We start from the raw sequence: 288,358 nt of genomic DNA, 5'->3' as shown, positions 1-288,358 counted from the left end.
TGCAGTAGGGTCTTGAGTGCCTCCACAGATAGAGACTGAAGAGACTTTCTGAGCAACCTGTTGGGCACTCTCAGAAACAAAATGTTTTTTTATGTTCAGATGGAATTTCTTATATTTCAGTTTCTGTCCACTGTCTCTTCTGCATTTACTGAATACAACTGAGAGGAGTATGTCTCCATCTTCTTTATCAGTTATAAATACTAATAAGTTTTCTTCTGTCTTCTCTTCTCCACCTTGAGTAGTCCCAGCACATTCAGCATCTCTTTGTACCAACAGGTGGTTCAGCCCCTATTCAACTTTGTGGCCTTTCACAGCAATATTCATATCTCTGTTGTGTTTGAGAGTTCAAAGCTAGGTCTGGCAGTTGAAATGTGTCTCCCCAGGAAAGGATCCCCCTCCTGAACCAGTTAGCAATAATATTGCCAAAGTAACCCATTAGGCTGTTGACCTGCTTAGCCATAAGAGCATAAAGATGTTCACCTGCTTGGCCAAAATTGCTGGACATAATTTATTTTTTGTGGAAAGGAATTGGTTAAAACTAAGAAGAGGTAACTCATATTGGAGTGACCACCTCTTAAAATTTGTCTTAAACCAAGCAACTAGGAAAAAAATGCCTCTTGGAATACCTTTAAGACTTATATGCAACGCTAGTTGCATCATAAAGTTTATGACGAAACTTTAGTTTCACCATAAACTAAAGTACAAGGTAGATGCTAATGCAACAAATGAAAATTTCATCTTTTGTGAAATTCAACTAATTTAAATCTTATACCAAAAGTAGTTCAAAATTCTGGTCAAATTCACCTTTTATTAGAGTGAGATTTGCAATTCAGAGTTCCTATTTGTGAATGTCAACAAAATATCAAAGTTTATGAGTTAATATCTGAAGGAAGAAATATGCTATATAATCATAAAATTATTTAAATTGACATGTTAGTGCAATGTTGAATAAAGACTAATACAATAAAGATATTTTAATAAAATTAACATATTAAACAGTGAAGGTGCAAAGGGCTCAGTCGAAAGTGATGAACAGTCACAACACTTTCTGAAATCAGGAGAATTTTAAGTTACTCTGTGCATTCCAATTCATGCCTCATAAATATTAACATAGGTTAGATACCTAGGAGAGGCAGAACTGAATATATGCTTCCCAGTTTTCATCTTTATCCAAGAGTTGTTTTCAGAGGAGTTAAAGGAGCTGTTATGGCAAAGCAGGTTGACATCCTGCTGGGTTACTTTGGCAATACTATTGCTAATAGGTCCTTCCAGGTGATTCTTCTAACTTTATCCTACCTTTTTGTCTCCCATTCCCAGTCCCCAAACTCTATTCAATACTCTTCTATATCTCTGACAGATAGTAGGTAGAATAGAAGAAGTCACAAGCATATCTTTTTTTCCCTTAAGTCCACAAGTGTTATTTTAAATCACTGGGGCCCATGAAATACTTGCTGGATATCAATAAAACTTTTATTTTTAAGATATATGGGTATGTCTTGCAGTCAAAAAAAACCCAAATAAATGTGATACAAACAAAAAAGGATGAAAGGATTACATATCAGCTCATTTGCACTTACAAAAGAGAATAGATAAAAACAGGAATGTGTCTGGGAAGTTATGAACCCTCTATAACATCTGCTATGTTAGTTATTGGCAAATTAATAACAGAAAAATAGTGCTCAGCTGTTCTCTATGAGAGTCAGACTGGCAGACAAAATGTATCAAGAATGTTTATAGGTTAAGATGCATAAATATTTGTCAGACTATGACAGAACTAAAAAGTCTGGAAATTCACCCATTTCAGCATACACGAGTGGTCTTCCAGTGATCACACTGGACTGTGGGAAAAAATAGAAATCCTTAGGAGGGGCAGCATAACTACACAGAGATCAACTAATTAACTTCTGACTTAAAACATATACAAAGTATATATGTATATTGACATAAATAATTGATTTACTTTTGTTCTGGATTGTGGCAAAAGTCAGAGTTTGGGTCAAAAACTATTTTGCAACAGTGTTGCTATGTGTGAAACAACTGTGTTAACACTTGGGAAAAACCTCAAATTGACATCATTTTATCACAAAAACCCCACAGAAACATTGAAAAAAAAGGAATTTTGGAGATGATATTGGGTAAAGAGAGTAAGAAGAAATGTGAATGTCATTCTTGACTTTTTGAGTGTCATTCAAGAATGACAAGCAGAAGTTGTAAATTATGGATTAAAGTAGTGGCAGAACCAAGAGTCCATGCTTTGCCTTTACTTTGCAAAAACCTAAATATCCCCTCAAAATGACAAGCAGATAAGCCTGGTCTTCTGAAATCTTGCCCTTAAATGGCTTCCTTTTACAGGAGGTTTCTAATGTGAAGGGAAAAGAAAATAGAATATATTCAATTCAATAAAGCGCTCTTTGCATCCAGTAACAGAGTGGTAAAAAGTAACTTTGAGAAGACTGCCAAACCAGTACAGGCAGAAGAGTAGCTTTGAAGTTGCTTTTGCAAGAAAAGAGAGAAAAAGTCTTTTGAACAACTTAGGATGAACTGCTTGTGTCAAACCAGCAGCTGAGTTCTGTGGCAGTCTGTGTAATTCACCGAGAGTGTAAGAAAAAAAAGTCAGATGTGAACACCATTATATTGTCTTTCTAAAATTCTTTCTAGGTTGCGTATGTTCTTTTTTAACCTACTTTTACTGTGGTGTCCTACAGAGCTATCCCGTTTTTCAACAGAGCATTCTACCTCGGGGTGTATTGATTAAAGGGAGCTCATTTGACAGGAAACATCTTATGCAAGATTAAAGGCAAGATTTACTTTGTTTTTTGCAGCCTCATGAAAAACTGACATCTATGGGACAGAAGGACACATGGTCCCAACTGCAAGCCTGTCATCACAGTCCATCTAATGCTGTAGATCACCTGAAGGTTTCACAAATCTGTTCTAAGGCTCAGAACTATTTTCTGACTGGAATTTTAAGCCTTTCTAGAATACTATGTAATTTTGTTTATATGGTAATTGCAAGGCAAAACGGGCGTTACCTTAGGCATAAGGAGATGATACGCTAAACTAAATTTTCTGTAGGTGCTCCTGGTGCAGAGATATTACATTTTCTTGTTAGTAGCTTTTCATTACTGTGGACCTTGTATTAAATGATATGAAATTGTGTTTTATAATTTTTGTTCAAAACAACAACATTTGTTAAAACAATGTGCAAGATTATTAAAATTAACAGGGAAAAAACTGTAAAATATTTTGTGAAGACTTATTTGGCTTTCATTAGAAAAACAAGAAAAATTTAGCTGATGATAAAAGTAACATGTGAATTATCTCTTTATACGTTTCTCTTTCAATGCAAATAGAAAGTGATTAAACATTACTAATTTTATTCAAGCAACGTAATACAGAGATTGGAAGAATTTTTTCCTCTCTGCAGTGATAAGGGGCATCACTTTCAGCTTTCTTATGTTAACTAAAATATTTTCTGCTACATACAGGATATTGCTGCAAGCAGGTTCCATGTTACAGAGATTTCACGGTTTGTCAGACTGGGGGAACCACAGCACAAGCTGGCTCAGGACGTTAAGTTCAGGGCCAGAAGTCTAAACAGGCAAAGGTGTGATAATCCAGTCATTCATGGTAAGGAGCTAAGAATCTAATTACTCTGAAAAACAGTTCTGATGGAAATCTCAGTTTCACTTTCAAAACAGATATTGATATCTCTGAGGTTTTGAGACCCCCAAAACTCAAGATTTCCTTTTCTCTATTGCCATCTCAGAAAAGAAGACTGGTTACAGTGGAAGTTTTAGAAACCCCAAGTTAATTATGTGCCAGCTAAAAAGCCTAGTCAGATGACTAAGTGTCCATGAAGTTTCAGAAGCCATGGTTTTCTGGTATTATACAGTATCTGGAATTGTCCTGACAGTCAATAAACTACAGAGCTATATATGTATTTAATATGTAAAAAAATTTCTTTATGATCCCCTGTTTTTTTTTTTACTGTCCTGAGACCATCATCTGAGTTTGTGGATTTTTACCTGGACATTAGTAAAGCTCTCAACACCATCTCTCATGGCATGCTTCTGGAGAACCTGGCTGCTGATAGCTTGGTCAGGTGTGCTCATTGTTGGGTAAAAAACTGGATGGACAGCTGGGCTGAGAGAGTGGTGGTGAATGGAGATACATCCAGCTGGTGGCTGGTCACAAGTGGTGCTTCCAAGGGCTTGGTACTGAGACCAGCCCTGATTAATGGCTTTGTCAATGGTCTAGGAGAGGAGATGGAATGCACACTTAGTTATTTTGCAGATGACATGAAGCTGGGTAAGAGTGTTCCGCTTTGGGAAAGGAAGGCACTACAGAGGGATATGGACAGCCTGGATCTGTAGGATGAGGCCAGTTGTATGATTTAGTGATGGAGTTGGCAGTGTCAGGCCAATGGTTGGAGTCAATGATCTTACAGGTGTTTTCCAGCGTGTTTCTGTGATTCTGTGATTTGCCATCTATTGTTTGCCTCGTTCATCAAGCAGAGGGAGACCCTAATTTGTCTAAGGAATGCTTAGTAACATTTAGGTTCAAAATTATGTAGATTTTCACCATTTCAACACTAGCTTAAAACAGTCAGATATGCTAACAGCCCTACCTTCCAGAGATACTGCATGATGACAGAATGACATTAAGCATAATAAAGAAAACATCAACTCAGCATAAAGGGCATAATTCTGAAAATATTGGAGTGATATCTGGGTGTTGAAAGAAACATTCATAGCTGCCCCAGCAAGGCCAATGTGATGGCCTAATCAGAGTAGTGTGGATGACATCACCATCTGCAAGCAGACAAGAGAGTTCAGCACAAATTTTCCAAAACATAGAATTTTCAAAGCCCTTTTGGGTTTTTTTTTCCCACTGAAATGATATCTGAATCAGTATTACTGGATAAAAAGCAATCTGAATACACATCCTCATTGTGTTTTGATTTTTGCAAAAAAACCCCTTTAATCAGTTTCTTTTGACCTGACAAATCCAACTAATGAGATCAAGTTCAGGCCATGAAAGTTTTCCAAGAGTGAGGAAGTCCCATAGCCAAGGATGTGATAGGTGCTAAGGACGCATTTATTATTGTTCCAGGAAATAACCATAGAAACTTGATGAAAGGCCAGAATCTGAGATTTCAGGAGAATTTCAATTTTGACATCTTATTTAACAGGTGTGAGTAAGCTGTGTCACGGATTTTTTGCCATCTTTGAAAATTGTTACTGGCCTAAAAGCAGAAGAAGATCCACTGCATCATTCTGCATCCACTGCATCCACTGCATCAGGTGTTTCTATTAGTTTGCATTTCACAAGCAATGGTTTAATGCAGCAAATTAACCTAATGTGCATCCTTTGGGGAAAAAAAAAATCTTCTTTTATTGCTTTTTACAGTTAATTGAGCATGATCTGTTATATCAGATATATGAGGAGAAATTCAGAGTGCCCTTGCACTGCTGCAGTAATTTAGTGGAATGGGAATTCATTTCATGTCCTTCCCTGTCAAGATATTTGTGCATCAGATCTGAAAACCTAAACACTGTATGACTGGGTAAAAATTCCAAAAGTTGTGGAGGAATAGAATCAGACCATCAGCAAAACTGACAATGGGCTTAACATAAGGAAGAGGCTCTACAGTACAAAGACAGTTAACTATAATTCTATGAGAAAAGATTTTATTGAGCTGGAATATGATCCTGCAAGAGGGAATCCCAAAGTAGATATTTTCAGGACTAGTAGGCAGATTTTTATATAAGCCTACACATTCTTTGATCCATGTGCTAAGGCTAGTTAGAGGACAGTTATAAGCTCTTACCCAGATTTAGCTGACTTGCCAACAGCAGTTACACTGATTTTAGAGATGGTTCCTTATGTTCCATGTTCCTTCTATTCTACATCAGTAAAAATGGTGAGTGGCTGTTTTGAATTCTTTACTTTCCAATATCTCCTGAAAAAGTTACTTTGTTTCCTTTACCTTCAGGGAAACAAGCAATGGTAGGAGATACAAAGACAAAAACATTTCTTTTGTGTTATATCATGGTTCACCTCAAGGCTAGAAGAGCCAAGAGGGAACTAATAAAAAAAGAACGTAAGGATGAAGTCAGAGGAAGAGATGATAGCTATTTATGCTGCCTCTGATCTTTTAAATTTGGTTTTAGAACCTGGCCCTAAATTTATCCCCATAGAAATATGTGAAATTTATGTGCAGACTTTTTCAGGGTTGTACTTATTCTACAATTAGTTTTGTCTCTGGTGAGTTCACTAGTTTTAAATTGATGCAATCTCTTGTTGTGTGTATATATTCATGTCTTGTTACTGGCTTAGACCTTTTCCTTTGCTTTTGAGTTTTTTATTTCTTTATGTATTTTTTCAAATTCCTACTGTTCACATTAAAGAACTGGTTCCTGTTTTCAGTTGTCTGTCTGTTAACCTGTTGGCTGTACTTGTTCACTGCCCATTTCTCATCATGAGCCTTGCACAAGCTTCTATGGAACTGCTGTAAAACACAAAATAATACACAATTCAGAATAGATGCATCATTAGCACAAACTTGCTGGGAGACAAATACATGCAAGATATTAGCCCTTCTGTTATGGTTCACAGTGCTTTGGTAATGCTTTTATTTGACCAGTTCTTATGTTTGAATTTTTATTTTTTTTTTTTTTTTTACTTGCTGTCTTGTTAAGGTGTGACTAACCAGGATAAATTAATGTGCTGCAGTGTTGACAGTAGCCCACTGTTTTCCTTGTCTGCTTCCCGCTGCCTACTAGTTACAAAAACAACTTCTCACTACTTTACATCAGACTCTGTGAAACACAACATGCCAAGGCATAGTATTAAATTAAAAAAAGGCATATTTTTACTGAGGAACTTCTTACAAAACTACAGGTATACCTGTCATTTAGAGCACTGGATGTTAGACCTTGATTTCATTTTCAGGGAATGCTCCTTGCCATATTAATGAGAAAAGCAAACATTACTGAATCCAGTCCTGTTTAATACATTTATCAATGGCCTGGAAGAGAGGATCAGGTGCACTCTCTTGTCAATTTGCAGATGACACAGGGTTGGGCATGAATGTTGATCTGCTCTAGGGTAGGAAGACACTACGGAGGGATCTAGACAGGCTGGATCAATTTGCTGAGGCCAATTGTATGGCATTCAATGAGGCAAAGTGCTGTGTCCTGCAATTTGGTCACAAAAACCCTTTGCAAGACCTGGGGAAGAGTGGCTGGAAAGCTGCCCAGCAGAAAAGGGACTGGGGGGACTGGTGGAGAGCTGCTGAACATGAGCCAGCACATGCCCAGGTTGACAGGAAGGCAAATGGAATCCTGGCCTGCAACAGCAATGGTATTGCCAGCAGGACTTAGCAGAGCACATTTGAGGTCTTGAGGAGCACCTCAAGCTATGTGTTCAGTTCTGGGACCCTCAACAGAGGAATATTGTGATGCTGGCGTGTGTCCAGAGAAGGGTAACAAAGGTGATGAAGGATGTGGAGCACAAGCCTTAAGAGCAGCTGAGAGAGCTGGTGCTGTTCAGCCTGAAAAAAAAAAAAAAAAAGAGGTTTAGAGGAGAGATAGCCTCAAATTTTATCAGGAGAGATTTAGAATGATGGATATCAGGGAAAAATCATCTTCCAGCAAGAGTTATACCTTCTTTGCTCCAGCACTTCTCCCCTTGGATTTTGTGACCTGGGATCCCCGGACTGGTCTCACTAATAAAGACTGAGGGAAAGAAAGCATTCAGGATTTTCACCTTTTTCCATGAAAACCTATGCATGTTAGGTATCCAGTCTTGATATCAATGACAAAACATACAAATATATCAGAAGAAACAGATGCTTAGCCTTAAAGTACAGTATTTTCAGTAGATTAGAAATTCACCACCAGCAATGTGAAAAAATCTCAAGTCCAAAATTTATATCTAGAGAATATTTGTGCATAGATTATATTATGAAAAAGGAGAGATTTTGAGCTCAGAATATCCCTAACAGTGTCTCTTTTATTTGCTGAGGCAAATGACTAAAACACCCAGAGGGACTGAGCTAGGAGCAATATATATGCATGCTTACAGTCACAGTTCTGACTGAGGCATTGAAATAAACATTTCTTCACATATTTGAAAAAAATCTTCATAACAAAAGCTGCAGAGAATTCCAAGAGATCTTTGCTATTAGGAAACAAAGCATGATTTCACATGCTCTAAAAATCTCTGTAACATGTATGATTCAATATTTGGGTGTTTCCCAGTTAAATTAGAAAAAAAATTCTCCTAGTGGACTTCACAGACCTAAGCCTTTTTTTTTCCCCCATCTATATTTGTATGAGATACTTATTTGTTTCAGCACTACTTTGAATTTTTATTTTTTTGGTATAGATAATGTAGAAATAAATAATTGTTATTATAAGTTTCGCAGAGTGCATGCACACAAAAACATGCACACAAATAAACATATTTTCCAGCTGAACTGGAAATGCTACTATTATCTGAATTTCTTAAAAAAGGTCTTAACTATCTTTCCCTCAGTATTTTATGTTTTTGTGGCTTTATTTTGTAAGTTACACTGCTTCAAACAAGGAGTGTAGGTTATACGTGCAGATTTGACACACAGGATCTTGAAAATCTCTAAGATGGGGCTGACACCTTAGCTGACAATAAAAGTGGACTTGATGAACACAAGTGACAATTAAAAATACTTGTACTGGCTAATTTCAATGAGGACACAAGTAATAGAGATTCAGCTCGAAATAGAACACATGCAAGTAGACATGATTCTCCTCTGGCTCTGTCCTCATCATGAGTAAGGTATAAAGCTTACTAATCAGTTTATCTAAGAACTGTGATATTGTAGTACTGGTTCTGCATTATCTAGGGGCAAAAATGTCTTTCAACAACCATTTCCAAAATAGTTTTTTTTAACTGTCATTCATATGAGCACATTTTAAAATATATTGTAAACGACTAGGGAAAAACCCACAAAAGCTCACATGCACTTTTCAAGTGCTGTGGAATGAATTGGAAATGTTTAGCATTTAATCTGAAAGGTAAAAGGGTAAGTGAATGGAAAGAATTCCTGGATATCTCATAGCAACAAAAGAAAAACAGCAGACACCTAATTGCCATCTTCACCAATATAGTTAAAAGAGGTCTGCTATAAAAATTATATGTAATCAATATGAATGCAGCTAAAAACAGAACCACACATGGCACACTACCATTTAGTTCTGTCCCTACTACTGCTGGGTTCCACTTTTATATTTATAGTATGCATAATGAATGACTACATTTTAGAGCTGATGCAAAGGGGAAAAATCTCTTTCCTTTCTGACACATTCAAAATCAACTACTTGTTTTTCTTAAAGCCAAGTTAAAATATATTTGAGTTGTGGCTGAGAAGAAGAATTGAATTTGGTTTGAGTAGCAAAGAAACTATGTGAAGGAGAATATTTAATTAAATAAAATTATATATATATCTTATCATCAAAAAGTCAAAAAAAGAAAATAATAAACACAATTACACCAGCAGCAAATGCAAAATAATGAACAAATGAACATATATTTCTTTCAGATGTATGGGTTTTGGCTGTCAATCACTTTTAAAATCTGCCTTCTGTCTTACTTTAACAATAACTTTAAAAGTATTTCCTGTTTAAATATGAGATACATAATTTAATGTATAATATATGTGTTGAAAAATAATTTTCCAGGTGTTTGTGATTTTGGTTAGCTTATGCAAATCAACCTTAATTAATTTTGCTTGAACAATTGAGTCCTGAAGCATCTACTGGGGACTGAGTCCTTAAAAATCTATTGGGGATTTATTTTCTGTCTTGTACCATTGTGATGGGTGAATTCATCCTCTGCATCCAGATTTCTGCTCTGCTTTAGTGAAAAAAAATCTAATAAATTAACAATTCTATGCAGCTCAATAAGAATTTCAAATACAAACTCAGTGACTCTTTTTTAACTAATTATGTAAAATATAGTTTTAAAGAAAGTAGAAATAGATAGTAACACAAATCTTATTAATAAAAAAGCCAAAAGATTTCTCTAGTTTTATAGCAACTGCAAAGCAACAGTGTAATACTGTTAAAAGGATGTGTGACTAGCAGCTCAAAGGAAGGAAGCAGGTCTCTACTCTGCTCCTACAAGGCTCTACTTTGAGTGTTATATCCAGCCCATGAGTCCTCAATACAGGAAAGGCCTCTTGGGCCTCTTGGAGTGTGTCTAGAGGAGGACCCCAAGAATGATCAGAGGAACACCTCTCCGCTGAGGAGAGGCTGAGACAGCTGGGGTTGTTCAGCCTGGAAAACAGAAGGTTTTAGGGAGATCTCATTGCAGCCTTTCAATATTAAAATGGTGCCTGTCAGAAAAACAGGGACAGACTATTTTAGCAGGGCCTGTAGTGATAGGCCACGGGATAATGATTTTGAACTAAAAGAGCATAGAATCAGATTAGGTATAAGGAAATTTTTTTTTTTTAATTAAAGAAGCAAAACACTAGAACAGTTTTCTCAGAGAGGTGGTAGATGCCCCATCCCTGGAAACGTTCAGCATGGACAGGGCTTTTGAGCAACCTGATCTACTTGAAGATGTCCCTATTTGCTGCAGGGGCACTTTTAAAGGTCCCTTACAACCAGACCAGTTACTGATCCTATGATGCTATTGTTACTACTTACTGAAAATAACAGGTTTAGAATGGATGTGTGGCCTTTATCGAAACTAGTTGCCAAAATCTTTGCTAGCAGGAAAACCATGAAGAAGTGAAAATGTTGTAAATATGCAATAATCTTTCCCTGCATGGTGGAGGGTATGCCAAATGAGAGAAAAGGTTCTTTTGCTTTGCAGTCTGTGTCAATGATCAGGCCCAAGGTCTTTGAATGGGTCTTTGAATGCATGGGGTGCTCACAGAAGACCAAATCAACACCACACACACCAGATCTCTATGCATTGTGTTATTGTCTCTATACAGGCTGCAACTCTGAAAGCTGAGATCTGTCCTCTCAAGACCCTAAATGTGGCAGATATGCTCATGTCATCTTCTATCCATATAGAAACAAATCACGTAGAGACTGAACTGCTCATGTTGCCATGGATCCTGGGGTCACCTTGGAAAAGCATATGTTTTTCTATGTTGTTGGAAACTGCTAAATATTCTTCTGTTCAGACTCTATAGCGTCCTTTTCCATGCCTCATCTACTGCTCTGATATAGCTGCCATTATAACAGAACTAGTACTTTGTATTCACAACATTATTATTCAATAACCTTTCTTTTCTGTTGAGAGATTGCCTTCTGTCCTTGTGTTTGACCTTTAAAGTGAAGTTATTCTACCTAACAGACCTTTCTCTTATTTCAATAATTGTAAAACATCATCCTCTCTTGCAAAATGATCCATAGAATCACAGAAGGGTTTGGGTTGGAAGGGACACCTTAAGGTCATCTAGTTCCAACCCTTCTGTCATGTCTGGAAAACTTTCCACCAGGCCTGGTTGCTCAAAGCCCCATCCAATGTGGCCTGGAAGACTCTTAGAAATGGGGCATCTGCAAGTTTTCTGGGCAACCTGTTACAGGGTCTCACAATCTTCACAGTAAAGAGATTTCATAAAATCATTCTAACAGAACCACCTCCACTGATGCTGAAGGATGGTTTATTCAAATTCAAAGTTCCTAAGCTCTAATTTTTTCTGCTATTGATTTGCCCCATAACTTCACACTTTCTGTAATTTAATTGGCTCAGTTTACTTTAGATTGATATTATCTAATTCAGTGTGATTTTTCTGAAGACTTAGTAGAGTATTGTTCATGATATGAAAAAAATGTTACATGAATGCATATTATCCTGTTTAGATGCTTTGCATCAGCCTGCTGCTCGTTAATGTTGCCTATAAGCAAGAATGAATGACATAAACTGTATTTGACAAAAGCGTCTTCATGAATTGCTAGAAGTAGTGCTATGCATTTGCTAAAAATAACAACACTGCCATTGTATTCAGGCTGACAGGCTTTGCTACGAGGCAAAGAATGTTAACTTAGGCTTAGATTTGTTAAAATATTGTATTCTAGACATGGCTTCCTATGTTTGGCTGCTTTGTTGTGCCAGCAGGATGAGCATCTGACAATCTGCAGCAGGAAAAGCCTGTGACCTCAAATATATTGACCTGCTCATGCTAATATTTATGTGGTTACTGGAATCAAGCTGATTTATGCCAAGTTGGTTCAGAGGACTTACAGAGTATAACACAATGCAACTACACAGAACTGTCTACACTCATCAAAGTCTCTCATCAACTGGAGACTTTTTCTAGTCTCCAGTTTATAATTTTTTTCTTGCATTAAAAGTATATTTCATATTATGCAGTTTGATTAATATTAGAAAATATAAGCTTCTGAAGAGATTTTACCTAACCAGAATTCTTAATTTGCCTTGATATTTTAAGTAGCACTTTTTTCTTTAATTAAAAAAATAGCACTTAATTGGCTCATAAACAGCAAAACCAAAATCAAGTCTTTTTAAAAAATATTTTATATCCAAAGTGCTTACATTTTGCTTCTGCTTTCAAAGATACAGAGAGACAAAAAATGAAGAGAAAAGACAATGGTTTATTTTCCTCAGAAGCTCTATTTGAATATAAAATGTTCTTTGCTGCAAGTTTAATAAATATTTGTAAGAAATGTACATATGTTTTAGGTACTGCAATAAAACTATAGATTCTGAGCACTTCACCATGATCAGTCATTTCCCCACTAATTCCTACTGAGAATCTCCACCTGGGAAGCATAAACTTCTCAATTGTGTTTTGGCACATTTATTCTACAATTTTTAGTATTTTGAGACAGAATAATTTCCTCCCTGTATCATCTGAACTCTACTTATGCTCAAATAATCCTTTCTTTCTTCTACAACTTTAACATAGTTTTTGACATTTCCTTATCTATTTTGCAAGGATCCATTTTATAAATCTAAGAATTCTACTTCTGTCTAAAACAATCTCATTAGATTAAGCTACAGCTTCAGCATTTACCGATGAAAGATATTCACTTGTTTATATTTTATTTCTTCTTTCATAGTTCCAATCCTTCTTTGTAGGTTTTTGCAAAACAAATTTTTTCTTAGAGATATTTGTGTCTGTTTAGGTGTGTTTTTGCTGTGAGATCTCTTTCTGTTTAATTTTTTCTTTGGGATGTATGATGAAGATTTGATATAATTTTTCATCTTAGAAAAAATGAAATACATTCTCTAACATTAAACCAGATTCTTAACAGTCTTTCCCTCCATTTGGGGTCTCAGATTACTACTATAACACTATTTACTGAGATTTTAAACACCTTCCAAAGATCTCACACCATTCTAAAGACTCCTTTTAATTCTCTCTTACAGAAGACTTATGAAATACAGACCCCACTTTTTTTAAGGACTTAAATTTCCTTAATTATGTTTTAATTTCTTTTGCACTCTTAACAACTATGAATGTAATGTAATTGCATAAGTTGGAGCTTTTAACCTATGAGTCCCTTATTTAAATCTTTTATTTTTTTCTGACAGCTTCACTTCTCATTCTCTCTCTGCTGCTCTGATGCTTTTTAGTGCCAAATTTCGCTCTAATTTACAAATTATCATTATATTAAACCCTTAATATGATGATAAAATTAGAATTTTTTTCTCATTTCCTCAGTTAACAATACGAAATTAGCTTTAAATAGACTAGGATGATGCACAGGTTGTTTTTCTCGTTTGAACAGTCTATTACATACAGTTTATTTTAACATTTTTCTTCTCTACAACATTTTTAAACTTCATCAGAATAGATAACATGCATTTTTATATTACTATATAATTAAGGCTATACCATAATCCAAAAATATAACTAGCTAGTGCAGTAAAATATATAAAAAATTTAGACAGGAGATTTAAGAGAGTCAGTGAAATAGAAGAGCTTTAAGTCTTTTTTTCAAGTGTGATCAAAGATGATTGACCACTATTTATTGGTCTGAAGTTTTGGCTGTGATAGAGAACAGAAAAAAGTTGATCATTAGAAGAGTGCAAGAAAAATGAAACTGTGGAGAGAAAGGGCTAAATTGAATTCACTGATAAAAATTAGACAATGAGGAAAATCAGGACAAGAGTAAAATAATTTCGCATTAAAGTTTCTTTTAAATGATGAAAATGCTGCAGTGTAAACCTTAACAAGTGATAAAATTCCTTCCTCCAATCTGCACTGCAGTCCTTAATGGTACATTCTCCAGCTGCCCTGCATACAGGGCTCCTACTGATATTAATAAATGCTCTTTTCATAGAACTATTCAGAATATGAATAGAAATCAAGAAGATAAAAATTTTGCTGTATAGAAGGGTTTCCTGATGTTCAGAGAGAACCTCCTGTGTTTCAGTTTCTGCCTCTGGTCCTGTCACTGAGCGCTGCTGAAAAAATCCCGGATCCATCCTGTTCACACTGCCCCTGCTTCAGATATTTAAATGCATTGATCATTTCCCCCCAGCCTTCTCTTTTCCAGTAAACAGTAAGAGCTCAAAAATATAATTTTAAAATATCCAATTAAAGAGTGTTATTAAAGAATTTATAGGCAAATTATTTTTATTATGCATTTAATTTGAAACTAATGCTAGTGTCAATTAAAAAATGTATGATATGTTAGTAATTAAAAGAATTGCATTTATACATGTGTGGTGTATAAATATTTAGATCTGAATGAATTCATAGAATTAGTATTAAAATATAGCTTCATTTTAAAAGGAAAAACAAATGCAATACTGGATTAATTACTTTTAAGGTATTTCAATCTGCATGATCCCTAGCATTTCATATATGATACAAAGTACTCAATAATAACAATGAAATGGATTTCCAATATGCATATATAATTTCTTTCAAAGAGAAGATAATTTAAAAATAGTAAAATTGCATATTTGGTAGACAAAGAAGGGGAAAGGAAAGACCACATTTTTAAAATTCAGATCACCTTAATGTAAAAAGACTTTGAGTCTAAATAGGTGAGCAGGATGGCTTTTTTTGTTGTTTGGGTTTTTTTATCCAAACTAAGATAAAAACAATAGAAAAACAGATATTATAAAGAATCTGAAGGAATTTCTGTTCGGAGAAAGCAAATAGCTTATTCCAAAGCATAGTAATTAGTGAAAAGCCCTCACCTTCTCATCTGACTTCAGGCACAGGCAGTCTGCTTGTCTCTTTGATGTATTGATACAAGGATTTATATATAATCAATACAGAGTAGCAGGAAATTTTTAGGCTGTGGTTTATCTCATCTTAAGTAGGTACCTTAATTCAGAAGAATCACACATTGCAACTGCCTGTTTTCTTTCATTAACTATAAACAAAAGCTGAGAACAACTAGCTATGATGCAGACTTCTCCCTTAATTGGATAAACCCCACTTTCTCTTCAGTGGGTCTTGGATTTCTGGAAGCAAAAATATGGAGCTTTTATAATTGCTTAATGAAATGTATCAATATGCCAAATTAATCCAAAATAACGTGAGAGGGGAAGTGATGCCTATTAACCTGAACAGGAATGATTCCATTCACTCTAGGACTGATTCTGCTAATTTCCCACTAAGACAAAATGATTTGGGGATATTGAGCTGACCAGCTTTTATTTAAGTTGACTGAAGTCCTTAGTGCAATAAACTTTCTGCGCAAAACAATAATAAAAGCACTAATTTATTATCCTCAAGTGTCTGAATACAGTTACTTTCAAATAATTCAATAGTTAAGCAAACATCCACACTCTCCTTCCCACGCACCCCCTTCCACACACTCCCAGGCAATACACAGAGATCAGCGCAGCAGATCATTAACACCTTGGAAAAGACTGAAATGCTAAGCACATCTCTACCTGTGCAAAATATCTGGTACAGTCATGAAAATATCTGGTACAAAAATTCTGTTTAGTATCTACATCATATTTAAAACACAGCTTTTTATTTAACATTATTTGCAGAATATTTTCATTTGATTTGTTTATTTAAAATTACTTAATTCTCACATGCTGTATTTCTATGAATATTTTCTTCTACAAATAGAAAAAAAATATATTACATATTTTCAGAGTAAAGGATTAGTTTATACAAATGTAAACCATTATGATATGGAAGAATTTATTTGTCCCTCACTAAGGTGGAATAAGTATTTACATCACAGATCATTTACAATGAAACACTTCACATTTTTAAAATGGTTTCAATAAAATTTGATCCTTATTGCTTATTCATGGTAAACAGTAATTTTTCAGTGAATGGAAAGGGTGTGTGGTATATCTACATTAGTTAAAACAACAATTAGTACTAATGGCCAGGCTGAATGACAGTAAATAATATCCTGAACGATATTTTGCATTCTTCTTTATCACTTCATGATATTCTAACACGATGAAGTGTTGAAATACAGATATTTTCTCTTTGATAGTCTCCTGTTGAAATCCATCCCTTGTATTTCATGTTGTAATTCTTATCTATTTTAAAATTTGATATCTCTTCTGCATAGTTTTTAATAACCTTTCTGTTACAGTAGTGAAATTCGCAGATAAATGCAATTTCATACAACTTTGAAAATGTGCCTACCTTTTTTACACTAGCGGTAAAATCTGTTTCTTTTATATTCAAACTTTGTTTCTCTTCCATCAAGAGTCTCATTTGTGGCTGCTCAAAGCCCCATCCAACCTGACCATGAACCCTTTCAGGGATGGGACATCTATAACTTCTCTGGGCAACCTGTTCCAGTGTTTCACCAGTAAAAAATTTCTTCCTTTTATCTAATGTATGTCAAAAATAATAAATCTAGGCATATAAAATTTGAGGAAATATCTGAAACTATTTTGATTTTAAACACATTTTATATTAACAATAACTTGCAGACTACTAAAATATGTTGATGGGCATTTGAGCTTGACACTTTTTGAAAAAGTGCATGGAATTTAAAATTAAAACCAATAAAATTAAAACTTCTTGCAATTTCCTTTTTCCTATCATATTCAGAATTGCATAGGTCAAATATCTGTGCCATAAAAATCTCTCAGACACCATCAGAAAAAGTTTTCATGTCAGACTAAAATATGGTTTATGTAGAACACTAGTACTAGTGAAGGTTTTTTGGGGGATAGGGGGAGCTCGTTCTCATTGGATTTGTCTGGACAATACGTTTTATCCAAACATTAAAGTCATTCCAGGTGTGATATATTCATCATTCTTACTGCACCAGCCTCAAGATTCTGTGAAAAGTATCCTGTGGACCTTGAACATAGCTCATGTGAAACAGATGAGAGATGATGGAGAAGTTGAGGGAGAGAATAAAGAGCATATGGCCCAGTACAGACACCAGAAAGTATTTCTTCATGTGATCCACAGCCTGAGAAATTGTTAAGCACTATTTAAAGGCTGTGTTTGACAAACAGGGCTGAAGCAGATCTTCAAAAATATCTTGTAGATCAAAATCCATTTAAGCAAATTACTCTGGCCAGTAGCCTTGCTGCTGATAATTCAACATCCATGCCAGCTGATCAGGCCTAACAATGCTGCTGCAAAGGTACTGTGAAAAAGGTAGGCACATTTTCACAGATGCAGGAGAAAATCCCCTTGGATGATGATTCCTCAGGGAAGTGTAGCAAGTTACATACCCTTATCTACTGTGCAATATCTTAGAAAATAAATGTTTGAGCTACAAAAAAATTATTTCATATGTCTTGTCTGTCTGCTTCATTTCAACCAATGAATAGGCTATGTTCCATCAGCAAACTGTTTAAGGTCATATGTTTCTTGAAACCGTGATAATTCTTTACTTTTTTCTAAATCAGACACTGTCCATTCATAATATTCAGATGTCCATGGTAGGGGTGTAATTAAGTTTCATGTTCACTGAGTCAAAAAACATCTTTCTCGTTATCTTTTTATTAAATTACTGACATGTAACATCAGTCTGAGAGCAGAAGAAACCCTTAACTTACTCTTTGCCAAGTTAAGGGTGATACAAATCTATGTGATACAAATGCTACTTGATAAATCACACCCACACATTGCCATATGATACTACTAGTAATGCTTCACAACCTTTTCTTCATCGTTAGCTATTTTGGTGAAGTGAATGATTAGAACATAAGCAAGGGCATTTGTTCAAGATGTTCCAGAAAGAGCTGCAGTCTGTTCCCTTCTTCGCTGCCCATGTTAGCACTGTGCTGTAAAAAAGGAAAGATTACTAGGAAGAGTGTTACTTTTAGTCTAAACTTGTAAATGATATTTGGAATACCCTGTTAAATGAGAAGATGCTATTTTAAAATATGGCACCTTAAAGGAAAAAGTCAGCTCTTAAAGGGATTTGAGACGGCTGTTTCTGGGGAGGGAAAAAAAAAGTGGAGGCATCTAAGGTCTTTACCATATCATTTTGAAGATTGATTCAAAACACTCTTCCTTCATACAGGAAGAAGAGAGGACAATAAAGGCAACTCATTTCAAAATGGAGTTATATATCTTTCTGGTTGGGATTACTGGACTTAATTTCTTGTAAAGTCGAGGGACTGTAGTTAGCTCTCCAATACCTTCCTTCCCTGAAATTCATCTGCATTTTCTGCTTTATCCAGAGTTCCCATTCATTAGTGAAGGTATACTCCATCTATACATTGGAATATTCAACTAGAGCATGTGTCTCATACTTTCTAGTTAAAATTGGCTGGAACTGAATCGGTATTTACAGTTATTTATATACAATATTCTTATTTTGACAAGTTTTCTTTAGACAATGTTTAAGCAGCAATAGCAAATAGGAAGTACAGCTTACAGCAGGGAAAGACACTCTTCTGCTTTCTCAAGTTTCCTGCAGTTAAATACATGCCAAAAGGCTTTTCACAGTACTACTACTGTCTTGTAAGAATACTGATATAATCCTACCTTTGATAAGATTACTAATGGTAATCTTTGATAAGATTACTAATGGGCTACTTTTCCACAAGGCAGAAAATTTTTCTTTTAATAGTATGTTTTTAATAAGTTGGAAACATGATCTTGTGCACCAGACATGTGGAATGCATCCTACTTCTTAATAAGTTAATAGTAGGATACAAGTACGATAATTCAACCTAATTTAGAAAGTATTCACTCTGTGTAACTTAAAAATAAGAATTCTAGGCATCTTCATCCTATTGATGTTTTTTTTTTTTCTACCATGATGTTATTTTTTATATTAAACTCATTTTTACCAATAGAAATATTTTTCCATGACACCTATGGAAAATACCTATGTTTACTCAATAGTGCAGCATCAGTAGATTGCTTATGTCAACATGGTTCCCAAACATATCTGACAGCTAGACAGCAGAGTTTAGCAACAATGAATAACTTCTGAACCATTTCAGTAGATTTCCCAGGAAGGGCTTGCTTTCTGCCACTGTAAATTTTTCCAGAGATATTGTCTGGTTAACAGTTGCATAAAAACAGTATTTTTGCACAAACCTTGGGGCAAGTCCTGTCTCAGATTTACTAGTGAACGCAAAGAGGGTAAAAGTGCTGCTTCAAACCCCTCTGTGCATTTTCTGTACCAAGAGGGGGGTGACTCCAGAAATAAGTTTTTGATCTCTCTTCAGAACACAAGGCACATCATCGCCTCATTAATCTTTTTCCGGGACTCATGGCATCTAAAGACTAAGAAGTTCTTTTTCTTGCTAAAGTGTGTTCAGCAAAAAAACCTTGTCCCATCAGGAAATTTGAACACAACTTCAATCGAGTCAATTCCAATGATGGCAGGGCAATACTCTACCCCAGTAGTAACATGCCACCATTAGAAGACTGTGTAAAAATACTTGTGCACAAAGTAATCAGAGGGGAAAATATAATTGGGAAGAACTGCACATTGTTCTGGAAAAAACCTCCTGGAACAGTCTTACAGACATTATTTGCTGAAATAAGTTTTAATAGTTGGGTTTTTTCAAATTTTGTATAAGATAAAATATTGTTGCACCTTTATGTTTTCTTAAAATAATTGTACAAATGGCCTTTATTAATACATATGCTATAGCAAACTGTTAAAGTAATTAGGTATAAATAGAAATTCAAAAGAAGTTTATAACTTAAAGTAAGTCTAAGATGATATAAGAAAAAGAAAGCAGCAGTTTTCTTCAGTTGGTGAAAAAAAATTGAGGAAATTGTACAGCACAGGCATATTATTTCACTTCCTGAAAAATTGAGTAGGTTTGCTATGGCAAATGGTTTTCTTTAGGAAGGAGGAGATTCCCTTTGAAAAAAAATTCAAATGGACTTTACATTAATGTTATGGCACTTAATTTCACCAATCATGAACAGGAATTCTCATCATTTGATATGGAAATCATGATGGTAATGGAGGCAAGGCTATCTAGGCCATGCATCAGAACATAAAAAAGTATTAGAATGCAGGTAAGACTGAGCCCCTGTACTAGTGAGAAGAGAATGCAACAAAGACATTTTCCTTTAAAAGTCTTCAGGATTAACAGGGGATCAAATTTTTTCATGTGAAGTATTTATGAATTTAATTAACCTTTAAAATAACATTGTTTTCAAAAACCTGTTTACAGTATCTCTTATAATGATACACAGTTATTATAAATAGAAAAATAAAAGCATTATTTTCAAACTGTTGTGCACTTGAAAACAATCTAAATTAAAAATAGTGTTTTTTCATGCTGGAAATTATGTTAATTACTAAAATGCCTTGTAGCATACTTGGCACTGTAGTCTTTTGATTAGCATGGTTTTTATTCATCTAACAAGTTTAACATTGACTATTTTTCAACCTTAATTAATGGTGTCTTTGTACTTATGCAGTATCCATGAAGAATTCCTTGGGTTTTATTTTGTACTCAATCCTAAATGGCAGGTTCTGCATTCTGGCAACTGTCTAGCTTTCCCGTTTGATGCAGCTTCTGAGAGGTATTTTCAGAATTGAGGACTACCTGCAAGCATGATGCTTAATACCTCCACTTAACTCCTTGGTTAATGCAAAACAATTTTTCCTTTACAGCACAATAATAATAGGAAAATAATGATGGTAGATTCAATTCTTATAGTAATACAAAGAGGACTATTATCATCATTAGAAACCGAGCAAGTCATATTTATTGCACATGCAGTACAACCACTAATGCAAATTACCCTGTAAATTCAAAATGGATCTGTATCATAGGAGTGGATTTAATTTTCTATCGATATTTTGCTTAAACCAGAAAATTAATTATTTTGACAGCCAATTTATAATTGCGACCTAACTTTGAACTACTGCTTTCCAACAGTTGAAATATGTCTGTTTATAAAACGATATAGTACCGTACACAATACAAGATCAGGCCATACATATTAAAAAGAAAAAAAAGATCAAAGGAAAAATTCAATCGCATCTGCAAGCCCTCAAGAATGTACAGGTCAAATGTCTCAAGAAAACTTGTCTGCTGGCACAAATTTTTTATGTTTTCACCAGCAGAAGCAAATGCTATCTTCATAGGATGCAATCTTGCTTGCATCACTCTTCAGAGCAATCTTCTGTACCCCTTCTGCCCAATACACCTTCTGCTCTATGCCATGGACTTCACATTTGCATGTCTACAGTCTGCACACTGACTCAAAGTTAAGGTAAGAGATTTCCAAGATTTAGAAATATTGTGTTTAATTTATTTATTTCATATTTCATTCAGTCTAAGCATACTGTAACTTTCTGAAGTGAAATATGTCGAATATGTCATATTTTGCGTGTTAGTTGTCCTTCACAGTAAAACTTCTCACAAACCCCTGTGATGCCTTACTGAAAAAATATATATCTGAAAAGAATGGTCACGTGAAGTTAGAATAGCCAGAAAACTATGTAAACAATTTAAAAATAGAGCCTTGAATTTCTGGATATAATTGCACCATGTAAGGTCAAAATATAATATTTAAATTATTTTCATATAATATTGAGTGTGAGGAAGAGAGAATCCAAATAGGCTTTTTTTTTTTTTTTCTAACAGTTCCAGGAAAAAAATAATCTTAACTTGGAAGTATAGCATTAATATTTTTATACAGCGTGAGTTCTCATTGCCTAATAATATGATTTGTATAAATGAACTGGAAATAAACTAAGAAAAAGATTAAAGCTATAAAAGATGAGTTTTCTCTTACGGTTTAAGTTTTTTCCTACTTCAGATTAAAAATATTAGGTAGCTAAATGGTCAGTCATTATTTTTAAAAGCATCTGAACAAAAAAAATACATAAATTTCTGCAGGACTTCGATGTCAGGTATTTCTGAAAACCTTTATTTCACTGCTTCCCAACCCTGATTCAGTCCACTTAAACCCAGCTGAGTGAATCATATTTCAGACACTCAGTGAAACTCTCCATGTAATGCATATAGTTTACAAATAATCTGCAGAAAAATCTGGATAAATTTGAAGATCTTTTTCTGTAAATGGCATTTAAATTATTTGTACAAACACACAGATGGGATTTCTGCTAGCTTTTTCAGGCCACCTTCTCCAGAGACCTCTCCATTAAATCTCTATAGTTCTACTTTTCTGGTGATCCAAAGTCAGCTCTGGGATTGTCCAACAGCATGGAATTACTGTCTGTTATAAATGCACGCTGAGGGCTTCTGTGTGCATCACGTGAGCCCCATTAATGTCACCCTGTTGGTATAAACTGAGCCAGCTCAGCTGGTTGACAGCTGGACCTTAAGGGACAAGATTGTACACTGATTTTCTAATATAAATTAGGTACTAAGAAGGAGGCTGGAGAATTTAAGTATTTCTGCCTCCCACTTAAGCAACACTAAATCTTGATCTTTATCTGAAAAACCATGTGAATGAACCCATTTGGCATTTATATGTCAAAACTGTGAGTAATACACTAAGAACTTCCAAAAGAGTAACAATTCCAATCATTACTTTATAAAAATAATTCATTTCAAGAAGTCAGGAAGAAGGATTAATCATGCAAATATCCTATCCTGAGAATCATTCTATTTATTCACACAGGTTTCTTATTATATTCCCATCTAATGCATGGGATATGTGTGCTTGTGATGACACAAATACTTGCAAAGCTTACCAGATAAACCATGTGTTCCATTCAAACAGTAAAACATTTATTTATGGCTAATTTGTATATATATTTGCTAATTATATTTAGACTCAATGTTCTTAAAGGTCTTTTCCAACCAAAGTGATAATTTTCTAAGTTGCACATCCTGCTCTATTGAGATATGTCACCAGACTATGCTAAGACAAATTTTTGGAACTGCTAATTAAAATTCTACAACCACAGAGAAGCTGAGGAGGAAACACAGATCACTACAGCTACCTTGTGGCATGTCAGTACTTCCTTTTAATCACAATGTTTTTCACTTCTAAATCCATGACATCACAGGCATTAATTAAATATCTTTCAGGCACGAAGGAAGATCTTCTCATTATACTGATGGGTAAGCTGAAAGGCAAAGCAGTTAATTCAAAGTGAAAAAGCAATAAAGCCAATAGTAAAACTCACCAGTTTTGTTTACTACCCTAAATACTTACTACCCAAAAATACAAGAACAGCTGTAAAAGCCTTGTGGCTACTTAATTTTTTCATATACCTACATGGTAGGGTAAGGGATAGACGGTCCCAAACAATGGTAATCCATAGCAAAACATTCTTGACATCATGTTCAGGTTTTTCATAGCAAACTCTTTACCTGATAAAGTTATTCCATTGTAATGGTTTGGGGAGTATCATAGAGAGCTGGGTGTTGTTTGGTTTTAAACTATCTTGATGATTCAGGTATTCAGTAGCAATGAGAAAGTTTAAATAAGATAGTGCTATGCACTGATTTGCATATATGACAGACATATTTCTACAACACAGAAGGCTGACCTAACACTTTACTACATATGGGAGAAGTGGCATCCTGTTCTCCATAGATTTTTCTGCTTGTTTTTAACTGCTTTCCTACCAGATAAATGAGCTGAACTAGCTCAAAATGGAATCAGATAAGTGCCAGAACTTTCAAACAAAAAAAAAAAAAAAAAAAAAAAAAAAAAAGGCAAAATGGTGATTTTTAAGTGCATTTGAAAATATAAATTTCTTGTACTTTTCGTAGATACATGGCATTCTCTAGAATGATACTACTCCAATGTATTTTTTTTAAAATTCTAAATGTTATGCATTCTTTTTGGCCATTTTAGTAAATAGATTTTCTGATATGTTCTTTCAAGCTGAAATTGGTTCTAGTAGCTATAGGCACACTGGTAGGTAAAAGTAGACTATAAAAGATAACATTCAGAATGTATTTCCCTTGACTTCCCATTAAAGCAAGTGAAGAAAGCAGGCAGGAGATCTTCAGATAACATGCTATGTGAATTGAAAAGAATCTGTCCTTATTTGAAGCAACTGAGAAATTCACACAATGAAATACAGTTCAGACAGATGAAAGGGTCACATGTGATGTCAAATCTATACTTTTAGTGTATGAATGAAACAAGATTTCTTTAAGTACAATCATGTAAAATAAAGGTGAATTTGCAGAAGCAATTGAAATTGGTCTGTTTTATAAACACAATGCTTTCTAATTAAACTGAGGATTCAGTAAGAAAACCTTGAAATTGAAAGGATTTAGGAACATACAAATACCAAGACTGGCAGTTCATTAGCTTTAACAGTCTCTTTACAATAAGATTCATTTTTAACTTCTGCTTGTAGTGGGCCTTAAAGTTTTAAGCCATTAGGAATTCTACAATATAAAAAAGAAAAAAAAAGCTTTCTCAAAAAGCTTTGAGAAATCAGAGAAAATATGATTTATAGGGATTAAGTAGTCCTTTAAAAATTGTCTCTGGGAAAAGAGACAAAAAGCTCTAATGACTGTGGAGCATATTACAAAACTGTAATGAAGCATGTAAGGGCAAGAGCCTGTAATAAAAATACTATGCTAGGTTCATCTGTTGAAAGCATTCCAAAATGGTCAAAATTATGATTCACATGTTGTGTGAGAAAAAAAAAAAAGAAGAAAACATAAGGAAAAAAAAAAAAGTAACATATTTTCCCATGCCAAGATGGTATAATGGCTTTATTTCATTTTGTTACTAAGACTATTTAATATCCTATTAAGTGTTTTACAATAGAGAGTGAGTGTTCACACTAACCATACAATTTTGATGGCTCTCTTTTACTTTATACAGCAACAGATGTGGTTTAACACTTCTTCACAATTTAGTCCCCCAAACTGAATGAGTGTGGCAGATTTAACCCAAGGGCCCAGTCCACCTGAATCCTTAATTATCTTTAAAAATGCTTTGCTGTGTCTTGTTGTCTGGACATGTCTCCCTATCTCCACTTCGAGCTCCCTGATCTTTCATCTACAGGATGAGATCCAATTTAGCCTAGCAAGGATACAGTCTTTCAAAACCACATATTTTATATTCTATATTCTTACAAGTACATTTATACTGCAGGGAACAGTTTGGAAGATCTTAGTCTTTTTGTTTCTCAGATATGTTGCTGTGTAAAATGGCTCTTATTTTAATTTTTTCCCTGCTAAAATAAAGGGTCTGTGCTTAAATTATTGTGATGCTAACTCATTATCACATATTCTGTAGTCTTACAGAGTATGCAGCAAAGTTTTCTCTTCTTCTGAAGACATTTTACTATTTTTATGAGACATGCTGAAGGTCTGAATTTAGTTGCAAAGGTCACTGATTCACAGATTGCAAAATTGTTAAGTCTAGTAACAGCAGGAAAAGTGTGCTGTTGCTCTGTGTGTAAATGTCATGTCAGCTGCTTTGGGATAAAAAGCATGAACATAACCAAAGATATCTCCATGGGTATAAAAGAAACTAATAAGAAGACATTTGTTATAATTTCTGCACTAAGGAAAGAGAAGAAGCGTGAAGCACTAATTTTAGTGGCCAGGCAGTACCATCCTTGGGCCAGTTCTCTCCAACATCTTTTAACAACCTGGTTGTGGGACTTGAAGGAATAAGTTTGCCAAAGACACAAATTGTGAGGAGCTGTCAACCAGCTCCCTTGAGGGCAGAGAGACCCTGCAGAGAGATCTTGACAAATAAGAGATGGGCAACCACCAACCATATGAACTTGAACAAGGGCAAGTGCTGGATTCAGCACCTGGGACAGGGCAATCCTGGTGCGTGTATAGACTAGGGAGCAAGAGGCTGGAGAGAAGCACTGCAGAAAAGGACCCAGGGGCCTGGCCAGTGGCAAGCTGAATGTGTCAGCAGCGCCCCGGCAGCCAGGAGGGCCAAGCCTGTCCTGGGGTGCATCAGGCACAGCATCACCAGCTGGGCAAGGGAAGGAATTGTCCTGATCTACTCTGCTCCGCTCTGCTCTGCTCTGGGGCGGCCTCACCTTGAGTGCTGGGGGCAGGTTCTGGCGCCACAACAAAAAAAGACAATAAGGTATTAGAAAGTATTCATATGAGGTCTACAAGGACAGGACTCAAGGAAATGGAATGCAGATGAATTAGGGGAGGATTAGGTTGGATATCAGGAAAAAGTTTTTTATCCAGAAGATAGGTAGGCACTGGAAGACTCCCTCCAGGTGGTGGTCACAGCATCACGCCTGTCTGAGTTCAAGAAGCTTTTGGACACTGCTCTCAGGCCTATGCTGTGATTCTTGAGGATGGTCCCATGCAGGGCCAGAAGCTGGGCTTGGTGGTCCTGATGGGCCTCCTCCTATTCAGCTGATTCTATGACTCTATGGTTCTGTCCTGACCACTCAAGGTATATTGCTTGGTCTCCCCAGATTTTGATCTGTATTGTTGGTCAGAATTTGTCACTAGTGATATTCTGTAGCATATACTGGGTAATGATATTTATCACATAAGACAAAGTGCCTTTTCTCAAGAGAAATTTGAACACACATCCTATAATCCTAAAAAAAATCTTCTCCTCAAAACAACACTTTCATATGCCCAGTATTCTTTCCAGATCTTAAGGAGAAAGAAGGCAAAATGAGGGGACCTATTACAATGAAGCACTGTCAATTTTCTGGTTCTTTAGCAGTATATTTGTACTTCCACTGTTCTTTTCTACAAAATCATGGTTTTGTATAGCATGTAATTTTCTAGCAAGACATATTTTTGCAACTGAGCCCATCAGTCTCTGTGAAAATATATTTTACAAAGTACAAAACATAGGAATAGGCAGTGACAAGTGAGGAATAAAGAGTATGAGAAGCAGCTCTGTGATACTAAGGTGAGACAAGAAGGAGGAGGAGGTGCTCCAGCTGACAGAGCAGAGAATGCCCTGCAGTCCCTGGAGGACATCATAGTGAAGCAGGTTGTCTCCCAGCAGTCCCTGGAGACCTGTGAAGGAAAACATACCTACACTGCAGCCCGCGGAGGGCTCCATGCCACAGCAGGTGGATGTGCCTGGAAGGAAGCTGCAGATTGTGAAGGCAGGACGAGAAAACCACCCTTGACTTCTTCTTTAGTCAGAGAGTATGTGCAAATATCAAACAAATTACAGTTGCTAACTCTAATCTATTCTCTTTCCAGTTATTGTCATAGGTAAGTAAGAAGACAATATAAGAATTAGAAGCCTAAATACTTTAGCTTCAGGCTCCCATTCTCCCTGTTCCCCTTTAAAATTTAGTTTTATATTAAATAAAATTCAATATAAAGTTCTTAAGGCTCCCAATAGAAAATTGGGAGTGCAAATAACTCTTGTCACTGTAATTTTTTTATACAACTAAAAAAATAAAATGACTGTTTTCTACGGACTTACAGAAATCAATTGGTAGAGGTGGTGAGAATGAAGAGTATAATTAATCTTGAAAGAGAGTATCATTGAGGTACCTCAGCTGTGTACAAGTTTTTTACTAGGAACTCTAGACTTTTAAACAGGCTTAGGATACAATAGTTATCTGTGGGAATATTTTAGTATGTATAGTACATTCATCTTTAAATATCTCTATCTGTTTTATAGTTATGACTTACATTTTAAATTTTATTTGAAAATAAATATTCATGATTCAGAGCATTTACAATTCGGAAGCATTTCAGTTGTTGACAGTTTTTGCTGTCTCCCGAGGGCAGGAAAATAGTCTTTGTACCAATACTAAAACAAACGATTTAGAAAAAAATATTTTTCCTCAATCTTTTCTGTCTATTCTAACAGGCACAACAGCAAAACCACTGCTATGAGTCTGAGTTGCCCTACCACTCATGGATGGCAAACTTGTAGTGGCTAGTATTTTATTTGCACACCTTTCTGATGCTGGTTGTTAACTGTTGTGCAGAAGGATCTATAAACTATTTTCACAGGAGGACACTCCTGAATTGCTTCACTTGTCTCTGAACCAGAGAACTAAGCTGGCACTCAATTTCTGAGATCTTGCTGTGCTAGTCTCCAAACTCATTTCCGTAAAATGCATTCTACTTTAAAACCAAAGCACTTCATTACTTCACGATGTAATCGGTTGTTCTTAATGTTTGGGGCATTGTTCTATAGCCATAACAACATATTCTAGTAAGCAAGTATAACATCTGTCTTAAGTAGTATATATCACTTGGCTTTGGTTCATGGATCATAACATCTGCAAGGAATGTCATTTACAATAAATAAATGGGGTGGGGTAACTGACCACAGGTTTAGGATTCTTTCTGCTTTAAAGCTTAACTCTTATAATTTCAAGTGTGTCTTTATTAAAGCAATCAACTATTTATTACCTGCACTACAATGAAGAACAATAAACAGCAGTTGATATCACACAAAAAAATCTAGTAAGAATAATGGTCTGAGCCCTCAGTGTAGCACAGTGTGTCTGTAATCAAGCCAGAGTCCTCCAGGCATCTACTTAACCTGGAGAAGGACAGACTCTGGGGAAATGTTATAGCAGCCCTCCAGTATCTGATGACAGCCTAGAAGAAGGAGGGAGATGAGCTACACTCAGGCATATAGTGATAGGAAAAATGTTAATGGCTTTAAAACCTGAAAAGTGTATGCTTAGTTTGGATATTGGGAAGAAATTCCCTGCCAGGAGGGCTGTGAGACACTTGAACGCGTTGAAGGTGACCCATTCCTGGAAGTGTTCAAGGCCAGGTCAAATGGGTCTTTGAGCTTAAAACAGTCTAGTGGAAGGTGTCCCTGCCAATGAAACGGGGGTGGATTTAGGTGAATTTTAAGGTCCCTTCCAACCCAAACCATTCTATTATTCTATGATAATATTCATTCTGTGCAGTAGCAGTAAATAGTTTAAGATAGAAATAACAGACAGTATTGATTCTGAGAAACCACCATCCAATGAGTTTAACTGTCTTGGTCTCAAATATATGTTCAATTTAGCATTATTATTTCTAGTAACAGTCTTGGCACCGAAATATCATTCATACATGAGTTTTATAATTTTTAAGATTTCCTTCCATCCTTCCTTTCCTCCCTTCCTTCCTTCCTTCCTTCCTTCCTTCCTTCCTTCCTTCCTTCCTTCCTTCCTTCCTTCCTTCCTTCCTTCCTTCCTTCCTTCCTTCCTTCCTTCCTTCCTTCCTTCCTTCCTTCCTTCCTTCCTTCCTTCCTTCCTTCCTTCCTTCCTTCCTTCCTTCCTTCTTCTCAACTTTGATGTCAATTTGCAAAGTGTGAAGTATTTACACTAAATGACTCTTCCCTAAATATCATTTTGAAACGTAAAAATGGATAAATAATAAAATTGTGTGAAGACAGAGCATTTAAAAGTGATTTTAAAGTGAGAATTACAGGTCCATATTGAAAATTCAAATCTACAAAATTGAAATTATGGAATAGACAGTTTAAAGATAGTTTTACATTTCTGCAATACCGATTATGATCTCAATTTTTACACCTTCTGGAAAATACCGATTGAAATTACTTCTCTGGATAACAAAAATACTTTCAAAACAAGCAAACTGATTTATGCATATGAAAATATAATATTCTAAATATTCAATATCTAGTATGAAGGATTGCTCTTACACAGTAAGATTTATGGATATTTCTAGTCTCAAACAAACATAGAAGGATTTTTCAACTAACTGGAAAATCTTTAAAAGCAAATTTACCTTTGAAAAAAAAGGTAAATAAAAATCAGAAAATTATATGCATCCACACTTACTATATGTTGGTTACTAAATATTGGGTCTGTTTTGTCAGTAAACTTCCCATTCACACACACAGATACAACTCTTCTCCTGCAAACAGATGTGTGATTTTGGTTCTCAAAGAAGGGACTATCTTTTTTCTTTTCAATAGGTTTTGGTTTTCAAAGTCAAGGGGCATTCTTCCTAAATCTGAAGGTAATAAAATCAATTTAATATTTGGTAAAAACTGTCCTAACTACATCTTCATGTGAAGCATTTAGTCTAACTTAGGTTGCTTACATACAAATTTTTTCAAAGTATTATGGCAACTAGAGAATAATTACATCAATGACAGATCATATTTTGCAGGAAGATATTAATGCTATGCTTAGCATACACTTAAGGCATGCAGTTTTTATTAAATGTTTTTTTTCAAGAAATCTCTCTATGTTTAATTTTTTCAATTATTTAACTCCGGATTCATTAAAATATGAAAAAACACTCATTAAAGCCAATACCTTGCTTTCCAAATATCAGCTACCACAATTATTTTTGGGTTGTCTAGGTAATACCAATCAGTATAGGCAAAGTGCAGGTATAGCCTCAAAAATGGATTTTCCTTTATCACAGTCTATATTTTTAAAAATATCATTCTTATAAAAACATAGTTAAATTTAATATAATAATAATTGTTTCTAGAGATTTTGATTGCTAATAAGATATTTACTATGGAAATTTACCTAAGCTCCTTTGCTTTTCAAGAGACTTGTGGGAAGTGGAATGTAGGCAATAACAATGGTGAGAAGCCCGTTCCAAAATTACCAACTGAATACCTTACCATGACTTGGTTTGATGAACTGAGAAAATTCTTAAGTGATATTAGTAAAAACATGCTTTGATCAAACATATATCAGCTGAAGAAAGAACTTGATTGTTTGTTCATTTGTTAAATTTCTGGAGGTTGATATTGGAAACATAATCACTACAGTGAAGTAAATATCTATTGATTCCTCAGACCCATAAAAATGTCCAATAGAGGCTTTGTTTGTAAGAGGTATGTAATAAATACACACTTAATTAAATTACAGACACATAGTTTTGAATGGACAAATCACAAATTTACCCTCCTGAAAATCAGGACATCAATCATAATAGAAATTATATGAGTAATAAAAGAAATTGCAAGCTGGTTTTAATTAAAACGTAATAGTGCAAATATGTCATGTATACTTTTTCAAGATCATATTGCAGTGCTTCAGCCAAGTATAAATACTATCACAAAAGCTGAAAATAACACCCTTCCTTGCACTTAGTTTAACTACAGCAGTTCTCACAGGAAGCACTTAAACAACCAGCAGTGCATCAAAGTTCCTACAAGGCCATCTGGATTAGTACTTGCAAGTTTCTAAAACATATGAACCATAGTATAACTTAAAGTAATTTGGTGTGAAAAAAATATGTTGAGAATATATAGTGCCCTGCCCATAATTTCGAGCTTGTAAAAATAAGAAAATAGCCATTATTATAAATATGCAAATACAGCATATGCAACATCTATGCAAAGCATGCACTATAAATTCAGGTAGAAATTATGATTTGTTAAAAGGCTGATACCGAAATGAACAGACAGAGGCTGAGCTGCTGCACATTACAATTCTTTGTCCTCATCTGGCAGAAATCTACTGAGCAGGAAGCTCATTTTAAACTTAATTTAGGTAGTGACTATGAGCACATATATTTAAATAACCTTCTCCGGATCTTTCTGTTTCTTCTGTTTTCTTTTAGAATATGAAGAACTTATTCTACAGACTGCAGAGGCACTAAGTAGTGACTAAAGGAACTTGCCTATCAATTGCTTAAAGGTAGGTGGTTTTCCCATCATCGTTCTTCCCTTCTCCTTTGGAAAATCTAAAATGTTTTCATCAGAAACAGTAAAATGTATATCACAATATCTAATACATCCTATGAATTATGTAGAACAAATATTGTTCTCAATAATGCCCTTATTTTGCCCTTTAAAAACTTGACTTTCTGTGGGAAAATTTGGTTATTTAATCTTGGATATTTAGACTCAGTGAAAATTAAGTTCTCCACTTTTCAAAAGTAGATTGTTAGGAATTGATTGTGAGGATGGCTTCTTCAGTGATATGTTTTAAAAGTTATTGCCAAAATATAGTAGTGAAATTTGGAGGGGAGGAAAAGTCTATTAAAAAAATGAAATAAATTGAAAGAAACTGACCTGATTTGTACAATAAGGTACAGAGACATATATATATATATATAAATATGAACATTTTATTTCTGTAACCAAATCATCTTGCACAATTTAAGTTGTTTAAAACCATACAAATAAATACAAGTAATATTTTAAATTACAGCTCATACAACTACAGAAGGTGCTGCTACTTACTTAGAACAGAAAATCATACTACAAACAATATTCAGGCCAAAATATTTTCAGATGCAATATGGTTTCAAATAGACTTGGATACCTTCTACTCCTTAAACTGCCAAGAGCTACCTTTACATTGTGGAAGGTAAGTGAAGAAGTGGCAGCTGAATAAACTGTTTCATTTGGTGTTTTGTTTGTGAGTTTGAGTTTTAAGATTTCGTTTTCTTTGGTTTGTGGTTTGGGTTTTTTTTTCCCTTGGTTTTATTTTGTTTTTCTAACTTAAGATATATTTATTACTTATAATGTTAATTAACCCTATGAGGTTTTTATCAGTTTCAGGTTTTGATTTGGGAAGCATATAAAATTTACAACAGTTTTGATAGAAGTTAGTGTCTAGAAAGCAACACAAAACAAGGTTTCAGATGTGACCAAGTAATTGTACGCCTTTGTTTCTAAATACTTGGGACTAACGATTTATTTACAGCAGAATTCTTAGCATTGCTTTGTGAATGTGGCATTTTTTTTTCCTAAATATTTTGACTTTTCTGAAGACTACTGGAAACCATAATCCATAACAATCAGTATCACAGCATTACAAATTAATTCACCAGGAAAAAGAACTAGATGGTAGATGAGGAGATGCATTTATTTCAAGTCTAAATTCTAATAGTGGGGTAAGTGCCCTTCAAGCAAGATGGCAGAAATAAACATATGAGCATGTTGCTCTTAAAAGTCTGATGAGAAGCTCTGTTTGATAAATTATGAGTATGTTCTGGGATTCTGGAAATAATACAAAATTGTCTTTGATCAACGGTGGGAGAAATAGTGGAGAAGTATAATGGGAATACTCTTTTATTTAGTGGGTTTGTCTTCTATAGACAACACCATAAATGCTTTATAATATTGTACAAATGACAGAGCTGCCAATTGAACAATTTTTGGAAATGTTCCAAAAAAAAGGCTTATTCAAATAATAGCAAAAAAAAAAAAAAAAAAAAATCCAAAAAGTATTAAATTATAGATTGCAAAGGCTATTAAAAATGCAAAAATTGCTGACGGGAAGCTAATATGTGGCTAAACACGCATTCACAGGGTACATGTCTCTAAAGAAATACTCTAACTAGAAGCCATTAATTCTTTATGTCATAATCTTATCCCTTTTCATATTTTAAATGTGAATGAAAAACATAATTATGCACTCTATATCTATATTTCAGATTCATCTTACTATATAATGCAAATATTTGTCACTGGTTTTCTTTAAGTTCTGCTGACTGCATTGCACATTTATTTGTGAACTTTTTTCCTTCTTTCTGCTGTCAATACTGGCCAATTCATGTCATCTACAAAGAGTATTTCTCTCACCTAAGCAAATGTATTTAATCTTTAGAATACCTTTACATTAAATTGGTAGAAAAGTAATTGATACATTCCACCTTACATTGATTCTTTTGGTAAAGGTCACCTTGAGAAAACTTTTTTCTGCTAGGATTCAACTCAAGGATGGAATTGGAATAATTGAGAAGACTGCTGGGCACTGGAGCATGGACAGCCCTTCAGCCTCTGTGGATATATACTACAGAATAAAATTATCAACTCTCTAAGCTATATTGACTCTACTGAGCAGAATTCTGACTAGAATCTCTTTCACACACAGATAACTCTTTTAAAGATACATGGTAAGATGAATCTCACCTCCTGTTCTGTGCAGGTGTTTGTATTTCTATTGACTGTTTAGGATACCTAGATGAATTTCAGACATCTAAAGGTAGGTGAGCCAAAGCCCAACTCTCAAGGCCTAGAAACCCCTCCCTGTAAGATGCAAAATGCTGCAGTTCTGTAAAATTTGCCAAAGCAATGACTAGAGCATTACCTGTGTGCAAAATACCTGCACACAGATATTTTTCAAGATATTCACAAGATATTCTTCACATAGGAAGATTTGAAGACACATCTTTTATCTCTTCAGTGAATAAACCCACCAAAATATATTAGTTTTTTTGAATTTAGCACTCTTCCTGTTACAATTATTTCACTTCACATGGCTTAATTAAAAAACATCCAATTCTGGGAAAGCTTGGTAAAGCCAAATAGGAAAGAAAATCAGAAATTGGTTACTCAGAATGTGAGTAGGAAGACAGGGAAAAATTTAAAAGAGTAAGGAAATAAACAGAAGCAGTGACAATGAGAGACATCCTGCACGTTTCCTGCAGGGATTATGTATTATTTAATCAGTGACAAAATTATAAGAGCCTGCACATTTGATGTCTCACCACGGGAACACAATAGCCATTGTGCATGCTCATAATTGCCAAAGTAACATGGCAAAGAAAAGGAAGTACACAGAATAATAGAACTGAGTAATCAGACTTTTTCAATAATTGAAATTCAGGTGGTGAATTATTCAAATAACCATTTTTATATTGTAAAGCAGCAGATATAGACAGTCTGGTAAACTGCATATATGTATCACTTGTAGTCAGAAAATTATTCTCAGAAAACTACAGGTTCTACTTTTGATCAAAAGTTTTTGAATATCATATAAAAAAGTATAAAAATGCAAATCAGAACATTTGGGTAAAGTACCAGGATCCAGAGATCAAGAAATTTGTCAAGGTTGAAAAAGCACAGCTGAATCCTTACAGGCTGAGCATATGCTAACAATTTATTATGAATTGGAGTTTTGTCTATTACTGAAGGCAGCTGCATTCATACTATTGAACTATTAAACTCCCTTATGTTGCAGGACATCATGAATACCTCCACAGTGCTTTTTGGGGTCATCCATAGTCCTAAGAAATGCTTTAGGAGACTGTGAATGGCAAAGCTTTTCAGGGAGCATTCCAACAGACAATATGAAATAGTGTCCAGGAGCATTTCCAGGAGCTTTATTTAATAATGTAGATGCAACCAAAGGCTTCACTCTTGATGTTGTTTCCCACTCCATTTACTTTACTTGAAGCTTAGGCAGCCTGCACAACTGTGCATCCAATAAACCTCTCTAGCTGGTCATTCCATGATCTCTCAGTCTGATGCCCTTGAATATTAAGTGTGTGTCTCTTGTTCTCATTAATAGCTTTCCTTCTGGCATGTACAGAACTCTCTGTACACTCGGGTATACTAATTGGAAACCACTTCCTATCAGTTACACCAGTTCATAATCCCAGGCTTACTCGTGGGGTGTGAAGACTGAGGTATGGCTCAAGAAGGCTTCATTAGAAATGCCTGATAGTCCACTCTATGATTTTCATTTGAAGTTGCTTAGCAACCTTCCTCTGGCATCAGTCCCTGCGTACAGATTGGCAAAAGGCTTTACAAAGGAAAAACAGATAATCAGGGAAGAGGAGAGATATCTGAAAGAAAAATCAGCACATCAAGGGATCCATTTATTAAACTTATTTTTGTGAATTTTTTCATGCCTTTTCATTTGTTCACTGATTATTAATAGAAGAGCAAAGATGCCATTGAGGTCTGGGCATCTCTGCAGTTTAAGATGATGCCAGGAATGAATGAATTAACAAAAAAAAAAAAAAAAAAGTGAGGGAGCAAAGGATTTGTGACATGTCAGTTGTAGACTGAAGGATCTAAATGTAAAAATCCACCCACTCTTCCCTCAAACTTCCTGGTGAGCTATTTACTTACTACTGCATGCTTTTTAGGAAGGAAATTTTTGAGAGATAATAATGTGCTCATTTTTAATGCTGTCCAGTTTTGGTGGGTTTTTTTGGTTGTTTTTTGGTTGTTTTGTTGTTTTTTTTTTTTGGGGGGGGGTTTTTTCAAGTTCTGGAAAATGGAATTTCTCTACAACACAGTCTTGGGTACTTACCATAGGCTGGAAATTAAAGACACTTTTAACTTTTTATTAATTCGAATGATTGTATCAAATGCTGAATTAGTGGAAAATCCTGCACAAATTTCCTTCAAGCACATATATCTGGATAGAGATACTGTATTGTGCTATAGAATATTATCAAATTATCTCTTTATGCTGATGCATACTTACATCTGGAATCTAGCAACAGAACCAACAGAAATAACCTACCCAAGACAGTGTAAAATCAGCTGCTTCCAAACAAATACAAAATGTTGTACCTGTCTTTGACTGCCTTTTGATAATGGCCATGTGTAGTTCCCCTACACATTCAATTACAGCCTTAATGCCTTGAAGTACAGCTTTTTACAGGCATGGGAATGGATCCTTGAATGAACAGTTATAAAGCACAGAGAGCTCCCATCCAGCTTCAAAAACTTCTCTCTCATCTGGTGACTCCTAAGGTTCTTATCTCAAATGTCCTTTTGGTGTACACACTAATAGTGTAAGGAAATTTAATTTGAAATTTTCTCCTTTTTTATATTGTACATTATTGCAATTGGCAATTCAAGGCAGTGATCAGAACAAGACACAATACTCTTCAACTGAAAGACTCCAAAAATTTGGACTAATGGTGTGGAAAGGATTGTGAGCAGGAGGATAAATCTATAGAAATATTAAATCTCTCCTAAAACCTTTTTTTTTTCTTTTCTTATTCCTTAGGTATTCCACATGTTGGAGAAATTTAAGCTTAATTACTAACAGCTACTGAAAGAAAAGGCATAAATTGGGATTTATGTCAGTGACAGTTTGATTTCCTAGTCCTGTGTGTGGGCCTCAGACTTCTCTGTCTATTTAACTAAACCTGCAACTCGTGTTACTATATATTTTGACTGGTTTTGCTGGAAGAAAAAGTGAACTCATGTAAACTTGGGCTGATAATGAATGACTCATGGTGCTGACCACCTGAAGCAAACATTTCCTGCTTAGGCTAGATGAATAAGTGCTGGTTTCTTGTGGCTTGTAGGCAGCCATCCACAACGCTGTGCCACTGGGACCTTGGTCCATATCACTGATTATCCATGGAACTTGAGCAGTTTACCTGATCAGATGAATGCTGACACCACTAGAGCAAAGATCAGGCATTGCTGTCAAGTCAGTGAAGAGATTATGCCCTTGTAGAAATCTGTCAGTTCTGAATTCTTCCAATATGTGCTCTCAGTGAAGGCATTTATTGCATGCAGTACTTCTGACTCCTATAATCTTATCCTGCATACAATGTGATGACAGTGAAGAAAGAGGAAACTGTGCCTGTGTATCTTCCCAGGCCCACTCAGAACATCTTTTGTCTGTTTTTCTTTGACAATCCCAGCTATCCCTAGTTAGCCCCTCTCATCCAGTCAGTCTTCTATTATAGGTCCTCTTCCACCCTACAGGGCAAAGTGTCAAAACAGCTGCCAGCATCTGTGGACTCTTTGAGCAAGAAGTTAAGCATGTAAATAATCAACAACACTGTACTACATATAACAACTGCAATATTTATTGGCTGAACATATGTGGTATCTGCATGATCTAGTTAATTGGTTTTGGCTGTGACAGATGGGAACTGTGGTGTCCAGGTGTGCTGGGCTTTGCAAACTTTCTGCTTCTGTAAGACTAGAAGCTGTGACTCTTCTCTCAGAACTGTCTTAGAGAGACAAAAGCTTTTTATGTCCTTGAAAATTGAATCTTCTTCTTTCTAGATAGTTCATCTGGGGTTAGGAGCAAGACGTCTTGCTAGCAGAAAAGGAAAAATAAACCTCCCATTTAATAATTTGTGGCTATTGAAAGGCAAGGTAATGATGGATTTGAAGAAGTAGCAAGACTGAGCAGAAATATGGAGGGAATTAGTAGGAGGAGGAGGTTTTAGTGTGATGCCCTGCAGTACTTTTCCTTCATGTTGTTGTATTGTCAACTTGATAAAGCTGAGTCACCTGAACCACTCTAGCTGAAGGCTGTCTATCCATAACATCTTCCACTGTGTAAATAGGGAAGTAGGATGTCAGCCTTTAGGCAGCTATCTCATGATTAAATGCAGTTTTGAAAAAAAAACTAGCTTAAACTGAGATCTCTATTTTTAGACAACTGCATCACCTCCCAACAGAAACTAATGTAGAAGCAGAAGTGGTCATTGTGAGCCAAAGCATCACCTTGCAGTCTCTCCCAAATTTCCTACAATGAATATGAGAAGAGTACTTTGCAGGATCACAAAAATATGCTTGATGTACTATGGAACCTTCAAGGAAAAGAATCATGGGGAAAAAATAACAGGGATAAGAATCATTATGATTTTAACAATCGGCAACTGAGAGGAACTACAAAGTCTCTGAGTCCTACTTAGATATTGCATGTAAGAAATGTTATAAGGTGGTGTCAATTAATGCATTATAGATGCTGTACAGCCATCACATTCCTTATTATCACATTTTCATTTGCTGAATTTGGCTAGAGTCTGGAACACTGACATTTAAAATTAATCTTTTGGGAGAAGTGCTTCAAAGTCTAAAATTAAAATTGTGCGTACGTTTCAGGAGTTCAGTTGGGAAGCAAGATATTGTCTAGCATCTAAATATGTAATTAAACAAAGGCTCCTTAATTATACTATGCTCATTAACTCATACCTATAATAAATGCCCATCTTTAAATATTTATATGATTGAATTCGTGTTGCTGAATAATGTACTTCAAATGATTTCTGCTTAAAATAAAATCATTACTGTGCATATTGCCATTGTAAATCTGTAGAGGTGGTAATAACTCAATGGATTGCAGGGCTTAGGGGTCTTTTTTAAAGATGGGCAACTACAAATTCTATTAGTGTAATTTTATGTCAAGTTTTATGCTAATGAGGATGACTGAGGATGCCCTGCAATAAGGAACCAGGAGATTTATTTGAGAGGCCTGTTCTCAACAAAATGTTACTTCAGCTTTTGGTCAAAGCAAGATTTATCACTGCAGGCCTGCAACCCTCAAGGCGGGTAGGTGTTCCTCCTATTTTTCAGTATATCAAATCTTGTTTTTAGCTACAATGAGTAGATATATTCAGTTATATATATGACATATTCGGATGATAGCAATTAAACTGTTATCATTCTGCTCATCTCACAGCATCAGCAGAAGACTTCATTTGTTAGTTTCTTTCTTGTTTGTGAAAGGTATGAAATATAATTTGCAAGTTAGACTCAAATTTGTTTTTCAGCAATGATTACTGTATAACAGGGTATGAGTTCTGAGCTTTTGTGCACACCCAATGCACTTAAGTCATTAGTTCCTGGTGTGGTCCAGAAATTCCCTGTGAAGCTATCTGCACAGTTGAGATAATGGACTGACAGCAGAGAAGTTTATTATTGAAATCTTAGTCATCTTCCTAAAAAAAGCCATTGACTAATTTGAAGAGGACCTCTTGAGGTCAGAACTTCCAACTGTCCCTAAGATTTTCCCAGGTGAAATACGTCATCTGTACCAGTGTGTATGTGCAAAGAATTGACTAACACCTGGGGTGAAAAACCTGACCTTTTCAGAAACCCCAAATAGCTCCTGTGCAGAAGTGACCATCCTTTGAGTAATTAAGACCCCTGTAAACAGTTACTGTCGTGTGGCACAATACAGAAATGGTCACATGTGACAATCTCTTGTGCGTACGGAGGACAAGCAGGAGATGTTTCACGTGTGATTAAAGGACTGGGTTGTACACATCCTGGTCATGTGGCCATGTATGTCAGGGAGCAGCATAGAGCAGGGCTGCTCCCTGAGCTCAGCTGGAGCCCCGGGCGACCTGGCAGAGGCCGTGGGCAGTCATGGACAGAGCCAGTCCCACAGCACCTGATGCAGGCAGCAGAGCAGGGGTGGAGGCGCTGCTGGAGAATGCAGGTGAGGCTGCTGGGGCGACTAATGCCCAGAGACTGACCATCTTGTTTGAAATTCCCCATGTTACTCAATGCAAGGATCTAAATACTCAGTCTGTTCTATTTCTTTTTTCTTTTTTCATTATCTCCCTTTTCTTTTGTTTCTCTCTTTTCCTCCCTCTTTTTCCCCCTCTTTCTTCTTACTCCTTTTCTGTGCACTAGTTAAGCACTGCTGTAAAAGTGTTCACACTTTATTTCTCTGACAACAATTTTTTTAATATTTGTATTTGCTGATTATATTTTAGAGTGATCATTCAATTTTTCCTTATTTTTATCATTCTTTCTGAGAATGAGAGACTTATTCTTTTTAGCTTTCTATTTTATTTTTTACTAGACAATTTTTGTCACTCATATGATTTAAAAAATGAAATAATTTTTAATGTAAGTTCTCTGAAGTATTAAGTATGTAAATAAAGTGCCCCATGAATGTATGGCACATGAGATAAAGCTATTTCAACTTCTGAAACATAAATTGTTGGTAATATAATTAATGATATCCATAGTTCATATTAATAAATACACAGATGAGCTTGTTACAGACAATATTTTACAGTAGGACTTCAATAATGTATAAATTATCTAAGGTTACTGGTGTGTTGTATTACTAAGCCTCTTATATAGTTGTGCAAATAAAGCCCACACAGAATTAGAAAATTTAATAGTAATCACATAGCACAGGCAAATTTCCTCCCAAACTTTTCCAGCAAAGTTGCATGCAGGTATCAAATACCAAAATGTAGATTGCCATCCTAGTATATTGCTTTTTTTATCTCCTTTTATTTATTCCATGGAGTAAGAATAGAATTGATTTTCTGAAATAATAGCTTCAACTAACACAAACTCTATGTTTGTTATGATGTAACCTTATCCTTCATGAGAAATTTCATATTTTTATCTCTATGATTAGCACACTTGTTTCACCATTCAGATAAAAAAAACAAGCAAAATACAAAGGTAAACTTAATTTTGTTTGGTTTGGTTGTTTTGCTTTATCTTGGTTTTTTGTTTGTGCTTTAGATTTTTTGAGTGATTTATTTCCACTGTATCTTGGTCTTTTCTTTCTGTCATTGAAAAAAAACACATAAAACTTTTATCAGCAATAAATTGTTACTTTCAGTTGTCTTAAGGCATCTAAGTACAGTTTTATACTTAGAATCATGAAATTCTTTAGGTGGAAAAGCTCTTTAAGATCAAAGCCTGACCACTTACAGTACTGCCAAGTTCACCACTAAATCATGTCCCTAAGCACCACAGCCACACATCTTTTACACACCGCCAGGACTGGTGACTCAACCACTTCCCTGGGCATCCTGTTTCAATGCTTGACAATACTTTTGGTGCAGAAATATTTCCTCATATTCAATTTGAATTTCTCCTAATGGAACTTCAGGTAATTTCACCTTGTTATCTATTGTTATTTGGGAGAAAAGACAGACCTCCACCTCACCAGATTCTCCTTTTAGATAGCTGTAGATGGCAATAAGTTGTCCCCTGTATCTCCTTTTCTCCAGGTGAAACAATTGAAATTCCTTTAAATGCTCCTAATTTCACTCCAGCCACTTCACCAGCTCTGTTGTCCTTCTCTGGATCAGCTTTAGCACATCAGTGCCTTTCTTGTAGTGAGGGGTTCTCACAGACAGAGTGATAAACTTCACTCATAAGAGCAAAACAGCAATATACTTTATTGATATAAAACAGTGAGTTCAACAACTTTAACAACAAATGGGACAAAGGTTTAACAATATTTGATGTTAATGACAGGGTACACTTGATTACTACATAAGGTCAGATAAAACTATCAGCAAGACCCTCTAATTAAGTCAAGAGGCTTTGGAAGAAATCTTTTGCTTTTTAAATTCCTTCTCAGAGAGTGATCTAGATATGGCTGGCTTAAATCCTTATTTTGTTCAATGGCATATATCTAAAGGAATAGACGTGCAAGGCCATTCCTTTATGAAACTCAGCTAAGATTTCAATGTTTAGCACGCTACAAATCTCTTACCAAGAATCTGTGGTGGCAAGGAATCTCTCAGCCTCACACAGCAACCTTGAGAGCCATCTTGACTAAAGGGGAGATCCTGGTGTGCAGCCCATGGCTGTGCAGGAAAGCTCAATGGGTCCTGAGCTGCCCACTATTTACATATTGCAGCGCTGGATTTCTGTTACAGGGCTTGCAAGGGTTTTTCAGGGTGGAGAGAGAGACGAGAATGTTGACCTCATGTTCAGAAGGCTTATTTATTATTTTATGATATATATTACATTATAACTATACTAAAAAGAAACAGAGAGAAAAATTCTCAGAAGCTTGCTAAGCCAAGAATAGAAAAGGAATGAATAACAAAGTTCTGTGTTCAGGCAGAAAGCGAGAACAGCTCTGCCGTGAGTAGTCAGTAAATCCAAACATCCACAGGAGGCCAATCACGGATGCACCTGCTGCATTCCACCGCAGCAGATAACCATTGTTTACATTTGCTGCTGAGGCCACAGCTTCTCAGAGAGGGGAAAAATCCTAAAGAAAGGATTTTTATGAAAAGATGTCTGTGACAGATTTCCTCAGCCCGCCTAGCTCCCGGCACTGCCAGCAAGAGTGGGCTGCTCCCAGAAAGCCGTGGAATCCGGGGCGTGACTGTAGGGCACAGCTCCCCTACGGCACAGGTGGACTGTGTTGGGGATAGGACTGTGCTGGGGGTAGGGACAAGGAACAGGGAGAGGTCTTCTGTATGTTTTCCAGAGGCATTTATTCCCTAGAGGGTCAGGGAAAGAAAGATGCTGAACCAAAGGCATACACCAAATTATAAATGGTGGAGGTCCCAGGGGAGGATACAATCTTTAACCAATTGGGAGGAACTGGGGTGGAACACAAGACAGGGAATACATCTAAACCAATAGGGAATTACAGGGGAGGAGAACAACTTAAACAAACCAATAGGACTTTGAAGGATACAAAATTGATAGGGAAGTTTCTAGAGAAAGGGGCAGGCATGGGAAGGGATTGCCATTCAGTGGGAGCAGGAACAGGGAACAAAAGGACAGGTCCTTGGGGAGATGGACAACTAGGGCAAAACAAACAACATTGGGGGAAAGGAACAATCCATTGGTAGTAAAATATGCTATAACAATTCAAAATAGGGCAGGGTTATAAAACTGACTACTAGGACCAAATTACAATCAAAAACACGCACCACATCATCTATGAAGTAATTATTGACCTATAGTGATACCTGCATACCAGCAAGAGGTCTGGGTCACTGTGTCCAGACAGCCCTTGCCTACCATGTTGCTATTGGTCACCTTGTCCAAAGTGATCAGATTGGTCAGGTTGCCATTCATAAAGCCATGAGGCCTTAGTGTGATCAGCTGGTTGTCCTGCATGTGCCATGTGAAGGCACTCAAGATGATCTTTTTACACTGAAATAAGTGCTAATATAAAATAGGCCATTTTTTTTTCTCAGCAAGTCTGCTATCTGAAAGTTCAAATTTGGATGTTAACTTTATTCATAGTCATTTCATACCCATTTGTTCTTGCACCAACATTTATCCCCTACCTTTAATAACTCTTACTTTTATGCTCTACCTTTTAGTACTGACTTTTCCAGCTTCCTTTTATCAATTTTAAGTGCTAGTAGCCCTGTAACTGCTACTCCTTAGCATATTATAGTCTCCAGTCAAGTCATCTGTCTCTGGGCACAAGTATATATTAGGAAGAAGGTGGGCTTGAAAGCAACCCTGCATAAAGGGATCTGGGGGACTAATTAACAGCAGGCTCAATAGGAGTCAGCAGTGTGCCCTGGCAGCCAGGATGACAAAATGCATCCTGGGGTGCATCAGGCAAAGCATAGCCAGTCAGCCAAAAGAGGTGGATATCTATCATCCTGCATTCAGCACTGCTGCAGCCTCACTCTGGGGTGCTCTGTGCAGTTCTGGGCCACACAGTGCCAAGGTAGTCCAATGCATCCAGAAGAGCTGGAAAGAATTTCCTCCGAGGAGCGGCTGAGGACTTTTCCTGTATAGTTCAGAGAAAAGGAGGATGAGGGGTGACCTTATTGCTCTGTATGGTTTCATGAGGAGAGGGAGAGAGAGGTGCTGGGCTGTTCTCCTTAGTATCTGGGGATAGGAAGCATTTCTTTACCAAGAAGTGGTCAAACACTGGGACAGGCTTCCTAGAGAGGTGATTGATGCTCCAAGTGTCAGCATTTAAGCAGCGCTTAACAATGCCCTTAATAACTTTTGTTCAGTAGTAGCAGTCAGGGACTTGGACGGAATAACTGTTGAAGAGACCTTTCAACTGAAATAGGGTTTTCTATTCTATTCTATTCTATTCTATTCTATTCTATTCTATTCTATTCTATTCTATTCTATTCTATTCTATTCTATTCTATTCTATTCTATTCTATTCTATTCTATTCTATTCCCTTTTCTAAACTTTTGTATAATAATTCTGATATCTACTGGGAGTAGCAGGGCACTTTTTACACTTTCCCTTAATTTTTACCTTATCTGTATTAATTTGGCAGAGTACAGTCATGGTCAGGGAAGTAATATTCTACTGGGTAGCTTTCAGTTAATCTAGTAGAAACTGACTCTATAAGTTCCTGTACACATGACCTCATGAAATTTTACCCCATTTATATTACTGTATTTTGGATGTTCATCTCATTATTCCCTTATATAATATTCAGGTCTTGTTATGTATTAATGATGTCTCCAAAGAAATAACAGTAGACAGAGTTAGAAGAAGCATCGACTGATATTTTTTCTATTTTAATAATATGAAACAATAAAGAAATAATAAATGTTAAAGAAATGTTAAAGAAATAATAAATGTTAGCAAATATAAAACTGAAAGTCTAAAAATAATAGGAATAGTATCTTCCCTAAATGTAACCTTATTCTCTTTTCAATTCCCGCACTGTCTCTCCCAGTGTTGCGACTATTACACAGCACTTGTAAGAAGCATATGGCTTCCACTCATTTCTTTCACTACTCTGCCTGAGGATACAGAACTATGATCCTAAGTCACTTCCTCCACTAATTTTACAATTACAGGCTACAGAGCATGAGTTAAAAAGTCACATTTGAATTCATCTCTGTTCTCATTCATGCAGACTCGGAAGTTTACACAGGATAGATTCAGTGTAATCCTTCCTAATGGATTTGATAAATATGAGATCAAGCAGAGAGTCCCTTCAAGAATAACCCTGCTAGGATAAACAGACTACAGAGTGTTTAAAGAACACAGTATCCTGACTGCTGCCTTGACATCTATTCCACTAACCTTTTTATGGGGTAAAGCAGCAGTCCGTGATAGTGTCTGATATGGAATAGCTGAGAGCTGGCAAATAAAATCAGTTTTGCAGGCAGACTCTTTTAATACATAACTGATAAAGAAGAAACATCCTTCTGTGCTGTTATTCAGCCTGGGGCCTGAGTTAAAAATTATTTCAGAAAAGTCAAGATATTAAATGTTTAAAAATGGATGAGCGGGCATCCATTTGTTGCTATTCATCACTTTTCTAATTTTCAAAAGCATTTTATGAGTGTTGGTAGTCATGTCCTTAGCACTTGCTGGAATAAACTTAAAATGTCAAGAATGCTCTAGAACTAGAGTTCTCACTGGAGCAAAATGATGCTTATGAAGGTATTAAATTTATTTTTCTAAATCATATAGGCTGTTTCACCAAATACTCATAAGAACTTAAAATTAATATGAATTCTCTTTAACAAAATATTTTTGTGAAACATTCATAAATGCTTTCTGCTGTTTTTGAGTAAAGCTGGCAAATACATTTACATTATTTCAAATATTAATGCATAAAAAAAGAGGCAGTTCTGTTACACATGATTATTTTTTAAAAATAAAAATAACTAATGTAGTTATTAGGGTTTATGTATAATTGCAATTTAAAAATCAAAATAATAATCTATTTTCTACAAAAATATTTTAGGTAGGACGTGCTGGTTTTCCATCCTATTCTGTTACCACTGAAGTCAAATGAAAGTTCTGTAAAAGATTATATAGCCTAAAAGAGCCCATAAAATCAAGTACTTCAGATACAAAGGACGCTAGTAAATTAAAGAAGACATGTAACTTTTTTTCCCCTGGGTTACCCTGGCATGTCTTTAGCTATGGACTAGTGTCTAAAGAAATATTAATCAACTTCCCTGTAATGACTCATATTAAAATACTTCAGTTGGACAGGATATGTTAATTATTTTGCATTTTGTTATTCTAAGAGTAATTTTGAATGCCATTTTGAGATGTTTTTTGATAAATATCTGTATTGGAGTGAAAGAAATTTGCAATTTGTTGATATGATTTTTCAGGCTTTTTCTTTGCACTCTTCTTTCCAGTCAGATTTCTAAATGTGAAGGGACAGAATTACACACTGAGAATAAGGCTGCTCAAAAAATCCCTTTCAAATCATGACCAAATTATTGAATATACACCCCTGTGTGTTTTGTTTTGGTAATTGGGCTATGTTTTTTCTTCCTTTCATGAGTTATATGACACTAATGGAGATGCTGATACCTACATGCTATCTGGTAATAAAAAGCCATGTTGTCAACAGAGTTATGGAATCAAATCTGAACTTCCCTGTTTGAGATGACATTGGCAGATAAAAACCATTCTAATCTCAGACACTTGTGCACTTTTAAGAGTTACATAGCGCTGCTGTCTCAAGGGGTAGGCTGGGAGGAAGGTCAGGTGGGTCAGAGCAGCAGTCGCAGCTGGGTGGTGTGTGACCAGGGAGCTGGGCTGTGGGCTCCTGTGGCTGTCACCTCCGTGCCTTTCTCTGCAGGCCTATCAATCCTGTGCTGGGCCCTCTCCTCGAATCTCACCCCAGGAATCTCTCTTTCACCAGTGTCTGTGTTCCTGTGTGTCTCCACCAGCACCCTGCACAGCCTCCCCCCATGTCTCTGCAAGCAGCCAGTCCCACCTGTCTCCCTCCACTAGAGCCTATCCCCATGCTCTCCCCGCTGACTCTCTGCAGCACATTTCCTCATCTATCTCTCAAATACACCTCCCAAAGTGTCCCTCCCCAGGGTGTCTCGTGGCTCTCCCTCTTTCCTGAATGCACGTGAGCAGGAGCACACAGGGCTCCCCTGCCTGGCTGCAGTTTGGGGTGCAATGGGATATTTCCAACAGCACCTACTGAACCCTCAGGGTCTCCTCTCTTCAGAGAACCTGGCGGCTCCCGGCTGCCCAAACCTGCCACCTAGGTATGTCCAATACACGAACATTAATGTCAGATCTTCCTCTCTTTTTCCTTTCTTTCCCTCCTCACTTCTTTCAGAGCTCAGTCTCATACTTTGCTGCGAAGATTTAAGACTTTCTTAGGGGATGATGATTTTCATTGTTTCTACTATATGTGAAATACTGACTTTTTCGTTGTAGAAGGCAGGTTTACAGTTTTTATTCACCTGTAAGCTAGTTACTTATCTGAAAAGGATTGGGTGTGGAATTTGCAGGCAACCTCGACAAGGGAAGAGATGAGAATCTTGACTCCATGTTTCAGAAGGCTGATTTATTATTTTATGATATAAAATAAAATAAAATGATATATTAAAACTTTACTAAAATAATAGAAGAAGGATTTCATCAGAAGACTAGCAAGGAAAAGAAAAGAAAGGAATGATAAAATCTTATGACTGATCAGATAGTCTGAGACAGCTGGACTGTGATTGGCCATTAATTAAAAAAAAACACATGAGACCAATCAACGATGCACCTGTTGCATTCCACAGCAGCAGATAATTACTGTTTACATTTCATTTCTGAGGCATCTCGGCTTCTCAGGAGGAAAGATCCTAATGGAAGGATTTTTTGATAAAATATGTCCGTGACATTGGGTTGTGGGATTTTTTCTCTTTTTCTTCCAAGCACATAACTTTCCTTAAAGCAACAATTTTTCACCTCTTCAATCAGTCCAAAAAGGTGCTTTAGAGCAAAGTATTAGCAGCCAGAGCTAGAGTCAAGACAGAAGGCTTTATATTGTTAATGTTACTATTTTGCAAATCGTTAAGAGAAATGTTTTGGCTGTTTTTCAGGGATAAGGTTGAGCTGGACAAGTGTAGTGCTAAATGACATTTTTAACTTATCAAGCAGATTAGATGGTTTTTGTATATATGTATTTTGAAAGCAAGACATAAAAAAAAAGGAAAAGGGAAAAATTGTTATTGGGACTTAATTGGAGCAAGATACTTAATAGATTCTTGGTATAATATTTATGTTTTAGTATACATAATCACCTTTTTTGAATTTCTTGCTTATAATTTTGTCAACATCAAACAAAAAAAAAATAAAGCAAGCAGGATGTGAAATCCTCAAAAGCGCCCTTTCTTGCTCTTAATGGTTGGTTTTCTTCTGTCATGATACCTGTTTTTCTTTACTTTTTGATGTTTGGCTTAGAGAAGCTGTAAATGGCTGACAGGTTCTTTTTACATTTATTTAGATTCCAGCTGGGACTTGATGTATGAATTAGCTTGAGACCATGATAATGAACAAAACCAAGAAATATAAAATGCCTTCTTAGCATTGAAGGCCACCTTCTACAGACATTATGTATAAAGTCAATTAAACAGTCAACAAATATTCTGCACCTGCCAAAAAGTTCAAGAAACCCTTACTGTCAGATGCAGCTTCATATGCATTGTATAAAGATGTCTATCTATTAAAGAGAAATGGAAGTGTTCTGTGTGAAGCAGTTTTACAGTGATTTTCTCTCTGATTCCTGTCTTTCTGGCTTACCTGTTTCCTAGAGAGTCTTAAGACACATGAGCACATGGACTTTTCTTCATCTTTGTGCAAAACCCTTATTTATATCATGAGGATTTAAACTATGGATTGAAGATGTTAATTTTACATTTCCAGAAGCTCACCAGCCCTAAAGAAAAGAGATTTGACAAATCCTCCCTACAGAATGACTGTGACATTCTAGTTCTGGGGTTTTACTCTAAGTGAAAAAGTCAGGAAGACATCTAATTTTTAATTAGTTCTCCCCATTTGGGAGATCATCTGATTTTACTGGCAGAATTAGCAAGTGAAATCACTCAAGAGCTGCCATGTAAATGTCCCCTACCCCTGGGGACTCAGTATATTAAATGAGTACAGTGTTAACCTGGAAACATTATTATTGATTTTAAATGAGAGCAGCTCTTAAATTTGGCCAAAAACATTAAGTTGAAATAATTATGACTCCATTCTTGATCACAGACATTAGAAGCTAAACATATATATCCATTTTATGCAGAAAAGAGGAAAATTTCAGTCCCCCACCTGTATTTTGTTAATTATAATAGATAATTTAAAATAATTCCAGACCAATTTTAGTATTTGCTTACAAACATGAAGAATACATCGAAGGACATATCAGAGAATAAAAGAGATCTTAACTCTTTTCCTCTTTGTTATTTATTTTTTAACTTCTTTTGCTAACCTATACATAACATGAAATTTTACTGAAAGAATTTAGAAAAAGATATTCTGAGATTTTGTTAATTGGTTTATTTTTCAAACACCATTTAATTATTCAAATTAAACTGCATTTCTATAGCAAATTTTCAACACTCGATTTAATTACAAATTAAGACCATTTCTGGAGTATCAGTATGGAAGCTCATTTACTGCAAAATTTACAATGCTTATGTAAATTCTAAATGACTGCACCCTGGAGCCATACAGACAGCTGTCACATATTTAAAGCTCAGACCTCTAAAGTTCTTGAATAAGGACCCCATCCTTACTAGCCTGACTAGTCCTGCAGAACTGTCATTCTTATCACTCATCCTTTTACTACTTGAGAACAAACAATGCCTAGAGATGAGCAGAGATTTGAGTAGCTATGCTTCTCAGCCAGTGCTTCATAAATTTTTCTGCTAATGCAAAAGGCTTTCTTAAAAAGAATCAAGCATTTTCAGATAAATATTAAAACTGAAAACTAGTTAATGTAAAAATTCACCACTAATTATATTCTTTTTTAATGTTTTAATGTGTATATATCTACATGTATGCTTATGGATTCACACACAATCACAGGCCCATAGATCCCTTTAGGTTAGAAACCACCTTTAAGATCATTAAGTAGTAAATTGTAGCAAGGATATCTGATAGAATCACAAAAGAAACTACATTCAGGCATAATACAATACTACAGCTTTCCTAATTCGCTTCTATCTTTTACTCCAAATGTGACATAGGTCTCCTTAAAATAACAATACATTCTTACATTTTAAAACATAAATTACTGTAAAAGTTCTGGCAAAAAGAGGTCTTTACTTCACAAAACCACTCTAAGTCAGTGGGGAATACATCTTCTAAAATCAGATAAGTGGTATGCAAATCTAGCACAATGATGCAGAGGACTAATTTTAAATATAAGTACTCTGAAAGGATAAATAAAAGCCGAGGGGAAAAATTTACATATTATATTTATTATCATAAATGAAAATACAGGAAGTACAAAAGTTTCTTCACGAAACTTTGCAGTCTTTGGAATTATAGAAAACTAGATACTTGCACCAAGGAGAAGTTTATCCAGTTTTTGACAGCCTCAGAGATACATTCCTTCCTTAGTCACTAATTATTTTTAGAAATAATATATATAAGAGGAATGAGGTTGAAATAATGATAATGAAATACAAAGAAAAGAAAATAATTTTTATTTAATGTAAATTTCAAGATTACATTTTTCAAAAAACAGATTTACCTAGAAACTGCATCATTTCTTAGACAGCTTTATTGCATATAGTCCTACAAAATTTAGGGAAGTGTTCCAAGTTTTGTTGAAATAGATTTTGGTCTTCTACTACTAATACATTATTAACACCATTAATATTAATAAAGAGGGGAAAAAAAGAGGCAATTATATCAAGAAAATACATTCTTATTTTCAGTAATATCTGCATCTGCTCTCAATTATTAAAATCAAACTTTTCATTATATAGAACACCATACCTAAAAATGGAAATTTGTTTTTAAGAACTATCAAGGAGGATATGAAAACCCATTGAGAGTTGAAAGACTTTTGTTAAACAAAAGCAGAGTACTTGAAAATGCTTAGAAATCAACGTAACTATGTACAGCCTGCAAAAATATATTAGTAAAAGAGATAGGGATTCAGTTCTATAGTGCTCTTGATCATGCAGTCATTTCCAGCTGTACAATACTGATGTAAATCATTATAATTTTAATATTTCTAAGAAGGTAAGTATGTATGTATATGCAAAACAAAACTTACTGGAATCTGCAAATTTAAATTTCTGGAACTTCCTATTATTTCTTTCTATTGTTAGAAAACTGAATACACAAGCAGATACTTTATCAAATTTTCAGATAATTTTGACTTGCAAATAAGGCCCAAAACGACAATATTTGGATGATTCATAATAAATTTATACTTTCTGCATATTTCAGTGAAAACATAGTCCCTTTTACTGCTTTTGTCAGAGCTTAAAAAAAAGAAACCACTTTGGCAACTACTTTGCCAATAAGACTCCCTGAATAATAATAGTTCAGTGAATAATGCTGGAATATATAAAGAAGAGATAACAATTTATTTTATACATACATATATATATATATATATATATATTCTGAGAATATTAATTCCAGTTATGAGAAAGAGAAGAGTACCTGCCTGATTTATAGTCCAGTCAATATGATTTTTTACGGGATAAAGGAATCCTTAGAAATAATGACTTTAACGTAATTTTCACTTAATTTCAACCTTTCTGGGCTTTTTCTATTATAATTTCTCAGCAAGTTACATCTTCTGTCCCTTCAAAAAAATACACAAAAAAAATTACTACCCTGAGAAGAAAGAGACACTTAGAAAATGTCTGTGACAGAAATAAAGATCTGCAAGTAACTGGAACTCAACAGGTACAATCAAAGAGATATCTTGAGCAGAAGCTCTTTCGAGCACTTGAAATGTACAGCAGAGTTTGTCAGCCTGTGTTCTCCACCTGGCTGCCTCTGGTTCTTTTGAGTTACTGATTTTTGTCCAGCCACAACCACTTCTAGCAGAATCATGTTTTATGAACCATGGCTATGTCACAGGTCTCAAATTGTTATATGCAGGCATACTGTTCCCATTTACTACAGGCTATGGATAACTATCTAGTGAATCTAGATTTTAAAATATGTACAAACCTTATGATTCACAAGTGCTGTGAATATTTCATCTAAACTCACTATGTGCCTTCCTAGCTCTGAATTTCCACAGAAGTACCTTGGGGTGACCTCCTTGGGAACCTTTAAGGAAACCAGCACATGCATCCCACAGACATAAAAAAGTATGATTGCAGGGTTATTTCCAAGCCATTGGCAAGACTTGTGGCTTTTTGAATTTTACATAACTGCTGGGAGACAAACTGTTACCCTTTTTCTATTTTACATAATTTCTTGCAGCCAGAGGAGTAGCCCAGGCCGTCAAACAGCTTTGTTCACTCCACACTTTACATCAACAGGGTAAAAGGAAGATCCCAGACTTCCTAGAAAAGGCCTTAGAGATTACATTAAAAGATGTTGGGGTAAAGCCGGTGAATTCTCTGGGTTTCTTCTTTTGAAGAAGAAAACCACTTCTTTTGAAGTGGTGCTTTTATGCAATAAGAAAAATAATATTAAATGTATTAGAAGACATACCACCACTGTGGAAATAACTCCTATACCCTCTCAACATTGATATGACTGAAATTCTGAAATGGGAGGGATAAATGAATGCTAAATTTTTAATTTCTCTCAGCTTTTCAACTGCTGCACTATTATTGTGGATTACTTTGCTAGTACTGTACTGATAATATTTTTTGAGAGTGTTTATTACAGTTTATGAGGGACAAACATGTGGCAAACTTTGTTCAGTGTGGTTTGAGACTTCTGTATGGCCATTCAGAAGACATTGGATTCAGTACACAACTTCGAGGTTAAAGAGATTGGTTCTGCAAGTGGATCAAAATGAGACTCCCTGCTAACCTGTACATAAACAAAGCACAGTGATACTAGTGATTTACAGTCAAAAGGGATAGAAATATATTTTTTGACACTACATGCCAAATCCAGATTTTGGGTTTGGGCAAAGCCAAATTTATAAACGCCAAATTAAGACTGCAAAGTATCCCATTGTGTCATGCCTGTAATCAGATTTCAATGGAAGCATTTGTTTCAGGTTGCACAATCGGTTACTCATGCAGTTACTACTTCAGAAAGGTTTCCAGAAAACAACTATTTTCCATCCTGGATACATGGATCATGCATCAACTTGTAATAGTCAAATCTGTATGCCAGCAAGACTTCTAAGGCTGCACGCTGTAGCTAATTTCCACAGTAGATTTTGGGAAGCATAAATCAAAGTGTGTTCTATATCAGAAGATGTGAATGGATGAGAACATAACAAGGGACTTATCTCTGTCACTGCAATGCAGAGAAAATATATCTATGTAATTAAAATTATCTAACTATAATCTAATGTGGATGTTTGTTTATCAGGATTAATTATAACACACAAATGCTGTTTATGGTTACAAGAACACAATTAAGGGCAACATAGTATAAAATTCAAATAAGATATGGCATTTGCAGAACCAGCAGTGTCACCATAAAAAACACACCAGTTGTCATATTTTATTAATCTTATGATAAATTATTGCTGCATTGTAATTAAATGAGCAAGATAGTCAACCAACATCATTATCAGAGCTCCTGTTTTCTTTGAATCTCTTGTAACTTAGAAATCCAATTTATGAATATTACATTGTTTTATTGAATGTGGATTACTGTAAGGATAGTGGGCTTGAGTTATTCTCCAGTAATCTTGTTTCAATATAGCGATGATTTATGCTAGGTATTAATTTTGTCATGTTTCATATTGCGTCTATTTATGTGTAGTTCTTGGTAAGAATAACTAGCCCAATATTCCTTAGGTAATGAGCTATTAAGTTCAACAAGTGAACTTACAGTGCCCTTTGAAATATAACATTCACATTTAGCTCTCATTCATGTCAGAGGTTAATAATTTCACAATTTAATAACTTCCATATACCAAAGGTAATCAATATTATTTTTGTTCATATGTTGTAATGAACATAAATTTATCTTGATAACATGTATCAGTAGCATTAAAAATTAAAAAAAAATTTCTTTTCAGTATCCAAGAAGTTTTTAAGAATTAAAATACCACTGAAAAGGAAATGAAAAGCTTTCACATTGTGGAAAGATAGCCCTAATTATTTTCATTACAGAAGCTGGAGATACAGTCCAACAGCAGATGAAGTATCTTAAATTCATTTTGTGTTGCAGTGCTGACCACTCTTTGGATAAATAATCATTAAAATAATGTCTAATTCTATATTACTGATTCTTCTCAGCAGCAACAAAATTCAAGAACCTTAAATCTGTCAGGGTCATGTGCACACCTTGTAAGCACTCATCTTGCATTTAGGGGCACTAGATAAAAGACATTTTGCCCCAGAATGTTTTTGGTATTATTTTGTAGACATAGCTAAATAAACTATCAGCCTATTTTGATTTCAGAACTCAACAATAGGTCAAGTAGACACTCCAATTACTTCACTAAGAAAAAAATCGTTTGACCTAAAATGGGTTAACAGGTTCAAATAGAAAACTAACAGTTGTAAGAACAATTTCGAGTAAGTTCTTGGAGATCTGGATGTAAAAAAAGAGATTAATTATAGGTGAAATAGTGAGCATATTGCAATCAAGAAGAAATTAAGCATAATTTTAACCTTTGAGAACTGTTCTACATGTTTTTCTTGTTCTCAGGTAATATAAAAATATTGACCACAATTCTGTTATATAGACTTCTCCCTTCAAAAGTTACAATGTCCAATCTGCTTATTAAATGGTAAATATTTTCAAATTACTTGATTGTGTGTACCTAAATCTATTAAATTGACATAAGGGGTCAGTTCTCACAGCAGAATCTTTTCTGGAAAGGGCTCTGCAACGGATTTATCTGAAATCAAAAGGATTGTGGGAGAAGCTATGGCACATGCATAAATAAACAAGAACAAAACAGGTTGCATAAAGAATCCCATGAATTTTTAGCAAAACCACATGATTTTTTGTCTAAAAGCATATTGATATATGGATTGCAAAGTAAACCTGTCTAAAGAAATACATTTTCATGTGCAGGAAGAGAACTACATCTTTATAACACTTATACCAAACAAATTAAGATGCAACGAAGGACAGAATTAATTTATATGTGGATAGATGCGATCATTCAGTAGATTATGTATGCTTGCCTCTTTTTGTCAAGACAAAGAAATATTTTAAATTTCTCTTTTCAAATTGCATATTTATTCCACAACATCTATTGACTGGAGGAGAGGGCATATGACAAACAAACATACCCAAACAAAACTAAACCCACCAGAAAAAAGTATGTTTAAAACTCAATCTACAGCTACTATATCAAAATAAACTTCTCTTGAAAGGGAAACAAAACTGTTCTTGATGTGGTCTGTGTCTTCAGAAGAAGGACTGTTAATCATGCATGGAGAAAACAGCCTCCCTGGGGCATGGTATTGTCTGAAGAGAATGGCACTGAACAGATACCTCTCACTGCTGGCTGACTATTGGCTCATCATTCAGCACTCTACTCAGTCTCCAATATGTCACTTCATTTAGGAAGCTAATAGTCCATCAAAATTGACCGGGATTTCAGTCTACAATGAACATATCTTCAAAATAGAGTTAAAAATGAGGAACAATAACATGCTGCAGTGCCTAAATTCCTTTCCAAATTTAAACTCAAATTAATTTCTTACAACACTTTCACTGTTTGTTTCTTTCTATTAATGTAGAATGTTAATCATGCTGGAAAAAAGTTTGTTATAGCAACACTTTGAAAATAATATCTTTTTTACTGTTTCCAAATGAGCAATTCATAAACAAAATATATTGAGAGTAATTACATGAAACAATTTTGGAACTACAAGAGAAGAGATTTTGCTTTTAACATAATTGAACTAGTTTTTGTCATGAAATTGAATTGATATATTTTGGAGTACACAGCTATAATTGCTTCTGCAAAAGTAAGCAAAAAACCAGAAATCAAACCAAATAATCAAGCAAAAATGATTCCTTTTCTGCCCAAGCGGTCTGGTGAAAGCAAGCAGAGATACCTAACAAATATGACTTATCTAGATGGGAGCAAAAAAAAAATGATTTGAGCTCTTAGACAACTCAGAAGGCAGTCTTGAATTTTCTGGACTGTACAGTTCTGGATAAATTATATCTGAGGATCATAATGGGAGATGTTTGTATCACGGAGAAATATATTATTTTTATTACGTTTTGTTATTGATTCAAATTTCTATACAAGCAGCTATTTGGGCAGCTCAAACAAGAATTAAAAAAAAAAAACTCCATAATTCTGTGTTTTTTTATGATTTTGAATTATCTTATTAATTGCAGGCTAACACATTACAAACCATGATTCTCTGTTTTCAATGAAAATGAAATCCTGAAAAATACTTCCAAAGCCTTCTGCATAGATTTTTTAAAATGCAAATTAAACCATACAAATTACAATAAAAGAGGAGGAAGAAATATTCCGTAGATCTTTATCAGTGAACTTATGCCCAACTCTAACAGAAGACATATGTTTCATGAAAAGCTTTCCTCTGTCATGTCTTCTGACACCTTAGTTTCTTCCAGTTCCTTCCATCATGTTGCCAAAATACAATTGCCAAAAAGCGCATGAAGATCAAAAAGCCTTTAGAGCAACAGAAGGAACATAACAATTGCCAAATCAAGTGCAGGAGAAGGTTTATTTGCTTATTTTTTATTTTGTTTTGGTTTTAATTTCCCTTCTTAACCATTTTTTATTTCATCATTTATATGGCCATTTCTGTAGCATCACTTTTCAGTAACAGAGGACTTTTGCTTCTCAATCTCACTTGGCCAAAACTATTCCATACATGATGCTCTGCAGGGCACATTACCAAGTCAGACTTTTATCCACACAGGTAGCTCTCTATCAAGGAGGAATAATATGACATGGAAGTCTAATGAGGTTAGTCTGTGCTTCAGTAATTTCTGTTGGACACTAACTTCATTGAATTTGAGTTTTTTGACCAGTTATTCTTTCTAGCATCTATATAAATCCAAATAAACAGTTTATTAAATTACAAGTAAGGAAGTACTGACAAGAGAACATAGTGGCTGTGGTGCCATCCAACTTTCAAGCACATCTGAGACTCAGACATCATATTTCTATCTGTCCATATAATACACTTGGTTAAGAGCTAATACAGCATTAACGAATTTCTGTTGTTTAAACAGAACACAATGTACAGGCAAATCAGAGACTTCTACAAGGTTTGAATACACTATAACAAAAAATACCTAAAACACTATGTGAAAAAATTCCTAACAAATAGGCACTAGTAAATGAAATATGACAAATCTTTTTAAAAAAATCATCAGTAGAAGACATCTTTAAGTGCCTCACACAGCTGTAATTTGAAGGAGAGAAGGAGGACACAGGAACTGCGTTATATCTGTCATGTCACTTTGGATGGCAAGGCAACTGATGGTGCCAAATCATTGACTATAATGCAAAGCACAGATTTAACTTTCAAAACCACATGTGATATCTGAGCACAATAGATTTTTAGTGTGTGCAGTCTGGAACTCATTTGCAACTTGCATGACCTTAGGCTTCCTCTATCCTATGTTCTTACCAATTTCTGTCTTCTGGCCACAGAATTATCATTTAAAATCTGCCTTAAAACCTAAACTATACCTGAAAAAGGATCTGAAGACGGTGCAGGGGAACTAGAGATTATAAACTTTGCATTTTCTCTGTTTGTTAGCAGTAAAGTCAAAACCACTTTAATTGTTAGACACACTCAGAAAAGGGTCAAGTTCCAGCCAATATGTGTACAGAAGACCAGATTCACTGATGGTCTATTTCCACACTAGGAAAATATACAAATATCTTGTGGAGTTTAGTGTACTAAATTGTAATAACTAATAGGTATGTTTCAGCTACATTTTATTTCATAAATAAATAATAAATGCAATACTTATCTAAAATAGCGATAATAATTTTAAGTTTTCAAAGTAAAACTCCAGCAATTGGTGGTAATTTTCTTTATAGCTAAAATGAAGAGCACTGAAGGAGTAATCAATACCTCTGAAAGCAAAATTGACTTTGAGTGCATTTTTTAATTAACTTCTTAAATCACAGTTTGCTTTTAATAACATTTTAACATAATGAAATATCATATTGTTTGCAGTGTTCACAAATGTAGAATATTTTTTTAATTAGCTAAAATCTTTCTCATACTTGATGACAAATCTTCATACAGAAAACATAAATACAATGGACTGCCAAATTCTCAGCCACAGCTTTGTAACTTTTTTCCTTGTTCAAACTTTGTAAGGATCATTTACACTAAAAGTCTAGAAGAGATTTTTTTTCCCCTAATAAGAGATGTTAAAGCATGTTTTTACAGTATGGATAATTTCAGTGAGAAGATGATGTCAAAGTTGATAAAGAAACAAGCAACTAGTAAAACATGACATAAAGTGATGTAGTATAAATATGGTAATAGCATAGAAGTAAAATTTTATTGAAGGCTGAGAAAAGGAATCAAATCCAGATGGTTCTAATAGTTATCTGACATCTCTCAATGCCAAATATTTTTAGTAGTATTACTGGAAAAGTTAACTGACCACAGGAATGTTAGGAAGAGGGGCACAAAAGTGATGGGCATTTATCTCTATCTGTGCCATAAAAATTTGAACTTCTATCATTGTCATTTTAGTCCCCTTAGTTGCCTGTGTTAAGAGTACAGTAAAAAGTCTGTACCTAAGTGTCCATGAACATGAAGATTGGCTTTAAACAGCTGTGAACTTACATAAAGGGTGGAATCTTGTTAGGGCTGCAAGCCCATGACTATGCTGTTGGCTATAACCGTGCCCTGAGATAAAGTTAACTGAGCTGGACACAGTACGGCATGGGAAATGGCTGGATGTGACAGATAACAGTATGAGGAGCTGAAATAAATTACAGAGAGCACCATGAGGCATGGCATGGGTGCAGAGGTGGTTAATGCAGAATTATCCAAGAAATGGCCAAATTTCACAGCTAATTGGAGGGATAACTTGGGACCTTCAGGATGGCAGTTTCTCACTGGCAAGCAGTGACAAGGCAACCACGTTAGCAATGACCTACACTGAGGCTCAGGCAACATGAGGAATGGTCACAGAAGTAAACAATTGGGATAAGGATGCAGCAAAACAAGGATCAATAGGGAAGAAGTAATTGAGGTCAATTACGAGGAGATTGGGACATAGAAAAGGAGGTGACAAAGAGAGTCAAGATAAAGGAAAAGAAGTAATAAGGTATGTTAATGTTGAAATTCGTGCTGCCTGGATGTACCTTCTGGGCAGTCTTGCACTTGACCATTGCAGCCTAAATCAGGACTGTAGACAAAACCTGTTCCTCTGAGCATAACACAGGAGTCAGCCCTGCAGGAAAGACACCCTAGAGAAGCACACTTGGAAAACCCAACCAACAGTGTCTCCACGTGAGGTCTTGTTCCTGACAACGTCCACATCTGCCCATCACTCTACCAAGAACAAAAATTTGACACAAACATTTCCATACAGTTCATGCAATTCATATTTTGGATCTTTCAGCTGCAGATATAATTTGAAATAAGAATACTGTATCCACTGGAAATATGATATCAACATTTAATTATTTTGTGAGGTCAAAGCAATACTTTTCTTATTTTTTTTAATTGTTAGTATTCATAGTTTAGGATTCATCCAAGCACAATTACCAAGTTTTACTTTCAATAGTACCATAATGCTTCTTTTTTGACTTGCAAAAAATGGAGAATGGAAAAAAATAAAAGGTAGACAACAGAGACTGTGCACACACATGGGATGGATTAAACTGCTAGGAAGACTTTGCCTGAGAGCTGAAACACTTGGTTTCCTGTACCCGAGGAAGAACTTGAATTAGTATCTTGAATTTATTGCAATTAAATGGCACCTACTCACCTTAATAGTTGGCAATGCATGCACACATATACAACATTGCTGGACTGCAACTCTCTTAAACGGTGTCAGCAAGAAAGCTATAAAACTTAAGTACATGAAACACACTAGAGAGAAGAAACACAATTCTTTTCAGAAGTATTTGTAAATTCCTTATTCAGTTTTTTTTTTTTCATGGAGCCTTCATGATCAAAAGAATAACTTTAAATATTCACTGCCTACTCTTAACAAAATATGGAATAAATCGCAAAAAATGTAATTTACTGAGCTGAGAATCAAGTGCTACATGTGCTCATCAAGAGCATGAGAATCCATTGCTTCAAGAAGACTAAATATACATTACCTTTATTATCAAGTAAATTTCAACAGAACTTAATTGTGCCATCCTTCTGCTCATCCATCTCTATATCCTATACTTTCTTAGCAAAATGACTTTTTCATAATTTCTTATTAAACGAAAATATTTTCACTTCATTTATCTTAGATTTATACCTCCACATAAGGAGCAACACACGATGAACTCCAAGCAGGAAAAACAGAAACTTTCAAAAGGAAGCAGCAGAAGTCTACTGCAGTAATGATAATTTCTTTTCTTGATTAGAAACAATTAAATATGGATCTAAAGAAATGAAAGCTCCCATCTCACTTTGTATAGATTTATCCTTCATTTGTAACATTATGGATTCCAATAAGAATTTTGTTCTATAGCACTTTAGTGCATTCAATAAAAAAGCAACTTATCAAACCATGAAGTATTTAAAATACAGTAGAGGCCAGATTAAAAAAGGATTACTATGTGACCAAATGATAGGATGCTATTTAATTATTTTAAGAGATACAGAAGGAAGAGTTTATATGCAGGCAGATTTAAAAAAGAAAACTCTGTATAAGCTGGTATGGTTTCAGATTTAAATATATAGGCAAAGCCCTCACTTAGCTGTCCATTATTGGTTTCTTTTTCCAAATTAACATGAATCATATTCATTAAAATTGTCATAGGTTAGCAACTCTGACATTCAGAGACGTTTTAAAATGTATCTTTGAAGTAGTCCCTTCTGTTGTTAAGATGCCATGGAAGTTACAGCCTCAACAGCACTCTACAGTCAACTGATGGAGACATGGATGAGCATAGGAATGGTGGCAGAGGCTTTGGCAGAAGCAGGCAATGCTTCACAAATAAATTCTTCTCCTTGCAGAAGTGCCTTGTGAAACACTCCAGCTTACATTTCTGGAAATAAAAAAAAAAAAAAAATTATGGGAAAACCCAGAATCAATCAAAAAAGACATGGGCTTAAATGTAAATAATGACTTTTCATTTCTTTCAGCATATTCCATCCTATTTTGTGCTTTGCATTTGTATTCCTACTAAAGGAAACAACATAGACAGTTTTTGACAGTTAAAAAAAAATGTTGCACCATTAGGTCTACTGTAATTTGGTCAAAAACTTATGGTGGGCCTTTCAGCTCTGAAACTCTTTCATGAAGATGCCTAACTTATATCCATCTAGATCTACCTCAAATCCTGTGGACAACACTTTCAGGTAAATCCTTTTCTTAACTGTTATTTTATATTTCTATTGTCATTAGGTTTCCTGGTCATCAGGACTCTTAATATTTTCAACCATATGATGCCTTTATATATACTCTAGATGTAACTAAGATGGTATTTTAACCTTAAAACTTGCTGGATCTGCACACCTGATGTAGCTGCAGTTCTAAGGCTTATAAAATTTCTTTTTTGTGTCCTCAGTGCTTTGATTACCAATTTTATTGAGATGGAAAACACGAGGCAAATACAACATCCTATTACTTCCCATACAATTTAGGGCAATAAAAATGGATGCTATATTGAGATATTTTCCAAGAATTGTTTACTGCCAAATGTTAATGAATAGTAGTTTAGATTTAATCAGGACAGTATTTCACATAAATTTCCAATTAAAAGGAATGTGTTTTTCTGTTGCCAAGAGATAAGTGGTGTTCAACGAAGTTTAAAATAGATCTAAAATTCAATTTTGATTTTGATACACATTTTATTAAATACATATCAAGAGGCATAAAAGCTAGTTTATTTGAGAATGTCATACAATCTACTTAAAAAAGAGATTTAATTTATGATTAAATGTTAGGTGCTTTGTGACTCAGATATCAGTGACCAGCTATCATTAAAAATACAAAAATATATATTCACTAATTAAAAAAAAGCATATTTAACACTGAGAAATTTATTTAATTTTTGGAGGATGAGTAATGCCTTTAAAAAATTATAAAGTATACCAATATTAATAATCTGAAGACAAATTTCAGATAACTATTGAACCTGAAATCCACAGAGAACCATAGAATGGTTTTGGTTGGAATAGATGATCTTTTTCTAATCCCCTTGCCATGGGCGGGGAACATTTAGTTACACCAAGTTGCTCAGAGCTCCATCCACACTTGCAAAAATAGAGCATTCACAACATCTCTGGCCAATCTGCTCTAGTGCTTTGCCACCTTCTCAGCAATTTGTTTTTTTTTTTTAATATCTAATTAAACCTTCCCTATTTCAGTTTGAACCCATTCCCTCCTTGTCTTGTCACTGCATGCTTTTGCAAAATGTCTCCCTCCATTTTTCTTCTAGGCTCAGTTCTGGCGCTGGAAGACCCCAATTAGGTCACCTTGAATTCTTCTCTCTTCCAGGCTGAACAAACTAAGTTCTGTCAGCCCTTCCTTGTAAGAGAGATGCTCCACCCCTCTAATCATCTTGGCTCTCCTCTTGCATCCAGAGGCGGACCTCTGGATTCGCTCCGATGGGTCAAAGTTTTTCCTGTACTGGAGACTGCAGAGCTGGATGCAGCACTCCAGGTGGGGTCTCACCAGAGAGGAGTAGAAGACAGAATCACCTCTCTTGACTTGCCTTTGATGCAGACCAGGGTATCCATAGCTTCCTGGTCTAAGTGGATGTTGTTGATTCATTTCTTATCTCTCATCCACCACCATCACCAAGTCCTTCTCAGCAGGGCTGCTCTCCATCAGTTCACCCCAGCTCTCACTGATACTGGGGATTCACCTGACCCAGCTGCAGCACCTTGCACTTGATCTTATTGAACCTTACAACATTACCACAGGCCCATTTGTCAATGGTTCCTCTGGATGGCATTTCCTCCTTCAGGTGTGTCAACAGCACCCCTCAGCTTAGTGTCCTCTGCAAATTTTCTGGGGGTGAAACTGATCTCACTGCCTACATCACTGATGAATGTATTTAACAACACTAGTTCCAGTATGGACTCTTGAGGGACTCCACTCTTCTCTGATGTCCACAGGGACCCCAAGTCATTGACCACTTCTCTCTGGATGCAACTTTCCAACTGACTCCTCATTCACCTAACAGTCCACCTGTCAAATCCATTTCTCTCCAATTTAGACTGTTTGTCTGCAATGCTTAACTGCTAAATTACTTCTGGCTCCTTTTTGGAAATCTGTCACTAGTCATCTTCAAGAATAATTTTTCATTAAAATGGCGAGGTGTCAGCAGCCTTTCTCCATTTGGTCACTGGGCTACCCTGTCTTCAGTAAGTTAACAGCAGCCAAGATAGCCATGGCAAGGGAGGGAATACATACTGTCAGTTTATCAAAAGCAAAAGGGTAAGCACGAAAGAGCTGAGTCATTACTTAAGGGGCACCAAACACTGATGCTGGGAAGGATGAAGTGTCTACATTTCTGCTTCAGCTTTCATTAAGGAGATTAGGAATTAATGGACATCACACTAAGACAAAATAAGGAGAAAAGTTACTTAGGTTTAAATGATGAAATTTCATCAAGTTGGTGAACTTTTCTACAGGGGATTTAGAAAAGTAACTAAGGAAAGAGAATAAATGATCTTCCAAAGTATTAGAAAAGAGAAAACCAATATTCTTTTAAAAAAAGGAAAGGAAAATTTCCCTAGCAAACTGGGTCCCATTGAGGAAGAATATGTTAGTATAAAAATATGGAATATCAAAAGGTGTTTACTGTCGACCAGTACATTATGCCCTAACAAATTTCATTCAACCAGATACCTCACCTCATTAGTATGTTTGAAATACTAGGGTATTTCAGACAGTGCCTTGTACTATTTTCTTAAATGGCCTAGAAAATTACAGTAAAGAAAATCTGCCGCAAGGTAGGAATATAAATGGTAGGGAAAATGTACTTGGATGTTATTCATTGCACGCAGTAGTACACAAAAAAATGTTGTGCATGTTTGCATATGTATTTGTGTTTCCTTAACTACTGTTTATTACATTTATCATTTTATTACAGAAAATAGAGTACATTATTTAATTTTCAGACTTCAGACTGGTCTAGGCTTTGGAGACCATACTAAAATTCAAAGAGAGTTGAGAAACTGAAGTTGTTTATCTTCCAAAACAACTGCAAATGGAATGTTTGCTGACAATAATCCATTTTTAGCTTAAAAGAATAGGAAAGATAGCCATTGTCCTCAGTTAAAAACTACATCCTGACAGTCAAACTGCACATATGAATATTTGGGGCAAATAAGAAAATTGCCCAAAAGTTTACGATAATTATTCTATTACTTGGTATTTTCTTCAGTCCCCTTCTTTAGATTATCAGAAATAATAAGCTTTCTCATTGTAGGTTTTCTAGGTAGCAGTGCTTTGTAGTGCCCATATAAATTCTACTGGACAGGTAACATATGTTCTGATCATCGCAGTATCCTAATTAGTGACCTTCTTGGTTAATTATGCCTTCTTATTTGTTATATGCTGTAGCAATCAAACTGCCAAACTCAGATTAGAACAAAATAATGAAAAAATATTTCAGTCCTTATTTACACATGTGCAGCTACAAACAAAGTTTTGCCTTGGTTTTACATTTAAATTTAATTTATATGTAATCTTATGGAACTGCTAAAACCTACTGGAATAAAATGGAAAAAAAGATTGACTTTGCATTAAAAGCATTTTTTTAAAAATCAGAAAAATATCTCTTGGTTATAAATCACTCAACTTTGAGGGGAAATTTGAGAGGAGAAGGGGATAAAAGGAGAGTAAGAGAGAGATTAAGCAGAAAGATATCACCACCACATATTTTTTTGTGGCATCCTGCTAGTCCTTCTTCACCCTGGTCTTCTGTGGGGGAGTCCCAGAGTCATTCTCTGTACAAAAATACTTCTGTACAGTCCATGTCCCAGGTGTCCACAAGGCAGAAATGCCACTCCCACAACCTGGGTTGGCATGTGTATCCTTCCCCACAGTTTGTGACCATATACATTTTTTTTTTGTCTGGATGAGTCTTATCTCAAGTTCCCATAGTCTGCACACTCTGCTGTGCTGCTTGCAAGTCTTCACCTTTGTTAGACGTGGAATTAAGGCCTTCCTGTTTTGCCACTTGTGCTTATCTCAAGTTCCTGATGTGGTGGCTTATCTTACAGGAACTTTCTTCAAAACAGTGTCTTGAGAAATGCAACTGCATTCTTTAAGTTCTCACAACATTCTACCTCTAAAAAAATCTGTGAGCAAGGGATTAAAAATATGGCATAGTTTGTTAGGTAAAATCAGAGAAAACACAGTAGGAAAACAATTCTGCAAACAGAAATAATTATAATTTTGTGAAACTTTATATATAAACTAATGTAAAAAAAATTTAGAATGTCCTTAACCGTAGAATCAAATCTTTCTGCTTTTGTACTATGAACCTAGAGCCAGGAATTTTCAAGCAATTTTTGATATTAAATTGTTATGTTAACAGTTATTACTGTAAGTGTCATGACATTTGGATGGAAAACTATTAAGTTGTTCAAACAATTACAATACTCTAATCTGAATCAAATAGCATTTTTTTTCCAAGGGAAAAAGCCCCAACAGTATACACTTTGGGACACACAGTTCAAATGAAAGTGTGAATAGGCAGATTAAAAAACCATTCTCAAATATTTTTTAATTTGGTCAGGCACTGAATGTAAACAATCAAAAGACCATTTGTACACATAATCATAAACAAAGCCCCATCTTTCCTTTTCAAAAGGAAGGACAGAAGTGAAAAGAGTTTATTTTATTGCCTTATATTCAGTGCTGAAGAATTCTTTTAAAGAAATATTATATTTCTGAAAAAAAAGCGTAACTTCTTGCTCGCCTCTTTTTAATGCATTATCTGATTGTGACAGGAGATGTGAAAGAATGAAATGCATTGTAAATAAAGATTTCATTGTCATTAAAGTTACATTAAAATTAAAATGGCAGTCAGAGATCCTCAAGAGCATAAATACATGTACATTTTCTTGTTAGGATTCCCAGAAAGAGCATGAAGTCAGAAGTTATCCAGACATCCAATATTCCTTGAAAACAACAGAAAAAAAAATCTAAGGCAATATAAAACTTTAAACTACTCTTATTCATGTGGCAACAAGGCACTTGATACAAGCAACAAATATCTCTACTGCAACTAGAAAGTTTAATATCGTGGTGAAAAAGCCAGTAGCTTACTAATCTGGAAATATACAATTTTTCAGAGCCTGGGAATCTGTCTACTGAGATGAGAAAATACAGGAAGGATAAGGTACTAAAAGTTTGATGCAAAATAATAAGTCAAGTGAAAGAATATACCTCTGTTCGGGATCTTAGATACCATGAGAATGGGGAAAATAGAGAAATGCTTCTTCTGTTAGTGTGTGTATGTTATATTTTCCTATAAAATAACAAATAAAATCATAAGTCAGACTTAGTAAAAAAATGTCAAAAGCTTCTTTTAAAACAACCTGTTCATAAAAGATCCTTACAAAATATCTCATAAAAGGTTTTCAATGGTAAAATTACACCAAAATCATAATTTTTTTTAACTACAAAAGAACCTGTAAGCTGAAATATAACCATTGTAAGGTCATGTCCAGAACAGTAAACAAAATGTCCCTGTGTCTGTTCTCTGCTCTGTTCAGCCACTGGACCCAGGCCAAATGGCATGGCACCATTTACCTCCATATGGCTAAATGCTCCTTTCCTCCAAAATTCTAGCTCTATTCAAAGTGCCTACTGAGTATGTTCCTGAATTTTGCTAACTTCTGAATGAGATTGAAAGATGCTGGTTTGTACAACCAAAAACAATTTAAAACTGTGATGCCTTATCAGTATTGACCATCTTATGCCAGTTTCATTGGCTCTGTTTAATTTAATTAAGTCAAATATAATTTACTACTACATGTGTAGTTACAAAATTTTAGCAGTTCCCTTTTTATAGAGACTATGTTGCAAACCATTGGTGTCTCTATTACTGTGATTTGCCAACATATATTTGAAAATTTTCGATTCAGATTAAAAATAAACATTGAATAAAAGATCAGCAGGAAGCTGCAGATTTTTTGAACAGAACATGAAAGCAAACTGGTTCTAAGAACATTCTGAATCATAGAAAAATGACAGCAACTATTATTGAATCTAGCAAAGAAAAAACACCCTATTTTCTTTGCATTACCAGAGATGGATGTCATTCATAAAAACACCACTAGAAGTGTTAGTTTTAGATTAAAAAAAAACAACATAGTGATTTTTACAATATATTCTAGCACTTAAAATATATAGTAATATTGTCTCTGTGAATCAGCAAGAGGTATGGATGGCCTCCAAATGCTGAGGTCAAAGGACGGAGTGTGGCATAGGAGCAGAGAGGTGTGTGCTCTGCCAAACCTGTAGTAGGTGGAGTTCAGCTGTTTCTCTTGACCATAACTTAGGACAGAAGACATGACATTTTCTTCAAATAAGGGTGATTAATAGGCGTCTTGGGAACTGTGGGTAAAAAATATTTCACAAGAGAACTGACAACTGCTAGAACCAGAGGAACTGTGGGAAATGATTTAGGAATTTAAGAACTTTAATATTCTTCAACTTCCCTACTTTTTGAAAAAAATTACAGTCATAATTTCATTTTCTCTAGCCTTAGTTTACTTGTGAATCTACCCACAACAAATCCTGTAGCATTTGCACTTCTTAAATGTAATTCTCCGACCATTTAAAAACTGCTTTAGGGTGTGTTTATACAACTGCTTGTGATCCTGGTGAAGTGGATTAAGAAATTGCTGTCCCTCAAGCTTATATAAGATAAGCAACTGCTCTTCTAGGCTCCTGCAATGCCAAATAAAATGTATTTGTTCAAGTCACCACTAGGGGTAATTCATATATCATTTTTTAATCCGGCATTACTAGGGAGACACTCATAAACAACTGTGAAGAAATATTTTAAAACCCTGAAATAAGTGCCGTTGGTCATGTCACCACACTATCAGAAACCTAGCCCGTGCTGCGCTAGCTCACTTTTAATTTTGAGAAATCACACCATTTGACTGTTCAACTTATTGAAGGCAAAATAATTCTCAAAATTTCAATCTCAGTTGAAAACTCACTACAAAAAAACACCTAAGTACTGACAAATGAATCAGCTCTGGTTTGTTTTTTGTCTGGTTTTGTTATTCCTTTATTGCCATTAGAAAACAATGATAGTAAATAAGTGTAGGCATATCTACAGTATTTTAAATATGACTTTGCATACTATTATGGGAGGAAAATCAACTCAGCAACTTGACTCAGAGGAATAGCATGGTATTATGTGTATGCATTATAAACAACATAAGAGTTTAATTTCTCCCAACTAGCATCTATTCCCAGGGTTTCTCAGTTTACTTACCAAAATAGATTCAGAATATATCTACATATCATAAAAATTGTTCAAAGGCTTTATACACACCAAAAGTCTAAATAATAATTCTAAAGCATTACTTATTTGCTTGAATCACTTAGCACACTGACATTTTCTGCACTGAGTTTTGATCTCTGTTGCTATAGGACATGAAATAAAACAACATGGACACTGGAATCTCCAAGGTATAAAGAAGGATGTTTAATTTCTGACTCCAACATTTATAGATTTTCAAAAGTGACAGTGGATTGGAGGGGGACAGTGCCACCTCTCCAATGACACTGGACAAACCAGTAGTTCATCAAATTTCTCCTCTTTCAGAAAAGAAAGCAAAACTACAATTATTTAGAGGAAAGCACATGAGAAAGTTCATTACAAGAAAGTAAACATCAGAAGGCTTAGAAGATCTTAGAAGAACAGGGTAACAGATCTCTCAATGGATCTCCCATCCCATCAATTTCTTTCTCCACTTTCTTTAGCTTGAGTATTCTGTAGTTCTGTTTCACAGCATCTTTTTAACACTCTCTAGCTTCTGAATGTGTAATTAACCACCCACCAAATAAGCATCTTTATAGCCGAAGTGCATGTTCATTCATTCGTGTGAGAACTCCCACATTAAAGTGAGAATTGTTGTAAAACTATTCATTCTAGTATCATCCTTACCCAAAGCACAGTGCTCTCTTTTTTATTTTTGCTTGTTTTTTCTTGTTTTTGTTTTTTTGGTTTTTTGTTTGTTTGTTTGCTTTTTTGGTTTTGTGCTTATTCTCATTAAAATATAGCGTCTTCTGGATTAAATTATGTGACAGGATAAAATTCAGTAACAAAATTATGCCTTATCCTTATAGTTTGCTGAGAGGTATATCCCTGCTCCTATTAGTAACTGCCATTCCCCAGTACACATACAAGCTCATCACTCTCAGACTCACTTGCTGCATCTTTTGGCTTTCTGTAATGCAGAGACTCACATAAACTAATGTTTATAAACTAAGACTACTCTTAACCCTAAGGGGTTTCTTTGCACGATGGCTCCTCTGTTGCTTGTCTTATTAATCAATAACCAACTGAAACTCCACTTCAGTTCTAATCCACCAGTTCTCCCTGGGATACAACACGCAAATAGCTCGACATAAATCATGTGCCTAAAAATAAACAGTACTCCAAACCTTTGCAACGGAAAGAAGGAAAAGAGAGGGTTAATAAGACCTTACTCATTTGGATACCTGCTTCAAGCTATTTTTCTTTGGAAGTGCTTTTTACTACTTGAAAGATTTATTAAAAGGATATATATCCCTAGGCCATTTTTCCTATAAAACATGAGCATGAGACTTCCTTAGGGACATGACTATGTGAATTTATTTCATTTGAAGAGCATTAGAAAGGCAAAAACACAAAGAGAAAGTGTCAGGAATCTGACTCATAACAGGAACATAAAGATTAACCACTTTCATCTGTTTGCCTGACTAATAGATAAAGAAAAAAGAGCCTTGAATACTTTCAAGCAAAGTCTGTAAAGTTATTCAAGATTCGAGTGGCAATGAATAATCCAGGGAAACTACATCAAGGGTGGAAGTTGAGAAATGCTGTTTAATAAACAAAAATACAATGTGATACACAGTGTGCAACCAACAGACAGGAAAGTTTACCTGTGATCATTATTTTTTTGGCTATATTTAATGGAACACGTAAGATATGGATGGAAGGCTGCAAGACATAAAAATGTTTCCCTTTGACAACCTAAAAAACAAGTATAATTTCATAGTTCTGTTCATATGTCTATGTCAATCTTATATCAGTAGACTAAGACATATTTGACTAGTAAGCTAATTATTTTAATGTAATTCCTATGAGTAAGGTCCCGAGAACTCCAGTAGGAGAACTATTTTTTCTTCTTCTTGATGGAGAAGCAGGCCTAGACAAATTAGAAAGTGAAGTTAATATTTTTTATGTACCAGATGTTTCAACTGAAACTCAAATGTATTTTGTTTTTCTCTCATGTGATACTCAGAATATGTTCTTTGCCTCCCCGGCATATGTCAAAAGCATTCATTGGGAAATATGAAGATAAGATTCTGTGAAAACCTAACTAAACCAGCCTGTTTAATTCTTCTACTTCATGCTCAGAAATTTAATAATTAACTATAAATACTGACAATGACTGCATCTTCAATATAGCTTTTTTTGGGGGGGTAGCTCTTGTTTTCTGTAAATTGACAAAATAATTGTGATCATGATATGAACCAAGATAATCAAGACAGTTTACCAGATTTCATTTTATGATACTTAAGTGTTCATACATCTTCATGTAGGAAAAAAAGCTGGCATACATGCCAAATTAATGCATCTCTTACTGCAAAAAATTATTTATGTACCAAGATATGAAAGGTTCAAGTAATGTTAAGTATGTCAATGCCTGTACATGATATATTGAAGAGCCCATTTTTTATTTATTAAAAAAATTCAAGACTTAATTTCAGTTACTGACATAACTGAAATAAAAACATGAATAACAAATAATCTAAAGCATTTTCTACCTTTTTCCTTATAATTGCTTGATAGCTTGTACTACATGGACAGGTGATAAAAAACCTAAATCACTTTCTTGGGTTGCACTATAATATATATTCATTGAGTGACCTCTGAAGCATATTAAGAAAATATAGTTTTTTGGAATGTACTGTCTTTTATATTTATCTATTTAGGTGAAGTAAAGATAGAATATCTAACTTATCAGTGGTTCACATCAAATTATCAATTTAAATATTAATGCAGATTTAAAAATTAATAGGATTTATAACATGGCAAGAAATGATGCAATTCTCCTCAAATCAGAATATCCGAATAGGCCTAATCAGTTAAGAGGTATTAAACACAGAGGAGATAGCATTCTATCTATCTATATATTACTTGATTAAGTATTTTATAAAAACACCCCCATCTTTTAGAGCATATAACTAGACACCAAGTATAGTCAGTATACCCTATAGATGATTTCATATATTTCATCATAGGACATGCATTTCTAGACTCTCAAATTATTGAAGTTTCATCTGTCCTATTCTAGATGGTTTCTAGGCATTTCTTGCCACTGCTCTCCTAAGCAGCACATACTCAGATTAGTTCCTGGATAAAAATGAACTGTGTCTTCTGTTTGATTTAGAATAGTTTTTGTCTTTTTTTTTTTTTTTTTTTTGTCACTGAAAACTGAGAAAAAAGTTGAGGCACCAGGGAGTTTTCAGTCCAGCTGTTGTGGCATAGATCAATATTTAAAATACACAGTGGCAATTTTTCTTCCCTTGAAAGTAGGACTTTGTGCCCTGAATTCTGGTACTGTTAAATCCAAGACTTTATCAGTGTTGAACACAAACCCTAATATTGGTTTTTATCCAGAAGCCACTACTCCACTGACAAACTAAACAAAACAGTAATATACTTCAGTCATCAAGTAAATATAACAGTAATAAAATTTTTAATTTGTGTTTGATTTTTTTGCTTCCCTGGAGGAATTTTCAAGCTATAATACTTTATGAATTAGGAGTTAAAACATTCCAGCTTGAGGGAAATAACTCCTTCAACCTTATTTCTTGATTTCACAGAGTTAGAACAACAAACTTTTGAGAGCTCACGAGTGCATGGGTAAAGCTGGCCAATGGAAAGGTTCCTGGTTGAAAATACAATGTTTCATCATTTTCCTAGGGATAAATCTTCTTCTAGAAGATTACTTAGTAAGGTACAGGTGAATTGCAGGTGTTCTGTGTATCATCTTATTGCCACCACCTTCTCATGTGTGGAGTTTATGAGCCAGGTGACAATATGCAACTTTGCTGCCATATCCCTCTCCTACATTGCACCATAAAGCTTTTAATTCTGTAATTATGTCCCCGGTGCAGTGTACTCTGTGACACCCCTCCCAAGTGGGCAGATGTTCCTAAGCAGATCTCTTATGTTGTGAAAGGAATCTCCCTTGGGTTTAGCGCTGTCAGACTGCATTAAGAGCAGGTATGAAAGGTAAGAAGCAGATGCGTGGTGCTATTTCTCTTTGACACGCTGTACCTCCAGCCAATGTTTTCCACTGGTACAGCAACACTGAGCCAACAGGCTAATGAATGGAGCCTGCAGAATACATTGTTAACCTGCAACCTCACCCAGTCTCCATGCAGTCTATTAAGTCAGTACTCCTATCACTCACATTTTTGTGTTTACTACTGCTGATACATTTGCTGTTGTACTTTATTTTGCTCCCAGTAATATACAGCTGTCTCAGAACCAAAATACCAAGGTGGAGGGAGAGGAGGAGGAGGCTGTGAGGGGCAGTTGGTGACCTGCCGACTTACTTGCGCGACGAAGCTTGCAGCATCTCCTTTTCCCTCTGTCTCCTCTCACTGACGGCCCCAGAGCACATCTGCGTCACATGCAAGGGAGGGGGCGGCTTGGTGAGAGGCGCCGAGATAGACAGAAAATTGTATACTGAGGACCTTGACAGCCTCACGGGCGGGATTTTTTTTTTTTCCCCTCCTACGTACAGTGCATATAAAGAAGCCCCGATTTCTTCCTGTGCCAGCTCTCAGGCTTTGCCATCCCAGATAACGGCAGGCATGGGACTCCCCAGAGAAACGGGATGGGAAGGCGGGAGGTGGAGAGAGGCTTCCAGGTGACTTTTTCCTCTCCGCCTGCACTCGGTCACGGAGCTCTGAGAGACTGAGGAGGTGCCACCTGCCTCCCGCTGCGGCTGCTGCCGCCGCCGCTCCTCTCCGGGCTCTAGCTCGCTCCCCCGTTAATCAGATTAGCGCGTCCTAGCAGCCTCCCTCACCCGCTCTTCCCCCTCAAGTGTCCGTCTCCCCTGAGAGATGTCTCTCAATTCTGCCTCTCTCTCCTCCCCTTTCCACTGATCACCGTGCAGTCCTCGTCAGCTCTGGGCATCTCGTCCTCTGTCTTTCTCCCTTTCCTGCTGGGTGTCTCTACCTCCTCTTGGCTCTGTGCATCGCTCCATCCATCCTCCCTCTCTCTCCGCACGGTGTGTGCGCGCATCTCTCTCCGCCCGGCGGCTGCCACCCCTCGCCCTACAAGCCCAGCGCTGCCCGGAGGAGCCGCCGCTGCCGCCGCTGCCGCCGCCGGGCCCTGCCTGGCCGCCGTGAGTCCCGCCTCAGCCCGCGCCCGTCCCCCGCCCGCCGCGGCACCATGTCCGGCTCCGGCAGGAAAGACTTCGACGTGAAGCACATCCTGCGCCTCCGCTGGAAACTGTTCAGCCACCCCTCGCCGGCGGGCGGCCCGGCGGGGGGAGGCTGCCTGCCGCCCGACAGCAGCTTCGAGCACTGGGGACCGAGCCAGAGCCGCCTGCTGAAGAGCCAGGAGAGAGGCAACGGCGTCTTCTGGAAGAAATCCTCCTCCTCCGCCTCCTCCTCGGCGGCCACCACGGCCAGCCCGCCCAACGGGACGCTGCTGCCCGCCGGCGGCCGGCCGGCCGCGGGGCACGGCCCGGGACCGCCGCCGCCCCGCACCGTCTTCTACGTGGAGTCCCTGGAGGAGGAGGAGGAGGAGGCGGTGCCCGGCGGGATGGAGGTGGCCCGCGAGCCCGAGAAGCCCCTGGCGCCGGCGGAGCGGGAGGAGGCGCCGGGGGGCTGCGCCGATGGAGGCAGCCGGGCAACAGGTGACGGAGGCGGGCACAGGTAGGGCAGCTCCGGCGCCACCTGCGCGCCCGGGTCCGCGGGGCATCGCGGGGCTCATCGCGGGGCATCGCGGGGCTCATCGCGGGGCTCATCGCGGGGCTCATCGCGGGGCTCATCGCGGGGCTCATCGCGGGGCTCATCGCGGGGCTCATCGCGGGGCTGTGCGGCCCCGGGGCGGGGGCGCAGCCGGGCCGGTGTGCTGGCCTTGGTGCGGGAGGGCGCGGGTCTGGGAGCGAGACGAGTCCTACAGTTTGAACTGGCGAGGTTTGGAGGCGGAGGGAAGGGCGGCTGGGGGGCTGCCCAGGGTCCCGGGGGAGACCGGCCAGCCTCACGGTCAAGGTGCCGCGGACCAGGGATGCTGCCCTTGGCCTGCCCCTGGCCGTGCCCCTGCTCCTGGCCTGTGGCTGCCCCTGACCTGTCCCTGTCCCTGTCCCTGTCCCTGTCCCTGTCCCTGTCCTGTCTCTGTCCGCACCTCCGCCCCTGCACCTGGGCTGCCCCTGCCCGAGAACAAGCTCCTCTCAAAGCCGGCGCTCCGCGCTGGGGACCGTCGCTCCCCAACTTTCTCAGAAGTTTATTAAAACGCTAGCGGGGGGTGGTGTTGTGCTGGGTACTGGGATGACAGGTGAAAGCTCGCAAGTAAAAGCGTCCACTTTCTTGAAACTCGGCGGTGTTGCAGCCTACCTCAGAGAAAAATAAGACCTGAAAAAATTTTATGAGTCATCAACTGAGTGACACATGAGAGAATGTAAGAGCAAGAAAGACACATCCAGATTCTTGCGTTTCACAAAAATGCGTTAATGTTGAATTACTTTTCCTTCCCATTCCCTGCCCTCCTCATGCCCATTTGAAACAGAAATTAAAATCTTTTGAAGAAGGAAATGCAGCTGACAGAGAGCTTTCAGAAAAACTCTGATACAGATAGTCCTAAGCGTAAAATGAGTCATTACTTTAACTCTGCTTGCTCCTGCCTCCCCACAGTTAAGATTACTTCATTTTCATTTCCCTTAGTTTTTATTTTTTTTTTCCCTATGGAGAGAAATGTGCTGTTCAGTTTCTAAATATGAAAAGAAATAAAATAAATTATTTGGTTTTTTGTTCTTATTTTCATATTAAAAGTTAAATATATAGTATTAAATATTTTGTGACATGAAGGGATAGCACTGTGCTTATGTTTGGATTAGTACAGCTGTAGATAAACATATGGGTGTGTAACTTTGAGTATGTTACACCTTTTCAGAGAGCTCTAAAGCATGTATTCTCTCCTTGAATCTCTTATTGTTTTGTCTGTTAGCATAGTTGATTTCATAGGAGCTACGTAATTTAAACATGTGAAATAGCTACTAAGTGGGTTACAGTATATTTTTAAAGCAAAAGCAATACTGAAGTTTTTATGAACACTGGAAGTTGCTCTGAGCAACAAGAAGGTGTTTATCCTAGGATTCAATTCAAATTATCAGATACACTACAAAGACAGGTAAGACACCAACCCTAAAATTATATCTTCAAGGTTTTTTAAGAGGGAATGGGAGAGGTTAAAAACTATTACAAATGTAATTTCATTCTATGGACTTTTCATTTAGGTGTGTCACTGATCTGAGATTCTGTAGAGATCTGCATACTAACCGAAATTTACTGAGTGGCACCACTTGATTTGTGCATAAGATTTTACTTGATAGAATGTATGTACTCTGTGACACTATGTATCTGATTACTGCTCTCGATTTTCATAATCCATTTTATGTTCTTCGTTCATTGTTACTGAAACAACACATCTAGTCATCAGTAGCTCATAATCCTGTTGAAGAAATAAGCTCAAATTTGTTCAGATTTAAAATAACTGCTTCAGGAGATGTGATTTCATTATTGATGAAAATGCCACCTTTTAAAGTATGAAAATGTTTAAGATAGTTTTAGGGTCTAAGACTTGACTTTCTCTTTCTTATTAAAGAACCTTTCACTTCCCTCTAGGAACTTTGTATGTTATGTCAAGAGGTGGTCAAGTGCTGCAAAAATGACAGTTCTGTGCTTGAAAGTTCTTTGATCCAACAATCTTCTAATGCCCTGGAAAGTTATGTCTCACTCATTCTGTAGACATAAGTCTTTTTATAAATGTTTTTTCTGCTATTGACATATATGTAGAAGTGAAAATTGCTTTTTGATTTTATTTTTAGTGCCTACTTAGTATGATTTTATCTCCAAAATAGTGTTGGTTGGATTCTTGTTTGGGGTTTTTGTTTGTTAGTTTCTTTGTATTAATTTTTTTTCTCATTTAGTCTCCTCAGCTTGGTACATGAATTTTGTACTAGTATCCTTTTTCAGCTCAGCTGGATTTGTTTTTCAGTGGAGTTTTAGTTACTGTTTCTACATCTAAGCTAAACACAAAGCTGGACAATCTTGAATTCTTGGTTTTAATGTTCTGTTAGATATTGTGGGATTTATTTAATGAGAGAATATGGTTGTGTAATAATAAATACATTCTACTTTGCTAATTTGGGTTTTTCTGCATGTTTCTGAAGAACATCCTGTCATTAAAATAGTACAGTTTATCTATACATAAGTAAGGAATAAACGTGGATAGTCCTACTGGCATTGAGAAGACTGAAGGGTTAGATAGAGCATGTTATAATGTACTTATCTAATTGTTCTACTTTCTATATTGTATCTGTAAAAAGAAAAAAAATGTTTTACAGTTAACAATTAGTGTTAGAACATGGTCCAATTGCTTGAAATTGGTTAGAAACATGCATATCAAATTGGTTTAGAGCTGGCATGACAAAATTGTCAATAGATGCAGTGGGTATTTAAAGATTCTTTTTTTGATCTTCATTTCCTGAGACAAAACCGGTAGGAAAAAAAAAAATCTATAATATGAATTTTTAATTATAATTTACAAATCAGCCTCAAAATGCTTTGAAAAGACCAGTGCAAAGATTTGTGATGCATCCATCAAAGCCTCAAGGTTTATAATGGAGATTTTACATGCTCACGATGGCTCTTTTCAGGTGACTTGTTAATCAACCCTCAATGTGAATGGGATTCATTTAATAGGAAAAGAGTTAGTATTTTAGCCCCTCCTTCCTGAATGGGTGGTAGCATGTTTTCCTTACCTCACGCTATTCAAATCCTATGAAGATGTAATTCCTCATGAGCCCTTGGCACTGTTCACCACTACACTCAATATGTTCCTCACAAACTAGTAACAGGTTTATTTTTGCAACAGCCCTATTCTACAGAGGAGGGGCAAGCCAGAAAGAGAGATAAAAGTTAAAAAAAAATTGAATTGATTGGTTTCAGAACATATAGCACTTTTCTCCCACTAATTTCTCTGTTCTCAATTGCACCCATAAATGATGAGCCCATCTGCAAACCAGTCCCAGACTCCTCTGTTTGTGTGTGAGAGGAGTGGAGAACACAGAATTCAATTAACATTTGGTTTAAGAGACACTTCCAAGAAGAATATGCCAGATATGCCTAGCCCACGTAAAGCAAGCACTGATAATGCAGAAGTCTTTCATAAAACATACAAGAATTCAAAAATACAGCTTCTGAAAGAAGATGGCAAATCCTCCCACCATTCGATACTTTCTAATAGTGTACTGTAAAGAAAGAAGCAAAAGGACTGAATACTGTGCCTTCCTCACACAACAGAGTTTCATACTCAAATGTTGAGTCACTAGAAAAGTAATGAGGAAGGTATTTTACTGTGTTTCTGTCAAGTTTTGTCAATGGGAAGAAAAAATTCAGTATTAATGGGAATCCAAAAGGTTAATAAGTGAGAGAATAATTTTCTAATTCAAACATTAACTGAGAAATTTAGTTTGCATGTCTCTGTGGTCAAAACTATTTATTTAAATTAAATCACTGTGATCAGTGTAGAATCAGGAACATAAAAATGTGCATGGTTAAACTATATGATCAAAGCTTTTGTATAAGCATTTCTTTTGTGTTTTTCTGCTCTGAGCCAAGAAATCCTGCATTTTGATGCTTTTGCCCATTAGTCTCCACTTCCAAGTCTTCTTCCTTTTCTCCTAGCAACCTACAATCTTGTGGTTGGCATGCTGCTGTAGAAAGATACGAATTTGAAACCTATTAGGACGAGCAACATTCCCGATGCAGCTTTCTAATTTAATGAGAAAATATTTTGTCCATTGTAGAAAATGTAGATAAAACTGTCATAAAATATGCTACTTGACTATTTCATGTACTGCTGTAACTTTATCTAGTCTTAGGAAAAGATTCTGGTCCCTGGTTTCTAAGTAAATGGAGCTTCCTGTTTACAGCTTTCATCTTGGTACCTGAGCTTACAAGAAGAGGAGAATCAAGATACCTGCCTGTGCCTTAGTCTACCCTGTGAGCTCTCACAACTGATCATGTGGCCTTTCTGAGGTGTTATCCATGTTTGAACCATACCTTCCTTCTCCTGTGATAACCAGATCCTAAAATTAGATCCTAAAGAAATCAAATTAATATCTGCTTATGTTTTTTGTATTATCTCATATAAACTGCTTTGTTAAGAAGGTAATTTAATTATTGGGGTGGAATATAGATCACACAATTCTGCATTTCTAGGTTATGGAATCAGAAGAGGATAATCCATTTGTTTTTGTCATGAGCCAGTTTTTCAACTTTATTATGAAACTTCTAAATATGGTTATATAACTTGTAGGCTTTTATATTTATACTTTTAACTTTCACAACAAAAGAATCAGGGTTGCTACACAACACAGGCCACAGACCTTTCTCCTCCAAAGTTCTTATTCATTCTCAGAGGATCTATGCTCCGTGCATGGGATGCAGAAGAATCAGGTGATAAAAATAGTGCAAGATCACATAGCTGAAGACTGTATATATATATACGTGTATGGAATTAGATAAGTTACAAAGAGAATCTGGGTCTAGAATTTCCTAACTTTATAAACTGGCTTTGGTACTTGTAGAACAGCATTTCTAAAGCTTGGCTGTTTGTTTTGGTTTGGTTTTTAACAAGCAGAAGAGCACACAAGTCACTTCATGTGCTGGCACTTCTTTCGTCCATCACTTGAATACAGAACTGAAGCCTGAGGATTCACTGTGTATCCAATTGCCACTTGAACTGATAGAATAACTGACATCAGAAGAAAGTTCTTAATTTTTTGTTGGTAATTACAAGGGAGGTTGTGTACTTTCTCTGCCGGAATATTGAGGACTTCCACAGCGGAAGATATTGTAAGGCTTTAGAGTCTTCCACTGCATTTGGAATTTTTGTGAAAAGCAGACTCATATATCTTTCTTCCTGCTGCTCTGGAACTTACTGTCTTTTGTTACATTCGTTTTGCTTTTTTTGGGTTTTTTTTTTTTTTTTAATTGAATATGTATTGTCCTCTACCTTATTCTTGCTTCTTTTTTTCCTGCTTTCCATGGTCTCAAAGGATTCTCAATTGCCTTCTTCAAGTCCTAGGTTCCTTATGCAGAAATCATTACTTGGTTTTACCAACTTCTCTTACCATCTGCTTCATTGATTTACTAACCAGGTTACTTTCTGTCCAGTCTTGCCTGTACCTTGTCCTGGATGCTTCCAAAACTGAAGTCAGATTTCCTCTAGTTCATTAACAGCTTCTTGGACCTCTCATTCTTCTGTTTCTCCCTAAGTATTTTGCAATCTTTGAATTTCAGTATAATTTTCCCTTATCTCCTTAGCCATTTTTTAAGAAAATCCTAATAGAATTCCCATTTCTATGTTTTTGCCTCAGCTTCCCATTTTACCTTGTTCTCTGATTTGTTTTATCACTGGCTGCCAAGCTGATGGTGGTATTTGCTGTGTTTAATGGGTTAGCAAGACACTTTAGTTTGAGTAACTCGTTCAGTCCATGATGGGGCTTTATCTTATCTCATCTCATCTTTATCTTAGATGCACATTTTTGAAGAAGGTGAATTATCTTTCAGATGTCCCTATTTCTCTTCATTGAGTGTAACAATAGTCTAAAGTGGCTAATTCAGGTTCAAATGTTTGATTTAAATGTTTAATGTTCAATCAAATTTGGTAAAAAGAACACCATTTGAAGTCGGCATTGCAAATTCAAGCTGTTCTAAAAAGATAGAATAAATGGATAGAATTATTGAATTATTATATTCTCACAGTGTTAGTAAGAAGCATATCACTCATCTCAAAAAACGTATGGATGCTGCTAGAGAACATGAGCCCATTAAACATACCAGGAAGCAAAGGACTTGACCAGTTTTTTGGTTGTTGTTACCCAAGTACTTTCAACATTGACAAAACCAACCATTGTTTTTTCCTATGGACTAAGTTGCACTGTTTTGCAGGAATATTTTTAAAAAATGCAACATTAAAGAAAGATTTGGCAGTGAAAATATCAGTTGCACAGGGAGTGACTGAATCAGTGAAATACCTCTAAAACTATGGACCTCTTAAGGGTAACATCAAAGAACATTGCAAAAGGGAAATGCTTTTCAACCTTTTCATAGTCAAAGTAAAAGAAAGAACAGAGAATAGCCATCTTTAAAATCCAATTGATGATGAATCATTGTAGATAAGTCTGCAGAAATACTGTTGGGTTGAATGTAATTTTTTCCCTCGACAAAATAATTTCTGGAATAATAACAGTAGGGACCTATATAAGTCTATATATGCTCGAATAAGTATGTATCATCTGTATTTCTCTCTTAATATAAACATGATAAGATTTACATATATAAAAGTGCATATATGTGTATAATTTATATTGTTCTTAAGAAATAAATTAGAGTTGATTCCTATATAACATTTTTGTGAACACTGAAGTTCATTTAAATATTGTACATGGAAAAAAATAGAGCATATTGTTGGAATCTGTTAAATTCATAAGAATGCTGCTGATACATACAGATAAACATACTCTTAACACATAATCATTGCTTTCCAGCAGCTTCTTCTTATCCTTGTGACACATTTTTTTTGTACCCTGTTGGAAGCATTTTAAGAATTTGCTCTTTCTTTCTGTATCTCAAGCTTGTATTTTTTAGGTGAAAATTACTCCTTAAATGTTATGCTGTGATGTTTTGGCAGAATTTTCTAGCATACAAGTTTCCTGGTGTTGTTAGAACAATTTTTTAGAATACAGAACCGATGATCTAATGTAAACTATTGACACTAAGGAAAGAACTAGATGTTATTAAAAGTTTCAGAAAGGAAATTTATCTTGTAAAAAGTTGAGAACTGATGCAACCCAAATCCCCAAACTTCAACTTTACCAAAAATTTAATTTCATCAGTATCTAAATTTTCTGATTTTTATTTCAAAAAGTCATAACTTACCAATAATTTGAGATGAACATAGATCCAAAATACTAAACTATTATGACATTTTAGTAAGAGTGTAAGTTAAGGTTATAACTTTGTTTAGATGTTTTTCTATTAGTAATTTAAATCTTTTATTTCTAAATTTTTGAAAATGTTACTTTTAATAGTAATATTGGGTTGAAACATTATCATCATTTATACTTTTAAAATAGTCTTTTACGTGAAAACTTTTTTCTTCAAGATAAAAGAAAGTAAGTTTCTCCAAAATTCATGTTAAAATTTAGCTGGAAGTTTCAACACATGCTTCAAGTTTATGTCGCATTGTTCTTTCCATATCTTCTATTTCCAGCTGAAGTCTTGAATATTTGTACTGGCTGTGCTGAGGATTACTGTCAGTTTAGGTCAGTGTTACAGTTCTGTAGTCCTAATGATATATATTCAAAGCATCAGAGGGGATTGTCACGAGTAGCCTGGTTTTCCAAAGCACATTTGTAATCATATCTCCTATTCCTTTACTCTTCAATCCTTTACTCCATCTCTCCCTGCCACATTTTGGCTGTTACACAGACCTTTCCTATCAATTAGGACCCTCAGTCCATTCTTTCACTTGCTCAGGCACATCTTATCTCTTGATTTCCATTTTGACTACTTTATGTGGAATTTCATCTGTTCTTGACTCATGGAAAATATTGACTTTAATTAATGAGGTAAAATGGAAAATAATTTATGGATGTTTAATTCTCAGAAATGAGCCAACAGAAAAACATGGAGAGAATTAAGACTTGGTTAAATGTTGTGTGTGTTCCAAAGTTTGGACTTCAACTTATTATATTAAAATGGAATATTAGAAATAAAACATGTAAGATTATGTAAAATTGAAAATAAGAGCTTTTATATTTTAGTGTTTGCCGTTATCTCAAAATTTGAGAGATGGAAATGTCTTTTTCAAAATTTAAAAATTATCTTTTTAATCTTAACCAACAATCTTTATCACATAAGATTGATTTTATGGATTTAATAAGCAATGATTTTCTTATTCTTTAATAAGTAGCTGGGTTAAGTTCATGGAACACATCATCTGCAGTTCATTCCTTTTTTAACTGTATCAGTCAAGTTTTCTGTTTGACTATATTTCATCAACATTAAAATATTCAACCTTTTGTAACATTTGTATTTTCCTGTCATCTGTTTTCATCCTTCCTCCCACTCTTACCATATGGAAAAAACAGCACTGTTTTGACCTTGGTGTCTTTTTGCTGCTACATAGGTTTGCTTTGTGCAAACTCATGGAGGAAAACAAAACCAAATTAAACTTTAAAAATCACAAAAGATCCTTGAATCTGAATGGGTATAATTGCATGCAGCATCTTTGCTGAATAAAGTCCTAGGACTGAATACTATTTGGCCTCCTAATTATTTCTAGAGATTCTTCGATGGTTTAAGTGATCCATACCTAAAAATAGTGTTGAATTATGTAAGGAGAAAAAAGTGCAGGATACATACTTCATGCCAAATTCTGTTGTGCTCTTTGTTTTTCTTTGAAACTATGGTTTCTGAGATTATTTTATATTCTAGCTGGGAATAGGTTCTTTCAGAGTGTAGAAGTTATTTTACCTTCAGCAAGTATGGAGAAAACATTATAAAAACCACTGCAGATGTATTTGCAGGAATATATGGCACTTCAGGTACTCAACTTTTGAATGGACTTCTGATTGCCTACTGCCTCATTTCGTAGGCCAGTCAGGTGCATCACCTGTCCAAGCCTTCAGGCCAATCTGGTTCACTGATTTTATTCTCATATTCCTTGTTATTTCTCTACTTATAAATTGGAATATGTAATATTGGTGTACCTCCATCCACTACTAATTTCCACGTGCATTGCTATAATTTTGTTCATGCAGTCAAATGATAATAGTTTATGAATGTCCAAAAGATTAAATTCATAAAGTTATTTCTGTTGTAGAGTTTTGTAATGATAATCATCATGCTAAATGCAAACCTTCTGTGTGTAATGTCTGGTGGCTCTTATTTATGCTCTATTTATTTATTGAATTCTCTTCTGTCAGTTGTTTCATCATAATTTTTGCTATTAACTTAACCACAAAAATAATCACATTTTATATCAATTATCTGAAGTTCAGAACAAAAAAACCCCTTCAAAGCAGCAATAGTAAGAGTAACTCCAAAGTAAATGAGACATCAAAAATAGGGAAGGAAAAAGGAGAAAGAAGGGAAGAGAGAAAGTAAACAATATAAAATAAACAACTCCATATTATTAGTTAGTGGGAACAGTTTTTTAAACTATTTTTAGTCTTCTATTGATAAACATAAGGACTTCAAACTACAGTCACATCTAAGAAGTTGTTTTTTAATAGCAAAATTCAATTAATAATTGTTTGTTAATCAACAATGCCTTCACCAACATATTTGATGATAATTCATCCTCCTGAGTTAAGTTTTTGCGTATCTTGACTCTGGTATTTTAATTTAGAAGATTAATGACTTTTGTTTGAAAAGTAATAGTCTTTGAGAGGATAGAAATTTAGATGAAAGTGAATGCTTCTCTACACTGTTCATTGGAGATTTAAATGGAATTTATGAAAACTGCTATAAAAGGAATTGAAGAGGAAAGCCTTGACATGCAAAATTAGGAACAGTAGTTGTATCAGTAGGAATTCGATGTTTCTTTTGTACCCAGTACTTGTATTTAAGTCAATAAGGGCTAAATAATGAAGTAAAGCATATGCTTTTTAAAAATAAAAATGAAAATATTTTTAAATGATTCACCCATATGTTATAGGAGAGAATTAAAATACATGCAATAGTCTTGAAAAAAGTAAAAGACCTCTGAGAAAATGAATATGGAATAGTGCAACTTGCTATCCTGTCACAACCATAATCAGCGGAGATGTGAAGTAGGATCAAATGTCTAGATAGCATTCTGCAGAAGTGTTGCACTTAGTACAAAGCAAGTAAAATATGAATCGAGTATTCCATACAACTGCTAAAATTTAATCATAGGAGCACATGAACAGACACATAGCCTGTGAAAAAATGAATTTCTATTTTCTGATCTGTTTGGGTACAGCCTCAGCTCTACTGTATTGTCCAGAACAATCAAGGAATGCTTGGATTTTTTGAAGAAATTCCAGGTAAAAAAAGTTACTATCATTTTAGAAAACATGTTGTACCGAGAAAAGATTATTTGTATTTTTTAAATACAAAACAGTTTTACTGCTAGTGGTGTGGACTCTTTAATATCTTGGATTATAAGATTATAGAAAACTAGACAAACTTCTGTCAACTGTGACATGTTTAGACATGACAATCTTTTTGCCTTGAAGAAAGAAGAACATTCAATAATATCTCACAAACTGTCACTAAGTATCTTTCTATGAAAATGTTGCCTGCAGATACTGACACAGATTAAAAAAAATCTAAACTTTTGTATGAGGACTCAAAGTATTTTATCATTCACTTTTTACAACAGTCATTGAATATATCTTTTAGAATTTAAGTACATCCTCTCTTTAAGTTTTATGAGTTCATCTGATTTGCTCTTCTGCTGGAGTACTGTGGTGTGCCAAATCTCATGACTATGCATAACTAAAATCAGTCCCCCCTAGTATTTAACATAATGCACAGACTGATCTCTTAAAAAGCTTAATGTTTAAAGAAATTCCACTTATTGAAAGTGAATGCCAGTACTATTATTTGTGGGCGATTTTTTTTTGTGTATTTGTTTACTGTGTTTTTTTTTTTCTGCTTGTTTTCTAAGACAGAACACTGAAGCAAAAATAAATTAATTGCATGGGGAAATTTATGAACTGAAACTATCGATTTTGAGTCTGAATCCTTAAAGGCAAGATCCTAAATCTCCATCAAGTAAATGTTACAGTAAAATAAATTTATCCACAGTACTCATAAAAAAGAAGCCTAAGTACATAATGAAAACTTTTGTATTTAGTTCATCAAACTGTGACTCTTTAACTATGTGAAATTTAATGTGTTCCTTTCTGTGCACAAGCTTTGTCGTTATCCCCCCTAACTATCCCACTCTATGTCAGATTTTTCATTACATTATCTTAAAAATATTGTGGAAAATATAATGAAGTTTCTTGCTTCCAGATAGTGAATTAGATACTAAATAAAAACTTAAAACCATTTTGTATGGTTCTCTAAGTAATGGCTAGTGCCATTTCTCTCACCACCATGAAAGTTGAAAAGTTGATTTTTCTTCAGGTGATACTGTTTTCGTGACAGGCTTCAAACATTACTAAAACTGAGAGTTGAAATAAGACCTTTTTATGTGTAAGACTCTTAATCCTCTCATAATAAAAGAGTACACAATATTAAGAGTGTAATGCATAGAATGAAACATGGTTGTCTAATAAGGGAGATTTCTGTCTGAAGTGTCCCATTTCCTTTGTAGTGGTGACTGGAAATGTAGCAAAAAAGAGGCAGTGAGTAGCTAGGAAAGGAAGGAATGTGAGTTATCTTATGAATCCTAATATAAGAGGCTTACTTCAGAAGGAGAAATTCATTGGAAGGTTTCTTTCCAAATTTTGGCAATTAAGAAATGATACAGATGTTTCTTAAATCTTTGGTCTGCTGTTGAAATTAATTCCTTTAGGGATGACGCGAAAACATTTTGAAAAGAGAACAGTTAAAAAAAAAAGATACAAAAACCTAAAAAATATTGTGAGATCAATTAATCTCAAATGAAATTTGGAAAGTACCCTTTTTTTCTCCTCCCCCCCACAATCTAAGTGTTCTTTTACCACAGAGATTTGTCTAGGCATATGTTATTTTGCAAGGTGAAGTCAAATAACATCTCTCTTCAGAGGCTTGTTTTTGTTTTTCCCTCTTGGCTTTTTGTGTAGTCTAAACAGAGCCACCCATGATTATTGTACTGTAGGAAAAGCTCAGTATACTTCAGGATCTTTACTTAGCTTGACTTTTTATGTTAGCATATGAAAACAGAAGTCGAAAAAACCAACCCAATCCAACAGATGGTCTGTGCATTCTGCTACAAGCAGATGATAGATTCACTCTCTAGTGTATGCATTGTCTGCTAAAAGTTTTCAATAAAGTATGATTATGGCCTAAATTGCTCAGAAAAATGTCAACGTCTTTTTAAAAGTCATTTTAGATGGTGAGAAGTCTACATATTTCAACATATATACAGTTGTATGCTTCTGTGATATAATGAATATAGATATTTGATATTTAAATATAGTAAGACAAATCAGAAAAATGCTAATTTCTGGAAGTGTTCCTACCTCTCTTTGCAAGTGTCATGTTTTGACTATCTATTGCAAACTTTGCTGTCAGGGCCACAACACTGTAATGAAACTTTTCTCTCTGATGTTTGAGCATATTGAAATAACAAGTAGATGGATCTCACTTTCCTCACTGATTTTTATTGATTTTTTAAATATATATTTTTCATTATTTAGTCCAAAATTTCCTGGAGAATACACAGATAGTAATACTGGCTTTTTTATCTTTTGAAAAAACCCACTACATTGGAGGAGAGTGTGATGGACCACAGAGAAATGCAATTCCCTTTTGTGTGCAGGTGAAGTTTAATTTATCTAAGATTCCTTTCCATTACCATAAAAGGCAATCATTCTGTTGGAAAACAAAATCTAGCATCATATCAGAGTAAGCAGCAGATGTAATTACTCTCTTTCCACTTTTGTAACAGTTTTTCTCATCAGGAACAGAGCTTTGTCTAAAAATGTCTAAAAATGTGCACCAAATAAACACAAACTTTATGTCATGTACAGTAGACAATTTTAAGGATATCAAAACTCAATCTAAAGCTGACATAATTTAAAAATAAATTATCTATCAAAACCAGGTATTCCTAATGACTATTCATGTAAATGTATTGCATGCCTTGTCTTTGCTATGTGGTATTTCAGAAAATCTTGCAAGGTTGTGCAAATTTTTGCCATAACCTTTGTCTTCTAATCCCTAATTTCCTTTGTCTCATGCTTATTTATATAAGAATGTCTGATTGCACTAAATGATTATACTAGAATGGTCCATGTAGCAAATTTCTTTAGGTTTGTTTGAAAATTAATGGAAGCCAAAGTGTGTTAAAAGTAGGAATAAATAATCCTTGTGTGTAAAATTTGATCATTCTATTCTAATTCAATTCACTGTGAATGGCAGGGTCAGTCAAAAAAAATCTGATGTTTCTTTTCTGTACACAAAGCAGGGATTATCATGACTTTTCCATGAAAATATTTTTGTGATAAAAAATATTTTTGTGATAAAATACTGTTTTATAAAAACTGGTGGGAAGGTGTTGTTCCACTGACGCCATTTATTGATTAAAATAAATAATTAAGATTTTCAGAGTTACTGAAACTTCCTATATGGCATATGAAAAAAAAATCCCAGTCTCATTAAGAAAAAAATATCACAGATCATAATTAGATAGTTAAAAAGCCTAAAGAGTATGACAAGAACTGGTGCTAAATTATTCAAATTATATGTTGGATTGAGCTGATAAGGATTTTTGTTTTGTGGTTTTTGCATTCTGGTTCATGAAATCATCAATGTTCTGATTGTATTGCTAGAATTACGGAAAATTATTTATCTCTAAATCTCATCAAATGGTTCAAGAGAAGATTTCAAATTTAATGGATGAATAAGGAAAATATATTTTATTATTAATTCTCACAGATCACATATGGTCACAGATCATATTTTGGGGAGTTTGGCAACCACATGAAAGTTTTTAAATTGCAAACTCTTTTCTGAGCACATATGTTCTTCCCTGTGAACAGTTCTCTGGCTTAAGTAATCTTTTGGGTTTTAGAGTCTCCTATGTTTATATAGACTTGCTATATGATTGAGACTGGATAAAGGTTTCAATAACAGTAATAAGTTTTAGATGGATGAACTTCACGCTACTTCATGCCTTTTGAAGAAAATATGCTAAATAGTCTAATATGCTAAATTAGTCTTATATTAAAGTTTATAATTTACTCTCAGCATAATATTTCAGTCTTATTTTCCATTACTGCTGATAGCTACTCAGTAAGATGTAGTGTCAAAAGGAAATGAGCCATAGCGATCTTATAGATAGGAAATAATATATTTGCTAAAAGCATAATAGGGGCAAAAAAAAGGCAGTATTATTCTTCTGCTAAGCTTTTTGTCACATGCTATGCATTGTCCCTCCTTTATGACCTTTTCAAATGGCATTTAATTTTAATTCTCCACATTGTATTGGAAACTAATTTCTGAGATAAAAGCAACATTACTTAGGGTTTATAATTAGAGAAATTAGGAGCAATGGCATAGAAATCAGAGGAACTGGATTTTTAGTAAACCTCCTCCAACTACTGTAACTTTTCTTACTCTTACTTTTGTGTATTGGATTACTAGGTCAAAAAAAATTTAATGACTTTTCCGAATTTTCTTTGCTAAAACTCGAAGCTTTGGTGAATTTCTTTCAGCCTTGTTTTTCAGGTGATACATTAGTTTCTTCAATTTAATTTTACTCATCTAATAGAAAGACACCTAGTTCCATAGTCATCTAGTCAACATAATGTACTTGGTATTTGAATATAGCTTGTCTTAAAAAAGAAGATGTGCATATTCTGCACGAGATGAGTCCTCTGTGTGATGAGAGGGAAGCAGGATCACAGTTCTTGAGTGAGATCATTATTGAGGTACAGTATTTCAATGCATTTTAGCTGTTTAAATTTAGACTACACATTTTGATATATCTTCCTATATTCTATAGAAAGTGGAGAAAAAGACATACTTTAAGCCATGGCTCAGCTGACATACATCAGATATCTATGGTAGTATGGATTGGATTGTGCTTAAGAAGTGCTTAAATTTCTGTACTATCCTTTCTACATTTACATAAAGATTGTCCATGATTAGAATAATGAAGAATAAACTGGAGCAAGGCAGAATCTGAATTTTACTCTTCTAATGAGCTTAAGTTTCTGGGAAGGCAGCCCAAGCTTGATCATCTTAACCTGAAATGATAAAAAGAATGAATGAAAGGAGAATAAATATTTCTTTAAAGGTAGAAATAAAGAATAATTTTTAGCTGCTCTCTTTCATATATAGATGGAGTTACTTCAAATTACATCTAACACTCTATATAAGAAGACATTAGGATAAAAAGGTAGTACATTAGTAACTCATAAGGTTCTAAAGAGATACAAAACTAGAATTGCACAGTGCTGCTAAAGAAAATTATATAAACTACTTTATAAGGAAAATTTTGCAAATTAGAAAAACAAATGCAAAATGAAAATTTCTGAAGTGATATTACTCTTGCAATTGAAAGTGTTGCAATTTTCAGTCCAAAGCACATATTTCTCACCTGTAGAGAAGAAAACCTGCAACTTTTTAACATTACTGAACCACCTGCTGAACCATCTATTCGAATTATTTTCAAATATGCTTAAGAGCTGTATATAAGAATTTCATACAGAGATACTGTTCAGAGATGCTTGATGAAAATTTTTGAATTCAAACAGAATTTATTCAGATTGAGGCTCAACTTTACTGAGCTCCTGAGCTATTGACAGTGCTACTGGCATCGAATAAGATCTTTTTGATGTCCGGTGACTAGTAGTTCCTGATCAAATTTTGAGATTAGCCAAGACAAAATAATTGAAACTTTTGAAAGAAAATTTGTAACAATTTAATTTTATTTGATCCCAATGGTTATTTTGCTTTTTCTTTTTTTTCTGTTATGCATTGACCAAAAATAAATATCCCATGAGAAAGGAGTATCAGAAAAGCATATCCATAAAGCAGCAATGCAAAAAAATCTGTATTTTTTTACTTTCTGGTAGATACATTTGCTGTCTTTTAAACAGAAATTATCACAAGCTCAACTCTTGTCTTAATATTTCATAACCTTAAGCCTTATAAAACTTTAACTCTGATATAAAATTTTTATAGATAGCAGAAGATGCTGAATAAGAATATTTTGAAAGTGGTTCTTCCGCACAAAGAAAAAAGCAATGAAGTAATTGTGAATATTTCATGTTGTAAGAACTAGCTTCAATGTCAACCTTCATTTATTTGAGAAAAAAATTCCACCAAAAGGTTAGTTATAACCTTTGGAAAAGGTTACTTTATTAATACCAAGCAGGGAAGCATATGAAATGTTTGCAAGCCTTTGTGTTTTTAGTATGTCTGTTTCTGATGTCAATTAAAAATATCATCACTCAGGGAAAAGTGCATTTTGAAATAAACATTGGCAAAAGCTTTATCCTTCAGAAAGTATATTAAAGGAAAACAAATAAGGGGGAAATGATTGATAAGTATTTCAGATTGAAGTCTGCAGGCCCCATTTTATTGTAGGAGTTAAACAGTAGCATTTGGATTTTCAGTTCTGACTGACTATACCATTTTGCTTGGCTTCATTGGTTCCTCTAAAATTAGAAACAGAATGAATGACAGCAACAGAATTTAAGAAAGTCCACCTAAAGAATCATGCCTGAGATCAAGAGTATTTGATCACAGCTGGATGGGGTACTCCATTTATGGCAAGTTCTTCCAGTCACAAGTAGGTTGCTTAAAGCTATATGTGGTGGCATTATATTAATAAATTATTGGCTAACTAGAATGATTGATGGGTATCCAATGTTTTTGTGTTTCCTATCCTCAACTCAGAAATAGCTTCAAGGACTGAAATGAGGGACATTTTGTTTTGAGCTGTCATTTCTTTGCTTCCTTTCCGTGCCCCGGTTGCTCTGTAGTTTACAGCACTGTCAAATATGGGTCACCTTACCACTGACTACACAAGTTGTGACAAGCATTAATGTGAAGGAGAGTTTTATTCAGAATAAAGGAAACAGCTTTTCAAATTATCTTTTCTTCTTCTTTTCTCTCACCCTTTTTTCCTCCTGTTTTTTCTTCTCATTCCTCAGCATTGAGCTGTATTGCTGTCATAGCCCTATGAAAATACTACTTTGCAAACTGCAAACATAATAAAATTGCTGGTCATGACAAATGACTCAAGTCAGTCTTTCCTATTAAGTCCATGCAATGGCTGCAGTATGTACTGTGCTGTACTGAGGAATTGGAGTACAGCCTCTGCAGGAACTAGCCTACCAATTTTTAACCTGAAGTAAATCAGACAACAATGAATTGTCTTCTTCTTTAAGAGTATTCATAAAGTCTCTACTGTGCATTTTCTGTGGAGGCAAAAGTTTCCCAGATTTCTGAAACCTTGTGCAGATTCTGTGTACTAGCTTTTCTTTTATCAGGTTTTGTTCCCAATTACATTGCATGCAAATTTCCATGGGGACTTTGAGAAGGTTTGGTTCAATAAAATGATATAAAATTGACTCTTCGTTTTACATCTGAAAAGCGTGGACACTAGAGACATTACCAATACCTGACAGGTATAAGATGCTCACCAAGGTGCCTGTGCCCTATCATCTTAAATGTATGGCATCTGATTTAAACATGGTTCTAAGAAATATTTATTTTAAATAAAATGGCTGTGGTGGTACATTATGCATTCTAGATCACATATAGACACATACACAAGCAGATGAATTTTCCATTCCCGCAGAATAAATATAGTGAAAATCTCTCAAAATGAAACTGTACCTGTATTTCAAAATATTAAGAAAAGAATGGTCTTTATTATGAGAATGCTAAAAGAGGATTAAAGTTAAATTACTGTCATATCAACTTTTTGAGAAGTTAAAGACAAAAACTCACTGCCAGATCAAAGATTCCAACATCTGACTTAGTAAGTGGCTGCTAAGCATATGTTAACATAAGGAAAGAGGATCAAATGGTATTCTATATTTATTAAGAAAACAAAATTATTGACAATTAATCCAGAGTTATTGTCTAAGTGGTAATAGCCAAATTTTAGCCAATGTAGAGCTTATTGTTTCCCATCTGTAACAATTGTTCCCCAGTCTCCTTAATTCTGCAGTTTTCAACACTGAATTTAATCTACTTTTGGTAATGTTCAAATGTATTGCTCAGTCATTTAGAAGCATGAGATCTTTCTTATGCCTCTATGATCTGGTTAGATGTGATTATCTTTAATAATTCAAATAAATTATTTTATATACTCATTTTTCTTGGGTAAATAATTAACAACAAATCCAGCACACAGATTATTCAGGGATGTTTCTGTGTATACCTCTTCCTTATGAAAAATGACCCTTTCTTTAAATTACTCTCAATTCCAATCTTTTAGCTGATAATTAATTCATTAAAGATCTTCTTCTTCCTTTAAAACAGGATAGGTTCTTTCAAAGGTGCTGAGGGGATGACTTAACCTCAGTTTTATTGAAAAAAAGAATATATTGTCCATACCATGTTCATATAATTGCTGATCCCTTTACATACTAAATCTTGTAAGCTCAGGGTTTCTTCCTTGTAACCCAGTTTGAAACTGTAACTTATGTATTCATGTGTACATGAATCATGATACTTATTTTATTTTTATATTAATTTCCTTGTAATAGAGACAATGACTAGACGTTTTCTTGCAGTTCATGTCACACTAATAGGTTCTGCCCATTGTTCTGATAACATTTGTCTGATTTAAGAAATGGCTTAAACCACAGCAGATTGCTGTATATTTCACAGAAGATTTGTGGATGAACAGCGAATTATTCAGACAATTTATTGTTTTCTATTTCATAAACCCTTTTCTTTAGCAATTTCATTTTGTGACTACTTGTCAAATTTTGTTTCCAGTGAAAAGAAGACATCTGGTCAGAGAACCTACACGGGTCCCTCTGTGACTGAACTCTATTGTAAATAGCAAATTAGAAAAGATACATGAAAAAAACCAAAACAAAACTGAATGAAGCATAGGGCTTTTCATATTTTTAAACCCTTGAAAGTTGCATATTTTTATGCAGCTTCCTTCCAGGTATGACTCACTCTTTCAGTGTGTGATACTGCAATATTTCTGCTATCCATTTCTTGTTCTTTGCTAGAGCTATCATCTTCATTTCAAGAGAATCTCAAAAAAAAAAAAAAAAAGCAACAGGCATCTAAGAATAGGAAACTAAAACATTGTTCGATTTTAGAGCTGTCATTCTGTCAAGCTTTTTGAAAAACGCATCAAAAATATGAGTTCATTATAACAGAAAAATAGAATGGGAAGGAATAATTTATTTCCTCTTTTTTGCTATCATTTTCTATAATTTTTCAGTATGCAAGGCAAAGTTAGAGATAAATACTTAATTTTTAATAAAAAAGTTAATCCAAATATTAATTTTTTGTAGAAATGCATAACTATGAAATGAATTATATTTAATTTCTGTTATCAGATGTTTAGTAATGACTGTTTAAAGCTCAGCAAAGACCCTTCTGGCTTTGTGAGTACAAGGAGATAATGTGGCATCTCACACAGAGATCATTTGGTGTTCAGTGAAGCTCATTTGAGCCACTTAAGTTTCACCCTTTATTTGGGAAAAGGATTAGCTTCCTCATTACATTTCTCATGTATAACAAAGCATCTTTGGGAAGGAAGAGCAGAAGGAAGGAAAACAGGAGTCATTTAAATGTTTTTTAAATGTCCTCAGCATTTGGTTATTCTCTGCATGAAAGTTCTACTGAAGTATACAATGGCCTGAGATAAAAGTCAAAGTTCAGGAGAGAGTCCAAGGCCAGGACATAGATCAGAACATTTGCATGCCTCTTCCTGGCTAGGTTGGGTGTTTAAACTCTCTGGGTTCTGGGACTTTTGGTTGGTTGGTTTTTATTTATTTAACTTCTAAGTCACTTAGCAGAAAGTAATCTGCTTTAATGCTGGAATTCTGATCAATGCTACTATATAACCATTTTACGTATTGAGTATTCTGGAAGTATTCTGATAATGCAGAAAAATAGTATGAGAAACACTTTCTCCATTTTGAAGAAATCAGTTCAAGTAGTTTGTTTATTAAACTTTCCATGTCTATGTTTTTACACAAATATATAAAATTACAGAATTACAAGAACTTGAAATATGATCGTGAATTATGCTGCTAATGAACTCTGTACCCAAAATTTTCCTGTGAAAATTTTAGGCAAATAGAAGTCAAAAATAATTCTTCAATAAAATGCAGTCACCTACATTGTAATTTTATTTCCTTATATAGGAAAGTTTGAGCATGTCTCTGAATCATTTGTGAAAGACTGTCTTCATTCTTTAAAGGGTTTTAAAAAATATTTGTGCTGACTAAAGGATCATAAAGGTCTTAATAAATTTAATAAGTTAGATTAAAAGCATAATTAGGGAATTATGTAATCACACCTCATTTCCTGCTCACTTTTAAATGCACCTACTAGGAAAAATTCAAAGTAACTTACAGCAGACAGCTAACATGAAGCACAGGCAAATCTTGTTAACATAAATATTTTTTGGGTTGGTTATATACAGATATGTGTGCATATAGATACACACATACATATGTGTCTCTATGGTCAAAATATATCTTTTTGTTCAGTGGAAACTCTCTATGGGAAATAGGCTTGGATGTTGTTACAGGAACCATTCACTTCTGGACACTAAATATCATTCCTCCCCCGCCATAGAGGGCTGAAAGACTGAGGAAGGGGAGATTAAATAACCCCATCCTGTCCTGAAGAGAGTACCAGAAAAGTTCAAGCATATCCCCTGATGCATAACTAGAAGAAAACAAATCAGTTTAAGTGAAAAATAGTTTTTAAAACTATGCAGTACAATAGTAGTGTAAATTATTTCTATAATTGATAAAAGACTATGACATTCAGTGCAAAAATTCCCATGAGCCTCATAGACTTTGAATGAAGATCTCATCTCTAGAAAGCCTTACTTATTTCAAAATAGAGCATGTGTTGTTATTTTAAAATAAATTCAGTGTGTTAAAATTTTATTTTAAGAATAAGATATATATATAAAATATTAGAAAATGTGGGTTTTTTTGTTGTTGTGCAGTATTTTTTTTAGATTAAAGTCAAGATGGTACTTTCAATAGCATTGCAGGGCTGGCATAAGTTTATACAATAGTATCTTCCTGAGAGTCAAAACAATTGGCATGTTATTTCCAAATATTTTTATTTATTATTTAATGTAAATCACAATTATTAAAAAGGTCATAAATTCTTATTGATATAAATATTTTAAAGTATTTTCATATATTCTGTACAACTTATTGATATCATCTTGACTTTAATCTAAAAAACATTATGCTACCTCTACGATAGTTCAAGTTTTAAAATTGTTCTTAATTATGTTATTGATTCTATATTAACTGGAGAAATTTAAATAAGAATGTATTTGCTTTCCTTAATGAGATCTTTCATGAACAGTATCTTCATTACAGTTGCTCTTCAATAGATAGGAAAAAACTAACACTGAAGGATCTATGATTCCTTCTAAATAACATTATTACAAAACAGCGATAATGTTTTCATTCTTGAAAATTTTATTTGCGGCTTTTGACTACTGAACCAAACAGAATTGAAGAAGCTAGTCCTCTTCCTTCATAGAAGCTTAACACAACAGTAGAGTTAAAAAAGGGAACAAATAATTGAGAGTTTAACTTTTTAAATAGCTACTAAAGTTCAGAATGCCTTGTAAACAAAACCAGAATAAGGAGTCACCAGAAAGGTCTCATAAAGGTACCAGTTGGAGTCCTTATTCTATAAAGTATTTCCAGCTGTTTAAAGTTATCAGTGTTGTCAATAACTAAGGTAAAATATGTGTGTGTGTGGGTGTGTGTTCAAGGACCAAAAGCATTGTTAGTTTTCTCCATACTTCTAAATAGGGATGTGAGAGCAAAAGATGTTTGCCTCCTGTCTATCTCCCCGCTGTTCACAAAAGAGCCCATAATGGCCCTTAGCCTTGCCTAAGCCTGGCTTTAGGCATCTGGTTGAGGCATAAAAGTGAGGAATACAAGAACTTGCCATAGTGATACTAGAAAAAAGAAAACTATTTCTGGGTAATCTAGCACATTTTCAGTCCATTACAGCAGCTAACTCAGTGTGATAAATGGAGCCTCTCCTCATTATCACCTTCAGCTTTGTGACTCTTTCAAAGGGAGGCAAGAGAAAAATAAGGGAACTTATGGTCGTGCTGTAAAAGGTATGGAATCAGCCTCTATGGAGGTCTGGGGAGACTGAGAAATTGCTCCCAGCAGACACCTCCTAGTCTATTTGCTCAAAGCAATTGCTCTCAGGTCAGTATTAGGCCATGAACTGTGGAATCCAGCTTGAAGGAAGCATAGATGCATACTTTCATGAGTCCAATATTATTCTATAAAATTAGATTTGCTGTGGAATTAAATTTCTTTTAGTCTTCTCTTGACTTCTTTCCTATGTTCTACCTTCACATGAGCCTATGACATGAACATTAAAGGAAGATGCAAATAGAATTCAATATCAGGCTGATGAAGTGACATTTAAAAACAGCTTTGTTTTTATTACAGACAAAAATCCAAATAGGTATAGATTTTTACATTCTAAGACCGTAAATCTCCTGCCCTTTAATGAGACTGTTACTGTCACTGATTGTTGCAATTTCAAATACCATTTTGAAAAATGTTTTTAGAAACTCAGAAACAATCATGTATGTTTCTACTAATTGAACTAAACAAATTTGGTGTGTCAGCCACATTTAATTGAGAGTGCTCTGCATGCATACGGGTTCAATACTGCAAAGCTGTCATCCATTAAGATGCTTTTTCTTAGCATATTACCAGGATAAACTGAGTCAGTGTGCCTAACATAAACAGGAAAGAGAATATAAAAGCAAATTGATGTCCTCATGCACAAGCATAAGTAAAGCATTCCAAGGAACAACACTCTAAAAAGGCACTCTTTGGAGAAGTACTGAAATGTTGCAATGGTTAATTCTTGTTTAACAATGGACTGGCAAAAAAAAAAAGTATTTCTAAACTGAACAGCAGGCCTGCGAACACTTAAATGTTACTGAGTTAATAAATCCAAAGTAAATCTAAACTGACACATATTGGAAATCCTTGAATTAGGGCTGTCCATTAATGCCTTAAATTTTTTTATGCATAGATTGAAGCGAATGAACTCTCCCTTCCATTTTACCGTGTTGTTTGCCTTAAGGATTGTTGATCAATCTATCAATCAACTATTGCAGATACTCCCTCAGAATAAAATTTGTAGCTACGCTTGTTATCCTTAGGCATTAATCTAGAATTGCACACAGTTGTACTTAGGCAGCTAAATGTCAACATGCCAGTCAGGCATTGATCCACCTAAGTCTCTTCAAACATCTCTACTCAGACACTTCTGGAATAGCGTTGCTAAGATTTCATTGAAGAGAATAAAATGCTTAAATTTTTATCACTCTTCTTTTATTTCAAGTGATTTTTTTTAAAAGCAGGAGAATGCACTTTACGATTCTGACACAGAGAATATAGTTCAGAAATACTCATTTGTTTATCACTCCCATGAAGTGACGCATGGGAAATTATAATATTGTCATGTGCTTGTGATACAAGACAGCTGATGGTTTGTGTGCCACCGTCTACCAGCTATATACAAATAACTGCTGAGGATGACAGCTGTGGTACACCCACCTAGCAGCTTTGGTGGGACCCTTTCAGCTTCAACAGAATGTCTTAAAGAACATTCATGACGTGTGAGCAGTTAGGAGAATATTTGTCCATTGACTACCCTATCTGGCTTTTTGAGCCTTAAGCAGTGTCCGAAGTTAGTGAAGTCAGGAATTCGTTTTTGCAGGCTTTACGCAAATCCAAAGCTCAGAGCTTATATTTCATTATTTATAATTCCTGTTGCATAGCTGGATGTATGTACTTATCCACAGAAATGCTGTTGGATTTTTCTAATTTTATTAAATATATTATAAAGAATGAGCAGTAGCAATGTAATTATTAAACTCAAGAAATATTAATAAAATAACAGTTTGGTTTGCATTTAACAGTCAAAACAATGCCTGCTCCAGTTCCTTCTTTATGCAATTTTAAATCTTTTTACTGTCTTTTCAGGAACAATAAAATTTTACTTGCAACTTCTGACCACTGAGCCAAACAGAATTGGAAAAGCCAGTCATTTTACTTTACTTCAGTTCCTGTGATGTAGACATTTGAATGTGGTCAAGCAATTAAGCACACGTTGTTAAAAGAAAAGTGAAATAATGCATTCAGAGACCTCATAATATCCTTACTAAAGGAAATGTCAGTAAATGTCCAGATGAATACTGCTCTAAGCTCCACTAACAGCTGAGTTTTGTTCCCTCTGGGTAGATATCTAGTGCCATTTGACATGCCTTAAGATGTCTGAGATATGTTCAATGGGGTTGACAGGAACTACACTGGATCTAGAGGAGACTGTTCTTTATCTGATGGCATCGGAAGACCAGACAAGACATGTGAGAGCCCCTTAGATTGCTTCAAGATTCTGGAATGTGGCAGTTGTGCTGATATAACATAAAGAGTGCCACAGTCAAGGCATTAAGACTTTTGTCAGTAAGGAGTAATAATTTTAAATATACAGATTTGTTTTGTGTTTACTTGGTGAACAAGTATACTACAGAAAGGATAATTTCATAATCCCACATGTAATATTACACATTTTACTAATTTCTCAATTTTAAAACAGCATAATAGGGTGATAATTGACATGTTACAAAATACTCATTTGTTACTTAATATACACATACAGCAGCTTTTGTTTCTAATATTAAAAGTAAACAAAAGAGCCCAACGTCTCAAAGAGAAGATAGACTGTACTGTAATTTGGTTTTGACTACTGCAGTTTATTTTCTGGAAAAAAAATCCCACATGAGCCACATCATACTGTGATTTATGATGACATAGCACAACTAGAGTATTGAAAAAACAATGTTCCAATACAGGAATAAAAGTTGTTAATTGTGGTCATGAAAAGAAAATAAAACTTACTAAAAATATTTAAGATTCATATATCACATCTTTCCATTTAGTTTTTTCTCTCCTATATTATAAAATAGAGAACAGACACATTAATAATTTTTGCTGTGTTTCTTTACATAAGTTCTTCACTTAAATTGGTCCCTGCATTCCAAAGTTATTAATGATATATATTCACTACAGTTGCCATGAAATTTCAAATCTAGGGAACGATTTTTGTAGACTCTTTCACTTTCAAGAGACTCTCTACTGCAAAGGTTTATTTAATGGGATAATCATTGAGTATTTTGCTTGAAAGAAATGTCTCTTATTTCAGGAGTTTGAAAGCAGCAAAAAAGTGATGGATTTATAACAAATCAAGAGGGGATCATTGTATAGGCTTAAGACACATGGAGCACATAGAATTTCACTGAGGTACTTTTATTCTCAACAAATAAACACTGATCTTATAAGATTGTGATCAAGAGATAAAACCTATCTTCCTATCACCAGTATTTGAATAAATCATGTCTAACCAATCTCTTTGTTAGATTGACTTTCTCAATTAATTAAAACCCAGGAAAGATTTTGGCACTTAAGCTAACTGATAAATGAACTATTGATATATGATGTAGGTGTAATCTGCCTCTGGTAAGTGTTCAACTGCTTAAAAATCAATCACAGGATAGTTATTAAAGACTTCTTGTTATCTAAAAGGACATTTATTACAATTATTTTCAGAATCTAGTTTAATCCATTATTCTAATAGCTTGAATAATAAAATAAAAATTAATACAATATGCAGGTGAAAGACAAAAGAGATTAAAAAATATTTCAAATATAGAAGTCTGATCTTCCATTGATTTTAAACCATTTGGAAGGAAAAAAGAAAAAAAAAGGAGAAATCTAGATTTTGAAACACAAATCTCACACATTTAAGCAAATTACCCATGGGTACTGTTTTACTAATCACAAGTGTGTATATCCCACAACAAATTCAAGGTAATTTGCAGTAACATATTTCTCTTGCAACAGTGATAAGCTATCCCACATTTTTACTGTCTGTGGCTAAGAATTGAAATTTTTGTCAGCTGACCAAAAATTTACTGTCTTTTGGGAACATGTTTATCCTGAGATATAAGCACTGAAAACCATTATTACAGATACCTCTAAATCTCATTCACTAAGCAGTTTTGAGTTTTGAGAATTATCCAGATATCTTTTAGCAATTTTCTAGGTGTAATTCTTACTAGGCAAATGTAAATTAACAAAAAAAAAAATTTAAATCACTTTTATTTTAGCTTTTTGTTCACTATATCAGAATCATATATCTTCCCATTACAGTTTATATAATGAGCATTTCTCACGTTTCTTGCGTGGCCAAATGCATCCAAACGATGAGCACTGTTCAGAAGAACCCCTCTGACTCACTCTGAGGAATGCACCCTCATGTAATTTACAGAGTGCACCAGGAAGACCAGGAACAAGAGTGTCACCCCTGCCACCCATGTTCTGAATTTATCGCACTATTTACCGTGCAGTTGAACTAATCTGCCTTGTGTTCCTAAGTGATGTGTGTGCACAAATGCTGTCTGGATACCCGTGCTATCTGAGAGACACAAAGTGCTCAGCCTTCCCCAGGAAGCTGATGCCAGGTCTCCTAAGCAACCTGCTGTGACTTGTTTACTCTTCCTGTGCCTTCCATTAGCCTTCATGACCTGCTGTCCAAGGACACTGTGAGTGGTGCAGCTCTGAAGTGGCACCTCCTGGTGCACAGCTAATGTGCGTGTACATCTCCTGAGTAATCTCAGGTCAATTCAGAATTGTTCTGCTTACTGACAGTATCATTATACAAAGAAATGCACTGCAGCAGTACTGCATGTGAGAAAATAAGGAAACGAGATTGGCAGAACAAATTAGTCTCTTACTGTAGCTTCTTTTGAGACCACAATAGCAGTCTCCTGCTGGTGTGTCTTTTCTCATCTCTAAATCTCAAGTCACACTATGTGCTAATTCAGTAATTTGGTGCTGTGAACATTTCACAAGTTATCCACAGGTGTCAAACTCACAGCTGTCATTTTTTTATGAGCCATCATCCCTTCTGATAAGTCAGCATCTGTCCTACAGGCTCACCTTTCTCCCTGCCTGCCTGTCTGTGTCTAAGGATTGCATGCAGCCACTCAGTTGTCCTCTTCAGTAACTCAAGGTTTCTACATGCACTTGCCATTAACTGCAGGAAAAGGAGCAATAGCTCACCTTACTGAGCAGGACCCCAGACACTGGCAATAGCTGGAAAGGGAAAAATTGGTAGCAAAATATGTGGTATTATAATTGCCAAGCTAAGATACTTCCACATCAAAGCTCAAGAAGAGAAAATTAATTCTCCCTCAGAAATTGTAGTCGTAAGACTATCCTCTCTTCCAATTTAGGGCACAATTCTGCACACATGCATGTGTGTATGTGTACACACACGAGATATTTGTGCAGTGCAAGTGCAGTGCAAACCTTCTTGGCAAAAGTTGCTGTCTACATCTGGATGAGGTTTGCACTGTAATGAATTTTTCAAAAAGAAGGAAAAAGGAAACCTCAAATTAGATGTTTTTTTTTTTCTTTAGGAGTTCAGAGTATTCTGACAAAGTTATTTACTACACAGTGAAAAACTTCTGCTGCAATTGTGGCAGTAAATAAATTCCTCTGCTCATCTGCTCTCTTATTCCATACAGACAGTGATGATAAAACTTATTTTTCAAGAGTAAACAATTTTTGTACTTATATTTTCTTATTTATTTATATTTTTCAGCTTTATTAGAGTGTTCTTATTTGTGTGGGTTTTTTTTAATGCAGATTTCTGAAATCTTTACAAGAAGCAATCCTTTAAGAAGCATATAGATTTATCCTTTTTTAAGATACAGCTAGATAGCAAAGTAAACAATCAATCTGTGGATCATCTGTTTTCTCAGTTCAGCATATTTTTCCAGGATTCAGCATGATTCCTGCCATAACAGAACTTGATGAACCAGTACTTCAAAAGCTCTTATATTTGTTGTTATTTTGGCCACTGGTAAGTAGGCTATTGCGGCTAATGCTTAACTGTGGCCAAATCTATCAGAAGGAAATGACAGTCCATATAGTTTTATGTAGTCAGCAATGAATTTCACAGGAGCTTAATGGTTTGGTTTTTTTCTGAAAAAAAATCAATTGCAGCTAAGCAATCCTGTATTTTTGCTCTCGCTGTTGTTAGATCTATGTTGGATGATTGCCACTAGTTAAGAATGCACAAGCCAACCAGAAACTGAGTTTCATGTAGCATAAATGCAGTTTTGTTTTAAAAGAGATAATAATTTTATAGCTAGCTCATATTAACAAATGTAGATAGTAATAAGTAATTTATGCTGCTGCTTGTCCTCATCAAACTCATTACTGCAGAGTCTTTCATCCCTCTCCCTCAGAAATATGAAAAATTCTCCCAAAAGGCCATCTTCATATCTATTCCCTTTCCAATCCCCACAACTGAAATTTTCATATAGAAAAGTAATGAGAACAAGCTCTCAGGACATGCAGTAAACAAGGTCTGGAAACAAGCTCCAGCTTTCTGTTGCCATTTTACTAAAAGTAGTGATTTCTCATGGTCAAAGCATAATTTAGGTGCATGGAGTTCCCTGTAAAAAGGCAAAAGAACGGGGGGGAAGTAGAATGGGAAGAAAAAGATAAAATTTACAGAATATTTTTGTAGAACTGCCTTTTAATTCAAACAGAATACAACCAATGGATTACCTTAAAATTTTCACCTTCCTTAATTTCAAGACTGGGTCCTCAAATGGTTTTACTGCAAAAGTGTATCTCATATTTTTGGGAGAGGGGAGGTCAAGGACTGCTTCATAGGGAGGGGGAGCAGTGAGCAGAGGATGACCACAACATGGACAATGATGGGGTACAGCCCCAAAGGATCTGAGCACAACACACAGAGAGCAGGGCTTGTCACTCAGTCTGTGCTAACCCCAACACAGCAAACAAGGAACCACAGCCAGGGTGCTTCCAGGGATCAAGACTAAAAGGAGACAAGGTCAGAGGAAGACTTGGAGATGAAGCTACAGTATAGACAGCAGTGGAGTTTTACTTCTGAAATGAATCCACTTCCTCTCATTATTTTAAATATGAACTATATTCCTGCATGCCTGCAGAATCAGCAATAACTCAGAAAACTTCAATCAAGCCTATAGGACCATCAGTTTCTGTAGACGTTAGAAGGAAGAGTGCTGCCTTCCAGTTTTTATTCCCACATGGAAACAGTCTTAAGGTGCTTGTGGGTCCTTCAATTTAGATCTAGTTTTAGACATTAGAAATATGCAGTCAAGATATATATACAGGCATATAACATCCATGAAAAATTCTGAGCAGGACTAAGAAACAAAGAGAACAATATTTTCAATATTAGGAAGAAATTTACTTTGCTGACATCAGAACCTGGTAGGCAAGGTGTACTGAAAATACAGCAATCATATGCCTGATATGGTGCATTTGTAAATTTTCTTTCGTTGAAATGCTAAATGATCTGGTTTTAATTTGTGAGATGTTAATATTGAACTATTAAGAGTACATAATAGATAGCATACATAGTAACAATATGTTTATTAAAAGTTAAATTCTTCATCAAATCCTTGAATTATTATTTTAAAAAAGCCAAACAGAATGTTGGAGCATACATCGATGTCTAAGGAAAAGTTTGTTTCTTCTAATAGTTCAAAAGGCCAGCTAAATGTTTCTGACAAACTAGTCCCATTTTAATCCTATGAAAATATTAGAGAAGTTGATGCCATATGCACTGTGAATTAAGTAATTCAAAACAAAAGAGCTTAATGAAAGATAAGTTTTATCAACTCAAATTATCTTTCTTCAAAAGAAAAAATGGGTACAGTTTTGTAACACACTGATAATACATTTTGGCACCTGTAAGGTTTTATATTAGTCTTTCATAAGATTCTAATTTTAAAGAAAGTAGTTGGATATGGGAGTTTCTTTACCAGATAAATGAAGTGTGACTTTCATTGAGTTCATTAATTTTCTCTGCTCTAGACTTTATGCTGTCAACATGCATAAATATATAATTATTTTAAAGATAATATATAAATTTATTGATGCAATCTGCAGATGATTCTGAAATTATAGAGTCTTACATAATAATTACAAGTAGTATGGTCAGCATCCATGCTAGTAATGGAATAATGCAAAGGGAATCTTTTGAATACAAGCTATTTCAAGATATCAATGTATATCTGCTAAGAATATAAAAATATATTCATATGATAGGAAATAGCATCCTGGATGATAAAAAAAATGTAAAGAGAGGATCAACAAATTTTGAATGCAAAAAGAAAAAAATATTAATTAAGAAAATATATGGCAATGGTAATGACATTACAAGAGCTCCACATGCTATACTGGTATGCATTTTAGGGAGACAATGGGTCTGAAAACCAAACAAAACATAGCAAAAAACTTTAGAGAAAAAAAGGAAGAATGATCTGATAATTATGCATTAAAGAAAATTAATAAGCCAAGTAATATTTTCTTGACCAGAAGAGAGGATTTACAAAGAATTTGATCATGACCCAATTATTTGTGCACAGGAATGCATTTCTTGTGTACCCTAGTCTTTGTAAAGCAAAAGCATCACCATGTGATTTCTGACTTTCTGGATTTCGGAGCTGGTATTTGAGTTATCTTGTAAATCCTGAATCCTTTCTGAGCAAGCAAAATATGTAGGAATATTACTCACATGAAGTATGTGTGTGTTTCTACTGAACTCAATTGAGTTCTCATGAGTTTTTCCAGATGGCTATGGGGAATTCAGTACTAAACTGCTGCATCATTCCCTTCTGCATCATGTAATGTGTTCCCTTGTGTATGACTGCATTCATCTTCCTGTATTCTGGGGCTCTTACTGTCTGTTGCTCTCAGGCTTGTTGGTAAATATGCATTTAACGACAGCTTACTGTACCTTTGACTCAGTAAAATGTTTCTTCCAGGGACATTAGTAACAGTTTGGATTCTAGAAAGCATTCAAGGAGACATAATCAAGGAGGCGGGTCTCAGTCATCTTGGAAACTCCTGAAAAATGTTCACAATAAATAAAGAAGCTGTAGATTAATATATATTTGGAAATAATAGTGGGGTTTTTTCCATTTATTATTTTCTTTGCATATTGTGGCAACGTTTCAGTTGTTTTGGTTTGAGTTTCGGATGCCAAGGAATTCCATGTATATTGAAAGGAAGTGGTATCTCTAATCAAATAAATTGTATTAAGTGTGAAAAGAGCACATGCTCTTTTTTTCCCCTCCAACTCCCCCTGCTCCATATTTGCATTGTCACTGTTGAGCTACAGTCTTTTATAGAGGAAGCCAGGAATTTCTTATGTAGACTCCCTGAAAGGGGAGTATGGCCTCTGAGGTTTATTAATATTATCCAGTTCCACTTTGTCTCCAGAGAAACAGTGGAATGTGGAAAGGGACAGAAGAAAAAATAGAATATAATTTATACTTATCTCTGATTCTCATTATACCTTAACTGAGAGACCATTTTTCTAATGAAAAGCATGGGTATCAAGCCACTGTAAAGGATTTTACTTCAGTGATTCTAGAAAAATATTTAGCTAGGCTTTTTTGTTCTTACTTGGTTATCATTAACTTTGTGAAATACAAGATTTAAATGAAAAGAAAGGATGATTCTGTTGTTGAAACATTGTATTAATGTGCAGGAGATTTAAGATTAGATTTTGGCTTTACTTCACGCCTTCAATGTAATTTTGCAGACAAGTTACTTAATCTCAAAGCTTCCACATGAAGATATGATATAAAGATATAATAAGATATAAAGATATACATGAAATTATAAAGAATACATTATATAAAGATATTATATATAAAAGATACAACATAAAGATATAATAAGATATAAATATATAATATAAAGATATCCTCATTTTTCTTTATATTAGGCTTGAAGGGTAGTATTATTCTAATGACATGCGATATTAAACTCATTGAAATTTCTTTTTTTATTTGCCAAATATTGCAAAATATATAATTCTACAACTTTGTTTGTAAAGTCTTTACATTTTGGTAAGCTTTCCTATAACCTAAAAATTAAAAATAAGAGAGGCAAAAAAATTACTGCAAAAGAATAGTTGTTTAAGAATTAGAAGAAATCTGTCTGATATATTGCTCTTTTCATATCAGAGGATTTTCTTAAGATACAGCTATGAATGCTGATGTATAGACACATTTAGGCATTCTTGTTTCTTCTACAGCTGATCTGATAAAACTTGTTTTAAACACAGGAAGAACCTGAATCCATAGGATCATAGGATCACAGAATCATGGAATGATTTGGGATAGAAGGGAACTTAAGGATACTTTGGTTCCAACCCCCCTGCCATAAGCAGGAGCACCTTCCACCTTCTGGGTTGCTCAGAGCCCCTTCAACCTGGCCTGGGACACTTCTAGAGGTGAATAATGGAAATGGTAGCATTGTGATTTGTATGGACTACCAGTGAAAATGCTAATTATTCTGATAAAAGACTTAACACTGAGGAAATTAATTGTGCAGCCAAAGGCATCCTCTCACCATAAAGTTATGTTTAAGTTACGATTAGTAATCTTTTATATATTTGTTTCTTTTATTATTCTTTTCAGCATATATTCTTTTCATGATTCTTTCCAGCATATAAACAAATCAGCAAACTAAAACCTTCAAATATGGCAGAATAAAAGTGGCAAAAGTGAAAATGAAGTCTGTGGTTTAATATAACTGAAGGATACATAATTTTTAAGTGCTGTACATTGACCTGCTTTTTGTCTGTGTATTACATGCATTTGTCTAATTAATGTTTGCCCTAAACAAATGAAAGAAAGAGAAGAAAAAAACTGATGACACATAAACTGCTTCTTTACTCATATTGGGGAAACAAAAGAGAGCAATAAGAGATCAACCAAAAGATACTGGAAGGATATTGGCAGTGGGGCAGATTCTTGAGGAATAAAATAATGTACTTGGATTAAGATCAATGCTTGCAAGGGTAGACTATTTCTAACTCGTGTTCATCATTTAAATTGTCTTCTTTTGTTCAGGGATTGTCTTTTTTTTAAAAAAATGGTATTTTTGGTTTATGGTTTTGGTTTAAAAACTTATTTTTAATCTAAGAAGACACATTTAAATCAATGGGGAACACTGCTCAAACCTGACTTTCTCCAAAGAACAGCATTTCTTGATCTGAGCAAGAGTGCTTTATAAAGGCATAAAATCAGACATGTACAAAGATCACGAAGAGAGGAGATACAGTTATTTTAAGCTGTGTCATTCAACATTTATGCTAAAGCATAGTTTTCTATTTAGAGTATCCACTTAGGTATTAAAACAGAACTTTCAATTGGTTGCATGCTGCCAAGGAATTTTTAAATGGTTAATTCTAAGTGGTAAGCAGGTAATGTGAAATGCTTTTAAAGAAAGGAAAAAATAGTGAGATGATTTAGTTGAGCTGAAAAGTGAATACTAAAGACATATCTACAGAAGGGCAGATAGCTTTGAAGAAAAATAATTGGGAAAAAAGTTATTATGATTAGAAGGATTAAAGTATATTTAAATATGTGCAGTATATTAAACAGTAACTGTCTTTCCAACATTTGTAAAAGGAGTTGGATTAATTGTTTCTGTCAAAGTTGTGTTTGCTATTGACAAGATGGTACAGAACAGCTTGAATAGCTTTCAGAGATTAATTATGAATGCCAGTTTGAATCCTTTAGAATATATATCTTATGAATATATATAAAATGTATGTGGTAAGGAAAAATCTTTTAAAAACACATTAAAAGCTTGGGGAGAATAACTCAGTCAGTTGATGGTGAAGTCATTATTTCTACAAAGCTTAAAAGCAGTGTGGGGAGGCTGGGGCAAGCACACTGTTTGTGGTCCTTGGTCTTGAAATGAAGCATCCCAAAATGACATGTTATTGCAAAAATTTTTTTTCCTCAGCCAACATTTAACTTGGCATTGTATACATTAAAATCTCAAGATTAATTCAAAAGGCAGAGTTGTGAAAATGCAGTCTAGTGACAATTTCATGTTTAAGAAGTAGAATTTGTGGTGACTCTATTTCAAGTGACTATGGTTTGGAAACATATAGTGAGCAAAAGTAGTGTGAAGGGCACTGAAAAAGGCTTTGGGCTTTTTGTCCATGCATCGAATGGCAGAACTATGAATGCACAGCAGTATAATATCATTCCACAGAAGAAGAAATGTTGTCTCATTTTTGTTCCGAGAGATATAATACCACTTATGTATAATACTTTTTTCAAGCTTAAGAACATATCAAGTTCCTAAATTAAATTCCTTCTCCATGGTCTTCTCTTGAGTCATAAATAACATGTTTCAGTTTTTACATGATGTAACAATCAATGTCAGTCGTCTGTGTTTTCTAGAGAGGCTTCCAGTACAGAATAGTGTCTAATCACATGAACAACAGGCTTTCCTGGGCTGGCAGACACAGAACTCACAGTTCTGGGCGTTAGACCCATATCTCCTACTGTCTGAGGAGATTCCTGTTACCCTGAGCCATTACAGACTGTTACTCTGAATAAATGGACTGAATAATGTTAAAGGCCTTTTCCAAACTAAGTGATTCTATGATTAGTAAGTCCAGAATGGGTATGTGTCTCTTCATCTCTGTTTTATATTTATACTAGTTGAAGTCGTGAGGGAGTCTCTTTTATGCTCTATGACTGTCTTTTCCAATCCTACAGCATAAGAAAATTCAATCTTGTTTCTTTTCCTGGTATTCTGTGCTGGCTCAGTTAGGTGCTCCAACCTCTGATTATCTGAACTTGTTATGAAGCAAACAACTTTTTCTGTCTTCTACAATTCTACCTGTAGGTGCACTTATCAGTTTCATTTCTGGAAGTAATAAGCATACTGTTAGCATCTCATTATGGAGGGACAGAATGTAAGAGAATAGTGCAGAAGGCAATCTCACCCCTGAGGAGTTGCAGCTGTACTAATCACCAAAGATTAGGAACAGCCCTGCCCTTAACAGGCCACAGCTGTGTCCAATAAGAAGACGAGTGCTACAAAAGGGTGGGGTAGCTGGGTGAGGAGAGAGTTGGAGTTTGTTGGTTGTGCTGTGGAGAAGGAGTCAGTGCTGTGAGGAGAAGCCCATGAGAAATCGCTGAGAAGGTATGGGAGCTTTTGCATTAAGAAGCCAACCAACATCTCATTACACCTATGAGTGTAATGAACTATAATTTAGGTTTAAATCCTTTGGATTTTGTTCATCCTGCAACAGATTTTACCTGACATTATTTTATTATCAGCTTAGCCCTCTTTGGTCAATCAAGAATGAACTGATGCAAGGTTACAGTATCTGCTCTCTTGGTTTCAAAATCTGTGAGATCTCTGGTTTTACAGGTGAGGGCAGCCCTTCAGTTGCACACATTTGCAGAATTAATACAAGAGGTGAGTCACTGCTGAGATGGTATTTCCAGAAGTAAAGATAAAGGGTAAACTCATGTTTGTTTCAGCCATTGGCAGGGCTTGGCAACAAACAGCTGTTAAGTTCATTGAGGTCATTTAATGTAACATGTTTCAGCTGTGAATTAGTACCCTTTTAGGCAGCATAATAGAGCTTGGTGGGAAGGCTATATTGGCTCTGGTTTTGTGTCTCAGGTTTAAAGGTTTTAAAACTCTACAGTAAAATAATTTGGAGTTAGTAATTTATCAATGAGAGCTGGAATTGAATTAAGGTGTAAAGGTCATTTTAAAACATTATATAAATTTGCTCTTCTGTTTCATTTGGTTCCAAGAGTAGAATAGTTGATGGTTAAGTATGTAAGGGTATACGATGATTAATATGTGTATGTTATCAAAACACTGTTAGGACAATAAGAACCTTTTAATGATAGGCAGGTTTGGGGTTTGTTTTTAATTGGGAAGGAAAAGGATGAGATTCTAGTTGAGTTTTTTAATTGCCTTTTATTTCTTTAGCAACAGTAGCTTGTATTTCCAATTAAATTTTTATTATAAGAGCTACCAGCATTTAAATGCGTATCTATTTCATCTGAGAGTAGAAATGTTTGGTGTATAATTGTTTTTCCATGCCAAAACCTTTAAATAGATTAACTGTATAATCTTTTTAAAATCAAGTAAAATCTTTTTCCAAGGATACAAAATAAATTAATTTTAAAAGTAAAATTTACTTCATTATAGTATAAAACTTTATGTATCCCAGAAGTTGCAAATCTGTACTGCTAGATTTGCTGCTCTGACACATAGCAATTTTTCTTGTGTCTTGATACTTTAGTTATACAAAAATCTATTATTTGTCCCTCTATTTAAAATTATTCCACAAATCTAGATGTAAAGTACACATATGCCATTGAGTAAGCAATGACAGTGAAAAGTGCATATTGGACTGTAAAGAAAAACCTTACTAGAAAGATTAGTGTTACAAACTCTGAGAAGTTAGGAGTCCTTCCTTTCCTTTTGCTAATAACTAGCATTCCATTCTCTTTTCCCCTTTCTTTCTTGGATAAGCTCTCTGGGTGAAGAATGACAGACTGCTTGTAAAGATGTGTGAACATTCAAGTGTATGGCTATTTTTACCTAAATACATTAAGCCTTTTAATATTATTTGAATGCTTTGATTTTTTTGAATGTTATTTTCTGCACATTATTTATATTATTATTCTTTAAATTGGCTCCTTGGTTTAATGTACTTAAGCTAGTTGCTTGTGGGCTTTGAAGCTAGTTTGTCTGTAGCCCAGAATAATCTGCTGGTATGTTTGAACACACAGGCTTTCAAGAATACATGACATGATAATTGAGACAAATCCTTTTTATTTCTGTAAAAAATCCTCCAAGAACTTTCAAAATATGATCCATCCTGCTGTCAAAATACTAAACCCTGTTGCTTCTCACCTCCAAACCATGATAGAAAGCAAAGAAGAAATCTACTAAATGATCCTAAGGGTCTTTTCCAACCTAATTAGTTTTATGACTCTAAGTTTTAACTATTCCAAGGCACAGTTTCTGATATATTTTGTTTACTAATATTTATGAAGCTATTGAATTTTTTTTTGTTTGGTTGCCTACATTACGTTATTTACAGAAAATACAGCCTTTTCCTGAGCTACGAACATGATCTGGTTAATTCTGGCATTTATTGCATCATTTTTTTATTGGCCAGGATTTTTTCAAATACATCTTCATGTATTGATGACACAACTTCTCTAATACTAAAATCCAGTTAGTAGTGATAGCATTTTTTTAAAGAACAATGATGTTGAATGTGCACACTTTATCTAGATAATATTTGAGTTTAATAGAAATATTAGGTTAGGAAGAGTAAATTAGTATGAAGGGTCATATGAAGTCATAATGTGCTACATTAGTGTTAATCTCTTAATCTGTTTTCATTTTAAATGCAAGACCTCTAAAGCAGTCAGTTGTTTGCATAATTATGCCTTTCCCAAATGTATCACATATGAAAAGGCATTGTAAGAAATTTATTTTTTCATTTTTCAAAATTAGGTGAGCTAAAATCTGTGAGAGTAGGTTGACAAAATCCAATTGAGATAATGCTACCATGAGTTCATTAACTGAACTTGGCTGAACTGATGTACAGTGCATTACTGGTATCTTCTGAGAACTAATGTCTTAACCATACAGTCCTTGAGACCCATAATACCATCTTGAACTGTACCTGGAATTTAATAGACAGATGATGCAGCTTACAATGCAGTCAGGTCACAATGCATCCTTGGAAGTTTGGGGTTTTTTTCCTTTCAAAGCATTGTGAAGAATCACTAATTACAGCTATCCAGGCTAGAGGAGATCGAAAAGCCATGTTCTGATCCGACAGTTACGGTCATAATTATTGTGCAAAATGCATTTGAAATAGATGAACTTGACAGTGAACCACTTGAAACTTCACAGATTATTCCTGACCTTACTGAGTTCCTCCTACATGTGTAGCTCAGTAATACTGCTAACAGTGCTTTATACAATTTTGCTTTCACTCCTTCTTTTGAATTGCACTGATTATTTTTTGTGTTAAACTAAAAGCTAAATGTGATATGCCGAAGCTCTTTGTGCATGTATATGTGTCTGTATGTTTGATCATATGCACATATAAATATGAAAACTCACACATACAAAATGTATTTTACACAAAATATATAAATGCCTAATAGATTAAAGTCAAAGGAAAACCCTGAAGAGAAAACGTTCTGGCACATCAGATGCCTGAATGGTCTGTTCCCTCTCTCCATTCAATAGTTTTTCTGGAGTGTGGAAAATGAAAGGTAAAAAGCTAGGTTTTTCTTTTCTTTTAAGGAAATGTACCCTCCAATTTCTGTGTCTCAGGTTACCACTGAAAGAAAATTTTTGACTGTAAGAAAATTTTTAATGCTATACTTGGATTTCTTGTCCTCTACTGCTTGAAGAGGGTTATATGATGCTCATGTGAGGAAAACTTTCTTAGCCTGAGGATTACTGTATTTTTACCTGAGAGAGAAGCACTCTTGTGGTTGTTTTTCCAATAATTGCCGTTGGCATGTTTTTTCCGTAACTTTTTATGTGTCTTACATTAAGACACTTTGAATTGGTGAACAAAATCAAGGTTCTTTGTGGTGTGAGATAAAGAATGCAGGGGCTGTGCCAGCAAGCAGAGTGGCCTTTGACTGTGGTATATCCAGGTGCCAGAAACTGGGCGATGGGGTGTCTGAACTTGGGTGCTGGAGACATCCAGAAGATGCATTGTGCATAACTTCTTTCTCCTGGGTTTTATTATGCTCTCTTTTCTTTTAATGACTATGCTATAATTATTGATAATCATAACTTAATTGCAACTATTAAACTGTTCTTATCTCAACCCACATGTTTTACCTTTTTCTGATCCTCCTCCCCATCCCACTGAGGGAGCAGGGTGTGGTGGGGAGTGAGCTTAAGGTGACACAGCAGTGTGCATTCCACCATTCAGAACTCCTATTAGAACAAAAGTGTTTTCAGATATTGCAGTTGTATCCTAAATATAACAGCACAGCATTGGAATTGACAAGCACTTCAATGAAAGCATTTTGGTATTAAGGTAAATTTGTGATGTGTGATTTGTAACACAAGAATATGGAATGGATGCACCTTTGAGTTCAATATTAGTTTAAACTTATTTTGCATTTCAGCAACAGTGCAGAAGGTTTTCCTCAGAACTAGGAGTTCTGTCATGTATAATCAACTTGCTAAATAAACGAATGCGTTAAATGATTTCCTGAATATTTTTATAATCTGAATTGCTTGAAAAATTATGTACTAAATTGATTTTTCTTAATTTGTATTAAACCCAGTGGTTTTAAATCATCAGAAAATATACTGCCAAGGAAAAAAGTTAATAAATAAAACACAAACCAATAACCTTTTACTGTCTTTTATTGTAAATAGAATGATATTGTGCATGAAATTTTTTAATTATGTACTTGTGCTAGCCATGCACATATATAATTTACTAATGAATTTGTGTTAAATTGAACCCATAATGATAAAGTCATCATAAATTGCTTAAGGAAGGTGAGCATACTATAATGAAAGCAAGAAAAGTGATAATGAAATGTCATTTTAAGGTTTTTTTTAAGAGGCAGCATATCATGATTGTAAGTTAGGCTTTTTGAGTGTTTAGATATTCTGGTGATGTTTTAGGGATGAGATTCTTCCATACATGCATGAGTAGCATAATCTTGAATAGGCAGAGTTTTGGAAGAAAACTCAGAGTTGGTTCATTTGTTCTGTTTTGTGGGGCTTCTTCCTCCCAGCATTGCTTGTACCTTTGAAATAACTTCTGTTGATGCCTTGTCAGTGGTGGCATTTTAAATCAGAAAGCTCTGTCCAGAAAGAATGACTGGTATTTTACAATCTGTTGCAATTTCATGTTATGATTGAGAGATTTCATATCATTACAGGATGACTGAATCGCTCTTTTTGACAGTGAGGAAAAAAGATCACGTCAAGCACACTGGACAAGTTTCAATGAAATATGAATCCTGGAAATCTGTGCCTGCCAATAGCATAATGCATCCTTGACAGATGCCTAAATACAACAGCTGAGAAGACCAAAAATTAGTGGGCTTACACAATTTTTCAAATTGAATTCTCCATCATAGCAAATCTTGGCAGACATCAAAATCATTAGCAGGTGTATTTTGTTAATAAGAGCCAGTCTCATACACAATTTAACCTAATTTCATAATATATAGTATGCATGATTGCAGTTTTCTAACAAACATTTATTAGTAACTGCTCTATTATGGCCACACAGTCCACAGACAAGATATCCTGGTTTGTCGCTCTGTTTAATAGTAGCTCTTGTTTTAGCTTCTGGCTATTAAAATGTGATGATAACGAATATTAGGATTGTCAAAATAATTTGGAAATAAAGAAATTGTACTCCACCATAACATGCATAAAAAATACAAGTGTGCTGCCTTAATCTTTCATTAGTGAGAAGTTAAAGGTCCTCTCTACTAATAAAAACCCCAAAAAAGTTGTGTTGGGAATTTACTGATGTGGAGTAAAGTTTCTTGACTTTAAACTGGAGCTGTCAGGGTCTTTTTTGATAAACCCTGAAAAAAATGCATAATCAAGCAATTGTTGTTAATTCTAGTAATTCTAGTTAACATTACTTCCCGTTAAAAGAAAATATTGCATGGTGTCCAGTGGTAGACAATTTATCTTTGCTTCACATTAGGAAGTTTGGCAGATACCTTTGTGTTTGTTTTACAGCATTCCTAATAGGACGTGGGTCATGGTTACAAGGATTGATTCGTCTGCTAAGCTTGTGAATGCAAGTTGCTCAGGTACAGGAAGAAAGCTGTCAGCAAAGCTCTCATAGCCTACAGACCTCTCTGGCCAAGAGACTGAGCCATAACATTGGCAAGTTGTCACATTCTGCCCTTAAGCATGTGTATGATAGTTTGATGTGTTCCACTTATAAAACCTTTTTATACAAGTTAGTTTTTTAAGTGACAACTAAATGAAATGAATTTCACAACTAAGGCTCTTTAAATATGCACTTTGTAAACTGCTCATCAGTTTCAATAGTTGAAAAATTGTCATATCTATGATCATTCTTAGAGGTAGGCTAGTAATTACAGCCTAATTAATGCCTTCTCTTTTGTCTTACAGCTGCCAAAAATATGGCAACATTCAGTCATGACTGGAAAGGGCTTTTCAGCAAAATAATCTCAAGCAAATAAATGGATATGGCAGCGGATAATGTGTTTTATAGCTAATGAATATTAGCTGTTGAATTGAATAAATAATGGACCTGCCAGGGCAGTGCACAGGACTAGGCAGTCAGTACAAATCATAGAGCTATTTAAAATGCTTCAGATGCAAACAATTACTTATGGATGGGGGTTCTGATCTGATTCTTTAATTTTCTTTTTTAAATTTTATTTAGTTTTTATTTTATTTATTTTATTAATTTTATTAATTTTATTATTTTATTTAATCCTAAGGGCAAGATTTCATATTAATTTACTTCTTCCCTCCCCCTCAGACTTCTGATATGGAGGAATACTCTGGTAGCAAGAGTTTTGCCACACAGCAGCAAACCCTGAGGAGATAAACCTACCATGTCCCTTTTGCTGACATGAGATTGCCCGAGAGCTGTTCAAATTTGAGGATAGAAGTGAACAGTCCCAATAACCTTACAGGCAAAAAGGTTTCTCAGAGATACCCTGTGCTAGCACATTCAGTGGGGCTCTACATGAAACATGGTGAGGCTAGACATGAAATAAGACTGGTTTTGTTGCACCGATGTAAAGAATTGTAATTGATTCACTATAATTATACTAGTATGTCTGTAGTTTGACTGGATTTCAAGTGGTTGAAGAAGAATATTTGTTGAGCCTCTATGTTTTGTTCTATGTATTACTGAATTTGATTTGTTGCAAAAGCAAATTTTATGTAAATCTATAGGCCTTTGTGCAACAGCGGCTTTTCACTTTTTGGATATTTAGTTTATTTTAATATTTTAAATTTTCTTTGATTTCATTTAATTTGACAATTTTTGAAAATGCACTAGAAAACTCAGCTGAAGACTGTATATATACATATATGTATTTATAGACATAACTTCCATTTGAACTGATGTAGTAAAAAAACCCCACAACATTCTAAATATGAATCTAAAAGAATGTGGTACCTACTTGATTACAATCTTCATGACCTTTGGTTGTTTAATCCCAGAGGGACATTGGTAGTAGCTTGTTCAAGTCTGAAGCCTAAGAAGTATGCTCCTTGCAGTAGGCAGGACTTTCTTTATCTTCTGAGTCATATGAAGGAACAGCACTAAATCTTAGAGCTTTTTTTGTTTAAGTAGGACTACTTTCATCTAAATAGGCTTTAAAATGTCATTTATTACTGAATTTGGGTAATGTCTGGATTCTTTCTAGTTAAAAAAAAAAAATTTAAGTTTACACTTATTTATTTATTTTTAAGGCACTCAGGTGTGTTCTATTGTATTTGCATTTCATCCAAAGAATGACAAATCAGTGAAAATCTTTCTAATCTTGGGTACAGACATAAACAGTGTTACAGACATTTTTAAAGTGGGTTGATTACATTTTTGTTCTGTTTTTATATATTAATCTTCTCATTTCTTCTGAATATTAGATTGCTCAAGAAAGACTATTAAGTTATAGTATTCAAATGTACTGCTGTATTTTGTAACATTTTAATATTTATAGCAATACAATGTTTTTATAATAGAGTTATCAATGCAATGTATTTTAGTATCTTGTATTATGGTGAAGAGAACATTGAGTTATAATTCGAATATATTTTTGCATAGTTTCAGATGTTTTCCTTCAATAAGTTGTATGACTATAGAACTAAGTAAAGTCATATTGTACAATCACTAGTCATTTTTAAGTGTATTTCCAGAGGTACTGGATCCCATGTATATCACATTAATTGTGTTGAATGAATATCCCATAATAAAACTATTTAGTTGATTTAAGAATGATCTCAGAAGTTTGAAAAATTGTTCCAAATTTGACTTTGTCATTCATATCTTGATGCTGCTTGGTAACTTAATTGAGGTTGCAGGGATTCTTAACGATGTAATATTTTTAATTCTTTACGAATGGTATGAACTTTAATTTTTTGTCTTTTCAAGTATATTTGAGCTAGAATTTATACTTTCTATAACTTTGGGATAAAATAAAAAAACCTATCAGTCACAGATCTTAACTACTATTTGATTAGTACTGTAATTCACAGCTACACTATTCTACATAGATGAAGTTTGATTCAGATAGTCAGGGAATGGAAGGCCCCGAAAAGTATTCCATATGTACTAAAATTAGCTTGACATTTGAAAGCACATATTCAGAAAGCAAAAGTGAGTTCATGCAAGAAAAAAACCAAATAGACTTGAGACTTGACTAGGCAGACACTTTTTGAGATGCAGTACAAATTAGCCTGGTTTATAATGAGCCTAATTAAAATTAATCATATTCTAGTCAGTAGTTCTTAATTTTGAAATAGTGTGGGGTTCACTGAAGCTAGTTAGGAGTGAATGCTTACAATTGTGTAGACCGGATAAATTAGGGGATTACATATTTTGTAACACAAGTGGGTATTTTTAAAACACTTGACAAGTTCATGGATATTCCATATGGATTAAAGGAAAAATACCAAATAATCATTGCTGTCATGCTTTAAAGCTGTTCTGAGACAATAGATGTGACAGAAGATTCACAAAAGATGTGAATAGGTTTAATCTCTATGTATATGACCTGCAGTTTGTTTCTCTTGTTCTCTATCTAAATATAAAATGGGAAATAAAAAGAGAATGGCCTCAAAACAATTGTGATGTAATAGCCTAAGAAAAAATGGGAAGCATACACAGCAATCAGTGTTGTTACACAATACTCCTGGACACTCCTTTTCACTTATACCAGTGTTACATTATATAGAATGTAGGTAGAAATGTAGACATTGCTTATTCAGAAATCTAGACATTCCTTTTGTCATCACTGTAGCTCAGCTCACAAAGGAGACTGTTGCTGCAATGTTCAGTACTGAAAGGCCTCAGGATGGGTACCCATGGTGAAAAAAGATTCTTGGGTTCCTTAAATGCTTAATACAAAAGGCTAAGTGCCACAAAATGGAGATCTGTGGAGAGCCTGGTTCAAGCATGGCTTAAAGAAAGAGGCCATGAAGGTATACAGCTGATGGAAAAGTGAAAAGGCAGCTGTAAAGCAGCAGTTCCCAGGCTTGATTCTGTAAATAACTATGTTTTTTTATAAACAACAAGATTCTCAGACAGTCTTCTCATAACAGGTAAACATTCTGTCCTTGGCTGCTCTGGGAACAGATATGAAGGTTTTGAGAACTTTTCATATCATGGTGAGAACACAAGACTTGGTTTCAATAAACAAACCACAGGTATTGTAAACAAAAGGAGGGGTTAGAGTTTTCTCTGTAGCCTATGGTGAGCTTGAATTTTGCAGTATGCATGAACTTAATTAACACTGTTATAAAAGGTGACTGATTTGATCAAAAAATCTGAGTCGATGCTCATCAATGGGATGGTCGTCTCCCTTCACTTCAATAGAGATCCATAAAAGCCATCACACTTCAAGTCCTCATAAACTAGATAATTTAAGGCAGGTGAAACAAAAAGATACACCTTTCTTTATAGCTTGCTTTTTTTTTTGTGTATGGCTGGAAGTACCTCCACTTGTGTCAGACTAGCAGGCAGAACTGTCTCATATCTGTATCTCTCCAAAGATATGAGAAAAAAAGTGCAAAATTCCTGATCACTAAAGTCTGGCTTCTTTGTGCTATTTACAATTAAATCTGTGGTGAGAGCACTAATCCTCTGCTCTTGATTCCTTCTCCAGGGAAAGGTCTTACTTTGGGTTTTACAGACTGATCTCTGAAGGAGAGAGTAAAAGTATTTCAGCTACCTCATCTTTCAAGAAAAGTTAAGCAAAAGACAGAGAGATACAAAGAAATACCTTTGCTTTAATGAAAATAAAATCAGAATTCTAAGTTTTGTTTTACTGCTTGTGTCACACTTTGCATTTAAAAAAATTCTAATCAGTAATCTGGGAAAAACATAACACTGGGTTTTTTTTTTTTTTCAGTTCTGTGAGGTAATCATTAATTATTCCACAGGCTGCTCTGTAGCCGTACATAATTGTGAGGCTTTGACTGGAGGTTTCATACCTACAAATTTTCAAATTAAGGGCTGTATTTAATGCGGATGTATGTGTACTTACCTTTTTATTTGGTTCAGTCTAGCATATCACTCTTATTGCCTGATTTGAGCCTCTCTAGATAGTAATTTTACAAATACTGCAGTAGACAAAAGCAGTATTAATGGCTAGGTGTTTGTGACACCATGCATGCATATGAAAAATTCATTAGACCTTTTTCATATTGATCATAGGATGAAGAACACAGCTTGGGTTAATGAGTGGCAGCTATTATGAAATATGTAGAATTTAATTGCTTGCGAGTTAAATTCAGTGTTTTAGTGATCCTGCAGTGTAGAAACTGAAACCATCAAGTTCATCTTAGACAGGATTCACCAAATTGTCAATTTTAATTGGTGTTTTCAAGATTAGCAAAAAAATGTACTGACACTTCAAAACAGCAGGGCAAAATCACCTACAATTTATTTCTGTATTTCAGACATATCTTTCTCACTGATTTACAGGTGCTGTGAAATTTGAGAGAGCCGCCAAAAGATATATGACACTTGACAGATCTGTAATAAATAGCAGGAAGAGTTTGTATGCTGCTTCCCACTGAATGCTGCAGGCTCTATAAAAGCTTGTCTTGCAACAGGACATGGGCTGAATCATTCATAGTTTACTGAAGGGCAGGTGTGTTGTGATCTCCCACCTCACCAAGTGCAGTACTTAACTCAACTAGAATTTTCATCTGGGAGTTTTAAACATTCAGCCTCCAGTGGTCTATGATGTGATTTCCATCTCAGTTATAATGTGTTTTAAGCGCTGACATGCTACCTATGCTGTGGAATATCAGCACATAAAATAGTAGCACAATGAAATTTTATTGAAATGTGTCCTAAGCTCAATATTCATAAAACACTTGTTTATCCTTTTTTGAATGTCATTGCTATCACTCACATATATAACTTCTGTTTATATAAAGTCACTATGTCACAAATTAAATGTTGGAAGAAAATGTCTCTTAATAAAAAAGAGATGTGCATCCTTGTATGTTTTTGTGCCCACTCTGAATAACTGTGTCAGCTAATTTACTTCATTTATTCATATAGAAATGGCCATTCATCATGTTGGATAGTTAACACATGACACCAGCATTTCTCTTAGGCACAATGCAGGCCATCCATTCAGAAGACAGGGCACTGTTGCAGAAGGAAGCAAAAGCAGCTCCATTTTAGGTGTCTCACTAGTAAATCAAGTCTCTTTTGTAATCTGAAGTTGGATTATTCTGAGTAGCATGGAATAGAAGAGAGCTTCTATGTCAGTGGCACTGGCACTGATTTTATGTAGTCTTAAAGTGGCAGTTCTTGAAGAATCCACAGTACTGATAGCAGCTGGTTATGGAATTATACCCAGAGCTCCCTGAAAGATATGGGAGTTTTCCTCCATAGTATATTAGAAAACTCTCCTGCGTGTAGTGTTGGCTTCATCAGTTTCTGAGTTTTTAGTGTGTATGTTTGTAAAAATCTCATTCTCTTTGGAAGTATTTCCATAAATGCTGGGTGGTGATACTTGAATGATGTAGGAGAACTACTTTGTTGTGTTATGTTTGACCACTTAGGTAAACCACAAAGGCTAAGTGCAGTTTGTCATCTGGAATAAGATGTTTTAACAACTGGGCATTGAGGAAACTGAAAGTCTGTGCTTTGTGAGGGAGTGAAGCCTGTGGTTTTGCTAGCTCTACTCAGCTGATAGTGCATAGTGGTATACAATAAATTTCCATTATTTTTTTGAGCTATTAAGAAAGGAAAGAAAATTTTCTCATTTTCACTATGGCACCTACTTCTTGGTTTTCTTCCTCTGCTTGTCAGGCATTTAACTGCTCAGGGCAGTAACATTAGCCTCCTGTACAACAGTCTTACCATTTGTCTCAAACTTTCCAGATGATAACTCCCACTGGGAGGACTTCCACTTCTGTAGGGAATTTGAGGTTAAGTTAAATTAAGTTTTGAATTTCCGAGTCCTAATAATTCTTTTCATTCAACTTGTGGTTGGTAGAAATGGGGAATCATAAAATGCTAAAAAATATTTAACCAGAGTGTTAAAAAAGTTTTATGGTGTCAGTCTGTCTTCATAATGGAGCTGATGTATTCCCATTATATTAACAACTGAGTAATTAAAATATGCATGAATGCATTGTGGCTACTTGATGCCTGTGATGGATACTGCCTGGACACTTTTCTGTTCTATGTATTTATTTGCCATAGGAGCATAAGAGGCTTGGAAGACAATAAATCAACTTTTGGTTTTGGGTTTTTTTTAATGAGAAGCAAACAGTCTCACAAATATAAGGGATTTCATTTTTGCAGTGGTGCAGTTTTATTTATTTATTATTTCAACTTAGAGTCAAAATCTTCATTGACTGATCATGGTGAATGAGGGCAATGATTTTGATGGGATTGGGGAATAATGGAGAAAGAGTGCCTATCTAAAGAAGTACCTTACTTCTAAAAAAAAAGTTATTCCTGGTCTAAAGCAAAGTTGTTTTCTTTCAGCAGGAATTTTGTCTACTGCTATGGTAGTAAAAGGAAAGAGGGAAGGAAAGCAGAGCATCTGGGTGGTACTCTGATGAAGCAGCCTTGCTTGAGTCTTGAGCTAGAAACAGAGAAATATTACTGTCAACACATTCAGAAAAGGTGGTTGTGCTTCTTGATTGTTCTTCATTGTTCTTGAGTGTATGTATTTAAAAATTATGGTTTCCTGTGTAGTTTTTTTCTGTATTGTGTTTTCAGGAAGAATGTGTTCCCTCCTTTCAGGGAACAAATTGCCTTTTACTGAACTTGCATTTTACTAAAAGCATGCTTTGGGGAATTTTGCATAGCACAAGGAAAACAGTTGCTAAAACATTTTTCAACTGGAAAAGTTATAGAAAATGGATTTTCTCAGTAATTGAATCATTTCTTCCTGGGCTGCCCTTCATTTTCCCTCTCAGAATACCTAAATTGGAAAGGAAATGTCCCCATTAGTTGTACAGACCTGTAACTTTTCAATAGTGTAAGTTTATATGCACCTGGTATCTGTTTGCAGGGCTTTTATACTTGTAGGCTCTCTGTTTCCTGTATTCTTCAAGATACAAAAAAGAAATTTATTCAGCAAGATCCAATATAACAGAAAGTTCTGTCAGCAATGTGAATGTGTAAAATATATCAGTATGTTTCCCAGTCATTAAAATGTGACTGTGTGTAGCTAGGAGAACTCTGTTTGAGTTAATCATTGGTTTTCCAGGAACAGCTGGAACAAACTGCTCCCTCTATTTGGACATGCAGAGCTGAAAAAGCAGTGGATGCAGCATTAGCTGTGTGTGGGAGAGAGCAGTCCAACCAGCATCTTTTTCTGTTGCATAGCAAGACTATTTAGAGGCAGAATAGGTTTGAAGATATGGGGTGGAGGGTGGAAAGTGTGATTTGTCAAGGAAGTGTGATGGCTGCTAACTTGTGACAGAGGTTTGTAGTGGTACCATTATTACTATACCTGTCAGGTGCCTGGCACAGCCAGTATGATGAACCTTAAAAAATCAGCTTTCCTTCAACACTTTTCTCTGGATTTTAGGAAGTGCTTGGAACTTGAAATAGAGTTTATAAAATGATCATCTTTGTGTTGAAATGAATATCAGGAAGCGTGAGAATGGTTTTAGGTATGAATTTTCTGCTGTGCTACACTACAGTAAATTGTTGTATCTTTACATGGTGAGAGAAACACTATGAGATCTTAGTTACTTTTCAAAGACACTATAAGAAGCAATGGATTTGAAAAAGTATTAAAAAAATAAAATATTCCTTTGATTGGTGGATGTTGTGCAGAACAGAACAAAATAGAACAAAATATTCAATGTCTTAGATCCTGTGCGGCAACTCAGCTATCAGTCAAACTTTTAAATACAAACTTTTAGTTTAGGGGTTTTTTTGTATTTATAATGTTTTAGTCATGATTTAGATATTTTTGGGTTTTCAGGGAAAAAAATAAAAAGTGAGAACCTGTGAAAGAAACAGCCCTGCAGATGCCAAGGTCAGTGCAGGTGTGGGAGGAGGATGTTCTCCAGGCCCTGGAGTTGAGATTCCCCTGCAGTGTGTGGTGCAACACATGGAGGTCCATGATGCAGCAGAAATCCACCTGCTGCTGGTGGTGGACCTCAGGCCTGAGCAGGGCAAGAGGGTGACCTCATCACTCTCTACAACTTCCTGAAAGGTGGCTGTAGTCAGGTGGGGTTGGTCTCTTTCTCCAGGCCATCAGTTGACAGAACCAAGGACACAATCTCAAGCTTCATCAAGGGAAATATAGGTTGGGTATTAGGAAAAAGTTTTTACAGAAAGGGTGATAAATTTCTGAAATTTTCTACCCACGGAGGTGGTGGAGTCACCATCCCTGGGTGTGTTTAAAAAAAGACTGGATGTGGGACTTGGTGCCATGGTTTAGTTGAGCGTTAGGTCATGGGTTGGACTTGATGATCTTGAAGGTCTCTTCCAACCCAGTCATTCTGTGATTTTGTGAATTCTGTGTAAGGAGTCCTCCCCCTGAGGAAGAAGGAGTGGCAAAGTGTGATGACTTACTGCAACCCCCATTCCCCATCTCCCTGTGCTTCTGAGGGGGAGAAAGCAGAGAAACTGTGAGTGAAGTTAAACCCAGAAAAAGCAAGTTATTGGAGAAGGTGTTTAAAGATATGTTTTATTTCTCATTATCCCTCTGTTCTGATTGTTAGTAAATTAAATAAATATCTCCAAGTTAACTGGTTTTTTGCTTGTGATGGTGATTTTTGAGTGATCTTTAGAGTCATAAATTAGGTGTCTCAAGTGCTGTTAAAATGAGATCTGAAATTCTGAATTAAACCAAAAACACACACACATGCATATGAAGCAAACAAAAACCTCCTCCAAAATACAAAATTAATCTTAAAAGACCAAATTGAATCAATTATCATATGTGAAACTAAGTCAGTTCCACAAACTTGCTCTTTGCTCAAATCATCTTTGGGGAATTTTGCTTAACTTCAGCAAAACAGTTGCTAACAATTTTTTTAACTGGAAAGGTTATATAAAATGGATATTTTCTCAGTAATGGCACCATTTCTGTCTGAGCTATCTTTCATTTTACCTCTCAGAATACATAAATTGGAAAGTGAATATCTCCATTAGTAGCACAGACCTGTAAATTTTCGGTTGGAAGCTTCCATATCAGAGTACTTTTGTGCATTAATTTTCCTGAAAATTCTTAAGTGAATAAAATTGGTAAAAGCTATCCTTACGAGATAAGTATTTTGGTATATCTTTAAAGACAGTTTATAGTTGTAATGTAAAACAATATCAAAATGAAACTTTTTTACCTTGTCAAATAAAAGTATTACAATGTGGAAAAAAGGAAAAAAGCCCCCTCATCCCAACCCCTGAACCTTTGACTTAATTTAAAACTGCTAAACCAACAAACTTCAAATTTTACATATACTTAATTTTTCTGCAAGTATTATATTATGATATTTTAATTTTTTGAAAGTTTGAAATCATCCTATTGATAATTGTTGATGCTCACTCTGTCTTTATTTGGAAATTCCATTTTTTGAATATCAGTCTAAACTGTGTTGGACTGCCGAGCCCATTTATTCCCTAAATTGCTGGGAGCTGTAACTATTGGAGAGAGGTGCTGAAAATAATATTGACAGAAAGAAGAGCTCAATATTGGTAGGAGTACTAGTAGAGGTGTGCAAAGGCTTATGCTATTTTTAACACTGGGCACTGGACTGTGGAGAAAGAGAAGAGGAAATAGGAAGCTTGAAGTAGTTGTTTAGAAGACTGTGGAGGATAAAAGATGGAAAAAGTATTCAGAGATAAAGGATCAATTCAATACTTAAAGAATGAACCAAACATCCTAACAGTTTAAGTGGTTCTTAAGGCATAGGACATGGAACAAACTCATTTCATCAATAAAAATAATAAAATCTGGAAAAAAATGGGGGAAGACTGAGGGAAGTTAAAGCATTTGTCATCAATATTACTGAATTCTGTAAGTAATTGCTTTCAGAACAATTAAATTTTTTATTAATTTATTAATTATTAATTGTATTTGAATTTTTATTTTTGCAACAAAAAAAGGCAAAATTAAGACATTTTAAAAAGAACTGAAATGTAAAAACCCTGGTATTTCAGGAGGCTATGGAATTTTTATGTTTTGGTTAATCACCACTGGCAATAGAGAGGTCTATGCTTGTAGCTTAAGTTAGATCATTATCTGGTGGAGGATCAGAAAAAAGCTGACTGAGAGTATTTTGAACTGATTCTCCCTTCCCTGGGGAGAGTTCTCCATGCAATTCTCCACCATAAGTCCATCCCACAGGCAGTGGCTCTTCAAGAGCTGCTGCAAGCAGGTGGCTCTTCCACAGGCTGCAGCCCTTCAGGCATGGGCTGCTCCAGCGTGGGTCCCCCAGAAGGTCACAAATCCTATGAAACGAAATCTGCTCCAGCATGGGCTCATCTCTCCACAGGCCTGCAGGTCCCTGCCAGTGCCACAGGGCTCCCACAAGTTCACAGCCTCCTCTCAGGCATCCAGCTGCTGTGGTGTTGGGCTCTTCCATGGGCAGCAGTTGGATCTCTGCATCCCCGTGAACCTCCATGGGCTGCAGGGGCGCAGCTGCCTCTCCACGGCCTGCACCGTGGGCTGCAGGGGAACCTCAGCTCCAGAGCCTGGAGCACCTTCTCCCCCTCCTTCTCCACTGACTGCAGGTGTTACTGTTGTTTCTGATTTGCCCAGCCTTGGCCAGCTGCACATCCATCTTAAATTTGCCTGGAATTGGCTTTGCTGGGCATGTAAGAAGTTCTAGCAGCTGCTTACAGAAGCCACCCCTGTAACCCACCCCCACTAATAAAATCCGATACAGCTCCTACACAAGGGAACTCTTTCTTCTCCATAGAAGCAGTTTGATGTGGTACAGTAGTCCCTTCTCATTGTCCTTCCCATGTTTCTGAAGAGCTCCTCAAACAATTTGTCCAGGATCACACAATAAACTGGTACTTAGTATTTTGTTTCTTGTGTCTGGTAATACTCTTAGGAGGTACAGAAAGACAGAACAGAAGGGGATTCAGCTGCACTTTTGCTGGGCACACAGGTGTCCTATGACTGTCTTTTGCCTTATGGTGTTCAAAGAATGAGTTACAAGTATCTTGATTCACAAATTGCCTTTAGGAGGAGATACCATTGTAAAGTATACATTACGCAGGTTTATCTATAGAATGAGTTTATAATATTCACTGTATTCTTTAATTTTTTTTATTATTTTCCATAGAGAAGGGATCTCTGAGACAGGACCAATTCTTCTCTGAGTGAATCTGGTAAAATTAAAAAGTCCTGTTTGATGTTCTGATTATTTTTTTATCTGGCACTTGTACCTGCCGAAACTCTGGGCAGAGCCTGTAGTTGTAGACGTGTTTGCTGGTAGCAGAACTAAAAGAATAGATTTTGTTCACAAACAGAACTTTAGCCTTGCTGTTGCACTAAGAAATCTTAAAGTCTTTATGAAACTCCCTCTTGCCTTTTTGCAAGTGATCACTAATGAGAGCCATGACTTCTGACAATCCATCTTAGATGGTGCAATTCCACAGGCTATTGATTTTTAAGCATTCAATAAATAATTTTTAGGGAATGAATTGTGTGAAGTTTTCTTTTTTTCCACTCTTACATATGGAATACTTCTTCTGGCTTTGCAAGTTATAAATAGCAAATCAATGTTTCTTTCACTGAAGAACTGGATATATTTTGTTTCTTGACTATGTATTTTGGATATGTACCCAATAATATACACTAAATTAAACTGAACAGGTTCTGGATAAGTTTGTGTGATCAATCCTGCATAAGTGAAAACTGAAAAAAAACTGCTAAATAAAACAGGGTTTAATATTCCAGTAATGATGAAATTATACGACATTTTCTGGTTAAAGAGTTCTTTATTTGGGGCCAGGGCCTTCAGTGGAATGAAGAAAAAAAGTATTCAAATTGAGTATTTAAAATACCTAAGTAATCTGTAAAGTTTTCTGCTATACACAGTGATATGAATCTGTTGTTTTCTGCACCTCTATGAATATAATTTCCAGAATGGAAATATTTCTAAATCTAAGCCTCTGTTTACACAGAGAAATGTGGTATAATTTCAAGTAATATAAATTCTCTATTTCTTGTTGTTCTTTTGTTCAGGATATGGTTGAACTACTGGTTTTACTAATTGCTTAACAAGAAAGGTATAGGTAGCTAAATCTGTGTGTGAAGTTCTTTCTTCCTTGGCATTTTCTCTTTAAATCCTTGACATTACTTTAGCTTAAAGGTTTTCATTTCTGCATTCTTCAAATCAGTGGGTTTTTTTCTTGTAAAAGAGAACGATTGTGGAGTCAGATGTTTTTGATTCTCTAGTTTTTTATTTCTGTGTACACTGTTTTAATATCTGTGATGGCTCAAAGACTGGATTTTTCTCTACACCTTCAGGCTCTTTAATAATTTCTCTTTTAAGAGCAGGATACTGTTCTTAGCAGTGAAAATAGGATGTACAAATTTGCTAAGGTGGATTTTTAAATTTTTTTTTATTATTATGCAATATGCACACTGGTTTGCCATTTCATTAAAAAAAACCTTTTAAGAATATTGGTTATTTGCAATGTTGATAATTTTTGTGAACCTTTTAGTATTCTCATACTGCAGTCACCCTTCAGTAGCATTACTGTAATCTTGAGAAAGGTTTGATTTCCTTATTTTTGTGCTATTAACTAAGTCTTTTAAAGTATTTTAGACTGGACAACTCCCAAATGTTTGAAATTTCCACACTGAGTTCAGGCTTTGCACTTGCCAGCTGAGGAAGATTATTGAAAAACTGGAGTCCATCCAGTTCACTGATTTCAGGATTTTGAGGTACACAAATGCTAAAAAGGGTTTTGAAAGATTTAGGAAAATTTCAGTCAAATTTGTGTTGGAATTGCTGCTGAATGCAATCACAAAGCCTCTCACTCCATATGTGGTTTGAGTGCCCTGCACCTAAACAAGAGCAATATATGCAAAGTGACAATGTGATTTTCATATTGCTAATTGGCCCGGAGCACCTTTATATGCCTTTCACAAACTGATAATTGGTTATAAATGGTATTTGCTTTAACTAATTCCTACTTTAACAAGTTGCTATCTGAATTTAGAACATTGATTATGCAGACAGAGCATTTATAATGAAACAGAGATAGCTACTGAATAGGATACGTAGCAGGCTTTTTATCTGGGCTTTCTTAGAAAATAAATAGAAGATTAACTTATTGTCTTCTACCAAGCTTATTGCTTGCTATTTTTCATGATAATATTTAAAATATGCTTTAGTTTTTGGTGGCTTGCTTTTGAGCATTTATTGACTGGCAAAGTGACAGAAACACTGAGTTAGTGGGTAGAAAGTGTTGCTTATAAATGGCTAGCAGGAGAAAGCAAAATTTGTGGCAAACACTGCCTAGCAATTCAAGAACAAAATAGACTAAGCTTATAACAGTGTAATCTTAGTTCACAGGACCAGCATAAATTCAGTCAGGATAGTTCTCTTCTTCTGACCTGGGAAAGACAGCATTTTAAATAGGCAAAAAGATTCAGGACTAGTATCCTATCTGTTCAAATTTAAGCTGACCTAGCTCTACCTCCTGAACTAACAAACAGTATGAACCCATTAAGATCTGCTCTTTCCTGTTACTTTCCTTTCTTAGAACTGCTGTTGTCACTTAATTCTCTAAAGGAGAGGAAGAAACATGTCTGTTTAAACCTATCAACCTCATTTATTAGGCATTAATTTATTTCTTGTAAATTATTTGACATTCTAGTTCTCCAGCAATAAAACTAAAGAAATCTATGTATGGCTACAAACATAAAATGGAAAAGAAAAAGAAAAAAAATAGCTGAAATATCTGCCCACTGCCCATTCTAATGAGCTTAGGTCTGTCAGTAGTTTTGTGGGAAAGCATCAGTTGATCAACCAAAGATATGAAAATAAACTTGGATATCTAATCAACATGGTTGGAATCCAGATTGGATAGAAATACGTATGCAAATTACGTCACTCACAGAATGAATGTGTTTGTTTTATCCAGGAGGAAATATCTGGCATTAAGTACTTGACAGTATAACAATATTACCTGTAACAGAATTAGGCAAATGTTTCTTTCTAAATCATCATTTTGTAACTGCTTCTGTTGAGAAATCACATTTAGTAACATTTTGCCAGTTCAGTTTCCTATATACAGGCTCAGGTGTATGAAAACCTTTGCAGTGTAAAAATAAAAATATCGACTAATTTAAACCAACTGATAATTTTTTGCTATCCAACTTAATGTTAAAAAAGTTAGTTTACTTATTTTAAATGAATTTTAAGTGAAGTTAACTTCACTATACTTAATTTTAAATCATAACTGATTCTGTTAATTAGTACCTGTACATGGCATAGAATAGGTGATGGGGGAGTGAGATACAGAAGTAGCTGTGCTGGTTCCCTGGGAAATTACCCGCATGTCACCTTCAATTATGCAGGATTCCGGCTACTTTAAAGGAGTGCCGTGAAGCCTAGTGATTCCTGTGATGGAAAGATGGATCAGCCCTTCCTCCTTAAACCTGCTGAGCCCTGTGCAGTGACTGTAGGAGACTATGTGGGACACTTTTGTACAAAACATCATTCAGAAGCAAATCACTAGCATGTCTCAAGAAAGTAGGGGTTTTTTTATTATTTATATTTTTATAGCTGCATTTCATTCTGATGTTTAAGATTATTTTTATGCACTTTTCAATTTTTTTCCCTGCACCAGGAATGCAGACTGCATTTTCTTACACATCTTTCAATATAATTTTTTTTGAGTGTAATACCTACTGAATTCAAACCTTGAGTAAGGAAACTGTTGTATTATTGTTGTAAATAATAAATGGTTTTTATGTGTTCTTTAATATTTCTATTTCAATTGAATATATAAAATGAGATTGTTTTGAATTAATTTATAATATTGTTTCATATGCTGGACTAAGATAAGTTGTCTATTGCTCTTTTATTGATTATGGAAATCTTTTGTATATATCTATTGAAGAATAAAAAATCAGCTTCATCTGTGAAATCCTTCATTTTCAGCACTATAAGTCATACATATAATCTTAAGGCTTTCATTTAAATCCATCTCATTACATATTTTTAAAAGAGAAGGTATCATCTATGTTGAGAACTCTTTCAAAATTCTATCATAGTTTCATAATTTCCTCAAGGACTAGTGCTTCCTGACACTGAGTTTCTACTGCAACACTGAACTGAGTAACTTCAAACTAGGAATAGATGTCTATATAGCGAAAAACAAAACAAAACATTTTTCTCCTGTTTATTCTTTGGTTTTTGTTTTTTTTTTTTTTTTTCTTTTTAAATGTAGACATCGTTATCTTTGCAGGCTAAATTCAGTTTTTATTAATAAATATTTTTATTAAAATTAAGTATGTAATTCTTCATTGGGAAAGTAATCAGGATTCATTACAAATTAAGTCAATTAGAGTTTTATTTTTCTTCCCCAAGGGGAGCAAAATGAATGTGAATTTGAGAAAGTAAACTAGAAATTTGAGAGAAATTTGAACTGCTCACAATCAGTGGAAAGATAGGATTGCCTTTTCCATTTCTCTCCCAATGCAGTAAGATTTTTCTATCTTGTACTTCCAGTGATGAGAACAGGGAAAGGATGCATTGATTTGCGTGTGTCAGGTTCTAGAAGCTGTGATGGAGTCAACACTTGGTCACATCTTACCAACCTGGAGTTTCTCTTGTTGTTTGCAGACTGTCAGGAGCCAGCCACCCCTTGCCACCCCACTGTGACATGGATTCCTGCAGCTCCGAGGAATTCTACCAGGCTGTTCACCACGCAGAGCAAACCTTCAGGAAAATGGAGAGCTACCTGAAGCAGCAGCAGCTCTGTGATGTTATCCTGATTGCTGGGGACCGCAAGATACCTGCACACAGGTAGGAGATTGGCATAAAGAACTGAAATTACAAAAGGTAGTGGTTTGGGTATGTGTATTTCTTAGAGCAGTGTTTCCTGTTGCCCCTTACGATTATTTCCTCTTTCTTTAAACACAAGTGTAAGTGGCTGGAAAAGGTGAGTTTGAAGGTTGGGGCTTTGAAGGTGAGGGTTTTTTGTACAGCTTTCTAAAGTTCAAGTAGCACTCAACTAGCAAACTGATGGGTGAGTATGACTAACAATTCTCCCTGCTGTGATGCTATTCTTATGTGAAGAGAATGTGAATTTCTGAAATGGGGTGCTGTACAGCTACACTGAACAGAATCATTTCTAGCTTAAGATCCTGACCCTGTGATAAGTCTGTTGTACATTCTCTCAGACACTTAGAATAGAATACTGAAGACTTTCTTCCTATGACCTGTGCCTTTCAATGAACTAAAAAATTCTTATTTACTTTTAATTATAATTATTGGGATAAAAATTCTTGAACACTTTAATTTCGAAAATTCTGTAAGATTATCTGGTATTGAAGCAGCTAGTATTTATGAAACTTGGTTTTGGATAAAAATTAAACTTAAAATAGTTCTTCTTCATTGGGATTTTCATCTCAGAAATAGGTTTTCATTTAATGCATGAAAATAAAAATATGGTCCTAGAGTTTAGATTAAAATACAGAGAATAATTCAGAATTTCCAGGTGAGCAAGTATTTTTACATCTGAACTCTGCATAAGGCTGCAAACCAAGAGTAATCTATTTCCTGCTTGCATCCTGATTTCTCTGGTGAGATACTAAATTCAGAGCAGGATTATGGTTTCCCAGCAGGAAGTCAGAAAAACAGCCAGTGCAATTCTGAACTCACAAATTAACTTCGTGCAGAAGAATACTCTAAGGGCATCTTAACAACTTGGACCTTACAAAGTTCCTTTTGCCCTGAGTGAATATGGACACAGAGATTATTCCTGTTAAATAAAGAAGCTGAATAGTCCATATTTCAACTCCTACAATAGTGAGTAAAAGAAAAAAAATGCAATATATAAGACTGGAGAGCCAAAGTTATTTTCCAAATGCTAAGACGTAAAACCAGACAGAAACTTCATTCATATATTTAAATAATAGGGTTTTGTAAATTAGCTTCTTTCATTTCCCCTATTTTTAATTCCACTTTTCAAGTTTGGATGCATACCTTTTAGTAGTAAAATTAATTTCACATTTGTCATTTCAGTTCTACAATGTATATAAATCCTGAGCTGAAAACATGCCCTAATAAGAAGACTAACCATGAAATAATACCCCTAATCCTATTTAGATTTTCTAATAAACCTTTGGACACCTTTACATGTAATTTTCTACTTCTCTGTGGTCTGCAGTCAAAATTCCAAATCTCAAATAACTGGAAAAGTTTTGGTAGTGTTTATTCTATGTTTGTTTAGACAGGTGTATCTGGACAAGCACAGTGAGCTGCTTCTTTTACTGTAGTCATTAAAATCCTAGAAATTACAGATTCAACTTTCCCTGCTCAAAGCAGGGTCAACTGCAAGGTTAGACCATTGAGGTCATACATAGTTAATTTTTAATTATCATCTCTTGTGGACGTTCTTCTCTTGTTCCAGTTTTTATTATCCTCACTGTTTTTAGTGGTGCAGGATGTGTCATCCAGGCAAATTTGCTCCATGATCTTGGTGAGGCGAACAAGTCTATGTGTAGCTACATCCTTCTTCTTAGGGATTTACATGAAAATTGAATTTTCCAGTCCTTAGAAACCTCCTGCAATTCTCATGACGCATTACAGATAGGAGAGAGTGGTCCTTCAGTAATATTGTAGAGCTTACTCTGGTATTTCACTTTAAACTTGTCCTCCAAACATAATAAACAAAAGACTGTGCCAAATAAAGCTTTTTTGAGCAGTGCACAAAATCTTTCAAAAGTTTTGCATTTGCTTCCAAGGTATTTACAGAAACTCTTCTTTCCTATCAAATCCCTTGCTGTCTTCATCTGTGCCTGACCTTTGGGCCTCTCTAATTCAATTTTTTTACATTGACGCAATGTTTCTATATTTCTCCTGCATCATTCATCTCTGCTTTCATTTTCCATGTACTTCTGTTGTGCATTTAGGAAGTAAATATTGTTCAGAAATATAGTGGCACTATCAGAGTAAATGAAAATTGTTAATCAAGTAATAATCACATGGGTCAACATAAAATTAAGTATGTGTTTGCCATCAATGATTTAGTGGTCTTGAGTGAAGGCAATTTACATTAATTGCACTGGTTTTAGATAGCTGTGCTTGAAATGCGGTATTCTACAGCTGCTGAAGAAGCATCAAAAGTCCTGGGAAGAAAAGCGTTAAAGTCACTGCAAATGATAGATGGATCTTAATATTTTTGCTGGAAGTTCATTAAAACTTCCATCTAGGACTGCAGAAATGTTAGAGCATCTCTAAACTAAGACTGTAGTTTATTATGACGTTTTGACTAGTAATGCTGCACAAAACAAGATAGGAACTCTATGCTGAAGGGAAACAAAAGAAGAACAAATGTTATATAAGGCTTAAATCCACCTGCCCCTATCCAATTAAAACACTACCATATAACGGAGATTCAATTCAATAAAACAGAAAATTCAATAAAACCAGAAAATGCAAAGAAGATGTCGAAGGGGAGTTACATACTCAGCTTACAGTTCTGACTTCCATTGCACTTGTTGAGAAAACAAGAAATCTACTTTTGTTGTTGTTATAATGTAGTCAGGTATAGTTTAGTGTATAATGAGAAATACAAGTTTTTATCTTCTGTTTTCTCTTAATATCAAAAAATAAAGTTTTTCTTTCCAATAATCAAGAAAAGGATCATGGGAGACTCCCACCATGGCAGAAAAGGTAGTACAGAACTATTGGAGAATTACCAATAACATATGAAACAAAGAAATACTTTATTAGGGTTACCCAAATATTTCTACTAGTATCTGAATTTAATATTACTCCTTCAACAAAATGTAGTTAGCGTGGTCTGTTTCACTGCCTTGGATGGTACCAACTTTTTTCAATGCATCTTGAGTGCTACTGCAGAGGTACAAAGTTAAAAAACCAGTAGTAGTAAAATGAGGAAAACATTAATGGAGAAAGTTTAGCTGAAAGGCAAGATGAAAGAATAAAGAACTAGGCAGAAAAGAAAGGAGAACCAGGCAGAGAAGGAAGGAAGGAAAGTCTAGAAGCAGGGAGTGAAAGAGGAAAAATGCACATTAGTCTGAAGATGCACATAACAGTCTGAAGACCTGTTTTCTGTCACTAGTCAGTAACAGATCCATGTGGAAAACACAGACTAAAAGCAGTACAGCAGCTCTATGTTATTCCCAGATATCTGTAAGATTTGAGGAACTTCCTGTATCATCTGAACAGAGTTGTTTAACACAACCCACTGTCTGTGAGTTTAAAAATAATTAATTCAAGTAATATAGTTGGGAAAGAACAACAACAACAGCAAAAATTCCTGCTATCAGAGGAGCAGCACGGCAATTTAGATGAGCTTTAAATTGTAACCTTGATTGATAATCTTGAAACGAGGGTTTGGGTTGCTGGTAAGTTGAATGAGAGTCTGCAGTGCCCTGGCAGCAAAGGGCCAACCACGCCCTGGGAAGCACCAGGCACAACATCACCAGCCCATCAAGGGGTGATTGCCTCTCTCTGCTCTGTGCTGGTACACCTTGAGTGTTGTGCGCAGTTCTGGGAGCCGCAATATACGGATATCACACTGTTGGAGTGTGTCCAGAGGAGGGCATCCAAGGTGGTGAAAGGTTTTGAAGGAAAAATGGATAAGGAGAGGAGCTGAGGTCACTGGGCTCGTTCATCCTACAGAAAAGAAGGCTGAGGGATGACCTCAGTCTACAGCTTCCTTGAGGGGAGCAGCAGAAGGGGAGGTGGTGATCTCATCTGTCTGGTGACCAGGGACAGGACCCAAGGAAATGGATTGAAGTCAGGGGAAGTTCAGATTGGATATTAGAAAAAGGTTCTTCAGCAGAAGGATGGTAAGTTGTTCCAACAGTCCTCCGATGGAAGTGGTAAGAGTTCAAGGAGCATCTAATCATGGGCTTAATCACATGCTTTATTTTTGTTTTAGGAGCCTTAAAGGTCCTTTCCAGCTAGACATATTTTATTACTGTATTAAACCAGAATACTAATGCTATTACTTTATGGACTGGAAAAAGGTGCAGTAACTGAAATGGACTTTGAAGGGTGAAAGAGCCTACTCTTTTACTTTGAAATCATTCTCCCTTGTCCTATCACTGCATGACCATATAAAGAGTCCCTCTCCACTTTCTTTAAAGGCTCCTTCAGGTACTGAAAGGCAGCAATTAAGTAATCCCTAAGTCTTCTCTTTTCTAGGCTGAAAAAGCCAAATTCCCTCAATCTTTTCCTATGGGAGAGATGCTCCATCCCCCTAACCATTTTGGTGACTCGCTCTAAGAGGTTGATGTCCTTCCTATGCTGTGAATTATACCAGTATTTATTGAATGTGAGATTTTATTCCTTTCAGAACTCAGAACTTAAAATAAGTAATACTTATGCAGCTTTTTAAAATAAGTAATACTTATGAATGCATATATATGTCTGATGTCTGCAGATACATATATATATATACATACTTTCACAAGGCCATCTGACAAAAGGTCAATGAAAATTAAAATGTAGTGTGGAAAAATTCCAAATATTATAATTTTTTCGCTAGAATCTTTGTAAATGAAAGCTGTTTGTATGCAGTACTCCAAGTGGGGTCTCACCAAAGCAGAGTAGAGGGGCAGAATCTCCTCCCTCACCCTGCTGGTCCCCGCTGTTTTGATGCAGCCCAGAACATGTTTGGCTTTCTGGGCTGCTGTGAGTGTGCATTCCAGTCTCTCATCCAGAAGCATCACCAAGACAGTCTCAGCAGGGCTGCTCTCTGTCCATTCATCCCTCAGCCTGTATTGATACTGGGGGTTGCCCTAACCCAGGTGCAGCACCTTGCACTTGGTCCAGTTAAACCTCATGAGATTCTCCTGGGCTCAGTTCTCGAGAATATTCAGTTCCTATGTGTATTAGCATAATATGCATGGAGAAAAAATAGTGTCTCGCCTACGATTTTTTAGTGCAAATTACATCTGATATTCTACTCAGTTGGAAGTAAAATATTGTAAGAGTTTTCTTAAAGATTTTAAGGGATCAAGGTTTGTTTACTTCTTTTAATTAGTAAATGCATCATCAGTGGTCAGGCAATTCTCTATAAAAAGTGTATATGAAAATAGTTGTGAAAGTAGCAAAGAAATATTCTATAAACTAAATAAATTAACTAAGAAATATTCTATAAACTAAATAAATATTCTATAAACTAAAATAAAACTTGCTATCCTGGGAAAAAAGGTCACAACTCTAATCAGTCATATGGGTTACGTACAAAAGAAACCACAAATTGATCAGGCTGAAATTAGTTGTAAAGACAAAGATGTCTCTTAATCAGGAGAAAATCTTTCTGGGTTCACAAACTCATTTTAAGCCATGAGTTACCTGCTATGAGTCTCAAGGATGAAAGAGTTTATTATGTATTCTCACTGCCAGATCTGAAGTTGAAAAGGTGACATCCTCAGCCACCTGACCTTTCTTGATTAATAGGTCAACATGCCTTTAAACCAAGATTTAGGGCTGTTTGGAGTCTTCTGAACTACAAAAAGCAGCAGATCATTACAAATTAATTGATCTCTTTGATTTCTCACTTTTGATCTTCCATCTCAACCCTGGAATACAATAAAGATTTACAAAAGGTGTCACCTTTCAGAATCAAGTGTAATTAGCAAGTTCCCCTTTCTTCAGTTCAACTTGCGGAGCACTTCCCAAGGCAAAAGTTAGCGTCTTGAAACTTTGTCTTTTGGTTATAGTAAGTTGATGAAATAGCTGATTCAGTATTTCTGTTAAATATTGATTAACCTAAGACACTTAAAAAAATAATCCTGTTTTTTTTTTTTTATCACTATGTTCAAAAGCTTGTTTTGCTTCTGTAGGTGAGCTGCTACATCACAGAACCTTTCTGCTCATTTAAGCCATCTTCTTTGATAGGTGGTACAAACCAGTAGGGATAAACCTCTAAGAAAAATGGGTAATGCTGAGGACCTGACATGTGTCTCATTTATTTTTCTTTATTTTTCCCACTTTGGGCTGACTCTTGTGCGCTCTTGTAGACTGAATTCTCCATTGCAGATTAAATCCATTAGATAACATCTTTGACTTTCCTCACAGAAACTGTGGAAAATCACACATTTTTATAGAAGTCTGTGAAAGAGATTTAATCCTTCTGTTATTTATTTTCTGCCTTACCTCTGTTGTTTTTTGGGGTTTTTTGTTTTTAATTTGACTATATATATATATATATATATATATATACACAGTATATATATAAGTAACTGCTGAATATAAATCATGTGAATTTAAAATCCAAGATATTACCTTTTGAAAATATTTTCAGTGATCATTAGCTGGTGTATTAAAATTTCTGTTCAGTCATTTTTCCTTTTTAATTTTTGGATGCAGCCAAGGGTTTTGGCCTTGCTTTTGGCAAGTGATCAAATTGAGTATCCATAGCTGAATTTAAATGATGGCTAGTAAATCTGAAGCAACAGCTAATGCAAAATGAAATTAAATTAAATCTCCATGAATGAAATGGTCTCAAATGAAAATCTCCATCACATACCTAAATTTCATCTCTGATATCTGTGAGAATTTTGATCTCATATAAAATCATCATGTTTTTTCCTTTCTGTGATTTTTGTGGTGCTTTTATTGAAGCATCAATTAACAATAAAATCACTTATTTATAAGTGGTCAGAAAAAGTACTAGAAGAGATTTACAAATATAATAATATATAAATAAGATAGGAACATTTACTTCTACATTTGCCTTTTTATTCTCAGTGATGAAAAAAATAGTAAATTAGGAGTTTCTAGTGGCAGCACCAAAGTCTATTTCTAAGTTCATGTTTTTGTAGTCATTCCTTGACATTTAGTCATTACATAAATATAAATGTGAATTGTTTATGAATTAGGATGTTTCCTTCTAAAATTCATGATTGCTGAAGTTGAGCACAACATGAAACATGATAAAAGTACTATACCTATTTAATAATTTCCCATCCTTAGAGGCAAAGATCATATATATGTCTTCAGTCTGCCCTACTTGCTGGTAAAATATAGCAGCTTAAAGCACTGTAAAATTACGAAGTCAATTCAAGCTGTCATATTTACTTAGCTATCGGGGTAAGCTAAGAGAGCAAAGACAATCAATTACCATGGTGGCTGATAAGAATTAACTTGTTTATCTTCCCTATTTTTTAACATAATAATTTGCCCTGAGCAAACTAGCTAACAATATACAAAAGGCTAGTTGTTTTTCATTTGGTTTCCAAGTTCTCCACTTGTGATTGTAGTGTTTTTGTATTAATAGGTTTGTACATTATGTTTTCAAATTAATCCAGAAATGTGACCATCTTTATGGAAGTACATAGTACACTATCTATAACTGTACCACACTTCTATCTCAAGTTCATCTGTGAATATTCAGTCCTAACAAAATCAAAATTTCACTGTAGATGGTATTTGGAAGAATGCCTTAACTTAAAGCCCCAGTAATTACAGTAGTATCTGATACTGCAGCGGTATTGATTTATCTATATCAGATCCCTAAACAGCAAGCTATGAACATTTTGTAGGTATTTTCAAAATATTTTCCTTGGACAGGTTTGTTAACAAAAACATTGTATTACACAGTGATTTTATTATATGTTTTTAGTGAGTAGCATGTTAAACTACTAACAGTTTAGCAGATTATATTTAGTAGGTATATAGATTGTCTGAAGTCACATGCTCTTATTAAAGTTTATAACAAATAATCCTTTAGGAACAAAGAGGAGTACCTCTGGATTATGAAAAGCCTGCCAATATGAAGTTGATGATTTGATACTGAGAGATTATCTTGTTAACAGTTGGGACATCTGCATGATTGGAAGATTATCAGAAAGACTGAGAGCTAATTTCTATGTCTGTTTTATAGTCATATGCTAAAGTACCATTTGCTTCATATCACAGGAGGCAAAACCAAATTAGAATCAAATGTCATTCTGTATTTTCCTGCCAACATGCATTAATAATATATTCCTCCTAATAATTAAAAAATATTAGGAGGATAATTGATGCACATTGGCAGCAAAATACAGAATGATTTAATTAATTATTATAAAAATAATTTTTAAAGAAATTTATAAATATGTGACATTTATTATACATATATCCAAGCAAGTTACACCAGTTTCTTACTTTTTCTGCAGACTTGTCCTCAGTTCTGTCTCTGACTACTTTGCTGCCATGTTTACAAGTGATGTTTGTGAAGCCAAGCAAGAAGAGATCAAAATGGAAGGCATAGACCCCAATGCGCTGTGGGACCTTGTTCAGTTTGCATATACAGGTATTGTGGTGCATACATTATATATATACTTCCTATAGAGGCAGATGTTGATATCTTTGTTTGCTACTTTCCAATCAACTGTATTTTTGTATAAATGTTTTTATTTTTAAACATAATCATCCAAAAATATTTATTTACCATTTCTAGGGATGAATTCAAAATATTATCTCTTATCTCTAAACTGTTCAATATTTCAGACTTGTCAAGTTCATTAGGATAGTCAAGAAAATATATAATTTTTCTTGGTTTTCAAATACTTAAAAGGAATGTATTATACCCTCATAACTCAAATTATGTAAGATCACTGAAGGAACAGGTGTATTTTTTAAAGAATAATCTTATATTGCTTTTTAAATCAAATCTCAGTTTAAATAATTGCATAAATCATTAAAAATTTGAAAGAAAAAATGTGAAGTTTGAATAAGCAAATATTTTAAAAGGTTTTATTATGAGCCAGATGCTTTCACTTTCATTTCCCTTCATATGCTGGTACTCTATTTTGAAGTGTAAACTTATGAATAACTCACAATTCAGAGTTAATACCTCAAAGCTCTCTTCTGAGTAGTTTTTATATTTTAATGCATTATACATTTGAGATTTATACTTCTTAAGCAACTTGTTATGCACATTTTAAATGAAGTGCATTAATCTGTAAAAAAAGAATGCAAATATTACAAAATAAGGTAATTGAAAGAGTGGGACTCCCTATTATATTTGCCTTGAATCACATAAGTATAAAATATATACTGTGTTCTATTTGTTTCCTAAAATACATCCTTATATTGTTTAAATTAACCATATTTTATCATGATGATTCTTTTGTATGTTTGATTTAGATTCAATTTTAAATAGATACCCCAAACTCTGCAGTTTTAATCTGCTTTAAATACACATATTATAATTTAATCACAAGTTACTGTTTGCTTTGTATTTAATCAGGATATGTTCTGGGGTTTTTATGACATAATAGCTTTACCACCTTAATAGAAAACAGAAATGGCAAATAAGCATAATTTAAGCTAAAAATACTCTTTTTGAGAATAACGTTTGAGAAATAAATGTTCTAGGAATGTAAGACCGTGATTTAGATAGTACTCTATACGTTAAAAGGGTAATGCCTACTCCCTTCAGCTGTGGCTTTGCACATCATCTGGAAGGTTTCAAGCTAGGGATCCATGAAATGAAATAGTTCAATAGGAAGGATACAATCTGATTCCTTGGTGAATGAATGGCACAGGAATACTGGGGCAAAATCAAGAATACCTTGGCCCAGAACAGCAAAAAGACTACAGGTAATGTTAAATCGTTTTGTAGGACGGAGGTTAAAGATAGAGGAGGTAAGGTAAGGGACAGTGTTGTTCCCCTGGAAAGAAAACTGTGGAAATCCTAAAGTACTGAATTGTTCTTTTGCCTCAGTTTTCACTAAAATGTATCACCTGAAAAGATCCAAAAGAATTGTTGTTGACAGCAAGAGATAGCATGTAAGTGTAGATAGGGAAAGAAGGAGATTCAGAAGAAAGGGAGGGGAAAAAAGATAAACGTTTTCAATATGAATGAAGCTATCTAAGAACTTTATGGTTATCTTTGAGAACTTTGGAGACTGGATGAAGCAATGAAAAAGTAGAAGAAATAAACTTCTGCTTACCAAAAATGTTTAAAATTTTCAGCTCCTTTATGTTCCTTGATTCTCTATGCTGTATGATGTACTCGGGTCATGTAAAACTAAAGTTTCTTTTTGGTGTAAGACAAATAAGGGCCAGATTTCACAAATGGATGAAAAGAGAGCTCCACAGCTAGTATAATTTGCATGTTTTCTAATTTACTTCATATGAATTTGCATCTGTAATATTCTTTCATTTCAACAGTCACACAGGCCAAAGTGCCTCAGAAATGGCAGCATTATGTACTATTGTAACATCACCTTGAAGAATTAGGAATTTAAGATGATAAGCAACATCTCTAAAGTCTTTCAATTGAAGTGGTAATACACCAATATTCTTTTTTTATAACTCACTTTGGAGACCAAATAAAACTTTAAAATGCTTTAAGTTTACACTTGCAAGTTTCACAAACACTTAATGACAATAGAAGAGTGCTGAGGGTTGGGAAACGTGAGATAATTTTAAATGCTAAAAGATTAAATATATGGGATGCCATAGATCATTCTGGTTTTGATTACTCTGTCATGCATTTCTCTTTCCGTCAGGTTCTTTATCCTGATTTATTCTTGTTTTTCCTTATTTATTCTTGGTTTCTGTCCTTATCTCCTGGAGTTGGTATGGGATTATTTCTTTCTGTATTCCTTTGCTCTGCATCAGATATCTTAGCAGACATCTAAATTTCCTAGCTGCAATTACGCTAATAAATTAAACAAGGCTGGGGAAGGCTTGCAAGCACTGGAACATAATTGTCTCTATTGATCCTGGAAGTTTTAGCCAAATCCAAATAGCAGTCTCTCTAACACATGGTGGTTATACCTTAGATACACAGCTTATCATTAATGTGGCCAGCCTTGCACAGAGGGTAAGGACATTCAAAAATCCTATGGAGAATTCAGTGACAACTCATATGATTTGTGAATTCCTAGAAAATAGTCTCAAACTTACTCAGTATATTTAAGTTAGATACAATCTAGGCTTCTCAGTTAATCACTCTGTTTTCCCTTGACCTTGCCAAAGCAAAACGTTTTCTTTTTCCCATTTTGTTTCCATCATCTCATATGATTTATCTATATTCATAGTTTCTTATCTCCTTGCTTGCACTCTGATTCCTTATTTACCACCAGCCTTGTGCTGCATGGATATGGACAAGTGGAAATTTAAGAAAATAGCCTGTGTTTCAATACCCAGAAACACAGAAGCCAACAGAAATTCCCTTTCAGACTTTTGATGCCTAATTGGGAGCACACACCTGTCTAGACTGAGGCAGAATATCTGCAGAATCTGGCTGCCAAATTCCAAGTACTGATTGCAGATGTGAACAAGTTTTCAGCAACTCATGTCTGTAACCAGCTTAGCTCTTTATTGTTTCACCTCAGGAATAGAAAATAGTTTTGACAAATGGGCAGTTATTTACTCCCATTTTCTTTTTGCTGTCATTGCCTTCTTAACTCAAGCAGTTTAAAAAAAACCCCACTGATAGTTGCCCCTGTTATAGAGGAGGTTTCCCCTGGGGCCAACTGAACAAATCAGAAAAAACACTGCTGAACATGGACTTGTTTGCAAAAATGTAGAAGTTAAGAATATTATAGTGCAAATATGTTTAGATGTGATTTAAAAGATGGAACTGTTTCCACATCTTGTTATCTGTAATTCAGTCAAGTTTATATTTTTTCATAAACTAGTGAAATTGTTGCAATTTTACCTGTGAATCATACATATTAACCTGGAGATTAAGAAGGATAAAATAGATGTGTCTATGAAAAGCATTATTATAGGTGAATATATCATAAACTGATACCAGACCCTCCACCAATGTAATCTAATATGGTTGCAAAATATCAGAATTAAAGTTCATCAAAAGGGAGACCCCAGACACATAGGGAAAAATAGTCCTGGGGTGCACCAGGCACAGCATCAGCAGCTGAGCATGGGAGGCGATTTTCCTTCTCTGCTCTGAACTGGGGCGGCCTCGCCTTGAGTCCTGTGTGTGGTTTTGGGCACCACAATATTAAGAAAGGCATTAAATTATTATAGAGTGTCCAAAGGAGGGCCATGAGATCTGTGAAGGGGCTTGAGGAGCAGCTGAATTCACCTGGTCTGTGGGAAGTGGCCACAGCATCAAGCCTGACGGAGTTCAAGGAGCGTTTGGACAGTGCACTCAGGCACATGGTGTGACTCTTGGGGTTGGTCTTGTGCAGGGCTTAGAGCTGAACTCAGTGATCCCTGAGGGTCCCTTCCAACTCAGCTTACTCTGTGATTCTGTGTAATATAAATAGATTTCTAAATAATTGGTGAGGTAGAATTACATGGTGACCAGGAGAGCATTAAATCTTGTACAGCCTTGATTAGAGCAGCTGCTGAGTGAAGGCACCTGCCAATCTTAGAGTATTAACAGGAAGACAGAAAATTAGACTACCAATTTAAAGATAGTAATGGGTGTTGAAGTTTCTGTGAAGATTCAATGTGAATAATTATGTTATTTTAAAGTTATGTCATTGATGTACTTGTAAAGCTGAATTTGATTAAAGCTGAAAAAATTGGCATGTGTTAAAATATATTCTATAAACTCTGTGTTAGGTCAGTCTTGGTGCTGTTTTGGAAGAGTTTTAGGATTTATATATATATATTTAACTTCCATTTTTTGTAAACAAATTAATAATGCAGTGACTACATATTTTTTATCTGAAATATGCACAAAGTTTTCTAATGACATAGATGCATTATAATGTAATTATGACTTGTATAATTCAAATTATGTAGATGATGTGAATTTATTAGAAAAACACTCCATCAAAATTATATGCTTCTTGTTCTATAGATATGCTCACAAGGATAAATCAAACAGCTTTACCACTGTTTTTTGTAAAGCATATATTTGACCAGTAAAAAAGATGTGACTTCATTAATCTATCCACACTTTGCTGCTTTTTTGGGTTTAGTCAAATAGACAAAGTATGTTTTGTCTGTGATATAGCAGAACTGTAACTTAATAGGAAACAAACCTTCCTCTTTTGCATATCTACTCCTTGAGAGCCAGCTGAGGAAATCGGAAGCCAACACAGACAGCTGTAATGGCTATGCAGAAAGTATGGTTAATATTTCAAGCAGCAAGATGATTGATAGCAAAAAAATCTATGATTGAGATCTCCCATCTGCTCTGGGATAGATGGATGTGTAGTCTTTGATCTTTTAAGAATTCAGTGTAGCAGTTATACAGATGAGTGTTTCTTCACCTTATTTTCTTAGGTAGTGCTTCTTTCTTGATCTTAAAACTCAAGATTTCATTATTTTCAATTTTGCTTCAATAGTTCAGAGAAGACTGAAACTATGGATTGATATTCTGTTGTTTTCTGCTATTGGTGACTGTGGGAGCCCTCCTTTGAAGATACAAAAGAGCTGTGAAGTTACTATAGATTTCCTATATCAGGAAATTTAATTAGCATTGGACATCTAATTAGTATGCATTCCCAACAGTGATCAGAAGAGTAGGTTGGTGCTTTCATACTGTTAATGAAACTGGAAAAGCAAAATCCATTTAAGCAATAGAAAACTAAAAATCCTTGATTTATTTATACACCTCTGAAAAAAAAGAGAATATTTCATACATGGAGGAGGTTCAAGCCCTACAGTATAGCTTTTAATTAAACTTTATTTGGGAGAGTCTTTAATTAAAGTACTGTCAAGTGCCTTTGTCAGTGTTATAGCTAATAACACACACAGGGCAGACAGCAGGGATGTAGCAAGCAGGAACTCGCCTTTAAGCAAAAGGACCCTTAGGTTCTTGCAACACAGAAATGATATTAATTAGATATCTCAAGGAGATTTCTTTCTTGGTTTGGTTTGGGGACTTTTTTTTTTTATTTTTTAATTGGTGAAAGCCAGTTGTATATGTGAACAAACATTGACGACAACTCAGCAATACTTTTGGCTTGTGCTAATTAATAGTGTCGAGAGTCCAGGGGTTATCACAGCCACTGGACAATGCTGCAACATGCTGTTTGAATGTGACTGCCATTGTTTGAGGATGACAGTGTTTGGAGTAAAACTGAGACCATTTCATTCCCTTTTGCCTCAGTGCTAGAGAGAAGTCCCAGACAAGTTTAACTCAATGGATACAGTGTAAGGTATTTTATTAAAACCCCGTGCTAAGACAAATAACGCCTGGATTTTAGGTACTGGTGGCATTTTTACAGTTTTTCAGGCTACTCCTCTCTAGTATATATTGATCACATTGGGAAGTGGAGCTACCCTGATATTGTAAAGGTCTTTGCCTCTACCTCTGTGTCACGTTGAGTTTGTTCAAGAGTTATTTGTTCTGTAGTATCATGTTAGAGGTCCCTGGGAAGGTGGACCATGTCTTAGTAGCACTTTTTGAAGGAGACTTTCACTTCCTGCTGTCCCACTGCATTTTGCCTGCCATGTATTTGATGGTTGACTTTGCACTTGCAGAGAATAAGCCCTTTAATTTCCATTCATTTCAGCTGGGAGATCATTTGTTCCAGGAACTCTGGGATGAGTGATAAAAGGACAAATTAAGGTAAATGAATTGATCTGAAGGACTTTATCAGCTGTTGTGTAATGGAGAGTACAGAAAAATGGTCACATATCATATTAGGTGCTCACAGATATTGAATAAACTTAACTTCTAGATATGGAGAGTCCCCTGTGAAAGTCTCTTCTAGAAGCAGATACTTGTCATGATACATGTCATACTTTTCAGGAGTCAATAAAGAGAGTTATGCAAAGAGGCCTTCTTTATCAGGGTTGCTCCAGTTTAGGAAGTGGTAGTGATGGCATGATCTGTAGAGCCATAATTCAGATTATTTGTCCATGGATGTTCCATATTGACTATGCTTCAAAGTTCATATGTACCTTTGCTCCAGTTACATTTCAGATTGACATTTTCATATATAGTGTTCTGCATAAGATTCTTATTTATGCACCTGCATTAAATTCTCAACTATGCCGTTCATGTGTACTATGCAAAAACCATTCACAATTCCTCAATGTAACTGTAGGTTCAGATTGTTGTCTCCTGTCCTCTGTGAATATCAGCCTGCTTGGATCAAAATAGCTTCCTTCACAAAATATTTTTCTGATCCTAAAACAAACTGTGGCCTTTCACATAACTCAGGTCTGTAGCAAAGAACTTCAGAGACCCATTTATCATAAGGAACTGCGGAGACTGACTGCCTCCTCAATTTTATTTATTTTTTTTTTTTAGCCAGTCTCTGAGGATCTTGTTTCCATCTGGAGCAGATATTTTCCATTCCTGTCACTGAAACACAAAGTCCTTGCTCGTTTCTGGAGCTCTACACTACACTCCAATGAATTGTTATTCTTCCTTTTACCCAGGATACTTCATTAGCGGACAGAATTGGCAATTATGTACCAGGAACCAGCTGTTGTCTCATTCTTTTGGCAAAGTATATGATAATGGCTTAGGAAAGTGCTCTGAATTGGATATCCATAAATTTTAAGTATTCAGAATTATCCAGAATATTATGGAGAGATGGATAGTGACTGTGTTTCCTCGTACTCTGATGCAATCTGTTATTCCAGAGAAGTCAATAAAAATAAATTCAGGCAGACACAGGGAAGCAATGAGTATGGAGGTGAAGAGCAGAAAACTGGGTGCACTTCAGGGTGCATTTTTAAAGCTGTCCCTCACTAGGCTCAAAGTTCTTCATCTCCACAGTGAGATTAAAACAAGTACTGAACATTAATACAGGACACGGCTGGAAAGTGAGTGTTCCTTTGAATGGAGTATCATCCCTCTGTGCTGCCATCTGGCACATGCCAGCCTGTTGCTTAAATGGCATCAGTGCAGTGATTGGACAGGCTGCTGTAGGATGGTTTGCCTCTTTAATGTGTTTGCTCCTACATTGGACATTTGTACCCATATCCATGCTCTGGAGCTCAGCTGTGTATCTCCAAAACAAAAGAAAAAGAATTGTGAAAAATTGCAATGATAGTTTGTGAAAGAGGTCCTGACCTTTCAGGTGTTTACTCCTGCTCCTGCATTGAAAAATACCTTCACTGCCTTTCTGCTCTGTGCCCATCTGACAGCAGCTGTGATGAAAAGTAGCCTCAGAACAGAATGTGACTGGAGTGCTCACATCTTCCAGCAGTGCAAGCCAGCCCAAAGAAAAGTAGATTTCATTAGGCTGTAAGGTGGACTCATAAGCAAAAATCTTTTCTTGGCAATCGATGCCTCCATTTCTGTAATTTTTGTTCTCTAAGCATGGATTTGAGCTGCTCTGTGCTGTAGCACAAGCTGCCAGATCACTGCCTGAGAAGTAAAGAAGCTTATCTGGCAGAGGTGAGTGCTCCTGCTTCTGAGCTAGCATCAGGTATGGAGAATAAAATACTGCTCCTTCAAATCTGAGAGCTGAGCTCCTCTGTCCTTGAGACATTTTTTTTCTTTTTTCTTTTTTATATTTTTCCCACCAGAAGCTAAATCTTGATCATGTTCAGTGTAATAGAAAGGCTGTATCTCTCCAAGAAGTACTCAATATTTAGTACAAATCTTGTGGAATGAAACTTCCCCCTGTTCTCAAGCTGAAGTTTGCTTTTGTTTTCAAGCATAAATTCCTGAAGTGCCTTTTGATGTGTGCAGCATGATGAGCAGAACATACAGTCTGGACAAACATAAGTACTGAAGTCCATTGACTAAAAGCAGTTAAGAGAAACTAAGGCCTTGCAGATTAAATGAGCTTTTTGAAATAATTCTTGTCATTTCCCAGCTTATTTTTTGAATGAGTGCAAACTTTGTGCTGTTTGAAATTTAATTAGTAAGCACTGTTTACATTTATGTATTTTTTGAGGTAACTTTTATCTTGGCTTGTTTTTTTCTTTGTTTTAAACTGTGAGGTTTTATTCCTCTATTTATATACATAATTTCATATTTATATACTTAATTCCAAATGCAATGCTTGTATATTAGCTGAATAACTGGTGAAAAAAATTGCTAACATAATGGTCCTCTGTGCAAGTACAAACCAGTAATATTTAGCATTTAATCCCAAGAATGATGTTCATATTTTGACAATTTTTCTATAACTAATGGAAAAACATATTTTTTTATCTCAGAGTGCTAACATATCTTTCTTCACAGTTGATAAAAAGGTTTTATTAAGATGAGGCTCACAGCTAAAATGATTTGCTGCTTTTAGTCCTGTTATTTGTATATACATCTTACAGGTCACTAAGTTCAACTGTATAAAATGAGCTAAGGCACATGAATGACATAAGAAGAAAATAACATTTTAATGTCTCTCTCTAAAAAGCTGATCTGTATGAGTCACTGGACAAATTTTCTTTAATGCTTGACATTTCAGTTATACAACAGAGGTGTTTTGGTTTGTAGCTTTGAGGGGTATTTTTCAGAACAGGAGATGAAAAGGTAAGGTGTTGCGGATTATTTTGGTTAATATAGTTTTCTGATCTTTAGCCAGACATTTGCAAGAAGTTTCCTGCTCAAGAGGATTTTAATTTGTTACTAGCATTTCCTTATCACTCTGCAATAGTGTAATTTTCCATGCTATTTGAATAAAGAAGACTGGCAGTACTGACGAAAGTCACATGATTAGGCCAGTTTAGTTCACTTACTCAAAAGATATGACATTAGGGTGCAAATAATTGTACAGTATTTTAAAAGAGTGACTCTAGTTAATTTATAAGAATTCTGATATTACTGTGATGGTGGTTTTTTTTCATTTTTTACAAGCTGCATATTTATATCTCTGGAATAATTTATGAAATTATTTCATACATAATATTTAAATGAAGTGAGCCTACAAGAGAGGTGGAATGGGGATATATATAAGAGCACATAGAGACAGAAAAAATGCTTCAAACTGAAGTACAGTAAGTTTCAATTAGATAAGAGGAAGAAATTCTTCACTGTGAGGGTTGTGTGATACTGCAGCAAGTTGCCCAGAGAAGCTGGAGATGCCCCACCCTGGAAGTGTTCAAGGCCAGGCTGGATTGGGGAAACCTGGTCTAGTGGGACATGTCCCTGCCCATGGCAGGAGGGCTGGAAGTAGATGATTGATTGCCGTGCGACTGAGGGATGGGACTTCAAAGGAGGGGTGCAAAACATAGTCCAAGCAAGAAGCCAAAGCCCAAGCAAAAAGAAGTTCGAGTTGAAGTCATTAAAGTCGTTTACTGAAGTAGCAGTATTGCTCTCACAGGGCAGTTTTATACTGTTACAGCTCCAGGCAGCCACAGCTTTGAGCAAAAACTTCCCACTAGCTGCAGATAGCCTATTGTTCACATTACTTGGCTGCCTTACAAAACTACATAATTTCAAACACCTTGATAGTTACATATACAGTTCTTTTCCCAGTTCTTTTTCATATCTGTGATCTCATTTCCCAGGGTCTGTATCCTACCAAAGCCAGAACAACCCATTCCATAAGCTCCTCTGTGCTCTCTGTTCTGTCCCCCATTTGTTGTCCCATAGATGATCTTTATGGTCCCTTCCAACCCAAACTATTCTGTGATTCTAAATAAGCACAATTAGCCATAAAGTGGCTTCTTCCTCAAGTACATGATGAATGTGGTCTGCAGCAAATAATTAATAAAAAATGAAACACAATTTGATCAGAAGAAACCTCTGCTAAGTGAATATATTGTGTTCTGTTCTCTTTTCTGAAAACATCTCCACCTTTATAATAAGCATGGAAGACAATACAATGTAGAATTTATCTTTTAAGGCATAGGTCAAACTGGAGACTAAAAGATGTTCTGCTACACAGACGATACTTTTTATAGCATTCTTCATTGGCTGGTGATCGCAGATAGACATAAGAGGTGATTTTACACACTATGTCACTACCAGAAATTGACCATAACAGAGGGACGTGATCATCAGAATTGAACCCAAAGAGTATTTCATCACCTGAAACCTGATGGCTCTAATGATTCCAGTGCTGTGTGTGGGACCAGAGTAACTGAATTCATATCAACAAATATGAATATCAGAAGTGTCTCAGTAACTCAAATGAAGGTGCTCATTTTCTATCTGAAATCAAGAAATAGCCATTCAGGGAGTGATTAATCTCATTCTGCAGTACATGACTGAAACAGAGCAGGTAAAAACAGCTCTAAGGCTTCCTGTTTCTCTCCGTGAACTGTAAAAGGAGATCTTGGGTGATTAGGTCAGGTGGGTACCTCAGAGTACCTAAGATTTGGAATGATTAAGGCAAGCAATGGCAGAAAGGTTTATTATAGCAGTGTGTGAGGCATAGCACCTTTTAAATAAGGTTTTTCAAGTCTTCAATTGAATTAGATGATTTTTCAAGAAACCAATTTCTTATTGTAGTCAGTTAATCTACTATGCATAAGATGAATGAATATTATCTTGATACCATTTACTGCCTTTTAAAAAATATTTTTTTTAAATTTTAAAAATGGATTAGCCTCCTAAAACAGATTACCCTCCAGAAATAATTTTACTCAACAACATTTCAAAAGTTCCACACAACTGGTCAAGACACATGAAATAGAAAGGTTAAGAAGATAAATGCCTGATTTCAAGGAATTGGTTTTAGTCTTTGTTTCTTATTCCTTGACACTTCCCATGATTTCCCTTGTACACACAACACTCTTAAGAATGTTGAAGAGTCTTGTGGGTAAGTGTGTAATTACAAAAGAGAAAAAAACTACTGTGAACATGATCTAAAATGATATTATGATGTGTTACAAATTTAGGTTAAAATTCATTGCTTATACACAGAGCAAATGTCCTGTACCTACTGAGTTGTCCTACCACAGATCCAATCTGTTGGTCAATACTTGTGGGAGGCTGTTCCTATTATATAAACTGACCTTATTTAACATCAGACAAGGTGGGCAAAGGTGCAGTGATTCCATGTAAACCAAAATAGTTCTAAAGTATAGTCAATAGTGTAGGAGAGAGAATAAAAGAGAAAAAGAAACCAACCCAAAATAAACGAACAAAAAAAACCCAAACAGAACCCCCAAAACAAGAACAACAAAACAAAAACCAGCAACAAACAAAACCTCACAAACCAACTCCAAGACATAACTGTCCCCGAACTTGGGAAAAGGTCTAGTAACAGAACAAGAGTATCAGAGAATTCTTATTTTATCTCTGCTTCACATTTGGTAATGAGGTAATAAAATTTATGTAGTCGTTATGAGAATGCATGATAAAGACGGGCATTTTAATTTCTGCATAAGCAATGAACATAAAATTTTTTCATAAATGCAGCTATAGTTTAGAATAACAATTAGAATTCATTAAAGTTCTTCTGATTGTTTTTTCCACATATTTTTTCATCTTAATAATGTAATACAAAAGGAGATTTTAAGTTCTAGTTAATTTGTTTTTCTCAGACTAAGGCACTTGTGCAAGCTTTTAGTGCATAAAAATATGAGGGGGAGGTGAATTGAAGAAGCAGTAATATTAATGCCCCTTGAATATCCCATTAAACATTTTTAAATAGATGCTTGGATCTTCTAATTGCCAATATGAAACTGTGTGAAGATTTCATATTTTATATACAAAGCCCCTTAACAGCTTTCTTTTTTCAAACTCTGACCATGCTAAACACTTGATATCCCAGAGGAATTTGCATAAAATGTCACAGCACTCTTCTGAAAAAGGGAATACAGACCCTGTGAACAAATTTATGAAAGTGTCTTGATGTTTAAAAAAGAAGATAATCAAGATTTAGAAGACATTTAGATGGATTAAAAACCTATTTATCATTGAAGCTAAAAGAATGAAGAATAAAAATATTTTTAACTCATACTGAGTGTATTTTTCTAGCTTTTATCATAGATATATTAAGTAGTAAATTAGTATTTCTGAATTTAGTTAAAAATAAGTAAAACTATAATATATTCATATCCCTAGATATCCCAGAAGTGGTTGCATGTTTACTTCCTCTATTAAAGTGTAAAGCAGAAATGTGTTCACACTCTTCTATACAAATGTGAATAATCTTCAAAATTTCCATGTTAGTTACATAAAGAAATGCATAAATAACTTATTCATAAACCAGATAATATGTTTCATTGATTTAAACTTAGTTTAATCCTTTTGTTTCCCCACTAATGCTGTACCAGGACTAGTGTACCTTAAAGCAAACAGAAAATATCTCAATTTGAAAACAAATAGATTGATGTGTTTCAACTGATTCCTTTGGGTTCAGCTCCTAAGGGTAGCTGCCTTTAGTGATAAAAAGGCCAAACCATGAGGGTGTTACCTTCCCTCCTAATGTGAAGATATTGAAAGTGATTCTTTCTATACTTATATAATTTTGTAAATGCTACCTGGATCAGTATTGTAGGGCCAGAGACTTTTTGAGCTCATTGTTGAAAAAGAAATAGCATGTAAGAAAATGAGATTTAAAATTCCTTTTTTTGTTGTTGTTTTTGTTTCCATTTCTCAGTTCATCCAATTTTCAAAGGTGCTTTACACGTTTTTAATTTTTTTTTTACTTCTGTTACCAGGATGGTCAGTTTTAACCTGAAAACAACTATCTTTTGAATGCTTCCACTTTACACAGTGGAAGTGTCTTCCAGAATTTTGCGTTGAGCCAGCCATTACCTGCAGGCATGCAGCAAATTGGGAGTGTCATTGATGAACATGTGGGTCAGCCAAGGACCTGTTGCTGAGTGTGCCTTCTGATCACGCTGCATAAAGATGGGGTGCACAGAAATTGTGAGAAAAGGTTAGATAACACAAAAAAAAACCCTCATGTGACATTAATAAAAGAATAAAAATAAGGAGAGGAAACCAACTGAAATTAGGCTGTGCATTTGATCTGATGCTCTGACCTTTGCAAAAGGATGTATTATAAATAAATCTAGTCAAGTATAACTTCACAGTTTCCCTCTTGTATTAAAAGCTCCAGATCTAGCGAAAGGAGAAAAGATCAGAAGTGCAGTGTTAATGCTACTTTATTTTGGGTTTGGTATTGCAATATAAAGCATCTTCTCTTTCCAGTGGCATGCTGTTGTGAAATTGAGGATTTTAGAACTCCTTAGCACCATGCAATAGAATTATTAAGATTTTTAGATTTTTTTATGTGACTGCAAATACAAAGCTTTTGTGGGAAAAAGAGTAAGTTTATCTAGGTGTTAAACTATAATACTTTTAAGAGAAAGATCACTATGCCCTTAATCCTCTAATAGTCAGAAATTATTTTCTCTGAGCACAGTACAATACAATCAGAAGTATTTTTTGACAATTTGTATTAAATTTGCATATTTTATTTTCCTATTCTTTTTTTTTTCAGTTCTCCAAAATATCCTTGTAATCATTAGTTTGAAGATTTTTAACTTATTAATGTAAGAGATTTATGAGATTCTAATGTAAAAATACAATTTAATATTATGGTTGGGGGAGCATTATAACATGAGTTACTTATTCCAGCCTAAAATAAATTCTTTTTGCAATTTATTTTATTCTATTTTACATTTATTTATTAAAAAGTGTATCAGTCTGCAAGGTAAATATAATGACTTGTGAAACTGCAGAATTAAGTGCAATATAAGTATTAATTAATGGTTCTTTTCCCCAGTATAAATTATTTTAGAGGAACTATGTGTTATGAGAAGCCTGCCATATGTTGCTCAGATAGCATTAATCCTGAAGTCACATTATGAATAAGCAACACAATGTTTGAAGATTGTTAAGCCTTGTTTTGAAGATGTATTTATGGGTTTATTCATACTATACTAAGCAGTTATTTCATTCTTTTCAGGGAAGTAAATGGCTGTGAGGTTTGCTCTGTGCCACTGAAGATAACACAAGTTTTAATATGAATTTCAATAAAAATAAAAAAAGAAACCCAATAAAAAAGCATTCACAGCCTGGCTGATATCGAGATATTCCAAGTCTTCTATTCCATTTGATACAGTACAGTCTCTCTTTTTATGCCTGTTATATAGTTGAATTAATAGTAGTTTAAAAAGCAATATTTCTAATACTTGTATTTGTAATTTCCTAATATTTCCTAATACTAATATTTGTAATTTCCAGGTCTCTGGGGTGTTCAGTCAGGGAGATTAATCCTACTTTTCTTCACTTTTTCTCTAGAGTTATTTATATAGAGCTACAAGTATTTATAAAAATGCATTTTGATACTGTATGTTTTGTAAATACTAAGTAAATAAGTTTGAATTTGTTATGAATATTTCTTTTTTAGGCTGCCTGGAATTAAAAGAAGACACCATTGAAAACCTTCTAGCAGCTGCCTGCCTTCTCCAGCTCCCCCAAGTGGTGGAGGTTTGCTGCCATTTTCTAATGAAGCTTTTGCACCCATCCAACTGCTTGGGAATACGAGCGTTTGCTGATGCACAAGGGTGCACAGAGCTTATGAAGGTGGCTCACAACTACACCATGGTAAGGCAGTTTTGGAATATCTAAATTCGAATCTTGTGAGTCCTATATATCCTCTAAAAGTAAATATACTGTGTTAGGTATTGGATTGAAATTATTCTGTCTTGTATTTGGTATTTCTATGGAACTTCATTTCATAAGTGAAAACCATTATAGTGGTGATTCCTAAGACCTTCAGTGAAGTTATGACATTTGGCCTTCTATGATGGATGCACTGTTTGCTGGGTCAGAATGGTATATAACTTATTTAGATGCATGCTCTCATACAGGTGATAATAGTAAAGTGTATGTAAATCGTTATAATACTATTTATTCACTTTAGTTTAGCTTTAGGGAAGCTTTGTAATTGTCATTGTTCTTCATGGGAACACTATGAAGGGAAGTTTTGTTGGGTAGTTGGCTTGGAGTTTTTTGTCAAGAATTTTAGTCATCCTTTTAGTCATCTGTGAAGTAGATTAAGAAAGGAACTTCTATAAATAGGAAATTTTATCTGCTAATATTTAATATTTTTCTAGTTTCATCTGACAGAAGAGGTATGGAATTAATGTCAAAAATTTAATCAGAATTAATGAAGCAGAAATATACTACTTATTCAGAAAATAAATTATATTGGTAGCCATTTGATTTTTCATAGTTTGACAAGATTAAAAACATCTGGCTCATTAAATTAAGCTTACATAAAGAGTAGATTATATATAATTTAGGAGAAATAATGGTCCCTTTAGGTCTCTACTGAAATTATTATTGAAGTAATAGAACACATTTCAATGAATCTCTTTCTCTTGTTTAACATTTATATCCTTATTTTATTTACTCTTTTCTATAACTAATAACACATTACAATTCACAGGTTTAACTGTGTTTTTTTACCACTACAGTTCAAGTAGTTATATCCATGTTACACTTCTGGATCAAGTTTTGTGATTTCTCTGTATTACAGGTCCAAGCTGGTCAGGTAAACCTTGGTATGTCAGTAGAGAGAAGTAAGCTGTCAGAGAAGAATTCATATGATTTGCTTTTGAATGAAATTTTATTAGGACTGAACAGATGTGTTTTGAAAAAATCCAGCCTTTTTATCAATATATTTCTTAGATTTATATATTACTTTTATATTTTCAGTTTGTTTTGTTGTATGAGCATGAGAAAAATAGAGAAAAAATTTATTCCAAAAAATTTTTAACTGTTTATGATTCTTTAAAATAACTTATTGAAATGTTTTTGGGTGAATTAAATTACTCATTATAGTTCATTTGAAGACTTGTGACTAATACATATCTAATGTATCGCAAAGTTCACAAAGATCTGTGCCATGTCTCAGATATTGGGTATATGGTTTATTAATATTTTATGCTGAGGTCTAAAATCTCAATTATGTGTAATGGGGAAATCACAAAAAAAATGCCAGATCATAAAGGAAGTCAGTTGTAACTAATAAGCAAGCTCTGATTTATCTTCAAGGGCATTTGCAAGCATGCACAAGTCATGCTTTCTCTTTGCAAGAAAAACAGACAATCATAGTGAAATGACAATATTTTTTTTCTGACCCAGTGAAAACATAACTCTAAAAGATAAGCTTCATAGTGTGTGAAATTTTCACGGGCTTTGTGTTACTTCATTTGGGTGTGAGTCAGCTCACATCTAATTGACTTACTGTTTTGTATTAACGTGTGTGGAAGACCAGTTCTGAGTGGGGAAGGAGTGCCTTATTGCCTATCTTCAGTACAGCACTTTCAATCAAAGAGAATCTACCCAAGAGAAAAGTGATTAGTTCTTCTGCATGGATACATAACCAGGGAAAACTCACACGTTCAAGGAAGATACTCTGAGGGGTGTGATAGAGGAACACCAGAGACTGGGAATATGAAGAAAGGGGAGGAAAGTGAGGAGCACAGGCAAAGAGCAGATGCATAGTCTCTGAGGTGGCAGAAAGAATTATTTTTTCCTTCAGACTTCAGGACAGTAGTGGAGACTGTGATGAGGGCAAACAGAAAGTAGGACAAGAGGGAGTTTGTTAACAAACTCCTCCAGTCTTATGCAGAGGACTTGAGGGGAAATGCTGGCTAAAAAAAGGATGGAAAATAGTTCTCTCGCTTTCCAGAGAATGTCAAGGTCCCTTCTTTAAGGCTTTTTGGGGTGCTTTTTTTAAGAGTTCAAAGTGGTGTATCTCAAATTCTTGTTCTGTGAATCTTCTTCCATAGTGTTATTGCAAAAGCTTGTTATGAATGGGAAGTAAAAGTACTGCCTTAACTCTGGAATCTTGTGCAGTTGTTTGCTTGAGATAAAAACCTCAAAGAAACAATAGTTCTGTACTGGTGGAGGAATGGGGAGCAAGACAAAGTTTTTCAAATAATCTTGCAAAAAAAATTTTATAGGCATGGCTTATATGATTGTGTAATAATTTTGAGATATTACTAAAGTTAAATCTAATCTTTGAATAATTTTGCTTCTTAGCTAATTACATAGTTGAAATTAAATATTAATTTATTCATTTGAAAAAAACAAGTAGTAAAACAATAGCTCTCTGCCTGCATTATACCTGGCAAATGTTATAAAACTTTTCTCTACCAATTACTTTTAAGTAGAAAGTCACAATTGACTTTACAAGAGCATTCTAATGAAAATCAATATATTTTCAAGAAATATTTTGCTTCATTGAGTCTCCATAAGTGTTTTAGTCTTCATTTTTCAAAGAAATCTACTGTCCTAGTCTCAGACTTGATATAAGCTCTAAATTACACTGTTGTTATATAAGTCGCTTTGTGCTTTCACATAACATGTTATGAGGGCAAGACATTTGAGCGCATAAACTTCTTTGTACTGAAGAAGAAAAAGCTCCTGAAGATCAGACCAATTAATTTAAGAATTCTGTTGACAGGAGATATATAATTTCAGACATGTTTTTTGTCACATTGAATAACTTTTATTTCCCTAACCATGAAATCTGTGAAAACAAAGAATACAAATTTTATTTGCATAGGACTTGTAGTTATGTACCATCTATACAAATAAAATTTGTTAACTATAAAGTTATATATACCTTTCCACGAGCAGAGGTTTAATATCCCTGGTGTTTACTGGGATATTTAGCCTTAAGTGTCAAATATAAAATTAATAATTTGTAATGCAAAATCTAACCTAGGAAGAGCAAATGTGATCATAGAAGAGGGGAGAAAGTGAGGAAATGAAGATAAGAAAAGCAGTGAAGGAAAACCAGATAACATTTGAAAAATCCTAGAAAATACATTTGCCATAAAGCAAAATATGAGGTTTGTGGAAGAAAAGAGGAAGGTAGATTTCATAAAAATTTGGTGAACAATGAATGTTGTAGATTTCTGTGTTTGTGTTCCCTGTACTTTTTAGAAATGGAACTTGGATGGCAACATTTTAAATGAAAGCTTTACAAGGTAGAAGTTAATAAGAGAAAAAATGTAAATTGTCATTGGTTTCTTTTTTAGGCACATCAGATTTTATATAGTTTATTTCTGAGGTATGAAGATGCCCTACCAGTGTTTTATGGTGTGATATTTTATATTTTTTAATTAATTTTTAATGGATCTGCTAATTTAAATGGCAGCACAAATATCCAAGTCTCTTGATTTAAGGCTTCTGGACTTCTTAATTGCAATCTGGGTTGTTACTAGCTTGTCAGTTTCTGAAAGCTTTCAATCTGCAGAACCATATGTCTGATAAGTTTAAATTCCTAGTTTATTGCCAGACTTAAGTTAGATGATTGTAGAATGAAATGCATGTGTGATGTCTTTAAAAAAAAAAACAAAACATAAAAGCAGCAAAATTAAACATATTAATGAGCTGAAGCAAATTATTTTTTCAAGCAACCATTTTTAGTGACAGTTCTTTAGTCTAGTTATAAGGGGCTTCATATATAGGGAAGTGAACCTCTAAAGTCTTCAATTTATCAGCTTGTCCTAATTGTCAGAAATTTCAGTCATACTGTATGGACTTATCTGTCTCTAGAAAACAGAGTGAAGTGTAATTTGAAATTGTGATGGCCATGTCATTGTGATGCAATTATTTTTAGAGTAGAAAATGTTTTCAAATATGCTCTAATTTGAATCATTGATTGTTTATTGGTGAAGGTTTGTAATAGACCATACTAGATTAATAAACACTGTGGCTTTAATGTACCATGTGCCCTTCTTACAACAACTACTTTGGTGCATTGGTAAATATTGAAAGAGGAAAAGTATGTCATATTTTTCCCTAAAAAGATAATTGCAGTTTGGTTTTAAAGCTTGGAAAATTATTTTTAAAAATACTCATACTGGGTAAGGTTTTGAATACAAATGCTTTCTTTCTCCTAGTAAAGGCCATGGTTCTGCTTGGGTTACAATGTACAGGTAATGTTTAGAAACTGAGAGTTTCACCTTAAAAGATACAGTACCAGATTCTTCATCTCATTATCATGCCATTTTACTTAAACCTGATTACTTCAAACTGAAAATTGAAATACCTCATAGATATAGCTATTTAATCTCTCAGTGCTTCATCTCTTAGGAAACTTCACTTAAACCTCTGTGATTATTTTGCTTCTTGAAATTGCAGTTTGAGAGTTGAAATGATAGATTTCTTCCCTATTTTTATTTCACCATATTTCAAAATGAATTGCTAAGCATAAACTTGTAAAATCTTCAAATTATTTTGATGCACTGAGCCGAAGAATGGCCATAAGTAAAAATTCCTTGACCAGAAGAACATGAATGAATAAAGTGATTGATGTGTCTGTAACCCACTCATAATGTTAGCAATATAAACAACCCTAACATATGTTACAGTTCCAAGCCTGGGAGATGCAGAAGGCTTGCAAGTGCCTTTGAATGAAGTGGTAAGAGGTTTAGCTTCTCAGAGATGCAGTTCTGTGCTTTGCACTGCAAGGGTCATTAGTCCCAGCACAATAAAACATTATTCAGTCTTAATTAGGAGCACTTATCTCAGTGACATGTGCTGACTCTATATGGGCTCTTTAATTTTTTGAGAATTCTGATTGTACTGCAGATGGAGAAGCCATTTCATTTAGTTGAAGTGAATACCTTATGCAAATTTTTAATGATCTTTTATGTCGAAGAGCTTCAGTGATCATTTTATTAGTTATGTTTATTATCTAGGTTACAAAATTTCACAACAGGTGAAAAAAAACCTGTTGGGCTGGAGTGAGGGAGGAGTGACATGTAAAACTTTTCTATTTACAACATTTTATCCTGAAGCATATTGAAATAGTGTAATGTTTTTCCATATTCAAATTAAGGAAAATATTATTGATATATTGATAAATGGTCAGAAGAGTCATTAATGAGTTATCATTGTACATTCAGACATCAGAGTTTATTTCAGTGTTAGTTTTAGTATAGCTTTAACTGAAGTCAGATAACAAATGAGGCAAGAAAACTCTCTATTATTGTAATTTTAAAAAATAATAGTTCTTTAGAGTCTTGGGAAGGAGTAGTGTTCCTCAATTTAGTGTTCTCACTAAATCACTCCAAACCATGCACTGCTCACTCCCTCCCCCTTCTCTCCCTGCTGCAGGACTGGAGAGGAGAACTGGAGGCACAAAAGGTAAAGATCATAGCTTGAGATAAGAACAATTTACGGGATACAGCAATGAGACAGGAAAAGGAACACTAGCAGCAACAATAGTGTACAAATGACAAAGTGCACAAGGATGAGGCAAATGATTCACATGTTCACCATGGGTTTCTCCTGCAGGAATTCTCAACTGCTTCATCTACCACACTAGCTGTCCTGGAAGGGAGTGTTTCCCAAGTCCCTGGAAAATGGTATGAGGTGATATAGAATAACCTATAGGTCCTTGCTACCCCTCCTCTTGGCTGCTGCAACAACTAACCCTGTCCTGGCTGAACCCTGCCCTGGCTGATTAACATCATATATGTACAGGGTCGTAAGGTTTCTTTCTACTGTTTAACATAGCTGACCACATGCTGCTCAATAGATACTGATCAGATAACAGTTTTTTTTAACTTCAAGCTGTACTTGGTTTTGACCATTTTGACCTCTTCACCACCATATTGGTGACATATGGATAAACAGACAATGAGATGGATGGATGGAAAGCTGACTGGACAGAGAGGCCCAGAGATCTGTGGTATGTAGTAAAAAGTCCAGCTGGTGACCAGCAAATAGTGAAGTTCCTCAAGGATAATTTTGGAGTCCAGCACTGTCTAGCAACTTCAGTAATTGTTAGCTGATAGGATGGAGTTCTCTCTCAGCAGGTTTGCAGATGTCATCAAACTGGCAGGAGGAGGTGATTGATATGTTTGAGAACAAGGCTGCTATTTAGAGGGCATGCTGAAGCAATAGGCTAAAGTCACAGAATCATTAAGGTTGAAAATGATCTCCAAGATGAACTCCTGCCTTTGAATAAATAACACCATACCCCCTAAACCATCTCAAAGTGCCACTTCTACTTATTTTTTTAATATCTCCAGGGACAGTGATTTCACCAGTTTATTGGAGAACTTGTTCCAATGCTTCAGCACTCTTGCAGTGAAGAAATTTTTCCTGGTATGCTGAGCCTCCCTTCATGCAACTTGAAGCAGTTTCCCTCCACTTCTCCTGTCTCTAGTTGCCTGGAAGAAGATGCCAAACCTCACTTCAACACAAGCTCCATTCAAGTAGTTGCAGAGAACAATAAAGTCTCTCCTGAAACTTCTTTTCACCAGGCTAAACCACCCCAGTAACCCCAGTCAGTCACCCTAAGAGGATTTGTGTTCCAGACCCTTCACTGGCTTTTTTTGTGTTATGGCCACTCATCCCCAAGCCTGCAAGGTTGCATGGGGTTGTTGTGACCCGAGTGCAACACCTGCACTTTGACATGTTGAGCCTCACACCACTGGCCTTGGCCCATCAATCCAGCCTTTCCAATCCCTCTACAGAGCTTTTCTACCCTTCAGAAGATGACACTCCTGCCCAACATTTTGTTTCCTGCAAACTTACTCAAGATTCACTTGATTTCCTCATCCAGATCACCAATAAAGGTATTAAAAAGGCCTGGTCCTGCAGTTCAGCAAAGGGAAGTGCAAAGTCCTGCAATCTAGGGACAAATAACCCCATGCACTGCTACAGGCTGGGGAGCAACTGTCTAGGAAACAGCCCTGCAGAAAAGTACACCAAGTTTAGAGTAAACCAGCAATGTACCCTTTTGCAAGAAGGCCATCAGCATCCTGGGGTGCAAGAAGGCCATCAGCATCACTCTCATTCTCAGTGAGAGTGAGAAAGTTGAAGAAGGTGATCCTTCCTATTTGGCACCCATGAGACCAAACACAAAGTGTTGTGTCTCCTTTTGCATTCCTCAGTACAAGAGAGACATGGATATAATGGAGTTAGTCCAGGGGAGATCACTGTGCTGGTTGGATGCTGGAAGTCTTGAGGATGCTGGATTTGATGAACTTGATGTACTGAGGGAGACCTTACTGCCCTCTGCATCTACACCACTGGGGAGATGCTGACAAGGGTCCAGACTGTTGTTGAGGGTGCAGATTAATAGGGAACAGACATAAATTAGGATATAGAAAATCTTAGTTGGATATTAAGATTATAATTTTAGAACATTGGGAGTAATTAAGCGCTAGGAAAGTAACAATCACTGGAATTTTTGGGATCTGTTCTGGTAGGTATTCAAAACATGACTGAAAATGTTGCTAAGTAACATGACCTAGGTAAGACATGTACTGAACAGGGACTGTGACTACATGAGGTCACTTTGAAGCAAAATTATTCTGTAAGTCTATTAAATGCATTTCCTGTATGTTTTTAGTGGTAGATCTGAGCTATGTATCCAGACATGACATGAAACCAAAGTTCAGATTTTTTTTTTTTTAATTTTACTTTTCAAGCAATGTGCAACAGATGGGTTTCCTGGAGCTAGCATTTAATTGAATTTTATTAGCAGTAAGCTATTGGTAGCATGTTAGCAACAAGTTAACAGTAACACACTGATATTTTAAAACATTCTCCAATTTTCTGTTTCTTATGCTCAGAGTACTAGCTTGGAGTAAAAACTTTAATTATATCTCTATTTAAAATGCTTCCTTGGTCTACATAGAATGCTAATTTTAAAGAAAACAGGTCCCTTCACTTGACTAGGTAAATTCTGATTTTTTGTTATTCTGATACCCTTTTTAAAGGTTGGTTTTTATAATATCCTTCCTCTCTCTAGCATCCCTTGGACAAGAAAAATTAAGTTGAAAATACTCCAAAGCTGCAAGAATAATTAAAATAAATAATATTACCAGAAATAAGAAATGAAAAACATTTTGGAACTTACAATCCAGTATCACTTATGCCTGACTGATATTTTTTGAGGTCCAGAATTTTATCTATTTTGCCCCTCTAAAGCCATACTAGTGATACACAAAAATGAACAATTGCCAAATGCTGCAGTGAAAACACAAGCAAGAGTGACAGAATCCTTGCCACTTTAAATTGAACCACAGAATTTGATCTTCTATTTCTCTTGATGACTTTCTTAAAATATTTCAGTAGCTTTTTTAAAATATAAGCTATTATTGCTATTATATGACTTCTACTCCCAATTTCTTTTTTCTTTTATTTTTTGAGGAGAAATTGTACTTTATAGATCGCCTTTCACACTTTCAGTATTTTTAAGATTCTTGTTTGAAAGCAATAATCAGCACTTAGCTCAGTGTGCTGCTTTCATTTTAAGTTCTCCTGAGTACAGCTGTGACATAGCACGTTACAGTACCACTCCATCAAGACACAGTTGGAGAAGAGGAAGGTAAGAGTGTTTCAAGAACTAGCATATGGACAGCAAGATAATGAATAGAAAATAGAAAAGACAACTGCTGGTAGAAAAATACTGTGAAATCTACAGGAAAATAGTTAAGGAAATAGTCTATAGTGCTTTAATCACAATTTGATGGCTTCACAATCACCAGGAACTTCAATTTGGCTGCCTAGATGCTATATTAAAAAGGTTAGTATGGCAGAATTCTATATTATTCCTAGAGAGGGCTGCTCTGAAAAGCAGTGTTCTCAGCTAAATAATGTTTTTACATTATACACATGTATCAACTGTTCCTATAGCTTTAATTTGTTTTTCAAGTTTATTCTAGTTCCAGAAAAGTGAATATTCAGCAGCAGTGCTAATATCGCATTGAACAAATACCTTCTATGCTTTAGGCATATATTTGCATACTAAGGGTACTCCGATAGGTCTCTTCTTCTTCATATAGTAATTGTCTGTGAGGTCAGCTGATCTACAGCTCAATCTCTCCAGTGAAGAATATATCAATTATAAATCCTGCTTTATCTGACTGAGCTGTAGGCAGCAATAAACTACTGCTCTTAGAAGTATCTCAGGGCAAGCAGACTTAACCTAACAAGCTTTGGTGAATGCCTAAAATCAGCATGAATTTGTTCCTGTATGTACAGAACTGCAAACATCAAGCTAAAAGAGCACTCCAAAGACAGTGAATATTGGAGGATTTTCTTGCCATTCATGGAAAAAAGAAGATGAGAAACAAGGTAGCTGAATTTTGCAGCTGTAAATTCAAACCTTTGAGTCTGCATAGCAGTGTAGAATCAAATACCTGGCATTTTTGCCTGTGTTTGGTAAAGTTAAAGGATGTGTCTCTGTACTAGGGATAAGCATTCTTTCTTTGTTTTCATGAAACTGTTCAGGGATGGGTAAATAAAAGCCCTACATGAGTTCTTAGACTGTGTGTGTAGAAAATTAGTTGATGTCTAAATTTTCTGAAAATATAGTATGTATTGAATTTCCAGTTCAGGGGTACCAAGAAAGCATGACATAAGCTTTGAATGCATTTTCTCTCTGCTGTTCCCAAGAGTTTAGCATTGAGAAGTGGTCCTTTAAGGTAGAAAGAAGCCTCACTATTGCTCTCCATGGTATTCTCAGACAACTAAGAATACAGTCTAACTGGAATATGCAGCTGGTGGGAGGTGAAAAAGAGCTATCATTGGACAGGGTGATTGAACTGATACTAGTATGGGGAACTCTGGTGGGAAAAGCAAAAGAAGGAAAGATACAGGAATGAGACATGATAGAATAGAGAATCTTAGTCTTTGGACTATGGTTGAAGCAAACAGACAGTGTATGACCAGTAGAAATTTTACTCTGTAGAAACTCCATCACCAAGATTCTTTTCCCTGTTCATTGCTCTGCTTTCTGAAATCATCAGTAGCTTATATTGTTAAAATGTCTTGAAAATATTCAGTCTGATCGTATCTGGCAATACTGTGTTCAGTACAATGCAGGGCAGACCTCTCATTTCTCTGTTGACTAAGAAAGAATTTGCAGTCGTACAAAAATAAAATCAATGAAATCTCAAGGAATGTTATGTTTTTTGATACTTCCAGTACTGGGGGAAAAAAAAGATAGCACTTCAGAATAGAGGTTAGACCTGGTCTTTTCTGAAGCAGGATAAGAAAATAAGGCTTTACAGTGTTCTGTCAATGTACAGGACCCCATCAATACAATAATGACAGATGTTAGAAAATCTTCATACAGAGATATTGAGAAAATAATATCACGCACAAGTGTTTCTTCCTAGACTGGAGGCAGAGGAACAAAAGAGTGTACGTTCTCACTTAACACCATTGATATTTAAAGAAAAAAAAAATCTTATTGATAAACAAGACTTTGGTCTTTCCATTTCATTAGCATGTTACTCCATCCTGAGACTTTTTATATGCTGTTCCATAAAATATTTCATTTTATTCACATTCAGAAAAATTCTTGTGGTATTGCAAACTTTCAGAAAGTTTTTTTTTGTTGTTGTGGAAACATCACAACCTTGCCTTAATAAAGACCTGGGTGACTGGATACAACGAGCCATAGCTGACAACACAATGACAATACAACTCACTCTAACAGAGACAGAGTATGATAAGCCTTGGTACAGGCTGTGGGTCAGCAAGCAAGAGAAAAGCAAAACCTGATGCTGCCAGAAAGTTACATCATATCATCATGGACTGATTTGATTTGTGGCCTGTGTGACATCTGTCAGTAACAGGGGCTGGGACCAGAAGGGCAGGGGAGGGGACACTGAGCTGCAGAAATCACTGCATTTCCCCAGGCTCCACGGTGTCAGCTCACATTTAGGGCCAGCTTCGGTAGCTGGAACTGTGTGTGGGCAGTATGTGTGGGAGTGTGAAGTTTTTCCTGACACAGCTTACCCACTGCTTTGGTTCAATTATTAAATAGAACTTTGCAGCATCACACTGTCTGGTGCTCTTTCTCCCTGCCCCCTCCTCCTTGACAACTGTTCATGGTGAATTTTTTTCTTGGCACCAAGAAACAACAGATCATCTCATATTGATTAGAAAACTTTCTCATCAGAAGTACATGTTTTTCTTAATGGAAACATAGAACTTAAAAACTATTACATTTTTGTAACTCATTTAGACTTAGATGTTTTAAAGACATTGTAATACATGATAACTACAAAAGAAACCTATATATATAAATAAAATATTCAAACCAAATATGTATCTACTTTTATCTAAAAATAATAAAAAGTTTTCTATGAAAATCTTTATGGAAAAGCTCATCAGCCGCATTGGATCTGGTTTTTTTCTCACAACCTGTTCTGAAAAAGAAACAACAAAACTATGCAGCAGCAGTAAGTTGTGATTTTTATATGACCAACATGTAAAATGCAGGGAACTAGACCTGGAAATATAGCTGTACATAATGAATTACATCATTTCCTTTTTTGCCTCTCCCTGTCTTTCATAATATCATTATTTTCTTTCACTTTCCCTGCATCCTTCTCCTCTCCTTCCTTACTTGCTCTGTTCCTTCCACTCTCTCCCTCCTCCTTCCACCTCCCCTATGTCCCTTTCTTCTCCTCCCTCTTTCTCTTCCTGCTTTCCTGCCTTCATGTCCTCTCTGCTTGCTGCTTGCTTTCCTTCCTTCTTTCCTGCCTCCTTCCCTCCTCTTTGATTTCCACGCTTTACTCTCTTTCCATCCATGATGGGTTCCACCTAAAGTAGACGTACCCTCAATACTTGTCAGTAGTAATTCTGTTCCACACTGAGAATACATAATGAAAACATTAGAAATTAAGCTGGAAAGGCAGTAAATATTGAGAAATTATGACAATATATGTTAGCTTCACTGTTCAGGTATGCTGTTTATTCATTAGTATGTATATATATTATATAAATATGTATTTATGTACATATATAACACATAAGCTATATTATATATAATTATGGTTGTCAGGTTCAATGTAATATAATTTTAATTATGAAGGCCTTGATACTGTGTAAGCACTTCTCAGCAATAACAAAAACATCCCTGTGTTATCAATGTTGCTTTCAGTATAAATGCAAAAATCATAAAAATGTTTCCCAATTATTCTGAAAATGTAACCAATGCTGACATGGAATGATAACAGTTATTGCTTCTATCAATTCAGCATTCCCCTAGGTAGAGAAGACTTTTTTTCAATTAACAATTATAGCTAATCCTTACTCCCATGAGGATTTGGAATCTGGAGATTCTTTTTATTTTTTCATGATCAGGCTTCTTTTACTACTTTATGATCCCCCTTGTATGTAACCCCACTTTTGTGACATCCAGTGTACTTGCAGCCTAGCAGCAAAGAGCAACTGTTCTAAAGAATAAGATGAATGGCTCAGAAATTAAAGGAGAGAAGAAAGATGAGAAGAAGAAAAAAACCTCTTTGTTTGAGTGATTCCTTTAAATAACTTCTAATCTTTTGGAATTGCAGTTCCAAAAGCCTGTCTGAAGATGACTGCTTCTGGATTACTTCAAAAATTAAAACATGCTTCAAAAGAAGATGAATCAGTTGGTTCTTAGAAGGAAATAGCCTTACTTGATTTTGAGATCATTATCACATCTAGCACTTTAAAAATTATTTTGAGTAGCAAAAAATAATGTAATTTAAACAGACATAATTTCATTAGAGTCATTAAAGCTAATGTCTGTTTATATCAGCTGGCAAACACATAAACTTCTAGAATCACCCTATTAAGATTGTTTCAACTATTTTTAAGGGTACTGCACAAACCTTCTTGACTCTCCTTATATTGTTTCTTTACTTGCAACCCCTGGAATTATTTGTTTATAATATTGCCTTATTAATGTCATACCTGGTGTTAACCTGTTTACCGGTGTATTTTACAGGGTTGAGCATATAATAATATGGCATAATCTGAGTGTCCTCCATAAGGAAACATTATTAAGAGCAGGTTGTAGAGAATTTTGTGAATATTTCTTGGGGCATTACTATGGGATGAAAAAGTTGGAAAATCTATCACTTAACACTGATGTTGTTAAAAAACAGAACTTAAAAGGATATTCTGTATGGCTGAGGTTCCCATAATAAAAGACTGACAGTTGACTCAAGGTTAAATATAATTTACTTCAATAATTACTCAAAATACTCAAGCCACTGAAGATTAGACTTAATATGAACTAGGTGTGTTTCATTCTCCCCTAAGTCATTGTCTTGGAACACTAGAATTTTCAACTTCAATATGAATTCATAGTTACTGAACTCTCATTACTTGTCATAGGCTTGACTGAAAATTTAATGCTCAACTGAAATTGTAAGTCATGGCAATTGGGTATTTAAATTCTTTTTTTCCAAGAGTTCATGTTTGCTGTCAATATTTTTATTTCATTCTTAGAACTCCCCCTGGTGGATCATGTAAAATCTAAACAAACTCTAAAGAATATGCCTCTAGAGGCTAATTTTACAATTTTCAGTACTAAGAATATTTCAGTTACCATTTTATTAATATATGCTTTATTTATCTTGATAGTAGCTATATATATTACTTAAGTTGATATTAATTCTCAGAGAATCTCTGAGGTTTTTTGCTTGTCTATAATGTGGGTGTCCTCTAGCATAAAAAGGAGAGTATATTAAAAAAACCCAAACCCAAATAAAACCCAGTTCCAATAAATTGAACAGTCTAAAATCCCTCAAAGATAAAAGGATTGTCAGGGCATTCATGAGAAATACCAGCCATGAAGAATTGCCTAGTCTGGTTACTTAACATTAACATTATTTTTAATGTGCCCACAAGTGAGTTTGTTACATACCCTAGGAAAAAAAAAAGAAGGGTCTGAATTTGAAATTATACTCTAAATAAGAAGGACCAAGAGGGGAATGCTAGAGCACAGGAAACTGTAAGGGACAAGAAATATCTTAGTGATATGTAATTATTTATGTACTCAGGCTAAGACAGAGCAGGTAACTGAAGAAGTCTTTATTTAATGTGTGAAACTGGATTTTATACAGATAGCAACAAGCTGATTATTGTGAATTTCTTCCACACGTATGATACCATATGGCTCATTCATTAAAGGAAGAAAGTGAAAAGTAGTAATGGTAAATGGAGTGGTAGGTAGGTAAATAATAAGAATTAGCAATTATCAAATAAATTCTGATAAATTAAAAATGTAAGAATAATAAAATAGTGAAAAGTGTCTGTTGGAGACCTGTAGAACTAGACTTTTAAATAAATTCTGTTGTCTTTCAAGTTGTAGAAGTGAGAGATTTTACAAGGGATTGTCATAATGGAAGATTTGGAGATGTAAAAAATGTCGTAGGTAAATATTGCTGAGAAAAGTAGAAGCAGTCATTTCCAGAGATAGTAGTTGCCAGGTTTCTTTACCAAATAATTACTAAGCCAAAGCAAATTCATGACCTCATGCTATGAGAGCATCATTGAAACATTTGTTCTGAAAGATAAAATTGATTCATGTGATGACTTTACATAAAAAGGATAAACAAAAAATGAGTAGCACTTAACAGTCTTGATTGCAAAAGTAAAAAAATATTATAATTTATTAGTCAACTTGGCCAAATAGTTCTTAAAACCAAGATGGTGAGGAGATCAAGATCTTTAAAATCAAAGGTATAATATAAAATTAGGTATAGAACTACTGAGATTTTACATTCCCATAGAGAGGCGAAATGCTTGCACAGAGGATTCTAACCAAATAAATAATTTCCTCAAACACAAACTCATAAAAAAATTTTAAAAATTAGCTAAGAACCTATAAATGATGAAAAAAATCAGTGCAGAAAAACTAGAAATCAGAAAATGCAGACATACAGTATAAAGTGCCAAGAGCATATTTTAATTATTTCTTTTCAAAAAAATGCAAGGAAAAAAAATCAGATTTTAATTGCTAAATCAAGAAAATAACAGTGTAATTACAGTGAGATAGTGAGTGTATCTACCACTAATTGTATAAATGACATGAAAATTAACAGAAACATGAATTTGCTTATAATAATTACACTAGTTGTCCACATGTAGACCAGAGCAGGATCTGCTCAATGAAAACTGAAGTTCTTGAAGGGAAATATACCACAATAAAAATCAAGGTAAAACTTGGTAAAACTTCAAAATATATGCTAATAACACATGTACATATATGTCTTTATGTACATACATATATTTCTATATATCTATACATATCTATATATATACAGATATATACTCAAATATCATTCATATATATATATATATATATATATATATATATATGTGGAATAGATAAAGAACTCCCTTCTCTGTCAGTCTGGTGGTGTGGGGAAAAAAAAAAACCAAAAGCTAATCTCTGGATGCAGTGGTGGATTTTGTAATATTTTGTATAATTCTCATATTACCATTTTTAAATAGCACTTGACATTTGGAGAGTGTGAAGTGGGGAGACATATAGGATTACAGGACAAGAGAAAATGTCTTGCAATAAATATCTTAGAGTGCTCAGGCTGTTTCAGCTTATTAAAAAGAAAAGAAGACAGGGTTCTTGATGACAGTGTATCTCCACAGGGAGAAACTAGTGAGAACTAAAGAGCTCTTTAATCTATGTGAGAAATCTTAGGAAGAGCCAATTCAGTTTAGATTAATTGGAAATAAAGTACTTTTCCATCAACAAGATTGCTTAAACACTGGAACGAACTGGGATAAATGCAGAGAAAAGCATTGAATTCTCCATCTCTAGGTATTTTCATCTCAGGATTGAATATGTTTGAATAAAATTGAGATAAAGCAGAAGTTATTCTTAGTCACAGAGTAATTGGTGGACTGCATATGCAGAATATATTTGATATACAAAAACCCCCTAGATAAATGACCTAACTAATTTTCCTGCCTTTAATTCTAAATATCTGTGTCATGCTAATCTGGTTGTTAGTGCTTGATATTTCTTGCTAAAAAGGTGCAACAGAGGAGCAGGGTGCCATTTTGTTGTCATGAATACTGAAAACTGAGTGAAGGGGAACTGTGTGGGACAAAGGCCAAGTTCTCTTTAACAGGTTGCTTAGCAAGGAGAACATTTTAAAAGTTTATAATGTCATTAGAGAAATTTTGCTAAGCAAGGAATCCACAGAGAAGATAGGAAATTCCTTAGCTCAGGAGGAAGCTAAAGCTTAGAGGCAGTGGATTTTTTTCAGGGCATCCCAGAATATTCTGAGTCAGAAGGGACCCACAAGAATCATTAAGTCCAACTCCTATCACTTCAAAGCACCATTCCCAAGAGTTACACCATGTCCCTGAGAGCACTGTCCAAAGACTCTCTTGAATTCTTCAGGCTGGTGCTGTGACCCCTTCCCTGGGGAGCTGTTCCAATGCCCAGCCACCCTCTGGGGGAAGAACCTTTTCCTGAAATACAGCCTGAACCTCTCCTGACACAGCTTCAGACCATTCCCTGGGTCCTCTCCTTGGTCACCACAGAGAAGAGACTTCTTGCAGGAGATATACAGAATTTGTTGCAGCACAGAAATACATTATAGTTCAGCAAACAAGAGTCATAGTTGGTTGCAGTGTGCCCACTAGGGGAAAGATGCAAGGAATTTAACCTCAGTGCTCCAGTGATTCTGGAGCCTCCCCTAATATCTAACTATTCTTTTGAAACCTTCATTGTCAAGGGTCATGTGGATATGACATGCACACATAACTCATGTAGTCTTAAATAAACTTAAATAGACTAAATATCTTCGTTTGAAAAAATAATTTAATATAAGGAATTAAAAAAAAAACTGAACAGAAATATGTGAATTCATGTAAATTCCCATAGGGATGCTGGCTATCCAGGGAATGAAGGATTGATTTATATAAGTAAAATGTCAGTATTTCTGATACTGGAGAAATGAGCTACTTACATGTTACACATTAGCAACTACCCAAGTTTAAATTCAGATGATTAGTAGTTTACATGAGATGCAATACTTCTATCTGCTACCATTGTATCCCAGTGAAAATACAGAAGATTTTCCTTTCCATTTAAGAAAGAATAACAAGATTTGTTTACAATAAAATTTTTCTAAGGAGAATTTAAAAAAGACAATGCATGCAGGGGATTTGCTCTAAGAATACCTAAAATTTCCTTTTTTTCTTGCACACTTGGGAATTTGTCTTTCCATCTGAAAGTACAGACAGGTTAAATGTGTACAATATGCAGCATCCCTTAAACAAAACTTCAATCCTTTTACAGAATTCAGATGGTAAATTTGGCTTATTATTAAACTAATAGAAACAACGATGATTCTTTTTTTTGTGTTTTGCTTCTGTTAATGTCCTTAGACTCTTGTATCTGGAGCTGAAAAGCACTGTAGAAAATGAGACAACATTGGACCACCAAAATTTCCTGATACTTCTAATATGCTTAAATAAATGACATGACAGTAAAAAATGCATACAACCCACATCTAATTTTCAGTTTTCTTTGCAAAGATAATTGTCAGTAATGGCCTTGTCCCAATTAAAAAAATATTAGTTCATCCATGAATTCATACTTACACCAGTGCCCACTTATTATTCACCTTTTAAAATTCAGAATGTAAATGAGAAGCCGGAGTTAGCTTGCATGATTTGGTCATGTTAATCTTGGTTGTCTGGTCTAAGCTTGATTTCCAGGCCTCTTCTGTCATCAGTGGAGAAATAGAAGGTTCTCCAAAGGATGTTTAAATATCCTCTGTTTTCAATCTCAGTGTAACAGTAGCTACTTAAAGATCAAATATGAAACAATTCTTTATAATGATTCTATAAAATGTGTTTTCCACACCCTCATTTATGGAGATGAGTGAGAACAACTTGTTCCTTCCTCATGGTTCATTCAACTCCTGCATCCAGATCAGGGATATGTAACCTGTCACCAGCCAGATGTAGCCCCATTGCTACAATGTTCAAATTTCACTGTTTAGATAATTTTGTAAATGTAAAAATGTCCTTAACATCAAAGAAAAGCTCCTGAATTGTGCTCCAGAGACCAGATACTTAAGAAGCTGCCAAAGTATTTAAATTACTTTTGTTGCTTTCAGATTTCAGTGGAAAAGGTCATCCTTTCAAACAAAGACATTAAATTCTAGTGGTGTGTACAGTTCCACATAAACAAGGATAGTTACTCCATTTTCATTCGTTGAGTCAGCAGTAATTCCTTATTTGCTATAGTGATTTAATATTTATTCAGCCCATTTATTTGTTTTGTTAGGGAGCAGGTTTCCTTTCATAATAGGAAAACTATCATGGATTGATTTAAGAAAAGTGAGATATAAACATTGTCATGTATAATACATTTTCTTCATTGATTAAGCTTAGAATAAAAAATATCCTTTTCATTTCCATTTAATTTCCATTATATGTCCCTTATATATCTTTATGCAATACACTCTTGTTAATGGGAAATATAAAATAATTGCACATCTTTCAGATTTGTTTTATTCTAGACATTGGCTAACATTTGTTTTTATTTAGCCTATATCTTCTTTTTTTCATTATGACAAATGTTATGTGCTTTATAATTATGCAAGCTTTATCTGACAGGTTTCTAGCCTGCTGAGATTAGAGGTGTCTAGGTTGGGAAACATTTAAGAAGGAGACATACAGGTTTATTTAGCTACTGAGTGCAAGAGACAAAACACTGTTCACTAGTTCATGTTAATGTAGATTTAATAGATAAATGTGAACAAGAACTTATTTCCTAGTGTTTCATAATTTTCTTTCTCATCTTTTAGATTGTGATCTGTTCTAGGTGGTGCTGCTTTAATGTGATGGCACTAGCAAAACATTTTATTTTTACATTGCCCAGTGTTTAATTTTCATTTCTAAATTGGCACCAAATGAAATGTTAATGTAATCAGATATGTGGAGTATTCTGTGCAAGATTAAAGGTGGTTCTTTGTAAGTAAAGGAATGCTGGAATGCTGTTCAATTTTTTTTCATTTACCTAATTATTTATGGAAACAATCTGTGGTCTTGGAGCAAAGCTTAGGCTTTTGTGTCCACTGGAATACTTTATCATCATCAGAGTCAATAACAAATAAGGACTCTTAAGTTCTACTACCTTATTCTGTGACTACATCTTAATTAAATTATTAATTTTAAAACTACTCTTTGGAAGGTCACAACATTTCTTTTTATCAATATTTTTATTTTAGCTCAGCAATTAGTGAATTAGGCTAGAATATCTTGATAAATTAATTATGAAAATGTCTATGAAACTCAACTTATCTGTCTGAACCTTCTCTCATCAGCACATTTCCATCAATGTCTGTCATGTTTTATTTCTTCACATCTGTGTTAGAATTCTATAGTCTTCCCTGCTAGCAATGAGTTGCCTAGACAAGGCTGCTCAAGAAATTAATCTGATGTGATTTATGAAATAGATCCTACTGAAAAAACATGATATTAAAAATAGCAATATTTTTCACCTATTTTCATAATATCATTTTGAGGTCCTGTCAATTCTGAGATGTTATTTTAAAATTCTTATGATTTAAATTGATCTTTCTAAATACAAAGTTTGACAGGCACATTGTACCCTTTGGCATAAATACTGCTGTTCTTGGGTACTGATGATTGCAGAGAATTGCAGAGAAGCTTTTCCATTTGTAAAACTAAGCTACATCTGGGTTTTTTATGTATCACTTCCTATTGCAATTAAGGAATTAAATTGTGATTTCTGTTTATTCTAGTTAAATAAAATAAAAAGAAAGAAATGTAAATTGGCAAAATGTGTTTGTTTAAATCTGCAGTGTCACAAAACCAAATTTTGACAGTGCTGCTGGTAGTTCAGTATGGCCTAGTGCAAAGTGTTAAATAGGTCTAGATCTGTCAGATTTTTTTATTGTTGTAAGAGCAGTGTTTTGTGCTTAACAGTAATATAGTTTTTAGAAGGTGAAGTGCTGTGCACCAGTAACATTAACTAAAGAAACATCCCTCCCTTCAAACCCTTTCAGCAGGGTTATATCGAGCCAGTGTAGCTGCTGTTTGCAGTAGGGTTAAACAAAATACAGTAAAGCCTGAGGATGCTGCTATCACAGCCAGGCAGGAAAGGAAATTGCTTTTCTTCAAAATACAAAGCTTAATGAGAATTAATTGTTTTGCTTGTGTTGCAATAAAGACTTTCCTAAAGGTAGTGTAGTCTAATTCCCTTCTTCTGTATTATTCATTGAACTAGGTTTTTAAGACTTTAGTTAAAAGTTAAAAGCTGTTTCTTAGACGTATATCCTTTTCATTTTGTTAAACTGCCAGTATGTGTTGAGAAGGTGATGATACCTCATCTCCCCACATATTTAGAAGGCCTCTTAGTTGGCATGTAATAATATTATAGTTTACTATGGATTAATTCAAGTTGAGTCAAAGCTGTTTTATTATATCTCAGATGCCTTATGTTGTTTATTTGCTTTGCTGTTGTTTGCAGGGGTGGGGGAAGTTTGTTCTTTTTGTGCTTTCATCTAGGGTGCTTTGTATTTTCTGGCTCCTAAAGGTTAATCAGTGTTCTTGCTTCACATGTAAAACACACCAGAATGTCTTGGATTTATCTTGGTCTATTCTTACATGAACAATTTTTCTCTAAGATTTTATTTTAAAAAAGTTATTATACAAGTCTTTGGTTTGCTGAATGGAGAGCAACACACAGTCTACAGACCATCTGAATGACATGCAGCTAAAGACAACATTATCAGTTTTTAATGTGTGGACTCTCTACTGAAATTATTGAAATATTCTCTGCTGAGAATATTTTGTGTCTGCTGCATCTGTATGAAGACCAAGTATATACTCAGTTGCATTAGCCAGAGGATTGAAAGAAATCATTATTCCCCTCTACTCATGGTGCCAAAATGGAATGCATTTTCAGCTGGTGGCATTTCAATTGATGAGCAAGTTGAACTGGCTATGAAGCTGAAGCAGGAAGCACACAATATATGAAGAGAAGCTGAGAGGGCATTCATGAAGAAAGCTAAGAGAGATGGTCTTTTCAGCACCCTATCAGGGGTTATGGTATAAAATCATTCTTTTCTTGAAGGTGCACAATGAGGGGACATTGGGTACCAGTCCTAAGTTGCAGTTTCCAAGAGAAAAACACGTCTTCAAAGGGAGAGCAATACTTATTGTAGCCGTTTTCTCTGAGAGGCCGTGGAATCTCTGTGCTTGGAAATATTCCAAGCTAGACTCAACAAGACTATGAGCATCCTGTTTCATCAGTCAACCTGATGCATTTAAGTCTGAATTTCCTATATTTCACTGCTGTGCAATCAAGGGAAAATGTAATTTTCACTTAACACTCAGATGTACTTATTTGTGGCAATTCACATAACACTCAGATGTACTTATTTGTGTACAATTTTCAGTAGAAATTTCATGAGATTAGAGCTATGATTCAGATCAGATTCAAGAACCTGTGGTGGAATGTCTTATATAAGTGTATGTTTATACATGCACATACCCATATGCACGTGCATTTGTATATTTGCACGTGTATTTATATATTTGGGGGATTGCTGACCAAGTTCCAATTATGAAAAACACAGTTTAATTGATAATACCCATAATTATGGACATGCTACTTATGTAATTGAAATCAAGATAATTTAAAAGAAATGTGGTAATTCTTGTAAATTATTACTAAATAATAGCCTCTAGACAGGTGACATTATAAACTAAGCACATTCTGCAGAAAAATCTGTGGGCAGAGAACTAAAAGCTATATCTGTGGCTCAAAAAGCAAAAAACTATTAGCCTAAGAGTGTAACTGTAAATTTTATTGTATCCTGCAATGGGCTTACTATGGAATTAATAATTAGTGTTTCACACAGAAATTATGCTACATATTTAGAAAATACCAACTTGTACATGCTATCACTTCACATAAGGAAAAACTGTCAAAACTGTGGAAATCACTAGCTGTTTTGAAATATCTCCTTCTACTTGAATTGGACCTGTGACAAGATTGTATCCAAACCCAATCAATTTTCCATCAGTCTTGTGCTTTTCATGAGACTGAACATACTGATTGTTTTAATTCTGAAGACATGAGCCATGTACTGGCACACAGAGCAAGAACGAAAAGTATTGCTAAACTTCTCTGCTACTCTTCTGAGGATCCATATTTTAGAGTCATCCAAACTTTCCCTTAAACCAGTTTAATTCAGCTGTAAAACCTATACAAAGTTCAGAGTATGATGGTTGTTAACAGCTTGGCATAGGTTTAGACAAAATCTGAGCTAGAGTTGTGAAATTCCTAAGGGAAAAAATAAACTGTATGTTATTTAGGATTTGATAACAATTTAAAAAATATATTAACTTAAGAATTTATTCAGAAGTAGATTTGGTAGTTTAGCTATTTGCAGTGAACCTTAGAAATGTGTTGCTTTGGTTTCCTCATTAAAGTTATCACAATGTACATCCACAAAAAGGATTTCACAATCTGGTTTTTAAACACTTGTGTTTTTCTCATTGCAAATGTTATACATATCAACATAGATTAATGAATTCTGTAGAATAAATTCTTGAATTAAAATCCACCTTTTTCTTTTTTTTTAACATTTTGGTAGCTAAATTTCATTTGAATAACATATGTTCTAAACATATGTTCTTAAGTCTTAACATTCTTAATCTGTTATATGCATCAGGACACGCTGAGATGTACTGCAACTGCCTTATGTATTGTATGCTTGGTAAAAACCTCTTCCTTTTAAGAAGAGAAATCAAAAATATATTTTGGAAATGCATTATATAATTCAGTACTTCGTATTAAAGAGTTTTGTCCAGTACCTGCTGGAGAAAGTGTGTATGTGTGAAAATACAGATACTTTGATTTGTTTTCATTCAGAATGTTGCTGTACAATGAAGCAGAACTGCAGAATAGTATCTCCTGCTGTCTGGTTTTATTTTTAACTAAAATTGAGAAGAGGCAAGAACTTCCAGAGTTTATCAACACTTCAAAGTTTTCAGTAAAATTCAAAGTTAGCTGAAATAAGGTTGTGTTTGCTTTGCAGTATCTTTCTTACTAAGAAAAAACTTTACTGGAGAGACTTTGAGACACTTAAGACAGAAGTGACCTTGAAAGAGAGAATGGGATATTATTTCCCTCAAGTCAAGAATGGAGATTTCATCAATTCTATTTGAGCCACAGGTTTAAAAGTAAAACAACAACAAAAAATGAATATGTGCCTTTTATGGGCATGTGCTTAAATTGAAGAAATCATCCCAAAGACCTTCTAAGCATCTCATACAAGAAATCACTACCTGTGATTTCAAAATCTGTGATACGTGGAGAAGACAGGATATTCACCATTTAATCTCCTTCTAATCATTTTCTAAATTACATTCGGTCACTGGTCACAAATGTATCTCTTTTTCTAAGCCCATACAGCCCTTTTTGTGTCCCATGAGCATTTAAACACTGTGTATCACCTAGAAACCTAAATTCTGTGCAAGACTTAATCAGCCATCAATAAGTTTATCTGAATAAATACAATTTTAAATATAATGAGTAGCTTCTAAAGCATAAGAGAATCAGAAGATCCATTACTACAAATTTAACAAATCCTCATGTCATTTCAAATTCTTCATTTTAAAAAATGTTTCCATTTCTATTCTGCTGTCTAAGGTAGCATAATTTCAAATGTAAAAATCATGTAATAGTTTCTGTTTATTTACAGAAAAAAATTGTGTATCTATTTGTGTTGGGTCCTGCACTTGATTCAAAACAATCTCATTCAGCACTACTGGCTTGAGGAAGAGTGGTTGGAAAGCTGCTCAGCAGAAGAGAACCTGGGCCTGCTGGTCAACAGCCAGCTGAGCATGGTCCAGTACCTGCCCAGGTGGCTGAGAAAGCCAGTGGCATCCTGGCTTGTATCAGCAACAGTGTGGCCAGCAGGACCAGGGCAGGGATTGCCCCACTGTACCTGGTGAGGCCCTACTTTAAATGCCATGCTCACTTTTGGGCCCCTCACTACAAGAAGGACACTGAGGACCTGAGGCATGTCCAGGGAAGGAGCTGGTAAAGGGTCTGGAGCACAAATCTTATGAGTAGTGTCTGAGAGATCCGGGGTTCCTGGAATAAAGGAGGCTCAGGGATACCTTATCACACTCTGCAGCTCACCTGAAAAGAGGTTGCTGTGAGGAGGGCGTTCATCTCTTTCCAAAGTAACAAGTGGCTGGACAAGAGAAAGTGGCCTCAAGTTGCACAAGGGGAGGTTTACATCAAATATTAGGAAAACATTCTTCACTGCAAGAGTGCTCAAACATAGAAATAAGATACCTAGGTAAGTGATGGAATCATCAAGCCTGGAAGTGTTCAAAAGGTGCATGAATATGACTCTTGGGGATTTGTTTTAGTGGTGCTGGATTGGATTCAATAATTTTACAGAACTTTTCAAACCTTAATGATTCTTTATTTCTATGAACTTGAACACAGGCTAATGAAAAAAACTCCTAAAAATCAACAGCAAATCACAGCTATAAAGTTCTCTTTGTCTCCTTCCCTTTACAAATAAAGAACTTACACTAAGAAATTAATGTGCATTACAGTTAGTTGACAGCATGAGATTATTTGATGTTAACTTACACTCCTAGAAAGAGTGAAATGTAATATCTGTTCCCTCCAAATTTGTAATTTTCAAAGCAGCAATAAAACAAGAATAACTGTCAGTATAATCAATATTATGTGCAGGGTGACAAATGTATTACAATTTAATTTCAGTCTGAAATTTGTCTTTTGAGATTTACACAGTAGATTAATATATTTTCAGCATTCATTTAATAGTTTTTTTAAAGTGTTTTATTAAACAACCTTATGCGACAAGTTTTCAGCAGCCTTTTATCTTGACAATCACTTAAATCCAGTGCTTGTTTTACATTATATACCATTATTTTGTTGGAATGAGTGTGGAAATTCCATTGTTAATGGTCAGACATCTTCATGTGAATCATTCTATTTTGTGAAACATTGTGGAGTACAAAAATTTCAGTCATCTAAAAGAGGGCCCATCTTAATTGAATTTGTATCATGATACTGATTCTTGAGCGTTATCCTGGATTTAATAATGTGCTTGAAGGTTGTAAGTGCTGTCAGAAAATGATTGCCATATGAGTTTCTTAAAAATTGCTTATAGTGTGAAAATCTTTGGAAGTCCCCTTTCAGCTGAAAGTCCCCTCCCAGTACCCTTTCAGTGGTTGTTTCCCAGAATCATGTTTGCGTCCTGATGTTTGTTTAATTTGAAATATATTCTCTTTTTCCATTCTAAAATTCTCAGGAATTCTTCAATTTATGCTGGATCAGTTGAAAGGTGAATCAGAGTTCAACATCAGAAAAGAAAGCATATCAGGGAATGATTCAGGCACATAACTCAGGCCTTTCCTTAACTTTATCTTTTCCCTGCAGTGGGTTTTTTTTTTGTTTCCTAGAATGCTCTTGGCAGGTATATACATTTTCAATACAGTGATTCACTATAAATTATTAAGAAAGGTTAACATTTTCATGTGTCTCTGATACGATATTTTAAATATTTGGTTTCAGTTAAAATGACTACCGTATAGGAAATACTAACATAAACTACCATTTGTAAATATTTCACTCCTCAAACAAAACTTTAACTGAAACATTCTCCAGAAACCATTTACATGACATGACACAAAATACACGAGCTTTGAGATGCATAGTGAAGGTAAAAGAAACAGTATTGTTGCAAGCCTTTATGGTGTGGAGAGTCACAGAGAAAAGCATTTTTTCTGTATGATCTTGCAATTACCCATGAATGTATTTTGATTTTAATGGCTACCTGTTTTAAATTCAAGTCTGAAGAACAGGAATACAAAAAAAAGATCACTCCAGTCCTGACTGATATTCCAATTACCTTTTGAAATACTATCTTAATTACTGTATTTATTAATCTTTAATTAAAGTTCAGGCTTTTTTTATGGACATGATCTTGCATATCCCTTCAGCCCTTGCTTTGTGCTGTATTCCATCACATTTCAAGGCTATGTAGGGCCAGAATAGGTCAATGGATGATTATGAGATTACAAGTATATTTTTAGGTGCTACCACAAAGAATAGTGCTAATGATTAAGTGTCCTGTTTTCACTCCTGAACATTACAACAGTTACAGACTGTGAATGAATTGTAAAAGCAAGGCCATAACCACTCAGCCCCTTTGAGTTATTAAAGACCCAAGAGATTATTTTGTGGCTTTTAAGTTTTGATGCTAATGGGCTCATCAATCAGACGGAGAAATTCATAATAAGAACCAGTATGTATGAGTAGAAGACAGACAAGTTCAAATGGGGTATTAGACATACATTTTAATGTTCAGAATGATTGCTTCTGAAAGTTACTGTGAAAGTGGCGAATTATCCATCTCCACATGTGTTTGAGTTGATGCCTTTATAGGAAGAAATTTTCAGTGAATCAGATGTTATTAGGCTCAACAGAAGGATAACTGGGCCAAAACAAAAACTGAAAGGTGTTCCAAGGCAGCTTCCCGCTTTGAGAAACTGTTTTAACACAAAGCTGAAAGGAATTGCTGACACTCTAGAGAGCTGTGCAGCCCTTCAGAAGCACCTGGACAGGCTGGAGAGAGGAACTGTCTGAAATTCATCAAGGACAAAACAGGGTCCTGCACCTGTATAGTAATAACTCTGTGCACCAGTACAGGCTGGGGACTGACCTGCTGGAAAGAAACTCTCAGGACATGAAGAGGACTTGGGGGTCCTGATGGACAACAAGCGGTCCATGAGCTGGCAGTGAGCTCTTGTGGCCAAGAGGGCCAACAGAATCCTGGGATGCATTAGGAAGAGCATTGTGAGCAGGTCAAGGGAAGAGATGCTTCTCCTCTACTCAGCCCTGGTGAAGCCACAACTGGAGTGCTGTTTCCAGTCTGGGCTTCTCATTACAAGAGAGACCTGGAGCTCCAGGAGCAAGTCCAGCAGAGGGCTCTGAAGATGATGAACATCTCTGTTATAAGGAAAGGTTGAGGAGTTGGGCCTATTCAGCTTTGGGGAAGAGACAGCTGAAAAAGGACCTCATCAATGTATATAAATATGATAAGGGAGAGTCAATGATATGGTGTCAAACAATAAGACAAGAGGCAATGGACAGCAATTGATTAGCAAAAAGTTCCCTAAATATGAGAAAGAACTTCCTTACTGTGCAGGTGACCACACATTCGAGGAGGTTGTCCAGAGAGCTTGTGTAATCTCTCTCATTGGAGATATTTAAGAAACATATGGACAAAATCCTGTGAAATATGCTCTACGATAACCCTGCTTGACCAGAGAGGTTGGACTGGGTGACCTTTCCAACCTTCCCTTTTGTAAACTGTACCCCACATTATTACACTGGTTTTAACAGTCATGTTCCCATCCTATCCTCTGGAAATCTGCTCCAGAGCTGAATGCTTTAGCAGCAAGGAATATTTTTTTTTTCAATTTCCAGTTTTATTTTAATCAGATTTAATTTATGTGAGTTTCCTGTTAGACTTGTTACCCTCCATTTTCCTTATTTTCCTCTTCTGTGTCTGTAATCAGTATAAACAAGACAGGGGCTCTATTAGGACATAAATATGCTCACCTTTTACATAAATCAACATTACCATAAATCAACGTTATCAACATTATTCTCATACTAAGTGCAAAAAGCAGCACTGCATCAGCTAAGAAAATGAGCTCCATCACAGCCAAAAGCAGTACAGTAGGAAAGAAGGAAATGTTGTGCTAGGAAAGTAAGAAACTGAGATTGTCATGGTGACTACTTTCCTGAAGTGTTATAATTTAAACCCAGAAAATTGTCATTCTGTTATCTACATGAGAAGGGTTGCATTCCTGCTGTGGAAACAGCACAATTTAAACAGCTCATATTTTCCATACTTGGGAAGTGCTAGGGGTAAATATTAGACAAGTAACAGCAAAACCAGACAATCACCAGAGTCAGTATACCAGTATGTACTGTATATTGTGACAATTTGCACTGTGATTCTGTATTTTTGCTACTTGCAGCCTTTTAAATCCAAAGTGTTTCTGGATGATTCACAGTACTGATCTCTTCTGCTATTTTCTTGAAATTGTGCTGTGAACCTTTCTGATGACAAATAAATCAATCTGGGCCAATTCAAGTCCGAGAACAGAATCATAGAATATGTTAAGTTGAAAGGGGATCTCAGGGATCATTTAGTACAACTGCACAGGACAGTTCCCAAGAGTCACAACATGTACCTAAGAGCTTCTTGAACTCTGTCTGGTTTAGTGTTTTCACCACTACCCTGGGGAGCCTGTTCCACTGCCTAAAAACCATCTAGGTGGAGGATCTTTTCCTACTCTCCAACCTAAACCTCCCCAATGCAATTTCTGGCTGTTCCTTCAGGTCCTGTCACTGGCACCACATCAGTGCTAGCCCCTCCTCTTCCATTCATGGGGAAGTTGTAACTGCAATGATGTCTCCTCAGTCTTCTCCAGGCTGAACAGACCAAGTGACCTCAGCCAGTCCTCATACAGCCTTACCCCAATCACCATCCTTATTATCCTCCTCTGGATGCTCTCTAACAGCTTACAGTATCTTATATTGTGATGCCCAAAACTGTCATCAGCACTTGAGGTGAGGCCACCCCAGTGCAGAGCAGAGAGGGACAATCCCCTCCCTTGCCTGGCTGGCAATGCTGTGCCTGATGCTCCCCAGGGTTTGCCCTCCTGGCTGTCAGGGCACTGCGGACATTCAACTTGCCACTGACCAGGAGCCCCAGGTCCTTTCCATGTCACTGCTCTGCAGCTTCTAATTCCCCTGTCTGTCTGTCTGTACATCCAGAGTTACCCCATCCCAGGAACAGGCACTTCCTCATGTTGAACTTCATGCAATTGGTGATTGCCCAGTCCTCTGACTTGTCAAAGTCTCTCTGCAGGGCTTCTCTGCCTTTGAGGGAGTCAACAGCTCCTCCCAGTTTTGTATCATCTGTGACCTTGCTTAGTGTCCTCCCAGTCCAGTGTCCAAGTAATTTCTGAAGAAGTGGAAGAGCACATGGCCTAAGATGGAGCCGTGTGGACCCCTACTAGAGACAGGTCATCAGTCTGATGTCAAAGATGACATATTTTCAAGTAAGCTTCCCTAGGACCTGTTCCATAAAGTTCTCATCCAGGCATTTTAGGAACCTTCTTGCCTGGGTTATACCAGCTGTGTGATGCACAGTTAGTTGTGGCAAGTTGAAGTCTAGGGTAGTTGACTTGGAAATGTCCCTTAAGTTCTCAAAGGAGAATCCATCAGCATCATCATCCTGGCTAGGAGGTCTGTAATAAACTCCTATGGTGACATCTGAAGTATCTGTTTTCCCCTTGATTCTCCCCTAGAGGTTTTCAACTGTGCTGTGGCCAGCTGTGAGCTCCATACCCCTCTGTCACCCCTCTGTCTCTTCTGCTCTGCCTTTCACTCCTGCAGAGCCTGGAACCATCCAACAGGGCACTCCAGTCACAGCACTCATCCCAACAGGTTTCACTTGATGTCAAATCCCTGGGACTGGGCCAAAGATGTCAGTAGACTCATCAGATGTCAATAAAAAAAGTGTTGAGTAGATCATCCCATCACCTGGGGGCTACAACCTCTAGGTTTTTCTGCTTGCACCAACCTCAGAGCAGTGCATTGACCTGATGGATCTGCCTCTTGCTATCAGTATTTTAGGTCCCCAAGCTGTGCTCCCTCATTCTACTAACTTTATTTTGGAAAGGTAAACAAGCAATTATAAAGACCCCCCGAAAAAAAAAGGAAAAGAAAGAAAGAAAGAAAGAAAGAAAGAAAGAAAGAAAGAAAGAAAGAAAGAAAGAAAGAAAGAAAGAAAGAAAGAAAGAAAGAAAGAAAGAAAGAAAGAAAGAAAGAAAGAAAGAAAGAAAGAAAGAAAGAAAGAAAGAAAGAAAGAAAGAAAGAAAGAAAGAAAGAAAGAAAGAAAGAAAGAAAGAAAGAAAGAAAGAAAGAAAGAAAGAAAGAAAGAAAGAAAGAAAGAAAGAAAGAAAGAAAGAAAGAAAGAAAGAAAGAAAGAAAGGATGAAGTAATTAATAATGAATTGATTTACAGGCTGCTAGAGTTTTGGTTTTCCTAGATACCATGGTAAGAAGAAAATGTCATGCATACATAAAGACCTAATCCCAAGAAGTTCCAGGGTTTGTAGGATGCAGGACTTTCCAGGATAGTGTTGGAAGATTTTTTAGGTCAGGGGGAGCAAGATGTGTACATGTCCTCATCCATCTAGCCAATTGTACCTGTTTTGTGTACAGGTTTAGGCTTCTTGAATCTTCTTGGATGTGAAAAAGAATATATGCATGGTGTGAGACAATATCCTTCACCAATACGGGAAAAAAATGTTAATCATTCTGACATAGCTTGAAAGTTTCAGACAGTTTATCATGATAAACCAGCATATTAGGTAATGTCTATGAGCAACTGATTGTGAGCTATCCTTAGAGTGTGAAATCCCAGAATGCCATCTCATATTCACAATGAATTAGACTATGATATGGCTAATTCTGCAGCCTCATACCCTAAACTCTACTATTATTAATTTTTTAATTAAATCAAAAGATGCAAGTAAAAAAGAAATTTTTTAGATTGTGAAAGTCTAACTTAGTTATCTAGAAGTCTCATACTAAGATTTCAGTATGCTGTATGAGATTGCACCCATAGTCACAGTCTCTTCTATCCTTAACTTCCTGTCTCCTCTCCCCAAATGCAGCACTTGGTTATCTCTCTTCCCACGGGCAGAGTTGAAGGAGGAGGTTACACAGATACATCAGATCTCTTTCCACTGTCCTTTGAACAAACTCAGCCTTAATACCCCTTTTGTAGTGGTGATACCAGGCTGGCATCTGGTGCTGGAAGAAACATATCTCTTTGGATTACATAGGTCAGATGGAGCTCACTCTCAGATGAAGTCCGAGATTTGGTTAGAGATTCAGGATCCCAGGTTCAGGTTTCCAGATGGAATCTGGATTTGGCTAGAGAGCCAAACCATAAGCATATTAATAAGTTCTGGTCCTTTGTCTAATGGGAGTTCATAATGGACTGAAAAGTCCATTCTCCTTAGGGAAGAAGTTACACAATATTGTAAAGGAGGTGTAGTCTTATTTAAACACACGTGATACAGAAAATGTGGCATAAGAACAAGAGATGTGAATTCAGTGTAGCACAGCAGCAATAATTCCAGACTGAAATAATTTGGGAATTGACCAAAATCAAAATTTTCTTTCATGTCTTATCACTTCAGAAGGTATACTGCCAGTATGATATATTATTAAAATCAGATGCAGTATTTATTCATTTATTTAAATATTCTCATGAAAACTTAAGTTCTAAACTGAAAGTAGTATGAGCTTAAAATATTATAGACATTTGGTATGAAATAAATGAAAACCAAGTATATGGATTTTTTTTTTTTTTGGCATGAGTTTATGTGATTTTAATTTTTTAATTGTTAAGGTCACAGCATCCAAATCACAAAAATATAAAGCATTTTAAATAACACCCCTACATCCAAAACCAAAACACCAGCTAAGCATTTTACTTGGTAACTCTGATGTAGCAGGTTCTGAATAGCGCTCTCAGAATATGACATTCTTTGTCAACAAATGAAATGATTTAATATTTTTCAGGTTCTTAATTATAACTGATACATGCTGATTAGTGAAATCAATGACATAACCATCAATGAAAACTAGCTTTTGCAAGATAATTTGATTACATGTGGAATAATAATCATTACAAGTTAAGATTTAAAAAAAAAATCTAATTTAATTGTGTTGGTGTCATCATTATAAAGATATATGGTGTTAAATTCCATTTGGTAATAGTTTAATTTTATTAGCGCCTTAATGTTCCTATGATGCACAATCTGCTACATACTTGGGCGCTTGCCTATCTACCATTAAACATCAATATGTTTTGTTTACATGGCTCGGCTGTTCTAATATTTCATGCTTATTTAAGGCTAACCTGGTGTACTGCTAAAAAGGTTTAAAAGTGAAGCAGCTCTGCCATTGAAATGCTATAGCCCCACAGCAGTGGTTACTGTATGGTCATTTTTAGAAAGTGGAAGAGCAATCAAGTGACACAGCTTTGTCCAGGTGGGTTCAGAGACTGTCATACTTTGAGTTACATTTTCTGAATTAAAAATAGCAATCTACTACTCCACTTAATTAAAACATGGAAAGGCTACGTGAATGATGCATGCAGAGCAGATCCAGTGCATCTTATAAGACTTATGAGATGGTGAAGACCGATCCACAAAGCCTCTGAAAGTATTAGAGTCAAAAATTACAGGTCCTGGACGCTCATCCAACTCTGTCACATAATCTTTGGCATGCTTAAAGGTTCAGTACCCTGGTTCCCATAATAAAGGTTTACCTTCCCATGAGGCCCTAGGCATTCCTGAAAGCACTTCACCAGAGCAGGATGACAGGAAATGGCCTCCACTTGTGCCAAGGAACAATGCCATTGGATATTAGGAGAAATTTCTTCACTGAAAGGGTAATCATAGTGTGGAATCACCATCCCTGGAAGTATTCAAAAAACATCTAGATTCAGTACCTGGAACATAGTTTAGTGGCGAAGATGCCAGTGTTACATTAATGACTGAACTGGATGATCTTAATTCTTTTCCAGCTGTATTGAATCTGTGATTGCATAACTGTGTACCTCAATTCCTATCTTGCATCTTAATCTCAGGAGAATTTAAAATTTATTTAATGTATCCTGAAAAGATATCACATATTTCTGTTGAAGCCTACTCTCTAAAGTGCAAAAAAGACTAGTCATATTAAAAAAAAAAAAGATGGATTTTTTTCACAATTAGCATATGAGAAATTATTGTGGTAGAACAGCTAGCCATTGAAATATGCTTTGCTGCTCCAGATGAAATGAACCTGAAGGAGTTAAAACATTATCTAGGAAGATTTAAAATTCATTAGTCAGTTCAGGAAATGCTAATAAGTTGGAGGGAGTTTTTACCTCAGAAGATCAAAAACCTGGATTCTATATATAAATCAGAATTATATATATTACATTTATATTATATATAAGAATACATATGGTATATTTATAATATATATGGTGTATTATAGATATAAAACATAATCTATATTTTTATTTTCTGAAATACTCATGCCCACGTAGCATGAAATTCATGTAAGTCCAGATATTTAGAAAAAGAGATTTGAGCTTATATGTTTTGTCTGAAAACTTTGTTTGATTCTGCAATCAGTACAGAGGCTGGAATAAGTTCTCTTTAAGCATGTATGCAGAAAAAATACAATTTAAGATGACCAAAAGAAACCCTTATCAAATCTAAAATTATTGTTCTGAAGTTAAAACTCCTGCTTGGAATGTTACTCTTAATAAATTAAGTTCTGTTGTGGGTTCATGAAATGTGTTCCACCATCACAATTCACCTCTATAGTATTAGGTCTTTGGATTAATATACTATTGCAAAGTTTGATGTTTTGCTATTGCAAAGTTTGATGTTTGATGTACCTCCCATTAAGAGGTAGAGTTATTTCTTTTTTTTTATAATGGGATTTAATGTCAGTTGAACCAGGCTTAATTAAACTTTGTCTTATAAATCATTTTATTGAGAAGTGCAATGAAATCTTGTGAGTTTTATGACTTTTTAATTAAAATGAATTAAGCCAGCCTGTGGTTAAGTGCCTCCCTGCAAACTAGTTCCCTTACATTTCCAAGCCATTCTAAAATGTTCTGGACACACAATTTAAACTTTATCACTAGGTAATGGTTTAAAACCTCATTCCAGAAAAATCTACATTTTTAGGGACCTATTGACATTTAATGTAGCAATTTTAAAAATAATTGAGTCATGTTTTGGTCCAATTATCAATTATGTTAAGGTAGCATAACAGCATGGTCAATGTAGGTCATGACCACAAATACATCTTTCATTTTCTGTTGTGTCAGCATCCTATATATGTTGAGTTAAAAAGCAACACATTGAGTTAAGTTGTGCATATCAAACCATTCACAGTTTTAATAATAAACATCATTTTCAACTTTGTCAAATTTATTCTATCTGTGCTTATGTATTTTATCTGTAATTACATTACAAATTTCAAGAAACTTCTATCTCATGATTTTGTCATGTCTATGTCTGCAATATTAATTTCTACTGTCATATATAAAATAATATGCAGTTAATTTTTAATAAATATGTTTAAACAGTACATTTCAAAAAGTATGAATTTGGAGAATTAAAATAAGAGTTTCCTTCTATTGAATAAGTCAGGGAAGGACAGCATGTGACATACTAGAGTCAGAGTATACTTCTATTGTTTTAAGTCTTGCACATTATTTTCTTGTATTTGTTATAATGTCTTCTATTTCAGTTTTGATGACCAGTCAGTCTTTCCCCTGGTTGAGACACAATCAAGCAATTATAGGCAACATTGGTTGGATTTTGATATGCTAAAAACTGAATTTAGAGTGTGTAACAGTGGAATAATCCATTTCGCTCAGTTTTGGTGTTCATACATTGAAGTCCTCCTTGACTGATGTTTTGTCATTCTTTCCCACTTCTCATCCTAAAAATTCTATCCAAAACAGCATAACAAAATTCATTATTATTTTTCATGAATTGGATGTTGCAACTTAATGTTCCCAATACTGCTTTTTACACTTTCAGTTTACATAAAAATTTAGTTGTTTTTTTTTTTTTTTTTTGCACTTCCAGTCTTCAATTACCTCACTTTCTTTCTGTCTATAAATTGAGAATATGAAAACACACTTACAATTTCTCCATGGAGATAAAACACCCTAAAAGAAATATTTTGAGAAAAAATATCTGTAGAATTATGATTCTGCTGTGTCCTGTTGATGTAGAGTAGGTAGTTCAAGGAGGGTTTCATTCAGTCCTTAGGATTCAGACAACTAAATGCAACGCTTTTTTGGGAGTTTGTTTGTTGTTTTTTGTTTGTTTTTAGTTTTTTATATAGTTTATAGGGTTTTTTAAAAAGGTTTTTAGTTATTCCTATTTTTATTTGTCCTGATTCTGTCCAATTTTTTTTTAAGTAGCCAGGAGTGAGGCATAACTAGGTCACAGAGGTTAGTCTGTAAAACCTGATGTCGTTGATGGAAGGGGGAAGAAAGGTCTCTTCCAAGGGGAAGGGGTTCTTTCTGCTAGAGTAAATGCCACAGAGGGATCCATCTGGTGTTGTCTCTTGGGGATGGGGGGAGTGGGTGTGAGGGCTGTGGCTCTGTGGGAATCGTCTCCTTTCTTGTATCTGTCATTAGTATGGTTCCTGTTACTCCTTGTTTCCTTACCTCATTGCTGTTTCCTGCAAATTGTTCCTATCTCAACCAGTGAGCTTTACCTGTTGTGCCTCCAGTTTTCCTCTCCAGCCCACTGCAGTGTGGAAGGGTGAGCAGAAGAGCAGGAGAGCAAAAGAGTGTCAGTGGTTTGGAGAGTCTCAGTGGGGGCACTGAACCGGGGAGTACAGTTCCTAACCTGCAACAGTACAATAGTTCTCAATACTGTGAGATCTTAATTGCTGTAAACTATTTATTTGCATGATAACTAGATATTAAAAATCTGTTCTGAACAATGTCAAAAAATAATCTTTAATTCATTATGTTGGTGGTCCCCTCAGCCTGGTCATATGTGTAGACAGAAATCTAGATATTCATAATACAACTACATCACTGACAAGTTATTTAAGAAATAGTGAAAGAAAGACAGTGAAAATATCCTGGAAAATGTAGTATGAGTATGTAAAGACTTACAATATATATTACATACTCATAGTATGAGTATGTAAAGACTTACAATATAAACTCAATAAGTTTATAAAAATTTCAAACAATAACCTTTACTAGTTCTGACAATTTTAATTATGATATTATCATATAATCCTCATCTTGTTTTTGAAATATATTTATATATGAATTGCAACTATAGCTGCTGAACTCTAATAATTTGTTTTGTTTTTCTCATGAGCTGCAAGGTTATGGTAAAGCATTACCCATATCTGGGTATGGCAGATATTGACTAATCCTTTGGTTTATTAGCTTTAACATGGTTTTAATTTTCTTGCAGTATTACTGAATCTGAAATATTTTTCTTTTCTCAGGAGAATATAATGGAAGTTATAAGAAATCAAGAATTTTTACTTCTACCTGCTGAAGAACTCCATAAACTTCTTGCCAGTGATGATGTGAATGTTCCTGATGAAGAGACCATTTTCCATGCCTTAATGATGTGGGTGAAATATGATATGCAGAGGCGATGCAATGACCTAAGTATGCTGCTTGCTTATATCAGATTACCACTCCTTCCACCTCAGGTATTTTTAAAATTATGTAACCATGACCATAATAACAACAAGAACATCATTGTTATTGTGTGCTTGTGAAAACTTTCTCAGTTTATAATCTGCAATTTCTGAACACACTGTGTGTTTAAAAACAAAGCTGTTCAGAATCAGAAAATATTAGTGACAACCTTTTACACAGGGTGATCTCAATAAACTTGAGGATTGGACCAATACATTCACAAGAAGGGCAGAGTTGTGAAACTGAAGAGGAGTAACTGCAGATTTTCAAACACAGTAAGAAAAAACAGGTAGAATAATAAATATTCTCAGAAAAACCAACAAAACAGAACAAACAAACCAAGAATAAAAAACCCCAAACACATGGGATTTATACAGATACCAGGCTGAGGATGAGTCAACAGTATGAATTAAGAAAACTCGATATTGTTTCACAAAAAATTCTGTCACCAGGCAATATGAAGTTATTTTTCCCATAACACCTGGTGCTGCTGAGGCTGCACCTACACAATTGTTTCCAATTTTGTACCCCATGATTTGAAAGGCATGGGAACAAATTGGAGAAGATTCAGGGGTGGGCTACCAAGATGGTATGTCTAGAAAGAAGAAGGAGAAGCGGGCTTGTTCAAACTAGTGAAAAGGATGCTAAGCAATGAGCTAATAGCAGCTTAAGACCTGAAGGCAAGATCATGGAACCACATTCCTGAGCACATCACAAAGTGTAAGAGACAAACTAACTTGTAGCATGGACAGTTCAGGTTGGACATTGGCTTGGGGAGGAATCACTTGGAATGCAGTGAACAAATGCAGCAGTTTTTTAAAGGCCAAGTGACCTTCTTCTTGAAGGTTTTCCTGAATTAGCTAGACCAGATCACTAAATCCAGTGTTGGCAGAAGCGCTGATTTGAGTGAGTGAGCAGCCTGCAGCCTAGTTACCTAGTTGATCACTGGCAGTCATTTGGATCTCCATGCTTCAGTTCCTTTTTTTTTTTTTCCTTTTCCCAGAGAACTAAGTAGCAATTCTTTTCCATAATTCCATACACTCCGTTCTCCTTTCAGTTAGTGTACTGGGCCTGGCTGGAGTGAACTTTCAACAGCTGATAATGTGCTGTATTTTACACTTATTGATGAAACAGAAGGTGAGAGTAACCCATCCTGTTAATAGATCCCTTGGGGAGAGAAACAACTCTGAATAACTGTTGTTTTTAAACACACACATGTAGGCTTTATTGTAGAACAATTTGATTGCACAGAAAAACAGGTATATAACTAGTTGCAATATAAAAGCATAAAAATATCACTTAAGAAAATGTTTAAGAAAGAGAAGGAAGGCATAAGATTAGAAAGACCTTACCACCCACAGGCCTCAAGGCAAGACTTGTTTGGGGCAATTTTTGCTGTCTGTTGAAGTGATGGTCACCATCTTAGTCAAAGTGACAACTTCAGATTCGATCACCATTTGGTGATGGAGGAAATCCCAATGAAATCCACAGCACAGGAAAGCTATTTGGTTTATATTCATTTCAGGTAGGAAAGCCCAGATACCTCTCTTGGAGTGGGGAATTTCAGCTGGATGAGGTAATGTGGATCATGGGACACTTGGGGAGTTTTTGACACCTTCTAAGATACAGATGCCTATTACATCAATGAATTTGAGTCCCTTAAGACCCATTGTGGCCCATCAGCAGAGACCGATACCTTCAGGCTACACGTGAATGCCCCAGTACTTCCCCAAAGGGGAGTTATCACAGCTGAGTCACTTGAGTAAGGACAAAGAGGCAGCAGTGGCCTCCCAGGATTTGCCTCTGTCCTTACCTGGTTCAACACCAGCTGTAGCCTGAGGTGTCAGGTGTGCTCTCCCACTGCACCTGGGAGGTAACTTTGCACATCAGCAGCTTGTCCGTGATTGTTTGAGCCATCAGCATTCCAATCTCTCTTTCAGCATCACTTCTGGAGTGCCCCCTTTATCTCATCTCAAGTTCCCCTCACAGTCCAAATTCCAGTTAGCAGGCATATTTAGGGAGATGTGGGTTTTGATGGCCACAAATGAACGACTGGATCTTTGCAGTTTTCTACAGTAGGCAAAAGTCCTCCAATGATTTTAGCAATGTTTAAGCCATCAACTATTTCAGTCTCTCACACAGTGCTGGTAACATGTTTTAGCTATTGCTGAGCTGCATTTATGTAGCAAGGAGGTAGGTGACTAGGGAGCTGGGTACATGAAAATAAAAAGGTTTAAAAACTCTTTATGAAGAAATTTAGAAATAAATATTTTACAGTAAAATACCGGCAATTCTCTTGAACTTTCTGTTCAATTTAATCTAGAAATTGAGTCTTATACACTGGTGCTGCTCTGTAATTGAGAACTGCATCATAAATATATCAACTGTAATGCTAAAAGAGTAAGGTCTTTTTCAAAGTTAGAATTAAGACATAAGAGAATTTCAACAAAAAATTATTGGGAACTGAAAGTGAAATTTTACTTTTTTTATTACCAAAAGGTTTTTGTTTTTCTTTTTCCCTCTGTTTTGGTTTATACTTAAATATGTATCAAATAACATCCTCTGTCATTTTCATTGCACTGAAAATTAACTGAAGATTTCTCTGGAAAGAAGCCAGGTCAAAATTAGCAGCTCATCATTGGACCTTTGGGGAAAAAAAACAACAACTACTTTCATTCCTTACTTTTAAGTTCACTTTAAAAAGAGGAAGTCAAAGACTACAGAAGTTATTGACAGACTGGAAAGATTGTACTGAGATCCACTTAAAATGAAGGTTTAAATTTATAGTCTGAGTCTCCATGATACCTCATTTCACTCTCAAGGTGCAGTAATTGCATTGGCAATGTAGTCAGACTTAAGCAGTACAATATTAAACATTGTAATTCATAATCCAGTAGATAAATTTAGGAGAAGGCAAGCCAGTGTTAACTTGTTAAAAGGAAGCTATCATGAAGCTGAAAATTAAATAATAGAACCTGCAATGTTGCCATAGAAACTTTTTTGCTTCTTTGATTTTCTTGGAACCATCTTCTAAACTAAAATGGTTCTTATCTCTTCCTTCAAGTCAAAACAGAAAGACTGGTGGCTTGGCCAACATAAGAACTTATTTCACGTTATAATAGGTAATAATATATGTATTAGGCAATATTATATAATAGATAATATAATATGAACACTTTTCAATAGGTGTTCCAGATATTTAATGTTCATCTGTACAGAAAACAGAATTTATACTCATTTTTATTCTTAAGGGATTTGGGGAGAGTAAAAATGTGGTGGCATCCTTATACCTTATTAATGCTGAAGTATTTTAGATAATTTTTTGAATTCTTAATTCAAGCTTATAAAATATTTTTCCTGTGACTTTTGATAGCATTTTAAACAGAGAGTAATTTAACAAGCCAATTAAGAAACAAGCAAAAACTGTACTTAAGGGGACCTTTTTTCAGTTCTTCAAAAAAGTATAAGAAACTACTTTTGTGCCTGAATGGTGCCACTGTTGTCCTCAATTTTCAATTTTTGAATGCATTTTAAATAAAACCCATTAATGTTAAAAAACCCTAACAAAATTAGCACATGTAAAACAATACAGAAACACTACAGATAATGTATTTAAAGGGGGGGTGTGTGTGTATTTTTTTACATTATGTGATAAACATATACACAATCGCAGAATCAAAAGACAGAATGCCTGAGGTTGGAAGGAACCTCTGAATAACCTCTGTTCCAAAACTTCTGCTCAAGCAGAGATAACCTAGAGCCATTTGCACAGCACTCTGTCTAAACAGTTTTAAATAATTCCAAGGATTCTGCCAGTGCTCAGTCACCCTAACAGTACTAAAGTGTTTCCTGATGTTCAGAGGAGCCTCCTGTGTTTCAGTTTGTGCCCATTGACTCTCATCCTCCGGGCACCACTGAAAAAAGTCTGCATCTCTCCTTTATGCACCTTCTCTCCAGGTATTTATGAATCTTACATTAATAAGATTTCTCAAAGGCTCCTCTTTTCTGGGATAAGCTGACCCAGCTCTCTCAACATTCCTTTATAAGAGAGGTGCTCCAGTGCCTTCATCATCTTTGTGAGCCTTCATTGTATTCTCTGCAGTATGTTCATGTCTCTCTTGTACTGAGGAGTCTAGCATTGGACACAGCTCTCCTGATTTGGCCTCTCCAGTGCTCACTCTAGGGGAAGAATCATTCTCCTTGATTTACTGACAATACTTTGTGTAATGCAGCTCCAGATATCACCTGCCTTCTGAGGCAAGGGCACAGTGCTGGCTCTTGTTCTGCCAAGCTGCTTTCTGGTGCCACACAGCATCTGTTAGTGCATGAATGTTGACTACACACACACACATATACATGGATATGCAAATATACATAGGAATTTATTTAATTCTTTTATAGTAGAATGTAGTTAGGAACCCTTTTCTTAGAAGTGAAAACCTATGTTGTGGAAAGATGTATACAATAAAGTATGATTAGAACAGTTGAAGGTGTTCTTACCTAGTTCTCTGACGACATGTGATATAGTGATTGCCATTCCCACCCCTCAGGGAGCAAAACAGTTCATCTAAATCCTCACTAATTGTGCGTAGACAAAAGTCTAACCTTGTCTGCCGGTGAAGCTGAAACATTAACTTCTGACCATGAAGGCAAATAGCACAGAAGAGATTATATCTATGACATTTAACTCTCCTTTTCTTTCTCTCCATCTTTCCCAAAAGACAATAATTTATTCTATGTTTGAATCACCTGTTCCCTGACTCAAGCTGTACCGTGAAACATTCAATGCAATGCAGCAGCATAGTTGAGCCTCTGTCTGTTTTGATTACTAATGATGTAACCTCATTTACTGAGACAAAAACCTGGTTTCTGCATTTTGTCAGTACACAGTGTAATGTATCTGTTCATGTTGACGCTGCAGCATGAGCCAAGAATGTGTGCAGGTTCTGTTGGGCAAAACATTATTTTTATGGTGTTTTTTGAGAGTGTGAGAAGTTGCTAATTATACCTGGGCTGCTGAAGAAATTTGCAAGCAAGAGAAGTTAACATAATACTGAGTATCTAGAATAGCATGACAGTAAATATGAGGATGTTTAGTGTTTGTAAGTGAAGATGTGCATGATGAAAAGAGTAGAAATATTTCCTTATAGAAATGCTTAAGTTAAAGCTAATTAGTATTCCACAGGTGTACTGGGTTTAAGGCTGTCATTTGCATCTGCCTGTAACAGTAGATCGCTGGTTTAACTAGGAAAGTTAAAAAATAGCATAAAGCAGAGATATTACTGTCTTTTCCTCTATAACACTTTTAATAATATCATTTTCAGAGGGTTGCAAATCACATCAGTAGGATAATGCATAGTCTTTGGGTATTAAATACACTGTGGCTCAGATCCAGTGAATCTGTTATATGTATCTAAATTAGATTTCTTGCCCTGAAGCAGAAACAATGCAGTCCTTATAAAATGAAGTACTTAAATACCATGTAAGCCACAGGAGAGAAAGTGAACAGATCCACATGAGCTCTCTTATTTCTACAGAGATGTTGTAGGTAAACTGTAAGAAGCACTGAGCCTCTAAAATCCCCTTAGAATCACACATTACGTCTGACTGTACATTATCTTAAAAGTGCGTAAGAATTTGCATGTAATAATTCAGTAGAAACACTTTAAATCTTAGCTTAGATAACTGACATGATTATGTAAACTTGTAAATTCCTTCCACAACTCAGATGGCATTTGGCAAAGAAGTATTTCTTTGTGCTACTAAAAAACTCAATTAACCAAGCAGCTGTCAGACAGGTTCTTTAAGTTTTGACCTTTTCAACATGTATTGAGCTAGAGAAAACAATTGAAGGTTCCTTTGCTTAGCAAAAATTGAGGGTATCATTCTATGTCAGTCAATCTTTAAGTTTGTCTTTGAGAGCAGAGTGACTGAGAGTGTGAAATGAGAAGCTTCCTCAGTTCTCTGTCTCCAGTGTCACTAAGCAAGTGCAGCTGATAAGAACTCACACCTGAGTTCTAGGTTTTAAGGTTGGTTCCTACGTACTGGTTGGGGGGAAATCCTAAGGGTGTCTGTAAACTTTGTCAGCCTCTGCAACATTTTGTAAATTCTTTCAATCATTTCTAAATAATTGCATACCAGGAGATTATAACTTGGATCTGAAAAGTCTGAAGGTATGAGTGAGTTTCTTGTTCACCTATGTGTGCAGGCTTCTCCACATCAGCTAGATTACTAACCTCTCACTATAGGCAATGAAGATCTGGTGCACTTCCCAACACAAAGGAGCAAACCTGTGTGCTGATTTGAGAAGTCCCATGGTTTATTATGCTGCCTGGCTCCAAGCAATTTTTCTAGAAACAATCCACAACTATATTTACTGGCTCTGTGTGTATTCTTAAGACACCCTGTGGCATCTCAACTTGTGTTAAATGCTTAGTTTTGTGCAAGTGGCTTAAGCCAATTAAGCCAAGCAATATTTTTAAAGAAATATTTATGTTAATATCAAGCAAACAAAGATAAATTAATTACCTTAAGAATTAATAAGTTCCCAGCCCTCAACAAATGAATTTCTGACAAGCTTCTAGGATGATCTCCATATTCCTCTCTTAAGTTATCAATGCAATAAAAATTTGAGCTTGAAATTTCAGTTGCCTGTATAATGACATTAATTGAGTGTAGCCAGTATACACAAGATAAACTGTTGTGTTTTTACTTTTCTTATATAAATCATACAGTAAAGCTAGCTTTTTACTTTTTCATAGCAGCTTCTCGGGCAGTGGATGTAGCTTGTCAGCTGATACTTTACCTGAATAAAGATGATACTTCATTGCAGTGTGCAAGATACAGTCCAAAGTATTTTTTTTTTGCCTTTTAGATAGTTCTAAAGTTGTCCAAAATTCTTGTCAATATGGCTGGGATTTTTTTTTTTGTGTAGATAAATGACATGTTAGCATTTGTAAATAGTGAAAATGATAACTGCTGAACACAGTTTTGTGTGACCTTAATTTCCAAATGCATTTTATTATTAGTAAAGTTTATTAAATACCTGTAAATATCAGTAAAGTTTCAGTAAATGCTTTGAAGGTGTCACAAGGTGCTGTTCAAATAAAAGAAGTGACAACATAATTCTTTAATACTATTTCTCTATATCACACACAGGCAACTTACCTGACTTTTTATTCAGTTTCTCATTATATACTGAGCTTATGGTTCACTGCTAAATATTTTGGGGTAAATTTATTCAATGGGAGGCTGGATTTCCTCTAATTAAATCACATTTTCAAATAGTCATAAAATACAAACTTGTGCCACTTAAATCTATTCTGTGTTGTGAAATATTTAGAAAAATAATTTTCTAAAGTATGTTTCATACATATCCCCACTAGAATGTATAGACTGTGTCCATGTGAAAACACATATTTATGAATAAATTAGACTATGTTAAATAATCAATTAGAAGCTCTGGTCATACAAATAAGAGGATATCTTTCCTTGACCTTTAAATAGCACCATTCTTAAATGAGTTGCATTCATACTACAGTTACATTCACATAAAATGATGTCTTCCATTTTGAGCAGACATGTTTTGCCTGTTGCTTATGTTTTTACAAGGTCATATGATCTGTAGTCATTTTTTGGCAGGTTTATATATTTTTCTCTCTTACTGACTGTCAGATTGACAATCATATTGTTGTGAGTTGCTCCTGGCTGGATGCCACTCTGCCCTCCCCTCCAAAAATGGTCAGGGGAGAGGAAGTGCTATGCAAGGCTCATGAATTGCTCATTGTTGATGTTCCATAAACCATGTCTCCAGAGATCATGCAAATATAACTTATTGGATGTGATTAGGACGAAGATCAGTCACTGCTTTCAGCAAGTGTTAACAGGTAGTTTTAGAAGCAAATACCATTGTTGCTGTTGATGTCATTGAAATCTGTCACTCTTAAATAAAGAAGGAAGGAAAAAGGGAGGGCTAAGAAATGGCTTGGACTTACTTTCCATAATGTTAAGTCCTTATTTTTTGCAGTGTAGTGTTCTTTTCTGCTTTCTTTCTTATTCCTTAGATTGATTCAGCATAATAGGCAAGCACAATATAGTACACATTTCCTTTTCTAGTTTTTTTAGTTGAGTCATCAACATTTCAGAGATTGTGAATATCTTAAAAGAATTCTTCCTATTCAACATTTGTAACATTTAAAAATTAAATGTACTGTCGGGAAAAGGTGATTAAATACAATCCCCTGTCTGTGATGTTTTCTTATCGTTTTTGCCTACTTCTAATACTAAAGATCATATTTTAATCAGGAGAACATCATTTATGGGAAAAAAATGCTTCTTTTATGTTCCATTTCTTTGTACTTATTCTCATAATAGAATTTTATAAATATTACATCAATTCTGGTAGACTACAGCTTACTGCAGTTAAGAGGTAACTACAGTAAAAAAATAAAATGCCAGTAATTTTCAAATATGGGCTGTTAGTTGTTATTGACTGAATAATGTTTATATTCCATTTGTTAGCATCTGTCATGCTTTTACCTAATCTCTTATTTATCACTTTTAGAAGGAAAAAAAAAATAATTCAATTCAAAAGAACTTCAACTAAAGACATCTGTCTTCAAACAAAAGGAGACCAGCCAGCATTTTGTCAAAGGCCAACTTTTTGTTGCTTCTAGTGTTGGGGTGTTTTTTATACTGTCTCTTATTTTAAATCTGATTGGGGTTTTATTAATTTTGTTTCACTTTCTTTTGAATGAAATTTGACCTTTTGAATGCAATTTGACATTTTCTTATTTCTCATGTAGTATTTTAATAATATGGCAAAATATACATAACTTTCAGAATTATGAACTTAATTTTTTCCTCAAGGAGTAGAGAAGAAAACCTGCAAGGTGCTCTACAAGACATTAATCTTACCTAACTTTATCTAGAAACTTAATATTTACTTTAAGGAGCAATTTATCTTGAAATAAAGATATTTTTCTTAATTTTCTGGAGAATAAGCACACGATGATGAAGTAAAGTGTAGAACTAGGCATCAGTAGAATTGTGTAGTAAGCTTGCATCTTAGATTTTGCTCTCCTTATTTCAGCCTCTCTGTAAAAGAAATAGGTTGATAAAATTGTCATTAAAAAATGTCACTGGAGGCAGAAGCTGGGGTGGGAGGGTTTAAAACAATTTCTCTTTTCCTAAACTGAATAACATTTGAATCAATAATACATCTAGTTGATAAGTCAATTGGTCAAATTAGTACCAGTTTCAAAGACAGACCTGGTTGTACAAGGAGTTCAACAAAGGTCAGTATGTGTGCCAAAAAAGTGTGGGCATATTTATAAATGAAGTTAAAATTTTAACAGTGTCATAAAAGATAACTTGGGTTTACTTATAGAAAACAATGCTGAAGATTTTAATAAATGAGATTGCTAAACCATAAGCTTTGGAGAAGAGTTAATGTTGTGAAAGTGATTCCAATGCCACAGTTTAATTACTTGCCACAGATGCTACCAGTGAATGTTCCAATTCCATTACATAGTTTATTTGAGAGGAATGGGGGAAAAAGTCAATTTCTTTATTTCTGTATCAAATGTACAGCCTCAGGGAATGTGTGTGCACATGGCTGATTGTTTCTCTAGTAAATTCTTTAGGGTAATCTAATGGTCAGTTAAGGAAAACAAACTTCAACTATGCTATACTCAGTTTTTTGGTTTGGATTTTGTACCCTGATGTGGGGGAGGAATAGGGAGGACTTGGTTATAACTGAAGGGTAGAAAGCCAGTTTAAAATTTCTTCTGAATATGAAATAATATTTAATGTGTTGGGGAAAAGGAATTGTAAATCAAATTAATACTGAGCACATTTTCTCAGCCAGTGACTACGGTCATCAAAAATGCGAGCTTAGTAGATGTCAGAATTTGGATTTTTAAAGAGAAAACACAATTGAATCTTTTTTCCCAAAATTCCAGTCTGAGACTAATCATTATTACTGCTATGTGACTGATCTCTATGCAATATATTGTCACCTGCATGCATGCAGAGATCACAGACTTGCATTGAGACTAATGAAAGTCTGTGGTGTCTAAGCAGTAAATCCTGATGTAGATTATTTGTAAAGAAATGATTAGCCACAAGTTTCTAGGAAGAACTGGTCCAAAGATCCTTAGTCTGCTGCATCTTATTGCTGAGAAGAAAATAATCTTTGTCTGAGAATACAGAAATCTGAGAGATTTAATATAGTCTTTCTTCCTGAGTTGGTTGAGCAGCTGGCTTGACTAACACATCATGAATAATTCAGTCCATAAGCAAGACAAATATTGAATTTCATATACTGAATATTTGTTGTACTTCAGAAAAATGCCTGGAAATCTCTGCACTAAAAAAACTTTACTGAAATCATTAATTAAACATGAATAAGAAAAAACAGAATTTAAAAGAGATCCAGAATGTTCAATGAGCTGAGAAAAGATGGTAGAAAACAAAATGAGATGTGATAAATTTGAGGTATTATTAATAGCAGATATTTTTCATTTTTTTTTCTAAGACTAAATATTGAAATTACTGTTTTAAAAGCTAGTAAAACCTCAAATGAAAAATTAGAAATAAGCTTTTAAAAAAATTCAGTATAGGGCTCCTGATTACAAGTCAAGTGAGTAAAGCAGATGGTTATGTTGGATATAGCTCAATACATTCAATTTTAGCAAAACAAAAAGGTTGTTTAGTAATATTGCAAAGGTTCCTATGGATCAAATGGAATATAATAATGGAATTGAAACTTCAGGTATACAGGATCAGTTTGAGACCTTGTGTTCTCTATGTTTAGAAGTCCCCAAAAAAGTTAACAAATTTTATAGTTTTTTCATTGTTTAAAACCTAAAGGGCAGCCTGAGGGATGGTTTAAATGTTTTCTTTTTCTTTATATAAAATCTAATTGCAAATGAGGATCTGTATAATAAATGACACTATTGATAATACTTCAGAATGCAAAAATTCGCAGAAAATTCTATGACTGCAGTGCATTTTACTTTCAAGATTAGTAATTTAAAAGAAAAAGTGATATGTATCTTTGCAGTAAATTCACAATTATGCAATTCTTGATGTTTTACTTTCTGTTATGAAAAGCAAAAGCCCTTTTTTGTGTACAGAACTGTCTCAATTTTCCCATAATTTTTGATTGTTTTTATGATGGCAATCAAAAATTTTATTCTGAACTTTTAAAGGTTTTAAATTTATTCTTGTTCTCTGAGTATAATTCTTAAACATTGTAACAATGTTAATGCTTAGTAAATAGTCCCAAATATTTTCTCACATAAACGGTGCAAATGTGCTGCTCTTCTCACTCCTGTTTCCTTTTGATTTTTTTTCATGAATACCTAATTTAGTATGTATAAAAATAAGATTTATTGTATATTTTTCCTTTTGAAAGTATTATTGATGACTGAAATATCTTGCTGATTTTACTTTTCTTTACTTTTTTTTACTTTAATTTTCTGAATATTTAATAATATTACTACTGCCATCACTTACATTTCTAGTGTAAACATGTAAATTAATACCTTGCATTGTCAAGGCAGTCATAATGATCTCTTATTAAAATCTGTTCTTTTCAATAATAAATGTTGGGCAGAATATTTAGTTAATATTGAAACAGCAAGAATTAATCTGATATTGAAAGAAGCAAACCATACTTTAATTCTATTCCCCAGTACCTGTGATTAATTTTCATAACCTCATCCCAGGCAAGACCATCAAATTGGTAAGAAAACATGTGGCAAATTTTCAACTGAAATTTTCAACTGTAATTGCTTAAGTCACTATTATGCCTATCCCATAAATTCAAAGGTTTTTAATGAAGAAGTTCCAATACATTAAACAATAGTCTTTATACCAAAAAAAGTGCTATCCAATTGAATTAGCTAAGAGTTTATTCCTTATGTAAAAAAAAGAAGTAACACTTCTTGGGGGACTATTTTTTTCTTTCATGTTTGCAGTGAAACATAAATTGCCTGATTTTTCTTAAAATGGGTATGTTTATACAAAACTTTAACCAGAATGGCAATTAATTAAATTGAAATTTGCAGTTGCAATAACATTACAGCCATTTCCTTCAACTATCTTATATTCAGAAAACACAAAATGTCAGCAAATTTATTCCTTTCACCACATTAATCAATAGAAATGCTTGTATTCATATGGTAATATTTTGATGTAGGAATCATGACCTCTAGCAGCTTTAGACAGATAAAAATTTTTCGAATTGGAGTTTTGTCCATAGAAACACAGCATTTCCTAACATCTTGAGCAGCTTGAGCATGGTAAGACTTGGAAAGTATACTGACAACTATTTCTGTAGAAAGTTTCAAAGCAGTATTTTTATTCGTTCCAGAAACTCATATAAAACCTTTATTTGCTTTTAATTTTAATCTGTACAAAGAACAATCATGACCTTACACTTCAGAATTCTATTCTTTCCTAGCAGCAGCATTACTGTGATCATCAACAATAACCAGCTGTAACAAATCTGTACATGGAAGAAGACTCATAAAAGGACAACTTCTCTCTTGAAAAAAATTCAAAATGCAAACTTTAGGTCATTAATTCTTCAGGATTTTGTTTCATATGGTAATGCGATTCTCTGACTCAAGGTTGTCAAGTGACTTGGGATATATTTTGGACCAAGGAAGAGACTTGTGGCCTTTTTTAAAATGAAATGTGCCATGAAAATCCACATTTCATTTATTCACAATGCATTTAGAGGACTTTTAACTTTTTGTTCTTCTGTTATAATTATTAATACTATTAAGATAATTCTAATCCTCTGTTCTGTGTGACATTGGTATGTAAGTTTCTAAGGGCACAGAACTCTTTAGGGTTTTTCAGAGAGAAAATGCATCTAGATACTGGGATAATTTTTAGACAACTGGAAGTTGCTTTCTGCCTGTGAAAAAATTAATATGTTTGGGTATGAAATTTAATCCTAATCTGTGGTGTACAGAATAATTATATATTTTTAAGGACTATTCAACATTCTAAATCATAATAAACACTCATGGGCAGATAAAGACCACATAAAGCATAATTTTGAAGGATGCTGTCCCTTTTGTAGAAATATCAGTCTCTTGGATTACAGATTAAAACTTTTGCATGTGCTGAGTATTTAATTTTGGTACGCAGGGAGTACTTTCTCAATTTGTTCACTTTTATAGCCCTGATATCTGTCCTGGAGGAAATAGCCATGGTTTTCATTTTAGTGGTAGGAATCTGATGGTGTTTTCATCATCTCCCCTTTTGGTCAATTACTGTGTCTGAGGCACCTATCAAGGTGGAATCTGAGGTTAGGTCATCCTGATTGAGTGAATATTGTCGTGCCTTGCACTTTTCACAAGATAGAAAGTTTTATCTCAATAACCAGGGGGTGTTCTCTGCCTCTTCAGAAGTATAAAGTCACTACAGAATCTTTGGTGAGGCAGCTCTTTGCTTCTTCCATTGCCTTATAGTCTCTCCCAAGAGTGGAGTAAGGAAAAAAGTGGTCTTTTTCTTTCCAGGTAGGTGGAAACTGTTTCCCTAGTGGTGGCTGAATTTCATCTTAGATGACACAGGGCAGAAAGGGACCAGTTCCATCTCTCAGATGATCGATTATGTAGAATTTGTGCGACTTTGCTTAAGGTCATTCAAATAAAGTATTCAGATTCCCACAATCATAGCTGCAAATCACTGGGATAACAGAGAGGCTGGGGGAGATCTGCCAGGAAGCAACAAATGCAGAGCTGATCATCAAGGAAGGAAGGAAGGAAGGAAGGAAGGAGGCAGCTGAGGGTAAGAGCAAGGCAGGCAGCAATCGGTGCGGTCCTGTGGTGCACCCACAGTCGCTCACTGAACCAGTACCCAGCTACTCCTTTTTTCTCATTAGACATTTTCCTTTTGGCAGTTCTTGAATGCTTTATACTCCAGATCTCGAACTGAGTGTGCTTCACTGAGTTGAAACACGCCTGCTCTCTGCAGCATGGTGCTGGAAGTCTTTGGAAGTATGTCTAAGGAAGGACTTTTTGGAGGTTTTAATTGGGAAAAAATGAGAAACATGATGACACAAAGTGACAAAAAATTCTCAGGATATTGCTAGTCTGAGACGTTCTAGCAATGGTAAAGTTAACTATGCTGGCACTGATACTGTAGTCTTTTGAGAAGCTGCAGCTCTGGGAATTTCCACATTACAAAGCCCAGCAATATTCAGTTAGTATTAGATCCAATTCTCTCTTAATGAATTATGTCATAGACATGGAATAGCAATCTGAACATAATATGGTTTCCAGGGAAACATCCTTATTAACTGAATTTCCTGATCAAGTGCATCCTGATTTAATAAAAATATATTGATTGTTGTGACATAATCAGGAAAGATAACTATGGAGTAGAAAAACTTTGACACAGATTACTGAAATTTAGACAACATGAAACAGCTTTATATAACTTCTGATTTCTAAATAGTAGCTTCAATTTATTTTTTTTTATTCATAACTTCTAGTTTTTAGGAAATTCAGAAATACAGTGTTTATCACAACTTAGCCCATGTTTTAAAAAATTTAATAGAAGGAATGATTAATTTATTTTTAAGGGACATGAACAAATGTTTCTGTCCAATTTTAAATTTTTATTTGAATTTTTTTCTGTTGTTTTTTTCCATTTTCTATTCATTTTTAAGGTGAATTTCTAACCTGAAAGAAAAAGAGATTCTGCTTTTATTTGTGGTTGGTGAACTAAGTCTCAGAATTGAGTGTCAGAATTTTGGGACAGAAGAGTGTTCACAGATTATTTCTTCTTCATTTGAAACACCTGGCAACTCAGTTGAGATATTTTAAAGATAAACATTTGCTTTAAGAGCCTAAGCATTTCTGGGTAAAGGAGTAATGGTCTAAAAAGAAATCACTGATATTATTGTTGGACTTTGATCCTGACAGATATAATAGGCTTGCCATTAAAACCTTTGTCATCAATTTCATTAATTCCATTAAGCATTAGAAAGTCTATATAACTTAATATTACCTCAAATTTGTGCAGAGAAAACTGGTAATTTGATTTCTTAGCTCTCGTTTGCCTGTATTCTATTTAGTTAATGTTGACAGGGTACTCTGTTTGGTTCTGTAGTCCTAAATGTGTGTTAAATCGTTTTGCAGTCATCCTACCTGAAATCTGGACATGATTTGTCTTCTGATCTTTGATTTTCTAGTCTACTGAGCAGTGTGCTGAACACTGTAAAGGAAAAGAAAAATCACAAAAGAATATACCAAAAATCTTAAGATTATGAGATAAAAAATAACCTAGTGTTATGAAATATGCCTATCACGCCTGTTTATAAACATACTTTTAATATTCTTATTTAGTAATATTAATTGAATAATAACCAGAACAGGCACACACAAATACACAAAAACCTTTGTCATAGAATCATAGAGTGGTTTGTGTTGCCAGGACCCTTGCAGATCATCTTGTTCCAGCCTCCCTACCAAGGGCAGGCGCACCTTCCACTAGATCAGGTAGCTCAAAGCCCCATTCAGCCTGGCCTTGAGCACCTCTGTGGGGACCCTAAGAGGCATCCCCCGAGTTAGGGGACACAAGCCACTCCCTCCCAACTCCTGAATTTTTACACCTCCAGGGGTGAGGCATCTGCAATTTCTCTGGACAACCAGTTCCAGTGCCTCACCACCCTCAGAGAAAAAAAATTCTCCTTATGTCTAATTTAAAGCTACTATTCTAATTTGAAACCATTCCCTATAGTCCTGTCACTGCATGCTCTTGTAAGGAGTCTTTCTTCATCATTCCTGTAAATTCACTTCTGGTACTGGAAGGCTGCAATTAAGTCACTCCAAAGCCTTTTCCAGGCTGAACAATCCCAATTCTCTCAGTCTTTCCTCATGGGAGAGCTGTTCCATTCCTCTAAACATCTTGGTGGCTCTCCTCTGGACTTACTTCAACAGGTCCTATGCTGGGACCCCAGAGCTGATGCAGCCCTGCAGGTGGGGTCAGAGCAGAGCAGAGGGGCAGAATCCCCTCCCTGTCCCTGCTGCCCACACTGCTCTGGGTGCAGCCCAGGACACGTTTGGCTCTCTGGGCTGTGAGTGCCCACGGCTGGGTCATGCCCAGCCCCTCACCCACCATCACCCCCAAGCCCTTCTGGGCAGGGCTGCTCTGGGGCTGTTCATCCCCCAGCCTGTGTTGATACTGGGGTCTGTAACATCTATCTATTGCCTTTCTTTCAACCATCAATTCATTTCATGACTAATGCCTAAAATCAGAAGCAGACAACAGCTGTCTACATGTGCCAGCTGTTAATATTTCAGATGCCACAGAAAATGTGTTATCTGCCAAAATCTGATGGATTGACAAAGGACATTCAAGCTTCTTCTGCAGCCATTGAAGTCCAGATGAAATAGCTGAGAGCTCTTAAAAGGAATCTAGCTTCCTCTATTTAGGCAACTGCAAACAATTTGCATATGATTGCATCTATATGTCTGTAGGAAGACATCCTTACACTCCTGGAATGAGATTCTTCTGCTTGCTAGCCTTTAGATGCTTCTCTGACTATTATTTGGTCTCCCAGATAATGTTCTATGATATCTAGGAATTTACTGTACTGTACAGATATGCTGTTATATGCAATTAAATCCTGCACTAATTGGGATGTCTTAGGTTGTCTGATGTACCCATATGGGTCTGGCAGATATGGCACAAAATCTGCATGAGCTTTTGTCCTGGTTTAGGGCAAATTTGGTAGAGAACCTGCAAAGGAGGGCCCCTCCAGAAAGCAAAACCCACATGGCCCCTCCCCCCAACCGGTTCGGGAAAAAATTCCTTGGAGAGAGGAGGAAAGAACCTGTTTATTTAACAGGCACAGCACCCCCAGCACACAAAATGAACAATACCCGATGACACCGCTCTGAGGAAGATGACAAAATCAGAAAGTCTCTTTCGGGGGTGGTTGCTCTGTTCTCAGTCCCTCCGGCGCTGGGGCAGCTGCTGCAGCCACACTGTGCAAACCCTCGGTGTTCCCATGTCCCAGTCCGGAGCAGGTTCAGATGGTCACAGAAACAGGAGAGGAGAAACAGTCCAGGAAGGAATTTGGACTGTTTAGCTAAACTAGCTAATAAGCAGAAGCAAAAGCAAAAGCGAGAGCAGAGAGACAGCAAGCGAAGCAGAAAAGCCAAAAGCGAAAAGCAAAAAGCGAAAACAGCCCTATGTACTGCCTGTCTCTGTGTCCCTGATAAGAGAAACCCAAACAAAACTGTCACTCTTCAGAGCCGGTCTTAAATGCACAGAACAGATGAATGGGGATACAAGCATCATAACATCACCCCAGGACAGCTTTGCACTCTTCTGGCCTGACATCAGTGAGATCACAGAATCGGAGAATCATTCAGGTGGGAGCAGGCCTCAGGAGAGCTCAGTCCAGCTCCTGCTCAGAGCTAGGTCAGTTGTGAGGTTAACCCGGATTGCATAATTCCATGGGATCTTGAAAACTTACATGGTCATTTACAAATCTCAAAAGCTGGTAGATACATGCATATAGGCAAGTGAATCAAACACAACAATTACAACTTGCAGCCTCCTTCTTTGGAATCACAATAGAATATTCTTTTACCTGTATGAACTGAGCATTGTTGGCTTTCAGGTGGGAACATTGTTTTTGTTTGGTTTTAAAAATAAGGGATGCTCCTGCAAAGAGATGCCTTCTGGGTTCTTTCAGTGTTGTGCTGGAAACCATTAAAAATAAGTCAACTACAATATTTAGTTTTTTTCAAAGCCTTCAGTAAAAGATTGGTAAGACTGTAGTCTTAAGGGCTGGTGAAACACTAGCCTTAAAATCCTTTAAAAATCAACTATTTAATTTTCTCTCTGTGTTCCAAGAAAAAAAAACCCTGCAAAGCTGTGTGTTCTCAAATGAAGAAATAGACTTGTGACATCCATTTGTGTTTGTCTCTCATTGCATATTATTGCTTTTCTAGGAATTTCTAGGATGTTTTATTCACTTATTTTCATTCACAGATATTGGCTGACCTGGAAAATCATGCACTTTTTAAGGATGACCTAGAATGTCAGAAGCTTATTCTGGAAGCCATGAAATATCATCTTTTACCAGAAAGAAGAACTCTCATGCAAAGTCCAAGAACTAAGCCTAGAAAATCTACAGTTGGAACACTTTATGCTGTTGGAGGAATGGATAACAACAAAGGTATTATTGGGTGTTTGTTTTTTATGATTTATAATTCATATTTTCTTTGTCAGAAAATGGCGACATAACTTTCTATTCCAAGATTGGTGGGGAATGTCTAAATCAGTCAAGAAATATTGCCAAGATTTTGCTACTACTGATATTAAAGGAAAAGCAAGATACATTTAGAGAAAGAAACTGACTTTTGAGTTCATTCTTTGTTCAAAATTATTATAATTTTCAGAAAGAAATTTAACAAAAAAAAAGTAGAATGGTAGTAATATGCCTTAGTTATAGATTTCTAGAATTTGTTTTTCCTTTATAAGTCAAATAACTCTCTCAGTTTTTTTAACCTTTGATAAAAGGCAGTTTGATATGCAATGTATTCGATGCCTAAGTAATTGTCTGGGATAGTAATGATGATTTATGGGTCGTCAATGCAAAAATTTTTAAGTCTTCTAGAGAAAAAAGATAACTATCTTGAACTAGATTGCTAGTTTGTCAACAGATAAAGAAAGGTAAAATTACCCCTATTTTTCTAAGAAGTAGGAAGAAGTGGAAAATTTATTAAAGCATTTTGTTGTTATTTGTTTGGAATAAGAGTTATGATGATAGGTTGTGCTTTCATTTCTGGTAAATTTAATCCACTGATTTCTTGAATGGAGTGGAACAAAATATTTGAACTAAAAGCTAGCTATATTAAAACTTTATATACTCAAAAAGGCTTTATAATTTTTTTTTTTGGTGATATTCACTAACAGTTCCACAGCATTTAAATTGTCATGTCCATATTTAGACTGAAGACAATACCTTCAGAAACACTAGTTCTAATATAAAATAAACTGTACTTTAAAAAAGTATAGTATAAAATTATATGTTTAGTATTTCACAACTCTTTATCTAGGTCCTGTTATTGAAGTTGTTTCACTAAATAGCTGTGACAATATTGTTTGCAAAATTGCATGTGTTTTTCCCATAAAGTTGTACCAGTGATTAGGATGTATGACATCTGTGCCTGTGTGAAAATAAATGGGTGGCATCAAGAGAAATATGACAAGCAAGTTGAGGCAGCTTCATGCTTTTGGAATGAAGCTGTGCCAGGGGAGTTTTAGATCAGATATCAGAAAAATATTCTTCACCCAAAGGGTGATTTGGCACTGGAAGAGCCTCCCCAGAGAAGTGGTTACGTCACAAAGTCTGTCTGAGTTCAAAAAGTGTTTGGAAAATGCTCTCAGGCACATGGTGTGACTCTTGGGGGTGTCCTGTGCAGGGCCAGGAGTTGGACTGGATGGTCCTTGTGGGTGCCTTCCAACTCAGCTTATTCTGTAACTCTGTGACTGTGATTCTGCCCTTCAACCCCACTTTCTTGAGGCCCCCCATGGAGTATTGAATCTTATTTCTGGGATCCCATAATGACCCCATCTGGAGTGAGTCTAGAGCAGGGCCACAAAGTTGATCAGAGCGCTGGAGCACCTCTCCTGTGAAGGCAGGCTGAGAGACCTGGGACTCTTCAGCACAGAATAAAAAGGGCTCCAGGGAGACCTTATAATAACCCACCTTCCAATACCTAAAGGAGCCAACAAGAGAGCTGGTGACAGCTTTACAAGGGCGTGTAGTCATAGCACAAGGGGTAATGACTTTAAACTGAGATTGTAGGTTCAGATCAGACATTAGGAAGTGGTTACTGAGGGTGGTGGCGAGATACTGGGGCATGTTGCCCAGAGAAATTGCCCCATGCCTGGAAGTGTTCAAGGCCGGGCTACATAAGGCTTTGAGCAAAGCGGTCCAGTGAAAAGTATCCATATCGTGGCTCAAGGGTTGGAACTAGATGCTCTTTTGTGTTTGCAGGTCCCTTCAATCCCAAACTGTTCAATGATTCTATGACAATAAGAAATTGTTGATGAAGGAACCAATTCATATTTATATATATATTCTTAAAGTAGCTGCAGATTATTTTTGTCCTTTTAGCAGTTATAAACAATTGTGTAGCTAAATGTTAGTCAGGGATGCGCAGGGAACATTGTCTTTGGATGATAAAATACAAATTTCCTCTTACTTATGACAAATTACAATAAACACAAGGATTCAGGTAGGAAATGACCCAGTAATAAATCCAATTTGGGTGCAGCTGTATTTGTTCTCATTTTCTATTAATATCTCTTTTTCAATAAAAATACAGAAATATTTAGGATGACAGCATGAGGCAAAGAACCATTACCACATCAAGACACAGCCTATTTTGCAGATTCAGGTCAGGCAGAAGCAGTTCATTTCTGTAGCAGCAGGAGAAAGCACACAGCAGCAGAGTTCAGCCCTCTGTTGCTGCAGTCTCTGACTGAAAACTAGCAGGACTTTTACACATTTACAGCAGATAAAAACTGCTTTGAGGATGGGCTGGTATGGCAGAGGAGCAGCTGCATAGCAGGAGCCTGCGTTACAGCTGATGCAATATGTATTCCCAGCAACCCAGGCTCTGCAGCTGTGCTGTCTCAGCTTGCATCTGTTCAGCTCACTCTCTTGTGATCCTGCTGTGTTCTTGACTAGCTTTTATGCCCAATGAATCTTGTTTCCACAGGTCCATTCAGGAGACCTGAGTGCTCTTTGCCTGCTTTGAAGAGTCACTGAGTTCATAAAGTGAGCCTGGGCTGGGAGATGATGCTGATACTATATTATCTCTCCTAAGGAATTAGCAATTGGTTTTTTCTCCCACAACTTTCTTCACTGAAAGACTGATATGGATGGTTGAAATTCACAATGATGAATTTTTAATACTTCCTGATGTTTGCTACCTAATGTGAAACCGTTGCAAATAATTAGATGAGCTAGACAAATTAGTAATTTATTAACTAGCATATAAAATAGTGGCTAAGTGCAAATATTATGAAAGCATTTGAAGGTTATATGGCTCATCACATAAAATGTAGCCTAGCATGCTAAGTTTGTTTTGAAGTCTCTTCTATAATTATCTTCCTTTCCATAAAAATGAAGTGATAATTAAACTCCAGCAAACAGCAACTGGAATTTTGCCTGATGTGAGAAATTAATGCAGCATAGTACTAAATGGATAGAGAGGAAAGCATCAAAGTTAGATGGATTTGTAATTTTAATTTCCTAGACAAACTAAAAGAATTTAAATCTCTTTTTCCACACACCTTTACTTATTTATTAATTTAATTTAAGGGCACATATAAGAAACACACTTTCTCAGTATGTCTGCATTAATGGAATGGGATGCATTAATAGATTGTGGGTATGTGCTGCTGACAATGTTCCATTCACTTTACCCATTAATATCATCACACTGACTTCTCTAATTTGGATTAGCCATATTTAATCATGTAATATTATACAGAAGTCCACAAATAGAGGAGGATGATTGACTGAAATAAATGAGTAATTGCAAGAAGTGGACATACAGCAATTTTTAGGAATGATTAAGCTCTGACTTCCTGCAGCCATCCTGGAAACCCAAATATAGAGCAGAAGCCAAGTGGTAGAACATGATGTATATGGTCTGTGTTAGATGGTGCTATGGATTATGAGCAGTAAAATATGCAGCAAGTGGAGATTCATGTCAGTAATCAAGCAGTGTTGTAATGATGTCAGAATGCTGATTAATTCCTCCTGAGGTGTTTTAACCTGTCTCACTCTAGGTAGCAGTTAGAATAATAGGGGAAAAGGAGAACTTGCAGGAAAAGTAAATAAAGGTGTTACAGTAACCACTATCCAAAACACTGGTATATATTATTTTTGGAATAGCCCTAGACTAGTTCCTCAAAGTCTTAGATTAGTTATTTGTTTACTGAATCCCAGTCTTTAAATAAATTCAAAGGAAAAAGTAATGAAAAGTTGCATGAGCAAGGAACTCTTCCATAAAAATGTAGTAGGTCATTTTGAAAAGTGATGGAATAGTCAATTTACTGAAGCACTGATATTATATATTTTTTTTTCATTAATCTTATGACTAGACATAAAACCTGCTGCCAAAAGTACCCTGGTGGTAAACAGGTAATATTCATCATTAAGCTGTATCAAGCTATAATAAAAGTTCTTTTATTGTTGTATAGATACCTTTTAGAAAGATCTCTTCTATTGCCACAGATATATTAAAAAAATTAACCCTTTGAAACATGAAATTGAGGCCTCCAGTCATTTTTCCTTATACACCCATGTTGCATATTTTTCCTTTTCTTTAATGTATTTTACATCATTGCAATAATCCTCTTTGCTTCACAATTACAGTTTATCAAATGTGGTTTATGACACATATATATATATATATAATTATTTCACAGGAATGCCATCTAGCATAACTATACGAAGTTACTCTTGTTCTAGTGAATTTTGGAGATGTTTTTGTTTTTCTACACTTTTTTAGTTTTGATTTTTCTTTATGTTTTGTTTAATTTTTTTTCTAACATGAACATTTCTCAAAACAGATTTCATTTAAACTTTATTTTAAATTTATATTTTTTCATTCTCATATAGGCATGTTTTTTTAAATGCTGAAAGAAATTTGCAAAAACCTATTGTAAATACAGTAAAAAAGGGGCAAAAATAGGGAAAGGTCATGTTTTTCCTCTTAGGTAGTTCTTCCAGCTTCTTGAGATATGTGTCTGAGTTGTCTGTGACTTGAGTCTGCCTTCTTCCTCTTCAGTTTAGTAGGAATTTGTTAAAAAATGGAATTAAAAATAAAAAAAAATACACAAAAAAGAAGTAAATTAAATTTATCAAGATTGTTATATGGCATTTTGCAAGTTGTAAAAATTGTGACAAAGCACTTTGTCTTCACATACATAAAACGTTTGACAGCATTCATTATCTATCCATTTGATGCAAAAAACTGTCTTGATTAAACACCTTATCTTCATCTTACTTGCATTTTTATTCTAAATATGCAACGTACAGTAACTGTGTTTAATTTTCAGAATGTGGGTGCCTAAAGTCCTGTATTTGTATAATACGCAAACAGCAAAATCTACTTATGAAGACTATTTTCCTTTGAAAGAAAAAAGTCCAAAGTGGTTATTACTGAATATTTCTCCCTGATGTGCTTTTTGAAACCTTTTATATAAATATGCATACTTTGTAAGTATACTTATGTATGTGCATATATCAGCCCTGGTCTGACTCCAGGAGCAGCCCCTGTCAAGTAGGAACATAAACAAACATGCTGTTGTTGCCGAGTGCATAAACAGATGTTCACAAAAGACCTGAGAAGTGATAACTTCATGGTCCTTCTTGTAATCCCACTCTTTTTATTGATAGTATCCCATATATGTCATTACCACTCCCCTGTACGAGTTTCTTCTGCCTTTGGTGCTAATTTGTTTTCACCAGTGTTTTCCATGAGGACATTTGTTAACTTAAAGAATCCTAAAGAATGTATTCATAGCCTTAAAATACCTCAGAAGGACAATAAGCCAAAATAAATTGTACCTCTGACATTCCAAACAGCTGTCAGTATACCACTTTTTATTTAGACACCTACAGTTTTTCTCTGAAGTCTTGTCTGCTCTATTTAAGTAGCAGTTCTATGTCAGCCAAACAACTGCAGCGTTTCAAGCATCAGAAGTAAATAATTTTGCTGAGATAAGTGTGAAGGAGCAGCCAAGGGTACTGGGGTTGTTTAGGGTGCAGAAAGGATGCTCTGGAGAGATATTATCACTCTGTACCACTACCTGAAAGGAGTTTGTGCGAGGTGGGAGTCGGTGTCATTTCCCTAGTAATAAGCAATACAACAAGAGGTAATTACACCAAGTTTCACCAGCAGAGGCTTTGACTGGATGTTAGGAAAAATTTTTCTGGTGAAAGAGTTGTCAAGCATTGGAAAAGGCTGCCCTGTGAAATAGTTGAGTCTCCCATCTCTGGAAGTAATTGAAAGCTATGCAGATGCAGCATAGAGGGGCAAGGTTTTATGGTTCACTCAGCAGTGCTGGGTTAAGGGTTGGCAATCTTTTCCAACCAAAATGAATCTATGATTTTGTGTTTGCTCAGTTGCATGTAGTATATTTCACGATTCTTTCTTATAGTTTCTGGAATTCATTTTTTCAAAATATTGACCCATTTAAAGGGGTTTTTTTTAAATATAAAAATGTGTGTTGGCATAATCCAGTGTTTTCCTAGACATTCTCTAGTTAGATATGGAAGACATTGGAAATGGAAAGCAATTTACCTTAAATCTAAAATGCACTAATAAACAAGTAATATTCCATTAGCTTTAGGTCAACATTGTACCAATGACATGTTTTCCTTTTTCATGCTTTCTGGAAGACTCAACAGGAAAATGATAATGGAATATATAAACAGAAACAACAACACAGAGAAGTATACTCTTGTTGGAGAAATCAAGATAGCATAGTAATGTCATCGTGGTGGGTTTTCATGAGAAAATTAGAATACCAGAATAAGTGGCAGGCAGGCTATGCAGAATGAATAGGTAAAATTTTCAGTGCCTGCATTGCAAATATGCATTGAAACTCACCTTTCCTTGTATGTTTCTTAAACAGAAAAGATGTAATTTAGCTGTGGAGAAAAGAAAAATACACTACTTTTTAAAAAAGGAAACCAGACAATGGATTTTGGGAGAATTGGTTTATCTTTTGCAGAAATTCATACTTTTTAATATAGCCCAAGAGTTCATTATTGAATATATTCTTGATAAACTAAAAGAGAGTCTGATTTTTAGTTTGATTCACACAATAATAAACAGAGAACAAAATGAACTGTTTCAAGAAATATCTATCTATCTATCTATCTATCTATCTATCTATCTATCTATCTATCTATCTATCTATCTATCTTATATTTAGCTAACAACAAAACATTCTGGAGAGAGAAACCATAATTAATGAAACAGCAGGAAGTAACCTCGTGAAGTTCAATGTGGGGAAGCACAAGTCCTGTGTCCGTTTCTGATAGGAACAACCCCTGGAACCAGTGTAATTTGAGGGCCACCCAGCTGGAGAGCAGCTTGGCAGAAAAGTGCCTGGGATCATTTTGCCCCAAACATCTGCCTAACGATTGTTCGGATATTTGGAAACAGCAAAATTGCACTTGCAGATTTGATCCCTGGGAACAGATCTAGGGAGCAGAGGAACTGTAGGGAGCAGCCACCCTCTCCACCCACTGTCTGCTCCGTGGGAGCCCTTGCATGGGAATTTTAAAGTATTTGCTGCTATGAAAGAAGACATGAGGGGATTTTTTTTCCCTGTTTTCACTGGCTTTTGGTTTCTCTTTAAGGCACCGAGAGAAAGATATGCCTCAATACTCACTGCAGAGGTGTGAGATGTTCCCAGAGAATTTCCCCCAGCAGGTGGTACCATGAGAGGTCACTTTACATGTCTCACTACTAAGACAATGCTCTGCATCTCTTTGAGAACTGGGGCTATGTCAAGAATAAGGAAACAGTCTTTTCCTAGGTAGTTCGGGAAAAAAGATGCGTAAAATACCACCATTTGAGGTTTAAATCACCCTCTATCCCTTCTCTTTTCAGTCATCAAATCGCTTGCATCCTCCCCACTCTGGTTAGATCTCACTGGAAACACTGGTCAGTCCTTTAAGAGCATCTCAGACAGGTGATGAAAGGACTGGAGCCTCCTGTGAAGAAAGGCTGAGAGATTTGGGACTGCTCAGCCTAGAGAAGAGATGACCTCCAGACGTCCCTTCCAGTCTCACAGAGTTCTATGACTTTGCAACATGTTAAAGTAATTGTAGAGTAAAAGTAGAGCCTGGCTAATTACTTCACCAGAGGAATATAAAATACACTGGCTAATTACTAATGAGATAATTAAATGTATAAATCACACTAAAATTCTCTTCTCGTCCAGTTCTTATAAGTATTAGCATGATTACTTCCTTCTTTTCACTCCTATGATTTTCAATATGTTCCAAAACAGTCAGTCTCATAGGCTAATTAGCAGTTTAAGTACTCTGATTTAGCAGAGCATTTCAGAATACAAAACAAAAGAAAAAAAAAATCCATATTTTAAAACCATCTGGTACTTTTTCAGTGCTTATTTTATATCGCTAAATTTCTGGGTTTTTTTCAGTGTAATTATCTTCTGAAACTGCTGATTCACTTATAGTTTGAAACAAAAGGAAGATCCTGAAGTGACTTATTCTGAAGCCTTCATGGCTTCAAATGTCAGAGAAGACCAAAAGTTATTACACACAAGATACATTTTGTTAACCCACAAACTTCTTACCTTGTCAATCTGTTGCCCTGGAACTCACAACTGTTGGTACAAACTATGGGGTTATGCAGACAGCACAAGGGGGTTGTGCATTGAGGGTTCATAAGAGGGATTATTATCCCAAGAACAACTCTCTGTTCCTCTTAATTACTTCCCTGCAACTTACTCTATTGTCTGTCATTTCCAGTGAAGATACCTTATCACTTGAAAAAAAAAAAAACAACAAAAAAACCAAAAAACCCCAAAAACAAACAACCAAAAAAATCCCAAAAAACCACATGAAAAACCCCACCTCTGTGTGTGAGCTACAGAAGACAAATGCCTAGCAGATAGATAACTTAGAGAACTTCTATACTATCAGAAACCTTAGCTTTTTCTATACACTAGCCAATTTCTGTACCCTGATCACCGAAGTTTCATTAATAGTTGTCACTGCTGGTATTGGCTTTAGAATAAACCATCACAAGTTCTGAATCTTGCTCTATAAATAGTTCAGATCTGGAACCCTCAACAGCCAGTGTGGGTAAGGCTCGAAAAATGCAGACATCTCCCAGTGTAGTCCTCCAGCTCTATCTTGCACCTTCAGCCACCTCACAAATCGCCTTGCTGAATTCTAGGAAATGCTCTAGAAGCCTCTATTGTGAAGCACAAGAACATCCAAGTAAGCTTCAGTAGAGCTTTCACCTTATTTTTAATATTCTGAACTGGAAAACCATATAAACACAATTATCTTTTTAAACTGCAGATGGCGCCATGTAGAATCCAATCAGCGTTAGCTGGGTCACACCTGTAAAGATTAGGAATAGCACCCTGTGCAGTGGGTTTACCTTAGAGGAAAGTATTGCAAAGCAGAGTCTCCCATGAGCTGAGCTAAGGGCCAAGCACCGTGGATGAGCATCTCTACATCTATAATGAAAAGTAATGAAGGAGGGCTGGGGGTTATGAGAAACTGGTACTGTTGAGCACCAAACTGCTCAGCTCACATTATTTAACCAAATGATCAAAGAGGATTACTGATTTAGTATGGTAAGTAATGAACTCCCTATCAGATGAACCATGTGCTTAGAATCAGTATCAATCATGCAGTAGATAAACTGCAATACTAGACACTTGCAAAGTATGAATTTGCATCTTTAAATTACTTTATGTTCTTCGTGACCAAATCCCTGAAGGTTCTAGTCAAGGACCCACATGTACATAGACACACAAACACAGACACACAGCTTGTGTTGGTCACCATCACCTGCTCCCCACTGGTGAGAGCTCCAGTGGGTGTACACTCCTCCTGCAGAATATGTAGTTCCCCTAGAATTTGCATTTGTCCACATGTGGAACTTCTGCTATTATTGTTAACACACTATTTGCACAATTTTCATTGAGAACAAAACTGTTTTAAAAGAAGAGGCTTGAATTTGTTGCTGAGCAAAGGTAGATTATCATACTGCATGGCATAAATAATTAATAAAAGGAGCTTTTGTAAGTTTTAGACTACATAAAAATATGAAATAAACCATGAATATTTTATGTAATAGCACATAACACTGTATTGTAAAACAAAGTGCATAACATCAAAAACATTGCCTAAAATCACTGTTGAAAAGCTGTCAGTTCTGATACTTTCAGAAATATAAAGATTTGTGGGAAAAACTTGTATTGGTTTTAGAGAATTCTGCTCCTATAGAATAATTAAAATTTCCCAGAGGTTCGCTGATTTTTATTTAATATCACTATATGGAAAATACTTCTGACATTTTAATACATGTTTTCATAAAAAAAAAAGGTGAAATTCTTTTTGTGTATGTGTTATGCATTTTTGGAGTGCTTAAAGGAATATATAGCAGTCTTATTATAGAGTAATGAACTGGCACCCTATGCTACCATTTTCTGTGTAGCTGTTTCTTTACCAAAATAATCTCCTCGGTATCTGCATCAGTAACCTCCTTGGGTCACGTTCGTTCCACTTGAGTCACCATCTTTTCAGTTCAAAATGTAATGTTGCAGATCACTAGATCAAGGTCATCATTTTGCGCCTACTCACAGCAGCATCTCTAAATCTTGAACAAAATGATCAGAGTACATGTCAGCAACAGCTTTAGTAATAGCAAGATCAGCAGAAAGTCTTACAGAGAAAAAAAAAGAAGTAGAATTTTTCTGATGATAAATGCAGAACTCCTACCCTTCTTCAGGGCTTTAAATACTGAATCATTCTACCAATAAAGGGAGAAAAAAAAAGGTATTTTATGTGGAAATGTTTACACCGAATACAAAGATAGTTGAGCAAGGGGAATATGTTTGGCATTTTCATCTGCTTCTGAAGAAATTTTCACTTTGCTTATATGAAAAGTCCTGCATTTATACCTAGCTAAAATAAATATGTTACAATCATAGTCTCAGACAATCTTCATTACTTCATGTAGCCAATGTCAGCTTGTTCAAAAATGCTTAAAAATATCTTTGAAGGACAGGTTTCCAGGTATTTCTGCGTTTGACTTAAAATACTGAGTTGCAAATAATATTGCTATCCAAATATTCTTTTTCACTCATTGACCATGCTGTATTATTAGTCTTCAGTCGTCAACAATGCAAAAAATGTGAGAATGTCAGTAAGGTTCCTACAAAAATCTTGATTTGTAAGTCATTAGCAAGGAACTGAAATATGCTAAATTTTAGAAATAGACAAAGTTTAAGAGAAGATAATTAGAGGATCATTTGAAAGGTTTCACCAAAACAATTTCACACATTCATGTGCTTAAAAATGGCTACAAAACCAAAGAAATAGAAATTTGTATTTAGTGCAATGGTGTACTGCTCTGTAAATAAAGGTGAAATTGTGAGAGCTAGTACCATAATGTTTCATCAGAAACATGGAGTGGTAGGATTGTCTTCATCCCTGCTGCATACACAGAGGAATTGTCAGCAGCAGTTGGACATTAATGCAAAATTAACCTGATCATCTACGGCATTTCATTTCTGAAGTTGTCTTTCTCTGTAGGACTCTCATTACTTCATAGACCTTGATTAATCAGGGTTTATAATGCCCATATGCACAATACACAGAACTAATTTCATCCAATGCCCAGATGGATCCTAAGTAGAATTTAAGTTAGGCAAAAAAAAAAAAAAAAGTTGAAATGTGCCCAAAACACCAAGAAACATTGTTATGCTCTTACCAGAAATTATTTGTGCTGCCACAGTCATGGAATAGTTTTTTAATTTACTACACAATTTTCTCTATCATGCAAATGGCTATTAAATTAATTCTGCTTCACTTCACTGTGTCTTTTTCATATACTCTCTCTTCAGTGCTACATCCTGAAATTAGTCAGTTCTAGAGCTCTGTCCATCTGAAAAATAGGAGTTTATGTGTGTATAGAGGAATTGTCTGGGTGTGCAGTACTTTTATTATAAAATCTTCAATATTCTGTGTATTTGTTTTTCTTTCATCTTTACAATTTCATACCCACTATCTTAAAGACAGTCTAGTAAATAATTTATTTCCTCTTTACCATTAGACCACTCAAAAAGCATTAGTGATACATCAGTGAAGGAAACAATAATAGAATAAATTGTAAAATATAATTTCATGTACTTTTTAATATAGTTTGTATTTTTATTTGGATCTATGTGTGTATTATTTATTCTGTGGTATTCCATCTGTTTTGTTTTGTTGGAAAATGTGTCTATCTCTGCATAATCAGCAGATATGCTTCAGCTCAAAATGAATAATGAATTTTTCCTTTATTTATTTTATTCATATCTTCACATTAGCCTGTATCTCCAATTTCCATAAATATATATACCAGTCACTTCCCAATTGCTTCCTACCATCCTCATGTTCATGGGAAATTGGATTTTCTGATTTTCTGAAACATGTAATCAGAATTACTCTGGTTTTTACATGGGGATTAGACAAAAGTCCTTGTCTACAGATTTCTGACATTGCTAAGACATCCTTTCACAGCCTGTACAGACTGAGGCTGGCAGTATTAACCAACACAGCTCCTTTCTTTGAGTTTGCACAGTTTGGAAGTTGCTTCTGTTACGACCTGGCTCTGTTGACTGCCATCCACTAGTTATGGCAGAGAGGAGAAGACTTTCTTAGCTGTGATGTGATGCTACCAATTTTTGCTAGTCACTGGAGCCAGCACATGAGTGAGTGCCTGTTCTTCCACTGCACCACAGCATGATGGTTTAACAACCTAGATAATGATCTCACCTTAGAAGTGATGAAAGTGAGTGGAGACAGGGTTCTGTCCCTCTCTCTGGTAGTTCCATGAGGGGTACTCTGTTTTCCTTCCACATCTGGCAGAAAAGAGTGGCTCATCATCCTGCAATGTAACTATTGATTATAAATTCACTGTGCTCAGCACTGCTGAGGCCTCACCTCAAATCCTGTGTCTAGTTTTGGGTCCCTCACTGCAAGAAGGACATTGAGCTCCCAGAGTGTGTCCAGAGAAGGGCAGTGGAACTGGTGAGGGGTATGGGTATAAGTCTTGTGAGGAGTGCTTGAGGGAGCTGAGGTGCTTTAGCCTGGGAAAAAAAAAAAAAAAAAAAAGAAGGCTTATCACTCTCTACAACATCCTGAAAGGAAGTTGTAGCAAGGTGGGTGTCAGTCTCTTATCCCAAGTAACAAGTGATAGGACATCAGGAAATGGTTTCAAATTGCACCAGAGAATTGGATATGAGGAATAATTGCTTCAATGAAAGTGTTATCAAGTGTTATTGGAATTGCCCGGGGAAGTGATGGATTCCCCATTCCTGGAGGTATTTAAAAGAAATGTAGCTGTGGCGCTTGGGGTTTAGTAGAGGATTTGACAGTGCTGGGTTAAAGGGTGAATTATTTTAAAAGTCTTTTCCAACCTAAATGATTCTGCAATTTGACAATTCTATGATCCACTTAGACTTCTGACAAAGACAGAACTACTATGCAAAGTCATAAAATGCAATCAGTTATGTAAATGCTAAAACAGATTTCCAAGGAATTTCCCCAAAACCTTAATGTTTATGAATTTCTTAGCTCCAGTAGCCTTATCATAAGTTAAATTTTTGTCAATATAGAATTAGCAGAAAAGGCTGTGAGAGAATCTAAGAATGACATTGCTGTCCTTTTGAATTAAGATTCCTAAAAAAAGGGAAAACAGATATTTTGTAGTCCACTTAGTGACAGGAGATTTTAGCAAAAGTAACTCAAAGGTATTGTCAAGATAAAGCAATGGCTTTGTTTGTGCTGTGTTTGATGCACCCCTGGATACTTTAGAGCTCCTGCTTTTATTCTGTTGCAGAGCAAATTTGTGATGTCAACATTTGGCATTGCAATAGTACTTTCATTCTAGAGTATTATATGCAAATATATTCAAGCCATAAAATACATGATAGATGAAAGTCAATATTTCAATATGGTATTGGTTTTATATAAACCAGAGGACTTGACTCTTAAATAGCTAAACTAATTTGTCTAGTAAAATCCTATTGGTATCAAGACTTGGCCTCCTCTCCTAGGTGCAGAAAATCTTTTTACTTTCAAGATCAAAAAAATTGAGCTAAAGAAAAGGAATCTATTCCTTTGTCAGAAATACACAGTTTTCTTCCTAGGAAAGGCAGAAGTTTATTCTCTTTTAGTGTCTAAGCTGTGTGAATATTTGACCATATGTGTGGGAATGAAGCACAGTCTAAATATTATAAAAAAGAAATTCTCAAAAATCTGCAATTAAAGATATCCTAAAATCTCTGCTGATGGTACCTTTCAGTTGTTCCACCACCTTTTTGTTTAAAGATTTTTCTATTTTGAGTGTTACTATTGCAGAGTCATTGCCATCAAAATAATTACTGTTATTTAAGAGGTCTTCTTTTCTTGCCTGAATTGCAGTCTAGAATATATTATATTCATGTTCCTGAGAAAAATGATTTTATAGGAATGACACCTATTTCACTTTGTGTGGGTGATTTTTGTCATTATTCTCATTCCCATTTCTATTGTTAGTATTATATTATTCTATCATCCTCATCATCATTAGAAATTAGCAAGGCACCTTATAGGATATACAGAATTTAAGCATTCCAGGAACTTCTGGGTTAAGTTCTCAGTATGTACTATAATAAAATATTGTGGCAACCCAAACTTAGTCAATATTAGAAAATATGTAGCTGAGCATAATTCAGACTGTTATACAAGTGCAATTTTCTGAAATCAGAATGAGAAACTTTTAAACTGTACTTTTTTCCATTGAAGTAAATAGCTTTACAGAATTCATGTGCTACAGGTCTAGCTTTTAACACAAATAGATTCAACATATAAAACATTATAACTTTATGAATATGCGTCATTCTAATATGCCTTGCACCACCTCCAAGAAACTGCATCAAATAAACTGTATATTTTGTTCTTTCAAACCTAAGTATTAATGAATTTACAGCTGTTTATTTTAAACTAGGATCAAAAAGATCTCTCTCTAAATTGAATGCAAAATTTGAATAATATGTCTTGTGGCTTAATAAAACTGGAAGGGAATTTAATACATACATTTGTATCCTACATTATTGTTCCTCTGCTACACATATATAGAAATAGAATTTAACTTATGTCTTTTTTAGTCCACTTAACAAACCCATTGCTTTCATGATGTTTATTTGAACTTGGTTCATTGCTTGTTGGTTCCACATAATGAATGAATCCTGACAGAATTATTTTCCGTGAAATTATAACATTTTATTATAATCCAAAGGGTTAGTTCCAAAGAGTAACGCTTCATAATTATGCTGAATTTTTTTTTGTAGGATATTTAAATTTTGAAAGTGAAGCACTCTTATGTGTATGTTAAAATAAAGCACTGCTTACATTTCAGATTAATCATTAGACTATTCTCTTAAGCATTAATTTGAATGCATCTATAATTTTGATATTTGTAGTTCTGCTTTTATGTCTCATCAGGAGCTACAACTATTGAAAAGTATGATCTCAGAACAAACATATGGATTCAGGCTGGAGTAATGAATGGCAGGAGGCTTCAGTTTGGTGTTGCTGTCATCGATGACAAGCTGTTTGTCATTGGAGGCCGGGATGGTTTAAAGACATTAAACACTGTTGAATGTTACAATCCAAAGACCAAGGCTTGGACTGTGTTACCACCTATGTCAACGCATAGGCATGGCTTAGGTAAGACAAAAATATTTTTAAACATATCACTTTTTTCTTTTTTGTTATGTAACTTTTAATAGAAAACTCAGTACTTTTAAGCTCTAGTAGCATTCCTACCAGTAACAATAACTAGGTTTGCAGCATGATAAAAGAACTATCCTGCCTCCACAAGGTCTGCTTCTCGTTGGCCTCCAGTGGTGGGTGGTCACCCCCTCTGATTTATGCAGACCAGAGGCTTCACCATCACCCACTCAAAATTTCACCTTCTCACCCTTGGGAGGGTGCACATTGTAGGGTGCAAACCCAGGTCAAGCAAAGCACCCTAGCACTTCTACAAATGGGCAAATGTTTGACCCATTAACATCTCAGACTCCCACAGACACGTGTGGGGATGAAAGTGTTAAAAGTGGGAGAATGACAAGGAAGATGGCAGATTTGCTCAAGTGACCTTTCAGCCTGGAATGCCAAGGCCTGGAGAACAACAGTGTGGGAGCCTCATATATATGTTATGCCTACTGCTGTTTATCTCTGTTTTGAGAAGTAAAATTTCTGTTTAGAAATAACATAGGTGTTTGGGGAGGCTTATGGACATGTTTGAGCTCCCTGTTTTGGGACAGAGGTCAGAAAAAGCCCAGAGGAGATCCCAGCACATTGGTAAACTGTGCATGAGTGGGTGCTTGGTAAATGGGTGCAAGCAGCAGCCCAGCCACCTGCTGGGATTGTGTTCCTCCTGCCTGTGTGTGTCTCTGCCTGGGTGTTGCTTTGGCATCCTCTGGTTAGGAAGGTAATAAATAGGAAACAAATGTACTCTTTTCATTTCAGCAGTGGTTTTGTGGTTATTCTGTCTGCCTGCCTGCCTGTGTTGACTCATGAAACCCACAATGTTATCCTGTCCATTCCCCTGAGCTGCAATCAGCAAGTCCTTTGTTGTACTATTCCATCAATACCTCACACAATGACCATGCTTTCCTGCCCTTCGCTCATGTCATTGGACACTTGCAATGTCCATATGCACTCTTGCTGTCAAACAAGTCTTAGAATAGAAAATGGGAATCTATATCAGATAGCACCATGACACTGAATATCTCACTGATTTAAAACTGTTTCCTAAGTTTAAATTTAATTGTAAATTAGAAAATACATGAGAAAATACACTATTTAAATGCAAAAATACATCATGTCTTCTCTGCCAGTGTTCGAGAATTTCACAGAATCAGTGCTGGTCCACAGGGCAGTAAAAATGCAATGGCTTCAGCTGTAACTACAGGAAAGTAATAATAAAACAGTAGGGTATGCTGAATAGAGAAAATATTTGTCTCAGTGACAAAAGAGGTAAACCTATGATTGAAAACACTTGGTAATCAGTTAAAAAATAATTCTGAACTATAATTTTACAGATAATTTTGCTCAACAGAATTAAAAAATTGTAGTTTAAGTTGAGGAATGTTGAGATTATGACTGGAGAAAAACTAGTAGGCTTTCAATACTAGAAAAAAAATCAAACTAGGCATTTGACCATTTGAAGAGGTTTTTTTTCTTAATATAAAATAATTTTTTGAATTTTTATATTGAAGTGATTCAGGCTTTTTGCAAAAAACATGTAAAATGAGAAAAGAAGTCTAAGTTGGGATGATTAAATGCAGTTGTTTGGGAGGCATTAGAAAGGTGTTCTTTATCTGGAATTATGTACTAATCATATTATTACCTAAAAAGCTTAGGTAATAGAATTTAATTAGTTTTTTTTTTAATTTTTTCTGATAACCTATAAAGTTATTTTAGTAAATGCCTTTTGTAATGAAAGTAAATCTGAAGTAATTTTTTTTTTATTATTTTTTTTCTAAACTATGTTATGTTATATCCATGTAGTAATAATGCTAGAGCAGTTTGAATTAGGTTTTGTGTACAGGATAGAAATAAGCCCCCATCCTTTACATGGATGTATTTTTGTTGATACAGGAAAAAAATTGTCAGATGAATCCCATTGTAACTAAGGCCACAACCAGGTAATACAATTCACTTTATCCTGTATTCATATAATCTTCAGAAGAAGCATATGTATAGAAGTTGATACATGTAGAAATGAGGAAATAAAAGTTGACAGGCCCTGTAGTACAAGTCCATAGCATAGGAGGTCATATGCTAGGCCGTTTTAAAGCCGCCAATTGAAGATGAGTGAAAGCTCTTTTAATGGCAGTGTTTGAAATAAGTGGCGCTAAAGTACAAAAAAGAAAGGGCAGACTGTGGGATCCAAAACTATTATTTAAAGTAATAGTGATTCTAATATCCCTGTTGAGTAGTCCATAAAACAGAATGGAGTATGAAAGAGCAATAAGATACCAGAAAGGTGTGTCAAAGGCGAACATGAAATATGGGAAAGGTGAAACCTGACAAACAGGAAGACCAAATCAAAATCTGTGTAGGAAAGGAAGAAAGAGACTGAAAGGACAAAGATGTGAAAAAATGTAAAACAGATTCTGGTTTATTAATTTAGCAGTTTTATGAAGCAACACTCTCCACTTTTTCAATTTCCATACTGAACTTAATAGTCTATGTGGAAGAGGGGAGAGAAGGGAAATATAGAACCAATGATAGACTAATTAAGATTTTAGTTATCAAATCCAATGAAACTGTGATTAAAAAAAAAAAAAAGCTAGAAAAAAACTGGTATTTGACTTATCTTTACAAAAGAAACAATTTAAGTGCCACAGTGAGAAAATTAGTCTTCCAGTATAACTAGAGGAGAACAGCAGTCTTTTCAGCGAAGTGTTCAAAACTGTCCTTTTGATGAACTATATAAAGTGTGTCTAAGCTTCTGTTTTAGGTTTTGGTTTGAAAATATACTGATCTCACTACCCGTAGTCAAACACCTATTTGCAAGATGATCAGCATGGAAGGAGGCTGACAGGACATGGTATTACCTCTTAAAATCCTGTGCAGCTTAGAGTGGAGGCAAGTTACATATATTTTTCCTCATCCCCTCTTGGAATAGAGAGTCTTGCCAGTTGCATTTTCTGAGTGAAAATGCTATAAAAATATTAATATCTGCTGAGAAAGCCTTAGATTTATTTACACAGGATATAGGCCTAGGGTGGATAGAATTCACTCTACCCAGAGTGAATGGTCACGGAAGACCTAAAGAATTTCCAATTCTCACTTTATACAGTGGGTTAGGATTCAACCTATTGTTCTGAAAAAACTAAATATGTAATGTAAATGCATTTTAAAGGACCTGAGGTTTATGCCTAAAATTCGAGTGAATACTTGTTTATAATGTGGTTGTCATGAAACTAGTCTGCGCAGGAATGAATATCTAAAAGACGAAGTTCAAAATTCAGAAGTGGAAAGAGAATACATATAGTTAGGCAGCAACAAGATAAAGACTCTCAGAATATCTCAGATGGTGCTGACAAAATATCAGATTGCACTATGGGTTTGCATGAAGGCAAATTTCTATATTTCCCTAAGAGGGAGCACCCACTGTGCTTCTTAGACCCAGCCTGATTCTCAACTTTCATGCCTTCTACTCTAGAGTCCAGCTCATGAGTCAGAGGGAAGGGAAAAAAATTACTGGGGAAAAATACAGGGATGCTCTGGAACTTTCAAGTAGTAATGAGAAACACTAATAGAGGGAAAGACTGGGGAGAAACTGAATTATCAGTATTCTTACTACATAGTAAATCTCAGCAGTCAAAAATACATGTATAAATATAGGTAATAAAAATAATATAAAAATATTAAAAAATAGACATATAAATTACTTATTATCAGGCTGTATGATTTTTAAATCACTAAATGATAATTTAGAAAATATTTTATCTACTTTTAAAAGTATTCAAGTGTTGAATACTTCATTGATTCAAAATTAGTGAAATTCTTTAGAAGTAATGTTTGTATTGTCAAAAGGAATTATTGTTTATGAAATAATTTTGTATTGTTTGAAAGCTTAGAGCATAAATACAACTGTAGTTTTAGAGGTCTAAGAATTTGTGTAGGATTCAGCAGCCTAAGCAGGTATATTGTACAATGGAGTAGAGCAACTGTGATGGCATAATCTGATTTTCATGGGAATAAGAAATATAGCATGTTTAGAATAAAATTATTGGTGGCTTGGGAACAGTTCCTGCTTCTCAAGGTACAACAAATACTATTGAGTAGACTGGAAACTGAGAATCTGGTAATGCAAAAATAACTTAGATTCCAGTTGCACTGGCACTTTTAAAAAGAAAGCCAATGGTGTTTTATTGGGTATTTATGCCTGCATGTGTGTATGATTTGAGAGATGTGAAAAATATTGATTCTTGAGAAACTATTGAAGATAAAAAACTAAACAAAAAAATACAGTAAATTTTTATGAACACTTTTATTTAAATAAAGCTAGGATAGTGATGAAGTACATAATGTCTTAAAGGGCAAGCAGTAACAATGTACCTTCAATGGAACTGCTTCCAGGTTAGTAATTTCTGGTGAAATTATTCCTTCATAAAGCAGTAAGTTGAAAAAATAGTATTCTGTATCACAATTCTCTATATAAATATTGACATAAAGCAGATATATTTAATCCCATTGTTCTCCCTTGGTGAAGTAAATAATTTCTGACAATAAATTTGTAAAATTTCAATAATTTCTTAAAATAAGCCTGCAGTGCAATATCAGAAAAAGTATCAGATACTAGAAAACTTAATAGATCCATAATAGCAAAATGAGTATTGGATTGCACTGAAACAAGTGAAGGAGAAACACATAGGTAACGCATATTTGATACAATAAATTTATAATGATCAGGTAATTGCAATAAAATTATATCTATTAACGATGCATTTTATGAGATGAATATGGAAAGTAATCACCTCTAATTTATTTTATGTCAAATATTTTGTTAGGAAACAAAACCTTTGAAGAATCAGTGCTACTAACAGATTTTTAAAACAGTTCCACCAGGAAAATGTGGGCTGTAGGATTCATGAGCAGAGTAGATCAGATACCCAGCAAAGTACCAAAATTATTAACTATATGAGTTTTACCTCTTTCAAGAACCATAATATAAGATAGATTATTACTTACTCAACACTGAAAATTTAATGATGAATGATACCTTTATTTAGACCTAGTTTGAAAGATAGTTTTGAAGTCAGTGAGAGCTGAACTTTCATCCACCATTTTAAAACCTTTTGCTATGAAAGTTAAGCAATGGTGTTATTTTAGAAAGTGCTTAAGCCCCAGTAAAAACATGTTTGTCTGTGGAGTTACGGTGTGTCAGAAAGCATTCTCGAAGAGTAGATACCATTAAAATAGACTAGGAATATAAATAAAAGCCTTAACACACCCATTCATGGTAGCTGTAAAATAAACTATAAAAATGTTGAAGATAAAAGGGATCTTTGTTTTTCTTTCTCTGCTATCTTGCATGATAGTTCTTTTTATGTTTCACCATTCCTGGGCTACTAAAGAGCCAAAAATGGCAAATTTACATTTTTTTATTAACGTATAACAAAAAAAAGTAGTTATTTTTTCTAGGTTTGGATTTTTTTTTTTAATTTTACAACATTATGAATACAGATTTTTTTTGTATGTTTTCTGTATGTAAAAAAAAATATTGTGGAGATTAAAAAGTGCAGAGGTGCATGAGAATCTGAGGTTCCATTCTGGATGTCAGGGCATAGGTGAACCTGTAGACCAGAGACAAAAGGCAGGAAGAAAGAAATGTCAGTCAAATGAAGAGAATTGAATTAGCATTGAAACCAACAGATTAGGTCATACCCTATTAATATGATAAAACTGTAATTACTTCTGACTAATTAATTTCCCAATATTGCAGAGCAAATATTTATAAATAAAAGAATTATTGAATTATATAATCATATTTTTGCATAATGTTTGTTACAGTGCCAAACAGCTGGATAAAGGAAACTTTTCCAGATAGTAGTTTCTTAGAGCATGCAGACAACTGAAAATATTATAGCACTTCATGCTATCATATATATGATACTGACCAAATTCTACTGAGCTGGGCAGTGACAATCCAGATTTCCAGAGCATGATGCCATACAGTATCATTTTGATATCATTTTGATGCCATATCATATCATATCATATCATATCATATCATATCATATCATATCATATCATATCATATCATATCATATCATATCATATATCATTTTGATATGGCAAAGCTGGGGTCAGCTGGGAAAGATTCATGTCCCATAAAAGTTCAACTCAAGATCCTATTATAAATATCTTATTTTTCCGCAATGGTAAATCTTTCTGGGTACATCAGCACCTCATAAAAGCAATGCTATAGTTAAGATGTGTGTTCTCCATCTTTATGGGGTGATTTCTTTGCACAGAAAACCCCACAACCCAAAAAACACAACAAACAAAAACACCAAAACGTATTGCCAACTAAGCATCGAGTGGAAGAGTTCCACAACAGACTGGCTTACCAGAGCACAGGAATCTTCTGATATAGATGTTTTCTATACCCCAGAAGCAGCTGTTAAGAGATTAGTTAGAGAATCTTTATTTTCGGCAACATTGACTGGTACTACATGCCTCCATGTAGTGAAAAGATTATTATTTTTTCCATGTGAAATCTCAGGAAAAATGACTGCTTTCACTGTGAGTTGCAATAAGGGCTGAACAATTTAAAGTATTTCATCTTGAATATTGCTTTGCATGTATATCAGATTTTTGCTTTGGATTTTTCTCCTAATTATGGGGAACATCAGAGGGATTTTTTCCCTTGGTTATTAAGTACCTTTTCTTTGTACTTTGTACCTATACTAAGTAGTAGATCATGACCCAATTCACTAAAGAGTTACAAATCATAACAGCAACACTCAAAATCATTTCTGAGTCATGTTCTCAGGATAATAGTGTAGCAGAATTGAGAACCTAGTGTCTTATCTACAAAACTGAATGTAAACAGAGGGTCGACAGGCAGATCTTTGCTTCTATAAATTTGCATTATATTAGCAAGTTAACGTAATATCTTCTGGCCCAAGAGGGCAGTGATATTGCTATAATTCTTTAAACCATCCTTGATACTTGTGAATTTACATAGGAATTGGTATTTTCAACATTGAGTCACTGAATATTCTCTAAGGAAGGTAGGTCAGGTCCAATTCTCCAATTAATGACACAGTAAATTCCAAGATTAGCCTATGGCAGTCCTATATGCAGCATCCAAAGAACAGTATTTGTGTTTCTCAGTCAGTTAATATTATGGCTTTGAGAACTAATTACAAGAATTTATTCATCATTTAATTTACGATGTACATTTTAAATCAAATTAGACTTTGCTTTCTTTGATACCACTGCTATGGAAAAAATGTGGTTTAAGACTTAAAGAGAGAAAAAATAGAGTAAGAAAAGGCAGCACTATTAATTACAATTAATACAAAATTGTATAAATATGCTTTTGTGGGTATGGGTGAGAAAGGATTTTGTTAAAAAATGCACTCCTACCTGGACATAAAATAAATGCAGAGCCTAAAAAGGGTAGAATAAAGTCCGGATGTTATTTAATCAAACTTCATACTTGGATAGCAAACTACTGATTTGTCTTCTCACCTTCAATGTCATGATATATTTTATGTCTGTTATCTTCTTGAAAGGTAATGTCCTTATTTGAAGTTGTTGGATACAAGTATATCCTTACCAGTTAAAATATAACATCTCTGCAAATATCCAAATGCAGAGACTACAGTAAAGCTAGGACCACAGAAAATTTTTCTTTGACATTTTGTAACCAAATATCAGTATGAAACTATATTTATAAGTATTTAATTTTAAAAAATAAAATTTTTAAATTTTTTTTTGTAAAATTAGGTCCATCAGGCAGATAAGGAACTGCAGAATTAAAAATATTATAGGCAGTGCTCCTTTATTTTGCAACATTACAGAAAAGCAATTTAAAATCCCATTCCAGTCTTCAAGTATAAATAATTGGAACTGTACAGATTGAGCACCTAATTAGGCATAATAGGGTTTTGTGCTGCATAGCTTTGTGAAGGCAATCAAAAGGAAAATGCCTGCCATTGCAAACTAGACAATTAATTTTTTAGATCTCATTTAGTTTAGAAAGAATACTGTTTACTTTTATAAATTCCTAGGTCAAAATGCTTAGAAGAATTATTTTCCAGGTACTTTTTTATTCAGGAAAACATTAAGGTTTCTCTGCACTGTACTTACAGCACTTAACTACTCAAGATATTGCTGAAAACATATCTCCTCTTAAGAAAAGAGGTTGCTTCCTTTCTTAAAATGAATGTTCATAGATGGTTCAGCTCTGCAACTCTATGAGAACTAGGAAAGCCAAACTATTGTGTCAGTTAAATGAAAGTAGTCCATCAAAAGATGGGTAGAACAAATTACTCCCTCACTGCCAGAATTATTATTTTCTACAAATTAAAAAAGTAAGATTTGATTCTTCCAATTTTCAGTTTCTTTGTTCAGATAAATAACTTTTGTTATTTAATGTAATTCTCTTACAGTAAAATACTCCCTTTCTGAATGTTTTATTACTTTTGTCAGAAAACAACAAAGCACTAGTATCATGTGAAAAATTAAATCCAAGAGGATTTTTTCTTTTCTTGTGGCTTAAATTAGTTTTGCCAAGTTGTTGAAGATGACATACAGGAGGAAAATGTATGAGGGCATTCTGTCCTTTCTCTTCTCTTAGCAAAGTCTCCTGAAAGAGCCAACAGCATTATTCTTCTGTGCAATTTGCTTAATGACAAATAAGAGTTCAAGTGTCAGCTGGAAATAATTATTTTCTCATTTATAAACAGGAAAATCCCATTCCTGTAGATATTTTTCAATATCTACATTCTGAGTGTAAATATAGGTGGATGTATATTATTTTGCGGACAGAGATGACAGAAAACAAAATTATGTACTCTGACATCAGTATACTAGGTTATACAATGAACATGAAAACCATTCTCATGAAGTTGAAATGAACTCTGATCTTCTAACACACTGTTCAGTATCTTGACTACAAAAAGATGAAAAATCTTATCTCAAGAGACCAAGAAGAAATTGGCTGCACCATTTAAAAAAAATAAAAGGCATATAGAGTTCAGTACCTTTGCTCTTTAAGGAGGAGGAATTCTACAGTGTGGTAATAGTATTGGAACCCTGACATTTCAACACAGACTACTTACAATGAATTTTTTTTCTTCTATTAAACCAAATGACCTGGAACATTCAGAAAAGAGAATAGTCTTGCTTCATCAGTTTTACTGGAAAATATTTTGCTTTGTGATCTTGGGGAATGTGTCCCTTAAGATTTTGATTGTGGTGCTGCCATTAGCTGTTATCATGGAGTGTTCAGTAATTTCAGTCAGAGAAGAGGTGCACTGCAATCCATCCTGCATAAGGAGGCTACAAGGAATACCTTTGGGAATACCTTTTAGTCCATATGTGTGATATAAAAATCACAGACATTCTGGCATCTAAGCTTAGAATGAATCCAAATGCTTGCATTCAATGCTTGAATATTGAATTTTTCATATAAGACACAGTCCCTCTAATATAAAATATGTATTTATATACTTACTTGGGCAAGATGATTACATTGTCATTATTACTCATTAGAAGATTTTGAAACATTTGATTCAAGCACTGCCTAATGGGGAAAGTAAATACTTCTGTGTAGCTTAGAACTCTGCCAGCCTGGCTTCTTAGAAAATATAAGAATCAAATGTGGGGTTTCATAGATAGGTTGGTCTAAACACAGGTAACAGAGATGCAACCCAGCAGATGCAACAGTTTGTGCAGCAGCTTCCACAGAAGGGCACCAAAAACTACTGAGGGAGGTATATTGGTTTCTGCAATGGGTAAAAAATCAGTAGGATCTGTGCATCTCACAGGGTTTTATCTGCATTGTATAAACTCAGAAAAGTCGTGATGAGAAGAACAGAGAAGCCATTGAAGACTATTTTCTGTATAAAGTGCAGTTACTCAATGTTACTTTTCTCTCTTTGCAAAAGAAATGCAGAGAGAAAGTAACATTACATTAATGCAATGAATTTATCTTTTTTTCATTGTCATTAAAAAACAATAAAGCTCCATGAAAATGCAGGAAGAATGGTATTTTGATTAAGAGGAAATCAAATTTCCTACAAAAAGTGAATTAAATAATTGTAATGGCTTAATTTCCAGCAGGAAATAGATGAGAATAAAGCTCAAATATGAAGGACTTGAAATAAAATAATTAAATACTGAATGAGATAAAAAGAGTAATTGAGGAAAACACTTTCTATCGTAGTGAAAGTGCAAATAAGTTATCTCAGGAAATAAAAGCTGGAAATTTCAAAACTGAAGAGATGTGATTTTTATGTGCATCATAGATTCCTTGTGAAATTCACTTCATAATAATATAACACTGCTTATGTGTGAAAGTGAGAGGGTTTGTGTTTTTGTCTAGACACCAACTATGTGTACATGTATGTGTATAAAAACGTTTACCCCTCTGAACTTCCTTTGAATATGATTCATTTTTTATCCCAAAAAGAACTTGATTTTCTATTTAACTTTGCATTTAATGAAGAGTATATAGATGAAAAAGCTAAGGGGAACCATGTTTTTTATAGCAAGCCATAGTAAATATTTTTTTTACAATGTAAACCTCATTGTTCAGGATTTAAAAATACTTAAAATATTAGATACTAGAATAAATAAAAATCACATCCAAACTACATATTTTAGCATATAATCCCATAATTTTTATGTGACCACTGTCACATCTTCCCACATACTGGTTATGTTCTGAGATTAAATAGTGAGCTATATGAATCATTACTTCAGATTAATATCCACTTTAATATTCTGGAGAAATTATAACTGGAACATGTGATTGAAAAGAGAGAATTTCTAGGCAAGGCAATGGAAACAATTGGAGAATGAGTTGTATAGAAAAAGAAAAGGTTTAGCTTTCATTTAGAAGAACACTTTTCTAAGGGTTAGTAGGCTTTTTAAAATTATTTTCTTTTTTAAGTTAAAAAATATTGACAAACAAAAATCAACATCCAAAGTGCAGAAACATTTTCTGTGAACACTGACATGAAATATATTCACATTGATAAATATAGTTTTAAAGTAAAATAAGCTTTTAATGAATTAACTTTCTGAAATAAGACAAAATATTCCTACATAGAAAGTGGAGACTTCACAGGGTTGAAAATTAAAGACAGACTTTCCTGCAAGAAAAAAACAAAGCCATTCTCTGCAACTTTAATGATTTCTTGTTTTCTGACTTTTTGATGAGTTCAAATTGGGTGAAATGGAGTGAGGATAAAAAACACATTGCCTTAGAAGCAGGACTGGATTTAGCCTGAGATTTTTCAGAGCAATGTTCATTTGGGATCATGGATTCATAGAATGGAATTACTGAGTTCACTGTCTTGTAACAAATGGTGCTTAGCTATAGCTTATTTTCTAGAGCCTTCTAAGCTTAACTGAAGAGACCGTGAGATAGAGAATTTATCAATTCCTTTGACTGGGTGATTCAAACTGTTCACAGTTAAAAAATTGTTTCTTATTGAAATATATTCAACTTCAGTTTTCACACGTTACAATTTTTTTTTTCAGTAGATAAAAGAATACTCATATGTTCAATAAATTATTATAATATATCCAACACTATTTTTCTGTGAAGGTGTGTGGCTATTTATTTTTCTTTTTTGATAGAATGAAACTGAGGAAGCAGCTTAAATTTCTCAGTCTAATTACTTGCTCAAGCCTTCAAATGTCTTTTTTGATTCTGTACCAGTCCATCAATCTTCCTGCTACTGAAGAATTGTTCATTTTCTCCTATGTGATTGACAAAAATGGTGCAAAAAACAGACTTCAACTCCTCTAGAAGCAATTCCATTCAGCGAAATCCCCCTTAGGTTGACAATAGTGAGAGATCTACCAGGTATCCAGTCCCTACGTTATTGTATGCTTTACTGCTATTCTAAAGAGCTAATTCATGTTCAGAATGTTATGAGAAACCAAAGGGAATAGAGAAAGCTAAGAGGATCATATCATTGACAGGTTGTTCTCTGAAGCAAACACTCCTCTCAAGAAATGAAATTAAATTTGTTTGACAAGATCTGTTTTTCATAGAGCCATGTGGAGTGGCATTAATTTTATTCCTGTATGTTGATTCTTAATTAATCAAATCTCAAATTGGTACTTTCATTTTGAATATAAAAGTTCATTTGTTGGTTGTGTTTTGGAAAAGTTTTTTATTTTTTACTATTGACAGAGGAAACACACTTTTATCTTCTCTCACTTTCTCCTTCATTTTAGGAGTTACAGTGCTTGAAGGGCCTATTTATGCGGTGGGAGGACATGATGGTTGGAGTTATTTGAACACAGTTGAGAGGTGGGACCCTCAAAGTCAGCAGTGGACATTTGTGGCAAGTATGTCAATTGCCAGAAGCACTGTTGGAGTAGCAGCATTAAATGGCAAGTGAGTAGGGTGTGCTTGCACAATTGAATCACTTCTTTTGAAAACCAATGAAGCTTAATTGTCATTGCTTTCCCTTATTAAGTTGCGGTGGCATTGAATTGTTCCAAAGAAGATCAAATGGTCAAAGCTGCTTTAATAGCCCTCTTACTCTGAAAGAAACTGGTTTTGGTGGTGCACAAGCCATGCAGCAGACTAGCAGAAACAACATCTAGAGAAAAAACCCTGGAAAATTTGATCTGAAGTAATGAAGACCAGCATATGATTATGCAAATATATTCCAGCTTTGTTTCTCTTGCACAGCTGACCATATATTTAATGCTTCCCAGTTAAAAGATACTCAATTGAATTTCTCATGACTTATATCAAGCACTTTTAAATAAAAAAAGATGTTATTTTTGTCCAAACAAGGTAGGATGGACACCAGCGAAAACTGAAAAGTAGTGGTCTCCCTGCAACAAGTAGAAATGTGCCATTGATTTTTATTCTTTTTATCTGAGTACTCATCTTTAAAAAATATCCAATATGCCAAGAACTGCAACTTGAAAACCTATTTAAGAACCCTTCAAATTCCCAGTGCTATTCTTGCTGCATTGCCTTTCCATACAACTGACATGTGCTGCATTCCTCAGGATAATGGAAATGGATATCTCATTGAGAAACACAATGTTGGGTTTAACATTCAGCAAAGGAAAAAAGTTTTTCCATTTTAATATGGAAGTTCTGAGGAATTTTTTTTTTGGTTATTCATTATGATTTCTTTCTTCAACAGTGAATTAAATAGGAAATAAATGAAACGCATTAGATGCTTGTTGAAGTGAGAGTGCTACAAACTATTCTGCATGTGTATCTCTCACACTGCTTTGGGCATTTTACATAAAATGGATACTGGGTGCTAAATATTTCAAATATGAGTTTCTTAAAAGACTTGAAAAAGTATAGCCAGTTCTTGTGTTCTCACATTAAAACACAAAATATTGTGTTTTAATGTGAGAAACCATTCCATTTGTGATTTTCCATCGCTCTATAGTTGGTTGAATTTGTTTTCCATTTAAATTAATCTTAAGCAGAAAAATGAATTGGCTTATGATGGAAATAAAAAAACTTCAAGCTTTCATATTCTGATCTCATCAGGCTCTGAGTGGGGAGATGGATTTGTAAGTTACCTCTTATTAGTTCCTGATGTATTGAAGTGTTTCAGAAGGTCACTTGTGTAGACCATGCAAGTAAATTATCAATTATTTTGCTGCTCAAACAAATTGAAAGCAATACTATCTAAATTCAGCAAAACAAGATGCACAGAAATGAATGCTTTTTCACTGAAATACATTTTTTAATTTAAACTGAAATTCTTATATCAACATCTTTCCTAAAATAGGAAAAGGATTGTGTCAACATGTACATCATAAACTAATTTGAAAAACATTTAATTATTAAAGCAATACAATCCTACTGAATTTCTCAGAAATTTAGAGATAACTACCTGAAGTTTGGAATTTTTTAAATTTTAAACTTAGTCCATTTGCCAGGGCTCTTTTCTATACTCATGTTGCCTTATTACATTTGGAAGTTGCAGTGCTATTAGCACCCAGGAGGGCTTAATGGAGTATCTTCCCCTCCCCACACAAAGGTCACCTGGTTGTTACCTCCACATTTCCCAGAGTAATAGGATATAATAGTTACTATCCTTCAGTGAGGAACACAAGCAATATTCATTTTCTTAAATGTCTTAGTTGTAAGGAGAGTTAGAACAACTAATAAAAGATAAAGGTGTTTTTTGAGATAAAAGAAAGACACATGACAAATTTATTTACCAGAATTTCAACAGAGCAATTTATCTGGCGCTACATACGAAATAAATACTTAAGATGAAAAAAAGGTGAGTAGTACAGGGATTTGAAGAAGAAAAGGACTCTATTCAATAACTAGGATATCACAGTAATCCCTGGAATTCTTTACAGATCTGTCCTGGGTTAAAAGAGTATAACAGCAGGAGCAAGCTAGTTACATTACTAAACCAAGTGGCACCAAAGGGAATAATATCATATGGTTCACATTGGCCACATGAATACATGATGGCCAAATGGCCAAATTCATGTTGGCCACCCTAATTTGGATGATCTTAAGAAGCAACACAAATAGTATATTTAGTAGTTTATGTGTGAATTAACAAGCCTTGTGTTTGAATAAAATTAATGTTAAGAAGTAAAAGAAGAGGTGAAAAAAGCTTACAACAACATACAATGTTGTTATACAGAAAAAGAACAGAAGAAGAAATCGGGGGAATTAAAGGAAATGCTACTGAAGAATGCATAAAGTTTTATGAATATTGGAAATATGTTGTGTTAGTGTGTGGAATTCTGGTCACCCATATCAAAGGCAGTTCAAGTGAAATTGCAAAGGCTATATAACACGTACCATGACTATCAAGAATGCATGCCATACAAAAGAAAAGCAGCAAAACTGATACAGCTGGCAAAGAAACATGCACAAAATAGCTGCAATTCAGCTGGGAAAATAGAGATGAAATAAAAGTAATATGGGGACAATAAGATGGTGTCCACAAACCTCTCATCAGGTTCTAAACACCTGTTTATTGGTTCATAAAAAGGGTAATGTTATGTGGTTTTATTTAACACCAAAGACTGGAATCTGAGAATTTTCCTTTTCAGTGATATTTTTGCTTTCCCAAGTCAACAATAAGTTCCAGACACCACTAACAATGTTTGCTGAGGCTTTGGAGACTCCATCTCCTACATCTTCACTTCTTTCCCATTGTCAAACAGTAACACAAAAGTGGAGTGTGTTATCCTTACTATATATAAAAATTATTTTTAACTTGATGTCTTTATCAGTTTTAACCATATTTGCTAAATATAGGTGTTGTAGGACTTGCCATGACTGTAGAATTTCCTAGGATGAAATACGGTCAGTAATTCCTTCTCATATGGAAAGAGCATCCTCCCTTCTGCCTTGTTACTGTTAACAACCCTGTGGCAGATATTGGAAGAGAAAGAGTGCATGAACTTCCTCAGATCAGCAATAGATATGGCTGTTAAAATACTAAATGTAGGATGGAAATCTACATTTTGAAAAAAAACTGGTAGAGAATGGTGCTTTTTATATGCAGATAGTGAGTCAAAAGTTGGGATTACTTACTTGAATCTTCTTTGGGGCTCACATAAGTGGTGTGTAAGTAGTGCGCAACTTATTCTATATAAGGTCAGCATTCTACAGTTGTCAGCAGATAGTGCTGAAGCAAAAGAACTACTCTTCAGTATGAGTTAGAAGCACCAAGGAACAAAAAGTGTGAGAAGGTATATATTTGCCAGAAACTTTTTGAAATTATCACTTAACGATTTCAAGGTTTTCTTAATTTCTTGATTTTAAACTCAAGAAGAACAAAAATCCAGTCAACACCTTCAAGCCAACAAATACTAATCCTTTCATTAACTTAAAATGTAAATGCTTCCAAATTTATAGCTAATAACATAGATATTTATTATCCTTCTATTAGAAATTCTAATACATGAACTGCTCATTCCCTAAGAACACTAAAGCTTTCCACTACTTTAATTTCAGTACATATTTCATGCTAATGGTGTAGTGCTAAGTGAAAATGAAATTTAGTTTACACACTTTCATCAGGAATACATACTCCTCAAAAACATTCTCTGTATCATACAGATTAGTGTTATTCTAAACATTTTTGTGTCACTACCATAACTGAAGTTTTTCTATATTGCCCTATTATATGTCCACAAAAACTGCATTACAAAAATATTCCTTAGTTTCTACTGGTATATTCAAAATTATCAATATTTTTTGAAGCAACTGTACCTTTCTGCCATGAAAGTCTGGCCCTTTAGTCTTGATCCCTTCAATGATTATCAGTAAATCTATGTTGCAAAAGCATAAAATGCTCAGCTGTTGATAGCATCCACAGACTGACTTTGAATGGTAGAACATCACAGCAGTGCCAAAAATCATGACTTTGACACACACTGGCAAGATCAAACTCATGCTAACATCTTGTGGAGTCAAGAAAAAGGAGTCCTGTCCTTTATTGATTGCCACATACTCAAATATGTTCTATAGTGAACTTGATCTCTCCCCCTGCTGCTGTGGTTCTTATTAAATACCACAGAACACCGTTGGTATATGATAGATGACAAAAAGCAAGGAATTGTTTAATCTTAACTTTTAGAAATACAACTGTGCAAGTATTCTTTTAAATAATATTTTACTTTTATTTGAGGAAAAGTAAAGTTTTGTAGGTGTTTTTGTTTCTGAAGGAAAGTAAAAGAGCAAGGAGAAATGCTGCAAGAAAATATTATTCCCCATCAATATCCATCTGACTGCTCACCATTTGGTGTCACAGGCAAAATAGGCTTGACTTGGGGAAAATTAATGCAATTCATTAGTAACAAAAATAGATTCTGGCTCATGAGAAGCAACCCCAAATTTTAAATTGCCACTTTTCTTCCCCCCTTTGCCAGGCTCAGTTTATGCCTTGTATCGCATTATAGCCCCACCCCTGACTGGTGCAGGGGGATGGAAATGGGGGTTGTGGTCAGACCATAATTGTCAGACCCTTCTCTCTGCCCTCCTTCCTCACACATTTCCCTTGCTCCATCACGGGCTCTCCACGGGCTGCAGTCCTTGGGGAGATAACCTCCTACTCCAGTGTGGTGTCCTCCATAGGCCACTGTGCCTGTGACTGGTGATCATCTTCAGCAGGAAAATGAAATGCCAAGACTACAGGCAAGATACATAAGCTGACCCAGAGATATTTTCCTTTACAGGAAAAAACCCCTAAGCATAGATCCTCTTAATCAAATCCAACAGGTTTAAAATTGGGGTTATTTGGCAAGGCTCATCTCTCTCAATCAATTATGTTGGAAAAAAGTCCTTTTTCCTGTTTGCCTGAGACACTGATTTTTTTCATATTATTGTTGAAATACAGTCCAACATGAAAAAAAAACCAACACTTTTCTGGTTGTGTCCTTTAAGTAATTATTTATTATCAATTGGTAATGTCAAATTTTGTCTCTTATTTAACTGCAACAGATAGAATTTATATCAGATTCTACATCCCATTAATTCTGCTTAAGTACTGATAGAATATACTAATTTTTATTTTTAAAAAATGAATTTGTACATACATATTTATTATTTTTCCCTTTACATTCATGAAAATTAATGTGTTGCATTTTTAATTTTACTAGTTAGGTAGAGAGACTTTAATAACTATGTAGCTTTGGGATTTTTTTAATAGTTATTTATCTGTTTCTATTCGGTTACATTCATTCAGTTCCACCACTTTTGCAATAATTGGATTTATTTAGTAATGGATTGTCATAAATTAGATTATTGGTTTGGCAGTGCTTTCCCAGCTATTCTCTGTTTCATTTTGACAGGGAAACACAAAGCTGCCCAATAGAGATGTTGGCTTATGCACAGTGGAATGTTTTGTGTTCAGGCCATTTAATGAGAAAAACTGGAAAGAAACTTGTGTTATTTAGATCAATATTATGTCTGCTGTAAATAGCAGCAGTTTTGTTTAACATGTCCCTTAAAATTATTATGCACTATTACAAAGTAACTAACTATCAGAAAGTTTAGCCTGATGAACCTTAATTTTAAAGAAAAGTAGCAAAATTCAAACCAAATTAGTGTGAGCACAAGAAAGGTTCTCAAAATCATCTTATAGGTAGTCACTCACCAGGACTATAATTGCTTCGAACTGACCTAGGAGAGACGAAGGTTAATAATTCCACAAAGTCCTTAATAGTAGTTCAGTGTTGGGCATGAGAGAATTAGGAATGTATTACATTCATATAACCACCTACAAAACTTGATTGTATGGCTGATTATGGCCTCCTCCAGGAGTTCTGCTCCTTTGGCTTTCATGCATCATATAATAAACTATCTGTGGCATTTTCTCTTAGCAGAATCATTAAGGCTTATTACTAATTCAGTGCCCTGGTCTGATCTTTTGTGCTTTTGCACACAAATTCATATTTTCTACATGGGGGTCTCATGCAGCTCAGTGACTCTACCATTTAATTCAAAGTGCATTATAGTCTCTCTTTCTCAAACAAGATTTAACTTGTTATTTCGCATCCAGCCTGTAAAGAGAGAGAATCTGCACAGGTCTACTTTTCTTTCTGTGGGTCGAGGCTAGCCTTAAAAAGATACAAACTAAGTAAATTTATATCACTCTCTTATAAGAGAAAAGCAAAATCATGAAGCTTTACTGAAATCATGCATCTTTAATGTAAAGCCACTATTTTTTCTACAGTCCAAGGCAGATGCATATGCAGCTAGGACAGTTTCCCCTTTAGAAGCTATGTCATTGGTAGGAGACACAACATTGCTTATTTGCAGAGTGGGAACTTGATGAGCCTCTTTTCTCTGGCTATACTGTGGCCAGGGTCCCAGATGCTTGGACCACATTTCTATTTTTAATGTTTACTGCTCATCTACATCTTTTAGATGCCCCTCTCTTCAACCCTTACCCGCACAGCAAAATTTTCAGACTAGCTGGCTGTTGACTATTGTACAGCTGGAATGACTGTAACTTGTGATTAGGTCTGTCATTCAGGTTTTATAATAAGAAACCATTTTTCTCTACTACATAATTCCTTTTTTTTTGTCCTGTAAGTTTTTTAATGAATTATGAATTCTACATAAATATGCATATGATCTAGTGTGGTATGAATTAACTTGGACACACATGTTGCTATGCTATTGCCAAAGTTCCATACCTTGTTGGTGATTTCTCATAGACATCTCCTCACAGCACTGAATCCTTCTTCTGCGTAGTACAGCCAAAAACTCCAGCTCTCTCCTCACCCACCTAATCCACTCTTTTATATCACTCATCCTTATTAGACACAGCTGTGGCCTGTTAAGACCAGGCCTGTTCCTAATCTTTGATAATTAGTGCAGCTGCAACTCTTCAGGGGTGAGATTACCTTCAGCACTATCTTTATTTTCTTCCATTCTATCCCTCCACACATGCATGGGTACTTCAGGCCAGACAGACATAGCGAGTTAACTTAGTCCTAATACATGGTAGAAAAAGGCAGTGGTGTCATTCAATCTAATATAAGATTTTAAATCTAATATATGTGCCAGTCTAGACAGTAGGAAGCAGTGTGGGTAATGCCTAGGAAAATCCACTGCCTGTTTTTCAAATGCACAGCTTCCCCAGTTAAGCACAGATTTTTTTTTTAAACCGGTGAGCAATGACTGTTTTCTTTCTTGTGGTCAAGACTGCAAAAAGTATTAATATCATATATTGTTTATTATGACTAAAGTTTAGCTTTTCGTTATTATCTGTAGCAGGAGATGGAGTATGAGAATCCGAACCTGTCTCACATGGTTCTTGGTGCCTGTGTGCTGGGACAGGAAGGAAGCCCTTGTGCAGTGCAGTTGGAGCAGTCTAGAGATCCTCCCACACCAGATGTAGGCTTCAACTTAGACTACACACACAGACCCTGTGTACATATGTTATTCCTGTGTGTTATAATGTGTATTCACATACTTCCTTATTTCCACATGTGTGTCATCTGGAAGGATATTTAAATATACACATCTGACTGAAATTAAAGAAATCTAAATATTAATTTAATGCTCAACTAAACACCTTTATGGGCAACAAGCATTACAACAGCTGACAAATACCTACTGTACTCAGCAGAATAGAATGCAAAGCCATCTCCACTCTTAACTTCCTATTTTTCCAATTTGAGACTTGATTAACTTCTTAATAACTAATGATGAAATTTCTTTTGACTCCGTAGACTATCTTCAGATAAATCTTGCATTATTGGTTGAGTTTGTTGAAGAGAGAAGGGTTTGTTCATTGTGAAGACCACAAGCTAAATGACCTAAGGCTTTTTTGCAAGTCAGCCATAAAATTGCAATGCATGGAAAATTTTCATACTTCAGCAAAGACTAGGGAACTGCTCAAAATTATTAAATAAAGGAAGTATTAATATGCTTTCATTGTGTTTTTAAGGCTGAAGTAACAATTCAGAATTTCATGCCAAACTAACAAGACAAGAAAGTATGACCAAAACTACTACCTTTCCCATCAGTGCCATTTTTTTTCTCATAGCTTTTGTTGCTTGAGGTTTTCTTTGCTCTTATGCCTTATTGGTCATTCTTTTCTATTCTGTAACTAATCCATTAAAACTAAGAAAAATACCTTGATTGGCATACATAGTTATTGTCATGGAAGGAGAAAAGAAAATGTTTTAAAGTGCATGCTTTCTGCCCACAATATTGTCACTAACTACAAGCAAATCACTATATTAAGTGTGATGCAGATATTTTGCTTGCTGCTAAATTACAGCAGCGCTTTTTATTGCCAAAACAATTCATGCTGTCACATGTCTGCTTTCATCTATATCATCTACCTGACCAGACAGTATCTCAAATTTGCCTTAGGAAATTATTAGCTATTATTAATGAACTTCGTTAAACTCTTTTGGAATGGGAAGAATAACAAACATACTTCAAAGACTAGCTCACCCGTTACCAGCCTTAGAATCTTTTTGGTTGAAAATTTTTTCTCTGTTCTTACTATGTTTTCCTCTAAATGTACTTTGGCCTATAAATAGTTTTATAACTTAATTTGAATCCTGAGAGGTTATTTCATGTTCTTTTATGACAGTTTTTATGCTGCTGCTGTATTATAAATGTGATGTTTGTTAACTTCTGGTTTAAACCAAACTCTTTTTATTCTGTATCCCACTATGGGAAAAATGAGACACATATTGAAATTATTCTTCCTCAACTGTGGAAACTACAAAAAAGTGTAGATATTTTAAAATGTTATAGTCAAAATCATTGAATAAATGGATACTGAGACCAAAAAAAGGAACAACTCTATGATCTAAAATTAAATTCACAAAGAAAATTAGTATCATAAATATTATTGCAGTCTAGAGCAAAGTAATTCTATGGATTCATTAAAAATTCTTATTTAATGACAGGTTTACTATGCATCTTGATAATAGAGTAAATAAAAGTCCTCGTGCACATGCTATAGTAAATGATTAATTTAAAAAGACTATTTTGCCGTACCTACTTTATAGCCTAATAAAGTCAAGAACATTCTTTAACTGGTGGAATCTACATTGAGTCCATGGTCTTGTATAAGGAATGTAGCCCATATAATTCTGATTACAGTTAAAATTGCTTGAAACAAGTTCTTTCTATTAGGAAACTAAAATTTCCAGTGTAGGAAGTCAAACTTTTTCATAACAATATTATCCATGCAAGGGGTGTTTTTGTCTCAATATTTTATGTCACAGAATCATAGAAGGCCTTGGGTTGGAAGGGACCTCAAAGATCATCGAGTTCCAAATCCCCTTTCATGGCAGAAACACCAGCCCTTAGAACAAGTTCTGAGGGCCCTCATCTAACTTATTAGTAATTACTGCTACTACTACTACTAAGTAGGAGTTCAATTCCAGGAACTTACTCTATAACTATATATTTTTCCATTTTTGGGGGATGAAATTCTATTTTTGATTTACTTCCCTACTGCATTACAAATGCATGAAATTACCTTCCAAATTTACACACAGAAATAAGACTTCATTAATGCTTTCCATTCACAAAATTTTTGTATTCTCAACTTTTGCCAGCGAGCTACATTGGCTTAATCAAGGCAGCATGGATAAATATCTCTCTCTAGGCCAGGTATGGACTGATTCAGCAATACAGTAGTCCAGCACCGATGTAAATTATTTGTGACCCTCAGTCCTACAAAGGAGACATTTTTGTGCCAGAGTAATTCTCTGCTGCTCTTTCAGACACACTGAAAGGCCAGAAAAGGGTACAAAAGGGTCTAAGCAAAAGGCTGGATAAGGTCTTTGATATTCAGAGCGAAAGAATGTTGAAAGGGAAAAACCTCATTAAGAAATGCAGAAAGGGCATGATTCAACTGGTTTCACAAGCCATACCCACCTCACATCAAAGGCAATCTGGTCTTTTGAGGTTGGCTTGTCAAACTGAATTTAAAACTGTCTTTTCTGAGTAGTTATCAAAGGTTTGTAGTGACAGAACTGAGATAAATGCTTTTGATCCAGCTGGTCAGGATTTCTCCTAATGTTTCCTTACTTTGAAACCTCTACTTCATTTTTCTAGCCAATTGTACGTATGGTTATATATATACAAATGTTCAGGAATCTCTCTCCATCTTAGTAAAAGAAGTGAAAAAACCCTGAAAAGACAGAAGAGGCTGAGCTTGGCCTAATTTCATATCTATGCACAGTGTCTGAATCAGCTGAAATGTAGACTATTTAGGAATAGAAATCTATAATATCTCCACAGGCAGAACTTTCACTGTGGAGATAAAAATGATCAGTACTGGATGCTTTCTTTTCCTTGCTGGTCTTGCTCTCTAAGGAGGGATATATGATTATTATTTTTATAGTAATTCTAGTTTTGATGGGATATACCATGAAGAGTAATTCAGTTAATTCAGAGAAATACATGATATTTTTCCCTATAGAAATTATATTACAAATTTTTGACAAGCTGGACAAAGCTGAAAAAATTGTTTAATTTTAAAGTCATCTAATAAAATAATACCCTAAGCTCTAAAAGGGGAAGTTAGACTACTAAATAGCTTTAATTATAAAGATTTCAAAAGTTTCAGATTCCTGATTCAGTATCCTGAATATTCCATGCTTGTTGCAGAGCTGTTCCCCAATCATTTTGTGCCTTTGTGAATACAGATTTGGAAATTGGTTGAAGACTGGAAACAATTTCTGACTGAATTGTTCAAGCTCAGTCACAACCAGAGCTTTAAACAGTTACTACTTTTTCTTGTCTGAACTATTTTTATTTACTCTTGCAAAATTAAAAAAAAAATAATGATTCCTTAGAGAAAAAAATAGAAACATAATCAAACTCTAAAATGTTAATTCCAAAATATGATTTTGAAAATGAAATATGTTCTGAATAGCTGAGAGCATTTTAGCAACAGACTAGGTGGTCCCAATCACTTTTATCAGTTACTTACGAACAGCATTTGCTGTCTTTTTGCCAGAAACTCAAGAATTCCTTCAGCTATATTTTATTAGCTGACAATTGGAATAGAGGAATGAGAGAGAATATTTTACTTTCAGTGTGCAAATATCATCTTATTGATTTATTTCAGTTGAAAGATGATGGAATAAATAGGAACTTTTCATGCCAGAAAAAATACCAAATTGGTGGAGATTTTGACTAGGGGTACACAAGATTATTTGCACTCAAGTCTGCAGAAGTGTTGGTTCTTTGCATTTTTTAAATGGTGTTCAGTGTTTATGTGTCCAAATATCCAACAATCTCAGAAATCTTAATCATGGTTTATATTTTTGGGGATCAATTCACTTATTGATGTGTAGTTGTCTACTGGCTCCAGGGTGCCAGCAGTCATGTTTTTTTTTCTGCTGGGTTTTGTACTGTACTATTTTCCATATCTCTCAGCCTGGACAGAATGTCAGCATAACTTAAATGTCACAAAAAATGTTTCATCACTGTCTGTGGGTAGCTGAACCAAGTCACCATCTTTGAAAATAAAGATAAGATCCTTGCAGACACCTATATGTAAATGTTTATATTTACATTTATATTAATATAAATGCTTTTGCTCACATGTTTAAATATTTTCCGTGCTGTTCTTTAGGCTCAGATGACTACTCTGAGTGTAACAGCAAGTTGGACACTGTAGACATCCACAGATTAACAGAATTGGATGCTTTAATGTTGAGTTCATCTGTACATATCTGATACTCATAGATAAAGTTAAATATGTTAGTTCTGAATCCAAAGGAAGAAAAAAGTATATTTGCTTTAGTATCTCTCACAGAGGAGTATGGATTCTCCTGGGTGCTTTAGTCAGAGCACAGGTATGTCTGTCAGGCACTACCAAAATGTTCTCAGGCTTCAGTGACATATTTAGTGGTTGTACAGCACTTCCTTATTCATCAGCATCCATAGCAATGAAATGTAATGGTAAATGCACATTTAAATGGCTCTGAATTCATGGAGTGCTTAGGACAGTAAAAGCTTCCAAACGAGTAATTGCTTTACAGAGACAGCTCTCACATCCAAAATTGCTTAGTGGTTGGACTTTAAAATAGCCTGTGTTTCTATTAGTTAATCTCCAGGCACTATATAAAAGGCAACAGACTGCAAAAAGGTTCATGTGGAATGAATACAGCATGGTATTAGGTGGAAAGAACAATCAGAACTATTTCCTCCTGGGACCCATTATAGACAGTAGAACGAAACAAGTTTCTTGCCTGCAGATGCTTACCAACACAACATCATCTTTGTTAAACCACATTTTTTATAATTTCAAGTTTAAAATACTCTTCAGAAGTTGTCCATGACTTTCCAACCTAACTCTACCCTCATAAAACATTCTGATGAAGAAAAACAAGACACCGTGGTTGGGGGTTATCATTGTCTTGCAAAATAGACATGTTGCTTTTCGTGTGGGTAAGAATTTTCTTCAGCATAAGCAAGAGCCTTGAAACTGAGGTAGTAATTTTTTAAAATCCATGTTTAAAGCATAATGTGATAGTCCTCTCTGCAACACATTTCATATTTGATCTCTACTATATTCTAAGTGTAAAACTCATGCTGAAAATGTGTTCCCATTGATAGATCTTTTTGTGGAACTTGTTTAATATCAGATCTTGTTTTCTATATTTTTTTGTGCTTCTTAATATTTTGATGCAGAGCAAAAACACAGAGAAACTATAATAAATGGGATGCATATTTCTTCCTTGTCTGGATTAACAGATATAAGTTTGCACTTCCACTTCCATCTCATAGATGGTGAGCTTAGGCAGTGTCAGGGTTTGACACTGGCGCAATGCCAGTGCCCCCATGAAAATATATTCTCCCCTGCTTACATGATTTTTAAACCTACAGACACAAACCTGCATGTCATTTGTGGTGCTCTTGACTGAATATGCAGTAAAGAAAGAATGAAAATATTCGCTAGCAGAAAGAAATATCTTCCCCTCTCTTCAGGTGGACAAAATACTAAGTAGCACATGAGTTTGGTAATAATATTGAAAACATCTGTGGTTTTGCCACTATATGAGATTCACATGGTTTCAAACCTAATGTATTTTGTTTTTTTCTATTTTCTGATGTCAGATAAAAAAACAGTTACTCATTGTTTTTATTTTTTCTGCAATTCTGAGCTCTTGTTTGTCAACATTTTTATTTGCATGGACTTTCTTAGGTTATATTCGGTTGGAGGTCGGGATGGAAGTTCATGTTTGAGTTCAATGGAATATTATGATCCTCACACAAATAAATGGAATATGTGTGCTCCTATGTGCAAGAGAAGAGGAGGTGTAGGAGTGGCTACCTGTGATGGCTTTCTTTATGCAGTTGGAGGTCACGATGCTCCGGCTTCTAATCACTGCTCTCGACTGCTGGACTATGTGGAAAGGTATCAAATTGTACATGCATTTTTTAAATACAAAATAATATCTGGTAGCATTATTTTCTTAGCTTAGTTATGGCAAATTTAAACAGTTCTTAATCCTAGAAATGTCTAGTTCGTTCTTACTTGAAAAATTCTGTAAAGGTATGTGAAAGACAATCTCTTTGAATCTTATTGTAATCCCTTTTTATTTACTATACTATTATATATTACCACAAACACAAAAATCCATTCTTTTCACATCCCATTTAAGTAATTTTAGGACACTATATGATACATTGAAGGGTCCCAAACTAAAAATTGTAGAGTTAATTTTTTTCCTTAAAATAATTTTATAACACAAAATTGAATTATATTTAGAATATTTTCTAACTCCAAAAACATAGCTAAGCAAATAAGAAATAAAGAACTGTTTAAGTGGTGGATATTCACATAACAATGGATTCCTTCCTTTATCAAAATTTCCACTTTCTAATGTGGTGATGTAAGCCTGATACACTTACAATACCTTGAATTTTGCAAGTAGATTTTCTACTAATCCAAGTATATCTAGCAGAGCAGTGCAGCACAGATGAAGTGATTAAAGCACTCAGTTTAAAGGTATTCTTCAAATTTTTCATGAATGTTTGATTTTTTTCCCGTTTCTGAATGCTATAAAATAGAATAGGGAAAATATTCACTCCAAAAGTGCACAGATTGCAAAAGTTAAAGTAGGTATGCTTGAGTAACTGGTTTATCTTAACATATAAGCTGGGATAATTTACCTTGTTATTTCTTTTCAGAAGGGCTTGATTAAATGTCAGTTATTTCTTCTGGTAAATCCAGTTTGGTATTCAATACTTAATTGAAAAATTATAAGTTAAAACTCCTTATGTTATCCATATGATTATGCTCAGTCTTATACCCATTGCTATGTCTACCATATGTAAGCAAACATCATTGCCAAATTCTTCTCATCTGCAACAGAGGGACATTTAATCAGGGAAATCCCCTGATGCCTGTACTTACAGGGACGATGCTTGTGAACCCCTATTTATAAGGAGCAATACCAAGAATTTTCAATTAAATAAATTTTTATTAAGACTACTAGTGGCAGTCTTAATGATATATTTTCAACTGCTTCTGCTTATTGGTTCTCAGAAGGGAGCTTTTATTTCATTTTTCATTCTCTGAGAAGAAAACCCTTCTGGTGTTGATGACAAACCATACTCTATCACATTTTTTTTTCTCAAGAGAGACTGCAAAGATCAGCTAGACCTTTCTTTATGCTGTTTTATGTACTAGTGTTAGACTGAAAATATATGGTATCCTTCATCTAGATATTTTTTCCACTGGTAGCAAAAAGAGTGGATGATGTAGTTCGTCAATAGTTCACTTTGAGTCTAAAAGTTGAGACTAACAAACCAAAACTTGAAAGATTATAAACTTACATGGAGTGGATGTGAGTTAACTGGTGGACTCCACTGAAATGTGAAAAAACTCTCATGGCCCTCACAGTGATTAGTTAGGTTATAAGATGGCTGGAATGTTATTTAGTGTGTCTGTTTTTTTATTCCAAAATAATGCATCACTTCCAAAAAATAAAAGCTTTTCAATATCTTAAGAAAACAAAGAATAGTAAGTGATGAGGAGATCTATTATCTGAGTAATTTTATATCTCTCTGAAAGTTTTTCTATCTGTAAATATTGATGGCCTGTTTTTTAACTCTGTTCTTCTTCAGGAATGAGTCTGCTACAGTCATTTTGTCATTCTGATGCAGACTGGTAGGATGTGCTTTATTCCAGTACCAATTTATTCCTGGAAGACTGTCAAACCAAACATAATATTTTAAAATTTATTTTTGAGGTTGTGCAAATATAGCGGAGGCAGCAGATACGTGTTTTCTTAATGCTACTGCTTAAGTACTGCTCAATAGTAGTTAGGTATTGCAGTTTACTTCCTTGTAAGGTTGATTCATTTAGAAAGGATTTTGTCTAGATTCAAGCATTCTGAAATAATAGTTACATTTCATTCATCTTCACAAGTTGGCAAAGTGCAATCTTCTGTTCCTTTTTAAAGGCAAAACAACTACTTCATAAGAATTATAAAATTTTCAAGATATTTTGGCAGGTTTCATAAAGCAGGTTTTCTTCCTCACATGTTACTGAAAACTTGACAGATGCTAAAAACATAGTCATTTGACCTATAGTTTTTTTCCCCCTTGTCTCATCTTGATTTCAAAATTGATTTCTTCCCACGTTTAAGAGCTTTTATCATAACCCTGTTCAGCCTGGGGCATAGCTAGTTATTATAAAGATGACATATACAGTTGCTTTTTAGGAGCAAAAAGGATGTAAGAAATCTCAGGTGTTTTCCTGGCAGTTGCAAAACCGACAAGTTCCCGTGCAGTTCTATTTCATTGACAGAATTGAGTTATAAGGATTCATTTTAGCCTTGCATACCTGTTTATGGGAAGAAGAAGGAAAAAGAAAAGGTCAAATGATGATGTCAGTTTTATTGTTTTCCAGCTTTAACTTTTGCACCTCCTCACCTTGGCCCTTGTAATTTAAGAGGAGTGTATGGAGGAGTCTATTAAACATTTATTACCTTTAGGTAGGTGAAGATAGAATGCACACTGGTGCATTTCACTGGATAGGAAACTGTTTCAGCTAGAGGCATATGATGCTGTTGTTGAAAAACCCACACAGTCTTTGAAAAAAAAAACATTAATTTTTTTTTTTGGGCTTGTTACATGGTCAGTTCCCTTCCACACATTCAAGCAATATTTTGCAGTATTTTCCTCCAAAGTTAGGAAAGACATTTATCATATATCTAGATATTTGAGATTTTATTTTCTGAGAAGTCTCCCAAATGCCAGGATTGGCAGCTAGCACACAAGTAGATTGTTTTCTTAAAATGTATTTACATCTCAAGAACAAGGTCACAAACAATTCTTTTATTGTCCAATTTAAAAGTTAGATTTATGAACCAAAAGACTATTACAAGCAAAAGACTATTACAAGCAAAACACTAACGTTGCTGTTTCAGTGCTTGTATTAATATATATATATATATATATATATATAATATATATTTATAAAATATTTCTTGTTCAGATATGTAGGACTTCAGACAGTATCCCTCCAAGGTGCTTATTGATAATATGACTTACTAAATTTAAGCAAACTAATAAAGTCGGGCTTTTTAGAGCATTTGTAGACTGAAACGTCTTCTTTTCTCCACTGATCACATGATTCTATTACATAGTAAACTTGCTTAAGGACAGATTAAATTAATTCTGTTATACTGTGAGGCACTATTCTGTTTTAGCACTATTTGACATCTAAAATAAGGTATCCAGTGTAACCTAATACTCCAGACATCCTTGGTAAAAAACTATCAAAAGATAATTAATAATAATAATAATAATAATTTCTCGTTTATGCATGTCCAAAAGAGTTACAATGGAATGACTTCAGAAATTAAACAATTTTACTGTGTTAAGGACTATCTAAATGGAAACCTAGGTTAAATATTTAATTTTTAAATTACCGTCATTATACAAAAGGATTTTTACCCTCAGTTTTAAAAATTCAGTTGTGATTATGTCTAAGAAACAGTATCACTTAATCTACTTGAGCAAATATCAGGAGGAAACACTAACTGTAATGCAGTTAAGCATTAGAATACATAAGGAGATTTTTACTCTCGTACAGTAGAATTTCATAAATTGAAATATAATGAAATTTAATTTTAGAAATGATATTTCTAATCTTTTAGATGTGCTATGGGAAATACCCCACTTTAAATGTATACATAACAGATAAATAAAATGCTATAACCATCCATTCAAATATTGCTCATATCTTTATGGTCATATATCTTTATATATCAGATCTCTTTATGACACCCTATCCTACAAATACCTTACTTTATTCTAGAAGGTTCTAAGCAAAAGTTTCTAATCAGCAGCTACAGGGTTGAATTGGCAACGCAATCAATCTGTATTTTTTCTTTTTGATGTTAGGAAGAATTCTTTTGGATAGGATACTAAAGGTTTGGTTTTTTTCCCCCCAGGAAAAAAAGAACTATATGCAAGTGAATATCAACATGAATTGATGCTTGTCTTCTCTGCACATACCCAGTCTCATTTTTCTTTGCTCAGGTATGACCCAAAAACTGATACATGGACAATGGTGGCTCCACTGAGTATGCCTCGAGATGCTGTTGGTGTTTGTCTCCTTGGTGACAAATTATATGCAGTAGGTGGCTACGATGGTCAATCATACCTGAACACTATGGAAGCATATGACCCTCAAACTAATGAGTGGACACAGGTAATTGTAAAGTTTATTTTATATATACACATGTGCACATACACATGCATATATACACTTATATGTATGAATTAGCCATTAGCCGAGATTTCTTTAAACCTAGTGCAGAAAGGTTCATACTTCAGAATCATGATCTTAAAATAAGCATTTAAAATAAGTGAGATGTATTATACTCAAGAATGCCCACTTCTTTTTATGATTGTAAGGGGGAACTTCTGTTGACAAGCTTGCATGTAGACACAAATGCTTTAAAGTTAGTACAGAAGGCCATATTTTTTAATCTACTATGAATTACTCGGAAGAGCATTTTTGTGATGTTCTGTAGGAGATAGTAAATTAATTTGGGAATATTTTCTTTTTGCAAAACCACCAGTTCACATTAAAAACCATTAATAAACATGATTGGACAGGTAGTTTGGAGACATGTAAACAATGTTGTGATTTATACAGTTGCACCAATTACAGATTGTGGTTACATACATATAAACTAACTCTACTGTTATAGTTTCAGTGAGATTCAGTCCCCTAAAGGTTTTAATCCTTGTGTTGTCTTGAAAACTGTTTAAAATTGTCAAAAATATTTAGAATTAAAAGACACGTGAACCTGTTTAGGAATACTGGAACCATTTCTGTATATTCATAGCTTTCACCTTGCCTCAAGGACTAGAGTGGAAGCATCAGCCACAGTCTGCAGAATACAGAACCCCCTTGCATATCAATTGTTCACAAAATTGATGACAACTCTAAAATTAATTCCTGCTTCCTGTTCTCACATCTTTCAAATGAAAGATGTCAGGTGTAAGCAATTTTAAATTACAATAGTAGCATAATGTAGGTTTTGTTTATTTTCAGCAATTTATACTCCCATTAGTTTTGACCATTTTAAAATAATTTTGACTCAGCGCTTTGACAATCTTTGCATGGCTTGCTCCTGTTTGGCAATCTTTTGCATGGTTTTTTCCTATTCAGTTAATTTGTGTCTGTTTTTCTGCAGATGGCGTCCTTAAATATTGGAAGGGCTGGTGCCTGTGTTGTAGTCATCAAACAACCGTGACTTTGTCAGCCCTGCTTAGGATTTTACTGACTGTGAAATGATTATTTTTCTACGAGACAAGGAGAATGATAACTTCACAAGAACAGGATCTACACAGTGAATACACTGTTGATCACAAACTTGAAGAACTTTGGAAGTGACAAAGATTAAGTATTTATGCCCTATAAAATCATAAAACCGTTCACAGTCAGTGAACAAGGAAAAAGCCCCAGAGTATTGTAGGCGTAAATATGTGAATGTAGAGTAGTAAGTTCGGGTATTGTTCTCATGAGTGTGTCCTGGAGAACTGGATAATCATGGGAAACCTACACAAAGAGTGGAAAGGAATATGAGAACAGTTTTCATGGCTGCAAGAGAACTGCAGAAACATGAAAGTTTATTTAATCAATTTTAAATTGTGTTTTTTAAAAGAGAAAAGTGGGTAGTAATATAATTATTTTGCTGTTCAAGTCTTGTCTTCAAATGGGTTATGGTCTTGTTATTTAAATGAGCTATTTGGCTTGACTGAAAGGAAGAGGTCAAATGGTCTGGATATTCATAGTGACTCAGCTGTGACTCTAAAGCAGGAAGAAACACAAAAATAAAAGTAGACTTTTTTGTAACTTCAGGTTGTACCTCCTCACCTGTATTAATGCATCTTATAAATTAGTCTGTTGAGGGAAGCCTGTGTGTTTAATCAAATAATATAAAGCAGTCCTGTGCCTGCACTGGGGCTTTGTTGCAAATATGGGAGTCAAAGAAACAGCTACCTAATTCTTTTTTAATCTCATATTCAATTTAAGCATGTGGGCTCTAATCTCATTGTTTAATGCATCTACTGCATGTTGGAAGCTCATGACAAGCTGGAAAATTGATCCCCTTATTTCGCTGCATCACGTTAATGGATGAACCATGACAAGAACAGTCTATAGAGACTCTTCTAACATTTCAAAAGGGAGAAAATTCCTACATTTTATTTCTCTCTGATGCTTGTACATACACAATTTTGCCTACTTAGAGCTGCAAATTTATTACTTTCCACTTGTGACTGAGAATAACTGCAAGTCAGGAAATCAGAATAAATGCAAGTGGAATAAGGAAAATTAGGCAATTTGATCTAATAAATTTCATATGGTAAATATACTATTGTCATCCGTGCTTCCCTTTAGGGTTGATAATTTCTGCCAGTAATGATAGTTTGAGCTTTTGATTTGGCAGTAGATTTGGGGCTGATGCTTTCTGTCTGCTCAGCTGAATCAGTTAGAACCTAAGGACACTACCGGAATATGAAATTCTGCTATTCAGGGATGCACAGCTTCTGGGAACAGGGCACCAAATATACTTCTCTAAAGCCTTGCTGATCCTATAGGAAACAATTTATGGCGCAAAAGCCAAAACTTCACAATCCTCTGTCACTAGCAATTTTGAGAAGGAATTCTGGTTGCACTAAAATGAGTTTTCTTAGGGGAAACCTCTGCAATCATTTGAGATGAAAAAATATGTAGAATTTCCATCTTGAGACATTTGATTTGAAGGTGTGGCTTTCCTTCTAACTGCATCAGTATGCATGGAGGTCCTTGTTTACTGACGTAAGTTGAATTGCAATTCTGAAGCCTAAGTATATGGATTTAAATCTTTTAAGTATTTCTCTGTCCTAATTTGGAATCAGCTGAAAACATTTCAACATTAATTTTCCACAGCCAGTTGCCTTTTGAGTTGCAATTAGTCTTTCACAGACAAACATATGAATTTTTCTCCAACTACAACAAGCTGTTGAATAGAAATGTTACCTCTCTAAAGATTTTGCTTCACATAAGCACAAGTTTTGGAGACCAAATGAAGAAGATTCTAAAATTATAACTGTAATTTAATATAGATATTGGCATTCAGAACTCCTACAGAGATAGCTAAAGAACGTAGAAATTGAATTTTAATTCTATTCCCAGAACTTTCTTTTGATTTCATTATATTAATATATAATAGAAATATTATTGCTCTACCTGTACACCAATCTTCAAAGTCGAATGATTGCTGTTAATTTCATTCTGTGTCAAATTTGTTTAAAGTGCCTTGATCATTATTTTCTTCCATTTATCCTCATTTCATTTTTGATTCTCAGTTTTCTTTTCTACTTTTTCAATTTGGTTTTAATTTTCCAAAAGGATTCTCATGTGAATTTTTTCAGTCTATTCCACTTCTCTTATTTTGAAACAATAAAATTTGTATTTGTTTTATTTTGATTATGTAAAATCTAGCCACAATAAGAATCAAAATTGGCTTTCATATTTATACAAGTGTTACAAGTTTCTTCTAAAGAGAATTTATGAAAAAATTTAAATCTTTCTTCTTTACTATTATGGTTGCTTTCACTAAAAATAATAATAGTTTTACCTTTTCCTCAAAGAAAATGTCTTTTAATCCAAGTACTGTGTAATTGTAGTCTTGATTTCTGAGGTTCATTTAAAACCATCTTATACTTTCTTATGTATAAGAGTTAAAACCACTTCTGATGCACTAAATTGTGCTAAACAATGTTAAGTTTACTTATTAAGAAAGCCGCTGTCTTTTCAAAAAACAGGTGAACTAGTTCATCTACCATGATTTATTTTCTCTCACATGATTTCTTTGATTTCAAAGTACAAAAATCACAGGGAAATCATAGCTGCAACAAACATTAATTTTACTGAAATCGATGAATAAATTCCTTGAAATGTAGATATTTCCTAATAAGTTGGAACCCTTGTATATCTACATATCTGAACATGTCAATTAATACCTATTCTTTAATGGAGCTCTTTAGTATTGACACTACATCCAATTTTATAGGAAAGTTTTACATTGTTATCAAAGTCACAAATAAGCTATGAATATTATTTCATTGGCTTAAGTTACAATTGTTCAATAATTATTTTAATACATGTTCTTGCAATCAAAATACTGATATAGTTTAAAAATCAGAAGTAAATTTTAAAAAATCATTTTACATATAGAACAGACTTTTTATTCATATCAAACTTGTCCAATTATTAAGACAATATTAGGATGCTTTCAGGGAGTTGCCTGCCTCATAATTTTACTCTGTTAAGCTAACATTAATTGATGTAAGGGAACAATTTTAGCATAGACAAAGCATCATTTCCTTGGATACCATTTTCTTGTAAAGAAACCTGCTATCGATTGACCATTATTTTAAAATAACTTAAAATATATCTAGAAATATATATTTATTATATCTATAATCTTATCTCTATATATTATTCAGATATTTTCAGTATGTTTAGAAGGTCCATATAAATTCCCATAAATATGATTATGTCTTAAACATTTTCTATTATTTCAATAAAAGTAACTCACAAAAGAAATTTGAGTTATGCAAGTTATATGCAAGTTTTAATGGCTCAGACTTGATGTCCATGAGCAAAAACCAGAAAAGCTGTAAATTGTGATTAGGAATGAAATACACTTTTTCCACAAGAGAATTTGCATTCTGGAAAACTTTCTTTATTATTTTGCCCACAATGAGCTGGGGAAAAAAATGTGACCTATGACTTACATTATCTATGAATTTACAGTAGTTATTTCATGAGGAATAAATAGAGAAGGCATTTCCACAAAGACTTCATAAAAGCTCTTGTAACTTCTTTCAAATAGCAGTAATAGATTCCATCATTTAAATTCTAAAATATCAAATTATTGGAATTTTTGCATTTACTGTATCAAATAAATGAGCATACACTAGGCGATGCAGGCTTACTTCCAGCTCAGAATCTCAATATGTTAAATTAACTCCAGATATATTTCTTTAAAAACAGATTATCCATGCAGTATATCTGTTCTAACTTGAATGAGAATGCATAAAATTTTCAGCAGAATAATTATTCTTCAGCATTATTCTAAATCCAGTGTAAAGCTGCTCAAATTGGCATAACCTTGCAATTCATTGCAAATTCCCTCATTATAGTTCTGCTTCATAGTTCATGGGGACTGGGTACACTCTGGGATAGAGAAACCACTGAAAATCATTATATCAGCATAAGCTTGATTTCCACATGCAGGACTACAGCTGTCAGACATCAAACCATAAAGAAAATTGCTAGCACAGGTAAGAACTGTGGTGACAGGGAACAAGACAGCTTCGAATCACTGGCTATTCACATCTTCACCTTGGGGAATTTGTGCAGCTGCCAAATTCATCACCTGCTAAGAGTTGCAAAAGTATTCAAAGCTGAGGTGCAAGCTGCTTACACGTCTATCACCCCATACTTTCCCAGATTTCCCATGATGATTAAAATATGGACAAAAATTAAAACAATGATGATAATAAATCCACTCTTGAAGAAGTCTAGTACTGCTCAGAATTAGCTCTGTGAACCAGGTTCATGTTCAGTCTTCTTTGCTCAGGTGGCCTAGGCTGTGTGTTAAGTCTGGTGGCATCTTTAGTGAACTCTTTCTAATGTCCCCAACAAAATAAGAGGGCTGCCTTTGATGGCCTCCAGGAAGAAATGATGTTTCAAAGGTGAGAGGTTTCCATTAAATAGATGAGCATTCAGTTTAGTCACCCCCACATAAGTACCTGATACCAGGTGAGATGCCCAAAATTATCTGTCATCCACACTGGGCTGGCACATATGACACAGATGAAGTTATGGAGTGGTAACAGGAGTTTGAATGGGCTCTAAAGTATCCCAGATGATATTAGATACCTTTTTGTAGGCAAATAGAATCCATGATCCCATATATATATATATATATATATGTATGCATATGCACCCAGTGCCACTAGTTATTTGAAGTTATTATCTAACAACCCACCTGTGTGATGGGACAGCCTGAATTTAAAAATATTTTACTTCAGGTTGCTTAAGCTTGAAAATATTACCCTCAGTTGCCCAATGAATGATACAAAGAGTGAGAATAGGTGCGATATCCATTAATACTTATAATGCTGGCAAGTAAGGGAAATGCTAACCTGTAGAGATCCTCTTTATATGGAAAATTATCTTTTTCTGCATCACTTCAGTCAAAAATATGCTCTGTAACCAAGTCAGGAGTAAATCACCCCTGCTCAGCAGTTATTGAAAAAAATCACCAGCATTGGTTGCCATTACCTGATGTACACTTTTTGGGTTTTTTCTTCTATTTAACAGTAAAATGTTTCTGAGTGCAATTTTGTGAAGGTTTGGGTGGCACATTTCAGTCACATTGTGGAAAATCTCACATAGAGACATAGTGTGAACACAGACTATTTGGCTTAGGTTTCTTCTTCTTTGTATATCTGTATATTTTTCCAGGATATCAGTTAATTTTAAATGGCCATTTGTTACATTTCGATGGTGAAAGAGAAAGAAGACTTGCTGCAGCAGGCTGAATGGATAAATATTCATGTTGTAATAAAGAGGGTTCTACTGCACAAATGTCCACATCAAAATTATGCATACAAAGGATTTTATTATAGGCAGAGTAGAAAAATCACTATTTTCAGGACATGATTCATCACATTAATAGGTGAAATAAATCACACTTTAAAAATGTGTTTCTCTCCATTGATTGCAAAAGTGCTTAAAATGACTAGTTCAGGCAGAGTTACTTAAGCTGGATAAGATGCATCTCTACCCTTTGAGAATTGCCTAGAAGGAACTGACCCCACAAATATTTACTTCCAATAAATATGTCAGGAATTTAATTTAGAATATAACTCCAAGACTCAAATATGCATTGAACAAAAAACAATTTCCATGTTCTGAAATCAAACACTTATGATATTCAGAAAGTGGATAATTTGGAGCTTTCAAATTACAGGCAAAGGTAGAAAAAGACATCTCTTTGTTAACTTAGAAGGAGAAAAAGTGTTACAAAAATTGCAGCTGCAGCTCCTGTTTACCTAAACTTTTAGATATCCTATATCTGAGGGATAGGGGAGCAATTTAATACAGTTACCTACAAGACATATCTATATAATTAAACTTCACAGACTTTCAGAACATGAAATAGGATTGTATAAAACCAGAATTGCTGGAATCAATGGGCATCATTATTCCAGGCCCTTGTGTGGGAAGAGAAAAACTGGAGGAAAGAAGACATCTCCCATCAGATGGGTCATCTCAGCCAAATGTAGGCCTACAGAAAAATCACCTCCTTGAAATACACTGTTTTCCTTTTTGATCTATAAAGGTGCCAATGAGAATACCAGATTTAGGTACCTAAATTAGTAGAAATACCAACAATGAAGTGTAGAAAAATGCCAATATTATGACCTATCTGTAATTATAAATCCACTTGACTTGCTTATAGATTTATCCAGGTTATCATTTATTTCACAAGTATAATACACCATACTACATATTCTTTGACAGCTCTACGTATATGCACAATAAAGAGATTCATTTTATATGATCAAAATCAACTTTTGAAATAACACCCATTGTACAGCTAATGTAGGTGAATTTTACTTTTTATGGGAGTTCATAGTTTTGTGCAGTTCTGCACAAAGTTCAAAACACTGGATTAATTGTTCATTTCATTATAAACTGTGAATGTTTAGCACCTTCTAAAATCACAGACCATATTCTTTGCTCTTTAAAATCAGATGCTTATATTTTTATTCCATTTTTCAAAATTGTGGCTATATTTTATATGAGACATTTTTATGAAACATATGTTTATGTGTCTGGAACCTTGCAGAGAAATATATGTCAGGATTCTGTTGGAATGAGATTAAAAAATGCACAAACTGTTATAAATGTATTTTCTATGTCACGTACTTAACATATCTTTGGTTATGTTTAGTTGACTTCAGGAAACTGAGTCAGAGTTCTTAAAAAATTTAGAAAGGAAATGAAACCAAGATTTTGGTTCCAAGAATTTAAAGAATAAACTCTACTTTCTTGACTGCTATCATTCCCCTCTTCCCTCCTAAAAAGCAACAACAACACCAACAAAAAAAAAAAAAAAAAAAAAAGAACCCCAGATAAGTTCCAAGTCCTTTTTAATTTCAGTGTACATTTAATAATTTATATTGTCATACATTATGATTATTTGTAAAATTAGAATTAGAGGAAGAGCTGCTACCAAACTGACGTAGAAATAACAGTTATGCACAGATTGCAGGTCATCATTAACTGGGGAAATAAAAACTAATTTTTCTAGAATGGTCTAGTAAACACAAAGTGTCAGCAGACTTATGCTAATGGATGGCTCATTCTTTAACTAAATTGCTTCTGCCTTCACCTTGCATACCAAAAGAGCTTGTATCAGATTATGGCTGCTTGCTTTGAGGAAGAGACTGGAAAATGATGTCTGAGTCTTTAAGGCAAGAGGAGCATTGTTAAAGCAGGAATGGTGTGGTTAACAGCATATCACAAATATAAACTTTCCAGTGCTGTCATATGAGCATGCAACTGTTTGCAGATGTATAATAGGATTTTTTGCATCAAATGGATCCAGTCAGAAGTTTTGAAGCTTTAGTCAAAAACGAAATCAGAATTGAAGAAATATGTTGGGATGTTGACTTATAAGTTCACTTAGTATGGAAAAGGAGTACAGAGCAAAATAAGTGTACAATGTTTTGGAATGTAAGACAACAAATACATTAAGAAAATGTAAAAATATGGTTGTAAATACATTCAATTAAGCTGTCCTAAGTTTTGCAATATTTGCAGAGCAGTTTACTGAATGTTATGCTTTTACCATGGTTCTGTTATATCTTGGACATGTATGTATAGAATGCAAGTGGAGACAATAGAGCACAATGTTAAACTCTTAACCTTTGTTTGACACAAATTGTTTCTAAGAAATTTGAATATTGAAAATGTCACTGTGCAAAAATAAACATGCCTGTTTTTATGTGTTGCAGAGGTGATTCTTTTAAGTGAATATGATAACACAATTAGGGGTTCAGCTTGCATATTTTAAGCTTGCCCATACAGTTTCACTTGAGTAGATCCAAAGGGCAAGAATCTTAAGATTCTGATAAATATTGTTGTCTGTTATTTATCCTTTTCTTGAGTCAGACTATCAAGAATATAATGGGATGACAAATAACATCATTAAAAATTCAATTTTAAGGTTTTTGATCATCTTTTATTGGAAACAACAAATGAAGTTCTTTCCCTCAAAAAGAAAAAGAAGTCTACATAGAGACCTATGTGATTTAAGTAGAGTATCATGAACTACAAGTGATTCTTATATGCTGTTTAATATGATCAATAAGAAAATTAATTTTCAGTGGAAAGAAATATACCTCTTCAGGCAAAACAGCTATCTTGAGTCACATGTGTTTGAAGAGTTTTCTTGAATCACATATATTTTAGTGTCCAAAATGCTAACCTGAGGTAAAAAATAAATTTCTGTTATAGGATTTTGAAGTAATTCATATTTCTTTGATCTACTTCCAGAGTCCAGATTTGTTCTGAATTTATCTTAGAGTGAGATCCAGCTGCACTCTACTGTCTGGGTAGACATTTCAGATTGACTGATTGAATCATTTTCCCAGTTTTCATGTGTAATTTGGGAGAATCATGTGTTCTGTTTTTTAAATCCATTCCCTCATTCTGTGAAACATGGATCATACCGTATACTTAAAATGCACAGGATTTCTGAGAAGATACACTAAACTATGTTGAAGAAGATATCAGAGGGATGCATGACATATAGGTTGAAAATTCTGCCAAAGTCAAATTTGAATAGAGACTCCTGAAGTGTAAAGAATGCATGTACTACAATTTCCATTAAATAATTTCAAACTGCTTAGAGAGACAAATACTTTAGACATGAGTGCACCAATAAGCACAAATTTTGAATAACTGATATCAGGCTTTCTATGGTGGACAGCTGAAATGCAGAAACTTTGCTGAGAATGTACTTCTCTTTAACATTTATCTTAACCTATTTTGGATGAGGGTTGAGGTGTCAAAATTCTTTTTTGCAAGAGATGCTCGGAAATATTCAAGCAAGAAATTATTTTTGTGTTCAGCTGAGTATAACTTTGGATGCAATGAACCTTTGACATATAACTTACTTTTCCCATGGTCTCAACATTTCTATTGAGTAATATACAGTCAAACAATGGATAATTATTTATTATTCAAATTGATGAAAAGGAGATTGTCAAAAGCAGCCATATATTCTATATCATATTAATTCATGGAACTTTTGCTCTGCCAATACATGGCCAAACCTGTCTGACCTGTTAATATAGCTTTCCAAAAGACATACAACGGGCTTGAGCCCTGATCACTGTATTTCAGATCATAAACAGGATAATATAACAAGGTTCATAGAATCAAAAACATTCTCTTATAGGAGGAGAGGTTTTATTTAATAAACAGAGATATTGAATTATTTAATACTTGATTGTGCAAGATTCAGTTTTGAATCACCATGTGAAAATGCCAGACCTGTGAAGATATGACATCTGTGCTTTCTTACTGCTTACTCTTTTATGCATACTTTTCTCCTTTTTTTTACCCATGTTTCATCCTACCCTCAATTCCAGCTTTCTGTCCCATTCAAATGATAAGTTTCTTCCTTTTAATAAATGCTACTATTTCGTGTTTTCATTATTTTCCCAATTTTCTTCTTATTGTAGTATTCTACCTAATCTCTGGGAACTTAATTTTTCTTACTAATTTTTATTATCGTGGGTTGCAATATCTCCTATGTCTCTCTCCGTTCAGCTGGACCTCATAGATTTCTTCTCCGTCTCAGTACTTTTTCTTCAAATTCCTCTGTTTTTCTATATGTGTACACATACATAACCAAGAAGTCCTGCTTGCATTGTCTTGAAAATTGCTATATTACAGCCATCCATCCTTTAAAATTTTCCTTTTGTCCTATTATAAGCATTGTGAAATTATTTTTATGAGAATGAATTATTAGCAATATTGACCTACAAAAAAGAAAAGAATTGCTAATTATTCAGTCATAAAGGCTTTGTTTTTTCTTCGTACCATCTTTCCTACTATAACTTCATATACTCATGTTGCACAACACATTGCCTAATTTCCCTGCCAGAAAGACTTCATATATGTAAAAGACCAGCTGTTAATGTTAATTTTCCTCTGGTAATTGTGTTCAATGAAACTATGAAGAGTTGAACAAGGGCATTCAGACTCTACAAGGGATTCTTGTAAAGCACAGCGAAATGTGAAATTAAGAACTACAACCACTAGCTGCAAAGAGAAGTCAGGAAAAATTGGCAGCTAACAAAGAGGAAATAATTATTTACAGAGTCAGAATGGGCAGGAAAAAATACATTTAGAGGAGTTAGGAAAAAAAAAGTGTAGACAGAAAATAAAAAAAAATATTTTTAAGTCAGGGAAGACTAAATTTATGGAATTACCTTTTAACAAAAGTGTTTATAAGTTAACTCGAAAATTGATTAATAAACTCTAAAGGACATAAACCCTACGTTACTCCTATAACAGATCATTTTATCACATTTTGGCAAGGTCCCAAATTGTTCTGAGAGGACTCTGCATCTTCGAAAATTAAGTTTTAGAAGAAGGAGTTTGGCAATAGGAGGTACCCAAAGCTGATGCCATTCCTTGAAAATTGTAAACGTAAATGAAGATTCTAAATATTATAGCAGCTTTTCTAATAACATCCACAGAGTTCTCTTGTCCTCTTTTTACAACAGCATATTACTTTTATGCAGAAGTGCAGAAATAAATCACGTTGGTATCTTGATCCACAATATCCTTTAGCCCAAGGACTGTAAAAAGTGTTACTTTGTGAATTCATGATGCTACACTCTCTCTGTAGCCTCATGCTTAACTTTTACATTCGCTATACTCATCAGCCTTGCAGCTGGTGCCCCAGCTATGATGAGGGGAATTCACAGAACACAATCTCCACATTGCCGCAAATGTGTCATTAGGCAGCAAAGAATGAGAGGTTCATGGAGCCAGAGAGAGCATGAGCACCAGTGTGAGAAGGAATATGACTTTCTAATCTATTAATCTGCACATACATCATACAAAGTTTCTGGGGTTTAGCTCTGCATAAAATGATTCATATATTACATTTTGCAGTTTATGATCCTTTAACATTAAAAAGATATGAGGCAAAATAATCATCAATGACATGTAGTCCTGGATCTTCCCATTTTCAGAATTTGCTCTCGTCTAATTTAGGTAGTTTTAATCACTTATATGTTGATTGGTTATGTACCCTGCTTAGATTAGTTTAGATTCCTGATCTTGGGCAGTTTTAGGTACATGAGCTTATATTTACACTCTGTACAGTTATATTCCTGCTTTACCTCTTTAAATTACTTAGGGCAAATTGATGAAGGTAAACACAGATATTTAACTTCCAGGAAATTTACTAATAGAAGTTCTAAGTAATTTTAACACAGTGCCACAGACCTACACTTCATCAGAGGAAGTTCATTTATAATTAATACATATTTTATAAATCTATTCTTAAAAAAATTGCATAGCCCCTCCCTCCTCCCCCTACAGTTTCACCATAAATAGGAAGTTTAAAGTTCATACAGTATTTGGTAGCCAGACAATTTCTTAAATGGAGAAGGACAGCAAAAAAAATGGCAGCTTAACAACAAGAAGTCCTACTATGAATCTAAAGGAATTTTCAGAATTTTAAAGGACCAAGGAAATAAAATTGTTACTAAATTTCTGAAGATAAAGATGGTATCTTTGTAGCAATGGGAATAAATTTCATTGACTTTATCCAAGCTAGAAGATAGGAGTGCATTGTAGTGAGTATGCTTTCTTGCATCACCTAACCTACACTACTAGGATCAGGAAACTAGTAAATCTCTTAAACAAGGAAAAATTGTTTGAATTATAAAACCTGGTTAGCAGGTTAAAAAAAATCAAAATGGAAATTATTAATTTCTTTTTATCAAAATTTATGCTGGCACTTGTCTATAATGGCAGCCTGTGACCTGTAGTAGTCAAAGAATTAAGCAGCTGCAGGGATTATTTTTCATTTTTGTTGTGTTTTATATAGCCTAACTACCTGTGTTACCTACCTCTAGCTACCTACCTCACTCATGCAGGTTTTATTGGCATTGGTTTTAAAATATAGAAAATTAGTTTAATTCAGAACATTAAAGAACACAAAATTGGTGGTTTTTTTCTTCTCTCTCTCTCTTTTATTTTCTTTTTGATGGTATTATATTGCAAGTCAAAGATATTCATCAAACAGGTGAACATAAAAGAGAGGCTGTCTGACCACAGGCAGAGTCCCTCAGAGCCTGACAGATGCCTTCATCTGATGCCTGGTACCATTAAACCAAGATACATTTAAAGGATAAATTACAAAAACAAATACAAAGCTCAGCCTTCCTGAAACTGCCTTTGAAGAGTTTGATGAATCCCATGGCTGTATAAGATAAACATAATAGTGATGCTAAAATACCTCAGGATTGCCCTAGTATGACAGCAGAAATATATCTAGAATTTCATTAGGTAACTCAGGCCTGTGTTGAGCAAAGAGTTTAGGCTAAACATCAAGGGACTTGTGCAGCTGATACTATTGGTAAAATAAAGTAATAGCAAAAATTCCTCTGTGGTGTCCAGTATATAAGGAAGAATCAAATGAAGGGCTTTCTGCTGTATCAGAGAGAAAAGCATAAGCTGCCTAATGGAAATTAGTTGGGAACACATCATGACAGACTGAGTTATTTTGAATATTTCAAAAAGAACAAGAAAACCTGCCTGTAAGAACATAGAAATGGCTGTGCTATTTCTGATGAAAGATCCATTAACTCTGTATCTTTGAGTATTATCTTTGAGTAGTGACCACCAACAGGAGCTTCAGAAAAAAAGTTTATGGGGTTAGTTTGTCACCTACTCCTGCCTAGCTTCTCTCAGTACCTGAAAACCTGAGTAGGCAACAAAAATTTTTGTATTGTCAAAAAAAAAGAATTCCTGTGTTATAACGAAGTAAGAATGAGTTCTCTTTCCTTGTTTTCTCAAATCTTTTCATTTTACTTTACTCATAATTTTGCAAAACTCACTATCTTTCATCCATGGCATCTTTTTTCTGCTTAAAGAGACTTATTTTATTTTCATTTTACTGTACTTACTCTGTAGCTACAGTTCTTTGTCAAGTTGTTACTGCTTTTTTAAAGGCAATTTTATTATATCATGGTTCCTGAACTACATACCGTATTTAAATTTATGTCCTGGAGGTTCAGTGCCATCTGTATGTTTACTATTTTTTCCTTTATTTTATTAGAAAGTTGTGAGATATTTACCTTTCACATGGCTGCATTTTATGATGATGATATTGCAGATTTATTTTTAAAGATTATATAGATAATTTATAAATGTTTACAATTTGTTTAAATTAATTTAATTTTTGACACAGGATTATATCTATTGACCTTTAATTTTACCTTTTTATCAAGTTATTAGAACATTCAATTCAGGATTTAGTTTTACAGTAAAGCATAATTTTTTATTAGTTTCAAATGTAATAATCTGAGAAATTTAAATTTATGTCTTAATAAGTTTGAATTCTCAATTTTTCTTCTAGCCATTTTCATTAAGGTTTTATATTTTTCTCTTCTGTTTTCTTTGTTTCATCATATCTTTTATCAGTTGAAGATTTCTTTTATTTTATACACATATCACCTTTTTTTTCCCAACAATTTAAATTTTTGGAGTTGGTTTTGATAGGTGGCAAATATTTCTATTGAGGCACCAATGCATGGTTATATTACATAACAGCTTCTCACTAATACATTACTAGGCCATTGCAAAGCTTTTAATGAAAATATTATTTTCTCCTTCTGCCACAAATGGCTGATAAATGCCAAGAATAATGGATGGTCCTTCATATGACCTATGAGACATCTAAAAAATGTCAACAAAAAGGGGAAGAAAAGGTGACTTGTATATTCATTTCCTGAGATTTACTCAGTAGGATGTAAATTGTGAAGTCATATAATAGAGTCTTTATGTCTATTTTACTCTTTTTCTTTTCAATTGGGTGAAATTCTCCATTAGCACTAGGAAGATACTTCTTGTTTCAAGTTGGTATGATAAACATTTGAAAATATTGTATAGCTTTAAGTATTTAATCTTTCACTTTTAAGCTTTACTTTCAGAAATGTAAAATGTATCATGTGAAACTTATGTGTCACTTAAAAGCATTAATCCTTGCAATAGGAATTACAATTTCATAGGAAAATTTTCAGTAGCAGGTATGTTACTTTCAAATGACTGAACATTGTAGTGGTCACAATGGTTTCATACATCCTTGCACCAAAAAGCAGAAACAATTTTGTTTAGTTTAAGCAGAAATTATTAAAAATATGCCAACAATAGATACACGGCTGAAGGCTTTAAACCCTAATACAAGACAAATATTGTGGTATGACAACCTTTGCTATCAGAGTTAATAATGAATATTGAATAGGCTTCTGATGCATGAAATACACAATATATGAAATTTTAATCTCATTTTAGTCAGTTGCATTGAACTAAGAAAAGAAAAATGTAAATTGAGAAAGACAAGCTCACTACTTATTTTGTGCATGAAAATGAGCTGTATGTGGTAAATTTGATCATAATCTTTTCAATAAGTATGCTTATATAAAAACTCATAACGCCATAAATATGAGCTTGTATTTTTAAAACTTCAAGGCCACTTTCTTAAAGTGGATATTAAGATATCAGACAGGGATATATCTGGTGCTACTACAGCAGAGAAAAATTAAAATATCTCACATTTTTGTTCAGAGATGTGTCTGGTAGATAAAATAGAAGTCTTAGCATTAGAACAGTTATTTATTCTTATTGTGGAAAGCATAGTAGATCTAGGAAAGCCAGAATTCTTTCTGCATGGTGTTCCCTTAAAACTATCTGAATCTTCCTTGTATGTTTGTGTTAAGTGCAGAGAGTAAAGAAATCATTATAGAAGTGTAGAAGTGACATTGAACTATCAGGAAATGTGGTTATTTGAAATATGTAATAAATTCCTTTTTTTAAAGACCTTTTAGATATGTCAGCCATGGGACACTGTTTTTTTATAGACCAAAAAAAGAAGGTTTAAAGAATAAATATAATAAAGTACTTTAAATGCAAATTAAATTTGCATTAGTATGTGTGCTTGCCACTTATAAAATTCTATGGTGAGAGTCTTATTGAAAAAGAAAAATGACTATATTAAAAAATTAAATTAAATTATTTTATTAAATAACTGTTTTTCTCTCCACTCCTTAAACATCCCTCAGCAGATCACCCCTTTTCACAGTCCTCAGTCTTGTCTTCACAACTTCTCCTTTCCTCTCCTAGTTCTTTGGTCTTCCATTTCTTTGGTCCCTCCTTAACACTGAAAGAAAAGTTACTTTATTCAAATTCCTTGTTACTTATATTCTCTTCTGAAACCCAATGAACCACAATAATCTTCCCTTCTTTTCCAATTCCATTCTATAGTGTTTCACTTTAAGCCTCTTCAGATATATTTTAGCTTATTAATGTTAAGGCATGGAGGGAAAATATTCTTCAAAGCAAACTACTTTCTTAGGCTGAAAAGGAAGGAGTAATAAGAATATTTCATAGGATCCAGCCATGCCTCAAGGCTCTCTGATTTTTTGCATAAGGTGAACTAATTTAGATAGTTAGGGAAAGAGAAATGGTACTAGAATTTTCTCTTTCTCTTTCAAAAGGGGAAGCCTAATTGTTCAGACTTATGAAGAGTCTAACTGTTCATAAGGGGAGTCTAATTAAATAGCTCAGAAACAGAGGTGTGGTGCATACAACTAAACTTTAGTGAGAGGGATACTGCATAAATGTCAACTTTTATCTGAAGGTACAGATTCATAAAGAACATAGTGGCAATCTTTAATAATTAAATTTGTTAAATTTGACAGCACATCTCTTGACTCAGAGAAGCTTCTGATTTCAGTCATTTACAGTAATGCAAAATGACAGTCGTCCTATTAGTCTAGAAATGTTCATACAGTAAGATAATGACTACTGGAAATTTCTGTGCAGTGATTTTTAAACTCATTCCTCCATGATTTATACCCAGTATTCCTTCATATTGTTTCCTCTTCCAAGTAATGAATGGCTCATCTTCTCCTCTTGGACAAGAAATGTTCCCAATGAAAAATTTTCCATAATAACCAAATGTATTATACATTTACCTTGAAAATAAAACTAGAATATAGTATCATTGCATTTCCTAAATAGGAACATTGTCTTATATCTCTGTTACAAAAAGGAGGAAAATGTTCCTTTTTCTTGTGGCAAGATAGACATTAAAAGTCAGACTCCACTACATGGAAAATCTGAATTCATAGAGACATTCATGCAAGGAGCAAAACTGAATACCATTGTGAAGAAAGAGGAAGTAATTTTAAAGTGTAAACCTAAAAGATGGTCTAGGATTTTAAAGTGTAAACCTAAAAGATGCAGACGCATGAAGTCCACATAGGTTCTGAAGAATAAGGAAACTTTATTTTACTCAAGAAAGGAGACACTGACTGGAAACTGAAAGTTTTCAGTTAGATAGCTTTGACCCTCTGATTTTTTTTTGTTTAGACTGGGGTTACCACAGTTTGAGTTTTCACTTGGAGAATTAAGATGAAAACCAGCAGGGAAGGCTACTCATCCTTAATAGTGAAATGAGAAAGTTTTTTATGTGAAACTGTCTGAAAAGCAGAGAAAACCTTCTATAATGGTACAGTAATGGTCTCAGGCATTGTCCCTGTTGCTGTAATACCATGGAGGCACACAAGACTAGAACCCAGAAAGCTTTGTGCAACATAATACAGGAGCTTCTCCTGCATATTTCTTCAGTTAGAGCTTGAAATATTGGTCAGATGATCATTCTGAAAATCCCGAAAAGTCAGAACAAATATGAACAAATGTTATTTGGGATTATTTTTGGTTTGCTAACATTGCTGAAGAAACCTCTAAGAACAAAATGCTAAAATAATTGAAGAAATTTGTTTGCAGAATTCCAACACAGGTCATTGAAATAATTTTCTAATAGGAATGTAGTGGTGGGTAGGTAAAAAGCATATGTATGTACTTTCAACCAATTCTAAGTATTTCAGATTTGATAAATATTTTTCCCTAGCTATATCTTGGTGAGATGAGATTCACTTTTATTTTTTAGATTTAGAAAATATTTATATGCAATTTTTATATATGTTCATTTGTTTTGTATAGAAATACTCTTCATACACATATATAAATACAAACATGGATGATGCTCACTCCAAGTTGCTGGATGAATTTTGAACAGATGTGTCTGTACTGCCAGACTCGTCTCACATGACTACTTACCTCACTTTCGGGGGTGACCATGCACTAACATAAACCATGTGATAAGTCTCAAAATAAAACTGTGCTGATTAATTTGCCATGACCTTACAAGATGTAGCAGAAGAACACCATCAGTATTTTAAAAAGGATGTATTGTGTTTTACAAAAATTTCTTACACAAATTTCATCAAGTTGCAGTCAATGTTTGTGTCCTAAGACTTTTTTAAGGAAAATCTTCATTTTTGTAGTCTTTAATCTCAGAAACAAATGAACATAATTTGCTGCTAGATATTCTATGATCATCCATAAGCACCACATCTTGCTTTTCTGGAAAAAAAATTTAATGCTATAATCCAAGGCTTTATCTAAAGATTGACTTTTTCTTCTTGGTCTTTGGCTTGGCAAATAAACTGATGGATTAGTATCTACTATGAAAAAGACCACATTTACAGTTCTATATTTATTTGAATTATCTTGGAATTCCTTTAACTCAAACACATTGGGTAACTATAATACCTTGTTCAGCAGGTACTTAATACCTGGCCATATTTTCACAATGACATACATTCAATCTTTTGGGTTCACTTACACATAACATACAATAGTTTGATTAACTTGACACCAGCAGTGCAAATTTCAGCTTTTCTGTACTCCTAATTAATAAGATAAATAAAATTTTTGATAATTTGTGGGGAGGGGGGGTGAGACGTTATTGTTTTTTTCTTGTCAACCATCCTGAGGTAAGAGGTTTATCTGAAGATTAACGAACTCAGGAAACGCACACAAAAAAAGAGAAAATTTGCTAATGTCAGATAGGAATACTATAATTCTCTGTGACTCAGACAAAAGTAAATTATGGTACTTACACTGAAGTGTGCAAGACACATTTTCAAAAGTTGTGCTGAAATGAGGCAACTGCCTGAGTAATATACTTCTCAACATTAATACCTGATCTTCAGTTATGATTTTGTTGATTTTGTGAATTTCTCTGTTGGTCTTGTATGTATTATTCTTAGTAAGTGCTCAGAAGGAATTCCCTAGGAGTATAGCTCACAAATCGATATTTTTAAAATAAAAAAAAAGTGAAACAAGTGCAACCTCAGTAGAAGGACTGCGGCAGCTATGTGCTCATCTCCCTTCATTCTCTGCCACATAAATTTTCTTAAATTTACATTTTATTACCTTTGTCCTTCAGAACCTTTATCTCTGTAGAGGAGCACATTCTCTGTTAATAAGGAGTAAAAATTGAGTACAGTCCCCGTGAGTTCCTGATTGTCCTGGGCATAGCCCTACGAATAAATGTAGATTTAATACTGCTGCAGTTCACTGAACATCCGAAAAGATAAATGTTCCCTACACCGACTGCTGTGATGACTTTGACATTGCTGGACATATATTTCCACAGGAGTGACATTCTCTGAGGAGACAAAAGAAGGATTAAACATTATAATTGTACTTTGACAAGAACATATGACTTCTGGGATGGATTAATACTCCTGCGGAGGGTTTTACTACTATGTCTGACAATACTGCCTCATGAACTTTTATTCTGGGTGTCTTTTTTCTTTTGCAGGAAAATGATGCCTGAAGTGCTCTGAAGAAACCTCTGTCTTTATTCCAAGCAAAATATACTGCAAATTTATAAAAGGTTATCCAGACCTTTCCACTGCTAGCAGAATTTGGTCATCTCATCTGCCCTTACAATAGGTCAGAGATTTTTACTTTTTATCCTGACTGACCTCTTCTTCTGCTTATTAATCTCAGATAACTGAGGTTTGATTTTTTTTTCCTGCTGTATAAGTCTGAAATCCATTATAGACACCATTTAGATGATTGGCCAAACTACGTGTAAGCAGAGCTTTTTCTGGTCATGATTATAATTTTTCTTCTGAACCTTTGCAGATGGCCAGACTCATATCTTCCTCAACAATAACACTACCTTCAGTGGTCTGTCTTTAGTGATTTCAATGGGATCCTTATTTACACAAATATTTGAAATAGAACTGTCTAGGTTCTTTCTTAGAGAGTATTACCAGAGTAACAAAATTACCAGAAAGGCTTTAAAACAAAATTAACAAATCCCAAAAAACAAGAAAACAAAATAAATAAAAACCCATTGAACTCACTCCCTGCCAAAACCCAACCCAACCAAGAAAAAAAAAACAAACCAAAAAACATAAGTAAGAATCCATTATAATGGTGGTGCGTCACAGGAAAAGTTCACTCAGAGAAGGTGTGAATGCCGCATCCCTGGCAAGATTTAAAATCAGGTTGGATGAGGCTTTGAGCAACTTGATTTAGTGTAAGATGTCCCTGACCATTGCAGAGGGGTTAAGAGTACATGATCTTTAAGGTCCCTTCCAAACCAAGCCATTCTATGATTCCATGATTCCATGATCATTTTTCTCTGATGCATGCTGGCAATGAACTATTCATGCTGATTTATAAACAGAATTACAAATAAATATTTGCATGTAATTTTCTCCTTTTAAGTTCCTATAATTTTGTGGCTGATATTTATTAAGAAAAAGATATTTTGATGGATTTTCAGATGTTAGTGGTTTTCCTCTTCTTCATAGCCTTATAAGAATTAAAAAAACCTTTTAAAAGAATCTTGAAAATTTTAATGATTACCTTAGTAATAATTTCTTAATTATATTTCTCAAAATACAAATTTTTCTGTCATTATTAAAGTTTTTCAGACTCCTATTAATCAATCACAGACACCAAAATATCATCATCTGAGAATGCAGTTTGGTTAGTCTCACGATTTCCCAATAGACAGTGCATCAAAGCTTTCAGACACAGCAACTGGAAAAGAAACCTCTCATCACAGAGGAATACACCCACACCCATGCTTCAGGTCTGTTTGAAGGAGATATATTGAGAGTCATACACTGAAAGGAAAAGATCATTTCAGCTGTCCAACTTCAAAGTTTTTCTAATATAAATCAGATCCTCACAAATACTCAAGTCCCACAAGACAGAAAATGCCTTTTGGCAGGGAAAATTCATCTCCACTTTGACAGAGGGAAGGAAAAATAATAAAGTTTTACTTGTTAAATGGCAATATGATGGTAGAGACTCCATGTATAGACTAACACTATATTAAAAATAAATTGTTTATTTAAATCAAAGCATATTCATGCCAGGTGGAATTTTTTTGTTTCTTTGTTTTGTTTGTTGATGTTGTTGTTGTGTTTTAATTGGAAAATATGATTAAATTATGAATGTATTTGTGTAAGCACTCTCCACCACTCAGATCACAATGACGTCTTAGTAGCTAAGTATATTAGTATGTGATGACGTACATGAATAATACACATTGTTATCTAGAAATCCTATATTGTTAAAATTCAGGACAATTTATAACATGTTCAAAATCCACTTGCAACATTAAAAAATTGCTGCAGAATTCAATATATTACTAATCATTCATATTTTAACATCTATGAGGACTGAAGGATATAGGGAATCCAGAAAGATGCCAGTCCTGTTTTTTGAAGCAAAGATGAAGGAGGTTGAGAACCATACAACCACATTTAGTCCATGCTTCAAAGGGAGCAACTGAATTGAAAGGAAACCAGACATTTTCTTGAGGTGATACCAGGACACAAATCATCAGTAGTGTCCCAAAAACACGCAAGGCCAACAGTATCCTGGGCTGCAGAAGGAGAAGCATTATCAGCAAGGATGAGTGAGGTGATCCCCTGTGGGATCTCAGCACCTCAGGACTGATGTGCAGAGTGACCGAGACCACCCTTGGGGGCTCGGAGGTCCTGGAATGTTGCCAGAAGTGTCTGGTGGCTGGACTTTGATCCTGCACGGGAGACGACACCTGTGTGAGGACGGGAGGATTTCACTGGGGTAAATGGTGAAGGGATAAGTTAATTAGAGTGTGAAACACAGGGTTTAGAATTTCGGTACAGGGGGGTCTAGAGAAGTAAGATGGAGGAATTGGGGTGTGTCCTGTCCTTCTTCTTCTTCTTAGCCTCCATCTTCTGTGGTGGTGGTGGCACTTTGGGATTGGTTCTTACTAAAAGTGCACTGGTCAATAAGGGTGAAAGGTATTGGGGGAAATAGGTAAATATTGTATACGTAGTTTTGAGTATAAAGATAGGTGACCGCCCCGGGGGCTCTCAGTGTGCTCATGGCTGGCGTGCCGTGCAGACCTCTGTCGGGCCGAGAGAAAATCTTGTAGATAAAATACTAATGAACACTGAAGACCGAGAAAAAACCTAAAGACTCTTTTTGTCCTTTGGAGCGTGGGCTGCCCAAGGCCATCCCGAGCCTTTCCAAGCCATAAAAACAGCCGAGACAGCGACAACAGTGAGACACATCTGGTGCTCTGGGTCCAGGCCTGGGCTCCCCCGTGCAAGGGAGACACGGACGCAGTGGAGCAGATCCAGTGAAGAGACACCAAGATCATCAAAGGACTGGAGCATTTGTCACCTGAGAAGGGCTGAACAAGCTGAAACTGTTTCTCCTGGGGAAGAGAAGGCTCAGGAGGTCTTATTAATATGCATGAATAGTTAGTGGGAGAGTTTTAAAATGGTTTAAAGAAGGCAGAGCGAAGATCAGTAGTGCTCTGCAGCACAACAAGAAACAAGGGGCATACATTGAAATATAAAAGATACCACTCAAACATTAAAAAAAAGAAAAAAAAAGTCAGTGAAGGGATGGTCAAACATTGGACAGGTAGCCCAGAGAAGTTATATGTGTCCCCCAGTTATCATGGGTAATATTTTGCTACCTGATTTGTATTCTCTCTTCCTATTCTCTCTTCCTTTGTCCAGATACTCACCAAGCCCCTCCAGACACTTCTCAATCAATTTTCCCTAGCATAATGATCTTCCTTTTCTGGTAGAGTCTTTCAGGCCTGAATTCTTACCAATCCCGGGTAAAACTGCTGAAAGTGACAGCATTGATTCATTCACTTAATGACAAATGTGCTGAAAAAATAATGTTTATCTTCTATCAAATCTCACCCAAATTGAGTGGAAACTTACTAATTAAATCTTTCTGCAGCTCATTTGCTATTCTGTAAAAATGGGAATAATGCTATTGCAAGACAATAAATGAGTGTAGTTAATATGCATTAATAAATTCTAGTCACATGGTGATGACAGACAGAAAAATTCAGAATAAAATTTGCCATTTACTTTTAGAGCAATTTCCATGGACAATTTGGACTGGAAAAATTATTTGAAATTATGTTAAACATTAATCAGTTTGACAAAAAAAAAAAAAAAAAAGGTTTATTATCATGTCCATGCTAACCTTTCATGTACTCTGATTGTCTTAAGATATGTCTTAAGAAAGCAGAAGTAAATTAAGTAAGACTGTATTTTAATGCTGAAGCTCGACCCTAAAACAGTGAATTAAAATTTCACAAGCTTTCACATGCGACATTAATTTTGGTATTTCAAGTCTATAAAGCTCTTGACCTTAGGAAGTAATTTAATGTTTGTTTAAGACGTTTCGAAAATATTCATACGATCTTCAAGAAACTTATTTTCCTATAAAGTTACTTTGGGTATTTTTTAAAGATTTCAAAACAGGAGAGGGTCTCTATTTCTGGATTTAATATCTAGATTTTTTTTTTTCTTTTTAATCTCTTGTTTCCTTACTGCTGGTTGTTTTTGCTTTGTTTTGGGTTTTCTTGGATAGGAAATTTATGGGGTTTTGTTTACTTGTTTGTTTCCCTAAAGTATACAACATGTTTGTCTCAGGATACTTGTTGGCTAATCTATACATCTTGTTTGCATCTGCAGTGAACTGGAAATGCACATAAGCAGGCTATAACTAAAAATTAGGTTTTATTTTCTCAAATATTTCAGATTTCATAAAATAACTGGAAAAGGCAAAATATTGATACTTTAAATAAGTAAATATTTAATGACTTTGGAAATCTAGTGTTTAAATGCATTCTTTTAACTATTTTACAAAGATCTTTTTTTACCACTGTTAGAATTCATTTCCATGGCTACCTACTTGTGCTAAGGATTTTGTCTTCATTTCAAAATGAAATTCCTAAGTTTTCAAAAAAGCAGTAATAATAGATGTTAGCATTATTGTTCATGAATTACAGAGAGTAGTCATAGAAATTGTCAGTAAATCTTATTTATATATGTATAGAGATGCAGGTATCTCCCTCGTTCCCCCCCCCCCCCCCCCCCAAAACAAAGAAGGAAAAAAAAATACAGCACAGCTTTAGAAATGCTTACCAAAATGTAAAGCTCCAATATTTTTTCATTTGTTGTGAGGAGGTCATCAGTTTTTCAGAGAAATGCAGTTCCACATGTAGCAAAGGCCGAGGATAGAGGAAACTTACAGTACTGGCCATATTAATGCCTGGTGTGAAAGGATGTGCTGTTGCATTTCATACTTGTGCATTTGCACCTTGGGATTGTGTCCTGTCAGAGAGTTATCTATGACTTCTAAAGGATCAGTGAGCATTACTGACAAAGGCAGATCCACCAGAGGCAGGCTTAAATACTGCAAGGCCTGAGTTGTTACTGGGCTTTTTTATGGATTTGTAAAATAAGATTACCTCGAAGTAAAGAGTCTGGGATATTTCTAATAGTAATGGTCTGGACTTTAAAAATTTTATCTCATTTCCACATACTTGTTGATATAATTTTTAATTAAAGATCACTAAGACAATGAAGGCCATAAACTCAGCAGGTTTCACTGTCATAAGCAAAAGTTTTCTTCTTCATCTCCTCCTCAAAATTTATATTTAAAAGTAGTGGTTGAACAATCTCAACAAGATATATTGCATTCCAAGTCCCAGAAGGCTAGTCTTTTATTTCATATATCATTCAAGCTCACTATATCTAGGCAAAAAAATTCTGTAAAATAGTATCATTAAATAAAATTATGTGCATTTCACAGCACTGTTTTACAATATTTTGATTTAAATATATTTTATAAGGTAATACCTTTCCAAGCTACTATCTTTTCTTCCTAGCATTTTAACTAAAACAGAATCTAGCATCTTATCATGTATATCCTGTAATATTATTTTTAATTCACCAGTTGAATCCCATTGTTTTGGCATATACATGGTTCAGTTTACTTGTTGCAAGTGACCTGTAGTAAAGCTGATAAACCACACACAGCAGCAAGGCAAAGCTGCTGAGAAAATCACTGTTGGCTCCTACAATAATTATCAGGAATAGTGGCTGCCTAGAGGATGGTGAAGATATCAAGACAAAGAGCCTGCCACATGAATATTTTTCATGTTAAACAAGATTATGATACAAACAGCATAGCGACAAAGAATGTTAAGCAGACACAGTTTAGGCAGTCCAAAAGTGCAGCATCTCCTAAAAACTAAGAATGGGAATACTGCTCTGCAGAGTCCAGGCTAAACAGGAATAGCCTTTCCACATAGTCTTAAGACAATATAGCAGTGTTAACCATTGTCTTGCACCAAAAATTATTACTGTCATGTTTCTTGGCATACCAGGTTTTTTTGAGTGCACCAATGAAAGTTATAAGTTCATAGGCCTATCAATGTGGTGAATAAGCAACTGCTATCATTAGTCACAATCTTTTTCTTACCTCAGGAATACTGTGTTTGATTCTTCCCGAACTCTAAATACTATTTGGGAGGTTTATTATTCTAGCTGATTACTTTCATGCTGAAAAAAATTCTCTCCAACGAGGAAGCATTCATCACAACAAAGTGCTACCTTTGATAAAAAAATATTTATTTAATTAATAAATATCAAAGTTTTGAAATCTAGTACTTCGTAACTTGGTTGACAGTAGGGACCAGATCTTAAATGAGAAGCTACTTTTAATGTGCATCTTTTGTAGGCCTTGAGATACTAATCTTTTAAATCAAATAAATTTTAAAATCTCCTTCATAGTTTCATAAGTTATGGCCCATTATACTGACTGTAAAAAGCTGTTGCCATAACTAAAGATCTATCTTCAGTAGAAGATTATCTGAAACATTTGCAATTTCAAAACTAAATAAGCAGTTGCTGAAATAGAGACCCAGTGACATAAAGGACATTTGTAGTATATAGGAACAGACTCTATTTTCAATCATATATGTAAATATCTAATAGGTTTAAAATCTGCTCTTTCCTGGTGTTCTTTAATGGAAAGCCCTATAATTTAAGATAAATTCCCTGCTGGCAATATTTAATCTAATTCAACCCAGAACACCATTAACCTTCTTTTCAGCAAAAGCAATTCCCTAGTTTATGTATGACTTGGTGGCCACCAGGATCTCCAGGGCTTTTTCTACCAAGCTGCTTTCCTGGTGGGTGGCCCCCAACATATACTGGTTGTTCATCCACAGGTACAGGACTTTGGATTTCTCCTTATAACACTGTCATAAACCCTAATCAGTATTTCTCACTGTTTATATGTAAGTAATGCCACAGAAATTCAAAATGTTGGGCAGCGTATGAACTGAAAATAAAAATTAATTCACAAAGAAATGAGAACATTCAATGTTTGGCACAGCATAGAATAACTGCAGTGAAACATTTTTTGGAAAAAAAATGCAAAATATGAAAAATTTCTCTGGGATGAGACCTTTACTTAATGTATTACTGGAGAACAAACTATCGAATACTTACAAGTAGATTAATGTAGCTTTTGAGATAGAAATATGTGTGACAAAATGTTCTCTTCAGTTTCTATTATGAGCTATTTTTTATTATAAACATTTCTGTTAGTATCCTAAAGCAAACATTTCTGGACTGAAACATAGTTATATAAGAACAGAAATTGCACTATAAATACATATCTCTCTGTAAGTATATCTATCAATTCAGCATTTTAATAATGAAAAGGAAATCTACATAGGATGTTCCTTCACTAATTTTTTTTTCAGATATTTTCCCCTTTGTATTTTCTTTAAATAAAGTGATCACACTTCCACAACTTTTCACCTTGCGAGCTATTACCCCAAAACTAAACCAAATACCTAACCCTTGTTAGGTATTGGTATTGATCACAATGGAACATTGTGATCAATGTTCCATTCCTTCAGCAACCTCAGTCAATTAAAACTTCATTCTTAGCTCAACTTTCATTTAAATTCAACTTGAAAATATAGTCAGGTTACACCTTATTTTGCATTGCATAAAAGGCTGAGGATTTACTATATGAAACTAAACTGACAATCTTTTGTTCTAGTCTGTAGCAAATATAAATATTTTAGACTGCACAATATGAAAATTATTATGAGAGATTACGATTTTTTCCTGCAATTTAGGGATTATTAAAGGCTAAAATTTAACAGACTGAATGCAAAATACATTTTTTTCTATGTTTGAATTGGCTGTTTTTCTTTCTTCTCTGAAGAACATTCAGTTCTGTGCAATTATTTTGTTGAAAAGAATCGGTTCAGGGAGGATCACAGTTGCCCTAGAGAAGGAAAGGCTTAGTTGAAGAGTTATCAAATCCAAACAGAAGACAATATAAGCTGCAAAAGAGTCGAGCTATGTTCATAAGCTTGCCTCAGGCAATCCAAATGTTCAGTTCACTTTTACTCCTTATTTGCCAGAGAAAGGGACTATAAAAGCTAGGGAAAAAAAGTCTTTGATCATACTTTATTCCTATGAAAACTTGCTGTATCTAAAGTAGTATGATCTCTCGTGTTTGTGATGGGGAGAGTGATCTCTGGAAAGCACCAGGTCTGTTCAAACCCCCTGAAGTGAAATTTTCACATACAGTACTTTTGAAGACACATCGCCATTGGAAATGCCAATCCTCTATGGCACAGCTAAGATTTAACTATCATTTTGTTTAAGTAGCTGGCTTTAATATGTTTCAGCTGCTTCTGGAGGGGGGGTAAAGCATGCTTTTATTAACAGTGTGTATTTAGAAATGATCTTCCTGAGTCTTGGGAGGAGCCCACTGAGCCCCAAGCAGAGATCTCTGACATTGACTGAAATACAGAGCGGCTAGGGAAAAAAGAACCACCTGCCTTTTTTTTTTTTGACAAGCCCATTCAAAATAAAGGCACAAAAAAGGAAAAGTTGCATGATTTCAAATTTGTAATAAACTTGAATGGATAATGAATGAATGGAATAAACTTGATATGTATTATTTGTGTAGTCAACCTTACTGTGATTTTCCCTATCATGTCTGCAGAGCAGGCAGAGAAGGAGCTCAAGTGTACAATGTGCACCTAACCTCTTCTGCTACTCATTCTGCCAGTGAGACAGATCATTATAACAGGCAGCAAGAGAAACAGAAAGGGGAAGGAAAAGGATGTGACAGGGGAAGATAACATTGTCAGAGGCAGCATGATGCACAGCTGTTAAATGAAAACATGCTCTGTGAGATTCTGAAAGATTGAAATGTGATAAAATTGCATATTGCCACAAACAAGGACTTTACAGCCCAAGATCCTCTAGTAACTTTGCATAGAAGCCAGGCTAGCTCAGAGCTGACCAGCTCAGAGAATATACTCAGATTTCACCATCTGAAGCAATGCTAATGGAAGAGTATGTCATAACCAAGATTGAAGAGTAAGTAGTGTGGCCAAGAGGATTTCCACTGAGATACTTGTGCCTGCAGTGAGATTCCTCTAGCAGCTGACAGGCCTGGCTATATTTATGGCCGTGGCCACTTAAAGAACAAGTGAAATTGGGAGCCATTTGAGGAACTTATCTGAGGACAAATTATTCTTCCCGTATTTGAATTTGATCTCTCTCTAACATCGATAAATAGGCAACCATTTCCTTGTTACACCATAAGCACGAACTGACGCCACCTCGTAGCTGGCATAGATGTACAAGAGAGGGTTAATTGTCCTGAAACTGAGGTGTCTGTGGTATCTGAGAAGCCAGGGCTGCACAGAGATCAGGAGTCTGAGGGCTGGGTACTGGAGGGACAGACCAGAAGTCACAGCCAGATTTGATGTGTTGCTATAGGACACAAAATGAAACTATGCAGACACGCAACTCTCCAAGGTAAAAAAGAGAGCTTTTAATTTCTGACTCCAACATTTATAGATTTTCAAAAGTGACAGTGAGTTGGAGGGTGACAATGTCACCTCTCCAAAGACACTGGACAAACCAACATCAAATTTCTCCTCCTCCACAAAAGAATGTAAAACAATATTATTTGCTAAAAGTGCGTGAGAAAGTTTGTTACAAGAATGCAAACATCAGAAGGCTTAGAAAAACTTAGAAAAACTTAAAAAACCAGGGCGACATTGGTGGGATCCATAGTTGTATATGTGCCTCAGGGGGTGGTGAGATCTGACGGGCAGCAAGAGCAAGATCAGACCATTTCTGCTGCTCACCCTTATGGCAGTGAGGTTCAAGTGTAATGTGCTACCAGTAAAGGCACCACAATTTACCAGTCCAAGGGCTTAGATGTGTGCTAGCCCACATATGGGTCCTGCAGTCTATCAGATTCAGTCTGATATTAAGCATTTACACAAACATTGCTCTCTGCACATCCATGATTAGGCTAGTGAGTCAGAAGTCAGATGCCATACTAGAGTTAGCAATCCACAGCTGCTGCAATCCAGAGAGACAAGCAGGGAATGTGGATGCTATGAGGAAAATATTTAAGTAGTGTGAAAGAACCATAAATTAAAAATAAAAATGTGTGTTTTAAGTTTTCCTTCAACAGATGAAAACACTTAAATCCCAAACTCTAGCAGTGCAAATGAAATCTTGTGGCAAAACACTTTCATTTGATGCAAAATGTAGTAAATATAAATGTTGTCATCATAGTTTTTCATTTACAGTGATAAAATATAGAAGTGCAATATGTAGAAATATAATATGGAAAACCAAATTTTCCTCTGAAAATAGTGTAATTGATTGCCATCATAGTTTTCATATTTTCAGTGTTTTAGTAGGATCATATGTCAAGATTTTCTACAATTATTCTTCAGGCTTTCAAGTGCAGAAGTTATTTTAGAGTAGGCTCACTAGTGATAAACCCTAAGCTAAACATATTAATTATTTTGCCTTGTTATTAAGGTAGGTAATATTAACCTCCTTCAATACATGAATTTGGTTGTTTCTGTCAAGCTTGATTAATTCTCTCACAAAAATAATTAGTTATTAGTTATTTCTGTATCTGTAAATGTGTCACATGCAGAATGCACTCAGATAATTTTAATTCAGTATTCTCTATATTTCAAGAAGTCTCTCAAATTAAGATAGCAGAATATATTAACAGGCAAAATTCACCTGTGCTAAAATGTATTTTGTAGTAGAATATTTTAGCATCACGATATTCCTCCTAAATTACAGAAGAGCTGTTGCTGATGCTGGCCCCTGGATTATGAGGTAAAATGGTAAATACTCATGAAGTATATATATGGTCCAATTTCAATTGTATATGTGCAAATTTTATCTTGCTTATTGTAAAAGATGTTTCTTATTTCCAAATAAAAGAATGCAATAAAAAAGTTATAGTTTTAAGCACAGAACATTAATAAGTATCAATATAAAATAACATGTCAGAAAATAAATAAAATAAAATAAAATAAAATAAAATAAAATAAAATAAAATAAAATAAAATAAAATAAAATAAAATAAAATAAAATAAATTTTCTTCATAATCAGATGCTCGAATTCTTAGTGAATGCATCAAACATTCCTTAGTTACTAGGCAATGCCTACCAAAACTCTACAAGTACACTTTTCATCACTAGCATTAGCTAGTTTATATCAAGGGACTTTTGTCTAAAATTTATTTTGCTTGCTAGTTGCGTGCTTGCTTCTGAGAGCACACTTTCATAGCATACTTCATGTTTTGGAGTGACAGATGTCATAAGATCAGGCTTGCTCAGCAAATGAAGAAAAATCTTGCACTTCAGCTTCCTTCGTACTTCGTACTTGCACTCCTTTGTACTTTGAGAGGGGAAATGACAAACTTACAGTAATTTGAGGATTTGAAACATATATCGTGTAATATTATAAACCTGTAAAATATGAGTATTTGAATACAGATGCTACCTATTTCATAGCTGAGTTTTTTAATATTGTGAGGTTAGATACTAAACTTCAAAAGCAATCCACGGGGATTTATTGGTATTACTACTGGATTTGAAAGGAAGTCAAAGGTTTAATCCTTATGGACTCCTCTGTTTAAAAAACAAAAACAAAAGCAAAAACAAAAGCAAAAGCAAAAGCAAAACCAAAACCAAAACCAAAACCAAAACCAAAAACAAAAACAAAAACAAACCATAGATTTCTGAACAAAGAACAGGATTTGTACATAGCAAATTTTAACCTTGAAAGAAAATAGACCAATCCTGTCATCTTATGCTTGTTATTTTAACAGTATATCTTATTTCACCTGTTCACCATAATATGAGCTGGAGAGAGCTGGCAGGTCTTTAAGAACATTATTCTTGGAGTGAAAGAGCTCTAAATTCCCACATGTAAGAAATTGGAATAGGACAGCAGGAGACCAACATGGCTGAATAAAAACCTCTTGATCAAACTAAGTTGTTAGAGTGAAATACACAGGGACATGTGTTCTGGGAAGAATATAGGGACATTTCCCAGATAGGTAGGGATGGGATTAGGAAAGCCAAAGTGTAGCTTGACAAGGGATGCAAAGAATAATAAAGGCTTCTAACGATACATCTGTCAGAAATAGAAAATTAAAGAAAATATACTCCCCCTGGTAAATAAACAGAAAAACGAGTAGCAACCAACATGGATAAGGCTGGGGCATTTTTTTCCTCAATTTTCAGTGTTAGTTTCTTTTCTCATACTTTTAAAGTCCCTGAACCTCAAGGCAAGGATAGTGGGAATGAAGGCTCTCCCACCATAAGTGAAGATCATGTTCGAGACCACCTGGCGAATATAAACATACACAAGTCCATGGGAACTGATGAGATGCATCCCAGAATCCTGATGGAATTGGCTCATGCAGTTGCTAATTCACTGTCCATTATATTTGAAAAGTTGCGGCAGTAAGACAAATTCACCAGTAACTGGAAAAAAAGGGAACAGTACACCCATTGTCAAAAAGGGTAAAATGGAGGCCCCTGGAAAATACTGACAAGACAAACTCCCCTCTGTACGCAGCAGGATCATGGTACAGAACTTGCTGGAAGGTATGTAAAAACATATGGAAGACAAGGAGGTGGTTAGGGACAGGTGACATGGCTTCACAAAGGGCAATTTGTACCTGAATCATCCAGACGTCTTCTATGATGGGGTGACT

General features: G+C 35.0%; 1 protein-coding gene across 1 annotated transcript; it reads left to right on the top strand.

The window, feature by feature from the left end:
- Positions 1-74,091: 74,091 nt before the first annotated feature.
- Positions 74,092-259,177, top strand: KLHL1 (kelch like family member 1). The gene is made up of 11 exons (XM_063149415.1): positions 74,092-74,579; positions 131,819-132,001; positions 140,341-140,477; positions 155,326-155,522; positions 191,913-192,125; positions 210,145-210,331; positions 225,434-225,658; positions 237,941-238,103; positions 251,371-251,583; positions 255,723-255,894; positions 256,889-259,177. The coding sequence occupies exons 1-11, from the start codon at positions 74,092-74,094 to the stop codon at positions 256,946-256,948; spliced, it is 2,238 nt and encodes a 745-aa protein (XP_063005485.1). The 3' UTR covers positions 256,949-259,177.
- Positions 259,178-288,358: the final 29,181 nt, after the last annotated feature.

This window comes from Melospiza melodia, chromosome 2 (assembly GCF_035770615.1).
Source record: "Melospiza melodia melodia isolate bMelMel2 chromosome 2, bMelMel2.pri, whole genome shotgun sequence".
In the NCBI taxonomy this organism is placed as follows: Eukaryota; Metazoa; Chordata; class Aves; order Passeriformes; family Passerellidae; genus Melospiza; species Melospiza melodia.
Note: the sequence above shows the minus strand (reverse complement) of the source record. Positions and strands in the feature narration are given on the sequence as shown.

Coding starts and splice junctions, on each gene's coding strand:
- KLHL1 (XM_063149415.1), top strand. CDS start 74,092: ATGTCCGGCTCCGGCAGGAAAGACTTCGACGTGAAGCACATCCTGCGC. Junction 132,002..140,340: donor CGCAAGATACCTGCACACAG/GTAGGAGATTGG, acceptor CTTTTTCTGCAG/ACTTGTCCTCAGTTCTGTCT. Junction 192,126..210,144: donor TACCACTCCTTCCACCTCAG/GTATTTTTAAAA, acceptor TTTCATTCACAG/ATATTGGCTGACCTGGAAAA.